We start from the raw sequence: 234,750 nt of genomic DNA on the forward strand, positions 1-234,750 counted from the left end.
TTGATGCATTTCATTGTGAAAATTGTTTGGTATTTGCAGTGTACACAATTTATTCCAGATTTTTCTCATATTTATGTTTACTTTGATATAATTTTATTTTCATTTATTCTTTTTATTGCCAGAAAAGAAAATTACGAATATTTTTTATTTTATTCATATTTTTATTTTAAATAAGGGCATTCATTGAATCTTTAGAAATATAATAACCATATGTGGGAAGTTTCTGTCAGTTTCTGCATTGGAAATGTTGTCAAATAAAATGGTCTGTCAGCATCTATCATTTCCAAGGGCCTTCGTTTCGAATATTGCAGGTAAAGATGAACAGGGTCTTGCTCAGGTGTTGTTCCAGTAGAAAAAATGCGAGGTATTGTTGATCTGTAGTCATCCTTCCCAGTACCGTCAAAGATTTTTCTATCCCTCTCAGCATATTGAAGAAATTTTGTACCGGCTGAATATGTGAAAACTGATACATCTCCAAACTGTGGTCGTCTCGGACACTAAATCAAAACATTTTTCAAAAAAAAAAAAAAAGAACGGGGAAAATCGCAAAGCAAATGGCGTGTGAAAGCCCATTTCATCGGCTGAAAATAAATCTTCTTCGTCATTGTGGCTTATCCGCTCTGATGCTCTTGCTTTTCTTCTAAAACTAGCCTTCTTCAGTTGCATTTTTTAGAACTTAGTGCTTCGATTGATTTCTGAAATGTACGGTCTCTAAGAGAGACGGGATACCCTTTAGCCGTTCTATGCTGTTTCTTATAGAATCTAAAGAGCATGGCTCATACTCAGAACCATTGGCTTTGCAAATCGTTGTAAATATCTCGGCTAAATACGTGTTTAAATGATCTGGAATGATATTTTCAGTGCAGCGTGTTAACCGTTTGTTTGTTATCATACAGCCATCGCTGCACATTTCTGATATCATGTTCAGTCGCCTGCTTTGTTGAAAGTTTCTTTTGTGATTCTTTGAATCCATCCACATTGTCAACTTTGTCATCTCTACTTTCAAACGGCTCTAACAGTTGGTTTACTTCATCCACAGAAAAATAAAAAAAACTAAAAGTGCTGGCGTCTGCGTCCATCGTTTGTTTACAATAGAAAGTAGTTCCGTTATGCACGTGAATGCAGTATGAGTATTTGAACGCAAGTTCAGTATCGTGTATTGTACGATTCTGACAATGTAAAGTTAACGAAGAAAAAAATGAGCATATAATAATTATAAATATAGACCAGACAGAACGGAAGTGCTATCCCTGGATTCTATAAAAGAATGCTTGATAATAGTAGTCAGAATTAATATTTAATACAAATAATAATATCATACAGGATAGAGAATTTTTATTTGTACTCTACGGCGATTCTTATATATATATATATATATATATATATATATATATATATATATATATATATATATATATATATATATATATATATATATATATATATATATATATATCTGTCTGTCCGTGTGTGTGTGTGTGTGTGTGTGTGTGTGTGTTTGTGTTAACAGCATTTAGAGAAAAAAAAGCAAAGACACATTAACGGAAGCAATCAGATTCCTAACAACTTTCTTATAGAACATTAATTTCTAAATAAAGCAAATACATTGACCTCAGCATCTGGAAACATGTTTACCTCTAAGTAATAATGATTCTAAAATATGATCTAACACTACAGACAAGTATTAGCTATGTAGTATAATGGTGACCAAAAACAAAAAGATGTGAGCAGCCAGGTAGGCCTCAACCCTCAATTACCGACCAAGATCAACCACATACTAACGATTAAATATACATAACAACATGTCATTGAGGTCATAGAGCCATTCAGTAAAGAACACTACAGAGTAGCGATAAACTGACTAGCGAAGGAGTTATAATTTATAAGCAACACCATCCGAATGGATCGATATGTTTAATTAAATTATTTTTCCTAAACCATTTGTATACCCGCTTATAAGTCCGGTGCTACTGTAAAAGCGTACCCACTTAGATAAGTCCTAACAAACTGCATAGACCTAGAGGTTACTGTTGTTTGTTGTTTTTTTGCCTATGTATTTATCAAAATAATAAAAGTAATTTCCATATAGCAATCTTAAAACCTTCATACAATAATTGTACAAAGGCGATAATTCAATATTATCCCTGAAATTGAACATATATTAAAAGAAACATTGGATTCACCAGTTATATGCTGTCAGATATATCTAGAAATTCTAATTATAATGTTATTTATAATCTTTCATTGATAAATTGATAAATTTAATCAATTATACATATTTAAAGAGAAATAAATTTGTTTTTTTTTTATTTCATTATATGCGTTCTACATTTAAAAAAGACGAACTGGTATGTAGCTACACTGTTTCCGTTGCCTGATATAGTTTTACTTTCAACATGAATGAAACACGTTGACTCACTAGATGCAGCGACGAGCATCCTCAGCAGTTCGCATTCAGCTTGTTTTACTCCCAGGTGACGAACTACTGCATTCATTGCACAGGTGCTTGACGAGTACAGTATTCAGCTGCTAAATTGTATCAGTATTCTTCTAGTTACATAATAAAAACAATGTCAACATATCCGGATGCAAAACAAAAGAAAAAACAAATCTAATAAAGAGGAAGTACTCTTTTAGTTACAGAATAAAAACAAGCCCAAAACAACCAGATACACACAAAAAAAACCCCAAAATCAAATCTAATAATGAGGACTTTCTAACATCCTCTAACAAGCGTAAACAATGACCTATGTATAAAGTGACAAGTGGAAGTTAGCATCATACTTAACATTCTTACAAATACAATACAAATTGGGTTGATCCAATTAGTACAAAGGTACATATATTGCTCATTAGGGTTAAAATACAACATTGTTCGGTGTACTGATCATATGCATCGGTACAAATTTACCGTAAAGTGGGTTGTAAATTTGTATATATGGACAACAAGATAGGTATCTTCATTTGTAAATCGAGATTACCTGCACATTTAGAAACACTTCTTTTCTTTTGGTGAAACATCAATAAGGGTTAGTAGCTGTGAATTTCACGTTTAATAGAGTCAAGTGCTGCTTCGCTTAATCCGATCATTAAATATAAACTTCGCAAAACGGTCAACTTTGAAGTTATTCTTCCCATAAAGTTGACTGCATTATTTACTTGGTACGATTTTAAACTAAGGTGTGGAAAATAAAACTGGAACCATGTAATGGAATTACCTCCTCTTTTGTGTCTTACACAAATTTTGCTGCATTCCACGTTCAACCCGTTTCATTGAATGGAATAAACGCGGTGGTGCATATAATTTTGATTATACTAAATTCTGATGTTATGACAGAGATCGACGAAGAGTTCTGGAGAAAAAAAAAAGTATAGAGAAAACATCGTGATAGATTACTTTGTTAATGGAAAAGAAGAACTGCACACCAAGAATGAGAAGTCACCAAACCTTAGGTCAGGAAGCCATATTAAAATTAACGAATTCTAAAAGGAACGTCCTCGACACTGCAGATTCCGGTCTCCATCGCAGGGGTACGTACATTTTCATTATAGCACCTTATTTAAAGATTTAAATTCAACATACATGAGTCGTTATTGTCTTCGCTTTCTTACTGTATATTGCAAAAGCATAAACAATGCTTCAAACAAACTTATATCTGGTTCTCTAGAGAGGACTACGTTGTATAAATTGCTTGCATCGATTGTGCCAATCCATGATGGTAATGAGTAACTACATAACAGACAAAACATAGAAGATTTTGAATACATGCTCTCTCTCTCTCTCATCAATAGTTGGTAATAATTCATCGGAGGAATGGATTCCATTAATCCGAACTGATGAACCCTTTTCCAGCAGACTTTTCTGTCAAGGTCGCCAATATTTCTGGATCATTTTATAAAGTGTCAGACTTGTAGGAAGAAAATGCATTACAAAATCATTTTTGAAGATTATTTTCCGTTTGAGATTTCACGCATATTTAGCATCGAGCATCCATCTTAAGAACATATTCAAAGTTCCTACCATACATTGTTCATTTTTGGGTGGAGACAAATATTTGCATACTTTATCACAGGATAAGTCCACGGATCTGATTAAGTCCACGGATCTGATTAAGTCCACTGATCTGATCCAAATAAAATAGATGAGATAAACCAAGCAGCTCCATATCAATGATATACATTTCTTTTCTGCCATTTGATCCTTGGCGGATACATGTCATCATAATCCGGAGGTGGTATGTCTACACCGGGCAGACTTAATTCATAATCAGGTGGTGGCGTGTGTGGGATTGTTTTTCTATCAAATCTGGAAGGTTCTGGAAAATAACTGTATTTGATGAACTGTTCAATTTTAAATTCTGTTGACTTATCCATCCGGTCAAATGACTGCATTTCTAAATGTGACGGTTCTGTGTCGTGCTTTATGCGTTTAGCGTATCCTGGTGCCATTTCAAAATGTCCGGCAAATGTTTTAGGTCGCGTCGGAGGACGATATTTGAAACCATATCCGTCGCCTTCGTGGCTGGGAATGACATCCTGAGATCTATCTTGGATTTGCGCACTGGAATAATGACTGTATCGCCTTTTATCCAGCATATCATGTTGTACCGGTCGCCTCCATCTGTTTTCAGCAATCATCCTAAAAGAAGAAAATGATTTTTTTTTTAAAGTATAGAGCAGGAGATTTCGAGTCAGCGTAAGATGATGGCTGGTGTTCTTGACTCGTGAGCTGACGGTTCACTGTTGACGTTGACTTTCTCGTAAACTATGGTTGGTTGGTTGCTTTGCAACGTTACTTTGATTACATTATTGGCTATATCGCCGCAAAGGAAATGGGGTCAGTGCTTATCCCAATGAGACAAGAAGTCAGCCGAACCTGGTTGGTATAGGAGTGTATCGAATCGAAGGCGCCACATACTGAATTACGAGTACGAACGTCTATACCCTTTGAACAAGTCACACATGTTCACTTCTCCCAGAAGAATCCATGCGTATATGATTAATAGCTTCAGCTGGATTGCTAATTTGCGACTGAGTGCCATTACAATTATGCCATTTAATCTAAGTCGATAGGAGCAACATAAATCATGATCAGTCCATGACCTTTGCGCAGATATAAGCATGCATGAACCCTAGACCAACAAGCAGGTCTCCGCTTTTTTCTTCTTCTGACAGCGGAGACTAACATTGTCGGGCAGTATTCCATACTGAAGTTTTACGATGTGTTAACCTCCCCATCAGTTCTGACTTATCGGACGCTCGCTAGTAATTAATAAATTTATTTCGACTGACCTTGGTGTGCGGGTGGAAGCTAAAATCCCTCTTCTTTTGACCTATTTTTAAATTGCTGTCGCATGCGCGGAAAGCAGCATCACCCCAAGGCAAGAACAACCGCTTGAAACCTTCTAGGGAGAAGTATATCACACGGAATTGACTAATGCTTGGGACGGAACTGCGGTTAGGCCTGGTCGTCACGGCATAATTTTAAGACAGATACAGAGGTGTCGGAAATTCGAGATCTAGAGAACGATACATTTCTTTTTACAAATAAGGTAATTAATAGATGTATACATAGGTGTTCTGTTATGACAGAGGTTATTACTAAAAAGTGAGTGTTCTCAAGGATTTGATGCCATAGATAAAAAAGGAGGGATTTTAGTTTCCATCCGCATATCAAGGTCAGTCGAAATACATTTATTAATTACTAGCAAGCGTCCAACAAGTCAGAACTGATGGGGAGGTTATTAACACACCGTGAAACCTCAGTATGGAATACTGCCCGGCATCGTTTGTCTGCGTTATCAGAAAAAAAAAAGCGGACACCTATTTGTTTGTAAAGCATGAACCCCACATAAAGAGATTATGATAATCCCGTTAAGCGATTAAAATTGTTAAATTCTGGCCCTTTCTATAACTGAAAATGTTGAACAGTCAGTTGCAATGTAGACTCAGACATGGCTTTGCTGGCAAAACAAAACAAATGTAAATAAAATCGTGATATCTTGGATTACATAAGAAAAGTATTCTATTTGTCAGAAAATGTTGGATTTGTCATAATTCTCGATATTTTGCCAGTAACCTTTATTCTGTCCGGATACGAGCCTAACACCTTTATAAATTTCCCTCTGTCATAGGCTGGACAAATATTTTTTTCTGATTGGTAACTAATAGTTTAATATTATATCCATTATATTGTCTGAAGAAAACACTAATTAGCTTGAGATAAAAGGAAATACAAACATTTCAGCTGAAAAGACCCCCCCCCCCAAGATACTGCACTGTATATCAGATGAATTTGCTATGTATATATCCCCCGAGTGGCCGAGTGGTCTAAAGCGCTCTTCGTTTCGGATCACTGCCATCTCACCTCTGTCTGCGTCGGTTCGAGTCTAAGATTCAGCCAATGTGGGTATGTGAGAAAGCTTGCCAGTAGCTTCTCGTGGGTCGGTGGTTTTCCCGGGTTCTTCCTCCACCATTAATACTGGCCGCCATATATAGCTTATCGTGTGCTGAAAAATGGCGTTAAACCCCACAACAACAACTATGTATATATCAAGTGTTGTATAAGTTATAATCTTAGAACTGAACTAAAGTGGAAAGACTAAGCTTACACTATGCTTAACTCTCTTTAGAAGATATTGTGCTGACATAGGGTTTGTTGATAAGAAATGGAAAGGAAGTTATCATAGCATACATTTTATTAGCTACACATTTTTATATGATGGGCAGGGAAACTTTGAGTGGGCTGCCAACATATTTATGACAAAGGGCGAGAAAAATTAAAAAACACTCTCAATAAACCTGAAAATATTTGGTGGGCTTGAGATTTTCGTAAAACAAATTCAATAAGAAAGCACGCAGTCTCCTCAAAATCTTAGGATTATTCGCAATCTTAATAAAGAAATGCATATGCTTAAATTAACATAAGCTAATAAATAATTAACAAATAACATAGTTTTTTTAAATAATTATTTTGTCATGAACAACGACAACATTCTGTTCATATAACTATATAAATGAATTCGAAATAAAATTACAAAAGGAATTTCCGTTCATTCTGCACTGACGGAAACTACCGAAGTACCGGTACGTACCACCGACAAACCAATATATATATATATAAACACCGCTCAACTGGATTAAGCTTTTTTGTACACAACTGAGATTTTCTGTTCATATTTGGTTGTAAACCTTTGTCCCATGCTGACAAATACTTGGACTCGCAGTGTGCCGACATCTGCATAGACATACTCTTTAGCTAGGTGTATATCAGGGATGCACAACCCCCAGCCCGCGAATATGTTCTGTCCGGTCCTCATGGCAACTTAAAACAACACAGAAATCTGGCCCGTGAACAGTAATTATATTAAAGAATAGAGTGTTTGCTGCCCTAGAGTGGTCTTAGAAAATTTAATCGGGCCCGAAGCCGAAAAAGGTTGTGCACCCCTGGTATATATGAATGTCACTTCCTTGTTGTTCTATAAATAGTTACATGTATGTGACTCTCTGAATGTCCAATCCTTGTCAATATATGATTGAGTTTAATCTTCTCTTTATTATACAAATATACCCTTTATATTTATTACCACTAAAGCCAGTCCAGTTGGCTGCCTCGTTGTGTCCAAGGGAAAGGCATTCGGCTCTCGTCTTCTATGCAGTATAGAGCCAAATTGAGTGCTGAAAATACCGTTACCTACCAATCACCCAACCGACTAGCCTTTGTGATTTTGAAGTTTAATGCAATTATTACGCACCACACAGAATATACATGTCTCCTTCATTGTTTGACTTTGATATATCTTTTATTGCTTTCTTTGACTAGTATATTTATTTTCATTCGTAGCAATGAAAAGTATGCATCATTTTGTTTCCAACAAGTTCGATACACCTGCGGATACTATTGTTATGGATAAAATACAACATACGCCAACATGACCGGCCGACAGCTATATTATAACCTACGTTAAATCGGACAAATTCGTGTCACCAATAACAGCGGTGGCAGGTAATAATGTTCAACATGTCAAATTAGACTAATTTAGACACGAACACTTACTTCGTGTTTTCTTCACAATATTATTCTTCTGCTATACCATACATAGAGGGTTTTTACAAGTAATTATTGCAGGATCTCGGGCCTTTCGTTATTCGAGTTAAGGCTTAGCCAAAATATGGTTGTCTGCATGATATGAATGGTGCAATGAAATAAATATTTACCTAAGTGAAATCACTATAAACCATGCTTATTTAAATATATGCGAAATGTATATAAATGAATAAATAGTTTGCATTGTTGTGCAAAGTAGACATTTAGCTGCACACTAGCTTCATCGCCTCTGTTGATAGCAAAGTTTTAGACATACCAACCTAACGTCCTTGACAGGTCTTTCTCCACCCATGTAAGTATCCGGAACACCATAATGTTCATATCCGTACAACATACTGCCTTCTTTACTTGCCAGAATAACCACAACCTAATAAGTGTGTCTTCTTTGTACCAATGCGAACATATCCGTAAGCATGTCTTTAAACAGGAAGGTATGAACGATTCGATTGATAGACTTGGCAGTCAGCAATATACATGCGTAATTAAAACTGAGAGCAAAACGTGCTAACTGTTGTTGACGCGTTCATAATTATAGTGAAGCGTTTTGCTCTATGCGAACTCATTTCTTATATCACAAACGAGTTCTTTATCTCTCTGAAAGTATACGCGTCAGAGAACTTAGCTCTATATTCTCGGTGTAATTTAAACAGATTTACAATGTTTTGTGTGTGAAATTCAAACATAAACACCCATTTTGATTAGATCTAATGGTCGTAGACAGAATATATATTTTTTTGCGATGGTCTGTCGTTAGGCATCCGTCCGTTAGCACAAATGTTTAACGTTACCCCTCCTAAAACCTGCGAGGCATGCCATGAAATGTTTAACACACATTCGTTTCAAGGTTTGCTAATGTCAAAATACGTCGAGCTATGAGGAGACACTGATTTCCCGTTGTGGCAGCAGCAATCATATGGAGCGCTCTGATACATTTATTTTACCAAAGTTTATACATGGGAAATGTTAGCATAAATTAAAGCACGTAAGTGTAAGCAATACCCTTTGCGCACAGATTTAATGATTAGGTATAACGGTACCAATTGTACTACCCTAGGTGGGCGGAGCTTAAGGTGTAAGACCATTGTATTCAGAAATAAACGACAACACTAGCTGTGATTGGTGCATTATGTAAGAGTTGTACTTTCTGTTAGGCTTTAAAAAGTTGAGCCTCTTGGCAACATGTGAGATTATGTTAATTCATATATAGATCTAGTACTAATATTAGTACCCCTACTCCTATCTCGTGGACGGGGTACTAACATGAGCATATATGTGTCAATGGAGCAAGCCGGGTGTGATTCACACCCTACGCCCTTTTAGCCTAATATCAACAATTTGAACATATTCCTTGCACGTAATGAAATAACGGAATGATCCTCTTATTTAATACCGGAAGTATCGCAAATCATTGCAGAAATAGTTGTAAAATCTCGTTTACCTTTCTTATCCAATATTTTAATTAAAATAATGATTACTTCCGTTCTCAGCCTCGTTTGTTTGTATGTCATATAAGGACATTTAGGCCTTATTTGGAAACGTAAACAAATCGTAGTACAAATATGGCGCGGTTTGATTAAAAAATTCTGCACATTAAAAGTAAATACGGTTTATCGGCAACTTTGAAATTCCACCAAGAAGTCATTATTCGCCACTTTAATGATAATAACATAGCGTAGAATATCCAAATATGGTCTGGTAAGCGTTATATAGAAAAGGGGTCACTGCGAGAGTCTCGCGTTATCTGTCATGGCAGACACGATGTGGTTAGTGTAACCATGCAAATTTATTTTATCGTGTAAAGGCTTAATAAATTCAAAATAAACCAAACCTCTTTCACAACATGATTAAACTTATGTAGTAGATTTCTACACTATTTGTTTCTCTGACTTTAGTCCAAACTTCTTTCACAACATGATTATACTTATGTAGTACATTTCTACACTATTTGTTTCTCTGACTTCAGTGATGATTTTTTTTGGTGCTCCATTACATGATATGGGATCAGTTCGTAGCCTCATCCACAACAAATAAAGTAGAGTCTACGACATCGTAGCTAATCTAGATTATATTTTGTATTTTGTTTTTAAATGTGGCTGAAAACATATGTTCTGACTAGATAACTCTTACCCCTGTCTAGTTCTGGCAGAGTTATCTCTCTTAAATGTAGTGGAGTACTTGGTTCTGTCCTTGTCAAATTGACAATCTAACATTGTTCTCTATGACAGTGTGTGACAAGCATGCTGAGGTAGAATAGAAACAATATTTATTTTACAAAACATTAGCATTGAGGTCCATGGAAGAACTATTGGTACCGTGAAACCTATAGGGAAGAACAGCCCCACACTGTATCCATAGAAACGCATACATTTGGGCGGCATTTGCGAAATGTACTATTTCACCCCAATCCAACATAACCACTTAGAAGCTGTGATCTACTATATTTGGTGACTGACTGGCATACTGCATCATTTTTTTTTTCACAACGCAAAGGAGGGAAGCTTTCTATCTCTGTTACAAAGAGGATGGGAAGGTAGACCTTTATGTGAGGACTGGGGGGTTAGTGACCTCATGTATCTGCAGACAGTGTAAATTGTTCAATGCTTATACTTTATAATAAGACTGGACCATGTCCACCTGCTCTGCATCTACCAAATAAATATAAAGTCTTTAATTTTAGGTGAATTGTACTTTTTGATGTAGGAGAAGTATATACTTCACAAAATCTTCTCTTTTTTTTTCATAACCAGTCACTGAAAATGTCTTGAAATGCTATGTCTGGTGTAAGGGGACAACTGAATGATTTACATAAGGAGTGGCATTTTTTTTTAATATTTCCTCCAATATATTAGGCATTTATTATAGATGAGTTCATGAAATACATATATTAACTTCAATGCAATTAAATTATCCAAAAATATATTACTGATAAAGTGAGAACCTAACATTCAGGCTTCTATATGTAGTGGAGACCTCAAGAGTGATGTAATTTTGTCTTCTGAGATGAGGCTGTTGTTTTATATCACATAGTTCATGTTCTCTACAATGCCAGAACGTGGAGTGCAGCCTTCCATACACATCCAGGTACGTTCCCATGCCAATTTGGATTCTTTCGATGGGATGCAACGTTTGAAGAACAGTGTGGACTTGATTGGAAGGAATAGGCCATCTGTGACTAATATGGTTATCACTCAGTAATGTTTGACCTAGTATGGAAATTCAACAACAACAGCTGGAGAGAAATAAATAGAATTAATTGAAAGTCAATAGTAGGTTATAATTGGGGTTATACAAGTGTCAATGGGAAATGCTGACTTAAAGAAACTGCTCTTGTCTGTTGGTATTCCCTGCTACTTCAACAAAAGGGAATGCAAGAGAACTTAGCTAAATAAACTGCATGAACAATTGAAAGACAGGAAAGTGTACAAAATTAGACAATTAGAGCAGGACAATTAAAATCAAAGCGGGAAGGAATACCATATCTTTAATAAATTACCTAAAATTATTCATACCAGAATATTCTATATGATGCAAGTGATATATCTATAAGTAAACCTAGAGTGTTCTCTATCCTGGTTTATGACATGCCTTACAAGAACAATATAGGTGTTTCTTTTATACATGATTTTTCATCTTTTGCAGGTAAAATAGTCAATATTTGGCCCAAATCAACTATATTATCTTTACATAACTTTTTTTGTAGCATATGTGCCAATATACACAAACATAAAGCCATCAGTCTATGTCTGTGATAGCTATAGTTACAAAAGCCCCCATACAAAGCCAACTTGTGCTATTTTTTGAAGATTTCTTACATTTTATTCTTAAAACGCTGTTAATATTTGACCAAAAATGTTCAACATCCATTAGTTTTCCTACTTCAAACTATTACAGTTCACAAATGCCGCCCAAATGTATGCGTTTCTATGGATAAAATGTGAGGCTGTTCTTCCCTATAGGTATCACGGTACCAATTGTTTTTTCCATAGACCTCAAAAATGCTAAAGAGCAGCAGGGAGGGTGAACAGACCACTTGCTCGAAAGTCCAGTTATGAAAGAAAAAAACTTAATACTAAAGAAATTAAAAGTACACGGTCAATAACGTCAAACCGAAGCCTCTAACCAAAATAGAGAGCTTCTCTAATTGAGTTAGTTTATTTTGTTACTTCACTTTGTCGTTCGTGTTTTTCAAAATTTGTGTGTTTTGTTTACCCGTCGGACGCTCATGTTTGGTCGCAACCTCCCTGCTGCTGTAATATGAGAGTAAATTAAATCATTGTTATATCAATAATGGAATCTCGCACAGCTAGATTAGCTTGAGAGCGACTAGAGTCAATTAAGAAATATATCCCTGTTCGTGATGCTGTCAAACACCAACTACAAGCATGTCAGGAGTTCTCAGGTGGAATTTGCAGAATGTGCAGAACAATTATTTAAACCGGTTACGAGGTCTACGGAAGGAGTTACAGAGGCTGCCAAAGATCTTCCTACATTAGCAAACCGCTAAAGCAACTGGAAAAAAAGCAGAAAGAACTAAACAAACAAGAAAGATTCTACGAGAACTTCCAGCTAAAATAGCTGAGGCTGAACCACAATTCCAAGAAGAAATACATCACCTACTTAAGAGCTTTGACAAAGTCTATGAGGAGGTCGGTGATGTAGGGATCGTGTTACACAAAAACTAAAACCACCAACCCGACTTACTAAAGAAGGTCTTAGACAATTTCAAGAAAATGCTGCAAATGTGTCCGCTACAGGATATCCAAATCCCGATAAACTATTAGATCAAGACACGGCCAGTGTTCCAGAAATAAAACTGGATTCCTTTTATATTTCGAGAGTCCCGTGGTATATCCAAAATCAGCATAAAAAATATATAAGGATAAATTTGCAGAATCTGAGAAACAAGTCGAAGAGGTTAAAAGAAATGCCTTATTCAGAGTTTTGCCATTCAGCCCACCTCGCTTTTGCAGAAGGAGAGGCAATTGGAAGTAGTATTGGTTCAGGTAGCAGGGGGAGTGGCCTTGTTTCTCCATGTCCTAGCAACGTTCTTGCTGATGTTGAAAGACTAGTAATGCTCACTGGAGGAAAACGAGCCGGTAATAATTCCCCAGAAATTATTAATGAAGCAGCTGATATTTGTCAACGATTATTTACAGGCCGTATCATGGACATTGTTTATCAATCTATTTTTGATGAAATCGTTGATGATTATCACAGTGATTGAGGGTATACAATTAGATCAGTGACAAGAAAGCAAAATGATTATACATAATGCTCAACGTGGACCTGTAATGGTCAAGGCGATAGATTCATGATTACCAATATGTAAAGTTACCTACGGATATGGACTCGGTGATGTTGTTCAAGGTCTATTTAGAAGGACAGCCCAAAAGTAATACCGGTTGCAAAACAATTATCAATGAAAGCTATTGGCGTTGTTTGTGATAAAGGTATTGATATTATTGGTGATGTTGAGGGCAAAGCATTCTCAGCAACCAATGACAGACTAGCATGATTAATACGAAGAAAACCGCAGACGGTAAATTTACCCAGTACTGAGGTGTATCAGTAGTGTAGTGGGTTAGTTTAGCCTCAATGGGAATTAGCATTACAGACCCCCCCGGGCCTGTTTAGCCTCAATGGAAATTTAGCATTAACCACCTTGGGCCTGTTTAGCCTCAATGGAAATTTAACATGGGCAAAAAACCCTGGGCCTGTTTAGCCTCAAGGGAATTTAACATTGGAAGAAAAAGACGTTTGGGCCTGTTGAGCCTCAAGGGGAAATGGAATGGAACCCTATTTTTTAAAGAAAAAAGGCAATGGAAAGTCATTCTCTTTTCGTGACCTATGAGTGGCCCTGAAAAGGGCCTTTGGGTTTATGTTAATGTATCCATTAACATAAGGGGCACCGCATTGGTCTTCTTCTTGTCCTTAGGCTGCGCCTCACTGTAGGACCGTAAATCAGCACTCTTTTGAGGCATCCTTGTCTTTCTACGTAGATCCTACGTATCCACAGACTGCTGTCTGTCCTGTGGACAACGGTCCACTTGGATCGGACATACATTAGCATGTCCGTCCTAAACATCATTGAAGACACAAGGGTGGATGATTCAACTGTGGTCCACATCTTGAGGCGACGAGAACAGGTGAATCAATGCAGTGAACTGCGCTTATTTATAGGTAGAGGAAGGATTGAAACGGATTGAGTTCATTGACCAATCCAAACACGCGTTACAAAATTCAGTCAGCCCGCATCCAATCCGAAGAGAGCAGTCTGTGACGTCACGTGGTCTATATAGATTTGCTAGCGCCTGTGTGCAGTCAATCTATGCGACAGTGATTCAACATGACGGAAACTCAGAAAACGATCCATTGGGGTGCACCAGCAGTGGAGACCGCCCAAGGGAACCCGGACTTACTTTCAGAAGAGGTAAACGGGTATTTTGTGGATTTTCTTACCTCGCAAGAATTTGTTCCGGAACCTTCGTCACCTTCTTCATTACCGCAAGTGGAGAATTTTAGACAGAGACAGAAAGAAGAATTGGAGAAATTTATACAACGACAAAAGGAAGCGGAACAAGCTTTTCTCCTACAGCAACAGCAAGAAGAAGAGGTAAGAAAAAAAATGACAAGAAGAAGAAGTAGCAGCAAAGAAACAAGAGGGTGAAAATCAAACGGTCACGGTACTGTTAGACATTTTAGCGGAGTTAAGAAGTCTGAAACAAATGTATCAGACTTCTTTATCACGACCGAAGAGAATACGACCTTCCCGAGCTAAACACGTCAACCCTGTGACTAATCCTGTCGTACCACCCTTAGTGATTTCAACCAAATCATCATCATCATCAACATTACGCAGTCCAGAAGTAGGCCTTGGCCGTGGCAAAGGCTTAAGGCAGTTAAAGTTGATTGCTTAAACTCACCCCTTCACCAAGAAAAAGGCCCTTTTCAGGGCCACCCACGTCTCTCGAAAAGAGATACACTTTCAATTGCCAATAACTCAAAAAAAAACATTTTACCCCTATAGTACGTGTATGTGAGTGCGTGAGTGTAGCTTCTTATTTTAAAATCAAAACTCAAAGACACTTACCTTATATAATTAATATATTCTTTTCTCAATAGTTACAATCCAATTCACAATTCACAACAGAACACTTTAGAAAGTACATTCACTTCTTCTGTTTCATTTTTTACTCTCTCTGTTTTTTCAATTTCTTCACCGTCACAGTCTTTTCCTCCTCTTCCTCCTCACTTTCTTCCCTTCTTCTTTTCTTCTCCTGTTTCGTTTTCTTCATCTGGCTGCATTCTTCCTCTGAAGAATCCCTCTCTTCTTCTGACTCCTCTTGTTTCTTTTTTGGGCAATCTGGAGACCAATGTCCTTTTTCTTGACAATAATAACAGGTATCTTGACTTTTGTCTTTTCTAGCCCCTGTTTTTCTTTTTTGACGGTCTGGACACTCTGAAGACCAATGCCCTTTTTTTCGACAGATATAGCAAGTATCTTGACTTTTATCTTGAAAGGAAGGAGAGTAGTCCGTCGGCTGGTCTGAAGAGAATTTTCTAATGACCCCTCGCAAAGCTCTGATGAACGTTCGATTTGGCTAGTCTCTTCCATCGTTGTGCTCGGTTTGAGAGTGAAATGAATAGTGAAAGGACAAGACACACACCCTTTTATATACGCTGGTCTGCCATGACTATAAATTAGTCTATGGTGTTTAAACTTGAGTCATTTGACGTTTTTCACTCAAGATGAAACGATCCTATTCATTCGAGAAGAAAGAAGAAGAAAGTAAGAGGCAGAAACGTGATCTATCGCCTCGTACCAGGGCTGAAGTCTTGGCACAAATTCATGCCAGTGATTTTGAAGAGGACATGAGTGAACCAGAATTCAAACCCTCTAAACAAAGTTCACCACCCTTAGTCAACCCTGAAAAGTACCATTCCATTCGAGAGACGGAAAAGCGCTCATCTAGAAAATTTAGAACCACGGCTTACAAATACTCAGTGAAGTTTAAAGATTTCAAGGCTGAAGTACCGTTAGAGAAAGCAGAAGGGTTCATCACTGGGGTGTGGGATTCTTTGCTCACTGCACTCAAGCGACAATGTCAACCCAAAGAAGACGATCGCTTGAGACTTTCCATACAACACGACGGTTTGAAATCCCCTGTTTGGATCGAGTTTAGCAGACCCGCAGAACTAACTGCTTCCAAAGTCATGGACAAGATTAAACACGTACAACAATCTAATGACCAGTTTGACATCACCGATGGAAAAGCCACACTGGACATGACCCACGTCTCTCCTCCTCAAGGGACCGGACAACGCAATAAGGTGTTACTGGTGAACGACCTTCGCAACACCAAAAAGAGTCTCGTCCAAATTCACAATTCTCAAGACCAGATGTGTTTAGCCCGAGCCATCGTGATGGGACGAACCTATGCCAACAAGAACGACACGACGGAATGGAAAAGAGCCTGGAAAACTATTCGACAATCGGACCGAGCCAAACAACGAAACGAAGCAGAACTCCTGTTACAACAAGCCGACTTGCCCAAAGACAAACCCTGTGGCATTCCTGAGATGCAAAAATTGCAAGATGTCCTAGCTCCACGGTACACCTTGAAAGTGCACCCTCAAGAAGTGCGCGGACCTCTGTTGTTTCGAGGCCAAGACTTTAAGGACGGAAAATACATTCATGTCTATTATCACGATGACCATTTCGATACCATTACCAGTATCACTGCATTCCTGCGATACAGTTATTACTGTGAGAAATGTGACTATGGCTATAACAATCGAGAACAACACAAACATTGCGGATTGAAATGCTCAGGATGTTTGGCCTCTCCACCCTGTCTGAGCGAAGGACAAGAAAGAGTACATTGTCCTGCTTGTCTGCTTACGTTTGTCAGCCCTGCCTGTTACCAACAACATCTCAAGACGCAAGGTTCACAGCAGAAATGTGCTTGTCAACTCCTGAGAATGTGCCCTACGTGTGGACAAGGCCTACGTACCAATAATGCCAAGGCACACGTATGTTCAGGAAAAAAAAATGTCACATTTGTCATCACATCGTGGACTTGGAACACCAACGCTACGTGCAAAAATACCAACCCCCACCAGAGAAAGAGGACGGTCACAAGAAGAAAGGCAATTTCATCTTTTTCGATTTCGAATGCATGCAAGAGACCGGCATTCACATTCCTAATTTCTGCGTGGCTCATCGAGCGTGCGAGAAGTGCATTCAAGAACCTATTTTCAGTCACTGTCCTCACTGTAGCAAGATTCCCGGAGGGCGTGAAAAAAATCTTTCGGGGACCGAACACGTTAGCCGATTTTGCCCAATGGGTCTTAAACCCCATAGACAAGACGTGGAGCCAAGAGGACATCGAACGTTACGGAGATTGTCATCGTCATGCCACAGTGATGGCTCACAATTTCTCCGGATACGATGGACAGTTTCTTTTGAGGTACTATACGGAACATGGCACCGAACGTCCTAAAGTGACTTTGAACGGAGCCAAAATCATTTTCATGCAAGTGGGACAAGTGCAGTTTAAAGATTCGATGAGTTACTTGGCCATGCCTTTGAGTCGAATGCCTAAAACGTTTGGAATGACAGAAATGGTTAAAGGGTACTTTCCACACTTTTTCAATACGGAAGCCAATCAACACGCCGTTCTACCCCATTTACCTGAGGCTCACTATTACGACCCCGACAACATGCGTACCGAACAACGAGAAGCTTTCTACGCTTGGTACCAGGCTCACGCCTCGGACCCTTTCGACTTTCTGGAAGAAATGCTAAAGTATTGTCGTTCCGACGTGGACATTTTACGGCGATGCTGTGGAAAATTTCGAGAACTGTTCATGGAACACGGAGGGGTCGATCCTTTGAAAGAAGCTTGCACCATTGCCAAAGTGTGTTCCTTAGTGTATCGACAACGATTCATGCCTGAAAACACCGTGGCTGTCATCAGCCCTCAAACGACCAACTTTGTCAAACGTCAATACTCGGTCAAAGCCCTACGTTGGTTACATTACTTGTGCGACAAGGAAAACAAATGGATTCAGCATGCCCGCAACGGAGGGGGTGAAAAGACCATCGGAACGTATTCGGTAGATGGCTGGGACTTAGAAAACCCCAAGATCTTGTACGAGTTTAACGGTTGTTTATTTCACAGATGTCCCGTCTGTTACCCTGATCGTGACACTAAAAATCAGTTTTTACAACGAACCATGGAAGACTTGTACCAGGCCACTTGTCAGCGACGCCTAAAGTTAGAACAGGAAGGATACCAAGTGGTGGAAATGTGGGAACACGAATACGATCGCCGTTTGAAAACCGATCCCGAGTTTAAACGCCTCGTGGAAAGTTACCAGTTCATGGACCCGTTGAACCCGAGAGATAGTTTGTACGGAGGAAGGACCAATGCCACCTGTTTGCTGTACCAAGCCGACGAAGAGAAAGAAGAAGAAATCAAATACTTGGACGTGTGTTCGCTGTATCCCTACGTGTGCAAATATTGTCGCTTTCCTGTAGGGCACCCACAGTTGTTCACGGAACACATCGACCCGAAAAACATTCGACAATACGAAGGTCTGATCAAGTGCAAAGTTTTGCCGCCCACAGACTTGTACCATCCCGTGTTACCTCACCATTGCCAAGGCAAACTGATGTTTCCTTTGTGCCGTACTTATGCCGAAACGTGCAACCAAGATCAGCCTTGTCAGCACACCCAGGAAGAACGTGCCTTGACGGGGACGTGGGTCAGCGTGGAATTGTTCAAAGCTCTGGACATGGGATACCAACTGTTAGAAGTGTACGAAATTTGCCACTTTCCCAAGACACAACAATACCACAAGGGTGACCCCACGCAGAAAGGCATTTTCGCCGACTACGTGGATGCCTTTTTGAAACTGAAGCAAGAAGCCAGTGGCTATCCGTCCTGGTGTCACACTCCCGAAGACCAAAAGACATTCAAAGAGAAATACTATGAACAAGAAGGCATCTCTTTAGACCACATCGAGAAAAACGAAGGCAGGCGATCGTTTGCCAAAGTGATGTTAAATTGCTTGTGGGGTAAAATGGCACAACGCCCGTGTTTACCCAAGACGGAATATTTGACCGAACCTTCCCGCTACTTCCAGATGATTCACGACAAAACCAAATTCATCAAACACGTGGACGTCGTTCGCGAGGATTTGATCTTTGTCAATTACGAAGAAGATCTGGACTTTGTACAAGACGACCCCTTTGGAAATGTCATTATTGCGGCTTACGTGACAGCCCATGCTCGCTTAAAATTGTACGAAGCTTTAGAACTGTTAGGGGAACACGTCCTGTACTTTGACACGGACAGTTGCATTTACATCCATCACCCGAGTCAACAGCACCCTGACATCGAAGGAGACCGTTTAGGAGCCTGGACAGACGAGCATCCTGACGACAAGATTCTAATTTTCGTCAGTGGCGGTCCAAAAAGTTACGGCTACGAGTACCGGGACAAACAAGGAGAAGTGCACACGACGTGCAAAGTGAAAGGATTGACTCTGAATTATCGCACCAGTCGAGTGGTCAACTTTGGGGTATTGAAAGAAGCCTTGCAATCGGGAGAGGATGAACACTTTAAAGTGACCACCTATCAACCGAACAAGATTGTACGTTTACCCACTCACCACATCGTCAGTCGACCCTTGGAAAAAGTCTATCAAATCGTGTACGAGAAGCGAGTGCGACTGCCCAACCATTTCACTTTGCCGTATGGACATGTTGGTATAAAACTTTGGTTGTAAGCGGATAGCCACCCACTAGAAAGATGACTTCGCCACAGCAAGAATCGAGTGAGAAACCCGATGAGAACTCCAAGTTCGAACCCTACCATTTTCCAGTCTTCTTGCCTGGCTATTGTGATTGTGCCCGTCAATTGGACACGTTTCAAGCATGGCCTACGGATTGGAAAGGATTACCTTCTTCGCATATTTTAGCTAGAACAGGATTTGTCTACTTGGGACCTGAGTGAGGATTGGGATATGAAGTACAGTGTTTCACTTGTGGCCTGAAGTTACGAATGGATCTATGTATCTGTAAAGATTCAGCTATTCTGGAACATACTCGATGGTCTCCGCACTGCCCTTACCTTTCTATGGCCTTTCCACCCATGACATTACGGTACAATGATGACGGTACCTTAGAGACGGTACCTTCCAAAACAAGACATAAAAAACGTAAAAAAGGAACGATGTACAAGCTTGAGACTGCATTGCGACTAGTATAAAAAGGGGCTATGGTCAAGATCGATAGTTCATTGGGACTACCAAGACCGAGCGAACAAGATGAATACTTTCAGAGAAACACAAAACAAGTTTAGACAGGCATAATTCAAGTGTGGGGTTTCGGAAGTGGAATGCGATTGTGAGCCTTGCGATGGGTACGATGCTGTACGTTGTGACCTTAGCGATGCCGTAAAGCATCATGGGAACTTTGTTCTCACTACCCCTATCATGGAAAGGGATGCTGTGCGTGTCAAACCTGAGGGATGCGAAAGCGATGCCGCTCGTCCTCTTGGACATTTTACTGGGTTTCGTTTTAAAGGGGAATGTTCACCTTCACGTCTACCCCCCTACGGATGTCATCCAGCCCTGAGCAAACTCCTGTCCATGTCACCCAACCCTCATCGAAACGAACCTGTGAAAGACGAATATTCGTTTCCTGTGCGTTTGTCAGAATACTGCGACTTTGAAAATCGTCTTCAATCGTTCAAAGGAAAATGGCCTAAGTATCTGGGAGGCCCGACCCCCGAAGAATTAGCCAGAGCCGGACTTTTCTACTTGGGCGAAGGAGATAAAGTCAAGTGCTTCAGTTGCGATGTGTCATTTCACCACTGGGAACCGCAAGATTCGGCCTACGTAGAACATGCTCGATGGTCACCGAATTGTCATTACTTACCCTTAGTGGGACCGAGACATTAAAGTAACTTATCATGTTGTTGACGAAGAAGAAACCAGTTTGGCTAGGAGTCAAATGTTGGACATCACCGAGACCAGCATTTAAACTTCATTTCAAAAACGATATTGAATCATTACCTAAAGAACTACAAGAGAAGATTTACAAGGAAGTTTGGCAGGGGTTTGCCAGAGTGAAATCTCAATGGGTCACTGTAGAACTTTTGTGCGGAGAAATTCACAAGAGGAAAGTGAAAAAAGTCAACCAGTGTGTTAGATTTCTTTGGGTCAAGTGTGCATTCGTCCTATTGTATTACTCTAGACCGTTTATATCAAAAGAGTTCAGTGACATTCTTGGACGTTACCCTGAATGGCAGTGGCCAGAAATTACTCACTATGTGGATTACTTTTGCTCTAGAAGAAGATTGTGAATTGTACGGACTGACCTATTCATGGATACTTTGCTAGAGAACATTCGTGCTTTGCCTGTGGAGTTGAGAGAACGCATTTCCCGAGAACTGATCAAAATACAAGTGAAACGCAAACGCAAAGTTATTCATCCGTTTTTAAATTATGCTCTGTTCCAAAGTATAAGAAGACTGATTATGAGTGGATATTACATCAGCCACAAAGGTAAACGAGGCTATTGGCCACCACCCAAGGATTCCAAAAACAGTGTATATACTTATGGATACTTTACAAGAGAACATTTTGGGCTTGCCTGTGGAGTTGAGAGAACGCACTTACCGAGAGCTGGTCAAAATACAAGTCAAACGTAAAGAACAGTTGCATCTGTTACCTCACCAGATCTTTAACCACTGGTACCTGAATGGTATAAGAGGACTGATTCGTCAGAAATTGTTTCAGTGGTCAGACCTTGTTCAACACTTTCAGTTAGTGAATGAACTAAACGTTCGTAATTTTGGTTACTTCGAGATTCACCTACTGCAACGTATTGAGGAAGACGAGTGAAAGGATTACCAACATATTTTACGTGGAATCTGCTGAGCGGAAGACGAAACATCTAGACAAACTCTGACGTTTCGGTTACAGTATGCAAGATTTAGATTCCCCACTGGAAAACGAAGATCTCTGGCTAGAAAGTACGTGTATTGTTTCCAAAAGAAAGAGACTATAAAAACAGGCTGCCATGCCACGACTTTTATCGCATATAATTGAACAGATTCCGTGGAAGGAACTCAATGACCATATTCAAACCGTGGATCATTACCATCGATTATTACAAGAACTGTATCCATTCAATTTGGGTCGACAAGTGGTGTGTGTCTTAGTGACTTGTTTTCTGGGATTTCGTTTGCCAGCCGATTCCTTGTGGACTCTTTACGAACAGTATTTACCACCCATTCAACATGAAAGTGGTGCCTTTAAATGTTCACCAGAGACTCCTTTTGCTCAAAGCCTTACGTTTTCATCTGGATACTTCTCGACCTCTACGGGAAAAAAAGATTCGTCAACTTTTAGCTACCCAAGACGTGTATGACGATGTGTGTGTAGCTTGTGACTTACACCCCCATTGAACAGATGTCCGTGCCTGGAAAAAATGGGATTTTGAGGCTTGGACCCAAGAAGTGGCCCAGTATGCTCGAGAGTTGTGATCCTTCCTTTCAACGTCCAAAGAAAAAAGTTACTTTTCAACCTGTGTTAGGGACGGTGCCAGAAGAACCCGTCACCCATGACAGGACTGTCGTGGACAGGCCTGAAAGACCCTTTCGGGAGGACACTTGTGTGACCTTACCCCCTATAGAACTGGTCAGAACTTTACCCAAAACATGTTTTACAGATACTTGTTTTTATTCCACGTTAATGGTTATCATGTGCCTTTTATCCTTGTACTTAAGCCTTGGCTTTTATGTATTTTTGTCTTTCGTATTCATGTTTAAAACATTCAATAAACGTGTTCTGAAAAAAGTATATAAACTCTTGTCTTGTTGTTTTCGTGTCACAAGTGACATTCCTGACACTATGGCTACTTCTGCTGTCTCTGCTCCCTCTTCTTCTACTGTCAAAGTCATCGACGAACACTTAGATCGTGCCAGTTGGGAGGCTTTGTATCTTCGTCATCCATTTAACATGCTCATTGCTGGACCTAGCGGTTCAGGCAAAACCGAATTCGTCAAAAGTTTGATCGAACATAAACATCATTTGATCGATCGGCCACCTCAGCGGATCGTGTGGTGTTACAAAGAGTGGCAATCGGCGTACAGCCTCTTGCGAGAAAGTCAAGGCGATTCCATCGTGTTTGTGGAAGGCATTCCTAAAGAAGACGATGGCATCGTCTCTGACTCCCGTCAAACCCATTTGGTCATTTTTGACGACATGTTAGGAGAAGACGAAGAAGAAATTAAACTGTGGTTCACGCGCAAAGGGCATCACCGTAATGCCAGTGTCGTTTACATCACCCAAAATTTGTTTCAACAAAGTAAAGCCCATCGCACCATTAGTCTCAATGCGCATTATGTGGTCTTGTTTAAAAGCCCTCGAGATAAATCGCAAGTGCAAGTCTTAGCCAAACAGTTAGGAACGCCTTGGCTGACTCAGGCGTACGACGATGCCACTCAAACTCCACACGCCTATTTACTCGTCGATTTGAAACCTACGACCCCCGAGGATTTGCGATTTCGTACCCACTTGTTTCACCACTGGTGCCAAGACGGAGGGCCTGTCCTGTACACGTCTCCGTCCTCGACTTAATTTCACTCCACATAAAAAAATCTATAAAATCCTCAGACCCTTTTCGTCTGTCTCACACACATTTTGAACATGACGTCCCTTCAGTCGCATCTTCCCGTCAAATTGATTCGTGCCTTGTATGGCATCAGTCGAGAAAAAAATCCACAAATACGAGCTCGTGTCTTAGAAGCTAGTCTCAAAGAAGTCTTACGATGGTTCACGGTGACGGCACGTCAATTACTCCAAGGGATCATTCAGATTCCTCATCAAACCAAACGCTTTTTTGATCGAAACAAAGTCGCTTTGACCCAACTGGCCGATCCCCGCATCGACACTCAAACCAAAAAACAAATCATTTTGAAACCTGGAGGGAGCGGTACTCTAAGAGGGGTCATCATTCGCTCTCTCTTAAGATGGGATCCTAATGCCCCCAAACTTCTCCCCAAGAAAAAAGTCAAACGAAGCTCCAAGAAGAAGAAAAAGAAAAAGACCAGGTCCCCAAGGAGAACTTCTCCAGTGGCGGGACCCTCCTCTTACCAGACACCACGCGGAAAAAAGAAAAGAAGCCCCCAGAAAAAAAAACAGAGAAAAAGTCCCCAGAAAAGGAAAAGCCCACAGAAGAAAACTAGTCGCAAGAGAGGCACTTCGGCCAGGACGCAACCTTACAGTCGCAAACCACGACCTGCCACAGCGGTGATCGCGTCTCCGGCAGCCTCACGTTCATCCACTTCTCCGTTGATGACCCCAAGAACTTCCCCAGTGGCAGGACCCTCCAATTTAGTGGCAGTGGCTGCTGCTCACAAAGTACCTTCTCCCAAAATCAAAGTCCAAGAAAGATCGGGCATGTTACAAAGTTTACTGGATTTGTCCAAGCAAGAACTGGCTCGATTTAGTCCGTTGCGTACCCCTGCACGACGTGTCATGCCTGTCCTGAAGTTGATACGACGTAAAGACAATCAGTGGCGACGCGTTCCAGTATAAAAAAGGCCTGTGACCAAGTCGGGGTATCTGTGTTTTTTGGTGCTCCTGAAGATGTCACCCTCCAGAAAACATCCCTCTTCTAAACAACCCCAAGGAAAAAAAAGGAAAGGACTGCCTTCTCTTTTAGTCAAACATAGGGATATGTTATCTGTCCTGTCCAAAGCTTCTTCACCCCTACGAAAAAAACTCATTCAATCAGCCTCCAAAGAGGTCATCGATACCGTGTGCGAATGTTGTTTGAACGTCTTGAAAGGCACGATCCCTTTGTCCAAACACCAGAAACAATGCTTAGGCAAACATCGTCACGTTCTTCGCCAAATGGTCATTAAGAAAATTCCCATTCGTCAAAAGAAGAAGATGTTGGTCCAACGTGGAGGTATTTTACCCCTCTTGTTAGGCCCGTTACTGAAACGAGTCTTGAGAACCATCTTGGGAGGACTGGTGGGAGCAAGATAAAAGGGCCCTCGGAAGTCCCAAGATCTCAGAATCGACCCCTGACAACCCCATGGAAGGATGAAAACTAGCTTTAGTGCCTTACAAACGATGGATGGAATACCATCGTTGGCAAGAACAACGCACCCCGCATTTACCTCCCAATCCCCATTTGAGCGAGATGTCCCGGATACAACACGAATTGCAGTCGTTAATGGATCGCCACGATTTGTCCGAAACAGAAAAATCGCAAAAGTATGGTCAACTCTTGCAACGACTGCAACTCTTTCACCAAAAAGCTTTGGACGAAAGAGCTCTATCCACTCTGAAAGATTTTAAGACCTTGATGAAAAGTACAGCACCATCATCACTACCACCACCACCACCACCACTACTACCATCCCCAGGGTTCACCAGAGATGTTACCCCACGAAGGCCTGAGGAAGAAGAGATGCGAGAAGTGTTTCAAACACCGTCAGCAGCTCCCATTTCGAGTAAGATTTCAGCATCCTTGTTGACCCCTTCCCCCACACCCCAACGAGAAGAAATGAAAGCTTGGGTTAAAAAGATGATGTCCACTCCTCCTTCGACAGAAGTGAAAAAGAAAGAAGGGAAGCCAGAAGTGAAAAAAGAAAAGAAGACCAAAGCCATTTCATTGCCACCTCCACCACCACTACCTTCGACTTCTACTCCCGTAGCCCATCGGACACGTAAATCCGTTTCTAAACCACCCTTTCGACCCACCCAAAGTAGCATCACCGAAGAGTGGGTGACTTATTAACACACAAACAAACACAAAAAATGGAAAAAGTCTTAGCCAGCATTTACTACGATCCCTCCCATCCTGCAGGTTACGCAGGAGTTCAAAAATTGTATCGTGCTGCCAAAATTCGACTGAAAAGTCTCCGTTTACCTCAAGTGCAACGATGGTTACAAGAACAAGCTACCTACACTTTACACAAACCCATTCGACGCAAGTTTGCCAGAAGTCGCACCCGAGTGGAAGGCATCGATCATCAATGGCAAGCCGATTTAGCCGATGTCTTTCATTTGGCCAGCTACAATCGTGGCTACAAATATTTGTTTTGTGTCATCGACGTCTTTTCCAAATTTGCCTGGGTCGTGCCCTTGACTTCCAAATCGAGCAGCGAGTTAGTGCGAGCCCTGCAACGGGTGTTGAAACAAAGTGGTCGTCACCCTCTTCGATGGCAAACGGGCAAAGATACCGAATTTCTGAACCAAGCTTTCCAAAAAGAATTAAAGAAACGTGACATTCATTTTTTTACCACCGAGAATCCCGAAACCAAAGCTAGCATCGTGGAACGTTTTCAACGCACTTTGAAAGAACGCATGTGGAACTATTTTACGCATCATCACACTCTGAAGTACATCGACATCTTACCGCACCTGGTGCAAGCGTACAACCAATCTTACCATCGAAGCATCGGACGTGCCCCGCAAGAAGTGACTCCCGAGAACGAAGTGTTTGTGTTTGAGCGCCTGTTTGGTACGTCCCCGACGAGGGCTGTCCCCAAGAAAAGTGGAGTGTTGGCCGTAGGAGATTGGGTGCGCATTGGCAAAACCAAACGCACTTTTGACAAAGGTTGCTTACCTAACTGGACGACCGAATTGTTTCGTGTCACTGGACGAGTGCATGGCCGTCATCCTGCCGTCTATAAATTGGAAGACATGAACGGAGAAGTGCTCAAAGGAACGTTTTATTTGCCCGAGTTACAACGTGTCACCAAAACAGAAGACGACGTGTACGACATCGAAAGCATTCTCGAACGCAGAACCCGTGAAGTGGGCAAACGACATGTCAAAGAAGTCAAAGTACGTTGGAAAGGATATCCACCCAGTTTTGATTCTTGGATCGACGCTTCGCAAGTCATCCACTATAAAAAGAAGTGACCATCATGCCCTTTCACACAGACGCAGCTACGTCGACCACTCCTTCACCCAGTTCTTCTGTGCAAGAGTTACAAAAACAACCCTTGTGGGTGAGGTGTGGAGAACGTGTGCCTAAAACGCAAATCGTCTTTTTCTGCCAAATCTTCGTGGTGTATTGTGTCATCGGGGCAGCCATCGCCAATTTGAGTTTGCAACAAGGAGACAAACAATTGTGGACCATTTTATTGAGCAGTTGCATCGGTTACCTGCTTCCCAATCCCTCCCTGAAATTCTCTTTGAACGGGAACCACGGAAACCTTGTGTCCAGTGCCAGTACCAGTCACCACTCGAACAACAACAACCCCATTTTGGGCGGAGACACGCCTCTGACGTCCAGTAACCCCTCGGACAGCTACAGAACTCTGGAATTATGAGTCACCAAAACCAATTTTACTTAACCTTACCCAGTGACAGTTCCATGGAGGTGTTTCCCCACAACACGTTGTGCTGTTACACGGCCAAATTACCTCAGACCATCCCATCAGATCACGAAGCCCATTGGGAAGTGGCTTTAGTAGAAATCATTCGCCCGACCCAAGTCATCAATGTCCTTCCCAATCAAAATGTTTTTAATGTAGAAGTTCATGACGATTCATTGCAACAGTACTTGGATACCTATGGCAAATATGACAAGAAAACCCCTGGCACAAAAAGTCAAAAGTACACCACCTATCACTTGTTCATTCCTCCAGGCTATTATTTTAGTGGTCAACATTTGGTGAGCACCATAGCCTCCAGGTTTAATGTCGTGTTTCTGAAAGCTTTGGAGAGTGTCAAAAAAAGTGTCACCATGGAATACCACAAAGCAGCTCGTCGCTTCTTGATGAAATTTGACGGGAGTAAAATCCTGTCCATTTTATTTTGTCCTGAATTGTTTGACATGTTGGGCGGAGACATGGACATGAGAATGGCCATGATCAAGAAAAAGGAATTACCAATCATTTACGACAACGAGTGTTTTAGCAAGTTATTTCGTGCCCCGGTAGAACTGAACCAAGGACTGAATTTGATGTTTGTGTACTCCGATGTGGTGGAGTATAACGTGGTGGGACACACCTCTGTGCCGTTACTGCGTGTCATTCCTTTCAAAGTGGATTCTGCCACGAACGCTGACGAGGAAGGTGGAAACACTTACCACGTCCACCACGAATTTGTACATCCTCACTATTTGCCTGTCAGTAAGTCGTATTTGGACACGGTCAACATTGCTATAAAAGGAGATCTGGGACAAAATATTTCATGCACCAAAGGAAAAGTCACGGTGAAACTCCATTTTCGAAAACGGTTCTCTCACGACTCGTAAGTCATGTATCCAGTGTACCGAGGGGTTGCTCGACAGCGAGGACACGGTTTAGGAGATATGTTAAAATCGGCCTTTCGTTCGGTGGCCCCGGTGTTGAAACCGATGGTGACACGAGGATTGCACGCCTTGAAAGATGCGGCACTGACACAAGGCAAAGAATTTCTCCAAAATGTTATCATCGACAAACAAAACCCTAAAGAAGCCTTCATGAGGGCAGGCAAAAATGTCTTGCTGCAAACGGGCAAAGACCTTTTGGGCCGACGAGACACACCTATAAATGTCCTGCACGCTACCGAGTCAGGCATTCAGCAAGGACAAGGCAGAAAGAGACGACGAAGAAAACACCCTTTCACCAGACTTCACACTTCTAGAGCGAGAATGACAAAGAAAAGAAGAACCGTTCGAGACTTAGACGTTTTCGATTATTAATGTATCGAGAAACATAATAAAATGATGCACCGAGAGTCTTGCGCTTGTTCCAAGTCGGAATTGGATATGTTTACCATGCCCCCCACCATGATGACCATGCAAGAATCCCAGTGGGTGGAATTTCATCCCGTCTCCTCTTTGACGGATTCCGCTCCCATCGAGTTTGAAATCAAAGGACAGCCCGAAGATTACATCGATCTGAATAGCAGTTACTTGTACTTGAAAGTGAAAGTGATCGAACCACCCAACGCTAACCTAGCCGATGATGATGTAGTAGCTCCCGTCAATAATTTCATGCATTCCTTGTTTAGCGAAGTGGACTTGTACTTGAATAACAAACTGTTCAGCAGCAGCATGGATACTTACCCTTACCGAGCGTACCTGGAAAATCTCTTGACGTACGGAAAAGAAGCCAAGAACACTCATCTGGATGCTTGCGTCGTATGGAAACCTGACAAAGCGAATAAGTTCAACAGCATTACAGTTGCTGGGGATGATCAAAATACAACGGGATTTGTAGAACGACGAACGAAAATTCATCTAAGTCGTAGTTTAGAACTGATGGATCGCTTGCATCTAGACATGTGGTTACAAGAAAAGTATTTGCTGAACGGGGTGGATATCCGCTTGAGACTAAATCGCAGCAGTGCCGCTTTCCATTTGATGGCTGCAGAAAATTCCACTTACAAAACCGTCATCGAAGAAGCCAGACTCTACGTGCATCGGTCTTTTGATTTCACTCCAGACGAAGGCAGCGACGAGGGATATTTCCACCCTATAAATCCGGCCAGATTCGAGTGGAACTTCAGGTTGCTAATGCTCTACCCCACACGGTGAACGTCATCCTGTATGCAGAATTTGATAATACCATAGAAATCAACAGTTTGAGAGAAGTCATTCTAGACTATTAGAAGCCATGGAAGACTGTTATACCTCTTTACCTAGTGGAGAAACTTTGGAGATGGAATGTGAGGAGACTGTGGAAGAAGAAGAATCCCAAGACAAAGACAAAGAAGTTGTCATGATGAAGTCAAGATGGCCAGAACAAGAAGCCCATTTAGTTTCCTGTTTTGCCAAACACTTGGTCGAAAAAATGACGGAATTGATCAAGAAAAATTGCTATGGATGTCAAAACGATCATCCCAGTCAAATTCAACACGATAAATGCCTGATGTTGAGTCAAGAAGAAAAATTGGACGAGTATCTGGACGAAGCTTGGAGTCTCATCTCGGACGAAGTCGTGTGGCATCAGTGGTATAAAGACTTGCGTGAACATTCTTGTCCGCCATTAACCACTCAAGAGATCCATCGTATCGAAGCTCTCCTGAATCAGAGTGAGGAGACGAAGCGAAGAAACGGTTATTTGTCAGACATTTTCAAGCAAAAAGTCAGGATCGAATTGATGACTTATTATTACCTGTGAAGAAGAAAAAAATGGATACCTGGGAACGTTATTACCTTTTGAACCACAGTACACGGCTTCTTGGAATCCTGTCGTCTGTGCTAAAGATGAACTCCCTCATCGCAAACCTCAAATCCATCAAGCTTATGTCATCAACACGGACGACAGTCATCTCCCAGGAACCCTCTGGGTAGCCGTCTACTTTCCTCAAGAAGGATGTGTGGAATATTTTGATTCGTACGGATTGCCCCCTTTGGAAGACGATATCATTAACTTTATGAGAAGAAATGCTCAGACCACCCGATTCAATAATGTGAAATTACAAGGCACAGATTCCTTGGTGTGCGGACAGTACTGTGTGTATTTTCTGCATCATCGCAGCCTGGGCTATTCCTTAGAACATTTAGTGACTCATTTTGATCCTCGTTCTTCTTCTAGAAATGATGTGAAAGTAGATCGATGGTTGTGTGACCATTATGCTTATCTTTTGTCTCAAGCTAGGAAACGTAGTGTCCATCAATGGTCTAATGACTTCCAACAATGGAAATCACAATTTCATTCACAACGTTGCCAACCCTGTTTAAAGTAGAGTGTAAATTGAAAAAAAATGTTTGTGATTTGAAAAAAAATGTTTGATGTTATATTGTTGGATTATTGTTAAAAATGTTAGAGTTGTTGGTTAGTGTTAAGTGATTTTGAATAAAAAATGTTGTGTTTTGAAAAAATGCCTTTGTCTTTTGTTTGGCAATAAGAATGTTGATTCATGCTCTTTGACTTCTCTCTATCTCTCTCATGACACTCATTGAACGGTTCGGCTCGAAAACCGTGGAGGGATGTTTTCCTTCACGTCCGCGCTTTGACTTTAAGAACCGGGGTAGTTTCCAGTCTAACCATCCATTGTCGACTCATCCTCCTACGAAGATGTGCTCCAAACTAGCTAAGCTAAACGAAGCCTACGTGAATTTGCATAGGGTCAGACACAGTCTGATACCGAAGCCAGAAGAGATAGAGAATGTGAGAATGCTAAAAGTCACTGAAGACCTGATAGAAGAGCTCTTCAGAGAAGAAGTAAACAGGGAGAAAGAAGAATGGACAGAGAAGTACAGACTTCAGAGACAGCAGAGAGAGCAGCAACAGCAGCAGCAACCTGAACCTGAGAGAGGCTTTGTCGATTGTCGTATCGACACCAAAGAGTTCTTCTTCTCTTTCCGAAGAAGCAGACCTATCGTCAGAAAGTCTATCCTCAGAGGACGTCGCATTCTTAGAAACTAAAAGATTGCCATAGCAAACAAAAAACAGCCCTTTTCAGGGCTACCCAATACTCTAGAAAAGAAATGGCAATCCATTTGCCAATGTGTGTAGGTAGAGTAGTGTGAATATAAACACTGACTCTTTTTTTTATAGTGTGAGGGTATGTGTTTGTGTATAGGATTGTGTGTTTGTAAGTGCTCACGTACGTTGGTGTGGATAGTAGATTAAGATCATGTTTTTTTTTTTGCTGTTTGAGGTGTGGGGAGAGTAGATTTGGGGATTTATTGGATTGCTTTGCGTATGTAAATAGTATATTATTTGTTTAATAAAATTTTTTAGAATAGTGATGGGCAGTATAAAAAAGTGAGTGTTTCTTTTAGGTCCGCGCGTTGTTTGGTTATGATCTAGGTAAGATCAATTTTGTTTTAGGGGATGTTTTCCTTCACGTCCGCGCTTTTAGTATAAATTGAAACTCGCTGGGCAGGCTAGCTACCCTGTTCATTCGTTGACAAGACAATGAATACCAGAATTGTGAAACTGCTAGAACTCCAGATGCACCTGGAATATGCCAGGCGCATACTAAATGAACTGGCCGCGGAGGCCATTGTCGAAGAGGCAAGGATGAAAGAGGAGCAGGAGGAAAGAAGAAAAAAAGAAGAGGAGGAAAAGGAGAGAGGAAATTTCAGAATCCCAGAGACAGAAAATTGGGATTCTGAAGCCACTTATCCCGCCTCTGCACTCCCAAGAAGAAAGGTAAAAGGAGACTGGGAAGAAGATGTGTGTGTGGTGCCAGGCTTGGAAGGTGCCCTCATTAACCAGGTGTCACTGGAGTTCAAAAACAAACAGCCCTTTTCAGGGCTAACCAAACCTTTAGAAAAGAAATAACAATCGATTTGCCAATGTGTGTATGTAGAGTAGTGTGAATATAAACACTGACTCTTTTTTTATAGTGTTTGTGTTTGAGTTTGTAAGCGCTGATGTAGGTTGGTGTGGATAGTAAATTTGGGTTTCATTTTAATGCTTTGCATGTGTAAATAGTAGATTAGGGGTTTGTTTATTGATGCTTCACGTATGTGGATAGTAGATCATATGAAATAAGAAAAGTAGGGGATGTTTTCCATCACGTCCGCGCGTTTTAAGTGATAATCTAGGTAATATCAATTTTGTTCTAGGGGGATGTTTTCCATCACGTCCGCGCTTTTCGTATAAGAATCCATAGTATTCGTCGTTCAAACCATTCTACAGAGAAGATGGCTTCAAACCACCTCGATAAAATGCAAACATTGCAAGACGTCCTGGACAATTTGGGCATGATGGAACAAATGCTAGTGAGGCTAAACGAAGATCACTATTCTTATAGTCCCCATCGAGTGAAGATGGAGATTAACAACTTACGAAAAGTAAAGGACATGATAAGTGATGTGATGAAAGAAATAAAGGAGGAAAAGGAGCATGAAAAGGAAAGGATAAGGATAAGAGCATGGAATGAAAAAATTGAAAAAGAAGAAGAAAATGAGAAGAGGAAGAAAGAAGAGGAGAAGAAGAAGAAAGAAGAGAAAAAATGGAAGAAAAGAAAGAAAAGAAGAGAAAGAGTGTAGGACAGAAAATAAGAAGTTGGTGGAGAAATAGAAGAAATTAGAAGAAGAAGAAACCCAAAGGCCCTTTTCAGGGCCACTCATAGGTCTCGAAAAGAGAATGACTTTCCATTGCCTTTTTTCTTTAAAAAATAGGGTTCCATTCCATTTCCCCTTGAGGCTCAACAGGCCCAAACGTCTTTTTCTTCCAATGTTAAATTCCCTTGAGGCTAAACAGGCCCAGGGTTTTTTGCCCATGTTAAATTTCCATTGAGGCTAAACAGGCCCAAGGTGGTTAATGCTAAATTTCCATTGAGGCTAAACAGGCCCGGGGGGGTCTGTAATGCTAATTCCCATTGAGGCTAAACTAACCCACTATACTACTTGTATCTGATTCAGCATTTGACATGGATACGCCAGTTCTCACAGATGAATCTGTGCGTGATTATCAGTATTAATTATTCTTATGACGCACGATATTTTTACCTGCTAAAGCGTTTTTTTTTAAAGCAGAATGTAGGCTTTTGAAAGCAGATGATACAGCATACGAACTTTTAGATCGATCTGGTTTTGTTAGCAATGGTGTTATGGCATTATTTAACAGTGCCATATACATGATTGATGCAAAAAATATTGAATCATGTCTCGAAAATGTTGATATTGCTACGACGATTTTGGGTTTGGCAAGATATTCCGATGATTACTCGAGGTTAGTTGGTCTGTCAATGATGTTTGCAAAGGATACCACTGATCATCCCAAGAGCAATAACATGACAATCAATGCAGCTGGGACTGAAGTTGCATTGATGAATGAAAATTTCAACTTGGGTTTCGTAGCCTAAAGATCAATGTCAAATGAAGAAGAAAATTTTTCATGTATGATTCCACTATCATATATTTTGATTCTGTAGAAATGTTAGAAAATTTATATTTGGCGCTAAACACACCGTGGTACTTGTCAGAAAAGCCACCGACAATGATGCAATATTGCGACCCAACGCAGTTGATCATGATAAAATAATACTAACCAAACTTTCGCTGTGGATGCCAGTAATGACTCCATCGATCGATGAAGAACAACGATAGTTATCTTTCATGGGTCAAGGCGGTAAATCAATATTGTCATGGTTGAAAATGACTACAGATAGCGAGTAATGCTGCTGGTGTATTCACATGGCAGATAGCATCACAGCAGGGGGCTCAGCACCACGACATATATTCATTCAGTAGATTCGCAGGAAAGAAAGGCAATTGTGTTTGACACACTTGGGGTTAGGGAAGGTGCTCTGAGGATAAATGGACATCAAGAAATTTCTGAAGAAGTTTTGCTAAATTTTGATCAAAATCATGTTGCACGTGCTTATCATTGGTTGATGACATTCATGGGACGTGATCAGAATGTTGATTCTGGTTCGCAGATATCTCAGCGGGATTTCACAACATTACATCCAATCTATTATTTTGCACTGGAACATTTGGATTTGTTCAGACACTCAGTCGTTGATATACACTTCCGAGCTCGTGTAGCTCGACTACCCGCTGGTGGTTATAGAGCAATTTCAGTTATTCTCTCAGACAAAACAATGTTATAGAAGGTGTTTGTGGACGAATGAGAATTATTGATGCTCCGGTAGAAAACATGCAATTAAATCGCTCATGCTGTTTTTAATGTCAAATCATCATGTTAGTGTCAGTCTGACTCCTGGTCAGGTTAAAAAGCTTCAATCAAAAGCAGCAAAGATCTGTGGAATAAAAATATCAAAGAACAAATCGAAGGTGGTCAAAATTCATTAACAGAACCTCAACGTAAGCATTTTAATGACGCCAAACAATCAAAAGCATGCGTTAGACTTAATCTTTCTGCGAGCGCCATTAAAGATTCAATCAAAACTGGTGGGATATTTCCACTTCTTGCAGCTATACCAGTGTTAATAGCCTCTGCGGCTCCACTTATTGCAAAACCAGCTGAACTTGGTGCTGTTGGAACCTCTGCTAGAATAACATTAAAGAAAGCAACAGGAAAAGGAATAAAGACTTCTAAAAGAATAGAAGGGCCTACTATTGCCTGGAACCCCTCACTGGTACGAAAAAGGTCTGAGGCTTCCAGGAACACTTCGCTGATTCTTCCTATGTCAAATTTTGATTTACTTGATGCTGCTCGAATATTAAATATAAAAAATTTCAGAGGTGTTTTTATGCGTTACCAATTACCAAAACGACCTAACAATACTGAAACCGGTGTCATTAATTTTGATCAAAGTTCTGGTCCAGATACTCATTGGGCTGCATACGCGATTCATCCTCGTGGAATTATTTATTTTGATTCGTATGGACTGGCACCACCAAAAGAATTTTTAAAATATGTCGGCACAGTGCAAAGCACTCATTTTCAAAACACTCCCGTCTGGTATTCAGCATTACCAACACAAACAACAACTGTTCCACCAATATGTGGCCGTGAAAAGTAATAGCTGTACTCGACGCTTGTCAGCATTAACAACACCACTTCATAAAGTCTTGCACGATTATACAAGTAGACGGGATAGCCGTACACCGTCGTTTTAAACAGATCTTAAAGTATATAATGGTATATATTTATGGAAGATCTACTCTGAGTAAGACTCAGGGCAAATCTCAAGGCGACTTGATATGCAACCCATGACAAGGTCAAGTATGAACTCGCTAATCTTTTGAGTCATGCAAATGTGGACGATAATGAAGTCGTTGTTTTTCAGGATAAACAAGGACGATTAAAGACTATTAATATCCCTTTGACCTATATTATTCTGCGGGTTCCATTTGCAACCGAAGATAACTTAGTGGTGTTTACTAAAAACGGTAAAATTGAAAGCTCGAAGGAATCAGTTCTATCAAAATCATGGGAGAAATTGCTGGAGACATCAGAAGAATTGGGGATATTATGTATGGTGATCTCAATATGAGTAAAAATACAATTATTAATGCGATAGAACCATAATCAGATGATGGTGTGGTAACAAAAAGATATGTATACAGCAACAACAACACGGTCAGAAGTGAGATCAATGATCGTTTATTAACCTCGTGTGATACAATGACTGGTTCTCTCAATATGACTAATAATATAGTTACTGGTCTTGGAGAATCAGAATCAAGGGATGACACTGCAATGAAGAAATATGTCGATGATAGCAACATTCCGATTATGAACTCGTTAATGACAATCAGTGATGGAATGACGACATTTAGATCTGAATATTCTAATCATGTACAATTGTTTTTAAACTTTCATAGATACATCAATAAACCATGAAGGAATTTTTTTGAAGTTCAGCGATTATTGATATTAAACTCTCTGATATAAAAAAATTAGCGACAGTGTAGTATATACGGTAGCATCTAGATCAACATTATGGTCACCACTTAATAAATCCATTAAACATCGCGATGAAGTTACCGGGTGATACAGATTATCAGTACTTGATGATTATACTGTAAAGGTAAAAAATATCTCAAACGTGTAGTTGTCGTTGACATAATTGTGTATTCGGCATCCGCTGTTATCGCTGCAGCAGGCGTATTGCTAGCAACAATAACAATGAATCACCAGTGATCTACGTGTACAAATATAAAATTACATGAGTACACAAAACGTTGCATGCAGCGACGCTAGCATACTCAAGATTATCTTGTTGATATCATCAGGTCTTAGTGATGGAATAATATCAGATTCTGAGTTCTCAGAAATGATTAAGATTTATAACGAGGCGATGAGTGTGTCACAATCTACGTCCGATTTAGAAAATCGGGGTTTAAAATCCTGATTTAAAATCAGGGGTTGTAAATAATGCCAACGTCGAACGAATTACTACAGCAGATTGTCGTTAATAGAACTCCGTTAAAAACTACGATGATATGAGCAGCTCAACTTAGCATCAACCTTCCAACTGCAATTCTAGCGAAAGAAATAGCACTAGCACAATTACGAGTATATCATAGTTGGCCAAATATTAGATCAAAATCATCTGGTGGATTACCAGAAAATAATTATTCGGTATTTTCGTATAATAATAAACCTGATGGAACTCACGATTGGCAAGTTGTTAGAATTCCCACGGGTATTTATCATATTGAACAAATCAACTATGAATTCCAGTGCAGAATTAGATCTTTTATTGGAAGGGAATCTAAAATTTATATCACTGTTCACGAACCAACATTATCAGCTGCGATAGAAATAAACTCTCTAGATTATGTTGGTGATATATATCAATCATCGATCCGAAGTGGGTTAGGATGGCCAGAGATACCACCTGTTTATCAATGACCACCAGAACCAAAACGAGATGATTTCCTCACTGATACGAAAATATTTATAAAACTTCCAGAGTATCGAAAAACTCATCCATGGAACATAGCAGATATATCTTATTATACTACTACGTTTGATGGCACAAGACAATATAGGTTACACTGGACAACAAATTTTTACAAAAGTCATGTTACTGAAATAAAATTAGTCAATTCTTATCAATTTTTATGTGCTGAACACGAATATGACAGTCAAATTGCAAAATTGGCTCTAGTTTTTTTGTAATCTGCAAGAAATTAATGTTTACATAACGAAATGCATTCCAGTAGTAAAAGGTCAACTGTAATAGCCTACCTATAAAAAATCAAGTCATTGACTACATCTTAGATTTCTTCGCCTGTCTCTTGTACAGCTGTTCGGGAGCATCTCTGAGGAGTGTCCAGCAGTAGTCAGCCAGCATTGTAGTGGACCATTTTCCCTGGTATCTTTGTTCCATTGTTGCGATATCTTGATGAAAACGTTCGCCGTGTTCATCACTAACAATACCACAGTTGCTAGGAAAGAAATCCAAATGGGAATGAAGGAAGTGAATCTTTAGAGACATATTGCAGCCAAGTTTCTTATACTTCATCAACATGTCTTCTACTAGTTCCTTATAGTTTTCTGCCCTAACATTTCCGAGGAAGTTTGTAGAAACTAGGCGAAAAGCATTCCATGCTTGTTTCGCGTCACCTTCCAGCAAGTTGTTGAACCGGTCATCTTTGAAAAGCTCTCGAATCTGAGGACCCACAAAAACTCCCTCTTTAATCTTTGCTTCGCTGAGTCGAGGGAATTTTTCATGCAGGTATCGGAATGCTGGCAAAGTCCGGTCAATGGCTTTCACGAAGTTCTTCATCAAACCTAGTTTGATGTGAAGGGGTGGTAGCAAGATTTTCTGAGCCTCAACCAGAGCTGGGTGTTGGATATTCTTCTCTCCAATGGCTACATTCTGCCTGTGAGTCCATTCCTTCCTCATGTAGTGCATTTCCCTTGCTCGGCTATCCCACTCGCATAAGAAACACATGTATTTTGTATATCCTTGCTGCAGTCCCATTAAAAGGGCAACTACCTTCAAATCACCACAGAGGTGCCAGCTGTACTTGTTATACTCAATGGAATTCAGTAGCTGCCTTAAGTTATCGTATGTCTCTTTCATGTGGACAGCATACGCTACTGGAATAGATGGAAGAATGTTTCCATTGTGCAAAAGCACAGCCTTGAGACTCAGTTTCGAAGAGTCCACAAATAGTCTCCATTCTTGTGGGTCATGAGTGATTTTTAAAGCATTCATGAGGCCCTCAATATCGGAACAGAATATCAGATTACTTTCCTTTCTGAAGAAAGGCTCCAATTGCTGGTGGCGCTTTCGATATGCAGTAATTGTGACATCTTCTTCTAGAAGATTCCATTGTTGGAGTCATGATCCTAGCAATTCTGCCTTGTTCTTTGATAAGTCCAAATCACGAATCAGGTCATTTAGTTCTTCCTGTGTTATTCTGTGTGGGGTTGATGATGCACCACAGTGAAAATCTGGATCACTGCATGCTGATGGACCAGGAGAAGAACAGGTCGACTCACCTTTGTCTTCGTCAGATGAATCAAGAGAATATTCTGCTGGAGGTTCTGGAATAGGAAGTCCCTCACCATGTGGAACTGGTCTCAATGCAGACGGAATGTTTGGGTAGACTATTCTCGACTTCTTTCGCTTCGTTATTCCGCCGGAAAGAGGAGGAACCAAGCAGAAGTAACAGTCATTTAGGTGGTTGCTTGGCTCTCTCCACACCATTGGGACTGCAAACGGCATTGATGACCTTTTCCAATTCAACCACTGTGAAAGCTGTGTTGTACATGTAGCACAGCATATATGCGGAGCCCAAGGCTTGTCTTGGTCACCAACCTTGCATCCGAAGTAAAGATGATATGCCTTCTCACTTGAGAATTGATACTTTTCTTCTGGTTGGCAAATGTCACTTCCCCACAAATATAGCAAAAATTGTCCGCGGTATTAACACACTTTCGAGGCATTACTGTTCTTTATTGTACGTAAATGGATAAAATAATAAGTTTTATGTAACAGTAGCTTGAACTGTCTCGCACAACGTCTAAAATATTTTAAATGCTGAACCTATCTGATTGGGCTTTATATAGTACACTGCTTACGTCAGCTTCAGCAGCCGCCTGGCATTAGTATAATAGGCCTACACATGTATAGTACACTGCTGACGTCAACTTACTTCAGCAGCCGCATGGCATTAGTATTGCATTGCATCAGAAAATGATGCAATCAACTGTGGATGATGTGAGCATGATGGTATTATGCAATGTTACATCATTATTCCGGATGTTGCTGCAGTCCTACTGGAGAAATTTACACAGTGAAACATAGAAAATGAGGTATATGAATATCTTCAAAACGAGAGCCAATACAAATTTTTCACGGTTATATTCGTGTTCGGCACACCAAAATACTACAGATTAGGGCCTTTTTAAGTCAGTAATGATTTCACTGTTGACCAGTGTTATTATATATTAACGATTTACATGATATAGACGCGGAGAATACATTTTTCATCCACGAAAAAAAATCAAATCATTTTCCGACGTCATTAAGTCTGAACATGAACAAGTAAATAATAAACTACAAAATTTATTTTCCAGTGTCGCACAACATTACAACGATGATATAAAGCAACAGATCATTGAGTCAATACAATATCTCAACCAGGTTGAATCAGACCTGGAGTTTATCACAAAACAGATCGTTTCATTTGTGATTGACTGGGGTGATAATATAACGTATCAAATTCCTCCAGAACCAAACGTAAAAACATTTAAACACAGAAAAACAATTACCAAATTGTATAGTACCAGGATTTAATACCGACGAATTAAAAAAATCACTCAACGACGTCATCAATGGAAACTTTCCAAAAATATTAGAGGTATGCAAAAAATATCTCCGCTATCAAATATTCTAAAACATAATAATGATCCATACGGTGGATGCCGTCATGTTTCTTATTCATGAGCTAATTCTCATCTAATGTTTTCAATCGCGCGTAAGAGAGATACGAATTTTTTAACTTCTGTATCTTTCACTGTCGTCAAGGATTGGAACATAGATTGTCGAATAAGCTTAATGAACCTGTTTTGTACTGGTAGTGTATATCAATCTTCAAAATTTTCGTTGTTGTAGTGATTCAAAATCGAAAATAATTTCCTCAGGGTTTAATTCATCACATATTTTTATACCGTCATGTTTTAATTTTTTAATTGCAGAAATAATAGTATTAATATTTTCATAGTTCATTACACAATAAACATATATTTAAATTATATTCCTCAACCAAGACGATATAAAATTGTGTAATATAGCACAAACACAGCCCAAGACTACTAAATAAATGTTTTACATACCTGTAAACTCCCACAAATGCACTTCCAGACTAACACCAGGACGGATTCTGTGCGCCTTTTATAGTCATTAACGACTGCACAGAATGTTCCAGAATTACTAATCGAGTTCCAGAAAAACAGACAGAATTTCCAAAATAATAGAATAAATGGCTGAGTTTCCAGAATAATATAATTTAAAACTAAATGAATTCCAAAACTAACAGTTTCCAAAGTAATTGAATTTCAAAACTAATTGAATTCCAAAACTGAGTTTCCAAACTAATTAAATTTCAAAACTAACTGGATGTCAAAACTGACAGAATTTCTAAACTACTTAATGCCGAAACTGACTGAGTTTCCAAACTATTTGAATTTCAAAATTAATTAAATTCTAAAACCTTCAGAATTTCCAGAATAACTCAATCACGTGATTTTTTGCAACAGTCTGTGTAGGCGGTGATGAATATAAAAGGCACCCAGAATATTTCTCTCCCAGTCAGTCTGGATGTGTATTTGTGGGAGTGAACATGTAAGTAAAACATTTTCTTGAATTATGTTATTGTCACACAGACATAAAAATTATTGTATATTAGTACTGAATAACGACACAAAAAATAAAATAATCGCGTTAATTAATCATCAAATATTACGCAGTAACAAGCGGAGTAACTACTGAATTACTCTATAGGAGAGAGCTTAGCTTGACAGAGTTATCTGTCTTCATCTGTTTGTGTCTAACACAATCGGGAGATACCGAAATATTATTTTTTGATTATATTTTGTTTTCGAAAACGCCGATCTGGTAGTTTTATTTGCGACACGTTTAACAGAACGAATTGAACGATCGAAGTATCTGCCAGCTGCGTTCATCGATTGAAATATTATTTCTTCTCCAGTCTCTGTATTTACTGATTTAACAGCTCTCGAAAAATTACTGTGTTTACCAGTACCACCACCTAAGGAATTTTCACTTTGGGTAATAGCTAGTAAATTACTGAAGGAATTATCTTTCTGATTTGAAATGATATGATGGATCACAAGACCCTTTTCGATTAATCCGTGAAAACACTCGTAAACGAACCTGTGACAGAAATGTGTATTCCCCTTAGTATTGAACATGAGATTACCAGTATAACTGACATTACCGACTGGGCTTTTTTAGTCGACAGTTCCTGATTACATCATCGCGAGATGTCTCGTAATTCTTGATGATAGGATGTTTTACAAATTCATTTTGCTCCATTTATATAATAATAATAATATTTGTCTAAATAGTTATTTTGAAAATCTGGCGAGATAATCTTTAGCATTTTCTATGACTCTTGTCATTGTTGTCAGTGTTATTTGTGAAAATCATAATATCCTTTCAGCTCTTTGTATTTTTTTAACACCACATTGCATACGCAATTGCGTTTCTCCTCTAACCCCAAGACCACACTTCAAACACGGTTTTGGTCCTATAATACCGTGACGCACGCTCTGTAGGTGAAGTACACATAACTCGCTTACACAAGCTTTGTTACAGAAGTTGTAGAATCTATCATAAGCCATTTCCATTTATTCTTTGTTTGAATCATTATATTATATTTTAATTTATATATATTTGCCTTAATTATAATGTGGACGAAATTGAGAAATTATCTACAATCGAGCCTTCTAAATCTGGATTTGATTTAGACAAAATAACCCTCGACTTTCGGAGGCGAGCTCTGGTTGATCCGACGGAAACTCTGATTAAAAGTATTCGTGACGCCAAGAAAGAATTTAGCAGAGATGGCGCATCTCATGTGTGGTCAACATTCAGAATTATAAGCGACATTGAAAGTGTTATCGATGTTACAATGAATGAGCAACTTGCGGCGACGATTAGTAATTACCTCGACAATCAAAGATATCTTTTAGCATACAATTTAATGCGGAAGTAGACGATATTTGGATTTTCCGTGACAAATGTGACCCTATCCGTTTTCACACTGGAAATATTGTTACGTTAAGTAAAAGTTCCAAACCAGGAATGTTGACTGGTACTGATAAACCGTATTATGAACGAGCGTATCCTGTAACTGCAGTTATTTATGCTATATATCCGATAAATGATAAACCTAGCGTTCATGATCATAAACCAATTAAATTTTCGAAAATAAATTGTGTAACTGAGCAAATTACAGAACATTTCTCAAACGCGATACGTGGAAATAACTAACGCATTTTATTAATCCGATTAGCAAAAGTTATCCTGTATATGTGGGGTTGTTTCAAAGCTCTGAAGATGATGGTGATCTGATAAGGCCTGATGGAAATATTTGTATCGAAGAAAAAAGCAGATTTGATCAGTTTGTAAGACCTAATGCTGATATTTATGGAACAGAGTCTCTTCATACGAAAATGAAAGATCTTGTGTTAAAATATATCAGCAAAAATGAACAGTTACTCTGTAATTATTTCACTGTTCCCTCTGTTGCAGCTCATTTCGCCAGTGAGAAAAATTTATGGAATCCAATTCGGTTTGAATTTCTCGATGATGTAATATCCATAGTTGAGTATGGAATACCAAATACGTTTACAGAAATATGATGCCATTTGATATAGCGGTGTGTTATCCTGTATATTTTCCTGGAATGGGAGAATGTTCAGAATATTTAATAGATTTGGACATCCAACGAATGAAATGACTCTAGTTTCTGTAAATGAACCTCTACTAGATCTTGACGTAACGGGTTTTGCACGAGTTACATCATTTAAGTTTGCTGAAAATCTCCATCCGATTCGTTATATATGGTTTGGTAAATACCTTTTAGAAAAAATGTGGGCACCAAAAGTATTGTTACGATACATGCTTGATTCAAGAATTGTGTTATTGTTAACACCTACACATATACTCAGCAGGGAAATGAAAGAGCGATGGGTAAAATCTTGTACTTATCATAGGTTATTTCGATGGAAGGGTGATAAATGGACTCCTGAACGAATGGGTGAGAAATATATTCCAAAGATTATTATCTGGGATGAAATATGTACCGTTTCATTGGAAACGTTAAAAATATGTATTGATTGGTTGTAGACGAAAAATACTGCTGTAGTAATGTGTGGCGATCATGGTCAACCGCCACCTTTTGTTGGATTGTCTCCACATGAATGGCTGAGGAATTTTGTAGATTATTATGAGAAAATAACTAATGATCATAGAGCGCTTGATCCAGACTTAAGAGAGTTCAAGAAATTAATCACACTACAACGAAATATAATTCCGTGTGAAATAATGCATGAAATAATTTCCAAAACTTCTATGAACAATTTTTTGGAATATGTGGAGACCAGATGATTTAAAGTTGCAAGATAGTTGGTGATACACTTCAACAACAATTATTTATGTTACATAATGAAAAAATTTCAAATCTACGCGTACCATTGTGTTATCGACCAGATGATACTTGACGGCAAAATATGGACGTTGAAATTCCAGGTTCTTGTACTATATGATACTGTTTTAGTTCCTGTCAGTGTTGTTGAGAGCGCGTTAACGATGGACAAAACTCCGTGGACCCTAGGATATCCTATAACGATTCATTCGTCACAAGGATTAACTATTTCTGATACCAATATTAAAAGAATATCTCAGCTGCGAAGGGTTATTATAAACTTCACAGAAAATAACAATCAAACTCAGAAAACCATTGCTGGCAATAAAGATGATGTAGTAAGAAAAATTGTTAGTTATAAACAGTGTGACAAAATCCAAATAAACGCCACTTTGATCTCGATGCTGAATTTATCATGACATTAAAACAACTACAGAATATTCATTGTGCGAGCTGTAACACAGTGATGTTGTAGCAGTATTCAAATAATAATCCAAGACAGTTTACCGTAGACAGAATTAATAGTAGTCGTGGCCACACACGCGAAAATGTGATGCTGACCTGTCTTGAATGTAAACGACGTGATGACGCTAGTTCAAAAACGTGAATGCGGTGGTAATTGAGTATATTTAGTAATTACTTGTAATTGTTCACGTACAAATCCGTGTTGAGGAGCAGTTGAATCTAATCTGTAGATTGCAGGTCTACCCGTGGATCTTATCGCACTGGAAAACTTATGTGTAGTCACACTCCAAACTGGATCAGTCGCTCTCTTTTTACCACCTTCAAGTTCACCAGGTTCATATAAATACCTTTCAGTCACATTACCTAGTACTGGTTGTTTTGAAAAGGAGTCATGTCGTTGTATTGGTATATGATTTTTGTTGGGATCGCATTGGTAGGCTTCATAGAAACTGCAAGAGTAATTTCATTATTTAACAAAGCTATCAGACTTGGTAGTCTTGCAACCCATTTTTGAGATCTCTTGTCTTTCTGAATTATTTCCTTCGCATACTGGTATCCAAACAATCTCTTAGCAAGTTTTTGCTTAAATCGTTCAACAATTGCCTGATTGCGATGAATTGCGGTATGTCTTCGTCTGATTTTGGCGTTATGTTTTTTCATCAGAGATGATACTGCACCAAGAAATTCCTTGCCAGGATCAACTTGTAGTAAATGTGGCCATCACAAGGGTCCTCGCTGATAAATTCATTCAAGCGCAGATGCAACTTCAGCTGCTGATTTAGTTGATAGCGATTCTGCTTCCTTATACCTACTTGCAACGTCAACGACAGTCAACGCGTATTTGTATGTAAGTGATTGACGTCTACCAATTTTAATGTTATCGTGTGGTATAAATAAAATATCTGCTTGATGAACTTCATTTGGAGCGCTGATAACAAAATGTGCTTACTGAATTTGTTTAGGTGGTGGTAGATAATTTGGCCATATTGCCTGTCGTGCTAAACACTTTGCAGCAACAGAACGTGTGACATTTGCTGAATCAGCAAGTTTACTAATCGATGCTCTATCCTTCCAATATCCTCTTGAGTTATAATAAATCGATTCCATTACAATAATAATCGGTTGATTAATTACCGGCCCCTAATACTAGTTTAACTATTATCGCAGATGTTGCTAGGAAGCTAGTAAGTATTTCTCTGAGAGATTTATTTTATATGGAATTTAACGAGTGAATCAACTTCACATCTACAATATGTCGCTGTTGTAACTCTTTGTTCTTTATACGCCACATCATGAACGTGACATGCTTGATCAGTAGCATACTCCCCAGTTCTTGGTTGATCTAACTCGTCAAGTCGAATATCAAGCCAGGTTCCATGACCACATTAATTATATCCAGGAAGATGTTTTTTCTCCTGGGTATTTAGTCCATGGAGCTCCTGTTAATGTTCCTAATGAAGCAACGATATCACCACCAGACATTTTGTGTACAGAGATAAATTTATGTTTTTTGTACCACATTTTAGACATTTACGCTTTTTATTTTTTGTTATTATTGTTGTTAATCCACTTGTAGGGGTGAATGCTCTGTATCGAAGACAATATAGATCCATATTATATATTATATTTGTGCAACATGCATATCATTTATTTTTCAGCAACACGAAAACAAGAGCCAGTAAAACATATTTCAGCATTACCGAAATCCATCAGAATGATAATGCTAGGTCCATCCGATTCGGGTAAAACACAATTACTGCTTAATTTGATAATGAGATGGCTCAAGTGGGATAAGTTATATTTAGTGGCGCCATCCGTAGATGATCAGCAATGTTACGATATGCTTAAAGATTTTAATGAAAATGCAAAATTGTTGGACGAGGATGTAATGATATTATTGATTTTATCACCGATATTGATGAAACCCCATTTGTAGATGACCTCGATGGATGTATTAATATTCTTGAAGTATATGACGACGTAATTCTATACAAGCAATCAAATCCAGCTCGGATATTTTGTCGAGGCAGGCATAACAATACAGATGTAATTTATGTTCCTCTGAGATATATACAAATACCTAAGGTGATCATAGATAACTGCAATATTTTACTTGTGTTTAATGGAGTTGATACACATACACTGCGAAATATTCATCAGACTTGGTGTAGTGGGACATGGATATGATTAAGTTAAAAAAAAAAATCTTTTCAAATTCACAAGCTACCCCACACGGATTTATAACAATAAATTTGCATGATCCTCCGTCACGATATCGTGTAGGTCTTGATAAAATATTTGCTTGAATGACTGATATAAGGATTTAATTACTCACACAATACAGCAGCACGGAGGGTGCAACCAAAAATGAGTGTCCCAAAGGTAAACAAAACATACAAATTTTGAAAAACACGAACGACAAAGATAAAGTAACAAAATGAGCTAACCCAATTAGAGAAACTCGGTTTTGGTTAGAGGCTTCGGTTTGACGTTACTGACATTATATTTAGTTTTTTGCATGAAGTTTTATTTTTAATAAATGGACTTTCAAGCAGGTGGTCTGTTCACCCTCCCTGCTGCTGTGAAATAAATATACTTTATATCCTACCTCAGAAGGCATGTCACACTGTCAAAGAGAACAATGTTAGGTCTTACTGGACAGTTTATCTGGTAAATTTTGATCCGGCAATGACCTATTGCAGAAAAATGAGAATACTTTTTTACAGTGAAGATACAAACAAACTAATGATTTTTGTAGAAAGCATACATGTGAGATTTTGACTGCGGCAATCAGGTTAATTCCTGATGCAACTGGTGGCTTTTAGGTATAACGGTACCAGTTGCGCAAGTCCAGGTGGGCGGAGCACAAGGTGTAGGAACATTGCATTCAGAAATAAAGAACAACACTAGCTGTGATTGGTGCATTATCTAAGAGTTGTACTTTCTTTTAGGCTTTAAAAAAAAGTTGTGCCTCTTGGCATCATGTGAGATTATGTTAACTCATATCTAGATCATATTTTGTATTTTTTATGATTTTTATAAAATGTGGTACACATGGTTGAAACTGTGTCTGTTGTGACTAAATAACTCTTACCCCTGTCTAGCTTCAGCAGAGTTATCTCTCCTAAATGCAACAGAGTACCTTGTTTTGTCCATGTCAGATTGACAATGTAGCATTGTTCTCTATGACAGTGTGTGACATACATGCTGAGTTAGGATAAAAAGTATATTGATTTCACAAAACATTAGCATTGAGGTATATGGAAAAAACAATTGTACCGTGATACCTTTATACTGAACCAACACTGCCACCAACCCCTATTTTTTATATTCATTTTTGACAGCAAAGAGCTATTTTGAATATTTTTCTGTGATAAGGCAACTTAAAGAATCAGTATGTGCTTTAAGGTTCACTAGTACTGTAACAAATTGGCATACTTTTCATCACCCCTTAACGATCTAGATTTTCAGATATTTACCTCTGTTGCAGACACACATAAATACGTAAGCCAAGTCAGCTGCTCATTTGCAGCCCAAGTTACGCATTTTATCTCCATTGCTCGCCTAACTGGAATCAGGTCACAATTAGTACTTCCAGTTCAGTGCCCGTAGTTCTAGTCTAATTTTAGAACATTTTTGCACTCTCACTTTGGTGGTGATAGAAGAGTTTTATTTATGCATTTTAGGTAGGGATTTAAAGGTAATTGTTTATTCTTGATAATATGAGCTCAGGGTATTGTTGTCTGTGTGTATTTTGGCGACAGTACACAGTGAGTAACAAGGCCTTGGTGATGATCCGGAAGTGAAATCTGTGTTCTGCTCACATGCTGCTCTGTTGACAGTCTAGCATCTCAAACAAAGAGCAGGTCAACCTTTGACAAGAACTTCACCGTGAAGTCATCTTTGAAGGTATTTTAGATTAACATATAATTTGCATTGTTTGTCACACAGGGAAAAGGTCAGAACTGCAAAACAAATGTAGAGAGCATATAGTAAAATTAATTGTGTTCTATGTCCAACTGTGACAGGCAGTCACCAACAAGCATCCCCATTTCCAAGCCTAACTCAAAGTATATCTAAACCACATTACATGTTTAGCTTCTGTGTGAATTTATAAATTCTAGGCTTGTGATAATTAGGTTCATGCCTTCTACCTTAAACATTATCCAGTGAGAATGTTAGATTGTCAATTTTACAAGAACGGAACCAGGTATTCCATTGCATTGAAGAGAAATAACTCTGCTGGCATTAGACAATGGTAACAGTTATCTAGTCACAACAGACAGTTTCAGACATGTGTACCACATTTTTTTTAAATCATAAAAAATACAAAATATGATCTAAATATGAATTAATATAATCTCACATGTTGCCAGGAGGCTCAATTTTGTGTAAAGCCTAACAGAAAGTACAACTCTTACATAATGCACCAATCACAGCTAGCGTTGGTATTTATTTCTGATACACTCAATGTTTCTACACATTAAGCTCCGCCTACGTGGGGCTGTGCAGTAAAGGTCATAGGCCTAAACTCGTGTTGAAACATATGTTTGTGAAAATTACCATATCGAAGTAGTGGATATAAAAACAAGCAGGTATGTTGTTGTTCATTTTATATAAATATGAAACTACAAGTGCTTTTGTTTGATTTTATATGTGTCCTGTTGTAATACATAAACTTGAGAGGGAACGCTTTGAATACAACGATATGATTAACGACCTGAACTTAGTGGCGTCGCAACCCCGTTTTCAAGCTTATTTTTTAGAAGTAAACAAGAGCTGGCCTCATTATATCATTTAGAAAGGACCATGTAAAATTACATTCAAAGATTAATCTCTTTACTCGCTTTCTGTCAATATACATAGTACAGTTTAAATTAAAGTCAGTTACTCAGATTGAAACTCGCATAAATTGTAAAACCAGTATCCGTTCCTTTTCAGTATGAATGCCAACTTGCTTTTTTGTTATTCAGACTAATCGCGTTATATTAGGACACTAGTTCATATAGCTACGATGTCGTAGCCTCAACTTGATTTGTTGTGGTTGTCCACGGGGAATACAGTTTCCGTGGTTAGCTAACCTGGCAAAAAAGTGAGTGAGCTTGTGGTATTGTTATTTTTCTAGTGCATTAGGCGTCGTTGGCTATTATTAAAGCTAAAATTACAACAAGGAATAGTCCTACATGTAAGACATAGCACATTTTGATTGTGTTTAGGTGCCAAAACATAAATATCAGCGTCAGGTCTAACAGGTAGGACTACAACAAGGAAGTGCATTTGTCAGCGGTGACGTTTCCTAAATATCTAAATGGACACCACAGGAGTCTGACGTTTTATCAGTAAAGTACGGTGAAATCTCTGACATGAAATTACCATATTGGTTAAATAAATGAACCCATGTTCATTTATATAACCGTAGTCCTACATGTAAGACACGACGCTGATATTTATGTTTTGGCACCTAAACAAAATGAACATGTGCTGTCTTACATGTAGGACTAACATAACCTACAAGGTGATTTCATGTTGTCAGAGATTTTGCCGTACTTTATTGATAAAACGTCAGACTATGTTCATTTATATCACCGATATGATGATTTCATGTTGTCAGAGATATCGCCGTACTTTGTTGATAAAACATCAGACTCCTGTGATGGACTTGGGCACTGTAATTAATGTAAACAAAATGGCTGATGTCCAGATAATTTTGAAATTTCATAGTACTGATCTTTTTAAACATTCGATCACATATATTTTTGGGAGAAAACAATAAATTAAACGTTAAATCTAGTATTGTTTTGTTCGTGTTAACTGTTTTTGTGAGGGCATGTGTTATAAAAAGACATGCAGCTCAAGAAAAATTGAACCATTGACTTCGGGAGGATAAAATTTAATAGATTATCTGTTATTTTTATTGACTGACAGTAGTTTGTTTACTCATAGAAAGTGTTACACTTTAGATATTCTTTATTACAACACACAGTTGTTCAGTCACAGTAATTTTCTGTGTTGTCTAAATCCACCCTCACCCCTACCCAATCTGTAAACACTGAAAATAGACATTGATTGTTAGGAAGGAAAATGTACTATTATAGTGTGCACAATCATGTGGACACAAATTGATCTGGTTACATGAAACATCCAGATCCACCCATATCTACATCAAATCCACCTTTGATACATGTAATATACAAAGACAAAAGTGTATCTTCTTTTGGTATCATATATTACACGAATAATTTATAAAGTTCATAACTTGCAGCTGATAGTCACAATTGTCTTTGCATAAAGTAACATATTGTTCTGTGGTTTTGATTTCAAACAATTTCTAATTTTTCTTAACTACATGAATGTGTACTATTGATATGAATAAAGTATTATTGAAGTACATGTAATTTCTTTTTTTTTTAAAACTTTATATTGACATTAAAATTTTCAATATTTAGAATTTATTTTTTTACCTTTATATATACCCAGATAACAAGTGCCTTGTTAATGCACATTGCAGGTATTAAAGGTATATATGTGTGTGCACAAATATACTGTAGATTATACAGTATCCAAATCGCATTTTGTCACCTATTTGTTTAAATCATGAGGCAGATTAATTGTAGCCATAGTGCTTGGTCTGATTTTATGCTTGAGAAGCTGGATATAGTAAGAATAGGATTTTATGTAAAGGAAACTTACAATTTTGTTTACCCAGAATATTTAGTTTTTAGATTTTTTAATATTCATAGCTCTTTAAACTTCCTGACAGTATGTTGTTGTTTTTGTAATGGGCTTAATGCCATTTTTCAACACATGATAGGCTGTACATAGTGGCCAGTATATTTGGTGGAGTCGAACCCAGGAAAAACCATTGACCCATGGGAAGCAACTGGCAAGCTTTCTGACATACCAGCATTGGCCAAACCAGAGACTTGAACCCACATAGACAGAGGTGAGATGTCAGTGATCTATAAATAATAATAATAATAATAATAATGCTTTATTTATACAGGTTGACTCATTAGTCAGGGACTATTCTCCCTTGAGGCCCTCTTAAGGAGAGTATAACAATGCACATTATATGAAGATAGCAATAATTAGTGTTTATTTTAACATGTTTAGTATTAAAATACTAAATTCCATTATCTAGTAGAAACACATGCATGCTCATGATATCTTTTCTTAAATACTCTAATATTTTCAGCAGATTTTACATGTAGTGGAAGCTTATTCCACAGAACTGTACCAGAGTATTGAAAACTCTTTTTAAATTGCTCTGTTCTTGGTTTTGGTATTAGAAGGTTTCCATGTGATATTGATCTCAACTAGTATTGTGCTGAAAAAGGCCAGAATAAGTCCTGAAGATACTCTGGTGCAGTTCCCTGTAGACATTTATATAAAAGAACTGCCTAGTAAAAATCTATCCTGTCATATATTGTGAACCATTTGAGTTCTGTAAATAATGCTTTTGAGGGATGATCAACAGATGCATCTAAAATTACACGTGCTGCTCGTTTCTGAAGTTTATAATCCTGTCAAGCTCAGATTTAGCACAGTTTCCCCATACATTAGAACAATAATCCATTGTTGGAAGAATATATGACTTGTAGTACAGATTTCGAGTTTCCATAGGTAAATATTTTTTGATTCTGCTAATAAGGTCTGACTTTAATCTCATTTGGATAACTTCAGTATCAGAACTAGATGTATACAAGATTGCATCGTCTGCAAACAAATCTGTATTTGTGGATTCATTATTTAATGGTAGATCATTGATATAGATAAGGAAGAGGAGAGGGCCCAAAACTGAGCCTTGAGGGACTCCTGAATGAATAGTGCGAGTTTGAGAGCTAATATTGCCAATGCTTACTTGTTGAGACCTTTGGTTTAGGTATGATCTAAACCAGGTTAAAGAAGGATTGTCAAACCTGTAACAGTTCAACTTTTGCAGCAGAATTTCATGATCAACGAGATCAAATGCTTTCTTGAAGTCAAGGAAAACAATCCCAGTCATATGTCCATTATCCATTTCCTTCAGCCAAAGATCAATTAATTTGGTAAGTTCTGTTTGGCACGAGTGGTACTTTCTAAATCCTCATTGTGCTTTATGAAATAGAGAGTATGTTGAAAAAAATGTATAGACCTGAATGGCTACATGCTTTTCAAATAGTTTTGACATTTATACAGGTAGAAATGATATTGGTCTGTAATTCCCTGGATCCTCCTTTTCTCCTTTCTTAAAGATAGGTGTGACCTTTGCACATTTCAATGTTTCTGGAAAATTACCACTCATTATACTTAAATTTATGTTATGCGTTAGTGACATTGTTATTACTGGTGCAGCAATTTTAAGAACTTGTTGACCAATACCATCCAATCTAGAGGATTTATTAATATTCATCTTAATTAGCATATCAAAAACATCAGCTTCACTAACATTAGCTATTGAAAAATAATTAGCATCAGGAATTTTAGCTCTTATAAATAATAAAAGAGCATCAAGTTCAATTGGGCTGTTATTCTGGTTCTGAATACTGTTACTGGAGAAGCTTATGAAGAAATTGTTGAACATTTCCACAATGCCTTGTACAGATGTTGCTGTATCATCATTTTGCTGAAGTCTAGGGGGAAGACAACTGTTCTTGGGTGGGTTCAGCTCTTTTAGATGCCTCCACAATGTTTTGGTACTCTTACTTTCATCAATAGCCTGTTTATAGTAGTTCTCTTTTGCCTTATCTATCAGGTGCTTAGTTTTATTCCTCCACTTTCTATAGCTTTTCATGTCTTTTTTCTTGTGGAAATTATCTCTTAGGTGCCTAGCCTCATTGATCTCAGGGGTAATCCACTTGGATGTAATTTGGTGTTTAACCCTTTTTGTTTTAATTGGGGCATGCTTGTCTAAGGCTGCATTGAACATCTGATACCATTTGTTCAAGGCAGTGTTGACATCAGCTATATTGCTGACTGATTGGAAGGGTTTGTAAACTAAAGCACTTAAGAACATTTCCTCATCAAACTGTTTGAAGTCCCTGTATTGTATGTATTTCAGTGTGTTGGCCATTTTTAGATGATTTCGGAACATGTCTAGTTATACAGACTGGGTAGTGGTCACTCAGTGCATACACTGGCACCTTAATTTTTTCAGGTTTATTAGTATAGACATGATCAATGATAGTAGGTACTTTTATCGGTTACTCTAGTTGGGGTGTTAATTAATTGAGTAAAGTTGTAAGTTTCAAAGCTACTTATCCATGTTAATGGTGGAGTTTTCATGTAGTCATTGTTAAAATCCCCTAATATGATAATTTCTAAATCTTCCTTTAGTAATGCTTTTTGAATTTGAATCTCAAAATTATCAATCCAATCAGCTGTGGAACTAGGTGGCCTGTAAACTGAACATAAGAGTATTGGCTTTGATTGGGCAAGGGTTACTTCAATCCAGATACTCTCTACCCCAATAGTCTCTAGATCGACACGTCCGTTATAACTAATGGAACTGTCTACATAGAGAAGAATACCCCCACCCCCCATGGAGTCTCTATCTTTTCTTTCAAAGTTGAAGCCTTGTATGTGGAGAACCAAATCATCAGTATCATTGGAAAGAAAGGTTTCACATAGACCTAGAATATTGACTGATCTAGTTTGCTATAATATTAACTTTATCTCATTCAGTTTAGGGAGGATGTGTTGAATATTTAGGTTGATTACTTGCAGACCACTTTTGAGGTGCCCAAAGACGTGACAATTTTAATCAGAGGATTGACTTTCAGAAAAGGTAGTATGCCATGTATTGTTTTTAGACTTGACAGATTTCTTTACATTGCCTCGATTATTTACTTAAACACATGAAGAGGATAACATACAAGATCCATCTGTTGTACCATGACCACATGTAGTGGATACATGAAAATGTTCAGCACAAGACTGATTTACATACATACAAGAAGACATTGACATATTAGACACTTGGGGGCCTCAGAAGGAGAAGTAACTTGAACAATATCACATAGTTGTTTACATGTTAACAAGTTGCACTTTGTACACAAATCAGATAGTGCCTGAAACCTGTTTATAGAACTATAATTATTACATTGAAAAGTATATACATATTTTAATGCATTTTGTTGCTGGATATGTGTTGTATAGGCCTGTACATCATAGCCTTCTACCTATTGGTATGTGCACAACTTTTGCTTATGTCCTAGTTCATTACAAAGATGGCAATGAATCTGTTTTCCATGCAGACACCGCTGTGTTACATGACTGTGTTCTCCACAATACAAGCAGTTGTCTGACTCATGCCTAACCGCTTTTATCAGTCTTATGTACTGGTCTATATTCCTAAGGAGCATGGCAGTACCTCTGTTGGACAAGTGGATTTGGTCTCACTGGTATAATTGTTGGTTCACTCGATTGTCTTTGAAGAGTAGGCAAGCACATTAGACAACCCCTCACCACCACCCACCCCCAGGCCTCTTGGCATTATGTATACATACAGGTTATTTAGATGTTATGTATAATGACATCAATGAACAAAAATGTTGAAATGCTTGACTAATAGGACATGCCATTAGACATGTCACTATATTAATGCAATTGAGCTTAATGCCAGTGATGTGAACAATAACATTTCTCATAATACTAGCAATAGAGTGAAGTATGTCTTAGTGACATGTGATAGACATGTTGATGTCTGCTTCTCAAGATGCACACACTTTTCAGATTTTTCAGTACACAGACTTTAATGATCTAAATCAACAGTTTTAACTGTGCAACAGTTTTAACAGTACAAGTTATTCAAGTAACTGGTATGAATTATTGTGATGTTGTATTCAAGATGAAGTTTACACATTTGATTTCATACACTATAATCTGGCTTTGGTCCATTATGAATTGTAACACACCTTCAGACTTAGAAAGTATTTACCTGGTAAGTTTACTTATCTAGCTGAATATGATTTAATACATTTAGACCTTACAAATTTAAAATAAAATCTTTCGCATCAGTGCAAACATTTTTTAATTTGGAAAAACCAAGTCATCAAAGGCAAGTGCAATGTTAAAGGAATGTTATATTTAGTAGACAGAGTAGACTAATGTACAATATAAAGTACATGGTGTTATGTGGAAGCTCGTGCAGGTAAGAATAAAAGTACATATGTATTGTATACAGTGTGCAATATACTAGCCACTATAACCAGTAAAATTAAAAATATTGGACATATGATTGGCATCATTTTCATTTTGGACAGAAGAAAACCCCTGTATCATAATTAATGATCATCCAATTAGGTGACTGGTGACAGTTTGGTATATTGGCCCCTGGCAAATTTCTTAACTTAATGCTATGATGTGACTTTTTGAACTAGTATTGTTTAATAATTAAAGATAGGGATTAATTTTTAAACTAGGTGTTTCGGGTTTGTGTTATTCTTGAAACTGATGTGAGGCATGTTCATTTCCCATAGTCACTTTACAGTATATAGCCAGTGAAATACTAATAGTTTGCTAAGAAGCAGAGCTAGCCACCCGTAACAGTTGACACAGTGGTTCATGGAAAGTAGAATTTCTCAAAAACTACATGGATTAAAACTATTTTGAATTGCATCAATCTATTAAGTAGACAATATTTTGCAACATTATCATCCAGGGTAATGGCATGTGTTTGCACTGTGAGCATCAAATGCTGTAAATAAATTGCCTTCAAACATGAAATTAAATGTATAAATTTGTGTTTGTGGTGCACAAGCTTTTTATTTTGTGAACGTCAGTTGACTTGTCAGGTCATATAACGGATATTCATTTGGTTTGCTTTATTAAATCTCTCCAAAAATATAACCTTTTTTCGACTTCACTGTGCTAAGGGAAATTAGTCACAAGCAAGAGATTTTATCTTTGCTACATTTAATGGAACTCTGATAACCTCAAGCTCTTTATGCTGACTCCCTGCACTATGGTGGACCCCTAACTTATAAACAATCCTAGTGGACTTCATAGAAAGCATTCCCTAAAGACCCTTACAAGGAGCTAAAGTTATGGTCTTTTTGTTAATTGCTGTAAGCGCTGGTGTCATGCTACCCACTGTCCACTTTATAGAAACCTTACACAAAGTCCCCTCTTCTTGCAAGAGGTGTGGGTTGGTGGATTGTACCTTCTTTCAAGGTGTCCACTTAATTTGGATTTCGTTATCTAGAAGTTGACTGCCCTCGATATTGTTGCCAGGTTATATATAAATATAAGTGGGGAAACTTATAGGTGGAATAGATAGAGATCTGAGCAGATATATAGAACAAACCAACACGAGCCCCTGTACATGTAAATAAACAATTTAATCAATTATATAAAACAACAGTGAAAATTCATTACATCAGGAATATGCTCTGCTTTTAGATATAAAACTTTCACCAAATTACAAAAAATACACAAATATATTTAAATAAAATAGCTGATCTGTTTTACTGATAGATTTAGTTCATCATAGGATCGAGTGAACAATCGAAGTCAATGCCTTGTACGATTGCGTAACCTGTTCCTTCAATTCACTCCACTTCCACTATAGCTGTTCCTTCGACTTTTGTTAGTTTTGCCTCTTTCGGTCCTCACTCTGTGCGTAGCATGTAGATTCACAGATACCTGCATATCAGGATAAGTACGTCTCATGATACATCTCAGAATTAATACGTCGCACCATACATCGCAGGAGCTATTTTCTCCCTTTGAGCTTTCAGCATTCCTAACTTCTACAACCAATTTTGTTTGTTGGTTTTATGAGAGAATTTCTCTCAGGGTCCTCTTTACGCTTGTTTTTCTCTTGCAGAAAAGCTTAGACTGATTAAAATTTCCGATGTGGCGATATTAAAACTAGGAAATTTAGTGTGGGAAACTTGCACCTTATTTAGCGTAACCAATCAGGATTAAGTATATTTGCCACCTTTTTCCAGAGGCGCCAAAGTTGGGGTCAGCTTGACCTTGTAGTTTGAGTTACAGAGTTCTGCCATCTTTCAATCCTGACATTTACACTATGGAATCGAAGTTAGCTTTTGTTTCCACCAGTCTTCTGTGGGCTAAGTAAATAAATGCTTAATTAAGAATGAAATTATCCCCTTGAAAAGACATTATCGATCATGGCAGTATGGTGATCTGATATGCGCCTGTCCCCATAAATCTAATTAATTTTTCTCTGGTCTCAGCTAATGTGTTCTTCATAGATTGCCAGAAATTTGCTCCTTCACAATTGCAGACCCTTTATAAAAATCTAATCTACATATCAAAATGCACAAAATCTAAATTATATAATCCAAAATTAAAGCCATATATCCACCCACTACACATAAACTTTTCCAACTGATAATGTGTGTTCAAATTTCTTAAAATATTATATTCAGTGGGAAATTACTTGTAAAATTTATCCTTATGAGCAAATTAATTCCAGATTAAACTAACTACCCAACTCTGTTTTAAGCACTTTATTTAATTTCAAATTTCCCAACAACTAGCCACTAATTTTAATGTTTGAGTATCAAGGCAAACTTTCTATCATTGATTTTAATTAGCTTTACAAACACATAATCAAACTGGGGCTTTGAGTGGCCGAGTGGTCTAAAGTGCTCTCCGTCATGGATCACTGCCATCTTATCTCTGTCTGCGTGGGTTTGAGTCTCGGATTCAGCCAATGTGGGTATGTGAGAAAGCTTGCCAGTAGCTTCTCGTGGGTCGGTTTTTCTAACCGGGGTTATCCCCGGGTTCTTCCTCCACCATTAATACTGGCCACCATGTATAGCCTATCATGTGCTGAAAAATGGCATTAAACCCCACAACAACAACAGCAACAACATAATCCAACTGTCATACTGACAACTTTGTTTCAATTTTTCAGCTGGCAATGTAACTTGACACCACTGCATTTGAGTAGCTGCTGATAATACCATATTTACCCAGAATCTCAACCTCTCAATTTAACAGGGACTAAAGAGGTACTCCTCTGTCATAGACATACAGTTATAAAATTTATGGAGAGAATTTAGAAAATACAGTGGCGTCGCTAGGGGGGTGCGGACCGCACCGGGTGACACCATCTCAGAGGGGTGACACCAAAATGAAAAATTGCAAATTTTACAGAGCACACACTGCTCGGTCTAGTTGGATTTCATAAGCGGATAACCGATCATAGTTAAATACATGACTAGCAGGCACAGCAGTGGCGTATCTAGGGGGATGCGGACTGCACCGGGTGACACCATCAGAGGGGGTGACACCAAAATGACATTACTAAGGATTCTGTATGGTCTGTTACGGAAGGAGGACCATGGGGGTGACACTATGAGCTACCGCACTGGGTGACACCAACCCAAGTGACGCCACTGAGAAAATACATATACAAATATTATTGCATAATGTTCTGGCAGATCAGGGTTTATGTTGTTTGTTCTAGTGATTACTATTAACAGATTGCACAGATCCAGCTCTGCAGGCTCAATATGCAAAGGCAGATATTGGTTTGTGCAGTTGGAAGTGACATAAATGCGAGTACATATGGTATGTGACAGTTTCATCTCATATACAGTATATAAATGCTATAAAGGAGGCCTACAGACTAAAATATCCTCTGTCCAGGACTTTGCCCACGTAACACTACATCCTGTTCTGAAGTTTATTATTTTATTGTTGGAGCCCCTGGGTGGCAGACTGATCAAAGATGCTGTCCTTTACAGATCGCTAACTTTCGCTGAGTTAATATATAAACCAGTTTTCTTTTTTTTTTCATTTTTATTTTGTTACAAGTCAGCTTGCATTTTTTCATGCTTCTTTTGAACAAATTTTGAAATATATATTTTGGAATAGACAAGTAATTAAAGATCTATTCATTTGATTCAGACAACTATGAACATTATGGTTAAATATTAATTGATGTCAATGAACTGATGATAATGCATGATAAAAAATAAATCTGTATTAAAACAATGGAACCAATAAGACTGTCAGGAATAAAAACATTGGTAGATGATTTATCTGTATGATATTGTTATACACAATTCTATAATGAAACAAAAAATATTTTCAAAGAAGTTTTATATTAATCCATCAAGAGAGACAGTCTCATTTGAGTTAATATACCAACATTTGACAGACTGGTGCAAGGCCTTTCCATACCCCCACTATGGGCATTGACCCCTGGATTACCAGAGGGAGGTCTTGCCTCATGTCCCTCTCCACTTCTGTTGCATTTCCGACTTCTGCTATTACTATATTTCTTATTGAAACTATTGGGTCACACAGAATTCTTGCAAACCAGGTAGAAATTTATTTTAATATACAGGATGCATACATTTCAATGTAACAGTTTATTCAAATAATAACACATCTATATATTAGTATGAATTATTTGTAATTTGTTACTGTATGAACTTAAAATATAACAATACCCATCATTCAAGAGCTGTAGAGACAAAATACTCGGCTGTAGGTTCAGTTTCTAAAAGCAGTAACAGTGCAATCTTTAGTCCTGTAACATTACTCCAAGTGCTATGCATGTAGATACAAATAATTATCTCTAAAAGTAGTTTGAAAAACCAAGGACTCATTACAGTCTTGAGACACTAGTATAATGATACATTGTGAGTGGTGAGTGGAAGCACTGTAGCCTAATGGTTAGAGTGCTGGACTCCTATGTATTAGTACTTGGTTTGATTCCCATATTAGAATTGGTCAACTGCCCTTCTTGTGTCCATTAGGAAGACTTTTTTATATTATTATTGTCCAATAGAAACATACAAAACTAGGTAAAATGCCTTGATTCTTGTTTAACCCACCAAACCAGAAATGTGCAGCATCTTAGCTGTGAACCAGTAATGAGCAGACAGAGAGAACTGAGGAAAAATTTGGTTACATGCAATGATATTAGATACAGTGTTCAATTGCTGGCTAGCATAAACTATTTGTAATGCTGTAATTCAGGGGTGTCCAAAGTCCGGCCTGCAAGCCAATCATAGCCCATGGTAAGATTTCATATGGCCCGCAGCTTCAGTCATATAATATATTATTTATGGTCCGCTAGCACCCGAACCCTTCTCCGCTCATTTCTGCCATGGCAACTGATGCACACTTATGCACTTGGACTTATGGCACTTATTTTATTAAACTCTTGAATAAGATTTGGTTATAACTGTCGATGTTATGTACCTGTATATGTGGCACAAACTATTATTTTCTGAAAGATCTTTTAAAAGACAATTAAGCAAAATTCACTTGTTTTAAACTTTAATGATAACAGAAAACTTTGCATTAGTTATAACTCCTATTTAAAATGACCATGAGGCAAAGATATTAACTAACTCATGGAAATTTAAGGTATTACATACAGTTCAATGTTATCTGATTCTCCAGATATGAATGAAAGGCTGAATTGTGTTTTTAGAGTTGTTCATGTCTGCCTGAGTGGCTTATATTTAGTTACATTGCCATTTGAAAAATAAAGATAATTGTGACAATGAAAATTGTTTATTTATTTATTGTTTATTTATTTTTTATTTATTTATTGTTCTATTACAGTCTATATTTGCATGTACCTTTTGTGGTTAAAAAAACATCAGAAGGAATTATTGGCCCCCGGGCATCTTCACTTTATCAAATCTGGCCCTCTTTGCAAAAGGTTAGACACCCCTGCTGTAATTAATGATCATAGTTGTTTTGCACAATGATACCATAGATACTTGTTTGCAAGTATTTGTTTTGTTTCTTTATACATTAATATTGGCTTTGCTCCAGGAAAATCATATGTCTTGCAAAAATGTTGGCTAAGTTTATACATTTATTTGTGGAGAATTATTCTTAATCTACATTTCAGATTCTTAGATATTTTGAAGCAAATTTGGTTAGATAGAGTTTGACAGTCACTAGTCTTATGTATTGACATGTTAAAGTGCCTGAAGTATTGATGATTTATATTTTATCAAATGCATTATGGGTTGCCAAATGGTCTAAAGAGTTCACCTTTACTAATCACTGCCATGTCACCTCTTTCCACATGGGTTTTCCAGGCTTCTTCCTTCATCAGTTAACAGTTCACAATGTATAACTAATTGTGTGCCAAAAATGTTGTTAAACCCACAACAACATCAAATGCATTGTGCATTTTATGGCCTTTAAAATGCCATGACTCATAATTTATTTGAAGCGTTGTATATCTAGTTTTTAAAATTTGTTTTCTAAAGATTACCCAATATACTTTTTTCCATATCTGACATCCAGTAGGGCTTTAGTGGCAGTCATCTTGAAAATAGCATAATTGCTACTCCTCCTAAGAAGTCATTTTGACATGCAGGTTTTCACTAGAAGACTAATTATAATAAGTAGTTGGTCCTGCATGAAAATATTGCCAAGGTGACTTGAAATATGACCAATTTAAACTTGCTTTTGCTAATCCTTCCAGATGGAAATTGACTTGGGGTTTTTGCTAAAAATTTGTTTTGGTGTCAAGTTGGTCCTGAATGAAATGATTCTGGTCTGAATCAGATATGGCCACCGTAAGATCTAGTGGGTTGTAAATGAAAATGGTGCCTTGCAGAAATCAAGTATGGCTGCCCCAATGATCATATAAAAAATATTGTCACTTATTCTTCTAAATGCATAGCCATATTGGCATGAGGTTTGCACACAAAATCTTCCAAATGTGTAATGGAAACTTTGTCAAAAATGAAAATGTGGCCCATCTGACATACAGTATGCCTGCCACAGTGGCTAGTTTGAAAATCTTTTCACTCGAGAATATCATAGCTGGTTTCCACACTCAGCTGTTGAAAACGAGGAAATGGTCTTGTCTTCAATTTGTGGAAATTCTTTTGGACAGTATTGACAGACTTTTGTTTGTCAGATCTTCAGAATTTGTTACATATTTTTTTAAAACCAAAAATACATTGTTTTGTTTGTTAGGAACCATTTTAACTCATGTTTTAAAACAACATCAGAGCCCTGTTTTTGCAAGCATCTGCCATTATAGTTTCAAACATTTCTGGACAGAACCCTGTAATGGTTCCAGAGGGTCAGTGTGGCATACTGAAGAGTTTTTTGAACATTCAGGGAGGAAAAGTATTATAAAAGTCTTAAAGAATGTAAAAACATATTTGGTAATTTACTTTGTAATAAATCTGAAGAGCTAGTCATAAAAACAGCACTGTTCATGTGATTTGGTTGGAAGAATATGTTACAAGTTAAATAATTATGTATATTCTGTTATATGTATATGATTATATGACTAATACCACCATGTTGTAGACTTAGAAAATACCAATGAATGTGCACCCCCGTTTTATATTTTCTTCTTTGTGTACATTTATGTACCTGGGCCAAATGACCTTATTTGAAAAACCAATAAAGTTCTTTTAAAAAGTTCTTGATACATGTAACAAAGTTTGCATTTAATGTATTAATTCAAAGGAACTTAGTGTAAGTGTTCACAATGGCACTAATGTAATGCACAAGTAATAAGTTGTTGTTCTTGTTGTGGGGTTTTATGCCATTTTTCAGCACACGATAGGCTATGCATGGCGGCCAGTATTATTGGTGAAGGAAGAACCCGGGAAGAACCACCGACCCACAAGAAGCTACTGGCAAGCTTTCTCACATACCCACATTGGCCGAATCCTAGACTCGAACCCACACAGACAGAGGTGAGGTGGCAGTAATCCGTAATGGAGAGCACTTTAGACCACTCTGCCACTTGGGGCCCCCAAAAGTAATAAGTGAGTACTCAGATAATAGGCAGGGCCCCCTGAAATTGCACCCCTAGGTTGTATTTAGATGGCAGTTCTCACTCTTTTTTATATGGAATACAAACATGTGACTTTGACTGAACAATAATTTTCTGTCAAAGAAAACTACTTGCATGAATTTACTACAGGAATTTACAGGAACTTCATGTGAATGTTAATAATTATGGGGATTTGATATGCCTGTAATAAGTAAATAATGCTTTAGTTACACCATGAATTTTTTTAGAGGGCCATTCTTATCTCTACGAAACCCAGCCTATGACTTCATCATTTATAATTAGTCTTCTGTTCTTGTGGGTTACCTTAGCTCATGGTATTGACTATTTCCATTTGAAATAATTTCATTTCCATTTCGAATAAATAGTCGTTCACCATCTGCCTGTGATTTATAGTATTAGTTCTGTTATTATCAAATGCTTAAAGCCTTTTGACAATATTTCCTTCTGTGAAAATTAACAGCAAAAAATATAATGAATCAAGAAAAAATGTCAAAGATCTTCAATTCCTTTATCCTTCATCCAGCTGGACTCAGATTACAATCATTTTCCTGTGATATGACTTAATTGTTTTAAAGCTACATTAAAAATCCAAGTCACACACTTTTCCTATGTAGTCTCTACATTTGTTTTTCAGTGCTGAACTTTCCACTTTGTCCAAATCCTTATAAATCATTGGCTAATCTAAAGCATCTTTAAAGATTACCTCATTCAAGTTCTTTTCTTAGGTTGTCCAGAATTTATTTTGAGGGCTGGCTGTAAACAAATCAATTTGCAATGTACATGTCACATATTTCACTTGTGGCATAATCAGCATCATTGCCTCATTACTCATTGTGTACCAATGTCACCTTAGGTCTCACTGGACAGTTTTTCTGGTGAATTTTCATCCAACAATGACCTGTTGCAGAAAAATGAGAATAATTTTACACTGAAGATACAAACTAATGATATTTGTAGAAAGCATACATGTTTCGACTGCAGCAATCAGGTTAATTCCTGATGCAACTGGTGGTTTTATACTGAACCAACACTGCCACCAACCCCCATATTTTACATTTATTTTTGACAGGAAATAGCTATTTTGAATATTTTCCTGTGATAAGGCAGCTAAAACAATCAGTATGTGCCTTATGCATGAATAAAGTTCCTTAGTACTATAACAAATTAGCATACTTTTCATCACCGCTCAACCATCTAGATTTTTAGATATTTACCTCTGAGCAGACACACGTAAATACGTAAGCCATGTCGGCTGCTCATTTGCAGCCCACGTTACGCATTTGATCTCCAGTGCTCGTCTAGGAGTGACAGGCAGTCACCAACAAGCCAACCCATTTCCAAGCCTAATTCAAAGTAAGTTTAAACCACATTACAGATTTAGCTTATGTGTGAATTTATAAATGCTACGCTTGTGATAATTAGGTTCATGCCTTCTACCATAAAAATTAGGGGGATGTCAAAATACCAAACTATCCAGTGAGACCTTAGAATACACACAGACAATCACACCATAATGCTCATACTATAAAGAATAAACACCCTTAAATCAATACCACTAATGCCTAAATCTAACTCTAATGTATCACCACCATAATACCAGGAAATAATGCTCTAGACTTAAGACTACAATGTCTACATTCATTGGTTCAGAACAGGATGTAATAATTGTGATTCCAACTACACGCCCCCTCCATCCTCATACATCTCGCACCAAAAGCCTACTCAGGTCCCACTTGACTGAATGAAGTCAAGTTCATGATTTCCATTGAAACAAGTATAATAAAGCCATTATGACTGACCTAGTTTACCCCAATATTTTTCAGAGTAAACATCAGATCAAGCCCAAAATCCACCTTGCATCAAATTTTCTAAGTCTAAAGATTCATTTGTGCTTGTACTACCAGATATTAACATTCTGATCGTGTTTACATTTTCTCTACTTTTTTGGTCATGTCTTTGTCTGTTTTTAAGCATCTGTGGAAATAAATTAAAGAAAACTGACGTACATGTGTTTCTTCAAATTTGTATGAATATATTCATCCTTCCACATCAGCTACACTGACATATACATGTACTCTAATTCCCGCCAAAATTTCTATTTGAATCAAATAGTTTACATCATTAATTCTTCAGAGAGTATTTTCCATGATGCTATAATACATGAGCCTGCTTTCCATATGGAAAGAAGTGCCTATGGATTAAAGTTGCAACTTTATTCCATATGGAATTTTCACTTGCTGTGAAGTACTTATGGAAATGATATGGAATAAATTGTCTGATTCCATAAGTTTTTCAGTCCATATCTCTTCCGTACAGATTCCTGAAGTATTCCATATGGAATCCATGAAAAACTTCTGTTCGGGTTGCTCACTGCCAAAAATATGGTAGACCATAAGGGTTGTTATGCTGAAACTTTGATGTTGTCCCAGAATGCTGCAAAATATTTATCACTTTCATTTGATAAAATTATTGATGTACTAAAATATATCAATGAAATTAAATCTTGTACTTAACAGAGATGGAAATTAAGTAATGAAAGGAAATGGAAGAGCATTGCTCCCTGAATACATCATGGCAGCATTTCAAAGGTACAAGATATATCTCTTTAAAAGTATGAGCTTTCAATAACCAGCATCACAAGCACCAAAACAAACATTGTCAGTAGAAGAGTAAGTTTCATTTGACAAATACATTAGTAATGTAGATGAAAGGAGAAGTCTGGGAGAGCATAAAAGTCAGTGTTACTGCAGGTGATCTTGTTAGTTGCCTTCAGGTGATCATTCTGAAGTTGTAAGGAATTTGATGTAGAAGCCCCCATTATACTGTCGAGAAATTCAGGTATGAGAATTTCACTGGTACTGGTAAAATAACGTGTTTTAGCTGTCTGCATAATCTTTTCAAACATTAGTTGGATGTACAAATTATATAGACTCATTACCATTTTAAATATGTGAATACATATACTTCTAAAATGTTTAATTTTATATTTTGTGCTATGGTTATTCATTCATTATGTTCTTAGTGACACCGTGTTTACTGCATAACCTATGTCCCCACACCACCAAACCAAGAAGATTGTATCATCTGATTTGAGAAACTACATTTTGTCCCTGCCCACCCACATTGTTGTTTGGAAGAGGGGGAGGATTTAAGAAGAATAAAAACTTTCACGACAGACAAAAAGGGATGTATCTAAAACTGAACACAAATTCAGGATACAGAAGACTTATTTTCTAATTTTTATGCTTAATCTAAATCCATCAAGACCAATAAAATAAAAGTTTATACAGACCTGCTGACCCTAATTTGTTTAAAATGTAAACAGAATCACACATTTTTTTAAAAAAAATTGGCCTTATAGACTGTATATGTTCCACTGTACATTATATATAGCGTAAAGGTGGCACCATTTATGATAATTTCTGAAAAATAGATAAATGGACCCCCATTCAATTACTTCCAAGCATACTTTAGACCTGAAAAGGGGTGGGGGGCTGTATAAATTAGCACTGTCACCTTAATGCGAACTTGAGAGGTACTCTTTAAAGATCATTAGAACCAAGAGCTGTTGTCCACACTTCAGGTCATATTTTAAAACTCACTTTTGTGTCTGATAAGAAACAGAATTGTGTAGGAAACATTGTCATTGGGAAGATTTGTACATGCTCAGCCTCTGGCGTACTCCAATAATGTCCCCCCCCCCATCACATCTGGAATATGCTTGGATTGGGCCGATTATTTTTCATAAGCCTTCTGTATAAATGTATAAATTAGAATGTTTAAATGACAACAAAACCTATTTAAAAATCAACTGTCACTTCATTTGTAAAACCACTCGTAAAAAGATTTCTTGTTTAAACTTTAAACTATAAATTATTATTATTATTATTATTATTATATAGAAATACTGTGAAGTTCTATATGTGACTCCTTGTTATGCGTTGGGGTGGGGTGCTCCCAATATTTATCTGAATTACTGTGGAATTCCCACCCTGGCTCATTTTTGTAGGAAGTGAAATTAGTGATAGAGGTAAAGCTCTGAACCCCCAGTCAGCAATACCGACAATTAAATTAAGAACACAAAGGTGAAATCCAGAAGAATAACAATTTAATACAAATTAAACGATATTAATTTCTCAACCAATCTACTTCCTCTCGACCATGTGACAACCTATTTCATCATGTGATTTTAGTGTGAGATGGCTTTCCCCTGTACTTGGTTTCTACTCATCTGAGTTTACTATGCCAATTGCTTTCCTCCTTCCGGCGTTCTCCGATTCTTCCTGTCCTCCTCCTCTTTTGTCTTCCTTTCTCCTCCTCCTTTTCTTTCTCTCTTTCCTTCAACGAGGCTTGTTCCCCGCCTAATTCTATTCTCTATTTCTCCTTCCGGCGTTCTCCGCCTGTTTCTATCCTGTCTCTCTGAGACTCGGGACTTCACTACTCTGTCCCCAAAAAGCTTCCTACGAAAAACACAAGGACGTTAGTATTTGTGTTAGCCATCTCGCTCACACTAAATCAACAATCAATCATCAGATCAAGGTTATCTACATCTTTGGTCACGCATTGGTGCACATCGAAAAACACACACGTTCTTATAAAAACAACGTTGCAATAAGAGCGGTATCCTACTTATCATACAGAAATCACTAAATTGCGTCACATCAATATTTATATATTCTTAATCTCATTATTCTCAACACTATCACAATAATCCGACGCATTTCTGTACTTTACACCCCCACAAGTGTACACCAATATTCAAATATTCATATTATTTGAATTTACACACTGCAGCCATTTTACAAGCTACCATTTAATTCACAATGGCAAAATCTAGAATATCACATGAATAAATACACTAGTTTACTACGAAGTAACTAAATAGTGAAATACAGTATTAATTCTGCCGAGCAAGCAATCTACATAATCATACCTCATTTCTCAAGTACGCATGTAAATTAAACAATACATGCGTCATTCTGCGTGCTAACGAGTCTAGTAAGTAAATATACATACTGCACTTAATTACAATTACAATGCCGTAACATTCTGCAACAATCGAGCAAACAACTCACTGACCTTTACGAAGCTTTCTGTCCTTAGAATGTACTAAGAGTTTTCCCGCCAAATCACGAGTGGCTCCCTCGGAGTGAGTATATTCTGCTTTACCAGTACAACGGCTTACAAATCACTAATTCGTTATCAGTTCAAAGGACTGTTAAGTTCTGGTTCGAATTGATGGCCCCACCCTTCCTCAGTTCTGATTGGATATCAATTCTACCCCCAGTCGGTCCAGCTTAAAAGACGAGCCTCAGGCCATCTGTCAAGCGGAGAGATTTACAATAGCATCGAGGGTCCTTTGTTCTTAGAACGAAGCTTTTAACATCTATATGCGAGCGATAACACCTAACGAAGGGTTCTTGTACAAACAAAATCGCCGTAACAGTGCAGGGTTGACATACTCATTGTGCTAACCCATTCCTTTGTTCCTGACCTACGTAATCGCGGGCAGGCAAATGTGACAAATACATTTGTTGGATAAGTGTCCAATTTGCCATTTTAAGAACTTCCCAAAGGAAGATGTATTCAGTACATAGCAGATGTCAGTTTTGAATGGCCTTTAAATATTGCACATCATTTCCCAACGTTCATATCACTACTTTCAACTAAATATTAGCATGGTACTTGAAAGTGCAGAAAGGAACAATCGCCTTTCCTAAGACGCTAAGTTCAGTTGAGATAATGTAATAGAGACTATGTGAGACAAAGTTTTTACATTGAGAAAGGAGGGATTTTCAAACAAAAGCACTTCTCCTGAAGTTGGACAATAAACTGATGCATGCATATATTTATCCTTTGTGGTTGAAGATAGTACTAAAATAGCTTGTTTTCAATGACAGAACTTTAAACTCTACAATCTGTGGAAGACTCAAATTAAAAGTTAACCACAACATCGGAAGTAAAATCATACTTTGCTTGATGTAGATTCATAATAACAATGCCTCTTGTGAACCTTAAATTAAGAGCAACTTTGAACACCATTTCTGAGCTAAATATTGTAGAGGTTTCAGCCACATGGACTTTACAACACTATTATTTGCCATGTATAATAACTAAGCACATCACAATTGCTTCGTAAGATACATTACAATGACTGACCCCATCCCCGTCTCCTGAAGACTGAAATGATCCAGCTACCCCATGCAAAGTAATACTGCATTTTATTAGCAGCAGTAACTTACCCATCACCATTGTGCAGCTTATTCTATTTTTGTATTGAAAAAGGCTGTCTATTCAATGTCAATACATTGTCCCAATGGAGTGCAGAGCTGTCATTAAGACTTGGCCCATTCATGCACCTCACATGTGTATGTGCACAAAGAGTCATCTTTTTCAAGGACACCATATTACCCCTTCAAAAATATTTCATTGAGTGTGCTATTCATCTGTATGAGGAAGGAAGGGCACTACTCATCTCAGGGTAGCATGTATCACCTTCGAGAGGAGAATGAGCTGCACCACACCCAACACTTCTGGAGTATGTTGTGTCCTTCTGAATGGGAGAAAGAGCACCACTACGTGATGAGAAATGAAGTAAAACTAGACTCTGACATGTCTATATCTCCTGACAAGTCATTGAATGATTACTTATCAGGTCAGGTCACTGGTCAATGACTGATGACCAGGTCGCTGAGCAGTTCATCAAAGTGACAGGTCAGTGTGTAGTGAGTCACTTTTCCTCATTACAAGTATTTTATAAATGCTTTCTATTACCACAGCAACCAACATTCTAAAACCGTTTCTTTACCATGTTTAATATCAAAACTAAATAAAATACGTACAGTCTCCATTGAGTGGTAAGAAATAAACGAAACGATGCAAGATCATTTCATTAACATATGTGAATCTCACACATGATCAAATTTATGCGGGGGCCCCTAGTGGTCTAAAGTGCTCGCCGTTACGGATCACTGCCATCTCATCTCTGTCTTTGTGGGTTTGAGTCTTGGATTCGGCTAATGGGGTATGTGAGAAAGCTTGCCAGTAGCTTCACATGGGTCGGTGGTTCTCATGGAATGGATTCTTCAGCGCTCCATAACAGAGTCCCATTTCTCATTATGGGAAAGCTTCTGTTGGATTTGTTTATGACCAGGCTCAAGAACAGACTTCCCTTTTACATATCTCCAGTCCCAGACCAAAGAGATTGGGCGATGGATGCATTCAGCTTTCAGTGTTACTGTCAGTTTGCGTACACTTTCCCACCTTTCTGTCTGCTACCTAAAGTTCTACAAAAAGTCAAAACTTCCACTGCTTATATGATTCTCATGGGCCCGCTGTGTGGCCCAAACTGTTGTGTTTCAAAGATTTTGTACGTCTTTCCCACACGGGAAGGATCTTCTGTCACTACATCAGAAGGTGAGTCTGTTCGAATGTGGAAAGGAAGAATTTGTATGACCCAAACTCGTGTCAGCTACAGGAACAAAATACATCCCAAATTAAACTCCTCAGGTTCTGGAGTCTGTAAAGCAGGTTTATCAATTTGAAGATATAGAAGTAAAATTTCTCTATTTAACATACACTCTGAAGATTTTTCAAAATTTGTTGAGTAAAACTCAGCACAAGTATTATCTGATTATGATAAATAGATCATCAATTAAATGTATACATCTCTTTCAAGGCAGTCAACAACTATCTAGTAGATTTAGGAAGATCATTCATTTCCAGGGGCTTTGTGGCATAATTTGTTTAAGAGAATGCACACATATTACTGTGGTAGGAACCATTGATATGATTTAACTGTTTTCAATTTTCTGGTCTTGTAGGACATATGGTACTAATTCAACTCCAATAGTAAATATATGGAAACACCATCATATTCAAAATTCAATAACTTAAAATTTCTGGGTGCTGATGATGAGACCTATAATTCTCCATGCACATCTAATCTTGGTGCAAGCTTATGTGTGGAGAACACCATATGAGCCGCAGCATTTTGTTTACATTTATGTGCATGAAACACGTTATTGATTCTGCACCAAATGAATCAGGTGCTACTATCATTATTGAGTACTCCTGAGTCAAGCCTGTAAGAATGCTAAAATTGCATCAGTAGAAATTTGTCTATATTTATTTTAAATTACAAATAGACAGTGTGTCCTGTACATAGTCATGTTGAATAGAATCCACATTTCAAGAAATGTTCTGATTCTGCAAGCCAAAATTAATACAGGAATTTTCAGTCTTTACAGCACACTTATCCCAGGACCTTATGGACATTAATCATTTGGTTTAACAGGTCTAGCTTGATGATTTATGTAGTATTAATGACAGTTACAACAGGCATTTGAGTTTATCTAAATTAATTAAATGATTATTTAGAGGACCTATAATTTGTTTTAGATTTTGAAAAAACTGTAGATATTAGAGATAAGATAGCATATTAACTTAATAATTAAGTGGTTCTGTTTAGTAACATTAACATTTAAATGGTTTTAATTAAAAATGTATTTTATACTTGAAGTCTAACAATCTTTACCAGCCCATTATACCTAAAGTACTTTTATTTAACATTTTATATTTTGAGGCAGAGGTTGAAATCGTTTTCTTGTTTTCAAATCAGCTTCTGGACAACTCATTATTGAGAAACAATCAACTCTGAAGAATATGTTCTCAGGATGTCTCCTGTTAAGTCTGTTAGGTTGATTATATATATATATATATATATATATATATATATATATATATATATATATATATATATATATATAAGGAAGAAGATTGCAAGGTATGAAAGATGGGAAAAATTCTGTACAATTAATATATTAGAATTGATTTCTTCAACTGGCCAATGGTCACAAATAATTTTTGAATCTGCTGAAAGAACTCACTGTTCATCTTTGAATGCATCAGTCTAACAAAATCAACTGTTACGAGCATGTTTAGCTTTTAAACATTGCATTTTTGTTTTCATATCAACATTTTGGCTCAGCCATATTGTATCTATAATGTATTGTAATATCACATCCCAACTAAAATTGTACATTTTTATATATATTCATATATTGGAACACTGTAATATACATCTCTTAGATCACTTAATATGTTAAAACCATTTTTCTGTAATTATTTCCAGACAAATAGAAAAAATATCTTGTTTAAAAAAGTTCATTAGTCACAGTCATTTAAAGTCGTTTGATTTATGCCCGGTCTGAATTTACTATTAGGTATTGCATGGTACTGTGAATAGAATTGAAATAACCGCTTGTCTATTACGTTATGCAGGGATTATAATTCCTTTCCACACCATTTCAGCTACTTTAATTTATACTGGAATCTTTTTCTAGAAATTGTTATGCAGTTTGGCAATGTTTTTAGTTTTCAAATTTTGTCAAATTCAGTCTTGTAAACCTGTGTAAAATCAGATTAGCAGATACTGACTATGCCATATCACAGGGCATGTATATATTTAGCAATCATGAACTTACCTATTATTTGTTACAATTTAGTTTTATATCGTCATATTTAGCTTTTATTAACTGTTTCTTGCCTAGAATAAAGGAGTTAAGTGTTGTTTAAATAAATCCATTGTACATTTAGTTGAATGATCAACATCATGTGTATAATAACTTGTTCTGTTTGGCTGGTATTTAAGTTTAATTCAGGATTCAAACCTGGTATTTACTTTAGGCAACCCTTAAGGGAGCTATGGTCTTGGGCACAGAAGTTTTTTTTCTTTTTCTTCCCAATATCACATCTGACATAAGGTCCTGTCAAATAGTTTCCAAGTCACTATTATCACTCTCTACAGCAGCCTGCATATTGCATGTATCATCAGTTATTTGGGCAAATATCCAGTAATGTACACAAAGGTGCTATGTTTATAATGATCAGTTTATTTAACTCAGACAGTAAGTTTGGTAGTTTTGTAAATTTTTTGGTTGCTAAGCTTAAGCCAACCGGCAACTGCTTGATGTTCTGAATTTTCATTTGTCCAAAGGCTCATACGCCTGAACTATTTTGTTAAAGAGCTTTATTTCTGAACATTTTAGCCTGCATTTCAATTGTCTTCAAGGCTGTCAAGTTCAAAGAACATTGGAGTCGATAGTCTGATAGTTGAGTAATCTGAGGGTTCATAACTTAATTTTTAAAGGTTTAGAAGTTCACTAGTTTGAAGTTTTGTTAGTTTCTTAGGCTGAATGTTTTTGACAAACCTTTGGAACTGGGCTTTTCTTTTATACCATAGAATAGGTTACCATATTTGGACTTTCAAAAGAAGATACTGCAGAAAGTGGGTATATCTGTATCTGTATAGAGATATGACAGACAGTCTACAGACACAGCTTTAAATAACGGTGGCTGCTTATAACTTTGTCACTGGCATTTTGAGTTGCTGCACAAATATAAAAATTATTTTATAAAAACCCTTATGTTTCATTTCAAGTGATTTCATTTAAAGTTAACCTTTTTTATTTTGGCATAATTGATTAGCAGTATGGTTATTTCATTGTCATGTGCATTATTTTACTATGAATCCGTGGTCTTAAATGATGTAACAGAAAAATAATGAAACCAACAAGTTTAGTATAAAAAAAACTATTTCTCTAAGTTACAGAGTGAAAATTTAAGAGGAACTTTCAGTTTTGTAAATTCCATCCCAAATAACTCTAATTGTTCTATCAGTGTATCACAATAAGTCCAAAAGTTTAGAATGTTCTGAATGAATTCCAATATTGAATTTTCTGATGTACCAATAGTCTTGATTTATTACAATGATATAATCTAGAATGTCATTGAATGAATTCACAATAATCCCAAAGTAGTGTTTTAGTCCAAAAAGTCCATAAACACTTTGTAATTCCAAGGATTAATTTAAATAAAGTATTTCTCTCCAATAAATACGAACACAACAATATATGATTAAACAGATTGAACTTAAAACAGGAATGAATAATTATTTACCTCAATAAATGAATGAGTCATTCATCCTATTCTGTATATACTAATTTCGTTTGATCCAAGATTCAATACAATGCCCAGGACTTGGGTCATTTTAAATCTAAAAATTATGTGAACAGGTTCACTTCTAGAAAATTCAAAGTTTATAAATAAGGTTACACCTTGAACTCAAATCGAAGTAAGTGTCTTTTAAAAAAAGTTCAATATTAAATAGGCCAGAAGTCTTCCTTAAATCATGGACAAAGGTCAAGCACACAATATAAATTAAATATTTATAATAATTCTTTATGCTTGGTTGGCATAACTGCCACTTTTGGTTCTGGTTTCTTCTGTCGAATACTTTATAATTTTCTTGCTTGGAGCTGTATGCAAGCATTAAAATTCATCTTGTAGATTTCAAGCTTTTTGGCTTGGTGAATAGTTTTTATTCTAACAATAGCCACTGTTGTTTCTTTAGCTGTGTTGGCATTTTGGCCTTGGAAAAGTCATATCTTGTTAATAAAAAACTCGTCCTCAGAATTTTTTTTATTAGACTGTTGTTGTCTCCCTTTTTATAGTTTGGCAGCTGCTCTGTAGTACTTGAACGTAATCATTTCAGTTAGAAATACTTATAAAGCAGACTTTGTAAAAATGTTGTGTGAATTTTTAATGAATTATTTGCTATTAAATATAGACTTCATTCATTTGAAATTCAGATTACATGGGGGGAGGGGTAGGAATATTGGGATTTGCTTTTGATCATTAAAAGTAACATGTTAGTCAATATTTTACAAAAGTAGTCTTTTTGTTGCTTGCTTCTGATCACTTTCAGTCAGCTGGGCATATGCCTTGTTGAATTTTTTCTTTATCAAGAGTAAATTTATTTCTTCCTTAAATATTATAAATCAGAAATCATTTTTTTTTCATATATAAGCAACATTGTACAAATAAATAACACATTATTTGTATGCTTAGGTTAACTGTATGCATGAGCTAACAAGCAACAAAATCAACAACAAAAAACCACAAAAAAATACAGAATTTAAAGTAAATTTATAATTTTAACTACATAACAGATTCCTAAGAGCACAGTGAAAGTAGTTGGGTTGTACAGTAAATACATAAGAGCAGTGCAGATCCATTTGCTCAGTACCCAGGCCAAGCTCCATTTCTACTCAAATTTACAATGTACTTGCTCTCGTGGGAAGCCAGAATTTGAGAGCCAGCTTGAGGGGGATTGTTTTGAGTTAGTTTTATTTATATTCAGCAAGTTTTGTACTGTGCAATCTTATCAACAGTAATTACATGCATAAGCTCCTTTATTTAGCACTGATTTGTACTGCATTCTTCTGTTACAAAAATTCCCACCATATATTTGATCTATCAATCCTTTATTCCACACAATACAGTATCTGTCTGACATTTCCATCTTGTAATCTGAGTATCAGGGCCTGTCTCACATTTTCTATTCCATACATGCTGATGTGAATATCTCCTTTGAAGCAGGTTTTGACAAAATAAATATGAATATTTATGTTATAACACTTTAGTTACATTTTAATAGTGATATTTTAGGGTGACTAGGTTTTGATTGTTAATTATATAGATGTGCCTGGAAATAAAAGGTACTCATTTGTCGTGATTTGTCATCTGGTTTTCTTTAAAATCGATTAGTATACCAGGACTTTGGCACCCACATGTGGTGTTTATCGTGTATTGGTTTCCCTAAAAATTGCAAGGGATGGATAACATAAAATAACTAAATATATAAAAATAGGTATTCTCAAATCATTCTCAACAGACGGTCTGTAAAGGATTGTTCTTATACATGTCACCAATTATTTCTTCATAATTAAAGTACGTGGATAAAAGGTAAATACTTATAAATCATGCATTTGTGTGTTTAAATAAATCATTGCAAAAACTCTAGCTTTCACTATTGTTGCTGTAGTTGAAGTCTTAGATGAGTCAGGTGTCCTGTCTAGGCACCAGCAAAAAGAAAAAAAAAGAAGAAATTTGACAAAGTTTGCAAAAAAGATAAAAAATAACAAAGAAAAAGATGATACATTAAAACATGATTGCGATTAAATTAACACAGTTCTGTTCTTTGAAATGTTTCATTTTTTTAGTTCAAGATGTTTTATTGGTGTCTCTCAAAAATCTAGATATTTCTAAAACTCCTATTTATTAATTTATTTTACAATCAGTATAAGCATCATTACCCATCTTTGCTTTTATAACTATGCATTGAAACTGTTTTTTTTATTTTGCAGCTATGTATCTATCTGCACATTTTATTTACATATACTTTTTTTATAACTGTAGTTATTAGCATATGGTTTTAAGGTACAAACAAAGATAAATGAAAACAGATGTTCTTTATTTGTAAAATAAATATGTGATTTCCAAGAAAGATCCCAAATTTATTTTACGATTAACTTTTGTTATGATGTTTTGTTTTCATACACAAAAATTTAAAATCCTGTACATGTATTTCTTGTCTGTTGACAATTTTGATGGTTAGATGCAAAATTAGATGAGATAACTGGGGCTGATTTTGAAGTTTTATGAATATAAAATGTGTATTTTAATTTAAAATCATTAGGGATTATCTCAAGTGTACAGGTCAGTTTTAGTTGGTGAGTACCAGCCCTTTAATTTCTTTGTGTTTGATGTTTCAATTGTAATGAATTTCTAAAATTCATAACAGTCATTCCACCACATAAAAATCAGATATCACTGTTAGATGCAAAACTTAAAACAAACAATGCATGCTGAGCTATGATAAAATATGACCGTAACAATCACTGATTTTGTGTGTGTGTGTTTGTTAGGTAACTGCTATCAGTATGTGGTATTTATAATGGTTGTGTGTACTGACTAACAAAAAAGAACTTGCTGAAAATACCACTAGTCTGTTGCTTCTTGGAAGTGGGTTTCCAAGAAATACAAAGCTTTATTGTTGAAAAAGGGTGCACCAGTTTGAAAGTTGCCAACTGTACATGTGACCAGGATATAATGGGCCATACCTATCATTGATTTTATTAGGTCATCTCTACAAAGTTGAGGTAAGCTATGGTACTGATTAAAGAATATACATATGTATGTTGTCACTAACTGTCTGTCATTTCTTCCTATGTCCCTCAGCAAGTTTAGACCAGGATTCATAGCAAATACACGTGTGTGTGTGTGTGTGTGAGGGCAAACTTGGTACATACAATGTATATTCTTTGTTATTTTTTTTGCATACATTATACATGTTTATACTCATAAACCTGGACTCGTGAAACTTAGTGAGAGGATGTTTCTTGATGAGTTCTACATCCTCATAAGAAAACTAGATCACATGGTCTATATTTGAACAGTTTTACAGACTTATGTTTAATTTTGTGGCTTAAACTTATTTCTTGAGCTTTATTCATAAAATCATCAAAGTAGATGTTAGTACCATGCTCTTACCAAAAATAAAGGTCACTAAGACCTGTATTTTATACTCTTAGGTTCAGTTTTAGCACTATGCTCATAATGACTACTTAGGAACTTTGTGGCATGATATGTACGTATAATTTATCCTTTATAATCATTGAATCAGTTATCTTCATACTGGTTATCTTACAGACTGGTACAGGCATTGTTGCTAATAATTAATAATAATAATAATAATAATAACTATATTTAGAGAAGATAACTAGTTACAGAACTGATATACTTTAAGGCACTCTAGTTGTATAATATATGCAATGCAATGTGATAAATTTGGCTTGATACTAAAGAATTAAGTGATTCTAAACATCAAAGTTTCAAGCGTGGAACATATGCACAAGTATCTGAACATATAAACTTATATAAAATATTATTCTGTATTGAAAAATTTGACTGTGAAGAAGATGCAAAACTACAGAAAAGCAGGAGATATTACTAGAACTGTCAATTGTTTTGAGATTTCATCCATTTGAAGCATCAATTATAAAAAGATGAAATGCTGGGAGCCTACCTTGTGTCACTGGGAATATTATTCCATACCAGTGAACTAGTATCCTGAAAACTTTTTTAAAAAAACAATTCCTTCTTTGGCCTTGGCATAATGTAATTTTTGTTCTAACAGACCTAATAAATTTGGAGCACCATCAGAGTCTCTTTGGTGAAAGATATTGTTTAGGTAGACAGGGATGGCATTTCTGGACACTTTATGCATAAATTTAACCATTCTAATAAATATTCTTTCATGTACTGTTAAGTATTTTATATATATTCATTGTGTCCTGGAGAGTGTCTATACATTGATCTAGAACTAAATGGCATACTCTCTTTTTGGGTCTTAAAAGTTGTGCTATGCTTAAATTAGGTTGTATTATCCCAAATTACAATACAATAGTCCAGGTTATGGCTGAATATAACTTTTTATAAATATGACCTAAGGCTATACTGAAATGGAATTTTTGTTTTGATGGGATTGTGATCACTGTTGCTTCTACCCACGTTACTCAGGTCACAAATTGTTGTAGTCGATCTGGAATTTATTGAACTTCTCACAATCCCAGATTTTTTTTCAAACAATCCATAACAACATTTATTATGCTATCTATGACTTGCATCACATTTTCTAGCGATCAGCACAGAACACAAAGACAAGGGCACAAGCACCTTTGGGGCTCCTTTGAACAATTCCTGGAAAACAGTGCCAAGACCATTTTTATTATATGTCATATAAATAGGCTTCTCGTGTTAACATGGGTATCACATGTCCACACATGAGTGTTCTTTTTTAACCATCAGGCTGATATCTAATGTGCAGTTTTGTGGTCAGTGTCTCCATGTTAAGATACAATGTGCCGTTCCTGGTCCACAAGGGTGAAACAAAGATTGTTTAAACTGGGGATTGTGGCATGGAAGATTCATAGGTACCAAATCAGTATGTAACCCCGAGCAGTTACTCATGTGGAAGCTCCACTTTTGTAACTGCCACTGATGGTGTCACAGGTTAAATTAATCTGAATTGTGAACATAAACCTGGTATTGTCCTGTCTTAAGATTTGTATGTCCTTATCAATTTCATTAACATCTTCAGGCCAACCTAATATTGTTCTTATTGATGACCATGTGATGTCAACCGCGTATGGTGCAGATTTGATCAAGATGGCAGATCTGAGTGTTATTTGCATATGATAATTTTAGAGTCTTTGCTGGTCACCTGTGAAATTCTTCTTAGACTTTCTTCATTGATCAATTCCATGTTGTCCACCATTACCACCAAAGAAGGTCACTGTGACCAACATTTTATGTTTTTACTATGGATTAGGTAAGTATTGGTGTTTATTATTATAATGATTCATTCATTCATGCTAGACCTACACATCCAACTGAAATTAGAAGACCTTCTCTGGCCAGTGCAGTTGGAGGTAAACTTTACAGTTATAATGATTGTAAATAGCGTACATTTCGCTATACTACTCTTAGCAGTTGTCAAAGGAAAGACCATTTATTTTGTGTATTTTGCAGATGAAGTACAGCAAATTTAATCTGCCAGTGATGAGTCCTGTTCAGTATAGATTGTACTGATGATTAGTGGCTCTATTTCTAAAGGACCTAGTGGGGTTGCTAGTGGATTACTAACTCTTTATATTGTGTCATGATTCATTGCTTGTCTAGTGTGTCATGATTCATTGCTTGTCTACTGTATTATTATAATACTCGCTAATGTAAGTTGTATTTACCTGAAAACAACTAAGCCCCTGTTTGACTATGCACTAACATATCAGGGTCTGTGTTTGTTCTGCTGATTACTTCTAACAAACTGCTTGAAACCAGATCTTCCAATGTGTTAGTAGATCTAAGTCTATGTAGTTTACAATTGGATCCGACTTACATATGAGAATACATGGTATAATATATGTCAGTGTTTTTATACTATAAAGCGCCAAAGGAGTAAGGACTGAAAAATCAATAATTTATTGTAGTTAAAACTGTTTTAAATCTTTTCTTTTCATAGACTCAAGTATTGCTATCATGGCAAGCTTGGTTTTTCACAAATCGTGATAATTACTGGTACATAGGGTATGGTATAAATGATCAGTGCATAGTCAACTTACCACTCAATTAGCAGAGCTTTACTTAGAAAAAAACAACAGATCCCTTATTTTTTTCTGCTTAGGATTAGTTGTCTACCTTACTTAGAACTGATTCAGCATGTCCCTTAATTGCTCTGCTTTGTATATATTGTTAACCTTCTCCGCCCTTAAGCTTCACTCTGATGGGTCCCGGGTGGCAGAATGGTGTAAGATGCTCAAATTTACAGATCACAGACATCTCACCTCTGTCTCCGTGGGTTTGAGTCTTGGCTCAGACAATGTTGGTACATGAGGAAGCTTGCCAGTAGCTTCCTGTGGGTCGATGGTTCTTTCCAGGGTTTTCACATGTTCTTCCGCCACCAAATATACTGGCTGCCATGTATATCATATCAAGTTTAAAAAAATAGTGTTAAACCAACAAAATGAAACCGAACCATCCTTCTGACTTTTACTCCAGATTTTCAGTTCATAAAGCATGAAGGTCTGAGACTAAATTTGTTTGAAAAAATTATAGAGAAAATGTTTTTGAAGTATTAGTTGTGGGAAATTTTCAGCTGTTATGAATTTCAGCTTGCACTGCTTTCTTATTTAAAATATTATGTAAAATATTCCTATACAGTTCAAGTTTTATGTGCCTTTACCATTACACAAGGGGCCCTGAGTGGTCGAGTGGTCTAAAGTGCTTACCATTCCAGATCACTTCCATCTCACCTGTCTGCGTGGGTTTGAGTCCAAGGCTTGGCTATCATGGATATGTGGGAAAGCCTGCCAGTAGGTTATCATGGGTCGATGGTTTTTCCCTGGGTTTTCCAGGGTTCTTCCTCCACCAGTTATACTGGGTGCCATGTATAGCCTATCTTGTGCTGAAAAATTGCGTTAAACCTTAGAACAACAACAACAACCATTACACAAAGCATTTTGGCCATATATGACTAAAATGGGCACAGGACCACTCCAGTGGACAGTGGTAAGAACATCCTTCTTGAGTGCAGGAGGTCACGAGTTTGAACCCCGGCTGAGTCATACCAAAGACTTACAAAAATGGTACAGTACTAGCAGCTGCCTCACTTGAACCTCAGCATTAAGGGGTTAGTGTTAGGACTGGTGGGCCTGGTGTTAGGATAATGTGACTGGGTGGGACATTATGCTGCATGTCTGCAGCATGCTGCCCCAGTGCTAGAAATCACTATAAACTGCCCCATTGCAGACATAATAGTGATATGACTGGAAAATTGTTAAAGCAACATTGAAATTACAAATCACACACATACACACACTAAAATGCACACAACAGAAACTATGCATTGTAAATAATCTTAACCAATATGAGTATTTAGAGTACGGAACTGTAATTACAATTGTGTTGAACTATTGAATCAATTGCCCCTTTAACAAGCCTGTTAAATTTATTTATTTTCTGAAAGTTCATCAGACAATGACAGTTGAAAACATTTTAAAAACCATTTTGTAACATCTATAAAATGTAAATACAGCACATGCACAGGTTTTTTTTGGAGTGGAACTTTTATTTAAAAGGTTTTAGCTTTGAACAGTAGCATTATTTATATTATATCCTTACATTTTTACACAATTGCTGACAATCATGACATGATCACTCATCCATATCATCCCAAAAGAGACCCTGAAGGTGCTTATGCCAAACAAAATAATGTGCATTTCTGTTTGCACTCAGGTATTTCTGGTTGGACTCAGGTTTTAAAATTAGGATAGGCAGGTCAGTTATTTTCTTGTAAACATATATATATATTTAATGCGATTTTTTTCCAACCATGGGTGGGGGAATTACTCAGGTCGGCAGTAAGAAACGGGAACAGTTGGCCAACAGGAAACATATTTTTTAGTTGTAACTGGGATCTGGTAGCTACCTGGCCATGTTTTAAGTAAGTTTCATTTTGTATAGGTTCATTTCAGTGTTAAATTGAAATCTGGGACCAATTTTTTTTTCTGGTTTTCAAATTATAAGGGTTTTGGTTTGATCAGTAGTTTTTATTGCAATTAAATGGGGAAAAATTTGAGACCAGAAAAATGTTTGGTTTTAGGAGGTTTTTGGTTTAATGAGGTTTTGGTTTTCAGAGGTTTCACTTTGTATACAGTTCAAAACATTGAATAAAAGAAATATCATACATTGCATAAGACTGATCTTCAGAAATATAAAAGATTATGCTTACCAGATCTGCTGGCCCATTATGCGATGACGGATATGGGTCTGTGCAATTTGCATTTGGAATTGTAAAAATCTCAAATACATGTACATAACACTTGTATTATTATTCACCATGGAATTCTTCAAGATAAAAATTGTAATTTTACATATATGATGCCATAGAATAAACACATACAGTAAATGCATACTGGATTATGAAAAATCAGTGTTTCCACAGTGGAAGTTAATATGCCCACACTGTCCTTCGTGGACCAGATATAGTAGTCATCATGCATTGATTAAGGTTTAATGCCCCAGTTAAAAAGTTACTGCAGTAGAATTATGTAATAGTGGATATCCACTACTGTAACATTGTGTGGAACATACCCATCATCTGATCAACAGAAGACAGTGCTGAGTTCTCTTGCAAGTTGTACACAATGCTGTTTAATATTCAAAGATGCACCACAAAAGTGCATTGATATACATGTATTGAAAGAAGTGAAAGTAGCGTTTTTGAGTAAACAATCCATGAGAATATTTAGGTGATTCAGAAAACAAAAAGTTTAATGAGAGAGAGAGAAAATTGAGCTAATGTTGAGTGTCATTTGGTGGGTACTGTTATATGGGATTTATTAGGGGGAATAAGCACCTATTACAGTATGTGCTTACTTATAAGTCAAGTCCAACTGTGAATTGCACAAATCCAGATTTGCCATCACATAATGGACTTGCAGATCTGGGTCTGTGTGGTTTGTGAGAACAAGCAACATAGACCCTGATCTGCTGGTGCATTATGTGATAGCAATCAGGGTCTTGTTTTCAGTTGGACAAGAATTTAAGTGAGTATATATGATATGCATGTATACATGTATCCTACTACTTGATCTTATAGGACTGGTATTGTAAACTCAAAGGTATAATTTTTACACATTCCAAAGTAATTAAACACAAAAGATTGACCGCTCCAGTAGCCTAGGTGGTTAGAGCATCTGCCTTGGATGCAGTAGGTCACGGGTTCAAACCGTGGCCGAGTCATACCAAAGACTTATAAAAATGTACTAACAGCTGCCTGACTTGGCGCTCAGCAGTCAAAGGTTATGACTAAAAAATTGTTAAAGTTATGATAAAATATCCAGACTATGAACACGAAAGATTATGAAAAGTATGTCATTTGGTACATTTGCGCAATGGGTAGAAGAAAATCCTGATTTTTTTTATTAAGTCTTGATAAATCTGTTGAATTAAAAGTCCTTCACAAAGAAGTACACAATCTCATGATCATAGATAAATTAAAGCTGATTCAAAACTCAAGATCATATCACACATTAGATGGCCAAAAAAAAAAAAAAGCAAGTGATTCACTGTACAGGTCTTTGTGTATGTTTGTCCCTGACCTGTACATAATTATTTTTTTTAATTAATGTAGTTAATTACACAGTAAGAGAATTTGATGCAATGTTTAAGAAAAAGTCTTTTTTTAAAGCTAGAGAGCTGCAATTAAAGGAATATTGTGCAGAAAAAATAAAGCTGAGGCTAGAATTACAATCTGTATTGATTTGTAAGTAATGCAACAAATCCATTTACAAATGTTCTTCAGGAAACATGTTCATTTAAAATTGATATAAATGAATTTTAAATTTATTTAAAAATAAATCTATATGTGTGCATTGTGATAAATGCATTATTACAACTCTTTGGTCCTAAACTAAGTAATAGAAAAGAGTGAAAACCAATAAGTTTGATCAGATTCAATAAATAATTCATTTTTCTGAATACAAAGTGAAAATTTAAAAAAGAGCTTACAGTATTATGAATAAAAGTTCTCATTAATTCCCAGTTGTGTTCAAAAAAAGATCTAGCACTGAAAGTATTATGAATAAAAGTTCTCATTAATTCCCAGTTGTGTTCAAAAAAAGATCTAGCACTGAAAGTGTTGATGTGCATGTAGTCTCAAATGTAGTAATGAACAAATGACCTGAAGTATGATGATGTGCCAGCTGTCTTTTGATAAATCACAATAATATATTCCAAGATATCCTTGTCTGAATTCACTATAATTCCAGAGTAACATTTCTGTCCAAGAATATTATTGAACACTTTGTATTTCCAGAGAATAATAAGTTGAATAAATAATTATAGCCCAGATCAAATACTGAACACAACTACATGATCCTGCTTCAAGATCTTAGAGCAGGATTGAACAATTTCTAGATAAGATCAAAAAGCCTTCTACTTGATCTAGATTACAATTAGCATTTTCTATAAAAAAAAAATATTACTTAATGGAAACTTCCAGTGAAGAACAATCTGTTACTAAAATTATGATATAAGATGTGGTAAACATTAGGTAGGTAGACTATGTGTTTTTTTTATGGGGAAATTCCAATAACCATAACCCAGACCCTGATAAACATGTTTACTTCTATTGATAATCACTCTAATATTAAACCCACTCTCCTATAAAAATAATAATTGTGTATTGTTTGTTTACAAATAAAAACCACCTCAGTGTCTCCAGTCGGAAACATCATGAACTTGATTTTGGACAAGGTCAGGTCCAAAATACATTGCATATAATGAATTTTAAAAAAATAAGAAACAACGAAAATTAAATATATGTAGCATCTTCTGTATGTATATGTGCTTGTATTCATGTATGCATTATTTAAATATAAGTGAATGTATAAATGCAGTCAGTGATAAAATGTCGTGTTCTGCTCACATGCACACACATACTAACCCAATAAATCACTTAGAATTGATGCAATATAGCTTCCTCAAACTATCTGACAACTCTGAGATACATCTTCTTTCTTGGCATTAATCCAAGGAATAATAAGCATTACAGTAGCAGATAGCTTATTTTTCTAACATAGTTTTAACATGATATACAAGCCAGGCAGTCTAGCCTCCCAGTAACATCTCCAACAAGACGATTTCTTCTTATTCCAGAAAATTCTGTGAACTTTTATAATCCAACAGATTTGCAACAGCTTCTTCAGTCTTTGTTTCCTCCAACAACTTTGGATAGTGCAGAAGAAGTCAAATATTCTGCCAATAATGAGTTTACTACAACTGTACCTTCCATTCTGAGGTATTGCAGCTAATTTTAGCAATAACCCTAGCACTCAGGAAAGATCCCGCCAGTGCTCTGAATGTCTGGGTGGGCTGTCAGGACTCTTGTCTCCATTTTGATTCCTCACACTTGTATACTGCTGAATTTATTGTATTTCTCCATAAAAGGGCATTGTCTCTTTTTCTAAGCATTCTCTATAGACAGATTACGTTTATGCCCTTGCCAAATCTGTGGAGAAGGCAGATGGTACTACTAACATCCATTCAGCACATCAAGTCACATTCATTACACTGTTTCTGCTCAGTAGTTTTTGAAGGACTCATTAAATTTCAGTGAAATTTTGTATGAAGGTTGAATTAAGAAGGTCAAGTTTGATTTTCACTGTTTTCTGGCATCAATGTCATATGTGTAAATATAAATTAGATGGACTCGAATGTTAATTCAGTGGCACATAAATCCTTTTTTTGTTTTTCTTTGCAGAGCAGTGATGAAAAAAATTGAATCAGTAGTAAGAGAGTAAGGGCACCAGTTGTTGTTCAGGTAAGAAATAAACTCTGTATAGATATATTCTGTGTTAATTTCTAGCTCTGATGGTCACAATCCAGAAAAGCTCATATGATGGCCAGTTGTTTACTATCCATCGTCCAGCATACGATGTCCATCTGTCCATTAACACAAGTTCATTTTCAGGACTCCTCCTAAACAAGTTGGAAGATTGCCATGAAACTTTCAACACACAGTCATCCCAAGTTCAAGTTGGTTCTAATGAAAATGGTGCTGCTCAGACACCAAGCATGGCTGTCACAGCAGCCATCTTAAAAATCTTGTTACAGTATTGCTATTTCACTGAAATGATGGCCATACTAACATGGAGTTTTCATTGCAAAATTTCTTCAGATGTCTAGTTGGTACTAGATGGAAAAGGTACTGACTTGGTAAAGTTCAAAACTCAGATACCAGATATCTTCCATATTTTCAAAATCTGTTTACTGAATATTTAAATCTTTAGTAAGTGTTATTGCTTGTTTCTTTTCTTTTTTAAGTTAAAATAAACATTTTCTTCACTGTGCACACAGCAGATAATATTGTGAATCAAATCTTGTGGTTTTGTTAAAAAATGTACATTAGTTGGTACCTAATTTCACAGATTTGTCTTCGTCCTACCCCAATGATAAAATATTGGGCTATGATGTATATATCTTACAAAAAGATAGTACTGTCATTCACTTCCATGCATTTAGGAGCAAACTGGTCTAATGCATATGCAAGTTATTCATTTCTTACACTTAGCATAAATCAGAGATCTGAATCAAAGAAGATGCAGGCATTCCTTTACATCTAGCAGTATTAAAAATCAAACAAGCTTAATACAGTTTCTGTAATTGTGCAGCGTGAACAGAATGTGTTAGTGATTTTTTATGTTTTCAAAGCATGGAATGATGTTACAACTGTCGATATACAGTGTCCCTATTATCTGTATGCTGGACTATTTCATGAATAAACAGCTAATATTATTCAAAGATATTTTTGCTTCCTGAAAGGTGCAGACTGAGAATACATTTTTGTGTCTTGAAATTTGATGCTTTCGCATTTCACAGATGCGTGAAACCTTAATTGATTTGTATAAAATTTGTTGTGAGTATTCATTAATATAACTACATATATATAGCAGGTTATTTGTAAATTTAAAATGACACAAAGCTAGAGTAATTTAGCATTAACAAAGCATCAAACAGTCATTACTTTATTTTAGAGCTTGCAAGTTTAAGAAAGTTTGTGTGTGAATTAGTGTATTATCAGTCAATTTCCATTGCTCCTCATCCTGCACTAACACACACACACACGCACACAAACATGTGAAAATATAAGATTTCCCATCATGCTATGCAACTCTTGGTTGTTTGTACATGTATTTAGAAACGTTATACTTGCAGCAAGAAAAACAAGCAGTTTGTGAGCTATAGCAAATAAATAGAAACTGCCTTATATGGAACGCCAGAGCTGTCTTAAGATGAGAATATTTATTATATGCTGTGCTTTTGTACTTATATGATGTGCAAACTTCTTTATATGCTGTGCTTTTGTACTTAAATGATGTGCAAACTTCTTTATATGCTGTGCTTTTGTACTTATATGATGTGCAAACTTCTTTATATGCTGTGCTTTTGTACTTAAATGATGTGCAAACTTCTTTATATGCTGTGCTTTTGTACTTAAATGATGTGCAAACTTCTTTATATGCTGTGCTTTTGTACATAAATGATGTGCAAACTTCTTTATATGCTGTGCTTTTGTACTTAAATGTATGGAACGCCAGAGCTGTCTTAACTCATTCAGACCCAGAGGTTTTTGTCGTTTTTGCCTGAAATGTGCGTAGGAACGAGATTTGGGGTGCTATTTCTGAATACATCGTAATACAGCGGTTTTCAACGGATTATCCATGAGAATAATGCCTAGTTGTATTAGAAACATCAATTTCCATTGGTTATTTTGCTTGCGCATGAGCAGAAGGGTAAAAGTTGGAGTTGTTTTTTTTTTTTTTTTTTTTTTGCTTAATAGACCCATCATTTTCGTATGGAGACCGCAATTTATTCCAAATGCCCACCGTATCCTAGTTTTTGCAAAGGTTCACCTGTCTGTGTGCAGTTAAGACCGGTATGCCTTAGATCTGAGGCCAAAAGGTCTAAAATCCGGACACAAAATCGCGTTCCGATCTCGAGCGAATTTTGGGTGGAAAAAAAACGGGTCCAAAAAATGAGCTTTTTTTAACTGTATTTTGTAGTGCAACTAGAACTTCCAGATTATTTGATATCATTTTAGAGCTATATCTGTCTGCTATTTTTTAATACCATCCACGTTGGTCTATCTTAAATGGCCTTGATGCTGCAGGGCTTTGAAGTAGGGTACAGCCTCATCACGCCTACAGACGGGATCGGGGCCGAATCGGTTAAGATGAGAATATGATGTGCAAACTTCTTTATATGCTGTGCAAACTTCATTATATGCTGTGCTTTTGTACTTACATGATGTGCAAACTTCATTATATGCTGTGCTTTCTTCCTTATATGATGTGCAAACTTCTTTATATGAAACTTCATTATAATGAGATGGCCGATAGCTGCCGCCAGAATTCAACATCAGAGTAACATGAATCTGTCATCAAATTGTTATTAGCAAGTGTGAATTTCATTCATGTCAAAATTAATTGCTTTTAGACTCCCAGCTACTGTCCAGCTAGAATGCCCCAATTTCAGTTCCCTGTGTTTGAAAGCTAGCTTTAAATATGGGGGTTCTATATTGTATTGTGCATAATAGATTATAGGTGATATTTTGTACCAAAATAAGATTAGCTGACTGTTATTGTGATGTGTTTGATTGACAGGCACTCCAAATACATTGTCTGAATAGTGTTGTGATTTTTTTATTACAAGAATACTTAGCTTTATCTTGAAATATAATCAAGAATTCCAAGAAGAAGAAATGATAAGAATTCTATATTATTTGTATTCAGTATTTTGTAATATTACATATTCAGTGTATCACATACCTACACATACTAATGTGAGCCTCAGTTTTATATATATATATATATATATATATATATATATATATATATATATATATATATAATTGTAGAAATTACATAGCTTTATACCACAGTAAAAAAAATTATGTTTATAGTATCAGTTAAGTTTAAGTTCAATAACAGTTCAATATCAATAAGTTCAATAACAATGCTCTCTTCAAAATCAATTTTGACAATTTGTTTTATTTACATATCATCAATAGGAAAATAAATATCAAGTTCGTTAACTGGATGGGGAGGTAACATTTAATATCATTGTGGTATATTATGTTACACATTTGTATTAGGGACTATAGTTCATGAATCAGGCAGCCAGTCACATCATGGTTATTGGTTTGGACGTTTTTTTGTGGATTTATCACAAGTTGTCAGCACACAATAGGCTATACATGGCGGCTAGTATGGCAATCGTTTTAGACCACTAGGTCTCTCGTGTTCCCAGGTTTCGATGTCCCAGCCTTAAGTACTGGATGTTTGTAAATTTTTACTAGTATAATCATTTAAAGTTTCTTTATTGTCAACATATAAGTACAATGTTTCTTGGTATTTGTGATATCCAGGGAGTGATATGAATAGGTAAGAATTTTAGAGTTTAGAATATAATTGTTTTGCCTTATTGAGTGAAGAGAGATGTGTTAAGATATAGGCAAGTCCACAAATGTAATATTTGTATAATCATAAATGGGGTAAGAGCGAGAGGGAATTCTATCAAACCGGAAATACTACTAATGTACAGCATATTTACTTTTATTTGCATTACATAAGGAAATAATGTTTCAAACAAAATTTATTTCGACAGCATACTTTTTTACTTGTCATGCGTACACACAAACCATTATATCACACACACACACACACACACACAGGACCGGATTATCCATATTGCAAAATGGGCAACATGGCCAGGGCCCCCGAGGCTCAAGGGGCCCTGTATAGTATCGTCTGATTTCACAGGCAGTATAGTTAATAGTACTGTAACCATATACAGTGGAGCCTCGTTAATCCGGACACATTCGTTCCCAGCAAATATGTCCGGATTAACGAGTTTTCCGGATAATTGAATCATGCACATTTTTTATTTTATGATATCATCACACCGTATATATGTACATGTATATGCTAGCTTTAAATGTAATGTACTGTATATTCAATAATGGTTGAAATAAATTAATGAATACATCTATTAATTTGTGTTTATTTCACATTATTATAACATGTGCTTGTACGTACATATACAGTAAATAGAAGTTTAGACAATTAACACATTGAACACATCACACTATGTTCATGTACATGTATGTACTGTACATACATTTATTATGTCAATTTCCTGAAGAAGTCTGTATAACCTTTGTTTGCCTGGATTCTTTGAAGCCCTATACTGTCCACAGCTTAAAATTGTCAACTGTATTTGCACAGCAAACAATAAACTGTGATTGTTACATACAATTGGTAAACAACAATTTATTTACCATATGTTATGTCAAAAAGCGTGGACGATTTGATCCCAGTGTGTTTATTTAATTATTAACACCCCCGTCGGCGACTAACTAAAACAGACATTGTTTATTCAATCGCTGGTTACAATATGGTCACGCTACTTAGCTATTGATAGTGGCCATAGATTCTCAAGGGCTTCACTACTGTGTTTTATGTATTATTCTTTTGATTGTATTTTCACATATGATTTTTCGAATTTTCTTATTTTTGGACAGATTATTTCCGGATTATCGAGACAAGTTTTAATGTAATTTTACACTTTTGTCCCCGATTTTGATTTCCGAATTTCTTGATTAACGGAGCAAATTAACGTTTAGGAATTCCGTTCCTGTTGAATTATGTCCGGATAGCGAGGTTTCCGGATAAATGGAGTCTGGATTAACGAGGCTCCACTGTATATGGACAAGGCAGGATAGCTATGGGCCCCTATGTTGGCTGTGCCCAGGGTTCCCAAAGGCCTTAATCCGGTCCTGTAAATATAAATTACAATACAAAATAACAGATACTGATTATGCACCCATGTATATTGCAGTAGCATAAAATAGTTATTACATGGTTGGTAGAGTGCTATATTTTATATTTCAACCTGTTCTCATTTCTTAGGCATTTATGAGAACTTGGCTGAGAACACTGACAGGGGTCTCCGTTCTCTTCTATTCACCTACTGGTCATCATTATTTTAGCTTGAATTTTAAATAAAGCAATGATTGTCTACACATCTGAAACAGAATGTTACGTCTGCTCACTTGGAAATAAAAATCAGAAAATACATTTTAAGAAGTCTCATCATTTCAAATTATTTGATTGATGAAGTTCATTTGAAATGAGCAACATACATGCTTAGAATTGGAAACAAATTTCTTTGTAGCCATAAGGACTAGTAGAGTGAGAAATTTACTTGTCCCGCTGATCTTTCAATACTTCACTAGTCCTTCACACAACATACTGTCAGACAGGTATCAAGAGAACTAGCCATTGAACTATTGAAATTATGTAAATTACTAGTCGGACAGAAAATGTACTAGTCTTGGACTTCACGACTACCAGTAATTTCGACGCCTGTGAATATATATATATATATATATATATATATATATATATATATATATATATATATCACGTGTGATGTCATCTTGTTGCTGAACTGCAATCAACCTAGTAAATGAATACTACTTATGCATATTTTCAAAACCTTTAATTGAGAGCAATGATTGTTTTGTCTTCAAAAGGTTTATTATATGTGCATAATTTCTTTTCTTATCTTCAAGTTATTAAAGAAAAGATGAGCTTTTGGGATGGCATGTTGTCTGTCCATTAGTATATTTCTTATCACCACTTATCGTATTCTAATTTGGAGGATTATCATGACACTTTATGCACACCTGTTCATTCTATGGTCTACTCGGTTGTAAAGGAAAATGGTGTTACTCCGACATTTAATATGGCTACCACAGCAGGCATCTTGAAATCTTGTTATTACTGCTAGTTAATGGAATTGAATGAATGATAAAAAAAATTAAAGTCACCTATGCATTGGGTGCTTTTGTGACTGGTTAAGTCTCGAATGTCGAGATTCTGAACTGTATGAATGGTACCACTACAGTTCCGTGTTTATGTTTGAGTGTCACACTTCTTAATTGGTCTGTCTGGACGAGGCAAAAGTGGAAAGAAATTTAGGATAGACCCTCAACACCAAACAAACAATTTCCAATCTGCCAACTAATAAGAGCGTTTTATTAAATTCAATTAGCATTTCCACTAATAGTTAACACCAAATATTCCCAGCTAAAAGAATTAAGTTATTGTGAAATCAGCCCTCAATTACATTTATTCAATCTTGGTTGCATATTACAAGTTAAATTTCTACAAGAGTATTAAACTACCAATCAAATTTGAGTTAATATATCGAACCTTGCAAGTTGCAAATCCAGCCAAAGAATTCAACCTCCAATCAGATGCAGCCTTACATAGTTAGTATGTTTGAGATAGTTCAAGGTCTCAATGGATAGTTTCGTATTTTGACACCCCCCTAATTTTCAGCATGAACCTAATTATCACAAGCCTAGCATTTATAAATTCATACATAAGCTAAATCTATAATGTGGTTTAGATTTACTTTGAGTTAGGCTTGAAAACAGGTTGACATGTTGGTGACTGCCTGTGTTAGATGAGCATTGGAGATCAAATGCATAACTTGGGCTGCAAATGAGCTGCCGATTTGGCTTACGTATTTATGTTACCTCCCCATCCAATTAACGAACTTGATATTTATTTTCCTATTGATGATATGTAAATAAAACAAATTGTCAAAATTGATTTTGAAGAGAGCATTGTTATTGAACTTATTGCTATTGAACTGTTATTGAACTTATTGAACTGTTACTGAACTTGAACTTAACTGATACTATAAACAGAATTTTTTTTACTGTCATATAAAGCTCTGTAATTGCTACAATTGTATATATATATATATATATATATATATATATATATCAAACTGAGGCTCACATTAGTATGTGTAGGTATGTGATACACTGAATATGTGATATTACAAAATACTGAATACAAATAATATAGAATTCTTATCATTTCTTCCTCTTGGAATTCTTGATTATATTACATACTCCGTGTCTTCAAGATAAAGCTAAGTATTCTTGCATATAAAAAAATCACAACACTATTCAGACAATGTATTTGGAGTGCCTGTCAATCAAACACATCACAATAACAGTCAGCTAATCTTATTTTGGTACAAAATATCATCTACAATCTATTATTGACAATACAATATAGAAATCTCATATTTAAAGCTAGCTTTCAAACACAGGGAACTGAAATAGTGGCATTCTAGCTGGACAGTTAGCTGGAGTCTAAAAGCAATTAATTTTGACATGAATGAAATTCACACTTGCTAATAACAAGTTGATGACAGATTCATGTTACTTTGATGTTGTATTCTGGCAGCAGCTATTGGCCATCTCATTATAATGAAGTTTCATATAAAGAAGTTTGCACATCATATAAGTACAAAAGCACAGCATATAAAGAAATTTGCACATCATATAAGTTCAAAAGCACAGCATATAATGAACTTTGCACATCATATAAGTACAAAAGCACAGCATATAATGAAGTTTGCACAGCATATAAAGAAGTTTGCACATCATATAAGTACAAAAGCACAGCATATAAAGAAGTTTGCACATCATATAAGTACAAAAGCACAGCATATAATGAAGTTTGCACATCATTTAAGTACAAAAGCACAGCATATAATGAACTTTGCACATCATATAAGTACAAATGCACAGCATATAATGAACTTTGCACATCATATAAGTATAAATGCACATCATATAAAGAAATTTGCACATCATATAAGTACAAAGCACAGCATATAAAGAAATTTGCACATCATATAAGTACAAATGCACAGCATATAAAGAAGTTTGCACATCATACAAGTTCAAAAGCACAGCATATAATGAACTTTGCACATCATATAAGTACAAAAGCACAGCATATAAAGAAGTTTGCACAGCATATAAAGAAGTTTGCACATCATATAAGTACAAAAGCACAGCATATAATGAAGTTTGCACATCATTTAAGTACAAAAGCACAGCATATAATGAACTTTGCACATCATATAAGTATAAATGCACATCATATAAAGAAATTTGCACATCATATAAGTACAAAAGCACAGCATATAAAGAAATTTGCACATCATATAAGTACAAATGCACAGCATATAAAGAAGTTTGCACACCATATAAGTTCAAAAGCACAGCATATAATGAACTTTGCACATCATATAAGTTCAAAAGCACAGCATATAATGAACTTTGCACATCATATAAGTACAAAAGCACAGCATATAATGAAGTTTGCACAGCATATAAAGAAGTTTGCACATCATATAAGTACAAAAGCACAGCATATAAAGAAGTTTGCACATCATATAAGTACAAAAGCACAGCATATAATGAAGTTTGCACATCATTTAAGTACAAAAGCACAGCATATAATGAACTTTGCACATCATATAAGTACAAATGCACAGCATATAATGAACTTTGCACATCATATAAGTATAAATGCACATCATATAAAGAAATTTGCACATCATATAAGTACAAATGCACAGCATATAAAGAAGTTTGCACATCATATAAGTTCAAAAGCACAGCATATAAAGAAGTTTGCACATCATATAAGTTCAAAAGCACAGCATATAATGAAGTTTGCACATCATATAAGTACAAAAGCACAGCATATAATGAAGTTTGCACAGCATTTAAGTACAAAAGTACAGCATATAATGAACTTTGCACATCATATAAGTACAAATGCACAGCATATAATGAACTTTGCACATCATATAAGTATAAATGCACAGCATATAAAGAAATTTGCACATCATATAAGTACAAAAGCACAGCATATAAAGAAATTTGCACATCATATAAGTACAAATGCACAGCATATAAAGAATTTGCACATCATATAAGTTGAAAAGCACAGCATATAATGAACTTTGCACATCATATAAGTTCAAAAGCACAGCATATAATGAACTTTGCACATCATATAAAGAAGTTTGCACATCATATAAGTACAAAAGCACAGCATATAATGAACTTTGCACATCATATAAGTATAAATGCACATCATATAAAGAAATTTGCACATCATATAAGTACAAAAGCACAGCATATAAAGAAATTTGCACATCATATAAGTACAAATGCACAGCATATAAAGAAGTTTGCACATCATATAAGTTCAAAAGCACAGCATATAATGAACTTTGCACATCATATAAGTTCAAAAGCACAGCATATAATGAACTTTGCACATCATATAAGTACAAAAGCACAGCATATAATGAAGTTTGCACAGCATATAAAGAAGTTTGCACATCATATAAGTACAAAAGCACAGCATATAAAGAAGTTTGCACATCATATAAGTACAAAAGCACAGCATATAATGAAGTTTGCACATCATTTAAGTACAAAAGCACAGCATATAATGAACTTTGCACATCATATAAGTACAAATGCACAGCATATAATGAACTTTGCACATCATATAAGTATAAATGCACATCATATAAAGAAATTTGCACATCATATAAGTACAAATGCACAGCATATAAAGAAGTTTGCACATCATATAAGTTCAAAAGCACAGCATATAAAGAAGTTTGCACATCATATAAGTTCAAAAGCACAGCATATAATGAAGTTTGCACATCATATAAGTACAAAAGCACAGCATATAATGAAGTTTGCACAGCATATAAAGAAGTTTGCACATCATATAAGTACAAAAGCACAGCATATAAAGAAGTTTGCACATCATATAAGTACAAAAGCACAGCATATAATGAAGTTTGCACATCATTTAAGTACAAAAGTACAGCATATAATGAACTTTGCACATCATATAAGTACAAATGCACAGCATATAATGAACTTTGCACATCATATAAGTATAAATGCACATCATATAGAGAAATTTGTACATCATATAAGTACAAAAGCACAGCATATAAAGAAATTTGCACATCATATAAGTACAAATGCACAGCATATAAAGAATTTGCACATCATATAAGTTCAAAAGCACAGCATATAATGAACTTTGCACATCATATAAGTTCAAAAGCACAGCATATAATGAACTTTGCACATCATATAAGTATAAATGTACAGCATATAAAGAAGTTTGCACATCATATAAGTACAAAAGCACAGCATATAATAAATATTCTCATCTTAAGACAGCTCTGGCGTTCCATAGCCTTACATTACACACATGGACATTATTCAGTGATAAGGAAATTTGATCCCAGGCCATTCTTGTCCATCGGAAGTTGTTTACTTGACTACAATGATAAACCCAGTGATCCATTGCTGAATGTTCTTTTCCTATGTTAATACCAGATATATTTAATCTTGTGGTACCAAAATTGATATAATTTAACTTGATACTTGTTAAAATGTCATGTTTTTGTAACACATATTGAAATATATCCAGTACATGTATTACCAGTATCAACACAAGACCAGTATTAACACAAAAAAATAAACTGTCCTATATATATGTGTATGTGTGTTTGTATGTGTGTGTATGTGAGAGATTCATTTTGACAGAAATTTTAATTCATATTGTAATTGTTTATGCTTGTGTATTGAAACCAATGGGTGTTGCTTTACCATTGTGTACACAGAAAGGTGAGGGTGGGTAGAGAAAAATGCTTTGAATATGAACTTGGTTGGTGTTATATTTGTGACTTTAAATTCATATTCAAGCATACTGATGAAATCCATGAAAATTGCTCATTTAAAGGGACTAGAGATGACTACATGCTAGAAAGAGACAGAACTTGCTTTCACATTCAGTGCTTATTTGTACCAGTCATGAGAATGATGGATTCTGCAAGGCTGAGAGTAGACTAAATAAACATTTCTTTTTTTTATGAGGGAGTAAATCATGTTCATGGTTATTCCTTGTTTGTTTTATTTCAGCAACAAAAACTGATATTGATCAGCATGTTTCTGATTTGGCGATTCAGAGTGGCAGCTACCATGATAGTATATCCAATAATGTGTTACTGATTGTCATTGAAATGATGGCTTTGAAAGTTTTCTTTGTTTGGAACTTATTTGTGTTTGTCACTTTTAATAGTGTCATGGAATTGTGTAGGAGTTACATCAATATGTATATGTTGTCAAAAATGTACTCTGGTTTCGTTGCCACGTACAGCATCACCATAGGATGGTATATTTTTTTTGGCTTATTTATTTCGAAATCCTGAGCGAAACTCAGACCATGCTGCATGAACAAATTGCTTGCAGCGGGGAAACTAAGTACCTAGCTGCGCATATCTGTCACAGCTAGTGTACGTATAGTGCAAATTCTCGATAAACAAATCACATTACGCCAAGTCTTGTCAGGACGATTACCCCTTTACAGGAGCAAATCTCCAGCTGTAGAGGTAATGAAATTCTTTATTATTATTCGTCTATATGACAGAATTGTTTTTATACTTTAGATGTTTAAGAACTTTAATGTTTCAAAAAGACTTCTATCTGCAAACATATTCATTGAATGCAGTAGCTAATGAGCAGGAAACATATTTATTCTAAATTCTACGGCGAGTCAATACCATGGTTATACAACGCTATATTATAAATACTATGGTCTGGTTTGAGTTAGCTATTTGTTGCAACCGAACAGACAACTTGTATTTAATTATACGCTGCATGCATTAAACGATTAATGTAATGGGTAATGAATTCATGTGCGCGCATGCGCTACATATATGACTGAAGAAGTACTTAACCGTGTCATGTGTACTACACGGTTTAGTTATCATTTTAGCTGCCTAAATGCCATACCTTGTATATGATTTGATGTGGAGTCACCAGCAGTAGAGCTGCTTTATACATGCCTGCCATGCCTTGTACATTGTTTGATGTGGAGTCACAGAACTCTGTGGGGTTTGCTGTGACGTCTACGCTGTGTTTTGGTGACGTTGGGTCGGAAGAGTGGACTGGTTTTCTCAGTGCGAGGAACTAGGTCTTCGCGACCAACGGGTCTGTGATGTGAGGGATCCTTCAGCAGACTGAGAGGAGCGGACCATGCGAGGGTGATTCTCTGGCCATTTACTAGAGCGCGTGGAACCGGAGTTAACATCTTGGTCGTCAAATGGGCGCCACGATAGTTGTAGTGTTCCATGTTATTTCCACAATTGCATTTATGTTATTCATTCCTATTGTTATGTCGTTATATGAACGATCAGTAGGTTCATGTCAATTTATCCCTATTGCTATGTCGTTATATGAACGATCATTAGGTTAATGTCAGTTCATCCCTATTGCTATGTCGTTATATGAACGATCAATAGGTTCATAATGTCATTCATTCCTATTATGTTGTTATATGAACAATTGATAGGTTCATCATTTCATTCATTCCTATTATATCATTATGTGAACGATCAATAGGTTCATAATGTCATTCATTCCTATTATGTTGTTATATGAACAATCGATAGGTTCCTCATTTCATTCATTCCTATTCCTATTTCAATATCGGTTTACGATCGATAGGTTAATAATTACACGTATTGCTATACTGTTATGTGAATGATCGATAGGCGAATAATTTCATTCATTCATATCGTTATATGAACGATCGATAGGTTTATAATGTTATTAATTCCTATTGCAATGCCGTTGTGTGAACAATCGATAGGTTTATAATGTTGTTCATTCCTATTGCAATGCCTTTGTGTGAACGATTGATAGGTTCATCATTTCATTCATTCTTATTTCAATATCTGGTTACAATCGATAGGTTCGTAATTTGCACTGCTTTTCAATATCATTTTATGAACGATAGGTTCGTAATTTGCACTGCTTTTCAGTATCGTTATTTGAATGGTACATGATTACATTCTTTTCTAAATTGTTATCTGAACGATACATTCATAATTACATTCTCTTCTAAATCGTTATTTGAACGATACCTTCATGACTTTTTATATTGAGGTGTAGGTCACTTTTATTTTGTTAGTCGGTGATAGGATTTCACGTTTGTTTTTGAAATTACATTTGTTAAATTAATGTTGCATTTTTCTCTCATTGAGTTATTTGTTGATGATAGTTCCATGTTAGGAACTTTATAATTTTCCTTATCTTTTTGATTATAATGGTGTCAGATTTGTTATATTTAAATTGCATTTATAAATAAACATCATGTAAACGCAGTTGCTTTTGTTGTCTTCACTAATCCAGTCCCAACCCGGCTTCATCCTGTGACAAATAGCACTTTTAACACATTATTAGCTATATCATGCAGTGGAAATTGGAGCCTAGTACATGTACCTTTCCCAAGAACAGTGGACAATGGCTGGCCTGACAAGATATTGAACCTTTGGATCACAGGTCTAATGCTCTACCAATGTTGCTACTACACTCCCTGAACTTATAGCCACCCATACAGAAAAATCTCACCAGTTCACATGAGCTGCTCATAAGCTGCACATGAGAACCTTGTTAGAAATGTATATAAATTGGGTAGATTTTGCAAGCTCATGTGTTCAGTTTGTTAGATCTTGTGAGCCAAGGTAAAACTTAAACCTGATTTTCACATGTGCTGGTTTTGCTCACATGAAAATTTAAATTTTCACATGAGAAAGTAGAACTTAGAAAACATTCTTTTCCATTAAATACAACCATGTTTAAAAATAAGGCCAAGTTCTACTTTCTCATGTGAATTATCATGTTAGAAACTTGGAGTTTGATTCTGTTGCAACACTTATTTAAAATTTATTCAGAGTTGTATTTTTTCTTGTAAGTTATCACATGAGCAATTTGGACTTAAATATTTTGTGCAGATGTTGAATGTCATGCATCCTGATTATTGTCAAATAGACATTGTTTCTATTTTGCACTTGCTGTTGCTTTGTTTTTTTATTTTATGTACAGTCCTTTGGCTTAATAAACTTTCAAGTCCTTTTCCGGAAGATATGGAGAACTACATTTTCCACCATGTCAGCCAATTCTGCACATTGGGTAATTCTGCGCAACGATAAGATATTCCTGTAAACACTGAATCACAGGTTGTGTTTGGTTGAAAATCCAATTTGTATCAGGGGCCCCAAGTGGCTGAGTGGTCTAAAGCGCTCTCCGTTACAGATCACTGCCATCTCACCTCTGTCTGCGTAGATTCGAGTCTCGGATTCGGCCGATGTGGGTATGTGAGAAAGCTTGCCAGTAGCTTCTCGAGGGTCAGTGGTCCTTTCAGGGTTTTTACCGGGTTCTTCCTCCACCATTAATGCTGGCTGCCATGTTTAGCCTATCGTGTGTTGAAAAATGGCGTTAAATCCTACAACAACAACAATTTGTATCAAGAAAGAACAATCATCCTTTTATTAAAGAAGTGATATTCATAAAGTGTACAAAAATAACCCACATTTACTACCCAAAATGCATATGAAAATGTGATTTCTAAATGACAGCACGAAGACCCATTCCATGAACATCTTGAAATTGTTAAACCAGAAAATCCTATTTACTATGTATCTTTTAGAATCATAGAATACATTATATAGACGTTGCAAATGTATACCTTAAAATGATTTTGAACATAACCTTCTGGTGACAATTGCCTCTTTTCAAATGGTAAGCATTGCAGTATTTTATTTTCATCAATCGGTCAAATTCAGTATGTGTTTTGCTTCAGTATTGGTGATGGAAACTTTAGGTGTGCCGAAGTGCCCAACAGCATTGTACTACGTCATTTTCTTCCATGCCTAACGTTCACACAAAAGTCAATAAAATCTTTTATTATATGATCAATTTTTTCTCCGTTAACTTTACATCGTCATAATTGTTCAGCATTTTACGATTTTGCACACCTTCATATTGCACTCATGTACAGGACAGGTGTGCCTATTGGTGTATTAGGAACTACTTTGAAAACAAATCATGTACACTCGTGTAGCAGACGCTTTATGTTGTTTGGTTGATTAAATTTGTTTCTGAATGAACTAAAGCAGATGTTTTGTGGACTGCCACATACAATCTGCTTTGCTACATTCTGCGTTTACTTTTTTGATACAGTGTTTCGAATTTTGGCTATAGACACCATATTTCATACAATTGGTGGGTACCTACAAATAACATGCAAGTTACAAGGCATAAACTGTCTCCTTTAGCTGGTACTGAGAATGGCAAAAACTCTACTTAGTTTTACATCCTGAATTTCCTCAAAATGTACTTTCTTAGTTCTGCAAATCCGAATTACATGAGCTGTGTCATGAGTTCTCAAGCTTGATTATGCATTTCGAAATTGTACTGTAATTTCAACTAAATTCCAAGTGTAGTTACATCCTCCTTACTGCACTCAAAATGAAATAAACATTATATTTCATAGCGTCTTTTTGATAATTGCTATTGAAACACTTCATATTTTTCCCACATTATGATTTCAAATAGTCAGTGACAGAACAAACACACTTGCAGCTGTAAATATGCTTCTTCCATGCTGCGTCAATTCAGTGTATTTCATGTACAATTTGCACAGATGAATCCAGTCCACAATCACGAAATTTTGTAGAATTGACAAAAATACCAAAATCTATTCATTCCAGATCAAATGGAAAACTTGTTGCAATGCGCATTCATACACAGTAGGACTCCAAATTTCAATTTTAATTAGACAAAAATGCCATTTTCTTTTGAAACATGTCTAATGCGCAATAAGTTCAAATTTATCTGGGCAGAGTTATGTGCGCATTAATAAAGTTGTTGTGCAATGATGAATCTGTGCTTGTGTATTTAGTTTGAAATATGGCATACATTCATTTATGTTGTTTCTTGTAGTGTATTTTGTTTACATAATTAAGCCTTTGGTAGAATAAGAAGAATGAGCATATAATAAAAAGGTTATGCAGTAACCAAAAAATATTGGATGGCCATACCAGGATTAAAAAAATTAAATACTACATCTATGTAGCCCTTCCTATGTTACAATGATGCAGCTATAACCTTCCAAATGGCTACCTTGATAGCCATCTTGAAAGTATATTTATAGCTACATTTTTGAATGGTAGTTTTTATATGGGTTTGTGCTCAGATATTATCTTAGAGTAATCATTTGTAGTTAGTTGTAATGAATATGATTGATGTACAAACAAGATGGTACCATAACCATCTTGAAAATCTTTTTATCATTGCTTTTATATGATAATGAACTTATATTTTTTTCTCGGATCGCTTCAAAATTACTTTTTATTTATATATTTTTAAAAATTACTAACACATGGGCCCCCTGTGAATGTGGGGACTGATTCCAAACTGTATGGTCCAATTGGCCAAAGGCCAGCCCTGTATACAAGTGAATTTTGAACATAATTTTTATTAAATTTAATTCCAGTGAATAAGTTTGTGGTCCGTACTCTGACAGATTTAACATTGAAGGTCTTCACCAAGGTTTTAAGTTGTACTGGCATGTGAGTATGATAACACTAACAGACATAAATAGAATTTTCATCATTTAAAGTCATTTATGGGTATATCTGAAGATTGCCTTGAAGGATAATAATTTCCAAATACATATTACTTATAGATTGAACCAAAATTACCATGTGTGACATTATCAGATACAAGTTCAGTGGTCTTCTATCAATGATAGGTTCAAGGTAAAAAGCCTTGAAAATGACTTTTGCATTGCTCTGAAAGGTATCTTGTGAACATGTTAACTCAAATATAAGACTATCATTTTGTTTCTTAATTTGGTATGTTTGATTTTCTCAGAATTGTCAAAGATAATTTTAGTTCTGAGCAGTTAAAATGAAAAAATGATCTTATCTTGAATTCCTGGAATTTGTTTTGTCAGTGATCTGTAGAGCATTAATCCCTTTGAGGGACTCTTCTTTCAGTGTACATGTAGATACATCATCTAGAACATGGCCAATGTTGTTGCTAGTTGTTTTGGTTACCGTGGATATTTAATAATGATAATTATAACCAATGGAAAATGAAGTAAGCAAACCCTTTTAATTTACAAGAAAGTAATATTATGCCATTTTCAGGAAGAAAGTGGAGGAACTGACTGGAAGCATTAAGATGATTAATGAATTGCATGCTAATTTATGCCCATTTCAATATACAGAATTGATTTTTAGCTCATCTGGCAGTAAGGCCTAGTCAGCTTACAGTATGGACAAGTGTTATGTTGTCTGTCATCTTTCAATCATTAGTTGTTTTTAGTCCTGTTTTTACAAAACTTGGAATATGGGTTTACATCATCATTATCTTGGATAAGCTTAAATAACAATGAAATCTAGCCAGTAAGCCATATTTTTTATCCAGTTTTGATCTTTGATGGAATATGGATTTGAATCTTCAAGCTCTTGTTACAAGATTCAATAAACTTTATGTTCATTTATGAAAAGGAACCTTCCCCAATGAGGCTTGATGCTACAGCATCATTTAGTTAATTGTAGATATGAATTTTTTTGTCTCAGATGCAAGTCTAGCTATATCCTCAGTCACTATTTGTCAAAAACAGATTTACCATGTACTGTTCTTTCCACTCTTTATGTAGTCTCACCTGGAAAACACTAATCAAACAATAGCATGTTATAAATTGTCAGTCATTGACTTTCAACTTTAGGTCAAAACCTGTGTAATAATATTCAATAAAAAGCCTGGCTGTAATAAAATTGCTGTTTTCAAGGACTCTGACAAAATAATTTTGTTGAAAATGATTTAATTGAGTACCACAACTGCAGCAGAGCTATGACACTGATGTTTTCTAAAAATAAACACTATGTATCTGATAACAAGCCTAACACACACACACACACACACACACATGCACACACACACCACTATAAAAATACTGGCAAATACCTAGCAGGCAAATTCTTTGTTTTACTAAATTTAGGATTCTTATATGTCTTGTGCACATATTAAAATGGTGCCAATCTGCCAGCTCTTCTGACTCTAATGTCTTAAACAAAGTAAAAGAAAAACCAAACCCAAGTTTAGGAAATTCAACAAATAATTTATTTCCCTAGAATACAAAGTGAAAATGTATAGGGAATTTGCAGTATTGTGAATTAAATCCCAAATAATCCTAAAAGTTCTGTCACAATTCCAAAATTATAACATGTTCCAAATAAATTCCAGGTCTTGAATGAGCTGGTAGCCTTGGATGAGCTGATATGCCAACAGTCTTGATGTATCACAGTGATATAATCCAGAATGTCCTTGAATGAATTCACAATAATCCCAAATGGTGATTTAGTCCAGAATGTTGATGAGCACTTTGTTTTTCTAAGGAATAATTTTTAAATAAATGATTCCTCGCAGATTATATCAAAGCACAACTAACAATGATTCTCAAGACTTAACTTAAAGTAGGAATGAATAATTTTGTTGATTTCAAACTTATATACATACTGCCACCTGATTTATGACACAAAAACAATGTACTGGACCTAGTTCATTTCCAATGCAAATTTCCATCAAATTCATAAACAAGGTTAGGCCTGTTTACTTAAAATTTTAGCAAAGAACCAGACAAAAATTATGTAGACAAGAAAAATTTGAAGGGGAAAACCAAGGTCCTGAACTCAAATCCAAGTAAACTTGTTGTTTACAAATGATCATAATCATAAAGTATGATCCACAGTCATGGACAAATGTTAGCATTGAACTATATTTTTTTTTTTACAAATGACCATTATATGATACAATCATGGACAAAAGTTAAGCACACAATACAGATATACATAACAAAACAAATATGTCCACAATGGTGGACATCTTGAAGATCTTGTTACCAATACTTCTCATGATTGGATGGTCTTATTGACATGAGGTTTTCACTGAAAGACTTCTTTTTAAGTCTAGTTGATCATAAAATAAAATGGCGTTCCTTGGGTGTCTGATATGGCAGCAGTGGTGGCCAACTTGAAAATATTGTTAATTAATGGATGGCCATATTTTCATGGTGTTTTCACTGAATGACTTCTTATGATGTCTAAATGGTCCTAAATAATAATGGTGCCATCAATGGTGGCCATCTGAGAAATCTTATTTTGACTCTTCTCAATATGGATTTCCACTAAAACATTTCTCATGTTATATGTGTGTGTGATTTGGAATTTTAACGTAGCTTTAACAATTTTTCCGTCATAGCTACTATGTCTGCAGTGTGGCAGTTTATAGTGATGTCTTGCACTGGGGCATCATGTCGCAGACATGTAGCACAATGTCCCACCCAGTCACATTATCCTGACACCAGGCCAACCAGTCCTAACACTAATCTCTTAATGCAGAGCGCCAAGTGAGGCAGCTGTTAGTACCATTTTTGTAAGTCTTCAGTATGACTCAGCCGGGGATCGAACCCACGACCTGCCACATCCGAGGCAGATGCTCTAACCACTAGGCCACTGGAGCAGTTCTCATATTATGTAGGTGGTCCTAAATGATGTCATCTTAATCTCATGAAAACTTAAATAATAGGTGAGATTCATGCATATTAATGAGATAATCTTGCATCTGATTGGCTGAGGTTGCTCTAAATGACTAAAATTAGTTATCACTCTAGGTCTCAGTCTGGTTTGATAATGACTGAGAGGCATATATGTTGTTGAGGTGGTCTTACATGTGGTTGGCAGAATTGTTACCACTTTTGATCAGACTTGGCATGCTTATATCATGAAGATCTTGGAAAATTTGATATTGAGTGAAATCTTATATTTTTGAGGTGGTTTTGCTCCACCAGACTTGCTGATTTTATTATCATTCTGAAAGCCATATTTCTGATCCAGTTTAAATCAGACTTGAGCATTTGTCTTGAATGAGTTTGATGATGAGTGAAATCGATGTCTATTAATAAGGTGATCTTGCATCTGATTGGTTCAACTTTTTACCTCTTTGGAGGCCATTTGCTGACAGTTTTTTTTATATCAAACTTCTAATATTGGCTTATATGATTGAGATCTTGCATAAGTTTGTTGTTGTTGTTGTGGGGTTTAACGCCATTTTTCAGCACACGATAGGCTATGCATGGCGGCCAGTATTAATGGTGAAGGAAGAACCCTGGAAAGCCCCAGAAAGAATCACTGACCCATGAGCTACTGGCAAGCTTTCTCACATACCCACACTGGCCGAATCCGAGACCCGAATCCACACAGACGGAGGTGAGATATCAGTGATCCGTAACGGAGAGTGCTTTAGACCACTCGGCCACCCTGCATAAGTTTGATCATGTGTGAGATTCACATATGTTAATGAAATGATCTTGCATCGTTTAGTTTATTTGTTACCACTCAATGGAGACTGTATGTACTTTATTTAGTTTTGATATTAAACATGGTAAAGAAATGGTTTTAGAATGTTGGTTGCTATGGTAATGGAAAGCATTTATAAAATACTTGTAATGATAAAAAAATACTTAATTAATTTTTTTTCTTCAGTGAAAGTTATTACTTTTTTTCAGTGCATGAATTACACATTATAATAATTTTAATGTCCTGTTTTCATTCACTCATTGAAACCCCATATATTGTACAAAAAGTCTTTCCATATTCAGATTTGTTTAAATAATATATGGGTCACGTGTCAATTTCATAGACTCCAGGTAAAGGTATAAACTCTATAATTGTATGTTCATACGTTTGGGTACACTTGATAAATGGTGTTTTTATATTGTAGCAATAATCTTTTCATGGAGATTAATTGAACTCAGAATGGCCTTTTTTGATACAGTGTACATGCATGGGTTTCCTCCAAATATTTGGGGGGAAAATACAACTATAAATTTGGAGATATTAGTTTGGCAAATATTGTAAACTAGTCAAGAAAGTAAATACAAAAATATTAAAGTTCACTGATAATGATTTAACTCAAATAATGTGAAGAGGCAAATAAATAAACAATTGCCAGAAACTGATATCAATGCTATTAGAGTATTTAATAAACAATTGCCAGAAACTGATATCAATACTATTAGAGTATTTAAGAAGAGATATCATGAGTATGTATGTACTTCTAATAGATAATGGAATTTTGTATTTTGATACTAAACATGTTATATAAATAATAATTATTGCTATCTTCATATAATGAGCATTGTTATATTCTCCTTTAGAGGGCCTCAAGGGAGAAAAGTCCTTGACTAATGAGTCACCCTTTATAAATAAAGCATTATTATTACTAATTTCCTTGTACATGGAACTTCTGGTGATATGCTTGCAACACATATTAGACAAACATGTACCTCATTTTTAGCACCTCTATACACTGTCAGCTTTTTTTTTTGATTGTTGGAGCACTTCTTGCATGTGTTTCACTTCTAGTTCAGTCTAGCCTGAGAGAGTGTCAGTGAAGTTGATGAAGGACTTTTCTTTCTTTGCACATAGAAAAGTCCCTTATATATATCTGACATCAGTCCTCCCCTCCTCGGAAGCATGTATCTTAATCTTCTTCAAAGTGCCATCTCATAGAGTATAATAAAAGTATTGATGAGGAAATGGAAAAATATTTCCGTCATTTTAGCTGTTCCTTCTGACCAGATATTTGAACCTAAACTGCATTCAAATCTACCCATATGAATCTGGCAGTTGTGGAAATCTTGAGCCTCTATTCATCCCTCTCTCTCTTTTTGAAAGGCTGTTTCTTCTCCAGTTACCATAGTATTGGTGGACAGAAAGAAGACCAGTGGAAAAACAAAATTGAAACTTCAGAAAAAATTACTTGCATGTATTTCACCTACTATAATTCAATATATACAATGTTGAGAGTTGTTTTTTTGCTGTCCATGAGACAAATATTTTACATGGACCTACAATCTATTTCTTGACTAGAGTGGAAAACTTATTTTACCTATACCTATAGTCTATTTCTTGGAAGTTCAATATCAAACGCAGATGTATAAATAATGAGATCGGAAGAGGGAAGCTTAGTGCTCGTCAAAATATATACATGGACATATGATGACTTTTCCATTTGAGCCCCTTGTAGAGTTTTCAATACACTGTAGGGCAACATTTGCCCTATGTATTCAAAAGCGATTTCCATGAGGATAAAGAGTTCACTAAATAATTTTTTCTTTGGTTGGTGTCTGTTCACCTTCATGCTGATTTACTGCATAGGTATTAATCTGGTCTGCTAGAACCATCTGTACTTGCTTATAAGACAACTGCAAGTGCAAACTGCACAGACCCAGATCTGCCATCGCGTAACGTGCTGGTAGACCTAGATTTGCGCAGATTGTTAGGAGTAATCAGTAGAACAAACAACACAGACCATGATCTACAGGCTCATTATGTTATGGCAGAACAGGATCTTTGTTGTTTGCAGTTTGGCTCAACTTATAAGCAAGTATATATGGTAAGTGCTCCTCAGCTAGCCACTCAAAATATAATACAGTGGTGTGGCACATTATAGCCGAGAGGTTGGTCCTTTGGGTTAAATAAATTCCTAGATATCAACAGCTACAGCAGCTAATGACCAGAAGTCATCATGTCAGGGAAGTCTCCCACTCCACTACCTCTTCGTCTGATGGTTGCTCCACGTCACTAAGATCATTCAAATCTATATCGCTGCTCTCTTCAGTCTCTTATAATTCAGAATCTGACAACCAGTCTGGTCACGGTACGATATGGTTAGTCTCTTCCTTAGAAAAGCCTAAAATGCTTGACTCATCTGAGGCTTCGACATTTCAGCATTCAGGAAATGCATTCTGTGGTGCAACACTGTCATTATGATATAGCACCAAACTGATCATGATCAAGCTGAATTTCTTTTTACATCTGCAGTTACTTTTACTGATTACCATAGCTTTATCCAGTCACCATGTATGGCACATGTGTCATTCTTTCATGCTATTTTGAGAGAACAAATAACAAAAACACATATTGACATATGTTTGTAATAACCCATAATATGCCCAAGTATATCAAGCAGGTCCTGGCCACGAATAACCAGAGAAAATATGATTTTATAAGGTGACTGTATTGTGCATGAGAATTGTATAGTTAGTAACACCTGAACTGTCAAATTTTCAAAGTCTAAATATATAATAATGTCAAAACATTGATGTTTGATTTCATGTTAGTCAGTAAAACTTTTCCTTAGGTATTCATTGATAATGAACTAAAGTATTAAAGTTACTATCTGAATCAAGTAAATCCATCTTCCAACTGAATTAGTACACAACCAGAAGCAAAAATGGTGCCATGCATGCCATGTGGGTACAGCTATATTTAGAAATGGATTTTCCTAATATGATCAGTCACACTTAATAGCTTCATTACAACAATCCATGGATAGGACTGCATATATATGGATTTGATATTTGTTTGCATGTTAATTGTTGTTGTTGTTGTTGTTGTAGGGTTTAATGCCATTCTTCAGCACAAGATAGATTATACATGGTGGCCTGTATAAATGGTGGAGGAAGAACCTGGAAAAAGCACAGACCCACGAGATGCCACTGGCAATCTTTTTCATGTACCCACATTGGCCAAGCCTGAGACTGTCTGCATGCTCGTAATATTGTTGTAAATTGGCTAGATATTATTCACTTTACTGCTTATTTTGTATTTTTTTTAAAAATGGCTAATGCAAGAAAACGAGCTTCACCTTACAAGACTCCATAAGACACCATTTTCCTGAACATTTGTAACAAAAGAAAATGTTGGAGTGCTAAAATCTTGTATCACATAATATCTAGACTTTGCTCTCCATAAATTATATGTTTTCTTTAATATATGTCCCATATAAATTTTGAAAATAGTCTTGTGAAGAGGTACTTCTTAGATGTCATGATGTCCACCGTTATTACCCTTTTACAGGTTCAATTACAGTTTGAGCCTGATTTGATGAAGAAAATAACAAGCACAGCAGTTAAAATGTTCCAAAAATATGTTTAAACAGTGCTTTAACTGGTTCTGTTCCTAAACATACACTGCTATTTACATATTAATGTTTTAATTTTTGAAACACTACTTCGTATGTTTTCATCATGAGATGATAACTTTCAAAAGTCCAGCAGTGATAACAATTGTTAATTATAGGGCTTATGAAAAATGGGTAAATATCAAGATGGTATGAAGTTTGGTTGATGGTTTACATAGGTCATATAGTTACAAAAAACATGCAAGCCTTCTTGGTGAAATGGTCACAAGTTATGTAAAGAGTTGAGTAATATGAAGTCCACATGGACCTCTTGTTTTGTTTTTAAAATGCTGACCTTCTTTTGAAGGAAATGAAAAGTTGTGATCCATGATATTGACTATTGAGGATCAACAGGTTTGGGTTACATGGAGTTCTTCCCCTTACAAAAAATGAAGCAAACCAAAAATAAAAAATAAAAATTGTTACTAGATGCAGAATTTCAATAGAACAATTCAAAAAAATTACCAGAATCATTCACCTTAGGGATTAAAATGGGCAACATGCAAGTTATAACTGAATATATTTGGTTAAACAGAATTTGACTGTTGCATGTATTGCCATGTTAAACTGCCAAAAACACTGGGCATTTCTTTTGTTATCACAAGTGCATTATTTTATGAAATTTCATTTATTAAAGTACCTTTACTACATTTTTTTATATACAATTTTGTTCTTTTAGCTCTTAATAAAATATCCCAGTATGTTTTTGTCCTGAAACACTTTTAAAAAATTGTCTTATCTGGGGAAAAAAAACCCCAGTGAATTACATTTTAATTCATATGAAAGCTGTGTGACTCGGTAGATCACAAATTAAATCTGTATCTGTAAACTTAGCTTTAAATGCTTGAATAACAGGTCAAAACAATGAATACAAATCCGAATCTTGTCTCCCAGGACAGGTGATCTGTTATAGTAGTGGTCTTTCAAGACAGGTTTCGCTGCATACCTCAGTCCACTAAATATACACTTAGATTTACTTGCCTAGTATGCATGAGACTTTGTGCTTCAGGAGATTGGTTGCAAATAAATTTGCCATATATATTTTGGTGAGCAAAAGCTGGATATTCTTCAATGAGTTTCATAAATTTAGTATTAAATTATTACCCATTAGAGACTTTATCACAGTTTTTATTTCAGTGGAAATTATTTAGATAGGAAGAAGAACAATAATTTTGTTCTTTCAGACAGACGCTTCACCTTTCATTTGTTGTGCTTGAAAAATAGTCCCAAGTAAAGTTGAACAAGTATTAACGTTTAAAAGTTGATTATACTTTTTACAAAAAGACTGGTTTAAATGTTAACTTCTATAAGTAAATAAACTCACCTGTTTATAGAAGAATGTAGACATAAACTGGTTTCTCAAATGACAGAATATTAGGCCTATCAAACCAGAGTATTTTTACGTGGTAGCAAAACTCAAACAATCTAATGCCTCTTATATGATGCTATTCTCACTGTCTCCTGTTCCAAATCAACTAAATCAAATATGCAGTCACAAATACATTACAGTAAATATGGAATTTCTTTATCCAGTAATAATCTTTTCACATGAATATCCACCAACTTCCAGTACTGAAAGTGACATACCTTAGGTAACAACATTATTACATTGATCTGACCTCAATGAATCAAACTATGTGACATTACACAGAACTTCCATACAGTTTATGTTTAGAAATGATGTTCTCTGAGTCAATTGTTTCATTCATTCTGAAGGACAATAACTCTTTTAATTCTTATTTGTAAAAGAAAATGTTTTTAAATTGTATTGGTTATAAAACTGCCAAAAAAATCAACAATACTTTGGGACTAGTTTTTACATGCTAAAAATAAAGGTACATTGAGTCAGAATGAACGAAATTATTTCTTCTTCTTTCTATCTCCATTACAATTTTAAAAAAAACTATGTGATAAACAGATTCTCAGATGTTTAATGATTTAATATTAAATTTATGAAACTCATTGAATAATGTCCAGCTTTTCAAGTCAAGACTCGCAAAAAGTGGACATTACACAACTCTTTTCATAAACTCAATATTAAATCATTACTATTTGAGATCCTCTTTTTCTTGCCTAGAATGCTACATAGATGTACAAACTGTAGTGCATGCATGAGTTAACTAAGGGTTAAATTGGGTAGTGTAAGGATAGATAATTGCTTCTTTTCATTTCATACACTGGGTCACTGGTGTGTATTATTCAAGTGTTTTAAATTATTGGACTCTGTTGAAGGACCTGAGTCTGCCCAAATAGCCAGAGGTTGTAAACTGAAGGGAGATACAGCTGGCAGAGAACCTTTAAGCCAATATGAAAACAGTTGATTATTGAGATAATTGAGTTTTGGAAAATTAACTGCATACAGAATTGTATCCTCTTTTAGCCTTGCTTCAGTAATACTGGCTCCTGAGTTACCTTGGTTCTTTATTAATATGGTATACAAGTTCTGTACTAGTCCATTTGGGTTTTTTGTATTGGAGATCAAAATTTAAGGATCAATGTTATTTGATGTATAATTGATTAAAAATTTAATTTCCTTGCCATGATACAAAAATTTTCTTTACAATCATGAAAACTGTCAGTACTGGGAAGAAAATGGACAGGCAGACAGTGCAAATCAATTACGTAATATTTAAATACTTAGCTGTTTATTTTATCTCATTTCCTACATGTATTAATCACATTTCTTTATCGGCAGATTTAAAATGTTGATCTCCAGTTATCTTTGCTTTTGATGCTATATGTATAAGCAGATAAGAGTGCTAATTTGAAATGAAATTTAAAAAACTGGTACTTGAATGATTTATATCTTGTGCAAGCCATGATCAGCAAAAGATTTAAATAAATGCTGTTTATTCAATATTTTAAAATTTTTAAGGATTTTGTTGTTTGTGCAAAGTACAGATTTAAACACCTAATGAACAGCCTTTTCTGAAAGCAATAGGACCCCTTCTCCATACCATGAAATTACGTCCATTCAGTAGAACACTTATCTCCAGTCCATCAAAGTAAGTACCAAATATAGGACCCCTTCTGCATTTCATTAAATTAAGTCCCAACAGTAGGACCCCTTCTCCAGTCCATGGAATTGAGTCCCAACAATAAGACCCCTTCTCCAGTCCATGAAATTAAGTCCCAACAATAGGACCCCTTCTGATCCAGTCCAAGAAATTAAGTCCCAACAATAGGACCCCTTCTCCAGTCCATGAAATTAAGTCCCAACAATAGGACCCTTTCTCCAGTCCATGAAATAAAATACCAACAATAGGATTCTTTCTCCAGTCCACAATTTCAAGTTTTGATGAAAATAAAAATTTTGACAAAAATGAAAAAATTTATGCACACAAATAAATGAATTGATAGTATTCAACAAATTTCATTTACAAAACGATCACAGATTTAAGGTTTTATTTATCACAATGTTATAGAAAATAAAAGACTGATTTTATGTAGTGAAACTTCAAAAGGATGGAGTGAAAAGACTCAGAAGTACATATGGCTGATTTTTACATTATGCTTGTGTCTTACAAGGTATCAGTTGGAACATTGCTTGGCCATTTCACTCAATTTGAGAATTAAAATACCGAAGAAGTAATTGTATAAATGCACATTAGCTTGACAAGTTTGCTGATTTGTACTGGCAAACTGTACCACATGTTATGAAAGATTATAATGCCAACAACGTTCCTATCATGTCCTTCCACCACCATATTGTGCAAAAAAAAGTAGTTCAGAATATAGTTCTTAATGGCTGCAATTTACATCCAAGATTTTGTTCTCAACTTGATGGAATATGTTGCATTCATAACATAGTATTCCTATTCAGGTACATAATTCAAGTATAAAACTTACCGTGTGCATATATTAAAAGATACATCAGAGGAAAAACCTTGTTCGTACATGCTTATGAAGTTTATTCAATTTTTTTTGTTATCCAGTCATATTGCTCATACATTGTTATCAGTCATATTGATCATACATTGTTATTAGTCATATTGCTCATATGTTGTTATCAGTCATATTGCTCATACATTGTTATCAGTCATATTGCTCATACGTTGTTATCAGACATATTGCTCATACATTTCTGGTATCTGTTTTTATTTCAAGTGTGCAAATTGCACAATACATAGGTTTATTTAAGAAGACCATCATAAGATAAGTCAAACATTGGGCAGTGACATAGAAAGAAATTCTCTGCTCTTTCTCCACCAAAATTGAGTTCTGGGGACTCACTCCTAATAAAATACATTGTTTGATAGAAATTTTGGTCACCCTTTTGACCTGGGCCTCCCTGTCATGGGATTTTTTTAGGTAGCTGTAGCACCACTGCATGTAGGGCATGGTCTGAAAATGTGAATGTTGAAAGGTGCATTGATCGGTTGTAAAATTTTATTTATTATCAAGATTATGGTCATACTTAGAAATTATCACTGTTGATGAATACATTTTGTGTCACGAATTATATATATGAGACCAGTGACTTACATTGCACTACTAATTTCCTTAGAATATGCTTCCAGACCACTGACTGTAATATCATATGTATCATGTACCTTCTGGTAAATAAAATTATTAATTATTAAAAGGAAAGGCAATGCAGTTACAATCTCAATTCTTAGTACTCGGCTAAAATGCAGTACTTGGCCCAAGTTGTTGCACAAATAATTTTTTCACGAAGTTCATTATCTTAGACCTATGGATTTTTCATGTTTTGTTGAATATTTGACTATAAACACATTTTGTCTATATTAGTTTTACATGAAGTCCAGGGAAGAGATTGCAGACACTATAAGGTGCATATAATATATAAGTAAGTATATTAAAAGGTTAAAACGCAATTTTATGTAAAGTAACATATTAAGAACTGAAACAAATAAAAACAATAACATTTTGTAGTAATAAAGAACACAATTAAAGAATAATTTTCTTTCTGACAGTTAACACATTAACCCTTGGAGGTTTATGTCGTTTTCACCTGAAATTTGAGTAGGAAACACATTTTGAAAGCTATTTCTGAATACATCCTAATACATCAACTTCCAGGTGATCTTCCAATAACATAACGCCTAGTTGTGTTAGAAACATCAGATTTCATTGGCTATTTGGCTCACACATGAGCAGAAGGGTACAAGTTGGAGGTTTTTTTTGCTGAACGGACCCATTATTTTTGTATTGAGACCATTCTTTATTCCGAATGCCCATCTTATCCTACTTTTTGCAAAGGTTCATCTGTCTGTTTGCAAGATCGGATTCTGACCACGGGCAAATTTTGGGTGGAATTAAAAAAATCAGGTCCAAAAAATGAGTTTTTTTCCTCTGTATTTTGTAGTGCAACTAGAAATTCCTGATTATTTGGTATCATTGTAGACGTACATCTGTCTACCTTTCTATAATAGCACCCACTTCAGTGTATCATACATGACCTTGATGCTGCAGAGCTCAACAGTAGGCTCCTACCTCCTGCCATGTAAACTCATCACCAGGGGTTAATGTGTTAAAACATAATTTGCAACTAGTACAAATTGTATCTATTTCACATAAGAAATAAAAATATTTATATTACTTTGATAAAGTTGATGAAGCCATAAGTATCAATTAAGCATGTGTTCTTGCCTTCTAACAACACGATATGATAAAAATATCAATTGATTAACTAGGTACATAGAAAGGGCTATGGACAAAACATGTACTCTCATTTGAAAAGTACAACAAAACTATATTTCATTGAAACAATCTATCAAAAGTCTTTGCTCAACTTCTTTGTTAATTGGCATGCAGTGACTGAAAAAGAATAAATGCTACAGATATAGCTTTTTTTATCAAAAGTAACTTTTATTCTGACCTGAATTCTGCTGAAATTTGACAAGTCAAAACATATTCTGACAAACTTGCATGGAATTTTCAGTTGGACATTATATGCATGTGGAAAAATTAATAATAGACTCCATCTTATAATTTTAAAAGATGATTAATTGGAATTACACATGGCTATTAATGTTGTTGTCCAAAGGTTATGGACACCATGTATGATTCATATATCCCTGTATATGCTAAAATTTATGTTTTAAGTGTCCAATGCAGTGTACCTGTGGTAAGCATGAAAATTCACTACCTGAATGCAAGAAATAAGCAAAATAATTTTTTAATATTTTCTAGAGTACATGAATATACTTTACATACTCTATTTGAAATACACCTGTCCATGAACTTTCATTTGTTCTGTCTTAACTTTATTCAGTCCTGCGATATATTAAATCAGAACTTTTGCTTGAGCAAGCTGAGAAGAGATCATTCAACATGTTTTAATCTCATTTTCTAAAATATTAGGGTTCATTTATGAGTTGAATAAAGAAACAAGTTTTATGTAGTGTCCATAACCTTTTCTAAGCATTATAATACATGTAGTACCTTTATTAAGTATAGTTTAGAGGTTACCATGGCAGTTTCTTTTTACTGTTTGTATAATACACATTTACAAAGCCACCTTAGTTAGTCATAGACAGTATATAACAAGAGAAGTTATCTTTATTTCTTCATCAAAATGTAATTTTTATAGAAATATTTTAATTTTCATGGCTGAAACACTCTAAATAGGTATATTATATAACTTTGTATCGTTGAACATAATTCAGTTACATGGTTTTTATTTTTTTCCCTGAAATGACCATAACAGACACTAAAATGGCACAAGTCTAATTTAGGTTATGGACAAAAGAAAATAGGATTTCCAAATTATATATATACATACATACCATTACTGCTGCCAGACACTGTTTCTTCTTGCTACATCATTTAGTGTCTCTTTCTTCTAATGAGAACATAATAACAAAAGACATGGTCCTTGAAACCTATTCATGTTTATGAATGCAGGGAGTGATTGTTCTTACTTTCATTTTGGTATATTTCATTATGCAGTATTGCATCATAAAAATGTTGCGTAGCTTCATAAAAATGTTGCATCGTTCCATTTCGCGGCAGTGTTCAAGATAAAGATGATATAATAAAGATGCTATCAAATTTTTGCAAATATCATAATAAATCAGAAGATAATAACCCATGAGGATTGATAAACATGTTCTGGTAATACTTTTTTTAGTGTCCATGACCAGTTTTTTTTACTAATGAATGGAAAGTTTTCAGAATTTTTTCAGTAGGTTTCATGTTAATGCAACCTTTGACCTGACACTTATATATAACAGTAATATAAGAATTGTCGATGTCCAAAAAGTAAACAAAAAAAATTGTTACGGACACTGTGGAATTGTCTAAATCCCTTTTTAATAAAATGAAGAGACACTGACATTTTTATATGTTCTGCATGATACAAATTTGATATTTACAATCAAAAATTATTATCCAAGGCTGTTTTCAGATATCAATACAAGATTTTAAGTTGCAAAAGTGACTGTTTGGTTTAAAGTGGATTAAACTAGTTGACTGATATAGACCAACAAAACAGTTTTCAAGAGGAAAATGTGTGTATTGTTACCCAGTTACATGTATTTGTTTGACACCTCAGATTTATTTCTTGTGATATATTTTAGTAGTTAGTTCATCCAAAGCAGTCATTATGAATGAATGAATGGCCCTATTCACATTTTGGATGCTTTTGCCAACACATCAGCAGTATAAACTAGTATAGCATTTATTTGTATTAAGAAGGCATTCACTATGATTTCATTATGAACCATGACTAGTTACCAAAGTACAGTTATCATGATGAAACCAGTCATAATGATGAGTCATATTTAACAGTTGATAATGTAGATGAAATCAGTGTGATACAACATACATTAGATCTAAATAAAGCATTTGTACTTCAGATTTAGATTTTGCACTGGTGTGATACAATATATTGTGTTTATTGTGTTATTTTATTTGTTTCAGATGACACTTTAAAATATCTATCATGAAGGCATTTTGGTGTATCAGTTTCATACTCTTGTACCCCCACCATGTACAGAGCTTCTTTGGTAGCATTACAAATGGAAGTAAGTACTCTCATTATCTCTGTCTGTCTGTCTGTCTCTCTCTCTCTCTCTCTCTGTGTGTCTGTGTGTGTGTGTGTGTGTGTATATATATATATATATATATATATATATATATCACACATATCAATATTGTATACATGTAACATTGTTTACAACCTTCCTCATGGGAGTCAGTAATACCATATTAGCTATTGCTATTGCATAGTTATATAGTACCTTTCCAGTAGGAAAATGTCACAGCTAAATGACTAAAATTTTGTCCTCATATTAAGGTGAACCAGAAACGTCCAGAACACTAGACCACCCCTGCATGAAAACCCCACATATTGGGCATGTACTGTACTGGTGTCTCTTCATTACAGTTTAGGTTGAGATGTTGTAATGTTCAAGATCGCTTACGTTAAAGAAGATCAGCAGCTGCTTTGCAGTTCAACGAGCAAATTATTGTCTTCTGTGCTGTTTTCTTCTTAAACATTAGGATTATACCCTGATCAGCTTTTATCACAGTTTTTTTAAAGCTCTGGAGCTTTTTTAAGACTTTTGTTTCATACACACTCATGTATATCTTAGCATTTTAATTTGACCTTGTTACCCGATCTTGAGTGTTAGTGTTTCAGATTTCAAATTGGTTGTTTTTTTAGTCTCAAAACAATTTCTAAGCAGCAATGGGTAGATATTTTACTTTAATTTCTCTATCCTTGCATTTTGCAGTCTACAGACTTACTTGCCACTCATTTTATTTTCCTTACCTATATCATGAATTGTGACATTTTTGTATGTTAGCAGGTTGCACACCACTTGTTATCTTCATCTATTGCAGGGTTCTCAAATTCAAATCACTACAAAGGCCACATGAGGTTTAGTACATTGGCCCAAGGGCCGCATCACTGAAACCTTTTCATACAGCAAAAGCAGCTCATATGAAAGGTAGCAAGTTGAAATGTTGAAAACAAGAACAGGTTTCCCATGCTTCTGGAAATCAGGAAAAAGTCGAGAGAACTGCAGATAATTTTATCCCCAATCGTGAAAAGTCCTTGAATTTCACAAATATTGATGAAAGTCGGGAAAACCCCGGGAATTTTCAGCCACCACTTGACGACTGAAACAATTACGTAATTGAGTAGTAACTGTACTGATCATGAGTTAAATATATTGAGTTCATTTGGTTGCTTGCAGTAAACATATATGTTGAGTCAACCCAGATGCCCATTGGATTAGATTCATATAGTGGACTTTTATTTTCAGTCAGCTCGATATCCGTATCTTTCCTTACATGGAAGGTATGAAAACCAGTCTAGCATCACACGAGGCCAACATGGTGGTGGCAAAGCGTAGCTACTTACCAGATGACCTAGCAAACTTTAATTGTTGTTACGAGTGATACATGCATGAAATCGATATGAAAATTACTTATTTTGTCAGAAATTGTGAGTATTAAAATCGTTATGTCTTTAATCTGCTGAAAGACAAGATAAAACTATGTCGTTGATGAAATGTGACCTGGTACTCAGAATTTGCATTGCTAGCTGCATGAGTACACAAATCTAACAACCCACATTTTCAAATGTTGTAGAGAAAAAAATAAAAATATATTAAATGAAAGTCGCATACTGGTTGTAATAAAAATACAAAAACGAAAGAACACAAAATTCTCCATATTTATGTATTCTGAGAACAACTTCTGGAGTTTAGTTGTATCACATGACTACCACGTTGACATGTGCTCTCGGCCTGATAAATCATACTGACCAGATTGCTGGTTTTTACAAAAAGTATCTGACTTTCATTTAATATAATTGAATTTCTGTACATCAACATTATAAAAGAGTTTTCTGTTTGATATCACGTGACTATTGGACTTCTGCTGTCGTCGTTTGAGATTTGGGAAGTCATGTGACTAGTAATTCAAATGGCGAGTCCAAGGTCAGGTTTGATCTACATCATAGTTTCATCTTGTCTGGCAGCAGATTCACAACGTAGCAATTATAATACTTAACATTTCTGAGAAAATAAATAATTTTCCTATTGATTTCATGCAGATATGAGTCGATATAACATAATTTTAACTTTTTTAGGCTACCATATGTCGCTACTGCACAGTAGTGGCAAATTCCAAATTTTCTATATGCAGTTGCAATGACCCCACACCCCAACATAAATGTCCAAATATGAAAAATGGGGTGGGAGTATTTGGAGGAAACTCACATTAGAAAACGGACTGCTGTTTGTTTTAAGCCAAATTTGTAGTCCAAACTGTTGAATCTCAGAGCTGAAATGAGATATTGTCTTCCCTTGTATTTTATATTAAAAAATGATATGAGCCCCTGTATCAATACAGGTTTGGAGACTGGTTTAACGAATGACAAGAAGACAAGTTGATTTTTCAGAAAATTCAGTCCTTGTTTATACAACAGTATATAATTTTGAAGGTCTTTTGTCAAAATTTAAATCGACCCATTTGAAAATGTTTTTTAAATGATGGATTTTTAACCAGATCGTCTTAAGGATATTAGGTTGTTTGAAAAATCTTCTTTGGGATTTTATTGGCACAGCCAAATTCAGGGTTAAACTCGTCAACATTGATTGGTTGTAAAGAAAACATTTGCATTATTATTATTTTACAACTTCCTGGTGTAGTTGCATGCCACATGAAATAACTCAACAGGCTGCTTATTTGAGACCCCTAATCTATTGTGCTTAGTTATTTAACTCAGGTACTTTTTCATTTTAGTTTTTTTCTTGTCATTAGCAATCGTAACCTACTGGTGTTATGCTAATTTTAGTAGCTCCTTGCTGTTTGTAAGCCTGCTAGACTTATTTTATTGCTTTATCTGTCCTGGAAGCCTTTTTTACTGAATAAATTATGTTAGCATGGACTTAGTCCATGCTTGACCTGTAGGATTTTTTGTATATCAGATCTTCCTTTCAGCATCTTTATTTCAATAACAATGTCTAAGCAAGGTATAGGTAAGCGTGGCCTGGGACATACATCTCACTTGTTTATGTAGTATGTGTTGTAAGGAGGCAGATGGTTGTCCTTTGTTAGCCTTTGGTCTGATGAAATGCCACAGAATCCATGAACCTACCAAGTGAAAAAGATACTATCCTCATTTTCTTCAGAGTTTTCCAAGTTCTCTTCTCTGAGTCCCTCAGTTCTGAGAGAAAGATTACTCAAGTCTCCTTGCAGACTCCTATGATTAGAGTGGCGAATGAGTCATATCTTTCTGAGAGGGAGGAGCAGCACTGTCCCCATTCCATGAGGGCAGAGAACCAATTGCACCCCTTCAAGAGGGAGGAGCAGCACCATCTCTTTTTATGACTAGGCTAGAGAGTGAGTTATGCCCTCCCCTCAGGAAGCAGCAACATCCTCTTGCATCCAAAATGACAGTGATTTGTACCAATCCCATGAGAGGGGGAGCAGCACCCTCTACTGACCCTCAGCTCAGTGAGGGCTGATTCTGTGTTGCGATTCCTCCCAGCTGGGATTTGGCTGAGTTTCTCCTCTCTCCAAAATACAGTCTCATCTCATGGGTAAATGGAAACTAGCTTTCAGGTTCTAGATTAGGGCATGGGATTGGATGGGCATCCCCCCTTCCCCATTATCCCTCTAAATCTCTATGGAATATGGGGTCTTTTGCAACATGGAATTGATTAGTTCTTTCCCTACACACAACCATGGACTTCTAAAGCGAGGAAGCAGCACCCCATTAATGCCGGGGTCCATTGTCAGTGATACAATTGAGATTGGACCTAAAAAGAGTTAAGAAGATTGACCTTCTACCTCAAAATGCTCAAGATTGGCAGAGAATTTCTCCCTAAACCACTAGCAGAGGCTACTGTTATAAACTGTCCTTTAACTCCATGGGAGGAATTAACAGTTAAAGTTTCTCCTTCTTCCATGTCTTCCATGGAACAGAGAGTTATTGCCTCCCATGTGAGAGTGCAGGATGATGTTCTTTCTGTCTTCATTGAAGCCAACAAGTTTGACTTAGAGCACCTTCTCATCTCTTCAGTTAAAGAGGCACAGGTGAAAGAATCCTGGTCATTTGATAAAGCAGTAAATGAGGTTTTCATCTATTGCCTAGCAATCAGTGTCCCAAACTTTCAGGTTCTGGGGCTAACTCTCTACCAGATCTCTTGCTCCTTCCTCAATCAGTTACAGTCAAGCTGTCTCAAGTTTAACAAGGGCCAAGCTTTTGATAGACAACATAGGTGGTAGCTTGATCCCACTACCCTCCCATGATGTGATCCTTAGTAGCTGCTTCTAGGTACAAGATTTATATCCCCTTTTTGGCTCACTAAACCTCCCACTTTGGATTCTGAAGCAGCTCAAGTGTGTATTTTCTATGGAGACCTGGGATTGTCTTCCATTGAAAACACTGGAATCCATGGAACAAAAGGCTATCTCACTTGCAATCATACCCTTACATGCCAACCTTTTTTTCAGACTGCTAAAGGAAGAATCACTCTAGACAGTGGCTCTTCATTGTTTGTTGTAAGCAGTGGTAAATGTGTCCAAGCATGCATTGTCTTTGTCCATGGCCTTATCAGCAGAGTTTTTCCATCTCCACAGGGATGTTGCTCTGGACTCTTTCATAGTTCTAATTGTACTAGAGCACAGTAAGAACCATCTGAGGACTGCCACCCTGGACCTAGAGACTCACTTCATAGGGCTTATTTTCCTTATTTTCTTCATTTTGTCTGAGGATTTGATAGCCCACCAACACTGGTCCCTTACATCCACTTCTGGCACATTGAAAGAAGCCAAAAAGCAAGAGTTATCCAGACCATCACACATCCCCAGTCAAAGCAACAGCCCCATTTCAGAGCTCCCTAACTGCAGGTATGCCCTAGAAGCACGTGTTACAAAGGCCCAGGGAAGAAATTCATAGTCCCTTCCCCCTCATCCTTTCTAAGGATGAGGGTGGACAGCACTAGTGACTCGCTCCCTTTCCAGCAGAGCTTACCTCTTCCTTCAGTTACCATTGGCACCAGACTAAATCTCTTTTCACAGGCTTGTTGAGCAGTTATAGTCAATGGCTAGGTCCTTTCTATCATAAGAGATGGTTGTTAGCTTCAGTTCCAAATTATCCCTCCTCTTGTAAGCTACCGCATTTGCTTCTGCCATTTACATCTGATGCACTGAAAGGAAGAGGTTTATTCCTTTCTATGGAAGATGCCATAGGGAAGTTTTTGAAAGAGCAATCTATGACTTCTAGTCCCAGATTTTCCTTGTTTCCAAGAAAGGGTGAAAGTCTCATGTAATTATCAAACTTTCTACCCATAACAGATTTCTGCTGGACTCAGTCAGTGAAGACCTGGCAATCGGGTAGTCTCCATCGATCTTCAGGATGCATACCTTCACATCACTATCTTTCCTCCACACAGATATTACCTAAAGTTTTACTTTGATTGGGAGGTTATCCAATTTCAATCTCTGCTGTTCAGCCTAACCTCATTGCCTAGAGCCTTTACCAAGGTCATGGGAGTAGTTGCATCCAATTTAAGATCATTATGTGTCCAAATTATCCAATATTTTGATGATTCCATGTCCCTCATGACAGAGTAGTAAGATCCTGTCCCTGTTGGAGATGCAGAAAATAAAGTATGTCCACCTATTAATTAAGATGTCACTGTGATGGTCTCCTCCAACAAGATGTTGGTGGTAGCATACCTAAGGAGACAAGGAGGCATACATGCACCTTCTCTCATTGTGGTGGTTTTGAGCCTCCATTAGTGGGCAACTTCAAAAGGAATATTTCTCCTGAGTTGCCTCATTCTTGGCAGGAAGAACATTTTGGAAGACATTCTGTCAAGCAAAAGGAAGATAATCCTTACAGAATGGCCACTCAACCAGTCTTTAGCAGACTCCTTGTTCCAACTTTGGGGAACTCCCTTGGCAGACTTATTTGCCAGCAAACTAAACAACAAGCTCCCATTTTGTTTCTCCATTCCCAGACCAGAGGGTGTGGCCAGTGGATGCTTTCAGCCTGAAGTGAGATCGTTTGTTCACTTACATCTTCCCACCCTTCACTATGATCCCACAGGTCCTACACAAAGTCGGGGATTCCACAGCTCAGCTCATTCTGATTACACTTTGAGGCTACAGTGATCATGGTTCATTGATTTTCATGCTCTTTTGGTGGACTGTCCCAGGACCTTACCTCACTCTCCTACACAACACCCCATAGATTCTCCACCTTCACACTAATGGCACATCTCAAATGGTCTTTCTGCAAAGAAAAGTTATTCATCAAAGTTGCAAGTGCATCATTCATTCCAGGAGAAGATGAATCATCTAAGATATTTCGTGATTGGTGTAGTAGAAAATGAATCAATCCTAGCTGTTTCTGTCTGAGTGCAGTGGTTAATTTTCTTTTCTTCTTTTTGATACAGATGAGAAGGGGGTCAAATTTAACCTCATTAAACCATACTAGAGAAAGCTACAACTGACAAACAGCTCTATTGTTTATGTCCGTGTCCCTGTGGAATGACTAAGTCAATAAAGTGTTACTGTCAGATGATGACCTAGAGGGGTTAGTCAAAGTAGCTGTCACTGATATTGAGGAGCCACTGGAAAAGTTCACTGGTGAGGGTTCAGGCTGGCATCTAGTGAGTGTGAGTCAACAGAGCTACACATTTTGCAATACCATCTGTGTCAAGGTCAAACACATATCCCTACACCTCATTGGTCCCAAAAAAGGGTCATAAATTTGAAAAACTGAGATTATTGATACTCTGAGTGTGCCATATTGTCTGTGATACAGCCCACTGATGACCACGATCATCATTAAACAAGCAAATACAGCTGGTATCAGAGAGAGCTCAGGTTCGGTAAGCTAAAGTTTCCAATGAAGGTATCTGATATTACTAAGTTTAATAGACTTTACCCCACCATGGCCATACATGTCTTTAGATGAGAGTATGCACTCTACCCAATCTACATCTCTGAAAAGATACTGGAAAATAATATCATCCTGTTGCAACTAACCAGGATTGAAAGGTAACACAATATGTGTTAACCCTTACAAGGGTGGACAACCCCAAGGTCTCAATCCTTCTCGATTAGATCATACTTATAAATCTATTTTCACAGGCCTTTTCCAGATGGCTTTTAGTACCAGCAAGCACAAGCAATGAGAACACATTTGCTGCTGATACCTGTATGTATTCTCCACACCTTACCTGCTCTAGGACCATGCGATAGATGGTTGTGGCATAGGTGCAGAGTGTCAGAGGACTGTGCTGCCAGAGCTTGGATTGAACAAGCTGTGCTTCAAGCACCTGCTCCACTAAATGCTAGTGTGATAAATCACACCTAAGCAGACTTCAAGGCCCTAAACATACTAATGGAAGAGCCCAACAGTGACCCTCCACCACCACCACCACAATCCTGGAAAGCAATACAAACCAGCCCCCTTGCAGCTTATGCTGCATGCTTGCAACTGCAATAGTAAAACCAACAAGCCTGTGTCAAACAGGAAAAGGCATGGTATCTAACTTTTTTTGGAGCCTAGACAAGGTAGGCATCCACAAGGTATTAGCCAGCCCTTGGCCAATGGTCATGATGCCAGCCAACACCAAGGCATTCCAAGACAGAAGGGAATACTACATTTGCTGATAGAGCCTAGGAACCAACTGGGTGAGAGACTACATCCACATCACAGGCATAATCTCTTGTGGATACACTGATTTTCAAATAGGTTTGTTCAGCCCTCCACTCTGCCTGTGTACATTTTGCAGGGTAGTCAAAGTGCTCAGTTTGCCATTGTTAATATTTGCTTGCACTACCTGGAGGGCTGCATGGGCTTTATCATGTAGGATGTCTTCTTGATCTGCAACTTTTTATCTATCTGGAAGAAGGTGTAGGTGGATCAGGAGAGGGTGATGACATCGACAGTGGCATCCCTGACCATCAGCCACTCCGGTGGCCTAGTGGTTAGAGCGTCTGCCTTGGATGCAGGAGGTCATGTGTTCAATCTCCGGCCGAGTCATGCCAAAGACTTATTTTAAAAAATGGTACTAACAGCTGCCTCGCTTGGAGCTCAGCTATAAGAGGTTAATGTTAGGACTGGTCAGTCTGGTGTCAGGATAATGTGACTGGGTGGGACATCATGCGTAATGTTTGCGGCATGATTCCCTAGTGCCAGACATCACTATAAACTGTCATGCTGCAGACATCATAGCGATATGACTGAAAAAATCACACTTATACTGACCATCATACTTAGTGTTACACAGAAATGTTGGCCTAAGACTCAAACATTTATCCTTCATCTCTGGCAGTACAATTTTGTCAATGTGCTTTGGGGGGAGAGTATTTGTATATTAAATTTCAGATTGTACAGCATTAAAAAAGCGTGATGCATTATCTTATGTAGCTCAGTGGGCAGAAAAATTCCACATGATATAGCGGACATCCACTATTACATAATTTTATATATGTGACATTCTGATGGTTGAAATAAAACTTAGAACATCCTTTTGAAGGTAGTGTTATGTGGACAAAAGCAATGACCACTATGTTACACCTCTGATGGACAATTGTTTGGACAGATTAATTTCCATTTTGGTTAACGTGGATTTTCCAAAATGTGCAGTGCATATACTGCACACACACACACACACACAGAGTATAACCCCCCACTATAAAGCACTGATCCTGATATAAAATCAATATTATCAGTTCGTTGATCCCATTTAACCCATCTCTGTCTAGTTTCTAACATTTTCATTGGACAGAGTGAGTCAGATCTGGAATCATACACTGTCACTGGATAAAATACCAGGTCACTGTGATACTGCATCATAAATAATATCATTTTGTCATAAAGTCACTCGATATTTCTTGCCTGTGCTTCAACATGTAAATGATAGAAAATAAGGTGAAAAGAGCTCAGGATGGTAATCTATGGGGTGAATTTGTTGAATGGTGTTGAAGTGATATGGCATGGAATTATACAAATACTGTAAGATGCTTGTCTGTGCTCAGTGCAGCTGTCTTGCTTCGTAAATTTCCTATTGATTCAGTATAATTTCATATCAGGTTACTGATAAACAAAGTAACTATTAATAATGGGCCATATGTTCCATTTGATTCTACTTCTTGACTTGATTACAGTCAGATGTGTCGTTTCACTTACCTAACTCCTTAGTACTAAATGAACTGTAAAATCCACTTCACATGCTTGACCAGACAAGTGGAAGTTTGGCTATGGATGTTTTTTTTGTCCTATGAATTGTTGTAGTGTTGAATTTGTTCTAAATGATGTCTAATAACTAATTGTTGATGTGGGGTTTTAATTTTAAAAACTTCTCATGCTATCTGGTTGGTCCTAAATAAAAATGGTTGTTGATGTTGCTGTTGAAGGGTTTAACGCCATTTTTCAGCACATGATAGGCTATACATGGCGGCCAGTATTAATAGTGGAGGAAGAACCTGGGAAAACCCCGGAAAGAACCACCAACACTCGAGAAGCTACTGGCAAGCTTTCTCACATACCCACATTGGCTAAATCCAAGACTCGAACCCATGCAACAGAGGTGAGATGGCAGTGATCTGTAACAGAGAGTGCTTTAGACCACTTGGCCACTCGGGACCTCTGATAAAAATGGTATCAATCATACAGCCAATATTGCCACCACCAGGACAGTCTTGAAAATTTTATTGCTACTACATGTACTTCTAAATGGATGGCCATATCAACATGGGGTTTTTCACAGAAAAACTTATAACTCTGTTGGTCATAAGACGTAAAAGAGGGCCAGTCTTACAGCTCTAAAATCTTGTTTCCACTCAAGAAAATTAGAGATGATTTTGCAAACAGCTGTTACAAAGGAGAAACAGTGTTATCTTTGATTTCTGGATATTCTTTTCAGCTTGTAGATTGTTAGTCTCTTTGAGTCACTCTTGTCCTGTTCTCTTCTGTTTTGCTTTCTGTGTACAAAGTACTCTATAATTTAGCTTGCATTTATAAAATACCCAATAACTTATTTTTCAACCCAGATAATTCTTTTCACTTTATGTTAATAGTAGTGGAGACAGTTGCATGTAGGAGATAATTATGATATTATTAATTCATGTACAGTGTGCATTCAAGTGCAGGCAGAGAACATAGACCCAGATCTGCCATATTGTAGTGCTGGCAGGTCAGTACACACTCTTTTTAGCATGTATTTATATGTGTATAATTTAAAGCAAACATATTACACCCTGATATGTGGGTAGATTACATATATGATTCCACAAAAGAATATTTCCTATTCTTCAGAATTGTATGGTCAATAAAACTGTGATTTACTGCTTAGAGACATGACTTTGGACATAGACATGACTTTAGACATGCTAAAATGCAGTTACTTATAGACATGACTTTAGACATGCTAAAATGCAGTTACTTATAGAGACATGACTTTGGACATAGACATGACTTTAGACATGCTAAAATGCAGTTACTTATAGAGACATGACTTTAGACATGCTAAAATGCAGTTACTTATAGAGACATGACTTTAGACATGCTAAAATGCAGTTACTTATAGAGACATGACTTTAGACATGCTAAAATGCAGTTACTTATAGAGACATGACTTTGGACATAGACATGACTTTAGACATGCTAAAATGCAGTTACTTAGGTGGCGCTCACCAGATAATATGTACTTTTGAGAGAGTGACGTATGTAAGGTGAAGTAGTTCGCATTTAAAACATGCACAGTGGAGAGAATGTTTGCATACCTCTATGCTACATTAATGTAATGTGGATGATATTTCTTTTGGATATTGTACTTTTGGAAATTTTACATGATTTAAGCACACTGCTAACTAAAATGACTGCTCCCTTGTGTTAAAAAATCAGTCTGAATTAGTCTAAAGTACACTATACATAGCAGCTATTAAAATAGGGAAAATGAATTTTGCCAGACTAGACAATACCAGCTTCTGAAAGTGCAATGAATGAATTACCAAATATATAAAATGTAAAAAAAGTTATCGGCTCTTTTTTATACAATTGACCTCTGAAGTTCAGGAAGTGAAAATGACCAAGTAGAGCTAGCACTTTTTTGAAAGGTGCACATTTGAAGTAAGGCCAAGCTGTATACTCTATAACCCATAGTACACCCATCAATCATACACCAAAATAAAGGGAATTAAAGGTTCTTTGCATTATACCTAAGATATACAAGGTCTTTTTTAAATAGCCAGTATAACCAGTGAGGAAAGCCGGGGACATTCTTTTTCTTTAAATTCCTAACCCTATGCAAAATGCGAAACTGTATAGCGCCACCTTATAGAGACATGACTTTAGACATGCTAAAATGCAGTTACTTATAGAGACATGACTTTGGACATAGACATGACTTTAGACATGCTAAAATGCAGTTACTTATAGACATGACTTTAGACATGCTAAAATGCAGTTACTTATAGAGACATGATTTTGGACATGCTAAAATGCAGTTACTTATAGAGACATGACTTTGGACATACTAAAATGCAGTTACTTATCACCCTTTGAACTGTCTGTTATTTATTTAATTTTTCAGAAATTGAAACCATTGGATATGGCCTCATTGGAGGGACATTGGACATGACGTGCAACATAACAAATCGAGATATACAGAAAAATGCTTCAGAAATAAAATTCTTTTTGAACAACACCGAGCTGAATAATACATTCATCTTGGGTGAAAAGTCGAAGAAGCTTGTTTTGGAACTGAAGGGGCCAGAGATGAATGGAGCTCACATCTACTGCCAAGTTTACAACCCCAACTTTACCCGTATTGATTCCAAAATAATAAGTGTTGAATGTAATTGAATTTTTATTACTGTGAACATTCTTACTAGGGATTTTCTCAGAATTTTAAGGGGCCAGAATTAGACCCACAAACCAGTATAACTGTGACTCATCTGAATTGGAATTATTTGAAAATTATGCAGAATTCAGGTTTGAGCAATTTATTCTTGGAAATAGTGTACCCTATCAGTCCAGTTAATAGCCTTAAGGCAAGCTGAGCTTAAGGTAGAGTCCTGTGTCCACATGTATCATCCATCAACTGTTGCTTTTACCATTTTCTCAGATCAAAGTACTCTTTCAGCCAAACTTGACATAGGGCATTCTTGTAAGAATTCCTTCTAAGTTTGTGCAAACGATGATAATCCAGCATCCAGTTTGGCTGCTATTACATAATATTAAATATATACCTAAAATCTTCAAACAAAATCTTCTTAAAATCTGCTGATCAGAATTTGACCCAATTTGATAGAAATCTTGGCATAAAGACCTTGGAATTTTTTTATACTAATAATGACAAACTGTTATCAAAAATGGCAACTTTTATAAAAATTAAAAAAGCCACTCCTGAAAGTATGTTGAAAAGAATTTGACCAAAGCTGTAGTAGTAGTAGTATTCATTATTATTGTCTGGAACATGTGACGAGTAAAATATCTTGAATGAAAATTGAATCTTACCCGTGAGTTGCTCTTATATTTACACAGCATACTCCCTGCAAGAAAACAAAAATAGTTTTATCAATTAACCTTTACTCAAATGGGTTTGCCCTATGAATTTCTACTTTCTGTCGATCCCATTAAGAAAAGGAGCAATTTTTATCTTCCAGTTTACATGTTTTACAGACAGGCCAATAATAATAATTTGATTATTCCCTAATTTACATGGGAAATAATCTCCAATAATAAACAGATAGTTTGCAGTTGGAATGATTACAGCATAAATTAAGACGTGATATTTTTTTAATCACCATTGCTGTATTAATGTGCAGCATGTTATTTGTCTGAAATTCAAACGATAGCACTCAAAACCTCAATTGCCAAGCTATTTCTGCAATCTTCCTAATTGCCACAGATAAACTTAGATCACATTATGTCTTTGACATTTGGAATATATGTAACTTGGTTTGTTTGATGGCTTATTTCAGTTCAGAGGCTAAAGTATTTTGACATTAAATTATGTTATAACTTAGGGAAATAAATATATATTAACTTTTATTATAACACATGAAATATTTCTTTATGCTACAGCATGCTTACCCCAATGCTTTCAAAGACTTCTTGTGAGATCACTGTATTGGTCTCTGAATTGTATATAACTGATGTGGACCTGCCACCAAATATGGCTGCCATTACTATAAATTAAACAAATAGATTTAAATAATGTCTCAAAAACTGTTGAACAGAATTAGAGAAGATCTAACAGATATTATGAGAAGATTTAACATATTATCCTTTCAAGTTGGTACAAAAAATGTCGATCCACCATCCAGTATGGCCATGCTACTAAACATGTAAAAACCTCTATAAAAAAATTCTCAAATCTGCTGAATAGAATATAATCAAATTTGGCAGTAAGCTTGAAAGTCTTTCAGTTTGTTCAAATGATGCTGATCCTCTGATACATTTACCAACAATAATAAAATCTTTAAGCGATTTCTTATCAAAACCCACTAAACAGTCTTTGGGCAATATGACGAAGTATTCTGGCATGAAGGCTTTTCAAGTTTGCACTAATGATGCCAATCTGCTTTTACTAAAAAAATGTCAGAAACCATTATTCAAATCAGATTTCTTTGCCAGCTACTTTGGGATTTGAGCTTGAGATCGATGTTAGCTATATGATTAATCTCATTTCATCTCTTGTTCTCACTAAGGTAGCACCATGTTCAACTTCCCAACCCCTCCATATAAAGCTCAGACTGGATGAAAAAAGTTACCCAGATATGGTAATGTGTATAAATTTTCATACCTTCCAATTTTTGTGGAAGCTTGAAATAGTGATCACTTTAGCATCACTGTGCATTACGAACATCTGGCCATACAATAGATTAGCATTACAGACGTCCGACCATACCCTTGAATAGCATTACAGACATCTGGTCATACCCTAGATTAGCATTACAGACGTCTGGCCATACCCTAGATTAGCATTACAGACATCTGGCCATACCCTAGATTAGCATTATAGACGTCTGGCCATACCCTACATTAACATTACAGACATCTGGCTATACCCTACATTAGCATCAGTTTCAAGTTGTATACTTAGCAAACAAAACATGTGGGCACTTGAGAAGGAAAGAACTCTATTGATTTTGGAGACAAACATCAAGGTCACTGTCATGGAAGGAACACAGATTGTGTCTTCAAAAGTAGTTCAACATGGCATACCTGGACCAAACTTTTTGGATTGCTTATACTTTGGATAAGGAGACGCCCATCGAGTTTTATGTCAATGGTCAAGGTCACTGATTGAAAGAAGAAGAATGTTTTTTGCACAATAATGTTAGTTTTAAACAACATGCTATAGACCAAACTCAGTGGATGACTTAAATTGTTGTTGTTGTTGTATGGTTTAACGCCATTTTTCAGCACAAGATAGGCTATACATGGCGGCCAGTATTAATGGTGGAGGAAGAACCCGGAAAAACCCCGGAAAGAACCACCTACCCATGAGAAGCTACTGACAAGCTTTCTCACATAACCAAATTAGCTGAATTCGAGACTCGAACCGACGCAGACAGAGGTGAGATGGCAGTGATCTGTAACGGTGAGCACTTTAGACCACTCGGCCACTCGGGGCCTCATATGACTTAAATACACAGAGGACTATTAAACACTGGTATGGTGTATAATTAATAGATTTGGCCATGACAAGAATGTCTAAGATGGTTTGAACACTCCACAATTAAAAAGAAATAAAAAAACAGAAGAAATTCTTTTCAACCAATAGAGCATTCATGGCAAATCCCTAACATATTTATGTTGCATAGAACTTTTAAAAATATCATTCTTGCATGAATTGAATTTATTTACAGATGCACCTCAGAACATTACAAAGATCAGTTGTATCAATCATGAATGGGATAAGTTCCTGAACTGTACATGGAGTCACCCAGTAAAATATTTGGACCTGAGCAATATCCAAGTAACACCAATATGGTAAGATATATCACTTCCTCAATAATAACAGGCACTGATAATTCACAAACCTGCTTATAATGCTGGGTCAGTTGTGGATCCCATTTTTAAAACCAGCAAATACCCCAAAAATGTATCCCTATTTGTTGAACTTGAATAAAATCGCGATCAAAATTGGTAATGAAGACTTTGATATAATATATCACTCGTTTCATCGTTGAAAATGGAAGATAGGACCAGGAAATTTTAATCAACATTATACAATATCAAATTTAAAAATAGGTCATACAATTTTTTACATTTTCTTTTCAAACAATGTTCCTAGTACACAGCAATTAACAATATTTTAGAAAATTTCGATCAATGAAAATGTCACGCAGAGTGGAGGCAGCACTTTAATAAATAAATACAAATTAAATAATTTTTTATCAATTGAAATTTGTGTTCTAGTTCTATCTTTTAGTTCCTTTTAAGTGTAATCATCATAAATGCATTGTGTCCTCTTATAAAGTCGACATAAAATGTGTCAGTCTACCGTAACAGCTATATCTGTGAGCATTTCTCAGAGAACATAATTACAGGTAAGTGCCGACTGTGTTTTGATAACTGACTTGCGGAAATATTTGTTGTATCTTAGACTGAATTAAAAGCTGGCCTACTTTGTATTATCACGTTAATTATGTCTTTTGAATCAAATAAAGGAGGTGGAATAAAAGAAAAGTTAAAAGGCATGAAAATCCTACAAACTTAAAATCTACCTGGTCATATGTCGGGTGAACTCACTTCATTTGGTCAGTTGAACACTGTTATAAATGTTATTGTGTATATAACATAAACTACTTAAATTAACTGATCTTTCATAACTGTGATCAAAGATAACAAGGCATCCAAGCGAAATGAATACTTCATAAAATAAAAGGCTTGATTTCACAGATGCGGACCATTGTGGGTAAGTGAGTTTCAGAGAATTCTTGAACTGGCGCTTAGAGATATCCTCAAGGATGATAAGAAGTTTCATTTTTCTTCCATTGAAATCATGACATCAATATTGTACTAACTGAACAATAAAAAAAGTTTCGGCTTAGACAATTGTCTCACAAAATAAATGTTGCATGTTTTTGAAAAAAAGTAATCTTGTTTAGTGGTTTATCAACAGTTAGTCTAGTTCCCTGCTCAGTGGGCTTCCGATTTAGCAGGATACTATTAGACACCACTATGGGAACCAGACTCATCAAGAAAACAAAAAGCAGTGATGTAATACACAGATTTTTTGCGTAAACATGATGGTTGTTGAAACTAGTTGGAACAATCTTTCACATGTTGGACATTTTGAAAATAAATGTTATTTAAACAGAATAACGAATAACTTCATTAGAAAAATCACGTTATTAAAAATTATCAGCAACATGATTGTAAATTGAGGATTCAGTCATTAAACAGCCCAGTTCGCTAACGCCACCTCAACCCCCCCAGTTTTCTCACTGTCAACGTAATTTTTTTCCCTTGAATTTTTGGAGGTCCCTTAGTAATTCACACCCTTGCTTATAGTGCGGTCTATTTTTGTGGACCCCCTTGTGCGTGAGTTATTGAGCGAGACGTGTAGGTGTTTGGTATGTGAATACTGCAGCTTTCATGTTTTTTTATATTCTTAAAATGACATGAATGCTTGTTGTACCTATCGAATATTTAACTTCATATAACACCACCATTTTGAATTTAGTACAGCAGCAGCTGCCTTTGACTGAAGCGAAATTGACATCTTCAGTTGACTTTTGCTACTTACCCATTGTGTATAGTGTTATGTGTATTTCATCATTTGCCTTATGTGTTGACTTTTATTCATGCTTATATGTTATGTACATCTCTTTTTTGTGATTGACCTTTGTCAGTAATTAAGTTAAGGGCCTACTGACTAAGTGTCATTTATTTTGTAAAGAACATAATACATAGCCAATATTTCTCTATGATTATAGATTAAATATTCAGATCATTATTAATGGAAGTAAACATGTTTACTTGTATCTGAGTTTAGGGCATTAGTTTTTCGCTTGGAAATTCCTGATCTTGTTGACAACATAGAAATGTATAGAAAGGAAGTTGACCTTCATCCTGGTTCTGTAATTATGTTGTAGCTTTTAAATTAATGTTGTTTACTTCAAAATTAATTATGCCTACCTTAACATCCAAAGTTGAATCAGTTTTACTGTTGTGTTCAGTTTTTAGTTTGGGAGGATTTGTGTCTGACTAAATCACTGTTTGGGGATTATTGTGCATTCCTTTAAGGACATTTTTGATTATATCATTGTGATACATCAAGACTGTTAGCACGTTAGCGAATTTGAGGCTATTGGAATATCAACACATTAAATATTGAAATTTTTTGGGAACACCATTGAAATTCATTAGGACCTCTATACCTTTGGACTTGTGATTGAACTCTTGGGACTATTTTGGTCTTAAATCACAATACTTTTAAGTTCTTTTTAAATTTTCATATAGTAATCTAAAGAAATAAATTATTTGCTGAATTTTACAAAACTTGTTGCTTTTCACTCTGTTTTGTTACATAGATTAAGACCATACATTATATCAATAGCTTGTTACAATTCTTACCAGTGATAATAAAATAATGATCCCATGATTCCCGACCATGTGATCCTTGGCATGGAGTCCAAAGATGAAATAATATAAAATTTTAATTATATATCTTTGTAAATGAAGGAGTATGGCATGTATTGTGCATGATCTTCTAGTTTATTACTATTTACTCTTTGACATAAGTTTCAGCTAAACAGGATCAGTTAGATATATAAAGCAAACTGACATGAAGAAGGGCTGACATCTCTGACTTGTTCTTTCCCTTTCCCTCATCTCAGGGCAGATGTTATTTTAATCACAAGGTTTTGGAATACAAATTTGGTGGATTATCTATGTCCATGCGATAATTATTTGTTTTTGATCTTCTCTATTACAAACAAGATACATAGATTGTGTTAGTGCATGTACACAGTTATGTCTGAAGCATGTGCATTTTATATGGACAATCATACATATTTTGCGTCCTTTTCAATGTTTTGTCATTTATTTTTTCGTACACTATCTCTTTCCCACAAAGATGCAATACATTTTTTAACATATTTATTTTTTAATGTATGAAAAATTACAGGAGATGCAGTAATTTAAAAGCCTTGTTGCTGCTTTACACTACTGAAGTTAAAAAGAAGAAATAGTCTTATCTTGAATTTGTGGAAAAGATTTTTGGCCAGTAGAGCTGCATCAGTCTCTTCATGTGGCAAAGATAGAACAAATGCTGTTAAACTGCATGAGCTCAACCCAGACATGGTCATATTTACTGCATGTTTACATTTGCCATGACAATACAAGTCAACCCAGACATAGTCAGATTTACTGCATGTTTTCATTTGCCATGAGAATAAAAGTCAACCCAAACATAGTCTTATCTCCTGTATGTTTACATTTGCCATGACAGTAAAAGTCAACCCAAACATAGTCATATTTCCTGTATGTTTACATTTGCCATGACAGTAAAAGTCAACCCAGACAAAGTCATATTTCCTGTATGTTTACATTTGCCATGACAGTAAAAGTCAACCCAAAAGTCAACCCAAACATAGTCATATCTCCTGTATGTTTACATTTGCCATGACAGTAAAAGTCAACCCAAACACAGTCATATTTCCTGTATGTTTACATTTGCCATGACAGTAAAAGTCAACCCAGGCATAGTCATATTTCCTGTATGTTTACATTTACCGTGACAGTAAAAGTCAAGCCAGATATAGTCAGATTTACTGCATGTTTACATCTGCCATGACAATACATGTCAGCCCAGACATAGTCAGATTTACTGTATGTTTACATTTGACATGACAGTTTAAGTCAAGCCAGACATAGTCAGATTTACTGCTTGTTTACATCTGCCATGACAGTAAACATCAACCCAGACATAGACTTATACTGTATGTTTACATTTGCCATGACAGTTTAAGTCAACCCAGACATGGTTAGATTTACTGCATGTTAACATTTACCGTGACAATACAAGTCAACCCAGACATAGATTTACTGCGTGTTTACATCTGCCATGACAAGTCAACCCAGATATAGATTTACTGCTTGTTTACATTTGCCGTAACAATAGAAGTCAAGCCAGACTAGTCAGATTTACTGTATGTTTACATCTGCCATAACAAGTCAACCCAGATATAGATTTACTGCATGTTTACATCTGCCATGACAAGTCAGCCCAGACATAGACTTACTGTAAGTTTACATTTGCCATGACAATTTAAGTCAACCTAGACATAAATTTACTGCATGTTTACATTTGCCATGACAATACAAGTCAGCCCAGACATAGTCAGATTTACTGCATGTTTACATTTGCCGTGACAATACAAGTCAGCCCAGACATAGACTTACTGTATGTTTACATTTGCCATGACAATAAACGTCAACCCAAACATAGACTTATACTGTATGTTTACATTTGCCATGACAATTTAAGTCAACCTGGACAGGGTTAGATTTACTGCATGTATACATTTACCGTGACAATACAAGTCAAGCCAGACGTAGTCATATTTACTGCATGTTTACATATGCCTTGAAAATAAAGATCAACCCAGACACAGACTTACTTTATGTTTACATTTGCCATGACAATTTAAGTCAACCCAGACATGGTTAGATTTACTGCATGTTTACATTTACCGTGACAATACATGTCAAGCCAGACTAGTCAGATTTACTGCATGTTTACATCTGCCATAACAAGTCAAACCAGACATAGACTTACTGTACGTTTACATTTGCCATGACATTTTAAGTCAACCCAGACATGGTTAGAGTTACTGCATGTTTACATTTACCATCACAATACAAGTCAACCCAGACGTGGTTAGATTTACTGCATATTTACATTTACCGTGACAATACAAGTCAAGCCAGACATTGTCAGATTTACTGCATGTTTACATTTACTGTGACAATACAAGTCAACCCAGACATGGTTAGATTTCCTGCATTTACAATTACTGTGACAATACAAGTCAAATCAGATGTAGTCAGATTTACTGCATGTTTACATCTGCCATGACAAGTCAACCCAGATATAGATTTAGTGCATGTTTACATTTACTGTGATAATACAAGTCAACCCAGGTGTGGTTAGATTTCCTGCGTTTACATTTACCGTGACAATACAAGTCAAGCCAGACGTAGTCAGATTTACTGCATGTTTACATTTACTGTGACAATGCGAGTCAACCAAGGCATGGTTAGATTCCTTCATTTACATTTACCGTGACAATACAAGTCAAGCCAGACATAGATTTACTGCATGTTTACATCTGCCATGACAACAAAAGTCTCCTTATGACTCTAACATTTTTCCTGCCTTCAAAGCACAGATTCTCATTTTCCTGTATCTGTGCTTGCTTGGTATGAAAAGCTTTAGAGTTAATAACTTGAATTGGTTTCCTGTTAAAAAGTTATGGATTATCAGTGGGAAAGGGAGCTGTAATTAAGAAAACATTTGGTAATTCAATTTGTTAATAAAGAAATCAGGTGAAAATTAAGGCTAATAATTACTGGCAATATGTTTTTAGCTAAACAAATTATGACAATTTATGCAGAAATTAAGATAATATATCTGGCAGTTGATGTAATAATGTCAGTGATTATACTTGTATTTTATTTATCATGATTGTTTTTTGGACTTTTAGGAAAAGTGAGTATGCTGAGCTTTATGCAAACTGTTCTGAGAGCAACTACAATTACAGCAACCTGACTCAAGGGAGCTATTTCAACAGCAGACGCATGTCAATATCTGTTGAGGTGAAGAACACCAGGTTAAATGTTTCAACCACAAGAACATTTGAATTTGATCCAAATAAAATTGGTATGTACTTACTGTAGCTGTAATATATGTGTTATAATATATTCCCAGCTGGGTTATAAAGTGGCAAGACTAATGAAATGTACATTGGATTTGACACCAAGTCATGTAAATCCTGATGACAGGTTATGTTGTCTTGTGCAAGGTCGTATTATGCAAAAGACAAAAAAATTATAACTCCAGGGTGAGGATTTCCTATTCATTGCTTGCCCACATTATGTATTTTTCTCACCCATGTTTGCTTTAAACAGAATAGAAAAGAAAGACAAATCCGTTCAAAGTTGCAACATTTTGCTGGCAATCTGTGTGGAAGAAAAGCATCATGACAAATTGGTGAAAAAAGAAGACAAAATTACATAATCTTTCTGTTCTTGTAAAGTTACACAGGCTTATTAATTAGCAGAATTTCTATTGTGGATTCAGTATTATTTAAATAGGTTTATAAAAAAACTTTGTTATGTATTTGTACCCATTAAATTAATATCGTATATGTATAATTGTCATAAAAGAATAAAATCAACACTTTTAATTTTATCTAAAATTATTAATTTATTTATTCTTAGGAGAAAAAATATTAAAGTTACAAAATAAATAATCAATTTATACAAAGTTACCTGAGTGATTGAAAGGAATGTTTTATATTCTTTATGCATCGTTTAAATATATCCTCATGTAAAACATTTTAAAAGGGTATTATTGATAAACCAATAAATTTAACTTTGATACATGTAAAACGATCATTTATCATAATTTCTTAACACTACAGGAACCTTGACAGGGGATATATTTGCATCCCCTTTTACCTATGTTTGCTAATTAGTGTGACTCGTATTATGTTGTAACAGTTTGCAGATGTTATAAAATCAGTAATTTTTAAGAGATCAGTTTTTTTTTAAAGTCAGCATGACATAAAATTAAATAAACAGCTGGACACAGATTGCTGTTATTTATAGACTCAAACCTATTAAAGACAAAATAAATATTTCTTTACAGTTTCAACTTGTCATACGTTCTATTACTTTTTAAAACCTTCCATAATAAAATTTTTATTCAAAATAATTAAATTTAAATTTTGAAATCATTGATGTCAAAATCCAATTTACAATTATAGATATGAGTAGGATTAGGGCCATTCCAGAATTTAATGTGTAGGGTGGTGTTTTGTCAACTTGATACAGAATTTAATGTGTAGGGTGGTGTTTTGTCAACTTGACACAGAATTTAATGTGTAGGTTGGTGTTTTGTCAACTTGACACAGATTACTAGTAAATGCTCAGTTTTGAAAATGTTAGGAAAATAAGCACTAATGAATCATGATGTAGGATTCCAATGTTCCAAATAGAAGTTTTAAAAAAATTCACAAGGTAAGATAAAGAAGAAAAAATAAAAAACACATGAACAAACATTTTCTTTATGCCATGTAATATTATGACTGAAATAATATATACAGTTTGATCATAAGTATACAGTTAGCATAAAATTGTATTCAACATTTTCACAAGCACAACACATATCATTATTTAAAATAACTTTTATGTATTTATTTATGAAATATGATTATACAAAATGTATCACTTTCAGGGTAGAGATTTTTCCATGTTGGTGTTTCGTTTGGGAAATTTCTTTTACAAAATCCCTGTTGAATCTGTTCATAATAACTACTCAAGCACAATGGTGAACTTTTTGCTGATAAATGTTCTGTGATTTTCAGCAGCATCTTTCATATTCCTCTGCAGTATAATAAGAAAGTAATCAAGCATGGTCTCATGTTTGTGAGCAAATTTGGTGGATAGTAATGTGTAACTTGATGCCTGTCTTTGGTAGGTTAAAGTGACCAGTTTGATTGATAAGTCGGAACTATCTCTTTACTGGTCTGTGTATTGTTGATGAGACTTTTGTTTATGAGTAAATATCAACAATGTTTAGATTGACATTTACATCATTATATGGTTCATAGGTAACACGTTGTGGTCAGTTATACCGTATTTACCGTATGTTTTCAGACTGCAACAAATAATTACTTTTTTGTCATCCGAATACATATCAAATTCTTTAATTAGGTGTCTGAAAACATATATTTGAAGATAGATTTATCCCCCCCCCCATGTCTGTAACGAAGTTACCGTTAGCTCACAGGACAATGTGCTGCATGAAGTAAAACAAGTATTTTGTCAAGCACCACGGAAAGGATAATGAATGAAAAACAGGCATTACTTGCCTATTTTGTCTATGTGATACATGTCCATCCACCAGAAAACACAGCCATACATGTATTAGAGCCACGATTGTGTGTGTATTTTCCAAAAGAACCGCCATATTACTATATAATCTTGCAATCCAGTTTAACCCTCTGTTAATCGGTGATCATTAAAATCTACATTACCAATGTGCGCAAGCTTAATTTCTGTGTAATTAAGATATTAATGCAAACTAAATAAAAAGATTTTGGAATTATAATTTTTAAGATATTTATGACAGAAACATTAGTATATCGAGAGTAGAAATACTGGTACATGTATGATGGCTAATCTTAGAGCACCAAAGGTGAGAGGCTCCATATGGGGTGAGTGTTGTATGCACACATAGGAATGGTAAAAATAACAAGCAAGTTGCAGTATACGAGTCGGCGTGTTTAATATGTTGGTATTTTAAAAAAATAAAGGTGGTCTATTTGTTGTGGTTCTCTTTTTTTTCCTCCCCACCTAGCCGAGGGTAGCTTCAAAATGAGTACAGCTTGCTGACTTGAAACAATCGACTGCTCAAAGATTGTTTTGATGTACCGGTATGTCGGAGATTTCAAGGTGTCTAGGTGATAATTGTTAATAATAAAACTTGTGGGATTTCTTTGACGTGTGTTCAGAAATAAAATGCAGCCATCTGGATTTCATTTAAAGAGCACACGATGTACCAAACATTTAGCACCCACAATCAATATTTGTTGTCTACAAAGAGGTTTACTACCAATAGAACAATAACTATGTTTAAACCTTGGTATATAATGCCTCAGTGATAAGGGGTCTGTTTTGTTGCACAGTGCCAATGAATTTTACTAATCCCTACCGACTCTCAGATGTATTGTTTAATGATATAAAGCAGGGGTCATGGTTTCTAATCAAAGCCATAACTGTCACACCTGTTTGAAGTGGTTTCGTGTGTAATAATGTCTACACTGACAACCAATCATATTTTTGTTAGCCAATCAAGCTATTAAAATATAAAGTATAAATAAAATACCCACCACTATCAAAAGTTTATATACTGGATAGCTGTCATTGTGAAACATAATATTGTTAGTACTGTAATAATTTTGATGGAAAAGTTTATCATACGCTATGCAACAAGCGAGGAGGCACTGCCTAGTTCGTGGAGGGACTCTCCCTTGCCGAAATCGTCTCCAAAGAGGCCAGTAGGCCATCCACAGAAGCGACCTAGAACTAATGATTCTGAGGATGCATCACAAAAAGAACCGCCTACAAAGAAAGCTGCTTTAGATGACGAGTCTGATTATCTTGAACCCGATTGTGCTCCACCCGGTTCTGTACGTGGTCACTATAAACATTATACATTAAAGCAAAAGCATGATATCGTTAACAATGCAAAATGTCTGGGAATTAGACCTACAGCAGACAAATTCAAAATTCCGAAATCCACGGTGAGTACCTGGATGAAAATTGACTTTTCTGCCGATCTGAACTTCAGCGGACATTTGCTTAAGTGTGGACGACCCATTTCATATGGACAAGCTATGGATGATAAGATAGCTCAATGGGTGCTCACTCAACGTGACTTACAAATTCCAATCAGTGTTGAGGGAATATGTATATATGCCAAGGAGCTTGTCTCAACAGAATTTCCGGCAAGCAAATTCCATGCCAGTCGTTCATGGGGAGAGAGTTTCATGAAAAGACATGACTTTGTGCTCAGAAGCAGGACCTCTCTTGCCCAACGTTTACCAAAGGATTTGGAAGAAAAGATTGCTTTGTTCCACAAGTTTGTGATGGATAGACGTGAGGAGGACGAGTTTGACAATAAGTTTATTATTAACATGGACGAGACACCAATGTACTTTGATCTTGTGCCAGGGAAAACGGTTGACAAAGAAGGAACGAAAAGCGTTCTGATTCATACAACTGGTGCAGAGAAGAGGCACATTACTGTCATTTTAGCCGTTGCAGGTTCTGGCGACGTATTACCTCCAATGATTATTTTCAAAGGAAAGAGACAGCTAGATCTGAAGGCTCCAAAAGGGTGGATTATCACAGTTCAAGAGAAAGCATGGATGGACGAAACGCTAATGCTGCGATGGATTGAAGAAATTCATTTGCCATTCACCAGAAGAGAGCGATCACTGTTAGTTATGGACTCGTTCCGGGCTCACACCACTGATGACGTGAAGAAACAGTTGCGGCGTGGAAACATTGTGCCAGCAATAATACCTGGAGGCTGCACATCCAAATTGCAACCTCTTGATGTGAGCATCAATAAATCTGTTAAGAGCTACCTCCGCCGCAGCTGGACGGAATACATCAGGGATGCTACGAATGCATTAATATCATCTAATGAAAGCAGCAACGGACGGATCAAGACAGCCAGCAAACAGACTGTATTGGACTGGGTTGTAAATGCCATGGACACATTGAAGGAAAAGCGCACAGTGATTATTAAATCTTTCAAGGTGTGCGGCATCAGTGTCAATCTGAGCAGAAGGGAAAACGTGCTGATCAGAAATGACAAACAATTAAACAATATGGATGATGATAGTGATACAGAATTTGAGGGCTTTTCGCCTGAGGACTTACAAAAGGCTATGGACAAGCTACTTGATATTGAATAATATATTTAAATATATTACAGCATTAAATCATATTTCTTTTCATTCTTTGATATTGCTACTTATTGTGTATGGCTTAATATAACAATGTTTATCTATCTATCTGCATACATACATACATAAATATATACATACGATTAAAAAATTTAAATTATATTAGTTCATGGAAGTTCATGATCACAATAAATAATTATCTACCAAATGAAGCAAATTTTGTATCAGTTAAATTAACGGTAAACACGCTGTGAATTTTACAATAAAACAAAGCAGCAGATCTTCCTAGATTGTGTCCAAAAACAGAAATTGTAGAAAAAATTATAGCAGTGCAATGTCCGAAAACTTACAAGGGATTTAAATATTATATTTTTCACAAAAAAACGGTGTCCGAAAACAAACAGTGTCTGAAAACATACGGTAAATACGGTATATTCACACCAGGCTTGGAGTTTTAATGTCTTGTACCCTACCCCACCCCAAGAGACATGTTAGAGGTCAGGAGTTTTGAGCTGGGAGGGGAGTATTGGTGCTGGTAAAATGAATAACTTAAAGAAAACATATCTACAGTTCTGATATTTGTAGATTTTTAGTGAGTACCCAACATATCAAAATTATTCCAGATCAATCATCAATTAAGATTTGAAACTCTAATTGCAGTCAAACCTCCACCACTAAAGACTGTTGTGCCTGAAATACTGAACTCAACTTGTATTTTACTCAACTGGACTAATGAAAGGCCTTATCGCAAAAAGATTGTCAGTGTCACATATGAATCTGAATGGAAAGACCCGAAGGTATGTATCAGTTATGTCACTTTTTATTAATATGAAAAGATTAAATTTATTAATATGAAAAGATTAAATGTATTAATTAAATTGACAGCAATCAATGTAGTATTTTGCTCATTCATTCTTGTGTTCATTTGTTTGTTAATTCGTTTATTACACCCTCGATTATCTCACACCCATTTTATCTACATTCATGAAAATGGGTATGTGGATGCATTACAGGGAGGGTTGCAAACTTTCAGATTTTGTTGTTGAAATCATCGATGTACTTCTGAGGTTCAGGAAGTGAAAATGGCCATGTTGCACTTGCTGTGTTTAATGAGAGACACCTCATTTGGTCTACAAAATTTAAAATGGCTTTTTAAAGGACTTTACATATTATTAAGATGAACTTAATCATGTTTTTTTTAATGACTTTCTGTTGTATGATTTTTATTCAAAAGAGCATATAGTTTTTAACTGTCCACTATTCCAAGTTTGTTAACTTGAGTTTGCTTGGTAAATATGCTTCTTCTTTAATATGTTACCCATTCATAATACCTTAGGAGAATTACTACTCAATTTAAATAAACTAAATATAGCAGATCTGGCAGTGTTGATGGAGCTGTAACCTAAACCAGTGTCAAACAGATCTCTCAGGAAGGCCAGGACCAAATTTACAGGTGGATCAAGGGGATCAGTATGTTTCCCATCTGAAAATGCAACCATTTTTGGAGATGTGTCCAATATTGTTTCCTTGTAGATTCTCTCCTTGAGTCGAGTATGACATTGCAGCTTGTCCTGATATGCCTTTGTGGAACAAGGCTTTCCTGTTAAGCAAAACACACCTAGCTGGGTTTCTCCACAGTTGATGTTCCTTGAGTGGATCCTGAGGCAAGGTCAACAGGAGGCAAATCTGTGGAAGAACGTACGATGCCTGAACAATTTGTCACAAAAGGCAGGGAAACCAGGGCTGCGGTATCCACAGTGGTGCTGCAAGAACTACAAGAACCACTTCTACATCCCACTAGGCTGAAAGGTTGGAACATATATAAAATTAGGTCTGACCATGTCATAGAGAAAGCATCAATAGCCCACACATGTGGTTCTGGTCTATATGGCACATATTTGTGAATTTGATGATTCAGTCTAGAGGCAAACATATCAGTATCAAATTGTCCAAATACTGCATTAATTTTTATTAAAGAATGCTTTGTTTAACATCCACTCTGCATCATCATTGAAATTCCTAGATAGGTGATCTGCTTCTACATTATTCTTTCCAGGAAGATGGCAAGCACTCAGCCAAGTCTGTCTTTCTAATCTAGTAATCTCGTCCTATCTGTGCTGTCATAGAAGAGAGGATATCACACAAATGAAAGACCTGTCTGATCTTTTATTCATTTGGATTTCACATGGCCACAGGCACTGGACCCTTGCCCAAGTGGACTTTTCATGGGGATTAATCTGGCTGAACTAGACACCAGCTGAACTGCTTTCAAGAGCTTAATTAGTTCACCTCTCATACAAGTCCTGCTTCCTCATATGCATTAGTTATGGCAGGCAGAATCAGAAAAATATTATCAGTGGACCCAGATTACATGCAGTTCCAACAAGATGGGTCAGTTTCACTTATGACAGTACATTCTTTTATTGCCATGAACAGGCTCCCATCCACGGGTAGCCAGACGTTTGTAATGAAATCACTGTTTACTATAGACAATTCAGCTCAAGACAGCCTACAAGATCCATCACGATCTTTGAAATGGTATCTGACGGATGCTGTTGCATTGAGGGAGATCACACTTAATTTTACCTCGAAAAGGAAGAAATATCACACAAACCTTTCACACTGGATGAAGTAAATTATTTACTCTGCATATTGAGAAATAACCCCAGCTCAGTGAATTTGTTATGCATTTTGGCTCTTGAGGATGGAGCAGTTGCCACAAACATAGCATTTGACTGTAACTGTTCTCTAACTGACATTATCCAGGCCATGGGACGGAGATTGGAGTCTGTATTCTTTAGTTTATATCTAAGAGCTATTTCATCCCAGAGGGCTCAGCTCGATCTGGTAGGACCTATAGTCATGGTGCAACAGGTCACCTTTCCAGGTCATCTGACAGCTTCATGACTTCCACGGGATTTGCAAAGGAAAATTTTTCCTTTTTCAAGCCGCTCCCCAACAGATGGAGCTTTCTTCAGTTGGGTCATTTAGAAGCTATCTCACATACCTTAGGGTACCAGAAATGCCATCTCCATGGTAAGAGATGTACCTCTCTCCACCTCTTACCTATTCTCCTAAGGTATTATTATTGGGTAATATATTTAAAGAAAAAAACTAATTTTTTTCCAGTAAAATGTTTCTTTGAGAATACTTACCCAGTTATAATACATATAAATCCTCCAAGCCACCCCACAGTTATATCCATATAGAGAGCATGCCTTTCACACAGTAAAAACAGATATTCTAGGGATATGGTCTCCATCCATGTACCAAGGGGAGATCATACTGCCTGTCCACCTAGGTGGGCAGATAACTTTTATCTTCTTAACCTGAGGGGGCTGCATTTGCGAGGAAGTAGTAGTTCTCTTGGTATGTATTCTTGAAAAAACATATTTTACAATAAAAAATTGATTTTGAAAGATTCCTTTCGTTTATATCACAACAGAGTATTATGATTGGGTAACAAAGATTCCTATTATTTAGATCACAGTAGAGGTTTAATTGATTGTGAAACTCACTAAAAGTGCCATATCATCAAAAAGCATTTATATTTCAATAACAACTAATTAGTAGCATTCTGGATTATTATAATGCATCCTATGTTTCCATTACATCAGATGAATATAAAGGTACAGTCATCGGCTGTTATTATTCACTGTCATATTAAGGACTTTTTCTAAGATAGTTCTTGTTTGACACAAAAGAATACAGCATCAGCAACTCAGCTGTTAGTACTACCACAAAAAATGCCCACAGAGTTACAAAGCAAGAGCAAAGTAATATTATGTGTTTTGTTTACACTGAACACAAATCTTTATATGCTGTAACATAAATCTTTTTATCTGCTATAAAGAGAACTCTAAAAAAAATTGCAAGACACATTATGTGAGTGTTAAATGATAAAGAGATCAGAAACCAGAAGCCATTGCAGAAAATTTATTTTCCCAAAGTATTCATTTTATGATATAAATTTACAGTTTTGGGGATGTGGGTCTTAAATTTTACTGTTGAAATCATCTTTGTACTTCTGCAGTTCAGGAAGTGAAGAAAGCCATACAGATCTAGCAGTCTTTAATTAGATACACCTCATAAGAAATGCCTGCCTGTGTACTCTCAAATCCAAATCAACCCAATCATTCAGATACCAAAATAAACAGAACTTTGATTCTTTTAATTAACTCTAGGATATACACATTTCGCTTTTTATAACAAGAATTTCCAGTGTGGAAAATCAGTGAGATACATATTCTTTAAAAATGCTATTTTCTTGAGTGAAACCATAGAAAAAGAAGAAATAAAGCCAACTTACATGTTCATCTGAGAATCATAAACCAGTTGTGATATTAGCCCCACTTTTTTCTCTTGTTTCAGATGTCATCCATCATTATATCATTCTGATTTTTACAGGAAATTGTGACATATGATGTTTTTAAAGAAGACACTTATGTAGCCCAAACTGTATGTGGACTTTTGCCATACACAAAATACGCCTTCAATTTTACTGTGTACCCTGAGTTTGAGGGATATGCTAGTGAGGCCATCAACATTAGCACAGAAAAAACCCACCCATCTGGTATGTATATTAGCTCTTCATTTTAAATATACTTGTTACCCTGCATGTGAAGCAGAGACAAGACCAACATTTTTACTGTATTAATGTTGTTGTAATTGTTCCTATTTGTGTTAGTTTTTACCTATAGCATCATTTCTTTAAAATTGTGTTTCAAATCTGATGGATATGTCCAAATGCATTCCAACCATTACATTTTTTGGCATAATCATTATGACTTTTTCCACCCAATTGCATCTTATACATGCCTGTATATGGATTATGCTTTTTTGGTACATTACAAAAATAGTAATAAAGCACTAAAAGTTTTGTTTGTAAGTGTTATTACTATCTCTTTGGTACCAAACATCATATAAATTTGAGAATATTTTTAAAAAATCAGTGTAATGCTTAAGAGTACATTTATCCACCATACACATACATGCACTTTCCTTAATTTCTTAATGATGAAAATTCTGTCCTCCCATTAGGGTGAACCAGAGTCTTCCAGATCACTGGATCAGCCCTGTGTAAGAACCCCATGCATCCCAAGCATGTGTGAAACAGCCTATTCATTTATTTCATCGATCACTATGTTGTAAGGTTCAACAGTGTTTACTTACAGAAGACTAGCCTATGTCAGCAAGTGAATTATTATCATCATGTGTGCTAAATATTCTTTGTGAATGATCAATTTTTATCATTGTTTAATGAATCTATCATGAGAGGTTCTTAGACTTGTTCCATAAGCATGGTGTACATCCTGGCATTTTATTTTTTCTTTCTGATGGTGTTAGTATTTCAAATTGGTTGTTTTATATATATTCAAATAACATTTCCTAATTTGCCAGATAGGTCATTTCTTTTAATTTCTCTAACCTTGCATTTGGCAGACAAAAGACATGCCTACCAATCATTTTAGTCACGATGTCTATATCTTGAATTGTGACATTTTGATACATGCTAAGCAGGATGCACTCCACTTCTTGATTTCATCTGTCATTAAACTTGGTTATCAAGAATTCAGATTCTTTTTATTTAGTTTCAGATAGCCTCCAGTAAATTTTACCTTATTAGCAATCTTAATGTACTGTTTTTTGCACATTTTTTCATAGTCCTTGCAGTTTTTTTTTTTTTTTTTAAAGACTGGTGGTCTTAAAGTTTGCTTCTTCTGTCCTAAAATTTTAGCATTGGTTCCATTTTACCTTTTATTCTTAGCGAAATTATTTCCACGTCAGAATGGTTTTGGTAAGTGTGGCCACAAGAAAAGGGATGCACCCTTCTTGTTTATCTTGTATGCATTGTAAGAGGACAGATGGTTGTCCAATTTGTAGTCTTTGGTCTGATGAGATATCGGATCTCACGGAGTGTTCACGAATCTGCTATGTAAGGAAAAAGGTATCCTTATCTTTGTCAGATTTTTCCTGGTTTTCTTAAAGCCCCTCAGGTCTCAGTGAAAGATAACCCAAGTGTCCATGGAAACTACTAAGCTTTATGAGTCCCATCACAAGGGAAGCTATAAATGGGTGAAGAGTGAGTTATGCGCTCTCAAGAGGGAGGAGCAGCACTATCTCCATTCTGTGAGGCAAGAGAGGAAGGAGCAGCACCCTCGCTTTACCACTAGGATGGAAAGCAAGTCACATCCTTTCCTTGGGGAGGAGCAGTACCCTCTCACAAGGACAAAGAGCAAGTGATTTCATCCCCACCAACTGACCTCATAGGGTGGAGCAGAGCTCAGTAATGGCTGATTGTGAACTGAGCCCCCCTCTAAGGAGGCAGCAGCACCATTTCAGTCCTAGAGACCCATTGTTAGTGATGAAATCTAGTCTTCTGAGGAAGGGAGTGCTCAGATTCTAGTCTATCAGATCTGAGGGTGGCTTGTACTGCAGATCTGAGTCATATGCATAGTCCTTGATCGCTCACTAAGTGCCAGATATCAGCCACTGGGTGTTGGTGCCTGTCACTAGGTACACTGGATCCCATATGGTATGGAGATAGTTGTCAGGCCATTTCCACTCTCTCTCTACATTACCTTATCATCCAGGAAACGGGGAATCGGCTTACAGATGCCAGATTAGAGCAGAGGATTAGATCAGCATCCCCCTTCCCTGTTGTTCCTCTTAATTCCATGGGGATATGGGGCCTTCCTCCACACGAAAGTGATTGACCCTTTCCCTACACACAGCCATGGACTTCTAGACCTGTGTGGCATATTAGTGAGGTCTTGTCTCTGGACTGTAGGCTTACTTCAGCATATGATGTTGAGTCTAAAAAGAGGGAGTGGGATAGACCTTCCCCAAAATGCTCCAGGCAGGTGAAAAATCACCCTAAACAACCAACAGAAATACGTCAAACCTGGCTGTCCCTCTGTAAGCTCAGTGGCCAATTTTCTTCTCATTTTGAAGAGAAACAATGAATGATTTCTAGTTTTAAGAGCTATCAAGCTGTCCTTTCCAGCATGCTAAAATTTTCAAATTGCAGTCAGGTCGGATTATCACTTAGCAAACCTAATTACTAGGTATTTCAAATTCCAGAGACCAATGTCTCAGTCTCTAATGCCAGATGAAATCTCCTGTGTATTGTGGTCTCGAAATAAACCACTCTGTGAATCTTTGGGTAAAGCTTCTGTTGAGTATCTTTCCCTCAAAATGGCTTTCTTACTGTCTTTAACAACATTGCGACAAAGGAGGGAGCTTCTTACCATATCCGTAGGAGAGGGATGTATCTGGTTCAGTGGGAATTATGAGTCAGTTTCTCTCCTTAGCTAACCAGGTTTTGTAGCAACAAAAAGAAATCTGCTTTGATTTGGTTGCCCCACTCCCAAATGAGATCCGCAATCTTGGCCATATCTGTGCTGGGGATGACCAAGATAGACTTGATATCCAGTTAGTGCTTTCCATTTTTACTTGGCAGCTCTAAAGGTGGAAGGAAAGGAAGGAAATACACTACTTTTCCTACCCATTAATGATTTAGCTGCTATTTCAGCTTCTGTCATTTCTAGGTGGATTGCATTAACTATCAATAGAGCATCTTACTGATAGAGACGTATCCAAGTTTATGAAAATTTAAGCCCATTTGGTTTTCATGCCCTAGCTGCCTCATGGGCTTATCTAAATTGTTCATCTTTAGATGATGCGATGAAATGCTGCATTTTGGTTGTCTCACACTGCTTTCTTCTTTTACTTGTTAGCCCATAGAAACAAAGGCATTATCTTACTGGCCCTAATCGTCATTGCTCAAAATGTGGCTGCAGTAGATTTTTATTTGTCAGTTTAGGGATCATCAGACCTCCCACTAAAACTGACAAATTCAGGTATGCAGTAGCAACAGGTATTTTATTACTAAATTTAAAATGTATGTTTTTTTTGGGGGGGAGAGGTAAACTAATTTTAATGATATAATACTTACCTGTTGCTATTGCTAGATTCCCTCCTCCCTCCCCACACTGATATCCCACTTTAGGCTGCTCCCTCAAATATATGATGACAGTCTTTCACACATGCCTAGGATGTATGAGGTTCTATGCAGGATCAATCCAGTGTTCTGGAAGATTCTGGTTAACCATAATGAGAGGGTGGAATTTTTGTTATTCAGTCAGGTATTTTCCTCCTAGAAAAGTACTTGCTATGCAATAGCAACAGGCAAGTATTACATCATTAAAATTAGTTTTACCCCACCCCCTAAAAAATACATTTCACACAAGTCCATCAACAGTTGGGCAGTAGTAGTGTCAACTCACTTTGTGCAAGGTGACAACTAACTTTGTAGTAACCAACAGAAAGGTAGTATACTAAGGCCAAAATGCCTGACTATGCATAGAGGTATGCTGAAGCCAAGAAGACCAGACTTTGTAGCAACCAACAGGCTGGTCGCAGGCTGAGGCCATAAAGGCTAGACATTGCAGCAACCAAGAAAATGGTTGCAAGTTGTGGACAAAAATGACTTTGTTGTAACCAACAGAATGTTGATTAGCAGAGGCCAAAAGGCCATGCACAGTCTTCTGCTAATGGTACATCAGATTGCATCATAATCTCAAACAGTACAATTTAAACAATGAAGCAAGAAACAAATAATTTAATCAAGCCCCTCCCATGTATAACTGTGACAGCTCTTGTGTTCATCACCAGTATTTTAATTATTTTCAATGTTCATGACCAGTATTTTAATTATTTTCAATAATCCTCAAAGTGAAAGTATTAGAAATAATGGCAAGTAAAATTCCAGTAATTAAAATTTACCTCGTATATTTCAGAATGTTGATACTCATTAAGTGGATTAAAAATATGGACTCCAAACTGATAACAAGCGATTGGCCGTAAAGTTATATATGCACTTCGTTTTAAGTAAAGTGGCCTACTCATTGGCTTCCAGAGACAACATTATAAGGAGGGAGTACTGGTATATTAGAATACACAATGTTATTTCTCATTTTCAGTGCCGTTACATTCACCAAACACGACAGGGGGTGCCATGTATTACAAGGCTCATGAGTGCCAGCAGGGAAAGTTACGGAATGTAACCATTTACTGGCAGGTGAACATAATTAACATGTTGAATCATGGATTTAATCATTTTCTGGAAAAAAATTTAGTCCATTCTCACATTTATACCAGTTTTGTTTTATAATTTTTTATTCATAATTTCCTTAAAATATAAATCATGCCATATTTATGTATCTTGATGTGTAAAGATATCATCAAGAAATAATTCAACTCGAAGGATTCTGCTCTTTCTGAAATGGGCTATTGTCATCAGATGAATTGTACATCTCACATCTGACAAACTGGTCTAAGTTGATAGTAATGAGACTAGATTCAACAAGAAATACAATAAACTATACAATATACTAGTGTCAGTTATCCAGACTTCTTAGTCGGTCTGAAGATTTAATTTTACTTGACATCACAATAAAAAAAAATTATATGCCTGCCATATTATGATGTTCTTTGTCCATCCATTGATCTGTCTGTTGACAGTTTTGTTTCTGCACAGTAACTAGAATTGTCCACATGCTGCCATTATCAGACTTTGTGGACAATTTACATTTGGGATAAGGAAGAACCATGTTGATTTTTGGGTCAGATTTAAAAGATTAAGGTATCTGTGACTAAAGGAAGGAAAATGACATCCATGCACTAGAGTTCTCCACCATCTACATTTGCCAAACATTTTGGACAGCTAGCACTTAGTGTAAAGAATATGTCAGAGGATTTCGGGATTAGAGAGTCAAATATTAAAGTTACTGTGACAGAGAATAATGACATCTAAGATATACTTCCTGGACCAAATTTTTTTAATGGCTTGTACTTAGATCAAGGAAAAAAATTTTGACCATGTATTTTCACCAAAATAAGTGGATGACTTACACATTAGGTAAGAAAGAAGCCTATTGAATTTTGAATCAAAAGGTCAGAGATCAGGATCAGTCTGACTGAAACAAGAAAAAAAATGGCCTTTTCCATAATAACTTTATTTCTTGACCTTATACGCTGACCCGGTTTTGTTGGAACTCTTCCATTTAAGATATGTAAGATGCTTATTGATTTTGGGGTCAAGAGGTTAGGTTAGAGCCATTTGTGGCCCAATGAAAAAGTTGTTTGCAGAAGAAAACAATTGTTATAAGGAAAGTTGCTTGACCAAGCTTTGCAGATGGCATGCACTTCAGTTAATAAAGAAAACAATTAGATTCTGGAGTCTATAGGTCAGAAGTCATAGTCATGAGTTTAATAAGAAATTAATGATTTTTGCACCATAATCTTGGTGTGTTAAGTGCCTGCATCGAGGATTATTAATGACTGGGTGGGCTTATAATGTACCATTCGTGGTATTCATCAATTTTCTTTAACCTTTCCTAACTGAAGATATATAAAAGGTCCATATGAAGTAATTCAGACTTTTTGTATTATATTATAAGATATTGATGTAAGTCAGTTTCTTTAGATTATTTTATAAACATGAGTGATAAGTTAACTTAGATTTTGTTTGTTTTGGAGTTGTTTTTGTCATCACATCTGATATCTTTAACAAACACACATTTTCCAGCCACTTGAGGAGAAGAATTGGTATGGAGTTCCCCATGGTGTCTCCATCAAATACAGCAAGATTGGTGGCCTTGAGACAACAAACGAAAATGTTTTATGGAATACCTCAGCATATACAATACAGCTGGACTGCAATCTTGCATATGAAATCAATATTACAGCAGAGAATGATGCTGGCCCATCATTCCCACCTTCATTTCTTCGTGTACCAAAATATGAACCAGGTATGTATGCACATATCTCTACCTGCCTGTCAGTTTGTCTCTTCATGTACTTGCATCATTTTGGCACTGAATCTAACATGGAAAAAATTTAAAAACTGTTTGTGTAACAACATTGTAAATCATACAAATTATTCAACAATGGAGTCCCAGTTGACCAACTGGTCTGGATCTGTGTAGTTTGCAGTTGTACTCAACTTATTAGGAATTATATGTGGTTATGATCCACCTGTCCATCCGTCTTTGTATTCATTAGTGTAACTAGTCCTGTAGTGTGTGATGGATGGATTGTTGGTAATATTCTAGGCATCAACTGAATATACAATAATGACAAATCACTTTGCTCCTGCAAATTTGTTAGATTTATTTCCCATTTTTATTCAGTAGTGTTATATGATACTGTTTTTAACATTGTGCATTTGTACTGAAATTTTACTGTAGGGCCATTGGTTTTAATGGTATGGTGTCAATTCATCATTCTTGTTGCACCGTGCATCAACAATCACTTGTTATCAGTTTGGAGTCCATATTTTTAATCCAGTTTTAATCGAACTTGCAGTATGGTTTTATTTCATCTGGATCTTAGATGTATTCAGTAATGAGGAAGATCCATTGGCAAAAAACTTGTTACCTATCTGGAGTCCATATTTCTAATCCATTTTCACTGAAACTTGCAATATGGGTTTATTTCATCCAGAACATGGATGGATTTAGTAATGAACAAGATCTATTTATATTATTAAGATAATCTTTCAGCCAGTAGACTGTATTTCTGATTCAGTTTTGATAAAACTTTAATAAATATATGAAATTCATTCTCTCATAAGCATTATGAATTGAGTTTGAGTGTACAGCCAGGTTGAACAGTTTTGTGAATACAGGGCTAGTATGGATGGTCATATCCAAATGGATTTTTCACTAAAAGACTTTGTATGATACACACTCGCGCACATCGGAGTCCACAAACATAGACTGCACTATAAGCGAGGCGCAAGTTACCAAGGGACCTCCAAAAATAGAAAAATATTGCTTTGACATTGATAAAATCATAGAGAGTGTGTCGTTAGGGAACTGGGCTGTTTAATGACTGAATTCTCATTTTACAATCACATCGATAATAATTTTTAATAATGCGCTTTTTATAATGAAGTTGTTTGTTATTCTGTTTAAATAACATTTTTTTCAAAATATTCAACATATGAATGATCGTTCCAACTGGTTTGAACAACCGTCACGTGTACACAAAAAATCTGTGTATTACGTCACTGCTTTTTGTTTTCTTGATGAGACTGGTTCCCATAGTGGTGTTTAATAGTATCTTGCCAAATCATTAGTCCATAATTTAGGAACTAGACTAACTGTTGATACACCACCAAACAAGATTCCTTTTTTTAAAAAAACATGTGACATTTTTTTCATGACACGTCTACGTCAAAACTCAATTTTTTATTGTTCAATTGGTACAGTGTTAATGTCATGATTTCAGTGGAAGTAATAATGAAATTTCTTATCATCGCTGAGGATACCTCTAAATGCCAGTTCAAGAATTCTCTGAAACTTGCATGCCCACAATGACCCGTATCTGTGAAATCAGGCTCTATATTTTACAATATATTCATTTCGCTTGGCTGCCTTGTTATCTTTGATCACAGTTATGAAAGAGTCGGTTAAGTTAAGGTGGTCTCTGTTACATACAGAATAACGTTTATTACAGTGTTTGATTGATGAAATGAAGTGAGTTCACCCGACATACGACCGAGGCCGCTAGACTTTAAGTTAGTCTGATTTTTTTGCCTTTTAACTTTTCTTTTATTCCACCTCCTTTTTTTATTATTCAAAAGACATAATTAATGTGATAATACAAAGGAGGCCAGCTTTTAATTCAGTGCACCAATACAACAAATACTTTCGCAAGTCAGTTATCAAAACACGGTCGGCACTTAATTAGGTTCTCAGAGAAACACTAGCGGACATAGCTGTTACGGTAGATTGACCCATTTTACATTTAACTACAAGAGGACACTTTGCATTTATGATGGTTACACTTAAAAGGAACTAATAGATGGAACTAGGACACAAATTTTAATATAAATTACTGCCTCCACTCGGTGTAAGTGACATTTTCATTGAACAAAATTTCCTTACATATCTTTAATTGCGGTGTACTTGGAATGTTGTTTGGAAAGAACATGTAAAAAAATTGTATGAGCTATTTTTAAATTTGATATTTCATAGTGTTGATTAAAATTTCCAGGTCCTATCTACCGTTTTCAACGATAAAACGAGCGATACATCAAAGTTTCCATTACCAATTTTGATCGCGATTTTCTTCAAGTTCAACAAATAGGAATACATTTTTGGGGCATTTTCGGGTTTAAAAAATGGGATCCATGCCTGACACTGCGTTATAAGCAGGTTTGCAAGTTATCAGGGCACAAGTTATCAAGGGAGTGGTGTACTTAGATACCTTACATGAAAATCATTCTTGCTTCGTGTCCAACATAACCACCACAGTGGCAATCTTAAAATCAAAAATCTTGTTACAGCCTTAAATTATGGTCTTAGCAACATGGAGTTTATACTGAAAATTGTATTGGTGTTCTATAAAATAAATGCTTCCAACATGAATGCCACAGTGGCCATTTTTAAGATTTTGTTTGACCGCCTACTTCTCCTGAATGAGACACGAGATATGAGAATATAGGGTTTTCACTAAGAGATTACTTATGTAGGTGGTCCTGAAAGAAAATGGTGCCAATATCATGACCTACATGGCCACCATAGTTTCCACTGTAAAAATATTACTAAACCCTCTGACGAAAACATCATTTCAACATGGGGATTTCATTAAAAGACTTTTTATGATCTGCAGATAGTTCTAAATAAAATTAGAGCCATCCTGATGTCCAGCATGGCCATCATGGCTGTGTTATTGCTACTACTTCAGAGTAGATGGTCATAAGGTTTTCACTAAAATCCTTATATAGATGGTCCTTGTGAAGATGGTGTGGATATAGAGTCCAATATTGCTATCATTGTTGCCATCTTGAAAATTTAAATATCTTTACTTCTCCTGTATGGATGGTCATGTTAAAATAGGCAACAAAAATTGCTTTAAATCTGAAATCTAAAATCTCAAAAATATCCAGTTTCAGAAAATATGTGGTTCCTTTTGTGTGTCATAGTTTTGCAATAGATTACACTTCAATTATATATATATATATATATATATATATATATATATATATATATATATATATATATATATATATATATATATATATATATATATTCACTTGCAAGTCAGGTCTAGTTGGAAACAACAACATAGACTCTATTCTGCCATCACAATGCACTGGTAGATCATGGTCTGTGGTGTTTCTACTGGTTATTCCAGACAGACTGCATCGACCCAGATCAGCAAAGGCATTATATTTGCAATGGGATCCAATTTATAAATAAGAATAGATGGTACCTCTTGAATAAAAGTGTGTTCACATTTACTGTATATTTGTATCCATGATTCCTATCGTACTGTTTAAATTATCATCTGTATTCACTTATACGCTGAGTTAAAATATAGACTACACAGACCCAGATCTGCTGTCATATAATGTGCCAGCAGATTTGGGTCTTGACAGATTGTTAGGTGTAAGCAGTAGAACAAACAACACAGACCCTGATCTGCCAGTGCATCAGGTAATGGCAGATCAGGGTCTGTGTTGTTTGCAGTTGGATTCAACTTATAAATGAGTATTTATGGTAGGTATTTTTCCTTTAACTGTTATTATTTTTGTCTTGTTGTCATGTTTACATATGTAGATAGCAAGATAGAAGTTTTATTTCCAACTAATATCATTGTCAGAAATGTTTGTTAGGACTGTATAGATTGCACAGACATAACAGGACTTTGTGGATATAAATATCTTTGCTTGTATTATCCTTCTGATGTGTGTCAGAAATTCATTTTAACTGAAAGTGGTAACAAATATCTTTTTCTTCACAGATTTCCAGCCTCCTGGGGCAAAAGTTGAAGTTCTAGTTCCAAAAGATGGCAATACCAAGAAAGTGTATGTGTCATGGAATGTAACATCAAGGCTTGACCCGAGTAAAGTGGAAGCTACAGTCTTCTGGTGCAAAAAGTTGGTGGGAGGTATTTGTGAGGTAATATGTAAGATCTTCTTGCAGGTATACTATGAATTCATTCTTGTGCCTAGCATAAGCTGGTGGTCTACATTTTGATGATGATAAACCATCATAGAATTCCTCTCCAGCATAAGCTGGCGGTCTACATTTTGATGGTGATAAACCATCATAGAATTCCACTCCAGCATAAGCTGATGGTCTACATTTTGATGGTGATAAACCATCATAGAATTCCACTCCAGCATAAGCTGATGGTTTACATTTTGATGGTGATAAACCATCATAGAATTCCACTCCAGCATAAGCTGGCGGTCTACATTTTGATGGTGATAAACCATCATAGAATTCCACTCCAGCATAAGCTGGCGGTCTACATTTTGATGGTGATAAATCATCATAGAATTCCACTCCAGCATAAGCTGGTGGTCTACATTTTGATGGTGATAAACCATCATAGAATTCCACTCCAGCGTAAGCTGATGGTTTACATTTTGATGGTGATAAACCATCATAGAATTCCACTCCAGCGTAAGCTGATGGTTTACATTTTGATGGTGATAAACCATCATAGAATTCCACTCCAGCATAAGCTGGTGGTCTACATTTTGATGGTGATAAACCATCATAGAATTCCACTCCAGCGTAAGCTGATGGTTTACATTTTGATGGTGATAAACCTTCATAGAATTCCACTCAAGCATAAGCTGGTGGTCTACATTTTGATGGTGATAAACCATCATAGAATTCCACTCCTGCATAAGCTGGTGGTCTACATTTTGATGGTGATAAACCATCATAGAATTTCACTCCAGCAGAAGCTGATGGTTTACATTTTGATGATGATAAACCATCATAGAATTTCACTCCAGCATAAGCTGGTGGTCTACATTTTGATGACGATAAACCATCATAGAATTCCACTCCTGCATAAGCTAATGGTCTTCATTATGGTGGTGTTAGGCACAGACCAAAGAATTCAACTCAAGATGTAAAATTTCTGATGTCTACTGAATTGTCCAAAAACTGTAAAGGTGACTGGAGGAGGTAGGGGCTCTTTTTACTGCTAGTTTAAAACTGATTAAAATGCCAAGATTTGGTGCCATATCAAGTATGCTTGTTTGTCTTAGCAGGTTAAGCAAGAAAATATCACTGCCATTTGAATTTAATTTTTCTATATATAAAAAGTTTAAATATTTCATTATTTAAAATAAGTACTGATATAAATAATAGAAGAAATTATCATCAGTTGTTTTGTTCAGAAATCTCATTTTTGCCCCCAGTTAGAAATGTTTCATTGGTTCAGAGCTGGAGGTGTGTATCACCAGCTAGGTGCAATATAATATGTATCATGATACTTGTGTTGCAATATGATCTGTATCACAATATATACCATAATATACATTTTTTCATGTTTCAAGACTTTTGCATTATAGGTACAACTGATTATTTATTTGTCAACTTGTTACAATAAATGTTACTGCGGTGAAAAATTTAAACATGCATATTAAAAGTTTAATAAATGAAAGTTCCATAACACATATCCTGATCCGAAGAAAATTCTTTTCTAATTTGCCTATTCAAAACCCTTCTGCTACATATTCACTTAAACAAATATATGCTACAGTGAAGTCATCTTATTAAGATTTAAAGTTTACTCTATTCTTTTGTGATAAAATTAAACACTATAGTAAACACACAGCTAAATGAACTTTAACATTTAATAGTGATAAAAACAAAGCAAACACTTGCTACCTTTTTCAAAAGTAGAAAAAAATTATTATTTATTCTTAATCTAGAATTTTTAATTTAGTACCTGATTGAAAAACTTGACAAGTATCATGCATATTTAAAACTGGCTATGAGCACATTCTTCTTGCGAATATCTCATTTACTCAGTGCTTCAGTTATAACCTTCCCTGTGTTCTCATCCATGCCACTTTTGTCAGTCTACTGGACTTAAGTATGAAGGTGATTAAAGTCCAAGCTTGATCAGTGTGATGTCAAGTAATGGTACTGTAAAATTCCGTGCACCAGAAGGTCAAAGAATTTGTTCTGACGGTCAGAGAATCAGTTGTAATAGCAGCATATAAAGCAAACTTCAGCTCAGCCAACATACTTTCTGTTATGTTCCTGTACATTGTAGTAAAATCAATCACCGAAAAATGAGTTATGCTGGGTGTGCTATACTCGGGCTCCAGAAGATTCACCATATATCATTAAGCCTTGTTCTCTTCAACCGAGAATGGATGCAGATCCAATTCAATTACCTTTCCAATGGCTTGAGTAATTTCCAGGATTTCTGGAACTAAAATAGGTCTTAGAGACTTGGAAAGTGTTGGATGGTTTTGGATCACTGACATTATAGAGTTAGAAATGGAGTGGATGATGTGGATGGTGTACTTTGTACTGGATGGTGTCTACACATGTGAATCTTCATATTAGTGGTGTTGCCACTGTATTTTAACAATGTGTTGCAATGCATGCAAATGACAGATTATTTATCACCCTTTTTTAAACCAAGATGTCTCGAAACAGGTGATTTAAATGCTGTCAATGCAGTATCCCATTCACCTCTACCATGTTGTGCTTGGGTGTGCATGAGTCTAAATGAATAACAATTTGTATATTACATTAAATAAATTTGGGCAAAATTAGAAGTTTATATTTTAAATTAAAATATTTATCAAATTCTATTCTTAAAGCCTTTGCTGATGTTCAGACATAGATAGTTAAATGCAAGTATACAATAGGTATGAGGATCAATAAATAATCTGTTAAAATTGCTTAGTACTGTAGTATAAACCAAAAGTGATATGTACCACAATTGCAATGCTGTTGAAAGGAAACAGTGTTCAGGTAAAATGTTATCCAAGTAGAGCAGAGTAAAAAGCAGTCTTCTTTTTTTTTTTTTTCTTCTTTTTTTTCTTGGATCTTTACTCACAGTTTGATTCATATATCCAGAAAAGAATCATGTATATTGAGAGCTTCATTCAGTCATTACATGTCTGTTCTAAGCTGAATGTGTTTAAAATCATTGAAGCTATCACCAGTCTATCATCTACACCTGTGAGTAATATTCAGTGGACACTCTGGTGGTGTTTGAATAAAATTGTCTCTGTAGGAGCATTCGGTTGTCTTAGGAGATTAGTGTTGAAATTGGGAACAATTTTCAAATCTACTGTTGTGCTTTGTCATATTTTTATTTTGTCAATGATGTGCATCAAGCAAAGGTAGATTCCAGCATTCACTATGCTCCAATGACATTAATAGCCAGATAAAGGGAGGCAAAGTAAATAAAGTTTGAAAATTAATGATTGCTCAACTTGCTTTAAAATGAGAAAAAGACATTTGTTCCAGACTTGCACCTTGGAAAACTTTACTTGTCTGACTTCAAAAATGTTTAGTCCAGATGAAGCTATGTGATTTGATCAGTCCCATACTCCTTGATAGAAAATCATATCAATTGAGTTTTCACCTGAAGATTTCTTATGGTCTCAGTAGTATGTCACACGGGTCATGTATGCATTCATCACTAATTCAGTAATGGGTGTCATTTTTTAGAGATTTGATTATATATACCTTTAAGTGGCAAGTATTCACTTCATTTGGATTAATATATATCCAAATTCCATTGGAAGGTCATTGTATGCATATGGCAAAATCATTGTTAAAGTACTTTTACATTTTCTGACAAAATGAACCTAAAGGTGCAATCTAGTACAATCCGGACTGAATGGTGCATGCTGTTATGTCACAATGAAAGCTATGCATATTGATAAACATAATCGTACTACCCTCGATTGTGACGATTCTGCTTGACATGCTCTTATTTTGACCCAAGTTTAGTAAATGCCGCCATTGTAAAAGTCCAAAGCGATTGATAATTTTCATCTGGAAGTTTCTTGGTGACAGGTAAGGTGGATAGCATTCAATAATCAGGATCGAATAGATTTTGGTTAAAGAAAATAAGTGTTAAATTTTAAAAGAACAATTTATATTTAATTTAAATTGAGTGACTTGTGCTATAGGTGATTCTAAATCAGAATGGTCCTGATCTGATAGTCAGTGTTGTCACCATGGCTGCCATTTTGAAAATTTTTGTTATTGCTATTCCTTTTGAACAAAAAGTCAGATTGACGTGGAGTTTTCACTGTTGGACTTGTTTTGATGTCTAGTTAGTCTTAAACGACTATTGTGTTGATCTGACATTTATTGTGTCCACGACAACGGCAATTTTGAAACTGTTGCTGTCACTACTTCTCCAAGATAGATGATTAAGGGATTCTCACCAGAAAACTTCTTGTCATATCTAGTTGCATCAAAATGAAAATGGTGCCAACGAAAAATCCACTATAGCCACCATGGCTGATCAAATTTTGTTTTCAACCACTTGTCCAGGACAAGAGGTTTTAAAGAATTCATTACCTTTTCACTTGTTCCAAAATTGCAATATCTTGCCAATGTTCAATGAGATGCATTTATTTTAATCCATTTTTAAAACAAAAGAAGTGATGTACAAAATATATTTTTTCAAAAGGGCTTAATTCTTTTTATTTTGTAATTGTCAAGGTATCTTAATATATACACTATTTCTTTATCTGATATTAAAGCCTCAATACTTCTATCAGCAAGAATGGAAAGGAATTTTTGGAATTCAGACATTTCCCAATTTCTTTTCTCAAGACGTGATCACTTGACAGAACAAAGCCTCTTGCTCTGGCTCTGTTCTTATAATTAGCACCAAGTTTAAGACTGTTTTCCTCTATGAGTGCACAGAGTGTTTCCTTATCAGAAAATGGTTTTCCTAATTGGGTTAATGTGTATGCTGCATTAAAGAGAGCTCTCATTTTATATTTGTTTTTCATATCACTCTCATTTAGTTTTAAAATGACCTGTCATTGTGGAGTGTTATCAGCTCTAACCTCAGGGATTTTCAGCACATGATGGCTAGTGTCATGGCTTTATGACATCTAAAACTGTAAAGAGACTTGCTTGGCTAAATTTTCAACCTGTGCCATTTTGCAATATTTTTTGCAAGAACTGCAAAATATCTTTATTTCAGAGTTGATGAATTTGATCCATGGATAATTATCAACCCAATGTGGCTGAACATACCTTTGTATCTTATGTGTTTACTGCCACAGAGTCAGGCTTATGTCCTTTTGGAGGAATAGTTAGGTACCTCTGCTTATAATGATAGTTTTGTAATCTGTACTTGAATAGTATATAATGATAGTCTTGTCCTCTGTAGTAGTCTCATCCTCTGTACTTAAATAGTGTATAATGGTAGTCTTTTCCTCTGTACTTAAATAGTATATAATGATAGTCATGTCCTCTGTAGTAGTCTCATCCTCTGTACTTAAATGGTATATAATAATAGTCTTGTAATCTGTACTTAAATAGTATATAATGATAGTCTTGTAATTTGTACTTAAATAGTATATAATGATAGTCTCATCCTCTGTACTTAAATAGTATATAATGATAGTCTTGTAATCTGTACTTAAATAGTATATAATGATAGTCTTGTAATCTGTAGTAGTCTCATCCTCTGTACTTAAATAGTATATTGTTGTTGTAGTTGTTGTTATAGGGTTTAACACCATTTTTCAGCACAAGATAGGCTATACATGGCGGCCAGTATTAATGGTGGAGGAAGAACCCAGGAAAACCCCAGAAAAAACCACTGACCCACGAGAAGCTACCGGCAAGCTTTCTCACATATACACTTTTGCCAAGCCCGAGACTTGAACCCACGCAGACAGAGTAAATAGTATATAATAATAGTCTTGTAATCTGTACTTAAATAGTGTATAATGATAGTCTTGTCCTCTGTAGTAGTCTCATCCTCTGTACTTAAATAGTGTATAATGATAGTCTTGTCCTCTACTTAAATAGTATATAATGATAGTCTTGTCCTCTATTTAAATAGTATATAATGATAGTCTTGTCCTCTACTTAAATAGTATATAATGATAGTCTTGTCCTCTACTTAAATAGTATATAATGATAGTCTTGTCCTCTGCTTAAATAGTATATAATGATAGTCTTGTCCTCTACTTAAATAGTATATAATGATAGTCTTGTCCTCTACTCAAATAGTATATAATGATAGTCTTGTCCTCTACTTAAATAGTATATAATGATAGTCTTGTCCTCTACTCAAATAGTATATAATAGTCTTGTCCTCTACTTAAATAGTATATAATGATAGTCTTGTCCTCTACTTAAATAGTATATAATGATAGTCTTGTCCTCTACTTAAATAGTATATAATGATAGTCTTGTCATCTACTTAAACATTGTATAAGGATAGTCTTGTCCTCTACTTAAATAGTATATAATAATAGTCTTGTCCTCTACTTAAATAGTATATAATAATAGTCTTGTCCTCTACTTAAATAGTATATAATGATAGTCTTGTCCTCTGCTTAAATAGTATATAATGATAGTCTTGTCCTCTACTTAAATAGTGTATAATGATAGTCTTGTCCTCTACTCAAATAGTATATAATGATAGTCTTGTCCTCTACTCAAATAGTATATAATGATAGTCTTGTCCTCTACTTAAATAGTATATAATGATAGTCTTGTCATCTACTTAAATAGTATATAATAATAGTCTTGTCCTCTACTTAAATAGTATATAATGATAGTCTTGTCCTCTACTTAAATAGTGTATAATGATAGTCTTGTCCTCTACTCAAATAGTATATAATGATAGTCTTGTCCTCTACTTAAATAGTATATAATGATAGTCTTGTCCTCTACTTAAATAGTATATAATGATAGTCTTGTCCTCTACTTAAATAGTATATAATGATAGTCTTGTCATCTACTTAAACATTGTATAAGGATAGTCTTGTCCTCTACTTAAATAGTATATAATGATAGTCTTGTCCTCTACTTAAATAGTATATAATGATAGTCTTGTCATCTGCTTAAACATTGTATAATGATAGTCTTGTCCTCTACTTAAATAGTGTATAATGATAGTCTTGTCCTCTACTCAAATAGTATATAATAATAGTCTTGTCCTCTACTTAAATAGTATATAATGATAGTCTTGTCATCTACTTAAACATTGTATAAGGACAGTCTTGTCCTCTACTTAAATAGTATATAATGATAGTCTTGTCCTCTACTTAAATAGTATATAATGATAGTCTTGTCATCTGCTTAAACATTGTATAATGATAGTCTTGTCCTCTACTTAAATAGTGTATAATGATAGTCTTGTCCTCTACTTAAATAGTATATAATGATAGTCTTGTCCTCTGCTTAAATAGTATATAATGATAGTCTTGTCATCTGCTTAAACATTGTATAATGATAGTCTTGTCCTCTACTTAAATAGTGTATAATGATAGTCTTGTCCTCTACTCAAATAGTATATAATAATAGTCTTGTCCTCTACTTAAATAGTATATAATGATAGTCTTGTCATCTACTTAAACATTGTATAAGGATAGTCTTGTCCTCTACTTAAATAGTATATAATGATAGTCTTGTCCTCTACTTAAATAGTATATAATGATAGTCTTGTCATCTGCTTAAACATTGTATAATGATAGTCTTGTCCTCTACTTAAATAGTGTATAATAATAGTCTTGTCCTCTACTCAAATAGTATATAATAATAGTCTTGTCCTCTACTTAAATAGTATATAATGATAGTCTTGTCATCTACTTAAACATTGTATAAGGACAGTCTTGTCCTCTACTCAAATAGTATATAATGATAGTCTTGTCCTCTACTTAAATAGTATATAATGATAGTCTTGTCCTCTACTCAAATAGTATATAATAATAGTCTTGTCCTCTACTTAAATAGTATATAATGATAGTCTTGTCCTCTACTTAAATAGTATATAATGATAGTCTTGTCCTCTACTTAAATAGTATATAATGATAGTCTTGTCCTCTACTTAAATAGTGTATAATGATAGTCTTGTCATCTACTTAAACATTGTATGAGGATAGTCTTGTCCTCTACTTAAATAGTAAATAATAATAGTCTTGTCCTCTACTTAAATAGTGCATAATGATAGTCTTCTCCTCTGATCTTAAATAGTGTTTAATGGCTCACAGACATTTCAGCCCCAAAGACATGGCATGGACATTTTGACACCAAAGACAATTCGACTTCAGCTTTATTATTGTGTGTATGTGTTGGTCATATAATAGTGCAGCATGGTCAGTGACCTCTTTTGTTCTATAAATAAGATCAGTAAAATTTAGCAAAGATGACTAGGTAAGCTGTTGAAATTTAACACACAATAAAAGCATTGTTGGTGTATGCAATGCAATACATGAGTACTTAAAGTGAAGCTGAACATCAGCAATTTAAATGGTTTAAAAACATGTATGTTTGCTTATGATACATAATTAAAAGAACAAATATGTTGCAATTCTAGTACCATAGAGACTATGACCCTTTTTAACAAATCAATAAAACTCTTTTAAAAAGATAAACTAGCTATACGTATACAAGTAAAGTGTAAGAAACAGAAAGGTATTTAATTGCTTGTGTCATTCATTCCTCATTTAAGGTACAATTAACACAATTCAGTTATTAGTATACCAAAATATATCCAATCGAAATGTCACAATATAAACTTTATCAAATATAAATTAATCCAAAATTTACACACAAGTATACTAAACACCTGTATAAAGTTTACAATACAAATTTGTACTGATTGATAATTTTTTGGCTCTAAATACAAATTTATAGTGTGTGGTACATTTGATTTTCATAGTTTTCTTTACATTCAAATTAGGACGCATTCGTTAGCTTAATAAAAGTGACTTTAATTATACTGTGTTTGCCGGCCTATAAGTCAATGTGGAGTATAATTCGAATCAGCAAATTCGGTAAATTGTCCATCCTTTATCCTTATATAAGCTGATGCTGAGCATAAGATGAGGCCAGATCAATACCTCAGATTTTGTTTATTTCACTTTGTTCCACAGAGCATCGCAAGTTTTATCCTATCTGTAACTCGGTAACATTTCCAGTCAGGATCATTAAATGTAACTAAAAGTACCTAATTTGTTTCACACAAAGTATTGTAAATGTATTATGTACTTTTAGCTACATATAATGACACTGACCTGAAAAGTGTTCGAGTTACAGATAGGACAAAACTTGCAATGCTGTGTGTAATTAATAACTTCTGGTTTCATAAATATTAAAAGTATAACTGTATGCTATTTCAGATTGCCAGCAATAGGGAAATTGCATCATTAATACTAAAATACTTTTTCCATTTGTTTATTTTTGGGGGGGGGAGAGATACAGAGAGAAGGATGCATATGTATTCCATCACATTTTTCTTCTTGAAACTCGTGATCAAAATAAAATATGGTCTGATCTGATGTATATGAGAGAGAGAGTTAAGCTCTTTATGGGTTATTTGTTGTTTTCTTTATACCTTATGGCCCCCTTGTTGTGAAGCTTTTGTCAAAGAGAAAAAACATTAATAAATGAAACAGTAAATGTGAACTATGAAAATACATACCATACTCCTTTAGGGTTTAAATATTCACAATAGTTATATCCATATAGTTTCCATTAGGTTAAATCCCAAGAATAACCATTTTGCATGCTGTCTAATTTTCTTTGCATGCATAATGACCTCTCCATTCCCAACAATTAAGATTTTGTTTAAAGTGCATGTACTCTTCCTGTACTTAGGCAGCAATTGTTTTTGATCTTTGCTCATGCTAGATGTACTTTAAATTGCTGTCAGTTCCATCAGCAAGTTAAAATATGTCACTTACTGAGAAATTTACACTAGTAACCACCTGGCATTTCCTTTCATTATATGGTACAGTATTCATAAAACCCATGGGTAGCTTCATTTTGCTATTGGTAGCCTCACTAATATGATCTGGTCTGCGGAATCTTGACCTCAAACAGGTGTCAGCTTGGAATGACTGAATACAGCCATAGCATATTAAATTAGCATGTAAATACCACTACAAAGCCATGTGATTCTTTTAATAATGGAAGTGGCAAACAAATCTAGAAGGAATTGCTTACTTGGTGGTATTAATTGATAATGGAATATGGTAACTGCACTTGTACATGAGTAAGATCAGTCATCAGGTAAGTTAACAATACAGATTTACAATTGTGAAGACATCTCTAACTCTTGGTCTCTTTCTCTCTTTCTCAATGGAGCAAATGTTTTATTTGATCATTGGGTGCAAGAAAAATAATTGTGATGGAATTTGTCTTTATCATTGGTAATTCATCTTCTAACTTGTATATTCTAATGCACATATATATGTAATCAAATTTAAATGTATATTACAAACAATGTACATTACTGGTACATGCTGTTTTAGCAAAAGTACATCTGATCTATGTTAATTTTTAATACTGCCAATCATGTAATTGTTCAAAATACTCAATGTGGGACCCTTTTTTTTGTTTTGTTGTTGTTGTGGGGTTTAATGCCATTTTTCAGCACACAATAGACTATACATGGCGGCCAGTGTTAATGGTGGAGGAAGAACCCTGGAAAACCCCGGAAAGAACCACCGATCCATGAGAAGCTACTGGCAAGCTTTCTCACATACCCACATTGGCTGAATCTTAGACTCGAACCGCCGCAGACAGAGGTGAGATAGCAGTGATCCGTAACAAAGAGTGCTTTCGGCCACTCGGGGCCCCGGATCCATTATTATTTTTTTCATACACAATCTCTTCCCCAAAATGTAATATTCTTTACACATTATTTTTTGTACTCTTAGCAAATTATTTTCCATTTTAAAACAAATATGATAAAGTGATTCGGGTGACATAATCCATATACAAGTCGATTCAGAGTATAAGACAAACCTAAGATTTTCTGGTAAAAATGTATCATCTTGTAGGCCAGCAAATATGGTAATTAACTGTTGGCATTTTTGGGAAGCGACTTAGCAGTTTGTTTTGATTATGATTATCACAAGTAATAACCTAAGATTAAAGACCTCAGTACTGTCAGCATCTTTAATTGCAGATATCAGTGAATAACCATGTGATTAATGGGAATGACCATTAGCAGTGTGCTAGTTATTGCCTTAAAACATTTTGGCTCTTTTATACCAATTTACAGTGTGTGGTACATTGGATTTCTTTTTCATTCAAATTAGGGTGCATTCATCAGATTAATAAAAGTGACATTAATTATAATTAACTGTTGGTATGTTGGTATCTTTAATTGCAGACATCAGTGAGTAAGCATTTGATTAGTGGGAATAACCATTAGCAGTGTGCTAATTACTGTTTTAAAAATGCATGAAATGGGGTCGAATTGTCCTATGATTGGGGTTGGAATAGCTTGGAGTCAAAATGTCTTGAGATATTTTTTTAGGGTTTAAATGTCATGGGGTCGAAGTGTCTTACTGCCATGTATAATGATAGTCTTGTTGAATTCAGCTGAGTTATAGTTGGAAACCACTGCAGGTAATCACTGGAACTATGCAGGTATTTTTACATACTATAAAAAGTTAATAATGTGCACAATTTACCTGACATGTTCAAATACCGCAAACAGGTTTTATTTTCATACCAGGGACCAGTGTATTGGAAGAAATGTGGCAGTAACAACACATCTACTGATTTGAACACAAGTGACTCACCAGATAAGTATTCATTTGGTGTTTCCCTTGAAACATACACTGAAAATACAGATGATAGAAAAAGCACTGGACTGCAGTGGGAAGATTGCATATATATCAAAGACAAACGTGAGTAGAAATATTTTTAAAAAATGTTCATATGTAAATGGTATAGTCAGGTTGCATATTAGAAATCAGTAATGCATTTAAGGACATTCCCAAATTAAACTTGGGACAGGGGAGGGGCAGAAGGCACTGATCAACAAAAATCCAGAAGTATCAATCACATTTAATTTAAGCATATGGGTTCCACCACCATTAATTTTTGGAACAACCTCTGTAGATCCATATTTGTAAGAAGACATGTTGCTCTTGTAGAATACTAGAGCTCTCACCCATTATAGTACACATAACTATACCATTTTAACATTATTAAAACATAATTATTTGACAAAATTAAATGCACAGGTACTATAAAATTAAATATATTTAATTTACAGTATACAAATAAAACCTGAAATTGTTACTTTATGTTTTACTATCCATTTGTTCATTTCTCCTTCTCTCTACCCTGGACACCACATGCATGCAGTCATAAAAGTTTTGATTATTCACACTATAGTGTAGTTCTGTAAGTTCTGTATATAATGCAGTCTGCAGTTATGGACCCCAAATACTGAATTATTACTAAAGGTTTGACTGGAACTTTGTTTATAAACCTCCCTCACCTCCAGTCACATAAATGCAATCATTGAATTTTCAGTCATTCTGCTTTACCATCATTTGGTAAAGAATTACTTAGCAGTTGTGAACCTTGACTACTGCATACTGCATTGTTGCAAGGGAGAGCTGCAACTTGAAAATTACTTTGTTTTGTATGATTAGGAAAGAATTACTTGAGTAAGAGAAGTGAAATTAATTATATCTTCAGTGCTGTTTTGACAGTTTGTAAAATTACTCTGAGTTTGTATAAATGTTGTGGTTCTTTTTTAATTTTGAATGTATCTGTAGGGCAACACTGCAATGATCTACAATGAAAATTCTTTCAGTTCTTTTGCCTGGAATAAAATACGTTATATTGTTCCTTTGAACACATTGACCTTAAGTATAAAATGTAACTTTGTAACTTAAATGCATATGTATAATAGAGGCATAAAGATTATGTTATGGACATGAAAAGGGAATTTGGAATCCATGTGTAGTCAGTGTTCTTACATGAACAGTTATGGCATGAATGTGAAAAGGGAATTTGGAATCCATGTGTGGTCAGTGTTGTTACATGAACAGTTATGGCATGAATGTGAAAAGGGAATTTGGAATCCATGTGTGGTCAGTGTTGTTACATGAACAGTTATGGCATGAATGTGAAAAGGGAATTTGGAATCCATGTGTGGTCAGTGTTGTTACATGAACAGTTATGGCATGAATGTGAAAAGGGAATTTGGAATCCATGTGTGGTCAGTGTTGTTACATGAACAGTTATGGCATGAATGTGAAAAGGGAATTTGGAATCTATGTGTAGTCAGTGTTCTTACATGAACAGTTATGGCATGAATGTGAAAAGGGAATTTGGAATCTATGTGTGGTCAGTGTTGTTACATGAACAGTTATGGCATGAATGTGAAAAGGGAATTTGGAATCCATGTGTGGTCAGTGTTGTTACATGAACAGTTATGGCATGAATGTGAAAAGGGAATTTGGAATCCATGTGTGGTCAGTGTTGTTACATGAACAGTTATGGCATGAATGTGAAAAGGGAATTTGGAATCTATGTGTAGTCAGTGTTCTTACATGAACAGTTATGGCATGAATGTGAAAAGGGAATTTGGAATCTATGTGTGGTCAGTGTTGTTACATGAACAGTTATGGCATGAATGTGAAAAGGGAATTTGGAATCCATGTGTGGTCAGTGTTGTTACATGAACAGTTATGGCATGAATGTGAAAAGGGAATTTGGAATCCATGTGTGGTCAGTGTTGTTACATGAACAGTTATGGCATGAATGTGAAAAGGGAATTTGGAATCCATGTGTGGTCAGTGTTGTTACATGAACAGTTATGGCATGAATGTGAAAAGGGAATTTGGAATCCATGTGTGGTCAGTGTTCTTACATGAACAGTTATGGCATGAATGTGAAAAGGGAATTTGGAATCTATGTGTAGTCAGTGTTCTTACATGAACAGTTATGGCATGAATGTGAAAAGGGAATTTGGAATCCATGTGTGGTCAGTGTTGTTACATGAACAGTTATGGCATGAATGTGAAAAGGGAATTTGGAATCTATGTGTAGTCAGTGTTGTTACATGAACAGTTATGGCATGAATGTGAAAAGGGAATTTGGAATCTATGTGTGGTCAGTGTTGTTACATGAACAGTTATGGCATGAATGTGAAAAGGGAATTTGGAATCCATGTGTGGTCAGTGTTGTTACATGAACAGTTATGGCATGAATGTGAAAAGGGAATTTGGAATCCATGTGTGGTCAGTGTTGTTACATGAACAGTTATGGCATGAATGTGAAAAGGGAATTTGGAATCTATGTGTAGTCAGTGTTGTTACATGAACAGTTATGGCATGAATGTGAAAAGGGAATTTGGAATCTATGTGTGGTCAGTGTTGTTACATGAACAGTTATGGCATGAATGTGAAAAGGGAATTTGGAATCCATGTGTGGTCAGTGTTGTTACATGAACAGTTATGGCATGAATGTGAAAAGGGAATTTGGAATCCATGTGTGGTCAGTGTTGTTACATGAACAGTTATGGCATGAATGTGAAAAGGGAATTTGGAATCCATGTGTGGTCAGTGTTGTTACATGAACAGTTATGGCATGAATGTGAAAAGGGAATTTGGAATCCATGTGTGGTCAGTGTTGTTACATGAACAGTTATGGCATGAATGTGAAAAGGGAATTTGGAATCTATGTGTAGTCAGTGTTCTTACATGAACAGTTATGGCATGAATGTGAAAAGGGAATTTGGAATCTATGTGTGGTCAGTGTTGTTACATGAACAGTTATGGCATGAATGTGAAAAGGGAATTTGGAATCCATGTGTGGTCAGTGTTGTTACATGAACAGTTATGGCATGAATGTGAAAAGGGAATTTGGAATCCATGTGTGGTCAGTGTTGTTACATGAACAGTTATGGCATGAATGTGAAAAGGGAATTTGGAATCCATGTGTGGTCAGTGTTGTTACATGAACAGTTATGGCATGAATGTGAAAAGGGAATTTGGAATCCATGTGTGGTCAGTGTTGTTACATGAACAGTTATGGCATGAATGTGAAAAGGGAATTTGGAATCCATGTGTGGTCAGTGTTGTTACATGAACAGTTATGGCATGAATGTGAAAAGGGAATTTGGAATCCATGTGTGGTCAGTGTTGTTACATGAACAGTTATGGCATGAATGTGAAAAGGGAATTTGGAATCCATGTGTGGTCAGTGTTGTTACATGAACAGTTATGGCATGAATGTGAAAAGGGAATTTGGAATCTATGTGTGGTCAGTGTTGTTACATGAACAGTTATGGCATGAATGTGAAAAGGGAATTTGGAATCCATGTGTGGTCAGTGTTGTTACATGAACAGTTATGGCATGAATGTGAAAAGGGAATTTGGAATCCATGTGTGGTCAGTGTTGTTACATGAACAGTTATGGCATGAATGTGAAAAGGGAATTTGGAATCCATGTGTGGTCAGTGTTGTTACATGAACAGTTATGGCATGAATGTGAAAAGGGAATTTGGAATCCATGTGTGGTCAGTGTTGTTACATGAACAGTTATGGCATGAATGTGAAAAGGGAATTTGGAATCCATGTGTGGTCAGTGTTGTTACATGAACAGTTATGGCATGAATGTGAAAAGGGAATTTGGAATCCATGTGTGGTCAGTGTTGTTACATGAACAGTTATGGCATGAATGTGAAAAGGGAATTTGGAATCCATGTGTGGTCAGTGTTGTTACATGAACAGTTATGGCATGAATGTGAAAAGGGAATTTGGAATCCATGTGTGGTCAGTGTTGTTACATGAACAGTTATGGCATGAATGTGAAAAGGGAATTTGGAATCCATGTGTGGTCAGTGTTGTTACATGAACAGTTATGGCATGAATGTGAAAAGGGAATTTGGAATCCATGTGTGGTCAGTGTTGTTACATGAACAGTTATGGCATGAATGTGAAAAGGGAATTTGGAATCCATGTGTGGTCAGTGTTGTTACATGAACAGTTATGGCATGAATGTGAAAAGGGAATTTGGAATCCATGTGTGGTCAGTGTTGTTACATGAACAGTTATGGCATGAATGTGAAAAGGGAATTTGGAATCCATGTGTGGTCAGTGTTGTTACATGAACAGTTATGGCATGAATGTGAAAAGGGAATTTGGAATCTATGTGTGGTCAGTGTTGTTACATGAACAGTTATGGCATGAATGTGAAAAGGGAATTTGGAATCCATGTGTGGTCAGTGTTGTTACATGAACAGTTATGGCATGAATGTGAAAAGGGAATTTGGAATCCATGTGTGGTCAGTGTTGTTACATGAACAGTTATGGCATGAATGTGAAAAGGGAATTTGGAATCCATGTGTGGTCAGTGTTGTTACATGAACAGTTATGGCATGAATGTGAAAAGGGAATTTGGAATCCATGTGTGGTCAGTGTTGTTACATGAACAGTTATGGCATGAATGTGAAAAGGGAATTTGGAATCCATGTGTGGTCAGTGTTGTTACATGAACAGTTATGGCATGAATGTGAAAAGGGAATTTGGAATCTATGTGTGGTCAGTGTTGTTACATGAACAGTTATGGCATGAATGTGAAAAGGGAATTTGGAATCCATGTGTGGTCAGTGTTCTTACATGAACAGTTATGGCATGAATGTGAAAAGGGAATTTGGAATCCATGTGTGGTCAGTGTTCTTACATGAACAGTTATGGCATGAATGTGAAAAGGGAATTTGGAATCCATGTGTGGTCAGTGTTCTTACATGAACAGTTATGGCATGAATGTGAAAAGGGAATTTGGAATCCATGTGTGGTCAGTGTTGTTACATGAACAGTTATGGCATGAATGTGAAAAGGGAATTTGGAATCTATGTGTAGTCAGTGTTCTTACATGAACAGTTATGACATGAATAGGAAATGGAAATTTTGAAACATGAATCTGTGCTCAAATGTCACATGCTATTCCAAATGTTTGAGTACAGCTGATGTCACAAAAGGTCCACATGGCGAACCAAATTACAAAAGCTAAATAAATAACACTCCATCATTCACATTGGTTGGGATAGGGGAATTTCACCTGTGGGTCAGAATGTTTTGACAGGAAATTAATTGTTAAACTCATGCAATCACATTATGGTGTCTTAATGATGGCATTTCTCATGCCCCACACAATGCATATGATGGATTCTTTCTATTTTATTTCAAACCATGCCTGGATTTCATAGGCACAGCTTAAATAAGGACATGAAAAAGTTAATATTGTGCACAAATTTACAGTCTTTGCAGTTTACAGTTGAATGCAACTTTTAAGTGAATATCTACTAGATTTGCTGTCAAAATGTTTTTTTCTTTCTTCTCAATATTAAAAACCTTCATGAAAACAAATGCAGATGTTCATGACATCAAAGCTTAATGACATGATCTATGGCATTATAAGTGCATGCCTATACCACACAAAACCATCACATAGGCAAACTCTATCACATATGGCTGTCACAGAGGCAAACTGTATCACACAGGCTTTTGTCACACAGGTAAACTGTATCACACATGAGAATGAGAAAATATAATACTGCAATAAGGATTTCTGCATTAAAGATTTCAAATCAAATTAGTATTTAAGGAAAGTAGATATTTCATTATCAGGTTATTTAAGACTGTTGACAGGCATTAAACTAGGGGACAGTTTAATATTGTCATTGAACTGATGGTCTCTGTTGTAAGCAAATGCTCTGATCATTTCAAATCTTTTGTGGACATAAATGTTGCTTGTTGTTGTGGGCTTAACACCAAGTTTTAGCACATGATAGCTATATAGTATATTTGGTGGAGGAATAACCTGGGGAAACTCAAGAAAGAACCACCAACCCACAGGAAGCAAATAGCCAGGTTTCTCACACACCCTTTGTTGGTTTAGCCTTACACAAAGCCATATGGATGGTAGTCAGTAGTCAGATGTCATTGATCTGTAAAGGCAAGCACTTTAGACCACTTGGCCAACCAGAGCTGTGCAATAAATATATAAATAGTTACATAGTACTAAATCACTTTTCTGTTCATCAACTGTAGCACATATTATTTTTATTATTGTAATTATACTTTTAAATGATTATTGACAAAGAAATTAAACCAGTTACCAAAAAGAAAGAAAGAAAGCAATTAAGTTTAGTAAACCTGATGCCATGATATTTTCTCTGATGCCAACAGAGCCAGACACGTCACCAAAGCTTTCCTTGATCTCAACTTCGGAGGACAAGACCTTATCAGTACGTTGGACCAGACTGACTTGTGAGCCGAATTCTCCATTCATCATCAAGTACACAGTCTACTACTGCAAAACTCAGGAGAAGAAATGTAAAGGTTAGTTTAGTCCTCTATTATATGAATTATTCTTTTTCTTTCTTCGGCATTGTATGGGTGTAATCCTGACAGGACCATTGGAAGAAGATAAGTAGAACCAATATAGGCCTAGATTTTGTAAATAATTATCTTTCTTTTATTTCATTGGTACCAATCAACTTAATTTGTGGTCATGTAATCTTTTGTACAGATCTCTTGGCTCATACCATAAACCATAATGAAAACTCTTGATATCTACATTTTGTATAATTAATTATATTTTGAAGTTTTGTTATTGTTATTGTTATTATTGTTATTGTGGGGTTTAGCGCCATTTTTCAGCACACGATAGGCTATACATGGCGGCCAGTATTAATGGTGGAGGAAGAACCCAGGAAAACCCCGGAAAGAACCACCGACCCACGAGAAGCTACTGGCAAGCTTTCTCACATACCTACATTGGCTGAATCCTAGACTCGAACCACCGCAGACAGAGGTGAGATGGCATTGATCCGTAACGAAGAGCGCTTTAGACCACTCGGCCACTCGGGGCCCCTTGAAGTTTTGTACTTAAGTACAAAATAATAGATATGACATTTTAATTGTTATCAGCAATGGGTACCCAGACCTACAACTATCTAAAACCTCTCATAGGGTTGAATGCAGATATGAACAAATTGCACTTGCAGGTTGAAATTCCACTGTTCAACTTTTTGAATAAATCAATTCAGACATGAGTCCATTCCAATAAAATATACAATGTCCTGAAAAGATATTGCACAACAGGTATGTGATTAAAATATTTACAACTGTTGAAGCCTCTCACCGACATATGGAGTCTATTTTCCAGTCAGTTTATCTAGAAGCTGTCTAACATATAGTCTCTCCAGGTTTAGGGAATGTATCCCCCTCCACCTGCTACTTGATCTTCTTATAAGGGAGTTATGATTAGGTATTGTATTTGAAGAAGTAACCAATTTATTCTAGTAAGCTGTTTCTTTTTAACACTTACCCAATCATAATACACACATCCTCACAGCCTCCCCTGGTTACATCCTTATAGAGATAATGCCTTCTGCTCCAGTAGTAACTGATGATTTCACAGGAATTAGGGGCCAATCCAGGTATCAAAGGGAGATCATTCTAACTACCACCTAGGTGGCAGATAACTTTTAGCTTTTTAGCTAGTAAGTTTTAGCCTGGGAGGGCTAGATACGCAAGGTAGTAATAGTTCTACTAAGGTATTTTGAGTGGCTGAGTATTATTGAAGAAACATATTTTAGTAGACAAAATTGGTTAACATCAGAGTTATGCTAAAGTATAGAACATTATTAGGTTCAGAAGTAGAGAGAGGTTCATAAACAGATGTATAAGAAATTTTATGCATACTTTTTGAGAGAAGCAAAATGGCAGGACTCTGTACATTTCCTCAAATACTACATGAGATGTCTGGACAGTATCTGCAGCTGCCATAAAGGACTATTCCTACTACTGAAGGCAAGAAAGCAAAACTTAACCCCACAAGCACTGGCCACTTAGCTAAAGGGAGTTATTAAACATGAACTCACAGGATCAGGTATGACTCATAAGATGTCAGCCCATGAAATGCAAATGATTTCCTTGAGCCAGTCACAAACCTAACATCTCATTTTGGGATATTGTGGAGTCAGCTGACTGACATGCCCAGTCTACCATCTCTAATTTCCATTTGTGTGAAATGGCCTTGCTAAGAAGAGATATTAATCTCACTTGGTCAGTGGTAGCACATAGTCACCATGCCCCATTCATGAAAGCACAGCCTTAGACCCACTCATGAATTTGCCACTTTCACTGGATTTGCCTTGAAAATTATTTATGGTGGGACAATTATCAAATGTGGAATCCCAGAGGCATCTCCTGTACCAATAGCCTTGAATGAGCTGATGTGTCAACAGTCTTGATACCTCGGAGTGAATTTACAATAATCCCAAAACAGTGTTTTTGTCTAAACAGTCAGTGAGCAGTTTATAATTCCATTGAATAATTTAAATAAATCTAGCTTCTCAAATTACATCTGAACACAAATGTAAACAATTCTAGACTGATATTAAATGAAAGAATGAACAATCTTGTTGATCTCTGACTTATAACGATCTCCACATGACCTATTTCTGAAAAACTCAATCATCTTAATTGAAGATTACTCCAGACTGTAAACAGATTTATTTTTTCAAACTTTCATTGGTTATAATCAAGGCTAGGTCTCGAACTCAAACCCAGGTAAACATCTGTTTATAATTTACAAAGAAAATATAAAGCAGGTACACACCAAAACTATTATCTTCAGCCATGGACAAAGATCAAGTACACAAATAAAATATACATACCATAATGTGATCAGAAAAGGCATTTGATCGAGAAAGCAAATAATGTTATAAATAATGTTTCTATTTTAAGATATGCCTTATCACAGGTGTGCACAACCTTTTTCAGCCAAGGCCATAGTTCTGTGTTGTTTTAATTTGCCCTGAGGTCCAGACAGAACATGTTTGCAGGCCAGATCTGGCCCGCAGGCCATGGGTTGTGCACCCCTGCCTTATCACACTACTGAAATATCCCTTACATCTTTCCCTGCATTGCAAGCATCGTATTATAGGCTTCACTCAATGTATCATATCCTCTAGTGTATTTAGGTTTATAGACATTGTATCATATCCACTTGTGTGTCTTTAGATAATAGATATTTTATCATATCTAGTGTTTTCAGATGAATGGATATTTTATATTATCCTCTAGTTTATTTAGATTAATAGATATTGTATCATATCTGCTAGTATATTAATATAAATGGATATTTCTATCATATCTTCTTCTGTATTCAGATGAATAAATATTCTCACATATCATCTAGTGTATTCAGACCAATAGATAATCAGTCATATCCTCTAGTGTATTCAGATCAATATAATCTAGTTTTAAGATGAATATATATCATATTTCTAGTGTAGTCAGATGAATAAATATTCTGTCATAGCTTCTGCTGTATTTGCCCATATCCTCTAGTATATTCAGATCAATAGATAATCATATCCTCTAGTGTATTCAGGCCAGTAGATGATTAATCATATCCTCTAGTGTATTCAGGCCAATAGATAATTAATCATATCCTCTAGTGTATTCAGATCAATAGATAATTAATCATATCCTCTAGTGTATTCAGGGCAATAGATAATTAATCATATCCTCTTGTGTATTCAGGCCAATAGATAATTAATCATATTCTCTAGTGTATTCAGGCCAATAGATAATTAATCATATCCTCTAGTGTATTCAGGCCAATAGATAATTAATCATATCCTCTCGTGTATTCAGGCCAATAGATAATTAATCAGATCCTCTTGTGTATTTATATGAATATTCTATCATATCCTCTGGTGCAGAGGTATCAAACATATGGCCACAGGCCATATACGGCCCACCAGACTGATTAGTCTGGTCTGTAGACCAGGTCTCTTGTTAGTGACAGATTTGTATGTGTATCATAGTTTATGATACGTATGACATGAGTGAAGTACATTTATATAAAATTTGGCCTGCCATAGCAAATGAGCTAGACATCCTTGCTCTATTCAGCTGAATAGATGAATTCCATGAAATCCTCTGGGTACACTTGAGCATTTAATGATGGGTACATTACATGGTAAAATTTGTAATAACTCTATATAGTTGGCAAAATTTTTAATCTGTTTATTGAACATTGTATTGATTAAGGAAGTTTTAAGGGGATTAGTGTTCATTGAACTTGATAAACTAAACTGTATGCAATTGCTCTTTGTTTGTAAAATGGTGCCCACTTTTATGTTTCTGTTGATATTTACAGATACAGCACATAGACGTTACATGCAGCCTGAAGAGGACTTCCTGAAACTAAACAACCTAGAGGCAGATCAAGAATATGGCTTATGGGTTACTGCTTCATCTGAATGGGGAGAAAGCCCCATAAGTAATTGGGTTTATGGTACTCCTGTTGATAACAGTAAGCAAGCAGTTATCTCCCCTCTATAGTTTAGTTCCATTTTTAGTGTTTTAAGAATACAAGTCAAGTTTTGTAAGATTATGTATGTTCATGTGAATACTACTGTAAGTCTTGGGACACCCTTAATTCTCAAAATTAATTTGTTATTTCTCATAATAGGCAAAACATGAAAATTCTAGCCATTTTTTCATGTATTATTATTATTGGGACACCTAATACCTAATAAATTTTTTCTTCTGATTGCTCTGTTGATTTAAAAGTATTTTTAAAAATACAGACTTTGCAGTTTTTATAGGTCAATCATTTTGAATTATTTAATGCATGTTATAAATTAATATAATTTGTTTGAAAAATAAAATATCTCTGATTTTGCTCTGTTTTCTTGTCATTTCTACTTATTTGAAATATATATAATTTCGTCAGTCAGTGACATGCATTGATCATTACTAATTTGCATGATGTTGTGAATGTATTGAAAGTAACTTCCTTTGTGTTTGCTCTAGTTGTCAGTTTATGCATTACTATGTTATAATTGTACATATCAACAAATCACTTTAATCTTGCAATTGCCCCGTTTTGACAGATGAGTGCTAATTAGGTGCCCAGCACCCAGTATAATTTTTACCTCTACTTGTCATGACCAAGAAGAGTGTATGTGATGAACTATCGTTGGTCATCCATCAGCAATTGTTTGCCCATCCATATGAAAAGATTTGTAAATCACTCCTCTTAAACTACTTGAAGGATTGCCTTTAAGTGTTACACATATGTTCGTCTTAAATGAAAATGGTGCTTATCGGAAATCCAATATGGTCTCCACATGGCTATCTTAAAAATCTTATCAGTGCTTCTCCTGCCTGGATGGTGTTGTGTGATGTGATCTGGATTTTTTATATGGCTTTAACAATTTTTCAGTCATATCGTTATGATGTCTGCATTGTGGCAGTTTATAGTGATGTCTTGCACTGGGGCATCATGCCACAGACATGTAGCATGATGTTCCACCCAATCACAATATCCTGATAGCAGGCCGACCAGTCCTAACACTAACCTCTAAATGCTGAGCGCCAAGCAAGGCAGCTGTTAGTACCATTTTTGTAAGTCTTTGTTATGACTTGGCTGGGGATCGAACCCACGACCTCCCACATCAAAGGCAGATGCTCTAACCACTAGGCCAATGGAGTGGTCACTAGGTCACTGAAGCGATCACTAGGCCACAGGAGCAGTCTCCTGACTGGATGGTCATTTTCACTAAAAGGCCATGATCATAAAATAACACTATATGAACAACCTGAAACTGGGTTCTGATTTAGGGTTTGGGAGCAGGGACCAAGTTGACACACACCATGCTTCCCAAGATTTTACTCTGTTGCTGTGAGGAGAGTGAGTTGGGGAATTTTTGTTTGTCTGTCTAGGGAAAGGGATCAGATCCACATCCTCCCTTTCTTATGTTCTCATTTAATCTATACAATATTTGTAAACCGTCCTCCGGATTGTAAGTCTTTTTCCCACCCCACCTCCACCATGCAGTCTTGGATATCTCTGCTTGGTTTCAAGATGTGTTGGACATAGAAGGCTGTAGACCTGCCCCATCCTTCAATTTTGTCATACAAAAAGAGCAAGGAGGCACCACTCTTCTCCCAAAATCATTGAGAAGGGATAGTCAGTTCTGTTTTCCAAAAAGGAAAGATGGGGTTTGTAGCATTACTGTTGATGAGTGGTTACTGGTCAACCAAAACCCTATATCATTGTCTCCCAGTCCAGAGATAGGGACAGAAATGACAGTTCCATCTTGCCTTGGGATACCCTTTTCTTTCTTGCAGACTTAAATGAGGTCCCAGAAGAACCAGTTGCAGCAGAGCCTTCCCTTTGATTAGAGTAAAATGATAACCCACCTCTCAGGTCAGGTGGTAATTGAGGAGGAAGTATGGACTTCTGATAAGGTTGTCAATGAGGTTTACTGCCTCCTTCCCCCCAACTTATGCCCCAAACTATTGTTGGTTTTGGGTCACTAGGATTTTCTCCAGACTTTAGAGCTTTCTGGGGCATAATTTTTGTTCAGATCCTCGGCAGCTTCTACACTAATTTATGGTTTGGGAGCTAGGACATCTTTGCCTATGGTTAGGGTATATATAGTTCAGTGGAATTAAGTTGACATAATCAAATTGTTGTTAATTATTATGCACTACTGTTAATGAGTCCTTCTTAATTACCCCCCTTACCCACCCCATCCTATAGTTTTTATTAAAGTCAAGAGAGGAAGATGTTCCATATGTTGGCTAAGACTATAGAGACAGACTGTTGTCATGTTCTTTTCAGTTCTTATCCTCTAGTTAGTATTTGGAGAAGGGAATATTTAGCTTGTGTTATGATTTAATATATATATATTTCAATTTAATTGCTTGTTTATCAGTTTTAAATTTTTCTTTTTCTTAAATGCTATTGTAATATAAATTTATTCACTAGAGATGATACTTTTTTAGAAAATTGTTTGACCTTGATTGTTAGTTTATAAACAACAGGTGCTGATCAAAATTCTGACCTGGATTCAGAATTAGTAAACAAAGTTCTGTTTTATTTTAAAATGATTGGTTGTTGTCAAGGTCATGATGGGACTACGTGAGTTAACAAGTAAACACTTTTTTTAAAATTTTTATTCTGACAATAAAATCATTGGTCTAATCAAGGCCATATTTTATGTATGTGATATAAACATGATCCTGTGACCCCTCCCCACCCCTCTGATTTTGCAACTTGGGGCAATTTCAAAACTGCATCTTATGATACAATATAATCTTTGTTTTGAGAGAGATTTCTCAGTTTTGGGCTTTTCATACTGATGTCAAGTTAATTTGTTGTAGCCAGATTTGAGCTATAATAATTCTTAGATCAGTTGGATTTCAAAAGGATTAATTCTTTATTCTCTGGAAATATTTTGAGAAGTGCTCACACAGAAATTTTGGAAAGACATTGCTTACAAATTTAATTTGGATTTCCAACACCGGAATGCCATTATTTGTATTTCTACAAGGAACTGTAGAGAAGCACAGTACTGACTACAGCATACGTCATCATCATCCATCTTGGATTTTCGATCAGGATTCGAACTTGAAATTACTAGGACTTTTGCAATTTAATTCATGGATTATTCTTCGATTATTTTTAGATTTGATTCTTGAAACTGTAAGTTCTTCTCCTTTTTTCATTTTTACAGAATTTTCCAGGAAAATAAATTATTTGTTAAATTTAAAAAAGTTCGTTCTTTTCACTCTTTCTCTGTTACTGTTTATTCGAGCCTAAACACGTAACACTTGGCTTCCAGGGAAAGGAAAGTAATTCAGTAATAGCAGGTAAGTATTACATAATTAAAATTGTTTGCTGAATTAACAAGCTAAAGGGAGGTGAAACTAATGTTGCCCATTTACGTCCTCCTTACTTATGGTAATGTATCTGTAGGTCATTGATATTTCAGAGAAATGAAGAGAAACCATCTTTCTGCTAGGTTTAACAGTTTTACTGGTTCTGACTACTAAGGGCAAGCTAGATTTGAGTGCAAGATATACCCAACTTGTACATGAGTGTACAAGAAGCACTCAGTCATGAAGAGGATTTAATAAGGGGATTTCAGATTCATACAAAGAATACCAATCGACCATCAAGGCTACCATTATTAACAATGAAAAAGTCTTCAGCAACTTCTTTACAAAACACCTCAATAGATTTTGACCACATTTTAAAGCAAGCATCCAACTTTAAAATGTATTTAAACTTTGTATAGCTGATGATGACCTGCTATGAGCATAATACTAAAAATAGAAAAACATTTAAAACAGCTTTATATAAAATAAACTGCTCAATAGAATTTGACCAACTTTGACAGAAAGTAATTTGGATGAAAGCTTTTCAGTACTGGACAAATGATACTGATGTACCATAAGACATAGGCGAAAATAAAAAAGATATATAGAGAAACCCTGAAACAGTTTTATAATAACTGCAATCAACAGTATTGGAAAACATTTCTACAGAAAACATGTTATTCATATTTCTTTAATAACTACTTTTGCATTTGGATGTTAGACAGATATCACCCCTTGAGTGACTTTAGGCCCACTTGAACCTTATGTTTACTTTCCTCTCAATAAGTATTTTGACTAATGACTACTGTATCTTTATCAAAGTTCCAGGGTAGACTTGACATGCAAACCATGACCAGCTTCTTGTTACTTAAAGATTTCAAAACTGTACGGCCCAAAAGCCCCAGCAATCACCATCCACTTTGTTTTCAGAATTGATTCCTTTACCTACTAATTAGAAAATCTGTTTCTTTAAAATCAGGGTTTGTCTCCTTGATAGATGACTTTTAAGTTGTGAAATTTATTGAAAGTGAAGAAGCGATGCTGAATTTATAATTTATGTTTGAAAGTGTTATGTACTGCAGACTCCATTGGTGGTTTACTAGTCTCCTGACAGACAACCTGAACAACAGTGCATGTGGAGAAAGAAAAAGCAAAGTAAACTCCTACCTTGATAATTAAGCAGGTGTTATGCAATAGTTGGTTGATAGTCAGTGTGCTAGGATGAAAGGGAAATTTAATTTGTCTTGTTATCCAATATTTGGTTGATAGTCATCATGCTAGGCTGGAAGAGAAATTTAATTTTCTTCAAGAATATCCAACAATTTCCAGACATGATTTTTAAAAATGGAAATAATCACTTTGATAGATTGATGCAAAGTTGTTTGTTGATTTTCCACATTATTGGCTAGAAAATGAAAATTTTATTACAGATCTGGTTGCGGGAGAAATTGTTGGTATTGTGATAGGAGGTCTGTTTGTGATGGTCCTGGCAGCAGCTGGTGTAGTTTTCATTATCAGGTATGAAAGGTTTATGAAATTATTTTAATCTAATATAATTATGCAACATGAAACATTGTACTTGCTATTAGTGGTGTGTAGAATGCACCCAAGTTATGAAAATCAATATCATCAATCCAGATCTGCCGGCACTTAATATGGCAGTCTTTTTTTATTATTTAATTTTACTCTTTATTCTACTCTTCATTTCAGTTGAACAGTTTAAAATCTATTCTGCCCATGGATTATGTGACGGCAGATCAGGTTCAATGCTGTATGCAGTAGAGCACTTGATTGATCAGGCTCAATACTGCATGCAGTTGGGCAATTGACAATCAATGTTATATCTGCTTGAAGACAAGAGCATTTAATTGGAATATTTAACCAGCCAGCCTAGGTGTATGCATTTTGTTATGAGTAATCAGTAGATCTAACAACATAGATCCTGAACTGCTGGTTTGCAGTTGGACTTGAATCATAATAGAGTATATATGGTAATAACAAGACATTGCTATCACTTTTATGTTACACAAAAGTAAGTTTTGGTTTGGTATGTGCTTCATGGCACAGCAACCCATGCAAGTTATTTTTAGTGCTGCTGAGGTAATTGGAGTAATGTGCCTTGTCTAAGAACACTCCACAGTAGCTTACACAGGCTGGTCTGATGGCAAGATTCAAACTCAGACCCTTTTGGTTGTAAGTCCAGCACACTAACCACTGAGCCACTGCAGCTTTCAATAGTAAGCAATAATTATGATAAAATATGTTTAGAAGTGATTAAAAACTTAATGATTACATTGTAAAAAGTTTTTTAATTTATAGAGTTAATCTGATCTAAGTGAAATAACGGCGTACTCCATGACCTAAAAGTAATTGAAAATAACTGTAAATGAATTAACCCAAGGTCTGAACATGAGCATTTAAAATTTAAATTTTTACATCAGTTTTACTGACACAGTTGTATGTACAATTATGAAACTGGATGGGTATATTCATGTTAGAGAGTACTACGCACCATGAATAAAAGTAGGTCACAGTGGCCTTTTTTTTGCACTGGTAACATTGCAAGGTTTTTAATATGCCATGGGAGGACCAAGCAAGACTTAGCATTCTGTGGAACTAATTCTTTTCATAGAAAATTTCATTAGAACAGTGTCAGCTGAATGAAATGAAAACTTGTGGTTCTCCTCAGTCTCCTGCTGACTGCCATATATAATCACTTATAAGTTGACTCCAACTACAACCAGTATAGAACCTAACTGCTGTCATCAGGCCCCTGTGTATGCTTTGGTCTGTTTTTTTCTGACCCTGCACAGTGAGATGTTAGTATAGTAAAAATAGATTAGTTGATTTTGATGAAAGTTCTCATGTTCTCATGTAATAATAATAATAATAATGATAATAATAATAATAATAATAATAATAATAATAATAATAATGACTTTATTTAAAGAGAGTTACACAGTTGCATGGAAGCAGTCCTGCTTGTGGATCTTTATTATATGCATATTTACATTCAAAGTATATGTACATAGTTACACACAACACACACACACACATGCACACACACACACACACACACACACAGAGCACTGATAATAAGCTCTATTTATATATAGATATAATAAACAGAAAATGTAAATGACAATGGTCCAAGTACATTGTGCATACATGTATAGAGTAAAAATAGTGAGACAACAAAGTGGAAGGTTAGTGAATTTATACTTTAAGTTGTCATGTATTTGTCAAATCGAATAGGTTGCACTTTTCATCCATTGAATTAGGTTATAATTAAATGCATTTAATTTGTACTTTTCTAATTTCCTTTGAGATTTTGTTTGAAATTAGTGATACTGAATAATGAACACTTTCTTTAAAGAGTCCTTTATTTGGTTTTGGGATGGAAAGGTGGTTAGCTGATATTGGAAGTGGTGCCTTGTTTTTTTAGCATGAAATAGTTCATTGAGATATAATGGGGCCATATTGTTTGAAACTTTGTATTAAGTCTGCCATTTCTCAAAAATATTCATGCACTTACTGTTAACATTTTAATATAATTGCATTTGGGATGTGAACATTTTGCATATACTTAAAAATTAATTGAAGACCAAAAACTACTTCGTTGTGTTTGTATTGCATAAAAATTATCAGAAGCATCTTTATATTAATACTGCATATTTCTCTATTGGTTGCAGACATGTCAAGAGAAAAAAATTTAAGATACCTCCAATAGATGTGCCAGAGACGTCCCATATATATTCAAACCTAGTAATGGTATGTACATGTATTCCATCTTACTCACTGAATATGTTTTACTGGTGTATAGAGTAGCCCTGATTTATAGACTCCATTATACATCTCCATGCATACTCCTAAGTTCATTTGATATCCCAATTTTTGTGTCCATATTTAAAAATTACCCCCTACCCCCCCCCCACCCCCCCGTTTGCCATGAGCAAATCTGTCAAGTGAAAGAATGCAAAAAATTGATATTCAAAATCTCACATTGCATCACCAGGTCATTTTTTTATGGCAGGATAAAAATGATAAAAATTGGGGATAACTCATAATAATATGATTGGATAATGCAGCTGCCCAAGCTCACCAAACAGATACAAATTTTAAATTTCAGGTTGAATTTTTGCTGAAAATACTTTATTTTCCTTTGCATAATGGGCCCTGAGTGGCCAAGTGGTCTAAAGCGCTCCCCGTTTCGGATCACAGCCATCTCACCTCTGTTTGTGTGGGTTCGAGTCTCAGATTCAGCCAATGTGGGTATGTGAGAAAGTTTGCCAGTAGCTTCTCGTGGGTTGGTGGTTCTTTCCCGGGTTTTACTGGGTTCTTCCTCCACCATTAATGCTGGCTGCCATGTATAGCCTATCGTGTGTAGGGTTTAATGTCATTTTTCAGCACAAGATAGGCAAAACATGGCAACCAGTACAAATGTTGGAGGAAGAACCCAGAAAGAACCACCGACACACTAGAAGCTACTGGCAAGCTTTCTCACATACCATCATTAGCCTAGCCCATGATTCAGGGATCACAACTGTATGCCCACATAGCATATCCCAACAGTCCCATTCATCCTATATGACTTGAATCAGTAGTCACATGCACCAATTCACACAGTTTGAATTTTCGTTTATGTTAAACAACTCCCCATCCCCAGCCCTTGGCCCTGCTTCCAAAAGTGCATCCAAATTGAAAACCATTGTGCACATCTACATTAACATCCCCAGTCATATGTTAAGGTTTAAAGTCACCATATTAAATGGTGTTGGAGGAATTGTCTAATATTACACAAGAATGGACACACGTCCATTTGGATGCCTTGGATCATATAACTCTGGCACTTTGTTGTTAAATGTTGCAGGGACAATTTACTCAACAGTGAGACAGTGTGAGTGACTTGGATTGATTTTATATATATATATATATATATATATATATATATATATATATATATATATATATATATATATATATATATATATATATATATATATATATAATTTATTATTATAATGTATCTTGCTCTTAATGTTGATTCTTTCATTATGGCAGACGTGCATGGGATGTGATAAATACTGTAAATATTTAATTGAGATGTTATCCGATTTGAAGCCTTGCTCCCATATCTTAAATCTAAAGGTCCATTGAACAATTAACTGTTGATAAGACAGTTTAGGACACTCTTTCTAAACCATGACTTAGTCTAGAAATGACAGTATCAAGATCACCATGCATCACAAAATACAACCTCATTTTATGGACTTTTGATAATTGGATGCATTTTGGAACCATATAAGAACTGAGACTAAGGTGTAAAATCCCTGCAGGTAGGGATTGAGGGAGTGACCTAGATCAAATGAAAGTTCCATGTATAGATTTGTCATTTAGTACCTAGCAAGCGTGCATATGTGTGTATACATATATATTATCGATATACCATGAGATGTGTACCTTTTTTATAAAAGGGGCATGAGGCTTGCCAAGTTTCCTTTTGACGAAACATTTATACAGTGAGTGGTATATAAAATCTACAGTGTACATACATAAATATTTTTATTTATGTTACAAGCAAATGCACATAATTGCCTTTCCACTGGAGTTAAAATTGATGACAGTAAACTATATAAACTCTAAACATCTCTGTCCATTGTGTCGGCTACAAAATGCAGTTCTGTACCTATATGTTGCTATTACCAATCATATTTGCAAATTGATAAATTGTTTTTTTTGTTGTTTTTTTTAACTTCTATTTTCTTTCATATTGATTAATTAAATATAAGAATCTTATGATTTAAACATGAGAGATGAATTCAATGAAGAAAGTATAACAATACAAACACAGCATGGTTAGCTCTTGAACACAGAATGTGCAGCCATCCAATCACCACGGAGTATATTGAAACAAATATGGAATATAGACTAAACTAAATGACAAACCAGCAAGAGGTAATTCAAACATTTAAATTTATTTACAATTGATATAAGTCATTATTATGCTTAATTAATTTAAGACTGTTTTTATCCTCCATCTCTCTCTGTCCTCTTTCATTTGGTCAATAAATCTTTCCACCATTCAAGGATCCAGAAACATTGCCAAATAACACAGGTGAAAATTTGCTAGGCTCATTGTTTCATGCTCATAGCTTGTGATGATGGTCCAGAGAGAGAGAGAGAGAGAAACACTACAATAAAACTAATATGCTAACAGACCAGTCAGCAGAGAGGGAGGGGGAGGGTGGTTTGGGAACACTTACCATAAGAGTATCTTTTTTATTTTGCACCCCTATGTTTCTTAGCTGATCAATTACTCTGCTGCTTGACCAACTAACACATTGAGAGACAAAGAGATAGAGGGATGGCAGACTTCAGACATTTTAATATTTAAAAGTAATGTTTCTAGAACCCTAATATGAGTTTAAAAAGTAAACAATAAAACAATATAAAAAGCATTAAATAGCAGTATGTGTCACTTTTTGTCATTAGTATTGTGAACACTGTAGATATATACAGTGGAAAGTATACACATACTATTGTGTTGATCCAGGTTCTGATAGGTTACTTGGTGCAAATTCAAGTTCAAGGGTATTGTGCAACTCAGATTCTTCTTCCCTCTCACTCTACAAATTTAAACGTGCATGTATTTTTGTCCCTCATGCATGAGAGACAAGGGGTGATGAATGCTGAAGGGATTTTTATGAAATTGTCTACCATGCTTAATTAATTTAGTCAATGGGGTTATATTTTTTTCACTTTACTTTCTTATGTTGATAATGTTTAATAAGTGGAAATTCATCACTGGTCTAGATAATATAAAAGCAATAACCCGCTGTTGAAACCAAGTTTATGTATGCATATTCAAGTTCCATCTCACAATTTTATATAGGTATGTCAAATTGCTTTCTACCAGCACTTTAAATGTGTGTGTGTGTGTGTGTGTGTGCACATGTGCGCGCGTGCATGTGTGTGTGTGTGTTTATAGGATGGGGATCTACATAGTTCCCAAGTTATTTACAGTAGGGAGATAATTCCATGGGTCCCAGTCTGATATGGTATGTGTTGATCAACACTTGGATGATTGATATCACAATATCCCACAACCCTTTGAAAGCAATGGGATAAAAATTTAGTTTATGCCCATGAGACTCGGTGTTGAGTAATGAGTTTATGACCATGAAGCTCAGTAATGAGTTTATGTCCATGAGGCTCAGCAAGGAGTTCATGCCCATGAGGCTCAGCAATGAGTTCATCCCCAATGGGCTTGGTAATGAACGTATGCTCATAAGGTGAAGTGGGAAGTTAATGCCAGTAAAGCTCTGTAATGAGTTCGTGCCCATTAATGAATGTATGACCATAAGGTGAAGTGAGAAGTTCATGCCAGTAAAGCTCTGTAATGAGTTCGTGCCCATTAATGAATGTATGACCATAAGGTGAAGTGAGAAGTTCATGCCATTAAAGCTCTGTAATGAGTTCATGCCCATTAATGAATGTATGCCCATAAGGGCAAGTGGGAAGTTCATGCCAGTAAAGCTCTGTAATGAGTTCGTGCCCATTAATGAATGTATGACCATAAGGGCAAGTGGGAAGTTCATGCCATTAAAGCTCTGTAATGAGTTCGTGCCCATTAATGAATGTATGCCCATAAGGGCAAGTGGGAAGTTCATGCCAGTAAAGCTCTGTAATGACTTCGTGCCCATTAATGAATGTATGACCATAAGGGCAAGTGAGAAGTTCATGCCATTAAAGCTCTGTAATGAGTTCGTGCCCATTAATGAATGTATGACCATAAGGGCAAGTGGGAAGTTCATGCCAGTAAAGCTCTGTAATGAGTTCATGCCCAGTAATGAATGTATGCCCATAAGGGCAAGTGGGAAGTTAATGCCAGTAAAGCTCTGTAATGAGTTCATGCCCATTAATGAACGTATGCTCATAAGGTGAAGTGAGAAGTTCATGCCAGTAAAGCTCTGTAGTGAGTTCGTGCCCATTAATGAACGTATGCTCATAAGGTGAAGTGAGAAGTTCATGCTAGTAAGACTCAATAATGCATTTTAGCCCATGAGGCTCAGAAATAAGTTATGCCCATGAGGCTTGGTAGCTGATTTTCTGGGTTCTGTTTGCAATTGGGTATATTTTGTACATGAGAAAATAGGATTGCTGTTTATATATTTGCACTTTAGAGTGAAATAGATGAGAAATGAGGGTAATGCTTTTGATTGTCTAAACCAATTATAGAAAAACAAAGCCTCCCCCTGCACACACAACCAATTATAGAAAGCATTCCCCTACACCCACAACCAATTATAGAAAGCCTACCCCTACACCCACCACCAATTATAGAAAGCCTCCCCCGACACCCACAAACATTTTAAGGAAAGTTGTAGAATTTGAGGTCAGACAGCCATTTCAACATAATTCAGGACTATTCTTTTTACCCAGTTAGGTACATAGTTATATAATTGCTTTTCTTTGATATATCATGTTACTTTTATTTATGAAAAAGAACATGAAGGTTGATCAAATTGATGAATTATTCTAAAATCAATAATAATAGTAATAATAATACTAAAAATAATAATAATAATAATAATAATAATAATAATAATAATAATGTGGTATTAATGTTTAGTGTCAAACTCAAGCTCTGATGAGTCAGGTAAGGCATTTTAGTTTATTTTTAATTAATTGCATCATGCAGTACTAAAAGAATGTATGTCTGATTGTTGTAACAGCTTCTATTGTTCACTATTATTGTACCCAACCTTTTAAAACAATGTGATAGACATAGTAACTGTTTTAAAATAAGTAATACTTAACCTGTTGCTGTTGCATAGATTACTCTTTTCAGACAGATCATATCCCTAATGTATGATTCAACCTCTGGACTGGAAAGTAGAATTCTAGAATGCCCCTGTTAGTAAATTAGTATAGTCTTAGTCCATGCAAATAATTTTTACATATGCAATGTGACTGCTGCTATAGCACGCTCCATTATAACACAAATTCATATATAATACAGATGTGGTGTGGCTCCTGAAATTTCATATACATGTATTTTTCTTGTGCATGAAAAACTTTCTTCCTTAAAAGGAAAAAAAAACAAAAAAAGTTTATTATCATTGTGGGAAAGAGATCATGTATGAACAAAAAAAGATGATCGTGGTGTGACTCCTGAAATTTTATATGTATTTTTCTCGTGGACAAAAAAGTAGTTTTTTTCTTCTTAAATGTATGAAAAATAACGTGCAAAAAGTTTTTTCTGGGATTGCGTAGGGCTTCACCAATGTTGCAGACTTGGATTTTTTTCTTCTTATTGGCAGCAAAATATACCATCTGGCGTTTTTTTTTATTGGCAAGGAAGCTGCAAACTGGATATAAAATGCATTGACATTTATCTGTTGTTATTTAAACATATTCTGTGTCCATGTAGACAAACCATCTAAACATTGCATTGTTATATCATAATCTGCTTATCTTGACATCTATCATGAGTACTGTATGTTGTGAGATATCTGCTTTTTGTTGTTGACATTTCTGGTAACGGAGATAAACCGGACAAGGCATTATCTTGCAGTCTATCTTTCATTGGATTTTTGGCCACTTGCTAGTAATTAATATATTTACAAAGACTGACATTTATATGTGGATGGTACGTAAAATTCCTCTTCTTTTCGGTCAGAATTATAGCCTTCAGAATACCCCTTTGTTAAATTGTTGATGCATGCGTGGAAGGCAGCATCACGCTGCTACCACAAATGTAAAAAAAACACATCTTATTGTTTTATTCAATAGGCAGGGAGGAACAGTAACTAATATAGACCAAACAACAGCCAATTTCTTTTTAAAAATGTACCCAGATAAAATAATTTGCTAAAATATCAAAGGAAACATACCTTTGAAGCACTGATTGTTATAAAAATGTACTCAGTAAATGGAAAAAAAATCAGTCTCACTCGTGCAATAGTTATTTGATTTTGCTGCCACAATATGAAATGGGCTTTTGTTTGGTTCTTCAAAGCTTCCTTTAGCAGTAACTTCAATAACACATGCACCCTTCATCAAAGAAAGCTGATTACAATCATCAATAAAAACAAAGAAATTTTCTTCAAAGGAAGTCAGCACCAAACTTAAATGAAAGTGATGAAAACTGATGGATTTTTGTGTTTCCCAATGTGACTGGAACATGTTAACTGCTCAATTTTGCACACTTCCATTCAGCCTAGCCTCCATACCCAGAGCCTTTACCAGGGTTGTGAGAGTAGTTTCAGCCCATTTAAAGTCACTAGGTATCCCAATCTTCCAATATTTCAAGTGATTGGTTAATCAAAAATGTCCAGTTCTTCCAGCCAGATGTGTCTTGCTGATGGTCCATAATGACCAGGCTGGGTCTTTTACCCAGCCTAGAGAAATTGGAGCTTCTTCCTTCTCAAGATTTCATCTATGTAGGAATCAAGTTCATGACACTGTGTGTCAAGACCACATTGTCAGCTTGTCTTTTTCTTTGTCTTCTGGGAATCTTGGACTCTGCTGCAGACCATGTTCCCTGAGGCAGACTGCACTTCCATCCTCTCCAGTTTCTCCTTATGGTTAACTGGAAACTGCACAGGGATCGTCTAATTTCTTTGGTCTGGATTTCCATCATAATCTAATCTGGTGGATTAATCAGAACAGGTGCAAGTCTGAAGACCCCAAACCCCACTCCAGTATTATCAAAGATGTTTCACAGACTGGATGGGGCACTCATTTGGAGCTGGAAGTACTGATTCTTCAGTGATTTTAGTCCTGTAAAGAATCTTCATCAACAGTTAGGTAATGGGTGATCTCAGCCCATCAAGGGGGTGTCAGCACAATACGAGGGTGCTGTTTGAAGGTCTCTTCTGACAACACAGTGGTTGTGTACCTCTGGAGACAAGGAGGCACACATGCACCCTCTCTCTTCATGAAGGTTTGGAGCAACCATCCTAGGTAGCCATGAAATGATTTATCCTCTGAGTTTGCCACATTTCTGACAAAAATAATAGTTTAGCAGACATTTTGTCAAGGAAGATGAAGATAGTCCTAATAAAATGGGTGCAACACCAGTCCATAGCAGATTTCCTCTTCTGACTTTGGGTGATACTACTGGTGGATTTGTTTGCGACTAGGCTCAACAACAAGCTCACCTTTTACATTTCCCATTTCCTTGACCAGAGAACCTGGGCAGTGGATGCTTTCAGCTTGAATTGAGATCATCTGTTCATTTGTGCCTTCCCACCCTTTGGGATGATCCCACTGGTACTTTACAAAGAAAGGTACTCCACTGCTCAGCTCATTTTGAGTGTCCCTCTTTGGCCCCAACAGTTGTGGTTCAGTAGTCTTCTTGTCCAAATCCCAAGACATTACCCAAGAGGATAAACCTTCTGTTGCAGCACAGGGGCTTACTCCTGTATAAGAGCCCACAGATTCTCCACCTTGATGCTTGGCTCATTTCCAATGATCTCTCTGCCAAGTCAAGTTTTCAAGCAAAGTTTTCGGGTGCATCATTCAGTCCACGAGACAGTCAGTGTCTTAGGACTGTGACGCAAAGTGGTGAATTGTTTGTAATTGGTACAATAGGAAACTTGTCAATCCTAGCTGTCCCTTTATAAGTGCAGTGGCTGATTTTCTTCTCTTCATTTTGTAAAGAGTAATGATGGTCAGTTCCTGCTATCAAGGGCTACAGGTGCAGCCCTGACCAACATAATCACATTTTCTAACAACCCGGCTATCAAGGCAGACACTAACTTATCAGACCTGATCTTGTATTTCATGCTGCAAAGACTTGTGACTTGCTTGATAATGTCTTTATTGAATCTCTCTTATGTCATGTGGATGCTTACTAAAACCTCCTTTGAACCTTTTTGCTTCCTTCAATTACCTTACCTAAAAGACTGTTCTCTTGCTGTCCTTAGCATCCATGAGATGAAGGAGTGAACTTTATGTCCCGTATGTAGAAAAATGTTGAATAAGCTTCTGGGGAAATTACAAGTTGGTTTCTCTGTTTGGCCAACTATTTGGTTTTTTTAAAAATCAAGTTCATAGGTTGCTGCACTCCTTAGTGAGATCCCCAGTCTCAATCATATATGCGCTGGAAATGATCAAGACAGACTTTTATGTTAGGGCTTTACACTTTTATTCATCAGCTTCTAAAGGGAGAAGAAATTGTAGGATGTGTCTATTCCTTCCCCTTAAAGGTTCAGCTGATATTTCAAGGCAGGAAGCAATAACTATCAGTATCTTGCCAAGAGGGGCCTTTCATTCATGAAAATTAAATCCCATCAAGCATTGTTAATCATGGACCGGTGTAACTCATTCTTCTCTGAATGAAAGCCATGTTTTGATGATATGACACTGCTGTTTCCTCCTTTTACCATCATTCACTGGCTTACTTAAGCAAAGGCATATTTTCTTGGTCATAGCAGAACAAGTGGCCCATGCAAATACCATTCAGCAGTATGCTTCCATTCAGTATTGAGGATGAGTATTCCTTCTAAAATAAAATCTCCTTTGCCAGTTGTGGAATTATCAGCCTTTTACCAAACTGATGAATTCAGCTATGCAGTAGCAGCATGTTATATATTACTAATATTAAATTGTAGCTTTTGGTGGGGGTAAAATCCATTTTAACACTTGAACTACTAGTGCTGCTGTAGTAGTTGTCTGCTCTGCTTGGCTGCATGAGTTACTATTGCAGCTGATTTGGGGGCTGATTACCAGAGCCTGATGCTTCTGTACCCAAATGATAGCTTCATAGCTGCTGATTTGGGAATATGGAAGAATTGTCCTAACAGTTATAGGTATAGGTTCCATTTTTTTGCTTCATACAATCCTGCTGTCTTGAGTCACAATTTGTTGAAAGGTAATGGACAGTTTCTTTGTCCCTCTATGCTACAGCATATAAATTGCCTTTTGCCATCATCATACTGTCTCCTCTGTTCTTTGATTTGACAGATTTTACTGCACTTGGTATTTCCTTTCTGTTACCTAATAAAGTATTAAAGAAATAAATTTGATCTTTTCTTAGTGATTCAAACAGCGCCAGGATCGAGAAAAAGTTTGTCCATGTAAACTACATCTGATTTGCAGCATATTTTCTCAGTAAAATCTGTGACAATGCGGATACCAAGGCCCCTCTTATTTCATCTGTCCAGTCTGGCTCTCTTCTCTTCCTGTATACACCTGGAACTCGTGTACATAACCATTATGTGTGGGTCTGCTCGTTCCCAGACTTTTATTCCAAACTTAGTCTGCGTGCAAATATTGCTTGAAGGTTATAAGCAACCATTCCTACATCCACTCCGCTCTTTATGACCCTTGCATTTTGGAAACTTCATCAATAATGGGTCATATGTGACACAACTTGTCATGTCCAGGCTGGCATCGTGGTGGATTCTGCCTAGTGTCAGTAACATGAAAATCTAGGACTTTTCAAACTGTACTCAGTTAATAATTGTGGGATTACTTGAGAAATGTAGATAGCGTGTAAATGTGCTATTAGGATGGAAGTGCTAGAATTGACATGATCAAAAGTATGCTATGAAAGGCCAGCATTTGATCTATTGTTTTTCGGCCAGAGGGAATCGAGCTTTTCTTCCATACTTCTTGCTGCATAGCCATTAGTTTGAGCCGCCGTTGCTTCAAAGTGACTCTTGTAGAAATAATGTTAATAACATTAATGTCTCCTACCTTCATATCAAATCTGATCACATCAAACACCGGAATTCCTTTTCAGTTTTACTTTTATTTATAATTGTCTGTATTCTGGAAAATATGGGTGTATAGTAATACATATCTACAACTATATAGTAGTAATGGAGATAGTGGGGGGACAATAAAGTTGTGTTTCTTGGGCATAGTTTAAATTTTTTTAATTTCCTCACCATTTTTGGAGTTGTTAACCCTTACTATGGCTCAGAAGGTAGGGTTGAGTACTTAGAATGGGTATATATTTCATTAAAGTTAACTATAGAAAGGAAACCTGACTGAAATACCGGCCAATGCAATAGCATTAATTTTCCTCCGAGTAATAAAACATCTAGCGTAACACATGCATGCTCTCTCTCTCTCATTCTCAGTGTATATCATCTACACAAATAAACTCTAACACATGTAGTATTTTGCTTCTTTACACCTTGGTTGCATTTCTTAAATCATGTACCTGGCTAGCTGATATTTCCTATTTATGCTAAACTTCAATATTTGACCAGATGTGAAGCAATAAATATAAATATAATAAATAGCAAGTGTGTTTGAAGTTTTATTTTTTGAATGCCATGCATTCGAAAAGTATACAAAATTGACATAGTTATTTACAAAATGTGCAATATTGTGTGTGTGTGCATATATATATCTATATATATATATATATATATATATATATATATATATATATATATATATATATATATATATATCCTGTAACTTCCTTTATCCAAATTAAACTTGAACAATGCTCCTTTAATTGGTTGAACAGGTTAATGGATGGGTCCATACATGGACACACAGATGGTCAAATTAAGAGGATAAATGGATGGAAAAATACAATATGAGATAATTTTTAAAAATTGCAATTCCATGTGTACATATACTTTGTGTATTTTGCATTATGTCTTTGCTTTTGTTGCAAAAGAAGAAAACATGAAAAAGTTCAAACTTTACATTCCTCTTATATTCAGTAGTGTATATTTTTGTGAAGATCACTTTTGTGTGAAGTGAGACATAGCAATAACTTTTCCAATTGTGGCAGCAGTAACATCAACAGTGTGCTAAGGTTTTTGGTTAAAAAATTTAATTTACCTACGTTTCCATGTGATGGATATTCATCACACATTCTTATGAAGCTTAGTTAATTCATTTCACAATATATGCTCTTGCCCCTTTAACCTTGGAGTTAAGGTCACAGTCATAGAAATCTTTTGCCCCTTTGATCTTGGATTCAAGGTCACAATGAAAATTGTGTTAAGGTTTTGGTTAAAGTTTCTTCATTCAGTTATATTCCCTAGACACCCTGATAGATTTTCTTCATATATGGATGAATTATTATTAAGATGAACCACGTGATTCTGCAACATGATCCTTGCACTCCACTTTTGAACGTAGAAGTCACACATGTAACAGCATTGTTTTGATCTTGACATGCAGACTGTGGCCACCTTCTGTTTTGTACAAATTAAAATGATTGTTTTCATATGGGTGTATGTCTATTTGTTTGGTCATTAGATATATTAAGTCCTCTGCATACACACACACATGCAATTAAATATCATTGGTGTGTTATGTACCATAACCTCATCAAACCAAAGGTCACAGCAGGGGAATATGTGATTTTGTGACTTTGTTTCTTCTCCAAAGAATCATTTTTGATCCATTGAAGATATGTTAATGAAACTTAGCCAGTTATATATCATCTATAGACAGTTTTTCACATATCATGCAGTGCCACTCCCCCTTGCCCCAAGATGAAGGTACAGCATGGCAAATGTAACTGACTTGTATCTTTTCCCAGAGTTTTACTTTCAAATACATTAAAGATATAGTTTTTAAAAAATGTGAATCAGCATTATATATTACTTACTTTTTAGTTTGGGTGCTTCTTACTTCTGATTTCATGGTTGAAGTAAGAGAAATTTAATGGCACAAAAGAAAAACAGGAAGTCTTTCAGTTGCTTTTGACATCAATGTACCATATATAATCTTTTATAAGTTGTCGAGTCCAACTGTGAACAACATAGGCCCCCCTGATCTGCCATTGCCTGATGCGCCAATAGATCTGTGTTGTTTGTTCCACTGATTACTTGTTCATCAATCTATGATGTGGTACATTATGCGACCACAGATCTTGGTCTGTACAGTTTTCATTTGGACTTGTACTTGTAAGCCTCTTTGACCATGGCTCATTACTTTATATAAATTACAAATACTGTTAAGATATTCAAGCATGAGTGACACATGTATGATGCAAACCCCCCACCCCCCTCCAGCATGACTCAAGATTTGTATTTCTTTGTTATCTCAATGTATTGTTAATGATATAGTCAGTATATGCTATGAATTTATAAGTTTGTGTAAAATGCAAGATATTCTGAGCTATTTTTAGAATTTAAATCCCCTCTTCCTGATGTAGAATCTTGTTCCTGGCAATTTTTTACTTAGCAGACTGTGCACCCATGTTCAAGTGGGCAGAAGCAAGTTCACATGGTTTGTCCAAAATCAAAATCATTAATAGTGTACTCTGATCTGTCTAATGCAACATGCCATGGTAGATCTAAATCTGTGATGTTGACTCATAGAGGCATCTGATGCTGTGCGTAACTAATCTGGGCAAATAAAAGTTATTTTTGGGTTAGTAAAATTTAATGCAAGTTGCACAGTTTTTGTGAAGATAAAATAAAAAAATAAAAAACAATTTCGCCTGTTGAAAAGGCATCTTTTGTAGTGAAAGAGTAGGTCAGCATATGACTTGTAGCCCCCTCCCCCCAGTGAAAGAGTAGGTCAGCATAGGACTTGTAGCTGATCCATGGCAATTGTAGTTTATAAATATTTTAGTGAGTGAATTATTCACTGAACTATGCTTGTAATGATCTAGAAAGAAAATATCATAACAATGGAAGATCGAAAATTAACAATTAAAATATTGTACAATGTCTTATTTGCACATTTCTTAACTAATCATTGGTAATTTGAATGGAGACCAATAATCTGTTGAAGGTATTTATCAGGACTCTGTATGAATAGCAACCTGACCATAAGATAAAACCAGACAGTGAAGACTAGGCGATGGGACAAAACATTTGCATTTTGCTCTTGACCAAACTGTATGTTTCATTGTGCACAAAATATATGGCATGCTTCAGCTCTGTAACATTTATTTTTCATCTGTCTTTTTTTCACAGGATGACAAAGATGAAAAAGATGATAATGAAAAGGAAGATACCATTTACAACTTACCTAATGGATTGATAGAGAAGTGTGATCCCAAGTGTATGGTAAACATCCAAATCACAAAACACAATGTAAAAAAAAAATTTATATAAATGGAAAGTTGTATTGGCCATTAGGTTCTTACCAGTACCCCAGTTGGTTCTAAATTTATATATGTTTCCTCTGTGACCTTAACCCCAAGTTTTAGCTCTGATGGTCATTAACCAGAACAGTTTCTAGAATGGGCTGTTGACTATCATCTATTAATCCCTAAGCATAAGTTTCTTATCGCTACTTCTGCTAGACTACTTTACCATGAAACTTTATGCAGACATTTATGCTAAGGTATAGTTCTAAAGGAAAAGGCTGCTGATCCAATATGGACATCATGGTAGCTCTCTAGAAACTCTTGTTACTGTCATTCCTCCTAAATGGAAAGTTGTATTGGCATTAGGTTCTTACCAGCACCTCTAAATGTATAGTTATATTGGCATTAGGTTCTTACCAGCACCCCATTTAGTTCTAAATGGAAAGTTGTATTGGTATCAGGTTCTTACCAGCACCTCTAAATGTACAGTTATATTGGCATGAGGTTCTTACCAGCACCCCAGTTGGTTCTAAATGGAAAGTTGTATTGCCATTAGGTTCTTACCAACACCCCAGTAGGTTCAAAATGGAACGTTGTGTTGGCATTAGGTTCTTACCAGCACCCCAGTTGGTTCTAAATGGAATGTTGTATTGGCATTAGGTTCTTGCCAGCACCCATTTGGTTCTAAATGGAGAGTTGTATTGGCATTAGGTTCTTATCAGCACCTCTAAATGTAGTTATATTGGCATGAGGTTCTTACCAGCACTACATTTGGTTCTAAATGGAAAGTTGTATTGCCATTAGGTTCTTACCAGCACCCCAGTTGGTTCTAAATGGAAAGTTGTATTGGCATTAGGTTCTTACCAGCACCCCAGTTGGTTCTAAATGGAAAGTTGTATTGGCATTAGGTTCTTACCAGCACCCCAGTTGGTTCTAAATGGAAAGTTGTATTGGCATTAGGTTCTTACCAGCACCCCAGTTTGTTCTAAATGGAAAGTTGTATTGGCATTAGGTTCTTACCAGCACCCATTTGGTTCTAAATGGAAAGTTGTTTTGGTATTAGGTTCTTACCAGCACCCCACTTGATTCTAAATGTAAAGTCAGTATCGACATGGACTTCTCACTAGAACCCCTAACTGGTAATAAATGAAAATGGTCCTGATCTGACCCTCAATACGGCCACCAGGTGATGTTTACACACAAAACATCTCATTTTTCTTATTAAAGAATAGACATAAGAGATAGAATTAATTGTTTGCCAAAGAACTAATTGATTTGTTGTCATCTCATTTATCACATGACCGCTGGCTGACAACCTGCAGTGGCACTTGTTAAATAACTGTTGCAGTACATTTTTGCAGTGGGATTAATGTTGATGAATTGCAGTTACTTATTAGGTTGATCAGTTAGTTCATCAGTTCATATGATAAACTTATTTTAACAATGGCATTGCTTGTTGCCAAGGCACATATGCTGATTTTTTGAGCAAGCATTTGCACAATGCATTCAAGACAAGTACATATAAAATCTTGTAGTGTTTTTGTTAATGTTTCATTGCAAATTAGATTAAAAATTATCAACTTCACAAATCAGACTCATTTAATTTGACAGTAAACAATTGCAGTAATTCAGCAATCAAAATAAATCAGTGAAAAGTTGGTAAAAATGTGAGAGTCATGCCATGCCAGTGTTTTATTCAAATTCATATTAAATCAATTGTGGTATAGTTTATACAATCATAAAAATAATGATCAGTGCATTCTTTCTGAAAACTGGTAATTATATCTTTCATAAATAGGTCACATTGACCTACTGTCTTGCCCTTATGACAATTTTAATATATTTGGATTATGCAGCATCATCATACACAAAAAGTAGTCCACATAATTCTTGTGTGAGTTGCTTTTTTATTTACATGTTTATCCGTCTGTCTCACAATGCTTACATCATTATATGTTCTGTATCATTATGGGTTGTTTCATCAGATTTACAAAGGCAAAAGTCTGATGTAATCAGATTGCATTTCAATCTGTATGCCATACATATTTGCTTATAAGTTGAACCCAACTGCAAATAATATAGACTCTGATCTTCCATGACATGATGTGCCAGCAGATCAGGGTCTATGTTTGTTCTAACTAACTACTCCTAACAATCCGCTAAAACTCGGATCTTCTGGCACATTGTGTTATATCAGATCCAGTTCTATACAATTTGCACTTGAAGTTGACGTTTAAGCAAGAGCATATAATAATTTTCCAAATTGATTATTAGTCATTAATTATGCTTGTGTATTCATAAATGAGTTTAATCCAAAACTAGGAGCTGTTGTGGCAGTCACTAACATGCTGTACTCATACTCATTATCATAAAGGTACAGACCTGAATTCTACCATCGGATCAGCCTTGGTCAGCCAATGCTGTGTGTGCCTGGACAAGGCACATTATTCCAGTTGATTTGGTATGGAAAAACTTCTTTTTTTGCTGCGCCATGAACACCATGCCAACCAAAGGAAAACAAAACAAACTATGTCAAAGTTTGCTTGTATTTTACAATAAGCATATGTTGGGCAGAACTTTTGGAAAGTTTTCCAGAAACTGACCCAAAAAGTAAAGCAGATAGAGTTTGATGTTCTCAAACCTAGAACCAAATAGTTATAAATACATTGTTATGCTCAGTCCTATATTCAAATCAAAATGTTTGACAGCTGATTGACATTGATCTGACATTAGCTGATCAGACATCAAAATTTTTTAGTCATGTTGCATGTCAGAGCAGGGTACTGGCTGCTTGTCAATGTAGGATACTAGTTGTCTATGAGGGCATTTGAAGCACAGCAAAGGTCTCTTCTGAGTACATCCACTTTGCAAGAGAACATATTTATTATGCACTCTTAGTGCATTTAAGATAATATTTACACTGCAAGTGAAAAAGAATATAGGGTCATGATGCGAGGTTGAAACCCAAAATGCCCAGGTATAGTATATTAAAGCTCTAGAAATCTAAGACATGGCAGCTGCCAAGGATGGCAGAGCACATTGCCTGCCCTACAAATAAGGGATAGGAGCAAATTTGTTTACCTGTGTTAAGACAAATTATATAATCTTTCACACCCAGTATCAACTGCTAGTCCATCAAAAAAGGACATTTTGTGAGGTTGGATAACATATAGGAATTATCAGTGTCACAGAGCTGACACCTGTGATTGGACTACATATCAGTAAAACCCACATACAGTGAAAACAGATGAAGCAATAAACACCATATAATGATCATGTTTTAATTCTAGGGAAACTGAAATTTCATTTTCATATTGTCATATAACAATATCAGTATATAATGGGATAATTTGTTAGATCCCCAAGACTCATTGATGGAATTTACTGTATGTTATGGTAGGCTCTTCTTGGTCTACATTTTGTTTCTTTGCATTATATTCATAGTTGTTTGTTGGCATTTTTTTGACAACTTCCTTTTGCATTTATTTCAGCGACAACTAAGTAAGGATAGTGGGTTTGCAGAAGAACATAAAAATAGAAATTCAGAAGAAGAAGATGAGGTAGGAAAGGAGAAAGAGAAAGAACCAAATACCAAGAGGGTTGCTTTGCCGCCAGGCTACACAAGAGTTGAAGGCCATCATCCTTTTGATGGATCAAGCACAAAATATACTGTGGGATTTGTGGAATTAAAGGTATATCTTCCATTAATGACAATTTTTAAAAAATAGGTTGGAGTTAAAGTTATCTTGAACATATTATAGGCACATTAGGCTGGAACTTATACAGCTTTCCATGATTTAAGTGACTGGGAGTGCATGACTCCCTCTTGCTGTGATACTAGTTCATTGCAAATTAATACTTATTCATCTGTCTTGAAGCAGATGCAGTTTTACTTCCAGTTTTGCAAAATTAGCATGCAAGGCTTTGTGCCTTGCATAATGGCAAATCATCAGTAGCCAGAGTGGGATTGAAACACAAGACCCTTAGGGTCAAATTCAGGATTTTTACTTTAGGGATTCAGCTAGGATAATTCTGCTTAAATTTTTTTACTTTTTTACTTTTTACTTTTTAACTATACTGGTCATAGTCCAGATGAGCGTATGGGATGGTTTTTCATCCATTGTTTGTCTGTCTGTCTGTCCATTAGCACAAGTTTGTTTTCACTACTTGTCCTATTAAAGCTGCTTTTGTCATGAAACTTTACACAATCATTCATTCCATGGTGTAGCTGGTCCTAAATGAATATGTTGCTAATCCTGATGTCTAATATGGCTGCCACAGTGACCATCCCTTGAAATTTTTGTATTGCTAATCCTTCAAAAAGGATGGTCATATCAACATGGTGTTTCACCAAAAGACTTCTTATGATGTCCTGTTGGTTCTAAATAGAAATGGTGCCAGTCTGATGTTTAATAAGACAGCAGTGGCAGCTATCTTGAAAATCTTTTATTGCTACTACTGAACAGGAAGTTATATTGACATGGACTTTCACCTGAGGATTTCTTATCCCTTTATCTCATAGAGTATATGGCGTTTTAGCCCTTCAATACACATGTATCAAAGTTACTCAGTGCAGTGCACTATAAATAGAACACCTGTTACCTATTTGACTCATTACACATAGGCCTGCCTGTTAACTGTTAAGCAATTTACTCTTAAATTTTTCCATACATAATAGATAAATAGCAAAAATGTAAAATGGTTAAAACTGCTGTTAAACATTTTTGGTGTTCATCTATTATGTATGGAAAAATTTAACAGTAAAGTCCGATCGTTATAGGTGTGTAATTAATTTTCACGGAAGTATTTTATTTTTGTGTGCTGTATAATCTTGAGAGAACTCATTCACCTTCAAGTCAGTGAAGCCACATGACCAACCGTAGCTGCCATTTTTCATACTCGAAATGTACAAGTTGTTTGTCTGCATATACATCACTACGTCATCTGAATTTGATAATTTATCAAAGCCAGTTGCTGCCTACATCAATATTAGAGCCTTAACCTAAGTTATTGAAGATTTCATAGTTGTGATTCTAATCATGAAAACTTCATAAGTACTGAACGAAATCTGCAACCACCATTTGGAGAGTGAAGAATAGGACCCATTACTTTAAATAGTAGATTTCAACCAGAGCATAAACAGTGACCACAGATCTGACGTAATGGTCATTCGCAGAAATGAATGTAGTGTCTAATAAGGGTTTTCCCCCAAAGGTGGCACTACAAAAACCCACTCAAAATGGCTGATGTTTACAGCAGGCATCAAAAGGTGCTTGTATGCTATTCTGGTAGAGGCGTCCAAAGGTGCTTGTATGCGAATGGAGTAGAGGCATCCAAAGGCTCTTGTATGCCAATGGAGTAGAGGCATCCAAAGGTGCTTGTATGCACATGGAGTAGGGGCATCCAAAGGCGCTTGCATAAGGTAAAGGGTTATTATGTCTTGTTGTGTCCATCAGATTAATCTTTTTTTGTGCTATTCCTTCAGAATGGATGGTCATATTGACATGGGGTTTTAACAAAAAGACAAAAAGACTTTTGTGAAGTCTAGTGGTTATGATGGAAATGGTGCAACTCACATATCCAATGTGGCTGCCACTGCTGCCATCCTGAGAATCTTGTTATGACTACTTCTACTAAATGAAAGGTCATGTCAGCAAGAGACCTTTTGCTAAAACACTTCTCATGATTTCAAGTTGGTCCGAAATGAAATTGCTGCTGCTTGGACATCCAGTGTGGCCATGAAATTGCTGCTGCTTGGACATCCAGTGTGGCCATGAAATTGCTGCTGCTTGGACATCCAGTGTGGCCACCAATGAGGATCATCTTATAAATCTTGTGATCATTACCTTACCTGAATAAATGATCATACCAGCATGGGGTATTCACTGAAAGCCACAATGGCCATCGGAAAAATCTTACAACTACTTTTTCTAGCTGGCTTGCCATATCAGCATTGTGTTTTTAACCAGAAGACTTCTTATGATGCCTAGTTGGTCAAATGGAAATAATGTACCATGACATCCCTCATGAAAATCATGTTTTTGTTATTCCTTCAAAATGGAGGTCAAACCATTATGGGGTTTTCACCAGAAGATTTCTCATGATGTCTTGTTGGTCCTGGATTAAAATGGTACTGAATTGATGTTCAATACGGCCACAGTGGTGACGTCTTGAAAATCTTGCTGTCACTACTCCTCTTAAATGAAAAGTCATTTTGACATTGGGGATTTTATCAGAAGAGTTCTTATCATGTCTAGTTGGTTCTGAATGAAAACGAATTCAAACTGAGCCTTAATATGGCCCCCATGGTGGACACATTGCCTCTGCCACTGACCCACCTGTCCCCAGTACAAGGTGCTTACTGCAAGGTTGGCTGCATCAGTAAATTATAAAACATAATTGAGTGTGAAATTCTGGTGCTTGTTTTGACACACCTACATGATATACCTTAAATTAATCCTAATTAGCCTAGATTAGCCCTAATCTTCATTGTAATCCTAATTATCCTCATGTGTTTTGTTAAAGTGTTGGTGACATTTTAATACCCTCTGTCTGTCTGTGTGCCAGTCTGTCCATTACCACATCTGCTTGGAAATCAATGGAACATTTATATTCGCCCTGTGTTTACTATGAACAAGAAGGGTGTCATCTCTGAGAGAGGTCAAAGGTCAGATGTATAATCATTACAGTTACAATGACATTTTCAAATATTTTGTGATCAAATTTCTTAAATTCCATCATAGGTGGCGCTCACCAGATAATATGTACTTTTGAGAGAGTGACGTATGTAAGGTGAAGTAGTTCGCATTTAAAACATGCACATTGGAGAGAACGTTTGCATACCTCTATGCTACATTAATGTAATGTGGATGATATTTCTTTTGGATATTGTACTTTTGGAAATTTTACATGATTTAAGCACACTGCTAACTAAAATGACTGCTCCCTTGTGTTAAAAAATCAGTCTGAATTAGTCTAAAGTACACTATACATAGCAGCTATTAAAATAGGGAAAATGAATTTTGCCAGACTAGACAATACCAGATTCTGAAAGTGCAATGAATGAATTACCAAATATATAAAATGTAAAAAATGTTATCGGCTCTTTTTTATACAATTGACCTCTGAAGTTCAGGAAGTGAAAATGACCAAGTAGAGCTAGCACTTTTTTGAAAGGTGCACATTTGAAGTAAGGCCAAGCTGTATACTCTATAACCCATAGTACACCCATCAATCATACACCAAAATAAAGGGAATTAAAGGTTCTTTGCATTATACCTAAGATATACAAGGTCTTTTTTAAATAGCCAGTATAACCAGTGAGGAAAGCCGGGGACATTCTTTTTCTTTAAATTCCTAACCCTATGCAAAATTCGAAACTGTATAGCGCCACCATAGCAGCAAAAATGTCATATATGTCACAGATTTCCTGTTATGCATCTGGATCACTCAGATTTTCTGTTATGATCCCTGGGTCACTGTCGGGTTGGAGGAGTGCTGTTTGAAATATGCCGTAAACAGCATGGGGATCTGCCATGGCAAATTGTTGCACTTGTTCATGTTTCATTTTATCATAGGCACAAAACTTTGGTGCTTTTACCTATGTATGTAACACCAAGTATAAATTACACAGTGGCCAAGTCAAATTGTTTCACATGAGAAACACGACTTTAAACTGCAAAAAATACTGATACAGTCATGATTCCATGACAAATGGAGGAGGTTGGGGCTTTATGAAACATAACTAAAACCAAGTCATCTTTGAAAGGACATCCAGATGTATGGTTGGAAAACAGATGCAGTTGGCAGGGGAAGTAACTGTGTAATAGAGTTTAAAAGAGACTTGTTGATTCAGATACAATATCAAGATTCTGTAAGTGGTACTAAAATTGGGGCATGTCTTTTATAAAACTATTTATAATAAAATTATGGAGATTAATAAAAACATGATATATTGTGTTATTATGAATAAATTAATAGTTATTGCAAACAAGATGAAATAACAATGCAAGGAATATTAACATTGATAGAATCACATCTTGTTTGTTATCACATCTTTAATCATTTTGTAAAGGAACTTTTTAGTTTAGTATATCTATAGATGATTATCATCACCCTATATTTAAAATTGCTGCAAAATAAACAGATCTAAAGATCCAATGAATAAGTCTGAGAAACCACATACAACTTTCTAGAATATTGGCAGGTCCAAAATTATGAGGTAATTTCTACATACAAGTACCATCAGATTCACAGATTAATTTCTTTGAGCTGAGCTTGATTGAAAATTCACTGTAATGCAGATGGCATGTTTTATTGACTTACATCTGTTTGTAATGTTGATTGTTTTCATTTCTCAATGAATACATGTTTGTTAAATGACTAATATCATAGGAACTACTTTATATACAAAATAATAAATGACTACCATAATTGTCTCATTTCAGTGTTATAAAAATGAAAAGATTTCAAATGTTTGTTTCTGTTTGAGGGTTTTTATTGTTACTTTTTTTTTAAAATTTCCTCAACATTTTGTAAACCTTCAGTAAAATGAGAACTAGATCTAGCAGATTGTCTGCTATGCAAACAAGTTGACTTCCTCCAAAATCAGTTGTTTTACTCGCAAATTTCATAAAAAAATGAATGTAAGTTTTTGTCTTTAGAATTGTGTGTTAAGTTGGGCATACTACAAACAAACTGATAAATGAAACTTATTACTGACATGTCCAACTTTAAAAAACATGGATAATTTGTCATATTAATTCAAATGTCATTTTGTAAGCACCATCCATTTAGTATACATGTACATGACTTTTCTAAAAAAATAAATATATATATTTTTAAAACTTACATAAATAAGTGTTTGATGTTTATAAACTGTTGTCATATAAAAAGTACTATTTGGGACAAAGCCTTTGAAAATGAACACCCAAACAAATCATTAAAGAAAATTGATACTGCAAATTCCAATTATCACAATTATTAAAAGTCTTATTCTAAACAGATTCAGTTATATCTTAAATGTATTCATACATTTATTATGGGGAACCCCAAAATTGTGAATCCCGTAATTTGCAAACCTTAAGAAACTGATGAATTCTTAAAGACTCATTGATAACTTTGTCACTGACATAATTTGATGAATAAATTCTTTTGAATCCTGTAATGTGATGTTAAAAAAAAAAAATGAAATAAATTGCAAGAAAAATGCAAATGTGCACACCAATGCAAAATAGAAACCTTATTCCTTATCATGACTCATATGGAAGTGAAGTTTTAGCACACAACATATGTACCTGTGAAAACATTGTGTATTACATCACTGCTTTTGCAAGTGAATGAGGATACATTCAAATGTTACTGGAGATTCATAACAAAACAAGATTTTGTTTTTTCAAAAACTATGGACATTTAATTCAAGAAACAATAACCATCAACATTGAAACTAAGTAAAATGCTGATGTCGCAATTTCAGTGCATGTAATAGTGAAATATTTGCTCATCCTTGAATAAACTTTTGAGTGCCAGTTTGGGAATTTTAAGTTCACTATAAACTATGGCCCTTGCCTCTCCATAACAAAATGTAGCTGTGAAACAAAGCTTTTCATGCACTGAGTAACCCTCTCATTTGCTTCTCTTGCTATCATTGATCACATCTGCGAATTATGAGGATCAACCACTGATTATGGTAGATACTTTATTTGTTACCCTCATAATAATATTATGTATAACAGTGATTAAGTTGTCAATTAATAATGAGTTGACCTGACATGCTATATGACTGCTAGCTCTTGTGCATTGAGGAATTGCCTGTCTTGTAACTGTTTTTGATTCCTTCCCCTTCATTTTTTTTTATGCAGAAGACATAATGTGATAATACAGAGTATGTATACTTTTAATTGATTGTAACAATACAAAAAACACTATGACATATCAAACATCAAAACACAGTTGGCACTTATTTATGTTCTCACAGAAATTCTCATGGACATAGCTGTGATGGTAGATTGACATTTATTATGGTGGAATACAAGAGGGCATATCACATTTATTATGATTACATTGAAACCAAACTTAAAGATAGAACTAAAACACGAATTTTGCTTGACAAAACGTATTTAATTGGTAATTATTTTTTAAAGTGTAGCCACAAGTAGTTATTACTGATATTTTCATGGATCAAAATTTCATCAAATATTGATATTTATAGTGTACTGAGAAATTTTATTTGAAAGGAACACTTTACAAAATATATGATAATTTATTTAAATTTGCAAATTTCATGATGTTTATTCAGATTTTCAGGTACTTAACTGACATTTTCAGTGATAAAATGAGTGATATATCAGTTTCATTTTCCAGGTTTTATCATGATTTTCTTCACATTTTACAATTAGGAACCAAATCCATTGGTATTTTCTGGAATAAAAATGGGATTCACACATGACCATGTGTTATAAGCAGGTTCACAAGCTTTTGGGTGTGATTTATTAAGGGAAAGATGGGTATTGTAGTGTTATATGGCACCTCAATGCAATCTACAGAATTTCACAGGAACACTCTGAAAAAATGCACATGGTGCTGTCAGACAGATATTTCAAAGACATAGAGACATAGACATTGTAAATGATATGGAATTTAAACAGGCTAATAACATGATGAATGCCACAATGAGGCCTGGCCTTTCCCAACCAACTAAACACAAGGATATTATTTTGAATCTAGATCTGGAGTTTATTCATCCTTTGCAAACAAATGATCCAATCAGTCATATTCTGCATATACTGGCAATCCATTTCAAAAGTAGGGGGCTTGAATTTCATTGGTATATGGTATATAATCCATTTTGTAACTAAGGGGCTTGAATTTCATTGGTATGTGGTACATAATCCATTTTGTAAGTATGGGCTTCAGCATATGGTACATATGGCATTTCATTTTGTAAATAGGGGGCTTGAATTTCATTGGTAAATGGTACATAGTCCATTTTGTAAGTTTTGGCTTAGATGTCTTCAGCATATGGTACAGAATGGCAATGTACATTCAGCAAGTGTACTTTTAATCTCGGCTAAAAATAATTTTTGAAATATTCACAAAAGGAAATGATATGGCTACTTGTACAATGCCAATTTCATAATACTGAAGTACCTACACTACTGCAGTTGTAACTATGCAGGGATTATCAATTTATGTTGAGCTTGCATGACTTTCATGCAAAGAAATTCCTATGGTAGTAGTCATTTGATGTACATGTGTTCTCTGAGAAATGAAAACAATGAACGTAATGGTCATGTGATCATCTTGACCAAGATTTCTTGTTATATTTAGAATTTTTCATTAAAGAGTGAATCCTTGGTTAAAAGTCTCTTTTATATCAGTTATCACATACCTTCATGCTCGTAAGAAAAGGTCATGAATTTCATTAACTGTGCCTTCCAATTTAATTCTAACTAAAACAATTCATGTCCCTTAACAAGTTAAGGAAATACAGGCTTTTTAGGTTCAGAGCAGTGACAACCATTACTTGCCAAAACAATAGTTATATAAATTATCTGTCACTTATGGCTTTTATTATAAATCAAAATGCCAATTTCCAGTTAACAGTTATCAGCAGATTAAGAAAATGTGGTACAAATAGTTATGAATAAGTGCAAATACTAAATAAGTAAATATATTGAGTCTGTTATAAAGTTGTTTCATTTTTTAAGTAATAATATTTAATTGTTGTGCTCTAATTCTTATTACAATATTGTAGAAAAGTGTATTAATAATAAACACAGATTTAAAAAATAAACAATAATTAGGCTTGCTGTTATGATTTCCTTTGTGAGTTATGTAACTTCTTACATCTAGAACATTACACACAAACATCAATCTGTATTTCTATCCAACTCCTTCTATGTGTCTTTTTATTTTCTAAACTTATGTCACATATTTGATTGGGAAGGGGGAAAGATTGTAAGCAATTCTTTTTTTCACAGAATGAAAGTCTTGGAATAATTATATGGATCATTTTTACAGGAGTGTGTGTATATGTGTGTTATGTGTATGCATGTGTGTGTTATGTGTATGCATTTGTGTGTTGTGTGTGTCGTAAACAAAAACTGATCACAATACTGTAGAAGCCTTCTACAACTGATTGCATCTACATATATCTCTAGTTAATTAGCCTAACCTTTTTTATAAGCACAAAAATTTTGTTCCAAAGAATGAAATTGGGTTACTTGCAAATCTGGACCATCTTGAGTGTGCTAGATCACTTTCAATCAGTCCATGAAAGCATCATTTTTTCGAGTCCTTTATATGTTGGAAAGAACATCACATCTTTGCTTTGAATATCCAGTTTCCACTTAGTGTACCTAAGTCCAATTAGATAAAGAACTTGCTATGAATGTTCAAAGCCTAAACTTTGCTGTTATTGGTTGAAGTGCTCTTTTTGATGTTGACATAGTTATTACACTCATTGTGTAGTATAAATAGCTTTGTGTAGTTATTACACTCATTGTGTAGTATAAATAGCTTTGTGTTAAACACCCCATACTGGTATCCATCACTGAATGAAGATATATATAAAAAATGATGATATGAAGTATCGCAATACAAACAAAATGGAAGAAAAAAACTGAAACAGGAGTTTAATGTTGTTAATTTTTCTTCTGAGACTGTCATGGTATAAACAGTTACCAAATCACACAGCAAATAACACCCAGAGGTAATGAACATTTTGGAAGGCACTAATATGCTATTAATATATGCATGATCTGATATGCAACATAGCAAAATCTATACCCAGAAAATAGTAATTCTGAGATAATAAAGAATGATAAACACAATACTTAAAAAGTAAGATGTTGAATGCAATGTTTCGTTGTTTCATCAGTGTAATAAGTTGGGTATTTCACAAAGGGTTTTATGAAAACATTATTAGTGATATTCACCAGTGAGGAAATAAAGTACACTCAATTCTTACATGTTTTGCCAGTGTAAAAAACAAACCATTGGCACAATTTAACTAGTTCCTGACAGTTCATAACTATCACACCTGCCACGTGAAAAATTATTCACAAGTTATTTATTTTGCAGTCTTTCACCTAAGGAAATAGTGAGATATAATAATAAGAAAATCTCCATTAAATTCAGCTCACACCTGTAATAAAGTAAATTATCCATTATCTGCATATCTTTAATTATAAAACAATTACATAAGGGTTGGTATGCATTTTCAGGTAAAATGTTACCTGTTCATTTCTCAGAGAACACATTAACCCCTGGTGACAAGTTTAAGTGTCAGGAGGTAGTAGCCTACTGCCGAGCTCTGTAACATCAAGATCATGTATGATACACTAAATTGGGTGGTATTACAGAAAGGTAGACAGATGTAGCTCTACAGTGGTACCAAATAATCAGGAATATCTTGTTGCACTACAAAATATAGAGGGAAAGAAACCTCATTTTTCGGACTCGATTTGCTTCTACCCAAAATTCACCTGTGGTCGTAATCCAATTTTGTGTCCGCATTTTATACTTTTTGGTCTCAGATCTAAGGCAGACCAGTATGAACTGCAGACAGATGAACCTTTGCAAAAATTAGGATAAGATGGGCATTTGGAATAAAGAGTGGTCTCGATACGAAAATAATGGGTCCATTAAGCAAACAAAACAAAAAAAAAGAACAAAAGAAAGAACTCCAACTTTTACTCTTCTGCTCATGTGCAAGCCAAATAAAAAATGAAAAATGATATTTCTAACACAACTAGGCAGTGTGTTTTTGGAAGATCACCTGGAAGTTGGTGTTTTCAGATGTATTTAGAAATAGCTTTGAAATTCTGTTTCCTACTCGAATTTCAGATGGAAATGACAAAAAAACTCCAGGGGTTAATGTTTTAAATGATGGGAGACTGTGAATAATGGTGATAATTGGGGTGATGATGATGATGATGACAATGATAATTTAATGACATGGTTAACTCTGACTTATCAATGAATTATTGTTATTATTCAGGTCCAAAGTCCTCAGACAGATAATATCCTGGAAACCATAGGGAAAATTCCTTATCATGCTGTCCAAGAGTCCACAGATGTTGAATCAGATAAGAAGTCAGGCATCAGCAGTTATGTTAAGTGTAATTCTGAACCATCACTACCAAACAATCAACATCCGGTAAAAGAAGCCAGTGATAACATCAAAGATGTTATAACTCCTAAACTGTTAGAAGTACCAGCTGTCATTGACTCTGTGCAAAGTAATGACATTATTAAATCATCCCCAGAACCATATGGAATAGGACAACCTGAAGCAGCTGATTATATACCAGTTGTCTCACATCCTCAGTCAACACTGGCAGATAGCATTGCTCAGAGCCAACCAGATGTCAGTAATTATGTCAGTAATGTCACAAGTCCAGAACCAGTACAAGTAGCTAGCAATAGCATGGGTCACTCAAGTGTCAGTAATTGCATTACTAGTGATGTAACTCCACAAACAGGGTCAGACGGTCAATCATTTGTCAGCGATTATGTCACTAGTATCCCTCAACCACAACAAATATGTGCAGATAGAAGTACCAAGGGTCAGCCAGCTGTCAGTGGGTATATCAGTAACGTCATGAATTCTTGTCCCCTGTCCAGTAATAGCACTCTTGCTTCTCTCACCAATGGCACATGTTCCCAGCCAGTGTTAGCAAGTATGAATAGACAGTGTCAGTCATCTGACACTGGTTATGTCACTAATATCCCCAGTTTTCGGCTGCCACCAGCTATGAATGAACCCCAACTTCAACCAGCTGTCAATGATCATGTCTTTAATACACAGTCCATGTCAGTGGACAGTGACAACCACAATCAACCAGCTCTCAGCAATTATGTCCATGATGCCATAAATGCAGAACCAGCTGAATTAAATGATAAATATCAGGCAACACAAGATAACTATATACGTGACACCACAATTATGCAGCAAGTCTCTGTGGATGTCAATCCCCATGTCCAGACACCTGTCAGCAATTATGTCACAAGTGTTACAAATCCTCAGCCAAGCAGTGAATAAACAAAGCCAGGTCCAACCAGCAGTTATGGATTATAAACTTCCACACTGCAGACATCCTAGTGATATGACACAAATTGTTAAGGCTACGTTAAAAATAGGGGTATTTAACCTCTGCTAGTATTAACAAACATACAAGCTACTCAACAACCAGCTATCTGTCAGTAATCAAATTAGTATTGTCATTAAACCTAAACCATTGACTGTGTTAGACAACTATGTCATTAAACCCAAAATGATTACCAGTGTAGTTAGATAACATACCAAGGTGCCAGCCAGATATCAGTAATTAAGTAGGTATTATCAACCTAAGACCATTACCAGTGTAGTTAGATAACCTACCAAGGTCAGAGTAAGATATCAGTAATTATGTAAGTATTATCAACCTAAGACCATTACCAGTGTAGTTAGACAACCTACCAGTGTGCCAGCCAGATATCAGTAATTAAGTTTTATCAACCTTAGACCATTATCAGTGTAGTTAGATAACCTACCAAGGTCAGAGTAAGATATCAGTAATTATGTAAGTATTATCAACCTAAGACCATTACCATTGTTGTTAAACAACCTACCAAGGTTCCAGACAGATGTGAGTTATTAAGTCGGTAAATCATTAAACCCAAAACGATTACCGGTGTAGACAACCTTCTAAGGTACCAGCCAGATATTAAGTCAGTATTATCATAAGTCCACAGATCATGCCAGAAACCTACCAACCAAAGGTTCAAACAGTTGTAACATTTGAGGCACTGGAGGTGAGGCTGTACAGAAATTCATATATCTGTCTGTCTGTCCATTTATCTGTCTATCATACAATCTTGCGACTGCAGCTGGTCTCAGTTTTTAGTGGATTGCCATGAAACTTGGTAGATGTTATGGTCATCATTTGAAAACGTGCATGATGACAAGTATGTTAGTTCCAGCAGTTGTATTACCCTTGTTGTGTTGCAGCAGAATGGACACAACTATAGAAATTTGGCATTTAATATGGACATCATCTAAATATGTGCTTATTGACAAATCACTTTGCTCTTGCAATTTTTATTAGAGTTAGTGTGATTGTGACTTGCCTCTGAATATAGTTTATGAGAAAATATTGTATCTGCTAATTTTTCTGAAAAATGATGAAGAACAATACAAAAACTTATAATGCTATTTATTCAAGTAGTTTGGAAACAGTGTACATGTTTTTTTTATAACTGTTATACGAAGGCAGTGTGGTCAATCTGATTATTTATTTGGCAGCTTCATAATCATATTTGTATGGTTCCAAATTTCAAAGCAACCCAGGTCTGTTGATTTGATGATGACTCTTCATTTGGTATCAACACTTTTGTTAGGGTTTACCTCAGACACTGATGCCTGCAGAGTTCTGTAACTTGGTACATAATTTCCATAGTCTTAGAAAATGCATGTGTTTGCTACCAAAAAAAATATTCTTCTGAGTCTTTTACACCTGTAAAATTTGCTTTACACCTTTAATTAGAACATTTTACACTTTTTATATTGCCCATACTTTTTGTACAGTATAATTAAATCTAACCAGGCACTAATGCTTGCAGAGTTATGTAACTTGATGTGTAGATATAACAGGAAGAGTACCACACCTTTCACTTATCAAAACTAGTTTTTTTTCTCCATTTATATTTAATGATTCACTGATCTGCATTAACCTTTGTGTTTTGCTCAGTTTTACAAATGCTTGCTTGCAGTCATGCAGCTTTGTATCTTGATGTATCATGAAGACTACTGAACCCATTTGTGAAAACTGTTCCAGTGACCTAAATTCACACTCCAGTTGTCTGCATCAACTTTTGCCTTTTAGCTCGTTGTCTCAGATCCTATTTCTCACATGGTTTTCAGATGCTTAATAAAACATATTTCAACTTGTCTTAACATTGATGAATCATGAAGAATTGTACAATTCCAGTCTAAACTAGATCACTGTGACCTTATTTCATGCTACGCTAATAATCTGCACTAAACTTCTTCTTGCACTATTGTCTTTGAAATATTACTTGATACCTAATGATTATTATTGTACCATTTTGAAAAAAATATTCTTATAATCTGCCATACTGTTGTCATTGGTTGGGTTTTTGTTTTGATTGTCAAATGAAATTGGATAGAAGAATGACACAGAATTGAACTAATCAGTGAATATAAAATATGGGCCATAGTGACCTGCTTTTGCCGTGAAGATGTAGTATTATTCAAGATTACTATTAATGTATCATTTTGACAAAAATGAAACCTTGTAATCTGTCCATACACCTGCCATTGATTGGGTTCCATTACAAGCTTCATGATCATAGGTAGGTCTATGTGGTTGCAAGCTAAATGTACAAAATGTATCCATATGTTTTACTTGATTTTGTGTTGTACAGCACAGCAATACAGGAAGGTTATTCAGTGTAGTTACTGGTATTATCTACATGCCATGTTAAAGACCCAGCACAAGATGTGGTAGTGTTGCAAAGTACTCCACAAAGTTAAAGCACTTCTGATATTTTTTCATACTAACTAAAAGAAAAATATTCTTTATCAGATAAAATCATTGATGGTGCAAATTAAAACAGACAAGTAATTGTTAATATTGGGATTGTATCTAGTGCACAATTTATGCTGATTGTTTATTAAAAATGTCATCATAGTATAAAAATTCATTAAGGAAGAAAAAGAAGCACTTATCCTGAAAATGTGCAGTATAGAACAACAAATTTGTATGCCCTCACCATATGTGTGGATGGGGTGTTTAATGTTACTGGAGTCTGTCCACCCTATCGGTTCATGTCATGTCACTTTATGTTACAGATTTTGTTTATACTCAGGAACTTGGAGAGGACTTCATAAAAATTAAGCCAAACTTCTTGCATTCAAATGAAATTTAGTATTAGGGTTTAAGGTCAAGTTCAGTTTTCACTATTTTCTGACAAAATTACACTGAATTGCGGCCCAGGTTTTAGACTCTTAATTTTAATTTTTCCATTGCAACAGTTTGACACATTTCTAGCTGAATTATGTATTTCATAGCACTGTGATTTCATGTTTTATGTTACTATGTATTTTATGCTGTTTTATAGACATTGTTTCAAGAATTCATATTTGGGTATATACCTAGTAATCTCAGTAATGGTCAGCCATAAAATTTCAGCTTGTGAAAACATTAAGATATGAATTTGTATGTTCTGTCTTTTAAGACATAATTATCTTGCTTTTGTGCATTTTAAATTATATCTTCAATATAATCAGTAAGCTTGTAGCTTTTATAGTGCTTTAAAGCAGACTTTGTGTCAGTGCTTTTTCATATTCAAGCTTCAACCAAGAGGTTGTCTCCTTTGATATCTAATTAAGCCAAAAGCTAATGAAACGATTAACCAATGTACCAAGTAAGTACCTTTTCTGGCTTGAATCCATGTAGCAAACATTTTATTATAATTTTTTCTGTAGTTGTTGTTATTTTGGTGGTTTATTTGGTTGGTTGTTTTTAAAAGCACTTTCAACACAGTTTTGACTATATGAGCTGAGGAAACAGAAACTGAGTACCTTTCCCAAGGACACACTAAGACAGTCAGTCCAGGTTAGTCAGGGTGGATAATGAACCTGCTTCCTTTTTGGATTATTAGTCCAACCCTCATCTAGCTAGGCTATGTGGCTCACTTCCTATTTGTTGAACTCTTAATCTGAAAGACATATACCACATAAATACATCATTATGTGATCTCAGAACTTTAGTTATATTGATAGCTGTATTTCGCTTTCATGCTAAATTTCCAAAACAATTCACTCCTATTATTTTTATAATATCAGTTGTTTGAGTTTTAAACTCAAGGTAGAAGTTTCTTAAGAAAAGTTTATTTAGAGTTTCTTGTTTGTTTTACTATCTTACTTGCTCCACATTTGTTTGATTCATGTGGTTTCTCTCTGAATATTTATTTGCCATTATCCTATGTATACATATGTATATAGTCACCAATTTTATAACATTTTATCATAGTTGTGTTTTTGTACACAATAGAATTCTATATTGATTTAAGATCTTTTAATGAGATATTCTACAAATATATTTTGTTATTGTTTGTTATAAGTTTATGGTCGTTATATAAAGTGTTTTCTCAACTCATTAAACCCTGAGCCAAACAGCTAGGCAGTCCCTACAGCATACTTGCAGAGAGATCACTTAGAGCAGTGTTAGCCTTACCTGTGTCTGTATCCCTGAGACTTGCTGACAGCACTTGGCTTGCAGATTTTTACAGAGGGGCTACTTGCAATAAAATATTTTTTGTATGTTCCTTCAATTAAGCTGAAATTTGGCACAGCAGTTCTCCATACATTTTTGTACATAATAGTATAACTTTCATGCTGCATGCAGAAATAAAACTCATGCATAAAGGTAAAACTAAATGATTTACTTACTAATTTGTCTTATTTGCCATGAATAACCCATAAAATCAATTATGAATTAACACTGAATAATTAGCACTATCAACACATGAAATCAATTCTATCTTATGTATACATAAATTCTATTTGTCATCTCTGTTGCAAACTTAACCTTATGAGTACTCAGTCAGAGTTTGTCAAGTAAAAGTCTACTCCCAGCGGCTGATTCTCGTAATTTTAATCATTTTCATATCTAAATATTTTCACTATTTCTGTTGCTACTGAAGTCAATTTTTTTTTCCTTTCTTCAGCAATGCTCACTATATCTGTGTTAACTAAAATTTTATTGGTTACACTTCCTGCATAATTTGGAAATGGCTTGAAATCAACCAATGGTTTGCACCAGTTTAACTCGTCATGCAGGATACAGACCTAGACTAATACGACCACTCAGTCTTGGTGCCTGGGATACAACCAGGTAAACTGAGTCATATTATCATGGCATGCGGGAGATGAGGGAGGTAAAGTATGATGAGTTATAGTGGTGGCAGGGGTTCATGAGTCAAATCAAGTTATAGATGATTCTGTTCATTTCCTTTGTTGTAAATATGTGTGTACATGTTCCTTTAAATACTAAACCACCTTTTTTATGCCACCCAGAAGCAGAGCATTATCTTATGATGTCCATCCATCCATCAGTTAGCAGCTTTTTTTCTGCACTTAAACTCAAGTTGTCCACTATTTACAATCACCAATTTTGTGGATGGTTTGCCCTTGGAGTAAGGAACAACCCCAGTACTCTGGGGGTCAAATGGTCAAAGATTAAGATCACTTTGATTGACAGGAAAACAATTCTGCACAATAACTGTAGTTGTCCACCATCTACAGTTACCAAACTTTGTAGAATGCTCCCTCTTATCAAATGGTAACAGGACAAGATCATTGTGACTGAATGAAGAAATGTGGGTTTTGCAATATTTCAGTTTTCTAAATAGATTACTATTAAACACAGGACAGTTATATATGTAACACAAATAACATTTCAGCTCACAATTATTAGTACATGTATCTACATTTTTTAAAATCTAAAATGTGTATTGGTTAGTTACAGTGATATTAAACAGCTGACAGTTTTAGCTTTCATTTTGTATTCATGCATCACCATTTCAAAAGTTTATAACACCATTTATGTATATTTGTTTAAAATTGTGTCAATTTGGAAAAACTTTAATTTACTTGCTTGCTATTCATAGATTCTATGATAATATAACCCAGAATGCTAATGTGCAACAGCAATTTAGAGCAACCCAGTTCTGTACCAAAGTGCTAATGTGTTACAACAATATATACTGTAACTCAATTATATGCCAAAGTGCTAATGTGTTAAAGCAGTATATACTGTAACTCAGTTATATGTCAAAGTGCTAATGTGTTACAGCAATATATACTGTAACTCAATTATATGCCAAAGTGCTAATGTGTTACAGCAATATATACTGTAACTCAATTCTATGCCAAAGTGCTAGTGTGTTACAGCAATATATAGCTATGTGTTTTTGCTTAGCCTTACACACTTCTTTGCAAATGTGTATCACTCTTTATTCTCCTAGTCATTTCAATTTATTTGCAGCCTTATACGAATGAGAATCTTGCAAACACATCACCTATTAATATTTTACTGTATTACCTCGCTAATTTAAATTACATGAAATTGTAGGCACACCTCATAAGGCAGCATATTAAAGCTGTCACAAATAAGCCTCATCCTTCTCTACATTCATCAGCCTGAATAAAATTGTTTCTGTTTACATGAATATTCTCACAGGCTTGGCCAGTGTGGGTATGTGAGAAAGCTTGCTAGTTGTTTCCCATGGGTCAGAGGCTCTAACCAGTTTTTCTCCAGTTCAGTCCTCCACCAGCTATACTAGCCATGTATAGCCAGCCTATTATGTCCTGAAACTGGCATTAAACCCTAAAATACATCAAAAAAGAAGGTGAATATTTTCTAACAATTTTGGACCAATTTGTGATGTCTGATTTTCTTAAGAATATCAGAGATAGTTCCAGTACTCAACAGATAAAAAGAATAAAATGAGGAAATAAACAGACTTTCATAAACTCTTGTAAATTTATTTTTTATCCGTTGGAGCAGCAGTCACTAACTTGAAGTTCCAGTTTTCAATTCCCATCAAACTGTAGCGTTTTTATCATATTTTTTTCATTGTTTACCATTATGACAGTGTAAGTGAAATTCATTTCATCCATTTTTAATTTTAGATAACTGAGACATCATTAAAAAATAAATATTTCTTTGATTTCCAATGGACTATTATGGGTATGCCATCAACATTAAAAATTTCTTGGTGGTAAAATCCCCACAAGACTTTGTGATAAGAAGTTAGTTCTTACCTCTAAGTCGCTATGCATCTTCATTTTTTTTATAAGATTTTCATTAAGAATTTGCAGTTGGGTGAAAATGTGTATTCTGATGTTTAATTTTATTTAGTCTTAAAAATATTTATAAATTCTCAAAACCTGTAAATTACCATAGAACTATTTGGGAAATAAGATGTGGAAACTTGGATTGTTAGTCAGCAATTTTGTTACATAGTGTTCGTAGTCAAGTTCTTAGTTTTCACACTCCACAAGAAATGACCTATTGAGAGTGTCATTGAGTAGCCACTTAATTTTATGCCAGTCACCTGCTGACTTTTATATTGCTGGCCTTTGCAAATAATGCCATGAATACCCGAGAACCGTTAGTTTGTCCATGAATACCCTAGAAGGGTTAGTTTGTCCATGAATACCCCAGAAGGGTTAGTTTGTCCATGAATACCCCAAAGCGTTAGTTTGTCCATGAATACCCCAGAAGTGATAGTTTGTCCATGAATACCCCAGAAGCATTAGTTTGTCCATGAATACCCCAGAAGTGATAGTTTGTCCATGAATACTCAGAAGTGATAGTTTGTCCATGAATACCCCAAAGCGTTAGTTTGTCGATGAATACCCCAGAAGCTTTAGTTTGTCCATGAATACCCCAGAAGCATTAGTTTGTCAGTCATGACTAACAGAGCTTCGAACACAGAAGCAGATTTCATTATACATCTTGTACAAACATTTGTATTGTTACTACTTTGACAGTTTTAGCACAGAAAAGTTAATGCTCTACTTCCAGTGTTGTTGTCATCAGTCAACATTAGCCTTTGCAAAGGCACATTTTTTGTTTTTAAATTTGTCCTTTTCTCAGACACTGTTTTTTTGTAAATTCATGAAACTATATACTGTATGTGCATATATCTATAGGAGTACTACACCATCATACCAAATGTAGGTTGCTGTAACCTATTTGTCTTGCTCTAGTAATCAGGTACACATGTTATCTATATATCATTTTCATGGACACGTGATTGTAAAATCAGCTAAAAAGATATCCTTTATGAGGACTTTTATATCACTGTTCCAAAATTAGGTAGCTGACCTAATTTAAATTCTTCAGTGACAATGTATTTTATTTTTACACCCATGTTAGGTTGGGCATAGATGTGATGACATTATATATACTTCTTCCCATTAAATATTTGCCTGTCCAGCCCATAACAATGTAATGGTTGCAGAGTTTCATGAAACTTTGCTCAGATATATTTTATTACTAGACAGTGTGTTGCCTACCATAGCCAGGCCATCTGTTTCAGTATCAAGAGGGAAAATGTAACTCTCTGACTTGTGTTCTTGTTCAGGGTATAACTTTTGAACCACAAAAGGTATTTTAATCAAATAAGGAAACTTTGTTGAAACGTATCTTATGACTGTGTCACAAATCAGCCTGGCCAGATCATTGTTGATCCTGATGGATGATATGGGGGTCTTATGTGTGGTAACTTCTCAAAGATTACAGTTCTCAGCATCACAAAAGTATTCCACTGTGATGAGTTTGGGAAAATAATGTGTTTTAAGTTATTATCTCAATTACTGTTGATGCTAAATTCATTGTACTGGAGCAAGGTCACTGTGACCAACATTTGACTTAGTGTTTTGCATTTAGCTTATTCCCAAATAGATATTTACATGATATATAATACTGTCATGACTAATTCATTTCTCATGCATTGTTCATGCTCGACTTTTGAAACTTTATGATATGCATACCTTTTATTACATACCTTTCAAATAAAAGGTCACTGTGACCTATATTTTACCTTTACTGAAGGGGCCCTGAGTGGCCGAGTGGTCTAAAGTGCTCTCCGTTACGGATCACTGCCATCTCACCTCTGTCTGTGTGGGTTCAAGTCTAGGATTTGGCTAATGTGGGTATATGGGAAAACTTGCCAGTAGCTTCTCGTGGGTTGGTGGTTCTTCCCGGGGTTTGCCCAGGTTCTTCCTCCACCATTAATACTGGCCGCCATGTATAGCCTATCGTGTACTGAAAAATGGCATTAAACCTCACAACAATAACATCAACAACAACAACCTTTACTGAATTTAGTTAAATGATGTGTTTAGCTTGTGATGACCACATATGAGCTAGGCATGCTTCTTGTATAATTTCCCACATAGAATCCTAAAACTTAGGGAGGGGGTGCATTTTGAAAAGTATTACCATTATTGCTAATAGGTCTGTGACCTGCATTTCATGCATTAATTAACATTGTAGAAATTTTGTATTTAAAGTTATTACTTGGGTACTATTTATGTTAGAGTAATGAAATTTGCTAATTGAATGCATGTCTTTGTGATACTAAACTTATACAATCAAAGAAGGTCAGTGTGACCTACATCTTATGCTTTACTAACAAAGTATTTGTGTTAAACTTGTAACAACATAGTTCAATGCAGTGGTAAACTTTCCATAATTATGATGGCATTGCATATTGTAATAGGTTAGTTTCAACTGGTTAACTGTATTTCATGTAAGGCCTCAGCTGTGGTGAATAAATCATGTGATTACTGATGCATGAACTGTGCTTATAATAGTGGTCATACTCGGTGTCACTACAATGCTGCTCAAAACTTGTGATTTCCTCCCCGTAAAATATGACCTCTAGAACTGTACAGTAATAATAGCTTCTGAAACAAATTGTATCGACAATGATTTGAAAAAAGAAACAAATTAAAAAAATACATTTGGTTTTTATCAACTCATTATAATACCTCTGCTGTTGTTATTTTTGTTTGTTTTTTATGCCCAGTCACAGGGGCCATCATATTGTATAATGGCTGCAGGAGACTACTTAAAACCTCTTAGAGATGAATTATTTAATTTGTGATTATATTTTTGTTTTTCTTCACGTCATTTTTGAGTGCATTGTTTATATAGTTATAAAAATATATATGTTCATGCATATGAAAAGTATCACTCCAAAACTAGGTCATAGAATCATACCAAAATTAGGTCATGGTAATATACATTTAATGTTTCAATATAAATGATTTTCATGTTTCTTTACCACAGTAATTCTTGTGTGGTCATTTACACATTTCAAGTTTAGTTGAGTTTCTTGAACGTTTTGCTCTTAAGTTATCAAGCTGAATATGAGCTTAAATAATTATAGTTCAGCACCACCATATTGACCACTCTGGTGGCCTAGTGGTTAGAGCATCCACTTTGGATATGGGAAGTTGTGGGTTCGAACCCCAGCCAAGTTATACCAAAGACTTATAAAAATGGTACCAAATGCTGCCTTGCTAGGTGCTCAGCTTTAAGAGATTAGTGTTAGGACGGGTCAGCCTGGTGTCAGGACAATGTGGGACATCATGCAGTTAGATCATCTTGCGTATTCTCAGATTGAATAAACATATGCCAGGAAGCTTTAACAGCTTATTTATGTTTACCAGAGTTTGGCAGAATTTTCATTGCAGTTGAAATAAATGTGGAATCTTTTTACTTGAAAACCTTTGATTTTAATAAATTGTATATGCTGGTGGGTGTGAGGACCATAGTCATTTTCTCAGCTAGAAGGAGAGAGGGGAGACGCTACATCCTGGTACATTTATATATACAAGTGTTAAAGCATGCTTGCCATAACATGATGTGTCATGCTGAAAACATGTTTTTCTCCTGAACTGCTGGACAGTCATCTTTTTTATAAAAAAAAACAATTTTCTATAATCTTTGGGGAAAAAATACACCACAGTATATGCCTGTAAAATATAGCATGTGTAAATGATAAAGTTCACTCAGTAGAAAAACCCAGTTTGTTTTAAGTTATAGATAAATAAATGTGTGTTGAACAGTTGAAGAAGTGCAGTGTTGATTATTGGGAAGTTTTTCAAGAGCGGAAACATTTCTTTAAAGTCAGATTTTACTCCACATTTAAAAATGCAAAGCATGATTATTTCGTTTGTCAGAATAGTGTTCAAATGTCATTCGTTTTTGAAGAAAAAATGTAAAAATGCATTTGCTAGTCAGGAAACAATCAGCTAACAACAAAGTATGCAAAGCCCAGTAAAACTAAATTTCAGTTCCTAGTTTACGGATTTTGAGCTTGGAAAGGACAGCAGGGGGAGGGGGTGGCAGGGATTTCATTCTTTGCACATACTGCAAACAAAATATCAAGGTAGGTCATTTTGGGATGTATGACATCTTTTGAAATAGTGGCACCACCTATTGGTAGCCTTGAGACAAGCGAAAACATGCTCATCATGCAGAGTCGAACATTCCAATTAATTCTCAATATTATCATTCATTATTTTAATTAAATTAAAATGTGAACTATGAATTGATCCAATTCTTTTTAGGATGATTTTGGCATGAAATAGATTGATTCAAAAACAGTAATAAGCACACTTCATGTTTACGTAGTTGATTTGTACTGATAAAGCATTAACAGCCATTTTGGACAGAGGCATTTGTTACTACTCTAGTACCTGTAAGACCCTCATTAAGTTTGAAAATACTATGCCCCCACCCCAAATGAAATGATCAGTCCCAAATGTAATGTATATTCTTTTTCTCTGCAAAGATGGTCAAACTGCATGGGATACAGTGCTGACACTATGGTTGGCAAAAACAACTTTGTTCTTACTTTCACTCAAAGAATCCAGCAGGGAAGTTTGAACAGTACCTTCTGGTCTCAAATAAGTACAAAGATGAACACAAATGACACTTGCATTACCTTCAGACTTGCTATTTAACTATTGAGAACAGCAAAATCGGTATCTTATATTTTTCTCTCAAATGGACTTTAAAACAGAAACTTGCTGTATTTTTGTGTTTAATATCAATGTGATTTGTCATCATGTCAATGTTTGCACATATGCGTATGGTGATGATATTTGACAGTGCAGATTCTACCAACTATTTATCCTTTGCAAGTGTACGAAATGCTTTAAATAAAACAGAATTTATTTTCTTTTAATGTTTACATTTGAATTTCCAGTCATTTTCCATAGACTTATATGAAAAGATAGCTTATTCTCAATTGGATCATGTTGTATTTTTGAGGATCACTTGCACTGACCCCCACTTGGACCTCAAAACAATTTTTGAGTCTCAGAAAAAAACAACTGTCTGGGAATATGGCAAATATGGTTCAGATCACTCCGCCATAGTAAAAATTTATGTGGAATCTCCAGACACTTTCACTTAAATTTCCTGTACTTGCAAAGACAAATCTCTGCATGTGTAGGCTTCATAGTATTATGTATCAAAAGTAGAAGATATGCAGAGATTTGTATTTTTTGGTTACTTTTTTGCTTTGTATTATTGATGATCAGTGATACGTGACATTTGTCCTCCGGAAAATATTCTTAATTTTTGAGTAAGTTTTGTTGTATTGTGCAGTTATAATAACAGGAGTAAAATCCATCTATATGACTTTTTAGAAATATATGTTACATTTTTAGAGATTATATTTTGAAAGACACTGATACTGTTAATGCTGTTTATATTGCAAATGTTTTATTATGAAATTAGAGGATTATTATTTTAAGAAAAATAGCATTCACTTTTAAATTTTCTATGCAAAATTTGTTTTTATATTCAACTACATGAAATTGTAAGCACACCTCATAAGGCAGCATATTAAAGCTGTCACAAATAAGCCTCATCCTTCTCTACATTCATCAGCCTGAATAAAATTGTTTGTGTTTACATGAATATTCTCACAGGCTTGGCCAGTGTGGGTATGTGAGAAAGTTTGCTAGTTTCTTCCTATGGGTCAGTGGTTCTAACCTGTTTTTCTCAGGTTCTTCCTCCACCAACTATATTAGCCACCATGTATAGACAGCCTGTTATGTCCTGAAAACTGGCATTGTCCTCTAGAAAATATTCTTAATTTTTTGGTAAGTTTTGATTGTATTGGGCTGTTATAATAACAGGATGAACATCTATCTACACGATTTTTTAGAAATATATATACATTTTTAGAGATTATATTTTGAAAGATACTGATACTGTTAATACTATTTATATTGCAAATGTTTTATTATAAAATTAGAGGATTATTAATTTAAGAAAAATAACATTCAGTTTTAAATTTTCTATGCAAACTTACATTTTTTTATGCAGAATGTTTGTTTTACATAAATCAAATTACATGTATATAGTCATCAAATTCATTTAGTATGCTAAAGTTCTTACCGTGCAACCACTGTGCCTGTGAGTTACTTTTTTAGGTGGCATTAGAAAGACATGTGTAATATACTTAGTTAAAAAGAGGATTACTATCCATTCGGTTTGAACATAGCATTGGACGCACTTGTCCAACATGAACTTTTAAATTTGTGAGGACTAGTTTAGCTAACTTGGTGCTAACTATAATTTGGATAGAGAGAACATTAATTTTTGTAAAACACCATGGACTAAAGATATGTACCTGTTTTAAAACTACAGTTATCTGAAGTCTGCATGGATGATGACAAACTGTCTGCTTCCTCATGTGATTTTGCACCTTCCTATTGACCAAAAAGATTAAATGCAGTGTTTTTATTTTGGTTGGTTCTGACTACAGTCTTTAAGTACTGGCTTAGTTGTTGCAAGGATGTACTCTATAGAGAGATGCTACAGTCTGTCTGAATGGATAGTGTCATCTTTCGTTAGATCTGAAGATTGTCTGTGATGACTTTTTAATGATTTAAGACATGTACATTTTCACACTTGCCTAAGATTTCTTTGCATCTTTACTGAAGAGCAGGCTTTTATGTAAAACATTTTAAAATTTATCAAATATATTTGTATAAAGCATGCAGGTCATTTGTACAGAGTCTGCAATTGAATTACTTTATTCTACAAATGTAGAAGATGCTTAAGTTGATCATAATGCTTGCAGTTTCATTTAATGAAACTTGTTGATAAAATTAATGTGAAGTCACATGTGATGCAGAAACAGGACATCACAAGTAAGTGCCAATCAAAAATTGCAAAAGAATGTCTCTGACTTGATTCATATATTTTTGTATACATGCAAAACTCTTACAATCTTTCATAGTTATTAGAGAATATACATTTGTATTTTAAGATTTAAATAAAGAATTCTTCACCAATGTCAGAGTCTCATTTCTTTATGCAGTCTGAATACACCTGTATTTCAGATTGTGATTGAGTTTTTTAAAAAGTATACATCATTTGGACTGAGACACACTCTGGAAACTTCTTCGCCACTACATCATCCCAACCATGCTGATGGACTGGATCAACAATGCTTTAGCAGAATGTCCTGCAGAGTCATTCATGCAGGATCATGCAGAACAGCACACAGACTGGCATGAGGCAAGGCTGCTTGCTGTCGCCATTTCTCTTCTCACCATCGACTGGATGGTGAAGACGTCCACCAAAGGGCAGAGAAATGGGATCCATTGGACATTGTGGAGACAACTTGAGGATCGGGACTTTGCTGATGACCTAGCTCTCTTGTCCCATAGACAGCAGCAAATGCAGGACAAGATGGATGTACTGGCAGCCACATCAGCACAGGTTGGCCTCAACATTCCCAAAGACAAGACCAAGATCCATTATTTCATCAACAAACCAGTCACACTGCATGGAAGCCCTCTGGAAGAGGTGGAGTCCTTCACGTACCTGGGCAGCATTATCAACCAGCAGGGTGACACAGATGCAGATGTCAAGGCAAGGATCGGAAAGGCCAGACCAACTTTCATAGATACAGCTCAAGAACACCTGGAGATCCGAAGAAATTCCCTTGACTACCAAGATCAGACTTCAACTCCATTGTGAAGTCAGTCCTACTGTATGGAGCAGAGACCTGGAGAACCACCAGGTCGAGCGTAAAGAGTTAAGACTTTCATCAATAGCTGCCTAAGAAGAATTCTCTAGATCCACTGGCCAGACACCATCAGCAACACCAACCGGTGGCAGAGAATTTCCCAGCTTTCGGTAGAGGAAGAGATCAATTAGAGGCGGTGGGGTTGGATAGGACACACCATACGTAAGCCACCAACCAACATTACCAGACAGGCGTTGAGGTGGAACCCTCAAGGCAAGCGGAGAAGGAGCAGACCAAGAAACACCTGATGACATGACCTTGAGGCAGACATCACTAAGATGGGTCACACCTGGATTTACCTCAAGGGGATGGCAAAGGACAGAAGCCTCTGGCGATCTTTTGTGGGCAGCCTATACCCCGGCAGAGGTGACAGGCAAAACTGAAACTGATACATCATTTCCCAAAATACACTAATTTTAACACCATGCATTAAATTGCCAATTATTACATTGTTCATAATACTAGCACCCTAGCTTATTGTCAACAGTATCCCAGTATGGATTTTCCAGCTCTTCAATACCTGTGTCATATGGCCATCCTCACCCATGGCCATCCACCAGCTCATTGCTTGGACAAAATGCCATTTTATACACTAATTGCCTTCATTACAATTGGTCGATTCAAATTGCCTTCATTACAGTTGGTCGATTCAAATTGCCTTCATTACAATTGGTCGATTCAAATTGCCTTCATTACAATTGGTCGATTCTGCTAAACACACATTAGTCTTGACCACCTGTCATTGAATCACTCTTCCAAACAGTGACTGCATTTCATATCATCATACCATTTTGAATGAGTGCTTTCTGCTGCCAGGTCCTTATTTTAGGGAAAAGCTGATCAAGAACAGTTTCCAATAACAATGAGATAGTAAACTGCCATATGGAGGTTATAAATACAGCATCGGTGACATGGTTAGTATATCAATATATGATGAGGAAATCAATAAGGAATTTAATTTCATAGTTACATAGTATAACGGCGGTTGCAAAATTTCCAGTGAAATGAAAATGTGTTTTATTACATTAGCAACAAGAATAAAAACAGAAACCTTTCATTCCTGATGGTTTTTACGACCTGAAATGTTACAAAGTCAAAGATGGAATAAATGCTAATAATGACATTGAAGAAAGAATGTACTCATATTGAGTGCTGGAAACAGTTTCAGTCAGTCTGAGCTATGATTACATAATGTATAGAACCAAATGCAACTATAAATCACTAGTTAGAAATATGTACAAATATTGAATGAATCTGGTAATGGTTTCCATGTTTTTCAAACCTAAAATTATGTTACCTTTCTCTTAATCAGATCAACTGCATTTAAATACATAAAAATTTTGCTTATAAAAATTGGAAGGTTATCGAAACGAGGAGGGAACAAATAGTAACTTAACGGTTGTGGATTGGTGTGGTACTGATGGTGCTGCTAAAGTAGAAGAGTTACAAAAGCAGATTGACAGAAGAAGAAAAAAGAAACATATCTTAGATGCACGTGTCTAAAGAGATTTATTACCCTGTCTAATGCTATAAAATCCCTGCAAAATGGAAGAAACTTGAAAGACTAGATGAAATACCAAACATTAAACAATACTTACACCACATTGGACAAGGGTAAACCCTATGAACTCTGATGCAGTAGAGAGTGACTTGGAGAAAATGATGAAATGTTCAAAAGATTGCATTAATTTGCAATCACAGATCATCCAAAGAAAGACCTAAATAATGAAGAAAAACAAGACATAAAAGACTTCATTACTGATTTTAAATATGCTCTATTGAAATTGGAAGATAAAACTGCTTATAGTAACATTTTGTCAGTTACAGGATACATAAAAGACTTAGTGATTTTAAAAAATGCAGTGTTGGAAGATAACTGCTTACAGAATAATTTAACAAAAATAACCCAAACAATAGATAAGAACAAAGACCAAAGAATAAATGTTAAAGTATGATTAGATCTATGAGAATGATTACGATTTATCCAGAGATGCAATAAAAATGATACATGATCAAACTTCACTGACTCTTAAAATGAACTTGCTGATGAAATAGAAGAAAGAAAAAACTGCAATCATCTTCTTAACCTTGGAACTTATGAATGAATAAATTTACGCTTTTGATACACGTCTCATCTTAAAATTCAAACATATTCATAGGATATTAACATTATGTCATTGAATAAATGACCCTTACAAAAACTATTATTATGAAAAAAATATACATCATACAGATAGATATACATAACACCTCCCCTCATGAAAAAAAAAGATCTAGGCACAAAAAAAAACTTTCTTTAGCATATTAGTCAAACATACATAATTATTGAATAGGTATATACTTTTGAATGATACAACATATATACAGAATAATGCAATAAAGTACAAAGTACATGTGAAAGTGAGCCTTCTATCAAATTTGCTTTTCCCTTGATGTGCCTAAAATTAATGTTGTATGACTGGAGCATGAAACTCCATTCTTAACAACGTTTGATTCTTGTTTTTCATCCCATTTATGAAAATAAGGGGCTTGGGCTCACTGAACGTAACAGTCAAGCAAAGAGCTGCACTTACACTTCAGAATGTTTTAAGGACATTAATAAAGCCAAACATTCCTTCTCGAAGGTAGAATAATTTTTCTGGTGCTTGTTCAATTTTTAAACAAAAAATAAGATCTGAATGATCCACAACATTGTTGTTGTCCTGTATCAGTACTCTACCAACACTTGCTTCTACATGCATTTTAAGTTATTTATTGAATTCTGGAACTGAAAGAACTGGTGCACTCTTAAGTAGGGCATTTAATTTATCAAAAGCCTCCTGACATTTATCAGACCAATGAAACATGGTCTTCTTAACAAACTGGTCGGAGTTGTTCAGCAATTATGGAGAAATTCGAGCAAAATTTCCACTAATATCCAACCAGGCCTCAAAATCTCGTCAGTTGCTTCTTACTGATAAGCATGGGGAATTCGGAAATAGCTTAACCTTAACTTCTATAGATTTTATTTGTTCATGTCCCACAACTCGTCCTGAAAGTGTAACACAAGCATGTCAAATATCACTTTTACGTAAATTGATTGTCAAATTTGCATCACTGAGTCGATCAAAGAACTTTGGTTAGTCTTCAAGTAGTCTTTCCAGGTGTCACTGTAGAAGATGACAACATGGATTTAAGCATCACAATTACATATATGTTATCATGTCCATCAAACATTGTAAAATACTGAGGGAACATTTCATCCCGAACTAATGAACCTTATAGTGGTAAATTTCATCTGGAGTTACGAATGCTGAACTTTCCTTTGCTTTTTTAGTATGAGGAATTTGACAAAATCCATTCAAAAGGTCAAACTTGCTGACATATTTTGCATTTCCATTTCTCTTAACGCAGTCATTGTTTTAGGGTATTGGAAATGAAACTCTAAGTGACGCTTTACTTCTCTGTACACATAAGGAAAGTATTATCTGGTTTCGGCAGACACACACTCAAAAAATGGTGAACTCCAGTTACTTTTACTCTTTTCGATGAAGCCATTCTCTAACAAATACTGAACTTCTTTCTTCAAACAGTCTTGCTGAAGAGGATTCATCCTGTAAGGATGTTCTTTCACTAGTGTATAATCCACTATTTCAACGTCTGGTAGAATTTTTTGTTCCTGTTGGAATATCTGGAAACAAGTGCTAA

General features: G+C 35.7%; 2 protein-coding genes across 15 annotated transcripts; one reads left to right on the forward strand and one right to left on the reverse strand.

Annotated features, from left to right (window-relative positions):
- Positions 1-2,615: 2,615 nt before the first annotated feature.
- LOC149807274 (uncharacterized) lies at positions 2,616-8,972 on the reverse strand. 2 transcript variants are annotated; one of them, XM_089964347.1, is made up of 2 exons: positions 8,364-8,972; positions 2,616-4,639 (listed from the first exon to the last, which is right to left on the reverse strand). In XM_089964347.1, the coding sequence occupies exons 1-2, from the start codon at positions 8,426-8,428 to the stop codon at positions 4,168-4,170; spliced, it is 537 nt and encodes a 178-aa protein (XP_089820473.1). In that variant the 5' UTR covers positions 8,429-8,972; the 3' UTR covers positions 2,616-4,167. The 2 variants fall into 2 exon arrangements, with proteins under 2 accessions (XP_089820473.1, XP_089820464.1); XM_089964338.1 differs by having other exon boundaries at positions 8,368-8,962.
- A 40,142-nt stretch (positions 8,973-49,114) lies between these two features.
- LOC149807275 (uncharacterized) lies at positions 49,115-230,323 on the forward strand. Of its 13 annotated transcripts, none has more exons than XM_089964394.1 (23): positions 49,115-49,210; positions 51,427-51,558; positions 86,099-86,158; positions 102,663-102,738; positions 114,956-115,013; positions 118,091-118,194; positions 129,742-130,005; positions 133,028-133,151; positions 138,878-139,053; positions 144,536-144,672; positions 148,283-148,448; positions 152,860-152,957; positions 154,467-154,689; positions 158,693-158,850; positions 170,402-170,576; positions 176,883-177,035; positions 180,874-181,029; positions 185,819-185,906; positions 188,081-188,159; positions 193,021-193,047; positions 201,302-201,394; positions 204,909-205,109; positions 215,420-230,323. In XM_089964394.1, the coding sequence occupies exons 6-23, from the start codon at positions 118,113-118,115 to the stop codon at positions 216,461-216,463; spliced, it is 3,444 nt and encodes a 1,147-aa protein (XP_089820520.1). In that variant the 5' UTR covers positions 49,115-49,210; positions 51,427-51,558; positions 86,099-86,158; positions 102,663-102,738; positions 114,956-115,013; positions 118,091-118,112; the 3' UTR covers positions 216,464-230,323. The 13 variants fall into 13 exon arrangements, 12 of the variants coding, with proteins under 12 accessions (XP_089820520.1, XP_089820496.1, XP_089820511.1 ...); XM_089964402.1 differs by lacking the exon at positions 49,115-49,210 and adding an exon at positions 49,652-49,707; XM_089964370.1 differs by lacking the exon at positions 51,427-51,558.
- Positions 230,324-234,750: the final 4,427 nt, after the last annotated feature.

This window comes from Sinohyriopsis cumingii, chromosome 1, assembly GCF_028554795.1.
Source record: "Sinohyriopsis cumingii isolate HCF-2022 chromosome 1, ASM2855479v2, whole genome shotgun sequence".
NCBI classification, from domain to species: Eukaryota; Metazoa; Mollusca; class Bivalvia; order Unionida; family Unionidae; genus Sinohyriopsis; species Sinohyriopsis cumingii.

What these genes read in the sequence shown, in the direction of transcription:
- LOC149807274 (XM_089964338.1), bottom strand. Translation starts at nt 8,441, where the DNA reads ATGTTGTACGGATATGAACATTATGGTGTTCCGGATACTTACATGGGT. An exon ending in AGACCTGTCAAGGACGTTAG is followed by an intron (nt 4,640 to 8,367) that starts GTTGGTATGTCT and finishes TTCTTCTTTTAG; the next exon opens with GATGATTGCTGAAAACAGAT.
- LOC149807275 (XM_089964394.1), top strand. Translation starts at nt 118,113, where the DNA reads ATGAAGGCATTTTGGTGTATCAGTTTCATACTCTTGTACCCCCACCAT. An exon ending in CATATATATCAAAGACAAAC is followed by an intron (nt 170,577 to 176,882) that starts GTGAGTAGAAAT and finishes TGATGCCAACAG; the next exon opens with AGCCAGACACGTCACCAAAG. An exon ending in CTCAAGCTCTGATGAGTCAG is followed by an intron (nt 193,048 to 201,301) that starts GTAAGGCATTTT and finishes TTTTTTTCACAG; the next exon opens with GATGACAAAGATGAAAAAGA.